Source organism: Salvelinus fontinalis, chromosome 5 (assembly GCF_029448725.1).
Source record: "Salvelinus fontinalis isolate EN_2023a chromosome 5, ASM2944872v1, whole genome shotgun sequence".
Classification (NCBI taxonomy): domain Eukaryota; kingdom Metazoa; phylum Chordata; class Actinopteri; order Salmoniformes; family Salmonidae; genus Salvelinus; species Salvelinus fontinalis.
Window position 1 is genome coordinate 35,343,080 of NC_074669.1, and position 238,114 is coordinate 35,581,193.

The following is a 238,114-nucleotide window of genomic DNA, read 5'->3' on the forward strand; positions in this document are numbered from 1 at the left end:
CATGTAATACCAGGGTTGATAAATAGTCTAAAACCTGGTAACAACAGTTGTAATAAAGCACACCCTGTCATTAAATACCGGTCATTTTCTATTTGTTTTTTTCTATGTTATGACCTGACTCAAAGGCAATACAGAATCAAGTGTGACAATGTAGGTACTGGCCTGTCTCCTGGTAGCGCCTGCATGCTCTGGACACTACGCTGACAGACACAGCAAACCTTTTTGCCACAGTTCGCATTGATGTGCCATCCTGGATGAACTGCACTACCTGAGCCACTTGTGTGGGTTGTAGACTCCGTCTCATGCTACCACTAGAGTGAGAGCACCGCCAGCATTCAAAAGTGACCAAAACATCAGCCAGGAAGCATAGGAAGAGAAGTGGTCTGTGGTCACCACCTGCAGAATCACTCCTTTTTTGGGGGTGTCTTGCTAATTGCCTATAATTTCCACCTTTTGTCTATTCCATTTGCACAACAGCATGTGAAATTTATTGTCAATCAGTGTTGCTTCCTAAGTGGACAGTTTGATTTCACAGAAGTGTGATTGACTTGGAGTTACATTGTGTTGTTTAAGTGTTCCCTTTATTTTTTTGAGCAGTGTATCTATCTACAACTACGCCTGCCCTGAGAACATTCTTGTTTTCCACTAATGTAATGATGTGCCATTGTGCTGCGCCAGAGAGGAAGAGGCGAAGCAGGAGGTTTTAAGCCACCCAAAACCTTTACACAAAGAAAATACGGAGGTCACTGAGAGAGTGACAAATTTGGTCAACAAAATATTGAATTACTAATTTGCTACTTGGGGTTTATTTGATCGAGTAGAAGTTTTGTAATGGTTAGGTTGGCCACCTAATCATCCCCAGCCTCCAATTGGCTTATGCTCCTCTCCCCTGTTACTATCCCCCAGGTCATTATTGTAAATAAGAATGTTTACTCAGTCAACTTACCTGATGAAATACGGGTTAAATAAAATTAATAAATAAAAATATTTTTCCATTGACTGCAATGTATTGAGGAAAACTTCAGCTACTGTGACATTTCACCTTTTTGCAAAAACGTACCAGGATGACATTATCCTTATGATGTCATGTTGTGATGTCACACTGACCTCTCACCTCTCACACTCTACTCTAGTAGTGGGAAACCAAGGCTTTCAGAAGACTTTGGGACATTCACCAAATTGGGACGAAAAAAAGGTTAATTACTCTGAGCTTTAAACACAATGCTCATTAGGGACAGCTGCTGGTCAACAATAAAAAGCAGCATTTGATGTTGATATACATTTTTTCCACAATATATATTGAACAAAAATATAAATGCAACATGCAACAATTTCAATTATTTTACTGAGTTACAGTTCATACAAGGAAATCAGTGTCACGCCCTGACCTTAGAGAGACGTTTTATTTTTCTATTTGGTTAGTTCAGGGTGTGATTTGGGTGGGCATTCTATGCTTTATATTTTTTGTTTTTGGCCGAGTGTGGTTCCCAATCAGAGGCAGTTGTCTATCGTTGTCACTGATTGGGAATCATACTTAGGCAGCCTTTTCCCCACCTATGTTGTGGGTAATTATTTATTTTCTGTGTGTGTTTGTGTGCGCCACGGTTGCGTCACGGTTGTTTCTGTTTACCTGTTCTTTTTGTGAAGGTTTCACTACGATTAAAATAAATGTGGAATTACATGCACGCTACGCCTTGGCTCATCTATGACAGGGAGTTTGAAGACAGGGAACGTGACAATCAGTCAATTGAAATAAATTCATTAGGCCCTATTCTATGGATTGCACATGACTGGGCAGGGGCACAGTCATGGGTGCGCCTGGGAGGGCATAGGCTCGCCCCCTTGGGAGCTAGGCCCATCCACTGGTGAGCCAGGCCCAGCCAATCAGAATATTTTTTCCCCACAAAAGGTCTTTGTTACAGACAGAAACACTAAATTTCATCAGCTTTCCGGCTGACTGGTCTCAGACGATCCCACAAGTGAAGAAGCCGGATGTGGAGGTCCTGGGCTGGCGTAGTTACACGTGGTCTGGACGTACTGCCAAATTCTCTAAAACAACATTGGAGGCAGCTTATGTTAGCAACATCTCTGGTGGACAATCCTGCATGCCAATTGAATGCTCCCTCAAAACTTGAGACATCTGTGGCATTGTGTTGTGTGACAAAACTGCACATTTCAGTGGCCTTTTATTGTCCCCAGCACAAGGTGCACCTGTGTAATGATCATGCTGTTTAGTCAACTTCTTGATATGCCACACCTGTCAGGTGGATGTATTGTCTTGACAATGTTGAAATGCTCACTAAGAGGGATGTAAACACATTTCTGCACAACAGTCGAAAGAAATAAGCTTTTTGTGCGTATGGAAAATGTCTCGGATCTTTTACTTCAGCTCATGAAACATGGGACCAACACTTTACATGTTACGTTTATATTTTTGTTCAGTATGTATCAAATCTCTGTGGTGCAGCATTTAGTTGTGGATATTATTAATAGTCTACAATCAGCTACCATTACAGGTTTTCCCCTTAAAACTAGCTTACCTTTTTTGCTGTCAAAATATGTGAGTCTATGGCATTATTTAGGATGCTTAAAACAGATTATACTGCACTAAATAAAACAAATTGTTTGAACAACAATGTGTTTCACATAAAATGACTTTCAAGATGTTGTGCCTTCGCTAGGATTCCACCCCATTCCCTGTCATCTGTGAGCGTTCTCTACCTGCTGAGCTACCGTTCAGGTAATTTGACTGGAAAAAATCCTAACAATAATTTAAGTACAGCACAGTGTCCAGTAGAGGTCAGTGTCTGAAAGCAACTAGGAATCGAAGAAAGCACCGGAACATTGGTGAAAGCAGTGGAATCTCACATTTTGCGACACCACTGCGCTACAGCGGCGTATATTCATGGATGCCAAGAGAAGCCAAGAAAAAAGTAAAAAAAAAATAAAAAAAAAATGTATCTTTTGTCTCTCTGTATTTCATAATTTTCCTTCCATTTGCAAGAGGCTGAATGTATCTCACTGGAGAAAGCATCCGAGCGAGCGAAACAGCGCCACTCTGTCTCTGTATGTGCAGCCCATCTATTTGATGCTGTCTGGTCAAAAAGAGTATGATATTGTTGCCACCCGTAGCATTGAATGCAAGGGAAGCCAGCGAGCATTTGGCCTCCCTTGATAAAAAAATGATACAATAATAGCCAATCTGTGTTGAGTAAGCTCAACTGTTAATGGTCCTGGCGCACCAAAATAAATCACATCACATCACACCAATCACATCACGCAAAACATGTCAAACCAAAATCAGGAGTTATGTCAGATATACTGTACTGTTTGCGGTGATATCAAACCTCTTTGGAGAGACCTGAAAATAGCTGTGCAGCGACGCTCCCCATCCAACCTGACAGAGCTTGGGAGTTACTGCAGAGAAGAATGGGAGAAAGTCTACAAATACAGGTGTGCCAAGCTTGTAGCATCATACCCAAGAAGACTGAATCCTTCATTAAAAAATATATACAGTACCAGTCAAATGTTTGGACACACCTACTCATTCAAGGGTTTTTCTTTATTTTTACTATTTTATATATTGTAGAATAATAGTGAAGACATCAAAACTATGAAATAACACATATGTAATCATGTAGTAAACAAAAAAGCGTTAAACAAATCAAAATGTATTCTATATTTCAGATGCTTCTAAGTAGCCACCCTTTGCCTTGATGACAGCTTTGCACACTCTTGGCATTCTCTCAACCAAGCTTCATGAGGTAGTCACATGGAATGCATTTCAATTAACAGGTGTGCTTTGTTAAAAGTTAATTTGTGGAATTTATTTCCTTAATGCGTTTGAGCCAATCAGTTGTGTTGTGACAAGGTAGAGTCGGTATACAGAAGATAGCCCTTTTTGGTAAAAGACCAAGTCCATTTTATGGCAAGAAGAGCTCAAATAAGCAAAGAGAAAAGGCAGTCCATCATTACTTTAAGACATAAAGGTCAGTCAATCTGGAAAATTTCAAGAACTTTGAAAGTTTCTTCAAGTACAGTCACAAAAACCATAAAGCGCTATGATGAAACTGGCTCTCATGAGGACCGCCACAGGAAAGCAAGACCCAGAGTTACCTCTGCTACAGAGGATAAGTTCATTAGTTACCAGCCTCAGAAATCAGCAATTAACTGCATCTCATATTGCAGCCCAAAGAAATGCTTCACAGAGTTCAAGTAACAGACACATCTTAACATCAATTGTTCAGAGGAGACTGCGTGAATCAGGCCTTCATGGTCGAATTGCTGCAAAGAATCCACTACTAAAGGACACCAATAATAAGAAGAGACTTGTTTGGGCCAAGAAACATGAGCAATGGACATTAAATCAGTGAAAATCTGTCCTTTGGTCTGATGAGTCCAAATGTGATATTTTGGGTTCCAAGCGTTGTGTCTTTGTGAGACGCGGAGTAGGTGAACGGATGATCTCTGCATGTATGGTTCCCACCGTGAAGCATGGAGGAGGTGTGATGTTGTGGGGGTGCTTTGCTGGTGACACTGTCTGTGATATATTTAGAATTCAAGGCATACTTAACCAGCATGGCTACCACAGCATTCTGCAGCGATACACCATCCCATCTGGTTTGCGTTGTCATCAAGGCAAAGGGTGGCTACTTTGAAGAATCTAAACTCTAAAATAAAACTTTTTTTGGTTACTACATGATTCCATATGTGTTATTTCATAGTTTTGATGTCTTCATTACTATTCTACAATGTAGAAAATAGTCCAAACAAAGAAAACCTTTGAATGAGTAGGTGTGTCCAAACTTTTGACTGGTACTGTATGTAAATGTGATATTTCAGTTTTTCGTTTTTTAATAAACGTGCAAAAATGTCTAAAAACCTGTTTTTGCTTAGTCATTATGGGCTATTGTGTGTAGATTGATGCTGATTTTTTTTAAAGTCCATTTTAGAATAATGCTGTAGCAAAATGTGGAAAAATTCAGGGGGTCTGATTACTTCGAAATGCACTGTATATTTGCTGTTTGCTTATTTCACTCACCTCGACATCGTCGCTTTCTAAGTGCAAGTACGTGTTCGAATCCGTATCACCAACCAGCATAGACACAGCCTCTTCCACAGTGAAAAGTGGTGGCCACTTTGGCGCCGTCATTTTGACCAATTAAGTGATTTTTTCCCCCTGTTAAAAATCAAATGACAGCGAATACGACAACAGGTTGTTTGCAAGATAATTTTGCAACATTGACAAAGATATTATTGTTAGAAAAACAAGGCCACTATAGTAACTTCAAGAAAGTCAGCTGAAACCGCTATGGGTTCTAAAGAGTTATTAATATTGTTTTTTATTTCCGATTTTTCAGGTGTTGCAGCACCCTCAGCACCCCTACTTCCTGATGCTATGCTTACTAGTTAGTATGTTTTACTAATAATTCTTGCTTTAAGTCTGAAATGGGTCATTTAATTAGAATGGTTTGAACATTCATCTTTGTCAAATCCATTAAAGAAAAGTCTAACTTATCTCCTTATTTCTCCTGGTTAGCAACGGTTGTTACACCCTGGTCCCCCCGTGGGAATTGAACCCACAACCCTGGCGTTGCAAGCACCATGCTCTACCAACTGAGCCACACGGGACCTTTGTTGTCTGCAAAGGTTGCTCAATTGTATCTTCATAGTGATAATAAATGTCATACCCAACTGGGTTTCACTTTACATTAAGTTGCTTTCTCCTGGGTAGGTACATGATAATTGCAAGTATATCCTATGTAAATGCATTGTTCTTACGTTACACTTGATTCGGTATAGCCTTTGAGCCAGGTCATAACATAGAACTTAACAACTCAAAAATGACTGATAGTTAATGACAGGTGTGTCTTGTTACAGTTGTTGTTTCTAGGTCCTAGACTATTTATCATCCCTGGTATTACCTGTAGATTTGATGGTAGTGGCACCCTGTAGTTATATAACAATGTCACTTTATGGTCTGAGTCGTTAACATGATAATTCACATGTGACTTTCAAACTTGCGATTACAAATGATTAGCTACATACTGGAACAAGAAAATGTGTACTAACATCAGCAATTGCACATGTGGAATAACCTTCAGCAAGTGGATGTGTAATTATACATTCCTTTTCCCAATTATGTAATATCTGATAGCGCTAAACCCAATTACCGTGCAATTACATAGTAATACCTATGTAACTACTAGGTTGTTACTACAGTTATTACTGTGTAGTTACATAGTAATAGGGGAAACTTAATGTAAAGCGTTACCCTATTTCCTTTGGGACAGTGATGAGGACGGGTCTGGATTTGGTTGACCGCACACAGAAATCTTACCTATCCATTCAGAGAGACATGATAGGAGGTACAGTAGGAACATCAAATGCAATGTGCCTGAGCCCATAGCAGCTCAATAGCATACATTTCTAGCATCCTCAACATAAACATGTATTCACGTCATTGATCAGTCATAAGGCAGGACAAGCAGAGGGAGGATACTCTAAATTGACCTACCACTGTCCTCTAGTGGTCAACATGAATTACTCAAATGTGGTTCCAGATGTGATTACTGTAATAATCTACTGAAATCTTAAAAGTACATTTTCACAAATATAATTAAGATGGATATATCAATATATGTATAATGCATGCATAATAACAGTCCTGACAAAGATTGAGCCTCATAAAAGTCCTTGAAAGGGGCCGTGAACACTGTAGCTGCAGAATACATTAGTCGGAAAATAATGAAAACAGACACATTTTATTTGTTTGTTGTTTCTCACTCCATGTTCTACTTCTCTATTTATGCATTGTGCATTGCACTTCATCACTTCATCACCATGTACATCCTGTGAGGGTAAACAGAACCCACAAAGAGAAACACAGAAACAGAAGTGAACACTTTTAGTAGTAATGCTTTTACAGCAGACAAGCAAACACGTACAGTAGTTGTATCCAAATCGTATCACATCCTCATGTACCTACGGCGGTTTCAACAACACACATCCACTATATATAGAGGTTAGCGTTTTAGCATTGCCTTAAGATTGCAGGTAGACAGAGGTTTCAATCAGCGAGGGAGCGTATAGGGCTTATCTCACAAACACACACACAACCTCGGTGTACATACATACTACACAGCCACAACTCCTGCCATTGGTATAGTCACCAGAAAACGTATCGGAGCCTACAGCGGACAGTCTCTTTAGTTCTGCACTGCTCAGTGGTCAGTCAGTGCACACGCTAGTCCACAACCCAGGCGGTGCCATTTCACAAAGGATGGAAACCAGTAGACTTGACAATGTCAGTATGCAAGCGGAGAAGAAAAAAAACAAGTGAGTGGTTGTATCAGATGAAATAGATGTGCGGTGTCTCTCTTGTTCTCATTTAGCTAAAATGGTCCACACGGACAGAGAGGACAAGCCTTGCTGAAACATTGATACGCGGTTTTCAGTATGTTAAGACGTAGCTGTACATGTCAGGTATTGCATGTTTTCATGAAATCCTTTCGGAGTGCTGATACACAGATGAGGGATAGATGGCTCCATGTTAGGGTCTGGATAGTAGTCTAACAAAACGCCAGTATCAAGTATCACGAGCATGTATTATGAAATGATGTGCCACCATATGCAGTAAGATACAGTCCAAGTCCTTCAATAAGTGGTCCCAGTCAGTGCATGCAGAAAACATATGCTTCAAACAAACGGGGGGGGGGGGGCTCTTACTAAAGCAGATGCACATGTACATAAAATTGCTTAATGGGTTATTTGTCATACATCAGATACCATATTCCGAAAACACCCATCTGCAAAACGGCATCAGCGACGTGTGCCCTTCGGTTAAAACGTCATGTCGCTCGTGATTCAATAGCAGAGGCTTCCGAGAGAGACAGCAGAGGGATAGGAGAGGACCCTACTGTATTTTACTAAACATTCTCAAAAATAAAACACCAGTTCTTCTTTGCGAGGGATCAAAATAGAAATAAGCCTCACAGTATGACACAAACATCCGATAGTACAAGTAAATAAGTTAACATCATTAAAAGTAAATACACTACTAATGGTGTTGATAAGCCTGATAAAACACTAGCAGCAGCAGGTTGGTTCTTAGATAAGTACAGTAGTGTGATATGGAATTATTGTATGATATATTTTACATCCTGGTTCCTACGAGACTGTAGACACTGGACAGTGACTGTAGAAATGAGAATGAGTACCTTTCGAGTGACTATAGGCTGCAAACGAGTCACCAGACTAACCTAAAGACGTACTGCACCTTTCTAAGACGGGAGGATAAGTAAACACAAGAACCAGCCAGTTGTGCTTTTTTGAAACACCGAGTCTCTTTTGTTGTTATTTGACAGTAAAACATTGTTAAACATCTTCCTTGGCGATTATAGTTCATACAGTCATATCCTGGCTGTTACACAGCACCTGTGACTAACCACACTGTGACTACAGGTATGTCATTATCACCCGTGTCCGGTGTATTAGGTGGACAGTATCACTATTTGGTGATGTGTCTCCATAGACAGCTGGATGACTCTGCGTTGCTTGGTTCAGGGCTAGGACACGTAGGACAGCATTGAACAGTTCTTGTTCGACAGTGCTGCCACCAGACACATAAGATAGGTGGGTAGGCAGATCTTTTTCTGACACGGTTATTACACTGTTAGTCTGGCTACTGAAGTCTCTATGGAGTCCACGGGACAGTAAAGAGAAGAGAAGGAGGCGGGAGTCACACATCTGGTGGGAGCTTGATTACTGTTCACGGAAGGGTCAGGGGTGGGTGGGCAGGAACTCAGTCTTGCTTTCTCTCTCTCGTTTTCTATCAGCTCAGTAGAGTGCTTTTTGTCCTTGGCTGTCAAATTCTGACCAGGCGTCATTCAGCTCCATAAAAATCATCTTGGCATATTGTTCATAGGGCTGTCCCGTGGCCTGGGAGAGGGGAAGATGGGGGGAAAAAAACATCAATCAGTAGGCAAGTTTCCTATTGACCCAAGTTTATCCGCCAAAAGCAATGTCACCAAAAAATGTATTGCATGTGTAATGGAAAACGGCAGCTATAGAAGAAATGTTCTAAAGATTGAAAAAAAAATTGGATCCGTTCAACAGGGGTGGATTTCTTTTGTCAACCTTTCTTTGTTGCGACAAATGGTGATGGAAATGTTGACTGAATATTTTTCAAATAAACGATGATTGCCGAATCATTTGGAAGGTACTGATATCATCACGTAACCATAGTATAAAGCTCCACTCCACATTTCATTCGAAATGCCTACTGCTTACTAAAGCAATAAATAGAATGCAATGAAGTATAATTTTGGTGCGCTTTTGACAACTGTGTTTTTCCGCTAATTGCATTATGGAACGAACATTCGCGCGTAGCCTACCGCCTTGTGTGCATTGCTGAGCTTATAATGTGAAGAAATAATAAACTCAGCAAAAAAAGAAACGTCCCTTTTTCAGGACCAAGTCTTTCGAAGATAATTCGTAAAAATCCAAATAACGTCACAGATCTTCAATGTAAAGGGTTTAAACACTGTTTACAATGCTTGTTCAAGTGGCGGCAGGTAGCCTAATGGTTAGAGCATTGGACAAGTAAACAAAAAGTTTGCTAGATCGAATCCCCGAGCTGACAAGGTAAAAATCTGTCGTTCTGCCGCTGAACAAGGCAGTTAACCCACTGTTCCTGGGCTGTCAATGTAAATAAGAATTTGTTCTTAACTGACTTTCCTTGTTAAATAAAATTAACCCTAAAGAATTAATGAAAATGCACCTGTGGAATGGTCGTTAAGACACTAACAGCTTACAGATGTTAGGCAATTAAGGTCACAATTATGAAAACTTAGGACACTAAAGAGGCCGTTCTACTGACTGAAAAACACCAAAAGAAAGATGCCCAGGGTCCCTGTGAATGTGCCTGAGGCATGAGGACTGCAGATGTGGTCAGGGCAATAAATTGCAATGTCCGTACTGTGAGATGCCTAAGACAGCGCTACAGGGAGACAGGACGGACAGCTGATCGTCCTTGCAGTGGCAGACCACGTGTAACACCTGCACAGGATCGGTACATCTGAACATCACACCTGTGGGACAGGTACAGGATGGCAACAACAACGGCCCGAGTTACACCAGGGAACGCACAATCCCTCCATCAGTGCTCAGACTGTCCTCAATAGGCTGAGAGAGGCTGGACAGAGGGCTTGTAGGCCTGTTGTAAGGCAGGTCATCACCGGCAACAACGTCGCCTATGGGCACAAACCCACCGTCGCTGGACCAGACAGGACTGGCAAAAAGTGCTCTTCACTGACGAGTTGTGGTTTTGTCTCACCAGGGGTGATGGTCGGATTCGTGTTTATCATTGAAGGAATGAGTGTTACACCGAGGCTTGTACTCCGGAGCGGGATCGAGGTGGAGGGTCCCTGTAACGCACAGCATCATCGGACTGAGCTTGTTGTCATTGCAGGCAATCTCAACGCTGTGCGTTACAGGGAAGACATCCTCATGTGGTACCCTTCCTGCAGACTCATCGTGACATGACCCTCCAGCATGACAATGCCACCAGCCATACTGCTCGTTCTGTGCGTGATTTCCTGCAAGACAGGAATGTCAGGGTTCTGCCATGGCCAGCGAAGAGCCCGGGTCTCAATCCCATTGAGCACGTCTGGGACCTGTTGGATCGGAGGGTGAGGGCTAGGGCCATTCCCCCCAGAAATGTCCGGGAAACTTGCAGGTGCCTTGGTGGAAAAGTGGGGTAACATCTCACAGCAAGAACTGGCAAATCTGGTGCAGTCCATGAGAAGAAGATGCACTGCAGTACTTAATGCAGCTGGTGGCCACACCAGATACTGACTGTTACTTTTGACCCCCCCTTTTGTTCAGGGACACATTATTCCATTTCTGTTAGTCACATGTCTTTGGAACTTGTTCATTTTATGTCTCAGTTGTTGAATCTTGTTATGTTCATACAAATTTTACACATGTTAAGTTTGCTGAAAATAAACGCAGTTGACAGTGAGAGGACATTTCTTTTTTTGCTCAGTTTAGTTTATCAACATTTTAAGCTAAAGGTTCTGATCTGTTGCATCAGCCTCATAGCTTTAAACACATTTATTTTATTTTATGATCTATAGTCCCACAACTGTCCCAGAGTCTGTTTGGAATGGGCTATTTCTTTCTCGACAAGTTGACCAATAGAATAGGTCAACTTTTCTACTATGGGGAATAGCAGAAACCCCAAACAGCAGAGGCTAGTGATTTTCCTATTCGTGACTCGTCTTGTTGGCTGAGAAAAAAGTAAATGTGGCCAGTTATTCTAACATCTTCAAGGTGCGTATCGGAATTCGGTAAGAAGGTCTCCCAAAGTTCCATGTTCTGTTAAGAGGAATTACCATAATCTAAATGTGATTTCTATCATTCTGAGCACTGTGGGTGGACGCCCCAATGCATATGGGTCTGGTCAATTTCTCAAAGGTCCAGTAAATTAAAATGTTGCCGGTCAAATGTCCAGAGCCACATTTTCCTAACGGAAACCCTGATGTGCGTGCGTGTGGGTGTAAGCGTGGAAACGTGTGAATGCATGCGTGTGTGCTTGCTTGCGTACGTATGTGTTACACTGTGTGTAAAGTAAACCTCTCCCTTCCATCTCACCTTGTCTGGATGGACCACCAGCACGGCTTTGCGGTAAACCTTCTTGACCTGCTCTGGGGTCACCAGGTCAGCCATGCCTACAGGCTTCCAGCGGGTCTCCCCCTCCCAGAGCACCGTGTGCATGGTGGACAGCAAGGCCCGGATGTTACGCTCCTTGCCCTCGATCCAATCCAGAATCTGGGGGTAGAGAGGGGAGAGCCAGGGTCAGATAAACAGGAGTCCCACTAATACAACAAAGATCTCACAAGCCTTCTTCCAAATCTTCAGCTGTTTTTTCTCTGGCTGTCTAAAGAGGCTCTAATAATATATGCCATTTAGCAGACATTTTAATGTTAATCAGCTTACAGTGATGCGTGCATACATTTTACATGTGAGTGGTCCTGGGAATCGAACCCACTATCCTGGCGTTGTAAGCGCCATGCTCTACCAACTGAGCTACAGAGGGCCAACAGTTGACTCCCTTCCCCCCTGTAGTCCTACTGTATCTTCACAGAATTCTCCAACTCTTGGTCCAAGGCTAGTGATTGGCCACTGACTACCTTGAGTTTCTCGGGGTCCATCTCTTTTGCCATCTCCTCCTTCCTCATCTCTGCTATTGTCCTGGGACCTTCCTTCTTTTTGGCTCCAGCAAAGCCTTGGCCAGACAGCAGGTCATCGAAGTTAGCCGTTGCAACTTTGGGCTTGGTACCTGGGAGGGAGAACGTAACATCTTCTCTCATCCCGCTGACAAAACAGTATATGTGCAGTCTTATGATGAATGACTACCAGCACAAATCACATGCGTACAGGTCCGTTTCAGGTGGCACATTTGTCCATTAATCAAGAGCAACACGTGTTATTTTGGGGGAAAAAACAACCCAACAGTCTATCCATCCCAGTATGATTACAACCAGCCTCCCAGTCTCCCACTGACTCACCCATGTTGGGCTGTGGTTTCCCGGCTGCATTGGGAGCAGCCCCTCCTCCCATGGCAGAGAAGCTGATGTTGTAGTTGGGTCTGTTGGAGGGGGAGGTGTGCGGCATGGAGTGGCTGGGGCTGGGTTTGGCCTGGGAGGGCGGGCCACCCTGACCCTGGGGTTGGGGCTGCCACCCTGCCTGCCCTCCACCACCGGGCTGCCAGGAGGGGAAGCCTGTGTTAGCCTGCCAGCCCCCACCGTGCTGGGGCGAGGGAGGAGGCCTTGAGGGGGAGCCCGTGGGTGGGAAGGCAGGGGTGGTGCCTGTAGGGGTGGTAGGCTTACTGGAGAAGCCAGAGCCTCCTATAGACCGAGGTATAAGGAGGAAAGTTCAACACAGAGAATGAAGTTATCTGTCTATAACATAACTGTCATAACACAACCAGCATAACATAACGTAACATGACATGACATATTTTAAAGCATCTGTTAGTACAGTATTGAAAGCCTTCACTGACCTCCCAGACTGCCCCCCAGGTTTCCAATATCAGCGAAGGGGTCCAGGGTCTTGGGTTTGGCCTGGTGTGTGGGGGTGCTGTGGACTGACCCGGTAGGACTGGTACTGGCTGACTTACTGCCCATACTGAACCCCCCTCCTAACACAGAATTCACAACAACACAGTTTAAATACTGTACAGTACAGTAGGCACTGCCGTTATATGAATGTGATTCTCATGAGCACCAGTAGAGGGCACTATTAACACATGCTTGCTTGCTTATGGTGAAACAATATGCTGGATGATAGATAGCATGCCATAGCTCTCTGTTGTTCGTGGCAGATGGTAGTTCCTATGTTCTCAGACCAGTGCCTCTGCAGATGTTGCACATCAGTAGAGTTTACCTGGAGCTGCAGACTTGTTCCAGTCCCATCCTCCCATGGCGTTGGGAGGCTGCTGAATGGTGACCACAGGGGTGGTGGGCGGGACTGGGGAGCTCCGTCCTATCAGAGCACAGAAACATCAGTGACAGACACGCCTAACAGACAATCGGAGGAAGGAGACGAGGTCATGCTACCATCACACACAGACATATAACCATACCACAAATCATAACCACATTATTACCATTGCCGTTAGGCTACCCAACTAAGAGTGGAACCATACCAATACCAATAGCAATAACTGTAACCATACAAGAGCCATTCCATTCACATCTCCCTCAAAACCTGCAGCTTAAATTCCCATTGATCATCACACATTATGTGCATGCATATGCAATACATAACCCAACACAAAAGTGTGGCTAAAGCAACAGAGTACCAGTGTAAAGAAGTGGATAGTGAGAAACGTTAGTGGATAGATAGTGCCTCTACAGATGCAGTGTAGTCATGCCATCACCCTTGCCAGTGTTCTGCATAGTGGGGGACGGAGAGCGAGCTGCATGCAGGAGGGGGGCAGGCAGCCCCCGGTTACCAAGGTTACCTGCTGGACCCCGGAAGGAACCCATCAGCTCCTGGGGCTTGGGCATCGGACCCGCCCCAAATGGGTCGAACGCTGGGTGGGCAGAGAGAAAAGCATAAACCATTACTTTACTATTCAATTCAATTCAATACATTTTATTTATCTTGGACAGTCACTTATTTCTGGCAGGCATAGGATACAGATAGATACACATACTATGTACACATCTGCAAGAAAATAAAATAAAGAACAGACAAATAAACCTGAATTCAGTGCGTGGTCACCCACGACTCCAACACCATCATTACGTTTGCCCGACGGCAGAGCGGTGGTGATCACTGACAACGATGAGACAGCCTATAGGGAGGAGGTCAGACAACAACCTCTCCCTCAATGTGAGCAAGACAAAAGAGCTGAGTGTGGACCACAGGAAAAGGAGGGCCGAGCATAACCCCATTCACATTGACAGGGCTTTAGTGGAATGGGTCGAGAGCTTCAAGTTCCTTGGTGTCCACATCACCAACGAACTATTATGGTCCAAACACAAGACAGTCGTGAAGAGGGCACGACAACGCCTATTCCCCCTCAGGAGACTGAACAGATTTGGCATGGGTCCTCAGATCCTCAAAAGGTTCTACAGCTGCACCATCGAGAGCATCCTGACTGGTTGCAACACCACTTAGTATGGCAACTGCTCGGCATCCAACCGTAAGGTGCTACAGAGGTTAGTGCGTACGGCCCAGTACATCACTGCGGCCAAGCTTCCTGCCCTCCAGGACCTCTATACCAGGCGGTGTCAGAGGAAGGCCCTAAAAATTGTCAAAGACGTCAGCCCCCCTAGTCATAGACTATCTCTGCTACCACACAGCAAGTGGTACCGGAGCACCAAGACTAGGTCCAAAAAGCTCCTTAACAGCATCTACCCGCAAGCCATAAAACTGCTAAGCAGTTAATCAAATGTCTACACAGACTTTTGCACTGCTGCTACTTGCTATTTACCTATGCATAGTCACTTTACCCCTAACTACAGTACATGTACACATTACCTCAACTAACCTGTACCGGTACCCCCTGTATATAGCCTCGTTATTATTATTTTGTTGCGTTACTTTTTTTCTTACTTTATTTTATATTCATTATTTTCTTAATACATTTTTTATTTATTCTGCATTGTTGGTTAAAGGCCTGTAAGTAAGCATTTCATGGTAAGGTCTACACCCGTTTTATTATCAGCAACTATGTACAGTTGAAGTCGGAAGTTTACATACACCTTAGCCAAATACATTTAAACTCAGTTCCACAATTGCTGACATATAATCCTAGTAAAAATGCCCTGTCTTAGGTCAGTTAGGATGACCACTTTATTTTAAGAATGTGAAATGTCAGAATAATAGTAGAGAGAATGATTTATTAGCCTTCCACAACCTTCCCACAATAAGTTGGGTGAATTTTGGCCCATTCCTCCTGACAGAGCTGGTGTAACTGAGTCAGGTTTGTAGGCATCTTTGCTCGCACATGCCTTTTCAGTTCTGTCCACAAATTTTCTATAGGATTGAGGTCAGGGCTTTGTGATGGCCACTCCAATAACTTGACTTTGTTGTCCTTAAGCCATTTTGCCACAACTTTGGAAGTATGCTTGGGGTCATTGTCCATTTGGAAGACCCATTTGCGACCAAGCTTCAACTTCCTGACTGATGTCTTGAGAAGTTGCTTCAATATATCCACATCATTTTCCTCCCTCATGATGCCATCTATTTTGTGAAGTGCACCAGTCCATCCTGCAGCAAAGCACCCCCACAACATGATGCTGCCGCCCCCGTGCTTCACGGTGATGCTGCCGCCCCTGTGCTTCACGGTTGGGATGGTGTTCTTCGGCTTGCAAGCATCCCCCTTTTTCCTCCAAACATAATGATGGTCATTATGGCCAAGAAGTTATATTTTTGTTTCGTCAGACCAGATGAAATTTCTCCAAAAAGTACGATCTTTGTCCCCATGTGCAGTTTCAAACTGTAATCTGGCTTTTTTATGGCGGTTTTGGAGCAGTGGCTTCTTCCTTGCTGAACGGCCTTTAAAGGTTATGTCAATATAGGACTTGTTTAACTGTGGAGAGAGATACTTTTGTACCCGTTTCCTCCAGCATCTTCACAAGGTCCTTTGATGTTATTCTGGAATTGATTTGCACTTTTCGCACCAAAGTACGTTCATCTCTAGGAGACAGAACGCGTCTCCTTCCTGAGCGGGATGACGGCTGCGTGGTCCCATGGTGTTGATACTTGCGTGCTATTGTTTGTACAGATGAATGAACGTGGTACCTTCAGGCGTTTGGAAATCGCTCCCAGTGATGAACCAGACGTGTGGAGGTGTGATTTCCCCTTGATGTCAAGCAAAGAGGTATTGAGTTTGAAGGTAGGCCTTGAAATACATCCACAGGTACACCTCCAACTGACTCAAATTATGTCAATTAGCCTATCAGAAGCTTCTAAAGCCAGGACATCATTTTCTGGAATTTTCCAAGCTGTTTAAAGGCACAGTCAACTTAGTGTATGTAAACTTCTGACCCACAGGAATTGTGATACAGTGAATTATAAGTGAAATAAACAATTGTTGGAAAAATTAATTGTGTCATGCACAAAGTAGATGTCCTAACCGACTTGCCAAAACTATAGTTTGTTAACAAGAAATTTGTGGAGTGGTTGAAAAACGAGTTTTAATGACTCCAACCTAAGTGTAGGTAAACTTCCGACTTAAACTGTATGTTATAATATCCATTGACTACATACCTGGGGAGGGGCATGGGGAGGTGGAGGGAGGGGCTATTTTCTGGGGGGTGGACTGGGCCGAGGCGGGCCCACTTCCAGGCGGGGGCTGGGGGGAGGCTCCAAACAGATCCCCCAGGAGGTCCGTGGTGGTGTTGGTGGTGGGGGGCTGGGGTTTGGGGCAGGGGGGGTTCACAGCAGCCCCATCCAGGCCCAGGAGGTCCATCTCTTCTGGGGGAGGAGGAGCAGTGGCGTGGGCCTGAGGCTGCTCTGGTCTCTTGGGGCCCCTGGGGCCAGCCTGGGCCCCTCCGTGTCTCTCTCCGCTAGCGTTGCTCTGCTGGCTGGACAGGGACAGCATTTCATCATCAGACGGCTCACTGTCCTCCCCGTGAGGGCGACCATCTGAACCACTGTGGGAACGGCTCGGCTCTACACGGGTCAGAGGACGGAGAGAGGGGAGGGGGAGAGGAGAGAGATAAGAGGAAGGTCACATCAGGAAAACGTGGTCTTCCTTTAATACATGGGTTTGCTTCCCACAAAGTATTCTACAGGAGAACAGGAAATATAACTTTGCTATAGGTATGCATTTTGCTAGCCACCACAGCAGAGTGACAAAGCTAATCTAACATCGCCCAGGGGATATTGCCTCTAACAAGGAGCTGATTTCCTTTAACTACAATAGCTAGTATCTCTACAATAGTTAGTATCTCTTTCCTCTCTGGAAAGGGTTCTACATTGAACTCAAAAGGGTTATACCTGGAACCAAAAAGGGGTTTTCAAAGGGTTATCCTATGGGGACAGCTGAAGAACCCTTTTAGGTTCTAGATAACACCTTTTTTAATAAGAGTGTTTTGTGGTCTCCTCTACTCCAGACCTTACCCTCCAAGTCCAGTCCCTCCATCTCATCTTGGAAGGAGAGAATGAAACCAATGTTAGGTTAAGACAGAATGTCAACCGCAGCTCTCAGTTAGCGGTGGCCATATGAGTGTCTGTCTATGTTTAGCTATCTGTGTCATTGTGCATAGTTTCCATTTGCGTGTGTACCTCGGTGCATCGGGGCATGTGTGTGTCTTGGAGCATACAGTGTGTGTACCTCTGCGTCAGCGCTTGTATCAATGCCGTGCTCATCTGTGTCCTGTTGTATGTGTATGCTGTATGTTGCATGCGTGCGTGTAAGGGTTTCCTTTTGACAACTTGACCGGGAAGATTCAAATTTACCGCCCATTTGAGAAATTTGCCGGATCCATATGCATTGGGTGCATAACCCATTAGAGCGTCCACCCACGGTGCTCAGAATGACAGAAATCACATTTAGATTGTGGTAATACATCTTAACAGAACATGCAACTCCTGTAATGAAGCAATCAATAAAACATTTTCCAAAATATAATTAGCGGGAAAACACCATTCTAAACAGTGCACCTGGGAAAACACCCTTCTAAACAGTGCACCTGGGAAAACACACTTCTAAAACAGTGCACCTGGGAAAACACCATTCTAAAACAGTGCACCTGGGAAAACACCCTTCTAAAACAGTGCACCTGGGAAAACACCCTTCTAAAACAGTGCACTGGGAAAACACCATTTTAAAACAGTGAACCTGGGAAAACACCCTTCTAAACAGTGCACCTGGGAAAACACCATTCTAAACAGTGCACCTGGGAAAAAACCCTTCTAAACAGTGCACCTGGGAAAAAACCCTTCTAAACAGTGCACCTGGGAAAACACCCTTCTAAACAGTGCACCTGGGAAAAAACCCTTCTAAACAGTGCACCTGGGAAAACACCTTTCTAAAGCAGTGCACCTGGGAAAACACCCTTCTAAAACAGTGCACTGGGAAAACACCATTTTAAAACAGTGAACCTGGGAAAACACCATTCTAAACAGTGCACCTGGGAAAACACCATTCTAAACAGTGCACCTGGGAAAACACCCTTCTAAAACAGTGCACCTGGGAAAACACCATTCTAAAACAGTGCACCTGGGAAAACACCCTTCTAAAACAGTGCACCTGGGAAAACACCCTTCTAAACAGTGCACCTGGGAAAACACCATTCTAAACTGTGCACCTGGGAAAACACCATTCTAAACTGTGCACCTTATGGCGGTTCCATACTGTACGTTAGAAACTTAGAAAGAGGGGGAACCTAAAGATGCAACAACTAGTTGCTAATATGACTAGGATTGTGAGTCTGGCTTCTGGACAGCGAAATAAAGTTGATTATGAAAATCAATACAACAGGAGAGAAATGGCATAGTGGAGGGTCCAATAGGGAAGTAAAGGGAAATACATTTTCCAAAATTATATAATTACTCCTGTCTATACAGAAATAAATAAAATACTTCACCAGAAAGCATGATTTAACCACAGAGGATTCGAGGATCATTAGCTACTTCTGAAAAAAATTGCTGTGGATTGTTTCAAACCACAAGCTCATAGGCCTATGCCCATTTGGGAAACCCGTAATTTGGGCAGCGCGCTTGGCAATATGCCTAGCTGATTATTGAGTTGCGGCTGTCAGTGATAAGCATCTCAAATATGTGAAGTTAACGTGTCTTGAGTATAATTTAAAATGTGGAAACAAGAAGGGGAGGGGTGTGTGGAGAAGATACAGTGCATTCAGAAAGTATTCAGACCCCTTGACTTTTTCCACATTTTGCTACGTTACAGTCTTATTCTAAAATGTATTCAAAAATAGTTTTTCCTCATCAATCTACACACAATACCCCATAATTACAGTGTGAAAACAGGTTTTTAGACATTTTTGCACATTTATAAAAAAGTAACTTTAGAAATACCTTATTTACATACTTTTTCAGACCCTTTGCTATGAGACTCGAAATTGAGCTATGTTGGACATGATTTGGAAAGGCACACACCTGTCTATATAAAGTCCCACAGTTGACAGTGCATGTCAGAGCAAAAACCAAGCAATGAGGTTGAAGGAATTGTGGGTAGAGCTCCGAGACAGGATTGTGTCAAGGCACAGATCTGGGGAAGGGTACCAAAACATTTCTGCAGCATTGAAGGTCCCCAAGAACATAGTGGCCTCCATCGTTCTTAAATGGAAGTTTGGAACCACCAAGACTCTTCCTAGAGCTGGCTGCCCGGCCAAATTGAGCAATCAGGGGAGAAGGGCCTTGGTCAGGGAGGTGACCAAGAACCCGATGGTCACTCTGACAGAGTTCCAGAGTTCATCTGTGGAAATGGGAGAACCTTCCAGAAGGACAACCATCTCTGCAGCACTCCACCAATCAGGCCTTTATAGTAAAGTGGCCAGATGGAAGCCACTCCTCAGTAAAAGACTCATGACAGCCCACTTGGAGTTTGCCAAAAGGCACCAAAAGGACTCTCATACCATGAGAAACAAGATTCTCTGGTTTGATGAAACCAAGATTGAAGTCTTTGGCCTGAATGCCAAACGTCATGTTTGGAGGAAACCTGGTACCATCCCTACAGTGAAGCATGGTGGTGGCAGCATCATGCTGTGGGATGTTTTTCAATGCAGGGACTGGGAGACTAGTCAGGATCGAGGGAAAGATGAACAGAACAAAGTACAGAGAGATCCTTGATGAAAACCTTCTCCAGAGCGCTCAGGACCTGACTGGGGCAAAGGTTCACCTTCCAACAGGACAACGACCCTAAGCACACAGCCAAGACAACGCAGGAGTGTCTTCGGGACAAGTCTCTGAATGTCCTTGAGTGGCCTAGCCAGAGCCTGGACTTGAACCCGATCGAACATCTCTGGAGAGAGGATTTTTATTTTTTGGATCGGCCAAAAGCCGGCAATTGCAGGCTAACGAAAACCCTGGTGTGTGTATCTGTGTGAACATCTTTGCCTGTGTCTGTGTGTGTGTGTGTTTCCATCTGGACTCACACAGTGTATCTGTGACTGTCAGTATATATGTGTGTCCATCTGTCCCGCGTGCCTCTGCCTGTGTGTCTGTGTGTTGTCCACCCCTCTACCCTACCTGCGATGGCGAGGGCGTCCTGGTGCTCTTGGTGACATGAGAACAGCACGTTGGGGATCAGGTCTTTATTAGGGAACTGTTCCCAGGGAGGGGTCAGGTCCTTCTGCTTGTCTGTACCCTCCACCTCAATGTCCACCAGCACATGGAACAGTTGGGGGTACTTCTCTGGAGAGTCACACGCATCCAGCTCCGGCCTAGACAGGTGTGTGTGTGTGGTGTGTGTCAGATAGAGAGTTAGTTAGTTCTTCATTCACTTTTTCAAGAGCCACGTCCATATCATGACATACGCTGACATAAAAAACAATATCAAGTATTTCACATATTAATGCTTCACAGGTACAGATGACATAGGAGAGAGTCGCTCACTTTGTAAACTTTAACACGGTTGTCCCTGGAGCGATGAAGCCTGTGTGGAACTGGATCTGGAGTATCTGAGTGTTGGACACCTGCAAATATCAACCAGCAATCACATAGTTAGATTCAGGAAGTGAAAGTCTTCTCAAACAATGACACTGTGGAGACTTCTAATTTAGTCTGAATGCATTAGTGCTTTGTTTATGTTCCTTCAGGTTCACACAATCCCTCCGATTAGGTGGTAATCCCTCCTTGTGTGTCAACGTGTCAGAGTGTGACAGTATCTTCCGGAGCGTAATCTCGGTCTGTAAATGCAAATGTATCAGGATACGGTCTCATAAAATCAGAGCTCACAGGAACTCCCATAGTATAGCATATCATCATCTGTGAGGGTCAGTCTTTTCATATATATATATTATACAGTGCCTTTGGAAAGTATTCAAACCCCTTGACTTTTTCCACATTTTGTTACGTTACAGCCTTATTCTGAAATTGAGTAAATTGTTTTTCCCCCCATTAATCTATACACAATACCCAATAATGACAAAAACACATTTTTAGAAATGTTCGCAAATTTATTACAATTAAAAACCTGAAATATCACATGTACATTAATATTCAGACCCTGTACTTTGTTTAAGCCCCTTTGGCGGCGATTACAGCCTCAAGTCTTCTTAGGTATGACACTACAAGCTTGGCACACCTGTATTTGGGGAGTTTCTCCCATTCTTCTCTGCAGATCCTCTCAAGCTCTGTCAGGTTGGATGGGGAGCGTCGCTGCACAGCTAGTTTCATGTCTCTCCAGAGAGCTTAGATCGGGTTCAAGTCCAGGCTCTGGCTGGGCCACTCAAGGACATTCAGAGACTTGACCCGAAGCCACTCCTGCATTGTCTTGGCCGTGTGCTTAGAAATGTATTGTTACCCTTCCCCAGATCTGTGCCTTGACACAGTCCTGTCTCTGAGCTCTATGGACAATTCCTTCGACCTCATGGCTCTGACATGCACTGTCAACTGTGGGACCTTATATAGGCAAGTGTGTGCCTTTTCAAATGATGTCCAATCAATTGAATTTACCGGAGATGGACTCCAATCAAGTTGTAGAAACATCTCAAGGATGATCAAAGGAAACAGGATGCATCTGAGCTCAATTTCAGTCTCATAGCAAATGGTCTGAATACTTATGTAAATGAGGTATTTATGTTTTCCATTTTGTCATAATTTGTCATAATTTGGTATTGTGTGTAGAGAGGATTTTTATTTATTTCATCCATTTTAGAATAAGGCTGTAACGTAACAAAATGTGGAAAAGGTCAAGGGGTATGAATACTTTCTGAAGGCAGTGTATATGTATATACAGTTGAAATAGGAAGTGTACATACACTTAGAGTTAAAACTAGTTTTTCAACCACTCCACAAATTTCTTGTTAACAAACTATAGTTTTGGCAGGTCGGTTAGGACATCTACTTTGTGCATGTCACAAGTAATTTTTCCAACAATTGTTTACAGACAGACAAAAGCCTCCCCCTTTTTCCTCCAAACATAACGATGGTCGTTACGGCCAAACAGTTCTATTTTTGTTTCATCAGACCAGAGGACATTTCTCCAAAAAGTACAATCTTTGTCCCCATGTGCAGTTGCAAACCGTAGTCTGGCTTTTTAATGGCGGTTTTGGAGCAGTGGCTTCTTCCTTGCTGAACGGCCTTTCAGGTTATGTCGATATAGGACTCGTTTTATTGTGGATATAGATATTTTTGTACCTGTTTCCTCCAGCATCTTCACAAGGTCCTTTGCTGTTGTTCTGGGACTGATTTGCACTTTTCGCACCAAAGTATGTTCATCTCTAGGAGACAGAATGCGTCTCCTTCCTGAGTGGTATGACGGCTGCGTGGTATCATGGTGTTTATACTTGCATACTATTGTTTGTACAGATGAACGTGGTACCTTCAGGCGTTTGGAAATTGCTCCCAAGGATGAGACTTATGGAGGTCTACAATTCTTTTTCTGAGGTCTTGGCTAATTTCTTTGGATTTTTCCATGATGTCAAGCAAAGAGGCAATGAGTTCGAAGGTATGCCTTGAAATACATCCACAGGTACACCTCCAATTGACTCAAATGATGTCAATTAGCATATCAGAAGTTTCTAAAGCCATGATATCATTTTCTGGAATTTTCCAAGCTGTTTAAAGGCACAGTCAACTTAGTGTATGTAAACTTCTGACCCACAGGAATTGTGATACAGTGAATTATAAGTGAAAAAATCTGTAAACAATTGTTGGAAAAATGACTTGTGTCATGCACTAAGTACATGCCCTAACCGACTTGCCAAAACTACAGTTTGTTAACAAGAAATGTGTGGATAGGTTGAAAAACAAGTTTTAATGACTCTGACCTAAGTGTATGTAAACTTCCGACTTCAACTGTATATACACTGCTCAAAAAAATAAAGGGAACACTTAAACAACACAATATAACTCCAAGTCAATCACACTTCTGTGAAATCAAACTGTCCACTTAGGAAGCAACACTGATTGACAATAAATTTCACATGCTGTTGTGCAAATGGAATAGACAAAAGGTGGAAATTATAGGCAATTTGCAAGACACCCCCAAAACAGGAGTGATTCTGCAGGTGGTGACCACAGACCACTTCTCAGTTCCTATGCTTCCTGGCTGTCACGCCCTGGCCTTATTATTCTTTGTTTTCTTGATTATTTTAGTTAGGTCAGGGTGTGACATGGGTAATGTTTATGTTTTGTTGGTTTTGGATGTTTATTTGGTAAAGGGGTTATGGGGTGTAAAATATGGTTTTGTGTTTAGTGTAGATGTCTAGCGTTGTTTATGTTGGTGAGTGATCTAGAAGAGTCTATGGTTACCTGAATGAGTTCCCAATTAGAGACAGCTGATGTCGGTTGTCTCTGATTGGGAGCCTTATTTAGGGTAGCCATAGGCTCTCATTAATTGTGGGTAATTGTCTATGTCAGAACGTTTGTAGCCTGTCTGTCTATGCACAACGTTTGTAGCTTCACGGTCGTTTTGTTATTTTGTATAGTTTTGTTAAAGTGTTTCGTGTCGTGTTCATCTTCGTCTTTTAAATAAAGAAAGAGAAGATGTATTCATATCCAGCTGCGCCTTGGTCCTCATTCTCTCCAGTACACGATCGTGACAGAATTACCCACCTTAGGACCAAGCGGCATGGAAGGCGGCAACAGGACCTACCACCAAAGGATTTCTGGAGTTGGGAGGAAATTCTAGACGGGAGAGGACCCTGGTCACAGCCAGGGGAATATCACTGCCCCAAGGCAGGGATAGAGGCAGCAAGGCGACACGGGAGGAAGCCCAAGAGACAGCACAAAAAAATTTTTGGAGGGGGGCACTTGGAGCAGTCGGCGAAGTTGAGGGGTGAGTCTGAGTGTGTCGAGGAATTATTGGACAGATTGGAGGAGAGTGAACGAAGGGGAGATTATGTGACATTCGAAGAGTTGTTGACGAAATTGGAGGAGAGTGAAGAGAGAGAGCTGTTGGTTTGGCAGAGTATGCAATGCATTCTACCTGAGGAGCGTATTAGCTGTCCGATGCCACCTGTGTCAGTTCCTCGTACTCAGCCTGAAACTCGTGTTAAAGTTCCGGAAGATTTGATGCCGGCTATACACACCAGGTCTCCAGTCCACCTTCACAACCCGGTGTGTCCTGTTTCTACTTTGTGCACTCATCCTGAGATGCATGTCCCCAGCCCTGTACCACTAGTTCCGGCACCAAGCACTAGGTCTAAGGTGCGTCCTCAGAGCCCTTTACGCACTGTTCCTGCTCCCCGTACTAGCTTTGAGGTGCGTGTTTCCAGCCCATTACCACCAGTGCCTACACCACGCATCAAGCTTCCTGGGTGTCTCCAGAGCCCTGTTGTTCCTCCACGTACTAGCCCTGTGGTGCGTGTCTCCAGCACATTACCACCAGTGCCTACACCACGCACCAAGCCCTCTGTGTGTTTCCAGAGTCCTGTACGCACTGTTCCTTCTCCCCGTACTCGCCCTGATGTGCGGGTCCTCAGCCCGGTACCACCTGTACCGGTACCACGCACAAGGCCTATAGTACGCCTTGAGAGTTCAGTGTGCCCTGTTGCTGCTCCCCGCATTAGCCCTGAGATGCGTGTCCCCAGTCCGGTACCACCAGTTCCGGCCCCACGCACTAGGCCTAATGTGCGTTCCCAGGGTCCAGTATGCCCTGTTGCTGCTCCCCGCATTAGCCCTGAGATGCGTGTCCCCAGTCCGGTACCACCAGTTCCGGCCCCACGCACTAGGCCTAATGTGCGTTCCCAGGGTCCAGTATGCCCTGTTCCTGCTCCCCGCACTAGCCCTGAGATGCGTGTCCCCAGCCCGGTGCCACCAGTCCCGGCACCACACACCAGGCCTACAGTGCGCCTCAGCCGGCAGGAGTCTGCCGTCTGCACAGCGATGACTGAACTGCCCGTCTCCCCAGCGCCATCTGAGCCATCCGTCTCCCCAGCGCCATCTGAGCCATCCGTCTCCCCAGCGCCATCTGAGCCATCCGTCTGCAATGAGCCTGCAAAGCCGCCCGTCTGCCATGAGCCTGCAAAGCCGCCCGTCTGCCATGAGCCCACTGAGCCGTCCGCCAGACAGGAGCCGCTAGAGCCGCCAGCCAGACAGGAGCCGCTAGAGCCGTCCGTCAGACAGGATCTGCCAGAGCCGCCAACCAGACAGGATCTGCCAGAGCCGCCAACCAGACAGGATCTGCCAGAGCCGCCAACCAGACAGGAGCAGCCAGATCCGTCAGCTAGCCATGAGCAGCCAGATCCGTCAGCTAGCCATGAGCAGCCAGATCCGTCAGCTAGCCATGAGCAGCCAGATCCGTCAGCTAGCCATGAGCAGCCAGATCCGTCAGCTAGCCATGAGCAGCCAGATCCGTCAGCTAGCCATGAGCAGCCAGATCCGTCAGCTAGCCATGAGCAGCCAGATCCGTCAGCTAGCCATGAGCAGCCAGATCCGTCAGCTAGCCATGAGCAGCCAGATCCGTCAGCTAGCCATGAGCAGCCAGATCCGTCAGCCAGCCATGAGCAGCCAGATCCGTCAGCCAGCCATGAGCAGCCAGATCCGTCAGCCAGCCATGAGCAGCCAGATCCGTCAGCCAGCCATGAGCAGCCAGATCAGTTAGCCAGCCATGAGCAGCCAGATCTGTCAGCCAGCCATGGGCTGTCCCTCAGTCCGGAGCTGCAGTCCCTCAGTCCGGAGCTGCAGTCCCTCAGTCCGGAACTGCCATTCCTCAGTCCGGAGCTGCCCCTTACCCTGGAGCTGCCCCTTCCCCTGGTGCTGCCCCTTACCCTGGTGCTGCCCCTTACCCTGGTGCTGCCCCTTACCCTGGTACTGTCCCTGACCCTAGTACTGCCCCTGACCCTGGTACTGCCCCTGACCCTGGTACTGCCTCTTACCCTGGTACTGTCCCTTAGTCTGGAACTGCCCCTGAATGCAATGGGGTTAATGTGGAGGGGGGTCGTTTGGAGGAAGCCTAGGAGGTGGTCAGGTACTGTGGTGACGTGGGGACTACGACCAGAGCCGGAGCCGCCACCGTGGAGGGGAGCCCACCCAGACCCTCCCCTAGACTGTGTATGGTGCGCCCGGAGTTCGCGCCTCAAGGGGGGGGTTATGTCACGCCCTGGCCTTATTATTCTTTGTTTTCTTGATTATTTTAGTTAGGTCAGGGTGTGACATGGGTAATGTTTATGTTTTGTTGGTTTTGGATGTTTATTTGGTAAAGGGGTTATGGGGTGTAAAATATGGTTTTGTGTTTAGTGTAGATGTCTAGCGTTGTTTATGTTGGTGAGTGATCTAGAAGAGTCTATGGTTACCTGAATGAGTTCCCAATTAGAGACAGCTGATGTCGGTTGTCTCTGATTGGGAGCCTTATTTAGGGTAGCCATAGGCTCTCATTAATTGTGGGTAATTGTCTATGTCAGAACGTTTGTAGCCTGTCTGTCTATGCACAACGTTTGTAGCTTCACGGTCGTTTTGTTATTTTGTATAGTTTTGTTAAAGTGTTTCGTGTCGTGTTCATCTTCGTCTTTTAAATAAAGAAAGAGAAGATGTATTCATATCCAGCTGCGCCTTGGTCCTCATTCTCTCCAGTACACGATCGTGACACTGGCTGATGTTTTGGTCACTTTTTAATGCTGGCGGTGCTCTCACTCTAGAGGTAGCATGAGACCGAGTCTACAACCCACACAAGTGGCTCAGGTAGTGCAGTTCATCCGGGATGGCACATCAATGCGAACTGTGGCAAAAAGGTTTGCTGTGTCTGTCAGCGTAGTGTCCAGAGCATGCAGGCGCTACCAGGAGACAGGCCAGTACATCAGGAGACGTGGAGGAGGCCGTAGGAGGGCAACAACCCAGCAGCAGGACCGCTACCTCCGCCTTTGTGCAAGGAGGTGCACTGCCAGAGCCCTGCAAAATGACCTCCAGCAGGCCTGACAGACACAGCAAACCTTTTTGCCACAGTTCGCATTGATGTGCCATCCCGGATGAGCTGCACTACCTGAGCCACTTGTGTGGGTTGTAGACTCCGTCTCATGCTACCTCTAGAGTGAGAGCACCGCCAGCATTAAAAAGTGACCAAAACATCAGCCAGGAAGCATAGGAACTGAGAAGTGGTCTGTGGTCACCACCTGCAGAATCACTCCTGTTTTGGGGGGTGTCTTGCAAATTGCCTATAATTTCCACCTTTTGTCTATTCCATTTGCACAACAGCATGTGAAATTTATTGTCAATCAGTGTTGCTTCCTAAGTGGACAGTTTGATTTCACAGAAGTGGGATTGACTTGGAGTTACATTGTGTTGTTTAAGTGTTCCCTTTATTTTTTTGAGCAGTGTATATTTAAAACATACAATCTACCTGCCATGAAGCCGCATAACATTACATTACATTCAATCATCCAGCAGACACTCCCATCCAGAGCGACCCACAGGAGCAACCAGAGCGACCCCCCCCCAACCCCCCACCCTCCCCCCAAGCCAAAATCCCCTTTCAACCCAACCAAAACCACCATCCACCCAATGTTGGTAATAACCAACAAATAAAGAGAGAGAAATGAAGGAAAACAACTATGCAAAAACAAAAGCCATCATGGATAGCAAAAGTCAAAACAGTAAGGCCAACTGTATGCATTTGTGTGTATATGTGGCACTATTTACATGTGCGTATGTGTGTGTGTGTCCTTGTGTATGCACATCTGTGCGTTTAAATGCGAGTGTGTGTGTGTGTATGCAGGTGTACACGCGTACAAGCGCTTGTGTGGCATCAGCCTCAGGCAAACAGTGTGTCAGTGTTGTGTTAGCATGCTAGGCCTTACACTGTACCTTGGCCTGCAGTCGTCCTCCTATGGTGTTCCTCATATGATAGACAGAGATGACCACATCACCCTGGACATTGACACCTAGAGGGAAGACCACCTTCCCATCCTGGACCCTGTGCTCTCTGAGAAAGGGGGGGGGGGGGGGGGGGGGGGGTGAGAGAGAGACAGACAGAAAGAAGGAGAAAGAGAAAAAGAGAGAGGTAGTCAGAGATGGTGTGTGTGTATGTGTTTCCGACTCAGTGCACTAGATAATCCAGTCATGAGGATCCAGGATTAACAAAATCAGGTGACAATCCAGGTCTTTGTGTGTCCGTCTGTCTTTATCTGTGTCTGCATCTGTGCCTACCGCATCCTCTCATAGTCCTGTGCTGTAGAAAAGATCTTAGTCTCCCCTATGAGGACCTCACAGAAAGGTCTGCAGCCGATGCGTTGTTTGTTGAAGCAGGGCACTGGACTCATGGTGACCGCCTTGACCACCAGGGGCTTTGAGTGTGGCAGGGAGGGCTTCTCTGATACCATACTGCACACATAGCCTATGTACCTGGAGACGTGAGAGAGAAAGAGTATGTCACGTTACACACATGAAACTCCCCTAAGCGCTGAGTACTGCCTAAAAACAAACATTGTCTATGTACATTAATACAGGGGATAAGATATTTTTGTGCTCAAAATTCACAAAGCTATCCCTCTTAAAGTTATATACTTGAAATCGCTGCTATGTGTGGATGTTCTTGCATAAAAAGCATTCCCATCTTCAAAAACACAACGTCAAATCACCAACAAAGATGATGCTTGGTTTCCACTGTCCTTATACACCAGTCTCTCTCTTTTTGCACTGAAGAATGAAGGAGTCTTTGTTATAGAGAGGCAGCTTTGTGGTCAAGCGGCTGGCTGTGTGGGTGTTAGGTCACCAAGGAGGGGTGTGTGTGTTGCGGCGGCTCAGCCAATCGGAAAATAAATAGGCTCGTAAAGGATTTAGGAGGGCAATGGAGGGGGAGGAGAAAGGAGGAGGGAGGTTTTTATGTTCATCCATCCAAACATGACCAAACCCAAAGTCGGGGAAGAGAAGACTGTTTACAGTGCCTTCAGGAAGTATTTACACCCCTTGACTTTTTCCACATTTTGTTGTATTACAGTCTGAATTCAAAATACTCACTAATGTCAAAGTGGAATTATGTTTTTCAAAAATAATTACAAATTAATTTAGAATGAAAACTGAAATGTCTTGAGTCAATAAGTATTCAACCCCTTTTTGGCAAGCCTAAATACAGTTGATGTCGGAGGTTTACATACACCTTAGCCAAATACATTTAAACTCAGTTTTTCACAATTACTGACATTTAATCCTAGTAAAAATTCCCTGTCTTAGGTCAGTTGGGTCAGTCACCACTTCATTTTAAGAATGTGAAATGTCAGAATAATAGTAGAGAGAATGATTTATTTCAGCTTTTATTTATTTCATCACATTCCCAGTGGGTCAGAAGTTTACATACACTCAATTAGTATTTGGTAGCATTGCCTTCAAATTGTTTAACTTGGGTCAAACGTTTCAGGTAGCCTTCCACAAGCTTCCCACAATAAGTTGGGTGAATTTTGGCCCATACCTCCTAACAGAGCTGGTGTAACTGAGTTAGGTTTGTAGGCCTCCTTCCTCGTACACACCTTTTCAGTTCTGCCCACAAATGTTCTATAGGACTGAGGTCAGGGCTTTGTGATGGCCACTCCAATACCTTGACTTTGTTGTCCTTACGCCATTTTGCCACAACTTTGGAAGTATGCTTGGGGTCATTGTCCATTTGGAAGACCCATTTGCGACCAAGCTTTAACTTCCTGACTGATGTCTTGAGATGTTGCTTCAATATATCCACATTATTTTCCTCCCTCATGATGCCATCTATTTTGTGAAGATATTTTTGTACCTGTTTCCTCCAGCATTTTCACAAGGTCCTTTGCTGTTGTTCTGGGACTGATTTGCACTTTTCGCACCAACGTACATTCATCTCTAGGAAAAAGAGCGCGTCTCCTTCCTGAGCGGGATGACGGCTGCGTGGTCTCATGGTGTTTATACTTGCGTACTATTGTTTGTACAGATGAACGCCGTACCTTCAGGCATTTGGAAATTGCTCCCAAGGATGAACCAGACTTGTGGAGGTCTACAATTATTTTTCTGAGGTCTTGGCTGATTTCTTTTGATTTTCCCATGATGTCAAGCAAATGCACTGAGTTCGAAGGTAGGCCTTGAAATAAATCCACAGGTACACCTCAAATTGACTCAGGCTAATTTACATAACTTATCAGAAGCTTCTGAAGCCATGAGAATTTTCAGGAATTTTCCAAGCTGTTTAAAGGCACAGTCAAGTTCGTGTATGTAAACTTCTGACCCACAGGAATTGTGATACAGTGAATTATAAGTGAAATAATTTGTCTGTAAACAATTGTTGGAAACATTACTGGTGTCGTGCACAAAGTAGATGTCCTAACTGACTTGCAAAAACTATAGTTTGTTAACAAGAAATGTGTTAAGTGGTTGAAGGTTGAAAAACGAGTTTTAATGACTCCAACCTAAGTGTATGTAAACTTCTGACTTCAACTGTTAAATGCAGGAGGTAAATTGTGCTTAACACATAAGTTGCAGGGACACACACTGTGCGCAATAATAGTGTTTAACGCACTGCATCGCAGTGCTAGCTGCGCCACCAGAGTCTCTGGGTTCGTGCCCAGGGTCTGTCGCAGCCGGCCGCGACCGGGAGGTCCGTGGGGCGACGCACAATTGGGCTAGCGTCGTCCAGGTTAGGGAGGGTTTGGCCGGTAGGGATTTCCTTGTCTCATCGCGCTCCAGCGACTCCTGTGGCGGGCCGGGCGCAGTGCGCGCTAACCAAGTCGGCCAGGTGCACGGTGTTTCCTCCGACACATTGGTGCGGCTGGCTTCCGGGTTGGAGGCGCGCTGTGTTAAGAAGCAGTGCGGCTTGGTTGGGTTGTGCTTCCGAGGACGCATGGCTTTCGACCTTCGTCTCTCCCGAGCCCGTACGGGAGTTGTAGCGATGAGACAAGATAGTAATTACTAGCGATTGGATACCACGAAAATTGGGGAGAAAAGGGGATAAAATAAAAAAAAAATAAAAAAAAATAGTGTTTAACATGATTTTTGAATGACTACCTCATCTCTGTACCCCACACATACAATTATCTGTAAGGTCCCTCAGCCGAGCAGGAAATTTCAAACACAAATTCCAAACACAAATTCAACCACAAAGACCAGGGAGGTTTTCCAATGCCTTACAAAGAAAGGCACCTTTTGGTATAGCAGATGGGTAAAAAATAGCAGACATTGAATTTCCCTTTGATTATGGTGAAGTTATTAATTACACTCTTGATGGTGTATCTGTCACGGTGCTGATAAGCGACGGACCAAGGCGCAGCGTTTCCTGAGTTCCACATATTTATTTAAAGTGAAACTTCTTAAACCAAAACAATAAACAAGCAACACACCGTGACTACATGGTGCAACAAGCCCCAACACAAACAATATCCCACAAACACAGGTGGGAAAAAATGGCTACCTAAATATGATCCCCAATTAGAGGCAACGATTACCAGCTGCCTCTGATTGGGAGCCATACAAAACACCAACATAGAATATTTGAACTAGAACACCCCCTAGTCACGCCCTGACCTAATACACCATAGAGAACGAAGGGCTCTCTATGGTCAGGGAGTGACAGTATCAATACACCCAGCCACTACAGAGATATAGGCGTCCTTCCTGACTCAGTTGCCGGAGAGGAAGAAAACTGCTCAGGGATTTCACCATGTTTAATGGCTGTGATAGGAGAAAACTGTGGATGGATCAACCTACATTGTAGTTGCTCCACAATACTAACCTAATTGATAGAGTGAAAAGGAAGCCTGTACAGAATAAAAATATGCTAAAACATGCATCTTGTTTGCAACAAGGCACTATAGTAATACCCTTTTTTTGGGGGCAAAGCAATTAACTTGAGCACAAAGTGTTATGTTTGGGGCAAATCCAATACAACACATTACTGAGTACCACTCTCCATATTTTCAAGCATAGTGGTGGTTGCATTATGTTACGGGTATGCTTGTAACCTTTAAGAACTGGGGAGTTTTTCAGGATAAGAAACGGAATGGCACTAAGCACATACAAAATCCTAGATGAAAACCAGCTTCATTCTGCTTTCTACCAGACGCTGGGAGATTAATTCACCTTTCAGCGAGGCAATAACCTAAAACACAAGGCCAAATCTACACTGGAGTTGCTTACCAAGAAGACAGTGAATGTTCCTGAGTGGACAAGTTACAGTTTCTACTTGAAAATCTATGGCAAGACCTGAAAATGCTTTTCTAGCCAGGATCAACAACCAATTTGACAGATCTTGAAGAATTTTGAAAAGAATAATGGGCAAATGTTGCACAATAAGTGTGGAACCCTCTTAGAGACTCACAGCTGTAATCACTGCCAAACGGGGTTCTACAAAGTATTGACTCAGGGGTGTAAATACTTACGTAAACAAGATATTTCTGTATTTCATTATCAATTATGACATTTTCAAAAATTTCTAAAAACATGTTTTCACTTAATCATTATGGGCTATTGTGTGTAGATGGGTGAGAAAAAAAAATTCATCCATTTTGAATTCAGGCTGTAACACAACAAAATGTGGAATAAGACAAGGGGTATGAATACCTTCTGAAGATCATTTTATTTTACTTTGCTAATCTTGTGTTTTCCATTGAAATTAACGGCAATCAATCAGTATAAACACAGGCACACACACACACACACACACGCACCTCCGGTGTGAGGGCCAGAGGCCTGAGCCGGGTCTCTTGGCGCTGAGTAGCTGCATGGCGGGCACAGGGTTGCTGAAGAGGTGGCAAAAGCAGAACATGGCACAGACCAGCACACCCGAGGGAGCACGCCCATCCTTAAGAGGGTGAATGAGAGAGCAGTACCGGTAGATGAAAAAAAGTTGCAGCAAGCTTTACAGTGCATCACTTCACACAACTCAATGCATGATTCCTAAAAACTAGGAGAGCCATTCCATGTTTCCTGTGCATGGCCAATATCTGTAGACTGGTCCCTGATCTGTTTTTGCTGGGACAAGGAGTTGTGTTTTCAGCCCCACATCTACTTATTCCTCCACAAGCCCTAAACAGGGACTCCACACGCAGAGTTTATCACGTATCTGCTGCCACTGTGAGTGTTAGTAAACAGACGGTATATAAATAGATTTCCTGTCTCTTTTTGTTTAATAAACATATCCAGAGTTATAAATACATTCTTGCTTCAACGCAACATTCAAGTTTTTGGAAAAGATTTTGAAGAACTCTCATAAATACTCAAAGTGACTGCTCAACGCCGATAAACTTGCCAAGCACAATAAAATCACACACGGCAAGATGGAAAGTATTCCATTCCATAGTCATAGTCTACTGTAGTACTTAAGTCAAATATGTACAGCACACCTCTAAATATGTATACTTTCTCTACCCATAATTATTTTGCTACAGCAAACGGACAATCAGGTTTTTGTCGTTATATTCTACTGTAGTCCACAATTGTTCTCTTGTCTCTTGAACACAGAGACCATCTGTCTTTGCTAAAGGTCTGCAATGCCAGTGAAATAGCTCAGTGGAAACTGAAGCTGAAACAGCAGCCTAAGTACTCCAAGCTGTGTTTCCCTTGGACGTCAGGCAGTCCCGCAAACCCAGGACAAACCCAAAACAAACCCAGGACGGGAGGGAGGAAACAATAGAAGGAGGAGGGTGAGGAGATGGATGGAAGAGATGGGGAGAGAGAGGAATGGTGTGTAAACAAGAAAGAAGTGAGGATGAGTGTGAATGAGATTCACTTTTGTATATTATCTACTTCACTTGCTTTGGCAATGTTAACATATGTTTCCCACGCCAATAAAGCACCTTGAATTGTATTGAATTGAATGATGGTTTCTCAGGACAGAGGCAACAATAAGAAGGGAAGGAGAAGGGCGTAGGAGATGGAGAGAAAGGAATGGCGTGTAAACAAGAGAAGAGGTACAGAGGAAAAACGACAGTGTGAAGAAGATGAATAAGAACTTTGGGTCTGGTCTTACCGAGCAGGTGATGACACACACATTCTTGGGGTTCTGTTTGAGCCAGTTGTGCATGTTCTTACACACCGCAAACAGATTGTGCAGGCTTGGAGCCTGGCGGGACGGCCAGTTACACTCCGAGACCTGGAGGGAGGGGGGAGACAGAGAGAAGGGAGGGAGAGAGAGAGTGGGGAGAGAAGGGGGTGAAGAGAGAGAGAAATAGAGATTATTTGTGACCCCCTTGCGGTGGCAGCAACATGTGCACAAATCACGAGGTACCATGATGAGTCACGTAATTACAATGACATTACCAGAGAGAGAGAAAGAGAGCCATTTTGAAGTCACAGTTTCCCCCAATACACTACTATCTGCATGAGCAGAGGAAACCGCAGACTGCACAGCCATTTCAGCTGCATTGTACCAGTGAATGAGCAGAGTCTGAGCTCAGGAGGATAGTAGTGACTTTAGACTTGAATGTTAGAATCCTTCATTGAAACAACAACAAACAATCCCCGCCTCTGTTTTGGTAAAAAAAAACGGAGAGATGGGCCTGGAGAAATGTAATCACTCTTGAATTTATCGACAGAGGTATGGATGCAAGGAATATCAATCAACGATACAGTATCAACGGTATAGAATTAAACTATGTTTTGAGGCTATACAATGTTTGTTTCCATTTGCATGGTTTACAAACAATGGAGTCAAACAAGCTAATGCTATGGGTTCTGATGGGCTACGACAGTTGAACTAAGCCCATTAGGCATTTTATAAATGATACTCTTCAAGAATCAATGGGTATCTATCATTAATTTATGTAAAAAAAAAAATGGATGTAGCAGCTAAGGATTTCACATGAGGCCTATTTCACATGATTTCACATGAGGCCTATTTCACATGATTTCACATGAGGCCTATTTCACATGATTTCACATGAGGCCTATTTCACATGATTTCACATGAGGCCTATTTCACATGATTTCACATGAGGCCTATTTCACATGATTTCACATGAGGCCTATTTCACATGATTTCACATGAGGCCTATTTCACATGATTTCACATGAGGCCTATTTCACATGATTTCACATGATATGCCTAAATAATAACCACTACGCTAATAAATAAACAAGTTTTTCTTTCGATTATTTAATTACCTAAAGCATGTTATTTCAAGTTATCCTTTTGGAGTGCAACATCACATTGTTAAAAAAAGATTAGATGGGCAACTGAAGGCATCTAGGGCTTATGTTAACTTTGATTGGGTTCGATGAAAACGATAGACCTTTCAAATGTTTGTTGTACGCAACGTTGTATGCAACATTATCAGCAAGTGACTTGATGTACTGTGCCAAAGCACTTTTGAGTTGTCAAACAGGAGTGACGAGTGTCTCAATAATGGTAATATTGTCAAAATTCAGTTGTCAAACATTTGACAACCATCAGAATTGGTTAACAAAAAGGTTGTGCATGCCAACATGTTAGGCAATAATTAAGAGTAGACAAAGTGATCGTGTCAGGTGGAAATGATATCAAACGTTTTACCATTGCAACATTTGATGTACAGTCACATTCACCGTGGTTGTCTGAAGCGTGCTATAGAGTTCACAGCTGGCGATGCCTCATTGCGATTGGTTATTCCCCATCATTTGCAACAATGTAAATGAGTGTCATCACAATCATTCCTTTGCAGAACCTCAAACTGCCAAGATTACCATCTTAGAAAAACTCAAGAGTTTGTCTGGGAAGGCCCCCTGATGTCAAAAACTTGATTTTCCTATGTTTTATCTATATTTCCACACTATGGGGTCAGAATAATACGGTGAAAATGCTGATAACGCTCTTTTTGTCACGTTCCTGACCTTATTTCCTTTGTTCAGTCTTGTTTAGTTGGTCAGGACGTGAGCTGGGTGGGCATTCTATGTTATGTGTTTCTATGTTTGGTTTAGGGTTGTCTAACTAGCCTGATATGGTTCTCAATCAGAGGCAGGTGTTTTACGTTGTCTCTGATTGGGAACCATATTTAGGTAGGCTGTTCTCACTGTTTGTTTGTGGGTGATTGTTCCTGTTCGTGCGTTCATTGTTTTTTCATTGTTCTCTTGTTCAGGACTGTAGCGTCGTTGGTTTTCGTTTTGTTTATTGTATTGTTCGTCTTAAAAGAAGTATTCAAATAAATATGGATACACACCACGCTGCGATTTGGTCCTCCTCTCCTTCAACCAACGACGACTGTCGTTACACTTTTAGTGTAAGAGTTGTTTGTAAAGACCACCTGAAATATCATCCTTTGTTGGGATAGAGTTTTGGCCTTTCATGGTGATATCATGCGATAAATTAGTTAATAGACCAATAAGAAATAGTTCCAAACCTCTCTGCCAATAAACAGCTAATTTTCAGTTTTCCCCTCCCCACTCAGACCACTCCCAGACAGTAAAAGCTAAATTATTGTTTGAGAAATTGCCCTTTGCTAAGAAGCTATTTTTGTTTATTTTTTGACCATTTTAATTGAAAGCAATCACAGTAAGGCACTTAATTGTTAGCCAGAGATGAATTGATATTGAGATAAAAACAGCTGTATTTGACCTTTAACATCATCCTAAAACCTACTTTGAGCTAGGAGTTTTATTTTGTCGTGTGTGTGTGTGTGTGTGTGTGTGTGTGTGTGTGTGTGTGTGTGTGTGTGTGTGTGTGTGTGTGTGTGTGTGTGTGTGCCTGCATAATGAGAGAGGGGTGATGATGGTTGAAGGCTGGTGCCTCGTTGACCCATTAACTGGATGGAACGTTCTAGCCAGATAGAATCCAAGCATAACATCTAGTCACTGAAAAGTAAAGAAGCGTGAGTGGGGACCAGGGCCCATATCCACAAAGCGTCTCAGAAAAGGTGCTCGGAATCTAAACAAACTCTGAGCCAGAAGTAAAATCAACTCATAAAAGTTTATCTCAGCTGGAAATCACAACAGTTTGAGGCAACACAAAGATAGTAAAAAACGCTCATTGACATTGTTGCAAATTATGGGGAAGAACCCATCGCTATGACGCATCGCCAGACAACATAAACTGTTGTAATGAGAAAACGTTTGAAATCATTGAATTTTGATGATATTATTGTTATATCAACACACTCATCCCTCCCGCTCAACAATTCAATCGCTTTGGCACAGTAGGCAAGTCGCTTGCCGATAATGTTGCATATTTTTTTTTTCAAGTCTATCATTTTCACTGAACACAATCAAAGTGAACATATATTGACAACGTGATATTGCGCTCCAAAGGAATAACTTGAAAGAATATGATAATGAAATAATCGAAAGAAAAATTTGTGATTATTTGTTAGCGTAGTGGTTAGTATTTAGGCATGTAATGTGAATTAGGCCTAGTGAAATCATTGTCAAGAGCGCAAGAGCTACTGTGGCATGTAGGTCGAGATTACTTACGGGTTGATTATATAGAAATATCAACAAAACAAATGTAAACAACTCCAAAGCAATTGTTTGTCTATGCTGCATGAATCACTGACCTGCTACCTTTTTCGATTGTCAAGACATCTGCTGGTAACTCTTAACTAGTTTGGACAGCTCATGGAGTCTCCTAAATATATGTAGACTAGGTAGGACTCTTATGACTAAAGAGGCTTCATGCAGAGCTTTTATTTTCACCCATAAGAGTAGGTGTGAAATATCTCTATTCTTTTTAAATGTAACTAGGCAAGTCGGTTAACACATTTTTATTTTCAATCACAGCCTAGGAACAGTGGGTTGACTGCCTTGCTCAGGGGCAGAACGACAGATGTTTACCTTGTCAGCTTGGGGATTTGATCTTGCAACCTTTCAGTTACTAGTCCAACACTCTAACCACTTGGCTACCTGCCGCCCCCAATTCTCAGCACTATTCTCTACTCTGAGACGCTTTGTGGACACGGCTCCTGATCGAGGAGTCATTGGAGTCCTATTTAGACTACTTCACTTCTGCCTCACTGTGAGACAAACTTTCCAAGTTCAGTCTTTCATCCTGATCTAGTTCTATGCATTGTCCTATCCACTTCCACAGTTTCCAGTGGGTATTCTATGTCAATAATATTATGTCACATGTTTGACATGAAACAATGCTGAATTACCTATGGGTAATGTATTATACAACATGGCATACATGTTGGTATTGTGTGTTTTCGCATTACAGTGCACCAGATAGTAATAAATGTATGTGTGAACTGAGGCAGCTTCCCATGTGTATCTCTGTGTGGATCTTGGTAGGCCTGGGTAGACTTTTCTCTCTCTCTCTCTCAAACATGTTACATAATATTATTGACATAGCATAGGAAACTGTGAAAGTGGATAGGACTATATATATATATATATATATATACACATACAGTTGAAGTCGGAAGTTTACATACACCTTAGCCAAATACATTTAAACTCAGTTTTCATTTAATCCTAGTAAACAATGACATTTAATCCTAGTAAACATTCCCTGTCTTAGGTCAGTTAGGATCACCAATTTACTTTAAGAATGTGAAATGTCAGAATAATAGTAGAGAGAGCTATTTATTTCAGCTTTTATTTCTTTCATCACATTCCCAGTGGGTCAGAAGCTTACATATACTCAATTAGTATTTGGTAGCATTCGGGTAGCCTTCCACAAGATTCCCACAATAAGTTGGGTGAATTTTGGCCCATTCCTCCTGACAGAGCTGGTGTAACTGAGTCAGGTTTGTAGGCCTCCTTGCTCGCACACTCTTTTTCAGTTCTGCCCACAAATTGTCTATAGGATCTAGGTCAGGGCTTTGTGCCGGCCACACCAATACCTTGCCTTTGTTGTCCTTAAGCCATTTTGCCACAGCTTTGGAAGTATGCTTGGGGTCATTGTCCATTTGGAAGACCCATTTGTGACCAAGCTTTAACTTCCTGACTGATGTCTTGAGATGTTGCTTCAATATATCCACATCATTTTCCTTCCTAATTATGCAATCTATTTTGTGAAGTGCACCAGTCCCTTCTCCTGCAGCAAAGCACCCCCACAACATGATGCTGCCACCCCCGTTCTTCACGGTTGGGATGGTGTTCTTCAGCTTGCAAGTCTCCCCCTTTTTCCTCCAAACATAATGATGGTCATTATGGCCAAATAGTTCTATTTTTGTTTCATCAGACCAGAGGACATTTCTCCAAAAAGTACGATCTTTGTCCCCATGTGCAGTTGCAAACCGTAGTCTGGTGTTTTTATGGCAGTTTTGGAGCAGTGGCTTCTTTCTTGCTGAGCAGCCTTTCAGGTTATGTCGATATAGTACTCTTTTTACTGTGGACATTGATACTTTTGTACCTGTTTCCTCCAGCATCTTCACAAGGTCCTTTGCTGTTGTTCTGGGATTGATTTGCACTTTTCGCACCAAAAGTACGTTCATCTCTAGGAGACAGAACGCGTCTTCTTCCTAAGTGGTATGACGGCTGCGTGGTCACATGGTGTTTATACTTGCGTACTATTGTTTGTACAGATGAACGTGGTACCTTCAGGCGTTTGGAAATTGCTCCCAAGGATGAACCAGACTTGTGGAGGTCTACAATTTTTTATGAGGTCTTGGCTGATTTCTTTTGATTTTCCCATCATGTCAAGCAAAGAGGCACTGAGTTTGAAGGTAGGCCTTGAAATACATCCACAGGTACACCTCCAATTGACTCAAATTTATTAAATTAGCCTATCAGAAGTTTCTAAAGTTTCTACATCATTTTCTGGAATTTTCCAAGCTTTTTAAAGGCACAGTCAACTTAGTGTATGTAAACTTCTGACCCATTGGAATTGTGATACAGTGAATTATAAGTGAATTAATCTGTCTGTAAACAGTTGTTGGAAAAATTACTTGTGTCATGCACGAAGTAGATGCCCTAACCGACTTGCCAAAACTATAGTTTGTTAACATGAAATTTGTGGAGTGGTTGAAAAACGAGTTTTAATGACTCCAACCTAAGTGTATGAAAACTTCCGAATTCAACTATATATATAGTTGACCACCACAGGAAAAGAAACCCAGAGGATAAGTTCATTAGAGTTATTTGCATCCCAAATACATGCTTCAAAGAGTTCAAGTAACAGCACATCTCAACATCAACTGTTCAGAGGAGACTGCGTGAATCAGGCCTTCGTGGTCGAATTGCTGCAAAGAAACCACTACTAAAGGACACCAATAAGAAGAAGAGACTTGCTTGAGCCAAGAAACACGAGCAATGGACATTAGACCGGTGAAAATCTGTCCTTTGGTCTGATGAGTCCAAATTTGAGATTTTTGGTTCCAACCGCTGTGAATTTGTGAGACGCAGAGTAGGTGAACGGATTATCTCTGCATGTTTGTTCCCACCGTGTAGCATGGAGGAGGAGGTGTGATGGTGCTTTGCTGGTGACACTGTCTGTGATTTATTTAGAATTTAAGGCACACTTAACGAGCATGGCTACCACAGCATTCTGCAGCGATACACCATCCCATCTGGTTTGCGCTTAGTGGAACTATCATTTGTTTTTCAACAGGACAATGACCCAACACACCTCCAGGCTGTGTAAGAGCTATTTGACCAAGGAGAGTGATGGAGTGCTGCATCAGGTGACCTGGCCTCCACAATCACCAGACCTCAACCCAATTGAGATGGTTTGGGATGAGCAGAGTGAAGGAAAAGCAGCCAACAAGTGATCAGCATATGTGGGAACTCCTTCAAGACTGTTGGAAAAGCATTCCAGGTGAAGCTGGTTGAGAGAATATGAAGAGTATGTAAAGCTGTCATCAAGGCAAAGTGGTGGCTACTTTGAAGAATCTAAAATATATTTAGATTTGGTAAACATTTTTTGGTTGTTACTACATCATTCCATATGTGTTATTTCGTAGTTGACATCTTCACTATTATTCTACAATGTAGAAAATAGGAAAATAAAGAAAAACCCTTGAATGAGTAGGTGTGTCCAAACATTTGACTGATACTGTATACACACATAGTATACGTTTATACACTGCTCAAAAAAATAAAGGGAACACTTAAACAACACAATGTAACTCCAAGTCAATCACACTTCTGTGAAATCAAACTGTCCACTTAGGAAGCAACACTGATTGACAATAAATTTCACATGCTGTTGTGCAAATGGAATAGACAACAGGTGGAAATTATAGGCAATTAGCAAGACATCCCCCAATAAAGGAGTGGTTCTGCAGGTGGTGACCACAGACCCCATCTCAGTTCCTATGCTTCCTGGCTGATGTTTTGGTCACTTTTGAATGCTGGCGGTGCTTTCACTCTAGTGGTAGCATGAGACGGAGTCTACAACCCACACAAGTGGCTCAGGTAGTGCAGCTCATCCAGGATGGCACATCAATGCGAGCTGTGGCAAGAAGGTTTGCTGTGTCTGTCAGCGTAGTGTCCAGAGCATGGAGGCGCTACCAGGAGACAGGCCAGTACATCAGGAGACGTGGAGGAGGCCGTAGGAGGGCAACAACCCAGCAGCAGGACCGCTACCTCCGCCTTTGTGCAAGGAGGAGCAGGAGGAGCACTGCCAGAGCCCTGCAAAATGACCTCCAGCAGGCCACAAATGTGTCTGCTCAAATGGTCAGAAACAGACTCCATGAGGGTGGTATGAGGGCCCGACGTCCACAGGTGGGGGTTGTGCTTACAGCCCAACACCGTGCAGGACGTTTGGCATTTGCCAGAGAACACCAAGATTGGCAAATTCGCCACTGGCGCCCTGTGCTCTTCACAGATGAAAGCAGGTTCACACTGAGCACGTGACAGACGTGACAGAGTCTGGAGACGCCGTGGAGAACATTCTGCTGCCTGCAACATCCTCCAGCATGACCGGTTTGGCGGTGGGTCAGTCATGGTGTGGGGTGGCATTTCTTTGGGGGGCCGCACAGCCCTCCATGTGCTCGCCAGAGGTAGCCTGACTGCCATTAGGTACCGAGATGAGATCCTCAGACCCCTTGTGAGACCATATGCTGGTGCGGTTGGCCCTGGGTTCCTCCTAATGCAAGACAATGCTAGACCGCATGTGGCTGGAGTGTGTCAGCAGTTCCTGCAAGAGGAAGGCATTGATGCTATGGACTGGCCTGCCCGTTCCCCAGACCTGAATCCAATTGAGCACATCTGGGACATCATGTCTCGCTCCATCCACCAACGCCACGTTGCACCACAGACTGTCCAGGAGTTGGCGGATGCTTTAGTCCAGGTCTGGGAGGAGATCCCTCAGGAGACCATCCGCCACCTCATCAGGAGCATGCCCAGGCGTTGTAGGGAGGTCATACAGGCACGTGGAGGCCACACACACTACTGAGCCTCATTTTGACTTGTTTTAAGGACATTAAATCAAAGTTGGATCAGCCTGTAGTGTGGTTTTCCACTTTAATTTTGAGTGTGACTCCAAATCCAGACCTCCATGGGTTGATAAATTTGATTTCCATTGATAATTTTTGTGTGATTTTGTTGTCAGCACATTCAACTATGTAAAGAAAAAAGTATTTAATAAGAATATTTCATTCATTCAGATCTACGATGTGTTATTTTAGTGTTCCCTTTATTTTTTTGAGCAGTGTATATATATACTGAGTATAGAAAACATTAAGAACACCTGCTCTTTCCATGACATCGATCGACCAGGTGAATCCAGGTTAAAGCTATGATCCCTTTTTGATGTCACTTGTTAAAACCACTTCAATCAGTGTAGATGAAGGGGAGGAGACAGGTTAAAGAAAGATTTCTAAGCCTTGAGACAATTGAGACATGGATTGTGTATGTGTGCCATTCAGAGAGTGAATGGGCAAGACAAAACATTTAAGTGCCTTTGAACGGGGTAGTAGGTGGCTGGCGCACCAGTTTGTGTCAAGAACTGCAACACTGCTGGGTTTTTCACGCTCAACAGTTTCTTGTGTGAATCAAGAACGGTCCACCATCCAAAGGACATCCAGACAACTTGACACAACTGTGGGAAGCATTGGAGTCAACATGGGCCAGCATCCCTGTGGAACGCTTCGACACTGACAAATTGAGGCTGTTCTGAGGGCAAAAGGGGGGAGGTGTTAGGAAGGTATTAGGAAAGTGTTCTAATGTTTGGTAAACTCAGTGTATATCTGTCTCACCCGGTTGGAGAACTTGGCGCCTCGATAGTTGCGCTGTGACAGGTTGAAGACGGTGTAGTGGTCTGCGTGCCGTGAGTCCAGGAAAGAGCGGATGTCCTCCACATGGTTCTGGTTGCCGATCTGCAACGCCTCCGCAGGATATGACATCACTGGCAGGGGACAGAGAGGGAGACATATGTTCAATCCCAATGACCATAGAGGTGATGAGGCAAGCCAGGATATACAGTCCAGTACTATTATTACACACTGTCATGGGGTTCCACTTTCATTCCATCTGCATTGTGCAGTTTGGAAACCCTTTCAGGGTTATGGACCTGTGGCCATAGGGGTTTACAAACACAAACCAGGTAGGGAATCATACTAATAATTTCAAAGATGAGTCTTGTACTGTATGTGGTTTATGTAGTTAAAGTTACATTAATCTGGTTAAAAGTGGGTTGAAAGTAATGTTAACCATAGGCAGGGTGTGAATTACAGAGCAGCGGGGGGGGGGGGGGGGGGGGGGGGGTCAGCTGAGTGAGATGTTAGCTCCCCTAAATGCAACAAAGTCAAACTTTGGTGGGGTCTCTAAATAAGGCTAATTTAACCATTTTCCTATTTGTTTAAAATGCGGTGGTAAATATGTTTTACAGTGGTAAATATGTTTTACAGTGGTAAATATGAAAATAAAAGCTTCCAAATGAAACAAACACCCCCATCTCTCTGTCATGGTTTAAACCATTTATTTCTACGTGGCTGCACAAACCCTCTCCCTGTCTACAGCACGGTCCACTCAGTGAGTTTGGCCTCAGCTGAGCTCCTATAAACCCATAGATTTTCCTTTGTATTTTCCTTCGTTCATTTTCACCATTTTGCCATATGTCCTTGATTTTAAAAAAAATGTAAAAGCCTTTCTTCCAATGCATTTGATTTACCAGTTGATTTATCATTGTTTGCTTTTGTCAGTCAGCTGTTTAGAGCGCTCATTGCTTTGTTGTTCACGTGCGTGTGGGTATTGGTGTTCTCCGGGTCGTCCGTGGCCAGACGAAGTAGACCATTTATTTAGCTTCATTATTTTCTATCAATATTTGGTTTTCTTTCCTGGATCAGCGGATGATGGTCGCCGATATCCCTAGACACCAATGGCATAAGCCTAAATTATTTGGGATTTGTGTGCCCATGAGAACTGTCTTCACGGTGAAACACAATGAAATGTTACGAAAGCATAGTTACACTTCCAGTGCATTTTCAGAGATCTCCAAGATCCAGGAATCTTACAGGGTTCAAGTTCTAATTCAATTGTCAAACGCTTAATAATTACAAACAACGCTGTCATAAATGTCATTCATGTAAGGAAAGACAGGTAGTGTTTTATGTCACACCATCTGAGAAGACTCCAAGCATTAACTCAGGAATTATGGACCACTCATGATCTAGGGTGTAAACATGTTAGGATTCAACCCATGTATTATATTGAATGTAGGCCGCCTGTTCTGCGTGTGTTCATGTGTGTAAAATTGCCTCGGCTGAGAGGATACCGGCAGTGGTGTAGGCCCAGTGGACGGTAAGCGCAACTAAATGCAGTTTACCCCCCTTTTTCAAAACGTTTTACTTATCAGAGGTAACCCTCCAATTGTTTTACCGGTACATCACTGGCTGCCGGTAGCCCTATTTGAAGTTCATGGTAATAGGCCTACACATTGTAGCCTAGACTAGTAAATTGACCGTGTGTGTTAGGGTGACCATCCCGTTTTACTCGGGACGTTTCAGCCCCATTTCAGGTGTCTCGACTTTTCAGGTTACAAAAAAAGGTACATTTGTCAGCAAGATTCATCAATTAATGTAGGCCTTATCAATGGCAATCGCCGAATGTCATTAGCCACACTTTTTGGTGTTTTGTAAATAGATGTGTCATTTGATGAGTCGAAATAGACGAGTGTACTTGCAGTGGATTATTTGGAGTGGACAAGCGTGCACGGGTAGCCTACTTTTTGAAGTGATCTGTTAGACAATCAGATGAAAGCATCATGGACTGTTCATGCCACATTAAATGGTAATTTATTTTTATTAGGCCCATAAAAAATAGAGCTCTGAATTCACGAAAGGGCCATTCTGACACTCGAGTTGAATTTACGAACGCACCCATAATGAGTGTTCAGTAAGAGGAGGGATCTAAGGTGACAGAGGAAGGCCCTTAAAATTGTCAAAGCCTCCAGCCACCCAAGTCATAGACTGTTCTCTCTGCTACCGCACGGCAAGCGGTATCGATGCACCAAATCTGGAACCAACAGGACGCTGAACAGCTTCTACCCCCAAGCCATAAGACTGTTAAATAGTTAGTTAAATAGTTCATCAAATGGCTACCCGGACTATCTGCTTTGACCCTTATTGCACATCACATACACAGCTACCACTGTTAATCATCTATCCTGTTGCCTTGTCACTTTATCCCTACTTACGTATATGTACATATCTACTACCTCAATTACCTTGTACCCCTGCACAAGGACTCAATACTGGTACCCCGTGTATATAGCCAAGTTATCCGTTATTTATTCTTTGTGTTATAATTTTTCTATTATTTATATTGTTTTCCCTCTGCATTGTTGGGAAAGGTCCATAAGTAAGCATTTCACTGTTAGTCTACACCTGTTGTTTACAAAGCATGTGACGAATAACATTTGATTTCATTTCATTTGAGTGAGTGAGTGCGTCCTCATCATCTGGAGGACAGACTGCTGTTACATGCAGCGTGCGTGCATGTGTGTGTGAATGTGTGTGTGTTTGTGTGCGCTTGTATGTGTTAGCATATACACTACATGGCCAAAAGTATGTGGACACCCCTTCAAATTAGTGGATTTGGCTATTTCAGCCATACCCTTTGCTGACAGGTGTATAAAATCGAGCACAGCGCCATGCAATCTCCATAGACAAACATTTGCCGTAAAATGGCTGTACTGAAGAGCTCAGTGACTTTCAACGTGACACCGTCATAGGATGACACCTTTCCAACAAGTCAGTTCTGTCACGTTCCTGACCTGTTTTCTGTTGTGTGGTATGTGTTTAATTGGTCAGGGCGTGAGTTTTGGGTGGGTAGTCTATGTTATGTGTTTTCTATGTTGGGTTAATGGGTTGCCTGGTATGGCTCTCAATTAGAGGCAGGTGTTTGGCGTTTCCTCTAATTGAGAGTCATATTAAGGTAGGTTGTTTCACATTGTTTGTTGTGGGTGGTTGTCTCCTGTGTCAGTGTTTGTCGCGCCACACGGGACTGTCTCGGTTTATGTAGTCTGTTCCTGTTCGTGAGTTCTTCGTGTTTTATGTAAGTTCCATGTCCAGGTCTGTCTACTCCGTTTTGTTATTTTGTTAATTATTCAAGTGTATTTCGTTTCGTGTTTTTTCGTCTTGTTTAATAAATATAATGTCAAGTTACAACGCTGCGTCTTGGTCGAATCACCACTCCTCCTTTTCGTATGAAGAGGAGGAGGAATTCCGTTACAAGTTCATCAAATTTCTGCCCTGCTAGAGCTGCCCCGGTCAACTGTAAGTGCTGTTATTGTGAAGTGGAAATGCCGAAGCGCAACAACGGCTCAGCCGTGAAGTGGTAGGCCACACAAGCTCATAGAACAGCACCACCGAGTGCTGAAGCGCTAATCGTATGTCCTCGGTTGCAACACTCACTACCGAGTTCCAATCTGCCTCTGGAAGCAACGTCAGCACAAGATCTGTTCGTCGGGAGCTTCATGAAATGGGCTTCCATGGCCGAGTAGCCACACACAAATCTAAGATCACCATGCGCAATGCCAAGCGTCGACTGGAGTGGTGTAAAGCTAGCCGCCATTGGACTCTTGAGCGTGGAAACACGTTCTCTAGAGTGATGAATCACACTTCACCATCTGGCAGTCCAACGGATGCCAGGAGCACGCTACCTGCCCGAATGCATAGTGCCAACTGTAAAGTTTGGTGGAGGAGGAACAATGGTCTGGGGCTGTTGAAGGGAAATCTTAACGCTACAGCATACAATGACATTCTAGACGATTCTGTGCTTCCATCTTCGAGGCAACAGTTTGGGTAAGGCCCTTTCCTGTTTCAGCATGACAATGCCACCGTGCACAAAGCGATATCCATACAAAAATGGTTTGTCGAGATCGGTGTGGAAGAACTTGACTGGCCTGCACAGAGCCCTGACCTCAACCCCATCGAACACCTTACGGATAAATTGGAACGCCGACTGCGAGCCAGGTCTAATCGCCCAACGTCAATGCCCAACCTCACTAATACCCTTGTGGCTGAATGGATGCAAGTCCCCGCAGCAATGTTCCAACATCTAGTGGAAAGCCTTCCCAGAGGAGTGTAGGCTGTTATTGCAGCAAAGGAGGGACCAACTCCATATTCATGCCCATGGTTTTGGAATGAAATGTTCGACGAGCAGGTGTCCACATACTTTTGTGTATCATAATATCACCCTACCCCCATCCCAACCAACCCTAAAAGCTCTCCTTGGCCCAAAAAACCAAGAGCAAACCCTCTCTTGTTGAAATCCCACCCTCTGTCACTTATAGATTTACAGTAGATGTTGTGTAGGGAGGGAGTGAGGCAGAGTTTACAGGAGGCTAGAGACCGAGAGATCCAGAAGTCTAAATATTGGGTGGAGAAGAAACGTGTGAAGCCCAAATACAGGCTTACTACCCCCATCATGATCAAATACAGCTACCGTTTGAGAACCATGGATGGAGAGAAAAGCCATTCCCAGTTTGAAGAAGACTAGACTCTGGTACGCTTCATGAACGGAGTGGTGCTAAAGCTAGAACAGCCCAACACCGCAGGCACCCATGCAGTAAATTAACACAGTTGATGGAATTCATACACAGGCACCCATGCAGTAAATTAACACAGTTGATGGAATTCATACACAGGCACCCATGCAGTAAATTAACACAGCTGATGGAATTCATACACAGGCACACTCCCTTTCCTTTCATTCCATTTCATACAGTTGATCTAGAACGTACAGTATGATTTGACAATAATGTGTACTCACCTATGATTCGTGATGTGATGTAGGCAATGTCCAGCTCTCCCTTTGTGTACCTGCAACAGAAATAATATTTTCTCAACTCATAGAATAAGAATAATTCAGATTCTTAAATGTATATGACGCTTCAAAGTAATGGCATTGTCTAGATCACCGTTATTTGAAGACGTGATTGTTTTTGTCTAATTTGTATTTGAATGATCCACACACATTGTAGCAAGCTGCTGAAGTGAACATACACAGACAGTGATCTGGGGGGGTGGGGGGGGGGTCCAGGGGTCCTTTGGGCTTGTAGCCAAGTAGTCTCGCTGGTATAAAGGATTTGGAGACAGGCGCAGGAATACACAAAAGGGATTTTTAATACGCCCAAAACAAACATACAAAAACACTGGGCTGTACCCAAACAAAAGAGCGAGGGTTAACCTCGTTGAACGACATGGGATATTACCCGTAATACACAATATATAAAACACGCAGCATAACAGCTACACCAACGCATAGGTACTCACACGACCAACGGACATGGGAACAATAAACGACAGGACACTGGTAAACCAAGGCCAACCGTGCTATTTTGTTTGTTTTTTCGCATTGTTAGTAACTTATTTTGAACATAATGTTGCTGCAACTGTCTCTTATGACTGAAAAGAGCTTCTGCACATCAGAACAGCGATTACCAACCTCGAATTGGACAAATCATTTTTCTTTAATGAGTCGGACGGGAAGGATATGGTCCAAACACCAAGCAGGCTCTCATCATTCGCTGCAGAATGAAACAGAGAATTCGCGGAAAGAGATTGGGGTGCCTTGTGAGGATCGGGCGACGAGTGGCTAATCTGCCTTTGCCATCCGTACTGCTAGCTAACGTTCAATCGCTGGAAAATAAATGGGACGAAGTGAAAGCACGTATATCCTACCAACAGGACATTAAAAACTGTAATATCTTATGTTTCACCGAGTCGTGGCAGAACGACAACATTAATAACATACAGCTGGCGGGTTATACACTGTATCGGCAGGATAGAACAGCATCCTCTGGTAAGACACGAGGCGGGGGCCAATGCATATTTGTAAACAACAGTTGGTGCACAATATCTAAGGAAGTCTCTAGATTTTTCTCGCCTGAGGTAGAGTATCTCATGATAAGCTGTAGACCACACTATCTACCTAGAGCTTTCATCTGTATTTTTCATAGCTGTCTGCATACCACCACAGACCGATGCTGCATTTGGCTAATCTGACCATAATTATATCCTCCTGATTCCTGCTTACAAGCACAAATGTAAGCAGGAAGCAACAGTGACTCGGTCTATAAAGAATTGATCAGATGTAGCAGATGCTAAACTACAGAACTGTTTTGTTAGCACAGACTGGAATATTTTCTGGGATTTTTTCGATGGCATTGAGGAGTACACCACATCAGTCACTGGCTTCATCAATAAGTGCATCGATGACGTCGTCCCCACAGTGACTGTACGTACATACCCCAACCAGAAGCCATGGATTACAGGCAACATTCGCACTGAGCTAAAGGGTAGAGCTGCTGCTTTCAAGGGACAGGACTCTAACCCGGAAGCTTATAAGAAATTCCGCAATGCCCTCCGACGAACCATCAAACAGGCAAAGCGGTAATACAGGACTAAGATCGAATCGTACTACACCGGCTCCAATGCTCGTTGGATGTGGCAAGGCTTTCAAATTATTACAGACTACAAAGGGAAGCACAGCCAAGAGCTGCCTAGTGACACGGGCCTACCAGACAAGCTGAATAACTTCTTTGCTCACTTCGAGGCAAGTAACACTGAAACATGCATGAGAGCATCAGCTGTTCCGGATGACTGTGTGATCACGCTCTCCGCAGCCGATGTGAGTAAGACCTTTAGACAGGTCAACATTCACAAGGCCACAGGGTCAGACAGATTACCAGGATGTGTACTCCGAGCATGCGCTGGCCAACTGGCAAGTGTCTTCACAGACATTTTCAACCTCTTCCTGTCTGAGTCTGTAATACCAACATGTTTCAAGCAGACCACCATAGTCCCTGTGCCCCTAAACACTAAGGTAACCTGCCTAAATGTCTACCGACCCAAAGCACTAACACCTGTAGCCATGAAATGCTTTGAAAGGCTGGTCATGGCTCACATCAACACAATTATCCCAGAAACCCTAGACCCACTCCAATTTGCATACCGCCCCAACAGATCCACAGATGATACAATCTCTATTGCACTCCACACTGCCCTTTCTAACCTGGACAAAAGGAACACTTATGTGAGAATGCTATTCATTGACTACAGCTCAGCGTTTAGCACCATAGTGCCCTCAAAGCTCATCACTAAGCTAAGGACCCTGGGACTAAACACCTCCCTCTGCAACTGGATCCTGGACATCTTGACGGGCCGCCCCCAGGTGGTAAGGGTAGGTAACAACACATCCGCCACACTGATCCTCAACACGGGGGCCCCTCAGGGGTGCGTGCTCAGTCCTCTCCTGTACTCCCTGTTCACTCATGACTGCACGGCCAGGCATGACTCCAACACCATCATTAAGTTTGCCGATGACACAACAGTGCTAGGCCTGATCACTGACAACCTATAGGGAGGAGGTCAGAGACCTGACCGTGTGGTGCAAGAACAGCAACCTCTCCCACAATGTGATCAAGACAAAGGAGATGATTGTGGACTACAGGAAAAGGAGGACCGAGCACGCCCCATTCTCATTGACAGGACCATGGTGGAGCAGATTGAGAGCTTCAAGTTCGTTGGCGTCTACATCACCAACGAACTAACATGGTCCAAGCACACCAAGACAGTCATGAAGAGAGCACGACAAAACCTATTCCCCCTCAGGAGACTGAAAAGATTTGGCATGGGTCTTCAGATCATCAAAAGGTTTTGCAGCTGCACCTTCGAGAGCATTCTGACAGGTTGCATCACTGCCTGGTATGGCAACAGCTCGACCTCCGACTGCAAGGCACTACAGTGGGTAGTGCGTACGGCCCAGTACATCACTAGGGCCAAGTTTCCTACCATCTAGGACCTCTATACCAGGTGGTGTCAGAGGAAGGCCCTAAAAATTGTCAAAGACTCCAGCCACCCTAGTCATAGACTGTTCTCTCTGCTACCGCATGGCAAGCGGAACCGGAGCGCCAAGTCAAGGTCCATGAGGCTTCTAAACAGCTTCTACCCCCAAGCCATAAGACTCCTGAACATCTAATCAAATGGCTACCCAGACTATTTGCATTGTCCTCCCCTCCCTCTTCTACGCTGTTACTACTCTCTGTTATTATCTATGCATAGTCACTTTAATAACCTACATGTACATATTACCTCGACACCGATGCCCCCGCACATTGACTCTGTACCGGTACCCCCTGTATATAGCCCTGCTATTTTTATTTACTTCTGCTCTTTAACTATTTGTTATTCTTATCTCTTACTTTTTTAGGTATTTTCTTAAAACTGTATTGTTGGTTAAGGGGTTGTAAGTAAGCATTTCACTGTAAGGTCTACACCTGTTGTATTCGGCGCATGTGACAAATACAATTTGATTTGATTTGATTTGTAAACGTATATCCACTATTCTAGGCCAGTGGTCTGTTAGTGAAGTGCTGAGGTGGATGAGAGCCATATGGCCCTGAGGGCTTCCCATCCTGGCCCTGCATGGTTATGCAACAGCCCAGCCACCTGGGTAAACCGAGGGAGGGATGAGAAGAGGAGAGGAGGGAAGAGGGGGAGAGAGGCTGGGAGGAGGGGAGGCGGGGACAGGAGGAAGCATCAAGTGGGAAATACTCATAATGAGGAAATTGGACCAGCAGCAGCGTTCTATTTTGATACAGTGTTGTGTTGTGCTCTCCTGCAGCATGAACAGTGTTAAGACTATCTGGCTAATCTGGCTAGTGCTCGCTCTACTAACTGTGGCAGGCCTGCAGAACTGGATTTGGCACTGTGGCTGCTACGTAGGCCTTTCTGGCTAGCGCTAGCTCTGCTAACTGAGGCTGCTGCACAGGCCTTTCTGGCTAGCGCTAGCTCTGCTAACTGTTAACTCTGGCTGCTACAAGTCTGGTTATAGTGTTAGCTGTACTAAATGTTAACTGTGGCTGCTGCTGATCTGGTCATAGCGTTAGCTCTGCTAACTATGGCTGCAAGACTGCAGAGCCAGCCCAGGCTATTTTGAGCAGGATAAGCAGGTGTCATTTTGCATTGCGTGAGGCCAGCAGTGTTGTAGCATGCAGATTAGAAGCCTGACCTATTCTGTCTACATGCTGGAGCGTGTACAGCCTGCCTCCCCTTGAGATGCCGATAAGAATCACTACAGTAGGCTTGCTAGTATCTTGTTGGTGGTGGAGAGGTAGGCTAGGCTATTTTACATATTTTATTGTTTTAAGTGTTTTTGTATAGAATTTTTTGAATTAACTTATTTCCACAGAATTGCAGGACTGATTGTGGCAAGACCGTTTATATTTGGCTTGGCTAGCTGGCTAGCTTGCTAACATGATTTAAATGATGCAGCAACACCAGATCAACAGCGTTGGCTTTTTAGCACCCTGCCCCAGTTCCTAGATGGACAGCGGTGCGAGGGGATGCTGAGGCTCATTGGACCATTGTTGAGGTGTGGTGGTTTACAGTCACTGAAGCATCACCCAGGTGGGTACTACATTTCAGTAGTGGACGATCCAGCCGACCTATGAAGGAGGAGCTGTGACTATCGAAGACGACAAGGTGCCCGTTGAGGAGCTCTGTGGTCTGTCTGTCAGATGTCTCTAGCTCCCTGCCTGGCTGTACCAACCACTCTCCCTCTTCATGATACTACTTTACTGAACTGCCTGTCATCTAACGATGTGGAAGACCATCGCCCAAATATTGCCAGATCCCTATATTTGTTTTGCTAAATTGTTTTTGGTTTATTTTGTTTTTAAAGCGACTTTGAGATTCTAATTGTAATGAAAAGTGCTATTTAAAATAAATACATTTTGTCGACTAGAGGGTGGGAGAGGGGTGGTATACACACACACCCCCCCACACACACACACAAACAGGTGTATAGGCTACTGTGGGCCTATATTCTATACCCTGCTATATATACACAAAAACACCAAACATTAATTAGGCCAGGCAAGCTACAGCTACCCTTGGCTGTATTACATTAGAGACATTGGAGCCATGCTCTAACAGTTAAAGAGAGTCTCCTGTGGCTATACCTCACACGCTCAGCAGTGTGGCGACAGCACAGCTGTGGCGTTTCCCGCCATTTCCTGTGGTTACTGTGACACGTTGCAGTAACCACAGATAGGGGTTGTCTGTAAATGGAAGGTTTCTGTTAGAGAGGAATAGGTCATCATAACTTATGAGTCATGTGTTTTTAGAGAGAGAGAGAGAGAGAGAGAGAGAGAGAGAGAGAGAGAGAGACAGAGAAAGAGAAAGAGAGGGAGAGAGAAAAGAGGGAGAATATAGAGGGGAGAGAGAAGAGAGGGAGAATATAGAGGGGAGGGAAAGAGAGAGAGAGAGAGAGAGAGAGAGAGAGAGAGAGAGAGAGAGAGAGAGAGAGAGAGAGAGAGAGAGAATGAATATATAGAGAGAGAGAGAGAATGAATATATAGAGAGAGAGAGAATGAATATAGAGAGAGGGAGAGAGAGAGAATGAATATAGAGAGAATGAATATATAGAGAGAGAGAGAATGAATATAGAGAGAGGGAGAGAGAGAGAATGAATATAGAGAGAATGAATATAGAGAGAGAGAGAATGAATATAGAGAGAGGGAGAGAGAGAGAATGAATATAGAGAGAATGAATATATAGAGAGAGAGAGAATGAATATAGAGAGAGGGAGAGAGAGAGAATGAATATAGAGAGAATGAATATAGAGAGAGAGAGAATGAATATAGAGAGAGGGAGAGAGAGAGAGAGAGAGAGAGGGAGAGAGAGAGAGAGAATGAATATAGAGAGAGGGAGAGAGAGAGAATGAATATAGAGAGAGAGAGAGAATGAATATATATATAGAGAGAGAGAGAGAGAGAGAGAGAGAGAGAGAGAGAGAGAGAGAGAGAGAGAGAGAGAGAGAGAGAGAGAGAGAGAGAGAGAGAGAGAGAGAGAGAGAGAGAATGAATATAGAGAGAGGGAGAGGGGGGGATGAGAGAGAAAGAGAGAGAGATGAATGGGATGGTGGAGCAGGCCAAGGACACACTGCCTTTCAGACCAATACAACACTCAGTGAAAGCAGAACGGAACACAGCACTGCAGAGTCTGTCTGTCACAACTGCATGTGTTCTAAGGAAGACAGCTTGCACACAGCTGATTGAACGGTATCTCATTTGACCATGAATCAAGTAACTGACTTTGTTTCAACAAATTCCACTGAATCTTGGAATATATCAGATGTACACCAGAGGCACATTCTAATCACGGTAGCTTCCATGGCTTTGAAATAGCTAGTTGTAGTGTAAGCTAAAGATAGGGACTAACTGTAGTACACACAGGCCACGCCTACTCTACTATACAAATGGCAGGTCAACAGTAACTAGCTGTAATACACAGTACCAAACTGACAGGAGTGTACACATGGCCTGTTTTTTGTCTGGGTGAAATGAATCCCTGTGTATCAGCATTGCTCTCGGTATCTTGCACAATAAACCGCTATCAATTATTCACACAGGAGAGGAGAGAAGAGGAGAGGAGAGGAGAAGAGAAGAGAAGAGAGAAAAGGAGGGGAGCGATGAACAGAAAAGGGAGGAGAGGAGGAAAGGATAGCAAAGACAAATAGGGGAGAGAATAAACAAGCTGAGAGGGGTGAAGTTGAGATCATCGGAGAAAAGGGGAAATAACAGGAAGGGAAAGGAAAGGAGAAGAGACGAGACTAGGCACAAGATAACCGTATTAGCAGCAAATTGTGATCGACCCGCTCAATCAATATACCCCAGCTCTGCCCTGTCCCTGCTCTGTAACCGACACCTTTTCAATGTGGTCCAGAGAGACGGCAGAGGTTCTGTGTGTGTGTGTGTGCGTGTGTGGCAGGGTTAAAGGCAGAGTGTGTGGACAAGGAGGCATGAGTCTCGAGAGGCCTGCTCACTGTCTGACAGTACAGAGGCTCCTTTGTGTGGCCAGTGCAGACGCCTGCGCAGAAAGAATGTCATCTCTCTCAGGACCCAGCGGTGCCAGACTCGGTAGCCTCTCTCCCTCCTTTCTCTCCCCCTCTCCCCCGTCATCCCTCCACACCCTTCCCACTGTTCCTCCAGGCCTCTCCGTCCATTCATCTGCTTTCCTTCCCTCACACGCCCTTTAGGAAAAATGTAGTCAGCCTTTTTTATTAGCTATCTATTTTACTCATATTTTATCTCCATATTCAGATACAATTCAAAGAATAACTCTGTCTCTCACCAATTGTATTAAGTGTTTTCCCAATGTGCTGTAGTGTCCAGCCATAGAGATTTATCTAAGTGTCTAAAACAGGGCTCTCCAACCCTGTTCCTGGAGAGCTAGCGTCTTGTCGGTTTTCGCTCCTACCCTAATTTAGCCCACCTGATTCTAATAGCTGATTAGCTGATCGATAAACTGAATCAGGTTAGTGACAACTGATGTTGGAGCGAAAACCTACAGGAGGTTAGCTCTCCAGGAACCGGGTGGGAGAGGCTTGGTCTAAAACCATGTGTAATCAGCCCAGTCATAACTACCCCATTCCATATTTCACAGGTCAGGAAACCACGGCAACCACAGAGGACCAGGTAAACATCTCAGCTGGATGACAACTGACGCTCCTCCCTTCACACTACCATGTTAGCGCCCAGCAGGCACGTAGAGGCCTTTTCTCAATTCCATTTGCTTAACTCCTGTGTCCTCTCTTCGTCCTCTCTCACCTCCTTTTGAAAAAGGACAAAGGTAATCGAGGAGAGGCGGCGAGGTGAGGGAACGCGGAGGAAAATGTGCTTGTATGAAATGAGACTCTCCTTCTCCACTCATCAGGCAAATTCCACTTACAGGGGTGGATCGCAAAATACATATGTAAAGTGTTAAAAACAAATGAAGTAGACTGTGCTAGACATTTTAGAGATAAAACAATAAGTAGCATATTGTTTTTAAACGTGCACATTCTTCTCTCCTCCGACAAAACAAAAGCCGACTCAAAGTGGGTGGGGCAGATTTCAATATGCTCCCGCGGAGGACTCAGATAGGATACACGTGACTATCCTCGATGAAAGGTGTCTATCGAGGAGGGGAGGACACTCTTCCGTTCGTCTACTAATGACTTGACATCTCCTCGACCCCTCGACCACTTGAGGAGAGAGCAAAGGCCTGAGATCTCTGCTAGGCCCAGCCTGAGCGCTCCTTATCGGGGAAGGCATAGAGTCGTTCACCTCTAGGCTAGCGTGGGAAACAGAACTGGGTCAGAGTTTGGTGGGAGGAAAAGCCTGTGAAATTTCTAGCCCAAAACAACTAGACATCATGGCATGGAGGCTAGCCACATGCCACCGCACCCCAGCCAGGGAGCTTCAACATGGGGCACAGACACATCATATTTCCCATGCCAGACCCACCCTTACAAAAAAAAAGATTGCAGTCGGAGTGCAGTATAACTGCAAATACTGCGTCCAAAATACTACAGTTACTGCCCTTTTACTGCAGTTTTTGTAAGGGCAGAGATGGGTGGTGTAACAGGTTAAGGAAGTTAGGGGCTCAGGAAATCAAATCACAGTTTATTTAAAGTGTATTCCACTAGGTCTCAACACACTTAAAAGAAAAAGTTTGAATTAAAAGAGAATTAAAATTCAAATGAGTCAGGGGTAAAGGGATGGGGGGTGATTGTCGGGACTTACGTGGCCACCTGGTGCATGACTTTAGTGGAGGTGTCTTTGAGTGTGTCCTTCAGGTTGTCCTTGAAGTTGCTGAAGAACTTGCCGGCTCCGCCTTTCACCATATCCAGCAGCCCTCCGCCATAGTTGGCATCCATATCTGGAGATGGAGGACCTTTACAATTAAGAATGACGAGAAACACACACTGAGGATGCAGACAAAGACAGACAGACATGTAGACGCATGTAGAGACACAGTATATGGAGCACAGCACAGACAAACAAATATACCTAACAACATGTGTGTCTTTCATCCCCAATGGCCGACAAACAGAAACAACATATAATATAGGGCTGTCCCCGACAAAAGAAAATCTTGGTCGACCAGGAGTCATCTGTTCTTTCGACCAATCGATTGGTTGACATTTTAAAACGTGTATTTTTCCATATATATACACAAACACATCCTACTGTATGTGTTAATCAAATCAACTAGATGCACTGCGCTTGTCTGATGCTTTAAGCGCACTGTTTGATGAAATAACTAAGACACACAAATGACTAGAGAGAGTCCGACCACAATGTATTTGATTGTGCCAGGCCGGGATCAGACTTGCTACGCTGTGACAGCGAGTGACTGAGTGACTAGCACCTGTTGTCTCTCACCTCCCTGCTGCAGCGACCACCACAGAACCTCAACAGTGTTTATCGCGCCTGTCCGTGTCGATGAAGCTGCAACGTAATTACAGCCATTTCTGACTGAAACGTTGCGTTACCGAAGTCCCTCATTTGTTTAAGAAAAATATTCCCTATTCCCTTAACCCTTGCTCTCTTCACGTGACACATATATGCATCGCATGCACTTATTTTAGAATAAGGCTAAAGAAGTCGACAAGGTGGGGTCAGCCCCAATATAACAAGCACACTAATTGGACCGATAAACTGTTCGAGAGAGAGAGAGAGAGAGAGAGAGAAAGAGAGAGAGAGGGGGAGATGGAGTCAACTCTGGTACTGTGCTAGTTCAAGAGAAAGCCCTCCTCTTGGACTTTACCCAAGTCCTCTATCTGATTCAGCAGCCTGGTCTAAACACACTCCTCCCTTCCCCACCCCATCCATCTGTACACAGCACATGGCACTGAGCTAACACTAACACTACCACTGCCAGTACCACTACCACAGCCACTTCCACTTCCGCAACCACTACTCCTAAATGTGTTCTCTGAACATTCTTGTAACATCAGGAAAATGTTTCTTGCGCAAGTGGATCGTTTTTGTGTTTTGGGAATGTCCCAACAATGTTCCCACCAGACTCTTCCCACAACCTCATGAAACATTCTGGGAACCTTTAAAAGAACCGACTAAATGTGTTCTAGGAACATTCTTGCAACATCAGGTGAATGTTTTACACAAACATTCTAGAATCATCGGCACGACTGGACAGTTTCTGTGTTATGAGAATATTTGCAGCGCCCTAACGAATGTTCAGAAAACTTTCACAGAACCAATTTTGGTTTGCTGGGAGGTCTCCTGATCTCAACAAGATTTCTTGGATAAAGAAACGTTATTTAATAAAAAATACAAATAAATACCACTACCACCACCACCCCCACTAACACAAAACTCTGAATCACTCAGATCACACCAATAGGAGTTATTGGAGAGTAGTGATCAAGGGCTGTAGGTCTATGGCTCTTTACAGAGAAATCTACATAACTAAATCTATATCACTAAATCTACGAGTTTATCAATCAGGCAAAGTGGGCGATTAAGCCTCAAAAGGGGCTCGAGTCTGGCATCTAGGAAGGACCTGTGTGTGTGCACTGACTGCATTTATTTGAGTTGATTGCATCACATTTTATGGAGTCTCAGAAGACAGGAAATCCATCATGAAGGTATAAAGGACATTTTGTGAGAATTCCTACTGAAATGGAGGGCTGCCTTTATGTCCTGCTACTAGTGTGTGTGTGTGTGTGTGTGTGTGTGTGTGTGTGTGTGTGTGTGTGTGTGTGTGTGTGTGTGTGTGTGTGTGTGTGTGTGTGTGTGTGTGTGTATTGGGGGAGGAGGAGCTCTGGAAGCTAATGGAGGTCAAATCAAGCTATGTACGGCGTTCCCGTGCGCCTCCCAAATGTTTTAACAATACAGAAGGCTCCACATAGTGTCGTATAGTGTCGTAGGTCTCTCTTGTCGCGATGTGTGTTTAGTCCTATATTTTTATTTTGTTTGTAATCCCCCGTTCCTGCAGGAGGCCTTTTGCCTTTTGGTAGGCCGTCATTGTGAATAACAATTTGTTCTTAACTGGCCTGCCTAGTTAAATAAAGGGTAAAATAAAATTTAAAAATTGTTCCGCATTGACATGATTGGTTGTGGGGGTACATCCTGTATAAACAGAAACTCACTTCCTTGACAACTTTGACTATCAAAACAGGTTCACAAATAAAATACATCTTTATGATACTTCGTGTAGGGATTTCAAAAGACACAAAAATGAGTTTGATCTCCTGGAAAAAGATCGGGGAGGTAATGGGGATAGATGCCAGTAAAGAGGTCAATGGAATGCAGACTGTGGGGGATAGCATGGGGCTGAATTGGCACACATTCAACAAATCTGATCTAACAAAGTGGATATTTGTCAAATCTGTCATGATTGATGTATTGCAACAGGCACACAATGTTGTACCTAAAATCCGATTTTGATATATTTGTCTGTTTTTGGGTTTTGAAGTCCCTTTTCAGGTTTAGAAAACGGGACGGCTAAATGCTAACTCCTGTTTGTATAAGCTGGTAGCATAGCTAGCCTACAGAAATCGGTTGCGGTAGACAAAGGCGTTGTTTTACTGTATTGATTGATGACGATGACATGAAAATATATTGGTGTTGACATCCATACAAGCGTTATAGTTCCAATTTCTACCTCAACCTAGTGGGAAATGCACATAAACAATAGTGTAAATGTAGACTAATTTGCTGGGGGGCAATGGGGAGATTTGGGATGGAGATGCAGATGGGAAAACGGTTCAGCCTTTTTACTTAATGTCAAGATTTAAAATTGATATCAGTGAAAAGTGTGATTTGTCAAATTGAAAATGTAATTATAAGTCATTGATTCTTTGAAAGTATTTGCACAAAGATCTTTTGGATGGATCTAGAATCAAATCAAATAAATGAGCACCATGTGAAGTTTTTAGAAGCATATCAAATTGGGTGTCAAAGGAAAGCTAAGAGTCTATATTTTTGAGAAATTAAGGCATACAGCGCATTAGGTATTCAGACCACTTGACTTTTTCCAAATTTTGTTACTTTACAGCATTATTCTAAAATATAATAAATATTTTTTTCCCCCTCATCAATCTACAAAAAACGCCAAAACAGGTTTTTAGATATATATCTTTTTTTCCTGGAAATGTCACATTTACAAAAGTATTCAGACCCTTTACACAGTACATTGTTGAAGCACCTTTGGTAGTGTTTACAGCCTCGAGTCTTCTTGCATAGGACGCTACAAGCTTGGCATACGTGTATTTGGGAAGTTTCTCCCATTCTTCTCTCCAGATCCTCTCAAGCTCTGTCAGGTTGTACAGGGAGCGTCGATGCACAGCTCTTTTCAGGTCTCTCCATAGATGTTCGATTGGGTTCAAGTCCAGGCTCTAGCTGGGCCACTCAAGGACATTTAGAGAATTGTCCCGAAGCCACTCCTGCATTGTCTTTGCTGTGTGCTTAGGGTCGTTCTCCTGTTGGAAGGTGAACCTCCGCCCCAGTCTGAGGTCCTGAGCGCTCTGGAGCAGGTTTTCATCAAGGGTCTCTCTGTACTTTGCTCCGTTCATCTTTCCCTCGATCCTGACTAGTCTCCCAGTCCCTGCCGCTGAAAAATATCCCAACAGCATGATGCTGCCACCATCCTGCTTCACCGTAGGGATAATCGTCTTGATTACTTTCTTATGTCATTCTCTCTTGCACTAAAAGTTTAAAAAGTGTTGATAGGGGACAGAATGCAGTCGGACCATCACATAATTGGCATATATATATTACTCTTACAGAATTTCCATGTGGGTGAGGATATTGGAAATTTATTCAAAGCCTACTAGATGATAACTTGTTTTTAACTAGGACAGAAGAATTCATAACTGACTTTTTCTGACATAACATAGGTACAGCAGATCCCCTTACTGTAGGGGACATTTTTAAATGTGCCTTTTAGAGGCCATGCAATTCAGTACTCATCTACAAAACAAAAGCAATTTACAGTTGAAGTCGGAAGTTTACATACACCTTAGTCAAATACTTTTAAACTCAGTTTTTCACAATTTCTGACATTTAATCCGAGTAAAAATTCCCTGTCTTAGGTCAGTTAGGATCACCACTTTATTTTAAGAATGTGAAATGTCAGAATAATAGCAGAGATAATGATTTATTTCAGCTTTTATTTATTTCATCACATTCCCAGTGGGTCAAAAGTTTACATACACTCAATTAGTATTTGGTAGCATTGCCTTTAAATTGTTTAACTTGGGTCAAGCAATTAGGGTAGCCTTCCACAAGCTTCCCACAATACGTTGGGTGAATTTTGGCCCATTCCTCCTGACAGAGCTGGTGTAACGGAGTCAGGTTTGTAGGCTTCCTTGCTCACACACACTTTTTCAGTTCTGCCCACAAATGTTCTATAGGACTGAGGTCAGGGCTTTGTGATGCCCACTCCAATACATTGACTTTGTTGTCCTTAAGCCATTTTGCCACAACTTTGGAAGTATGCTTGGGGTCATTGTCCATTTGGAAGACCCATTTGCGACCAAGCTTTAACTTCCTGACTGATGTCTTGAGATGTTGCTTCAATATATCCACATCATTTCCCTTTCTCTTGATGCCATCTATTTTGTGAAGTGCACCAGTCCCTCCTGCAGCAAAGCACCCCCACAACACGATGATGCCACCCCCGTGCTTCACGGTTGGGATGGTGTTCTTCGGCTTGCAAGCCTCCCCCTTTTTCCTCCAAACATAACGATGGTCATTATGGCCAAACAGTTATATTTTTGTTTCATCAGACCAGAGGACATTTCTCCAAAAAGTACGATCTTTGTCCCCATGTGCAGTTGCAAACCGTACTCTGGCTTTTCTATGGCGGTTTTGGAGCAGTGGCTTCTTCCTTGCTGAGCGGCCTTTCAGGTTATGTCGATATAGGACTCGTTTTACAGTGGATATAGATACATTTGTACCTGTTTCGTCCAGCATCTTAACAAGGTCCTTTGCTGTTGTTCTGGGATTGATTTGCACTTTTCGCACCAAAGTACGTTAATCTCTAGGAGAGAGACTGCTTCTCCTTCCTGAGCGGAATGACGGCTGCGTGGTCCCATGGTGTTTATACTTGCGTACCACTGTTTGTACAGATGAACGCGGTACCTTCAGGCGTTTGGAAACTGCTCACAAGTATGAACCAGACTTGTGGAGGTCTACAATTTTTTTCTGAGGTCTTGGCTGATTTCTATTGATTTTCCCATGATGTCAAGCAAAGAGCCACTAAGTTTGAAGGTAGGCCTTGAAATACATCCACGGGTACACCTACAATTGACTCAAATGATGTCAATTAGCCTATCAGAAGCTTCTAAAGCCATGACATCATTTTCTGGAATTTTCCAAGCTGTTTAAAGACACAGTCAACTTAGTGTATGTAAACTTCTGACCCACTGGATCTGTGATAGGCTAATCAATTATAAGTCAATTAGAAGTGAAATAATATGTCTGTAAACAATTGTTTGTAAAATTACTTGTGTCATGCACAAAGTAGATGTCCTAACCGACTTGCCAAAACTATAGTTTGTTAACAAGACATTTGTGGAGTGGTTGAAAAACAAGTTTAAAGTGTAAACTTCCGATTTCAACTGTCGGTCAAAGGAGTCCATATTAAAAAAGAAATTTAAGGACTAACAGTACAAACAGCAATAAAACTGTAGCATAGAGGCTCAGAATAAGTTAGAGGAAAAACAAAAATAAATGGAGGAACTTATTTAAGAAAGATCTAGTGTAATATATTATAAAAATAAAGTGTACCAATGGAATATGGGGAGAATTATTTTTAAATTTTCAACATAGAAATGCTACCAGAAAGAATTTACTGAAACTTCTTACAAATGGAGTCACTCATGATTCACCACATTATATTTTAAAAGAGGAAGTAAAGTACTTTAAGCATATGTTTTTGTATCAGTCTCCTCCACCTCCACTAACCAAAGCTAATTGTATGGATTTTTCCCTATTAACAATGTACAATTAACATTTGTACAGAAAGACTTATGTGAAGGCCAAATTACAGAGGAACTTCTTGATGCAATTAAAGCCTTTAAGTCAGAGAAAACTCCAGGGCTGGATGGCATACCAGCGGAGGCATGATATACTCAGAGGACCATTACTAGCATGTTTTAACCACTCCTATATACATGGTAGATTATCGGAAACGCAAGAAGGTCTGAATTCATTATTACTGAAACAGGTGGTAAATATAAAGATCCAGTCCATTTAAAAGTTCAGTGGCCTCTTACACTTCAGTGTTATGATTCCAAAAAATCGAGCTAAATGCTTAGCGCATAGAATTAAAAAGGTTTTGTCAGATGTTATTCATCGTAATCAGACAGGTTTTTTACATTGGAGCTAATATAAGACAAGCACTGGAAACAATAGAACACTATGAAATATCTGAGAAACCAGGCCTGGTTTTCAAAGCTGACTTTGAAAAGGCTTCTGATAAAGTACGACTGGAGTTTATATATAAATGCCTGGAATATTTACATTTTGGTGAATCTCTTAAAAAATGGGTTAAAGTTATGTATAGTAATCCTAGGTGTAAAATAGTCAATAATGGCTACTTCTCAGTTTTAAACTGTCAAGATGAGTAAAACAAGGTTGTCCACTATCGGCATATCTATTTATTATTGCCATCGAAATGTTAGCTGTTAAAATTAGATCCAACAATAATATTAAGGGATTAGAAATCCAGGGCTTAAAAAGAAAGGTGTCATTGTACACTGATGATTCATGGTTTCTTTTAAATCCACAATTAGAATCCCTCCACAGCCTCATAGAGGATCTACAGTGGGGCAAAAAAGTATTTAGTCAGCCACCAATTGTGCAAGTTCTCGCACTTAAAAAGATGAGAGAGGCCTGTAATTTTCATCATAGGTACACTTCAACTATGAAAGACAAAAATGAGAAAAAAAAATCCTGAAAATCACATTGTTGAATTTTTAATGAATTTATTTGCAAATTATGGTGGAAAATAAGTATTTGGTCAATAACAAAAGTTTATCTCAATACTTTGTTATATACCCTTTGTTGGCAATGACAGAGGTCAAACGTTTTCTGTAAGTCTTCACAAGGTTTTCACACACTGTTGCTGGTATTTTGGCCCATTCCTCCATGCAGATCTCCTCTAGAGCAGTGATGTTTCTAGAGCAGTGATGTATTCACATCATTTACCTAGAGCTAAAATGCAGTTAGCAATACTGGGTGATTTGAAAAGTCAGTCAATCGGTCAATAATATAATAATTATTTTTGCAAAAATAAATCTATTTTTAAAAATAATCTGGGTTGGGCGGATGCCAGGAGAATGCTACCTGCCCGAATGCATAGTGCATACTGTAAAGTTTGGTGGAGAAGGAATAATGGTCTGGGGCTGTTTTTCATGGTTCGGGCTAGGCCCCTTAGTTCCAGTGAAGGGACATCTTAACACTACAGCATACAAGGACATTCTAAACGATTCTGTGCTTCTAACTTTGTGGCAACAGTTTGGGGAAGGCCCTTTCCTGTTTCTGACCTCAACCTCATCGAATACCTTTGGATGAATTGGAACGCAGACTGTGAGCCTGGCCTAATCACCTAAAATCAGTGCACTTCCCCACTAATGCTCTTGTGTCTGAATAGAAGCAAGTCCCTGCAGAAATGTTCCAATATCTAGTGGAAAGCCTTCCCAGAAGAGTGGATGCTGTTTTAGCAGAAAAGGGGGGACCCAATCCATTTTAATGTCCATGATTTTGGAATGAGATGTTCGACGAGCAGATGTCCACATACTTTTGGTTGTGTAGTGTATTTCCATGTTAAAATGTTATGCAAGGCATTTTCCCTATTGTTTTTGATGGTGGGCCACCCTAGTGGGCCTACGTTATGATCAAATAGCAACAGTAGCCTACTTGACCGCTGTCTGAAACTGTAACTTAAAGCGGGTACAGCCTCAGTGATCACAGTAACGCGCGCAAGAAGTTGCACAGAATTTTCACAACATTCAAGTTTGCACTCAACAGATCTGACATTTTCTCAGTTCCGAAAAGATTTTGAGGGAACATTGGTGGTAAGTAAGTCCCAATACATCACTGGGGCCCGGGTTCCCTGCCATCCAGGACCTCTATACCAGGCGGTGTAAGGAAGGCCCAAGAAATTGTCAAAGACTACAGCCATTCAAGCCATAGACGGTTCTCTCTTCTACTGCATGGCAAGCGGTACCAGTGCACCAAGTCTGGAACCACCAGGACTCTGAACAGCTTCTAACCCAATGCCATAAGACTGCAAAAACAAAGCTGCTAAATAGCTAATTAAATGGCTAGCCGAATTATCAGCATTGGCCTTTTTTTGAACTAGGTCTCTTGCACTGACTATATGCACACACACTGGACCCATACACTCACACATACTTACACTGACACCCCAACACACACATACACACAGACAATACATATGCCCACACACACACATAAGATGTGCACACATGCATACTGAAGCCACACACATGTTCACCCGCATACACACACACACACTTTCACATTCACCACATACGCAGCTGCTACGACTCAATCTATAATCTATCCTGTTGCCTAGTCACTTTACCCCCCTGCCTATATGTACAGTACATAGGTACCTCAATTACCTCGCACCTCTGCACAAGGACGCGGCACTGGTACTTCCTGCATATAGCCATTTTATGCCCTAAAGCAAATCGAATAGTAAACCCTGTGAAGCCTTAAATGTTTTTGCTGAAATGTGTAAAACCCTGTTTATAAAGTTTGTCTGTGTTATTTGGTGTGCTGTTTTGTAAGATATGTTTGTACATTGTGTTATATTTGTTGTTAATAAATTTGAATTTTGAAATCCCAGTCTAGTTAGCTAGCTTTTGTTTTGGTAGTGTGTGTGCAGCGGCTGCAGCCAGCAGGTGTTATCGATGAGGATGTTGTTGCTAATTTGTTAGCTTCGCCCTTTTCAAGATTAACTTTCAACAATAGCTTACGTTTCAAATTATCGTCATCTGCTGAGTGGAATGTTTTTTTATTTATTGCAGCTCGCTTGCTGTTGTTATCACTTTGAAAATAACTTGTGTGTGTAAAACATTATTCCATTTATTCCAGATCACCCGTTACTTTGTGTGCTGAACGTGACAAATATGTTTGCAATGAGAAGTTCTAGTTGCACATTTCTATTGGCAAATGGTTGTGTTTTTGTATTCTTATGATTGGGAACAGGCTGCTTATCTTTTAACATCATGCTGTGTGTGACTGCTGTCTTTCTATCGGTCCTATGTATTTAACAGAAAGGGCACTCCTACATGGAGTGTACTGGTACTACGTTCGCTGTACTTTCAACATCACGAGCCTATCCCACTCGCATCCTTTGATATGTCACTGTGTGTCGCGTTTGGTGATAGTGTGATAGTGATGGCGTTAGGCTACCATAGGTTGTGTAAGCAGCATGGTTGATGTTGCAGGTAGCATTATTTTTGCAGGTGCTGTTTCTGTGTGAGTGGCAGCCCGAAGTCCGGTGGCAGCCCGAGGAGCGCATTAAGTGATGCTATATTTCTGTTATTTTTCGCGATTTCTGAATTTGGTACAAAGGCCTAGGTTCAATAGCCACGGTTCGCCACTGACACAAACACATAGCATCAGAACCTCCTTCTCCACAGCTGTATGTAGACAACAACACAGAGATTCTGCAGACATCTTGACTAATACACACGAGTGGAACTCTACAGCTCTTATTCGGTTAAAACAAGAATTTCTGAAACTAAATCTAGAGTCATTGTGTAACTCAGACATGATTTACCACCCTCCTTCAGACTATGTGACAAGTCATTGTGTCCCTCTTTTGAAGTAAGGGAGCCTCCTCCACAGCTGTCCCTTAGTTAGCTACTGCTCTCTGAACTCTGACCAAAACGCCCCCTCTCACCCACCTCCTCTGCTCCCTTCCATCCCTCCATCCACCCTGCTCCAGTCAGACACCTCTGATGTGTGAGAGAGAGAGGCCCAGTCACAGAGGCGCTGGCACAGATAGAGACTTGGCCCGGTCGGTCAGAGAGATCAATACAGACAGAGTCTCCATGTGCCTCTCTCCTTCAATAGACCTAACCTTTCTCATTTATACCCTCCACCTGGTGCAGGGGGAAACAGACAGACAGGCAGACAGGCAGACAGGCAGACAGACAGACAGACAGACAGACAGACAGACAACTGCAGTAGTGACATGTGTGCCTCTATTGTGGGCCAAACAGGAACTGTCCCAACAAACAGGCCCTAAGCTTCTCAATTATAGATGCTACTTATAAGACAAAGAGTGTATGATTCATCTGTCTGGAAGGGACATGCAGCTTGGCCTAAATACTGACCTAAGTGGGAGATACACACCCACAAAGCATGATTGACTCGGCAGATATGCACCATACCATTATGCATTTCCTCCTCTAGAAAGGATCCTAAGTATTCCGTCAGTAGAACGAGTGAAAGCTACCATATCACGCCCACATTTCACAATGTTCCCCTTCATTTAACAATTGAATATTCACAGCAGACTGCAGTGACGCCATCCAGCTATCTATTATTCACTTAATGTCAATAAAACAGATCTACTGTAAGAGAGCTGCCCTGGATTTGGGGAGATGGGGAAGTTTGCATTTCTGATATGAAATTTGTCTCATAAAAGACACTTTCTGATGCCGAACGGATGGTGCCCGGTGGTCTTGTCATTCCCTATCAAACACATTGGTGATTTATATAGATATTTTCTACATGGGAAGACCTCCAATGCAGTCTCAGACCCTAACTACTAACCAGACACCTCCTGTCTAGCTGCAACCTGTCAATCCACCTGTCTCTGGATCTGTCTCTGTGTCTGTCATTGTGTCTGCCTCTGTGTCTGTTAGTCAGTCAGTCATTCAGTATGCCTGCGTGCTGGCTTGCCTGCCAATGTAACAAGGCTGGCCAGATGGACGTGGGAGTCTGCAGAGCTCTGATGTTTACTGAGCTACACATAGAAACAGAGAAAGCTGGAGATACAGACTCAGCCACCCCATACAGCAGAAGCGGCACCAGCCATACTGCAGAGGCCAGCCAGCCAGCTAGCCGTCTAGCCCGGACAGACTCACCTGACACTCAGCTCAGATAGACCCAGTCCCTAAGGTTAGGTTTTTTCATTGCACTGCAGTGAGCAGTGAGCTGTGGGGATAGCCCTGTTCACAACATTGCCACTCACTCACTGACAATGAACTGTGGCTATTTAACTCTCCACATGATATAGGCCAGGGGTTTTCAAACTGGGGTCCACCGCCCGACGTACTGCAGGGGTCCAAAAGAATATTTTTTTGTGTGAAAATTCATTATTTGATGAATATCGCGAGCTGCAACAGAATACCGTTATGGATACCATTTTTATGTCTCTGTGTCCAGTATGAAGGAAGTGAGAGTTAGTTTCCCGAGCCAATGCTAACTAGAGTTAGCGCAATGACTGGAAGTCTAGAGTAGCAGTTAGCATGCTAGCTGTTCCTGTTCATCTGACTCTGGGGAAGTAGGTAAATGGCTTCTTTGCCAAAATCTCAAACGATCCTTTTAATCTGGAGGAAATTACAGTCACTGGAGCTAATTACAGTGTTTTTTCTGTATAGAAAATTCTTAGGCAGGCCGTCTAAGTGATAATATGCGGGATGGAAAAACAGTTTCACTGTCAACTAAAATGACCAAAACAAGATATTTTTGAATAGAAAAACTGTTTCAGTGTCAACTTAAACGACCAAAACCAGATAGAAAGCATGCAGAAAAGATATTGAACTATATATGTTTTTATAATACCATCTTTGAAAAACTAACAATCAAATAAAAGCTAGACAGTCAGGGAGAATCGAAAATGTAAAAAACTGGGCATTCGGGGCATTGATTTTGTTTGACGAGAGGAACACAGCATTAGCATTAAAACTTTAACATTTGCTCTCAGCTCATGACAAACTGTGCAGAATTGCTGGAAATTAGCTTCTAAACTGCAACATTTTCTCTCAGCTCAATGGAAAAATGTGTAGAATTGCAGAAAACTAGCTTTACAATAGCAAAATGTACTCTTCGCTGCCAATATGCCTTTCTAGCTAATAGACTATGTTAGTTCACACTTCCAATGAACTGTGGGGAGGTCAAAGTAATGACACTGTCTACCAAATCTATTCATTTTAAAATGTTGATTACTTCTACTTGCCATTATCATTCACCTGATGATAAGACAATATTTTTGTTAACATATGATGGCGGTCCGGTCTGGGTAACCGGTTTTCCTGGGCAGGGGCCCCTGGGCAAGAAACGTTTGAAAATCCCTGACATAGGCAATTGTATATGCAGGAAATTCACAACATAAAATTATTAAAAAAGGAACAAAGACAATTTGATTATATTATTGGGTTAGTGGGGGTTTCTTGCCATGTAAGCTATTGTCAATATGTCTATTAGTATCACTGGTAATCATTTAGGACTAAACCTTAGCAGGGTGACTGATAGGGACTATGTTTATGGTTTAATGCGTGCATGTTGAATTACAATAGTTTCAGTTTTATTACAATATATGTAGCCTAATAAAAGACTGCAACATTAAGCATTTTTGTTAGAATAGTAGTGAACGCTAAAACAGACATACATATGTTGTTTCAACATGAAATATACTATGATGAGATCAGCTCGACTCACACAAAATAAAAGCAGAACGATATAGTCCTACATAATGAGACAACCACGATTACATGATGTAATGCACGGAAACAACAAGACATACAAACATCAGACAACATGGGCTAGATGGATAATCTATTTGGACCTATTTACACTAATCGTATTCAATTAAATATATGTCAGGGAGTATCACACAGCGACAGGCGTGCTCTGCCTCGCATGCAACAGAGCAGCGTTATCCGCAGCTTGTTCTTGCTGGCTGCGCGTGAGCCACACCGCCTCCCATGGCGAGAGAGCTGCTTACCTGAGCTGTCCATGGTGCTGCAGTCGTCCTCGCGCAGTGGGCCTGCCTTCGGTCCTCCTAGGGTTGCTGCTACCGAGCCGCCGCCGATTCCGCTGCCTCTCCCTCCCCCGTTATTGAAGTTACCGCTGCTATCGACCAACTGTAAAGATTCATAGCCATCGTAACTGCAGGTCTTTTTCTTATAGCCACCCAGTAGGCTCATCTCATTCAGCTCTGCGCCGTGGATTTGAGAATTACATATAAATACTAGCAAAAAAAAGCTACTGCATGCACATATTCCCGATGACAAAATCTCAGATATCTGTTTAGAAATAATCCACCAGATATGCGCTAGCAGTTCCAGCACCGCCTCTCCCTGTTTTCTTTTCTCCGCGATATCATAAGCAGGACGTTGTCATCAGGATCGCATTTACTACGCCGCACATCCACCGCTATGCCTGCCAGTCCCCGTTGAATTAATGGGTCCTTTCAGGCTTTTTGCTCCAGGCCAATCCTGACAACACCATGTCGGCAGTAGGTGACTAAACGATCGCCTGTTTCATTGTTATTTCTTTACAAAGCTGTAGGCTAATATTTGTCAGAAAATATAAATGTTGGATAGGCTGTAGATGTGATTTAGCCTACAGGATAGCCTACATAGGATTGATTCTATTCTATACGAAAATATTCCCTAATCGATGTCTAATAAGATATTTTAACAGCCTATAGTTAACACAATATCCTCATATGCTCATAATAATAATTAAGGCTTAAATTAACAATATTATTACAGAAAACTTTTCAGGCTCTTATAAGCTATGTAGGCAACAGTCTCCATTGCTAAGGGGCTATAGTTTAAGCTGGTTATGGGCCAGTTGTAGGCTATACAGTATCGCTCCACAGACATATTATAAAGGAATTCAAGTGCTGAAGTCTTTTAGTCAGCACTGTAGGACAGCATTGTGCTTTGTCAGGGGAGTGGGGGAGCACTTCAGTCTGTTGATCATTAAAGATCTAGACACCCTATTCCCTATATAGTGCACTGCTTTTGACAAGGGCCATAGGCCTCTGGTCAAAATGGGCAGTGATCAAAAGTAGTGCACTATATAGGGAATAGGGTGCCATTTGGGACGCATCACCACGTCAGCTACTTGGAGTTCTGGAACATGCTTCCTTCCTTGGCCCAGTCCCCTGGCAACTGAGGGGCTGCATGGTTGTTCAAAGCAGGACCCGGGCCTGGGAAACCCTTTATAACAGGAGCCCTGGACTGAAAGCACAGTAGGGAAGGGAATTTCCAAAAAGATAAATGATTCCCCACGTAACCGGACACAAAGTGCCGCTCCATTGAATGATGTAGTTTCCTCTGAAAGCCAGCCTCCCAACATCAGACATTTCTCCCTGATGCATTGCTTCAGGATGTCAACTCCTGCTTTCAGTCTCCAATACAAATGGTTACAACCTTCACGTAGAAAACTGGACCAGGACATCAAAAAAGCAATGTAATGTCCTGACATTTTTTTTTACCACTGGTGACATGGTATTTTATGGGTATGGTCACACAACTGTGTGATACAAGAAGCGATCACTTTGATAATGACAGTGCCCACTGTACTCATAACTAACTAACCCGTTTTGAATTTGGGATCCAGTTTTAAAAGCAGATCACACTGTACTGACAACTACCCTTCCAAATAATTCATCACAATGGACAGATAAGTGAATATGAACAGCAAACAGGGAGAGACAATCATAAACCTGCTAAAAACAAGGACAGCAATTTATTTTTAAATAAATAACTACATAACCCAGCCTACTACTCCCTTTATTAACTTCCTAAAGCTTTAAATTCCACATTGAACTCATTCATACTTTTATAGGAGGCGTTTAACCACTTGGATATGTCTTGGATGTTAATAATACACTGTGGGTTAAAGAGAAGTTCAAGTTTAACAAAGACCTTGGGATATTTTACAAGACCTTTTCCTCATAAACTGATGTTTATTTCAGCTTTTCAGCTGTACACCACCTCAAACATTGCTCTGTGGCATCCATGTTGGGTGCCTTTACTATATGATTTTCAGCCCAGTCAAAACTGTTCGCTGCTCTGGCACCCCAATGGTGGAACAAACTCCCTCACGACGCCAGGTCAGCGGAGTCAATCACCACCTTCCGGAGACACCTGAAACCCCACCTCTTTAAGGAATACCTAGGATAGGATAAAGTAATCCTTCTAACCCCCCCCCCCCCCCCCCCTTAAAAGAGTTAGATGCACTATTGTAAAGTGGTTTTTCCACTGGATATCATAAGGTGAATGCACCAATTTGTAAGTCGCTCTGGATAAGAGCGTCTGCTAAATGACTTAAATGTAAATGTAAATGTAAGGCATGCCCATATCATATTGAAGACAACAATAGTATGGAAGACATATCCAAGTGGTTAAACCCCTCCTATAAAAGTATGAATGAGTCAACTGTCCAAACATACAATCGTTCTCTTCAATAGGCATATACTGACCAAAAATAAGCTATTCTACTAGATTCATTGGATTTGCCATCATCTTTAAGGGTGGATAGTGGATTAATGATTATCCCTATACTGGTTAAAATGGAATGACCACTGGAATCTGCTGGGTAGGGTTAGGGTCCACTGGCAGACATAGGGAGATTTTCAACTGCATACTCAGAGTCCTCTCCTCGCTTCCTTCTCAAAAACCCATTGGATGAGGAAGCCAGAGGGCCAGACCCTCTGACCTTCTCCACCAATGGGTTTTCAGGAGTATGCAATTGAGATTCTCCCATAGTATCGCATAGTATTTCTATGTAAGCCTACGCTATATATCATTATTCAATCTATTAAGATTTTTAGTGTATTCATGCATAAGAGAAATATGCCATATAGCTAAATCAAGTTTAGATTTCATCTGGTCAGTTGCTCATAATTAAGGCTACTAATGTCTATTACTCATATTAATAAGCTACACCTACACTGAAAAATATAGTCCTGAATTTATCTAGCATCGATAATATCATGTAATCAGTGCGTTCAAGACAAGGGGGAATTCCGAAAAAAAACGTAGTAGTTAGTTTTTCAAATAGTTTTGAACGGTCATCCAACTCGGAATTCCAAGTTAGAAACTCGGACATCTTTCTAGAGCTCCGACTTTCCCAACAGAAAATCACTGACGTCATTATTTGACCTCGTTTGTCCAGTTGTCTTGAAAGCACCAACTGCCGTCGTGTGAAAAAACAGAACTGGCAATCGCATAAGCGACTGGACCATACAAGGGATTTCCCTAATATTCTTCCTCAGCAAAACCCATTTCCCTTTAAAACTGAGCTTAATAATTAATTTGATAATGATAGCAAATAGGCTAATTAGTAGAATATTTACATTTTCTCAAGGATTGTCGTCTTGTACAACCTGCCCCTCCATTGCAATGTGTCCGCCTCCAATAAACGCGCATTCAGCAACATGAATCCCCCCCGTCATAGCCAGCTTCTTCTTTTTTTTTTTTTTAACTAAGCATGTCATTTTCCATTTTGATGTCTCACAGAATAGAAACGTTGAGAATTATGTTCGAGAGTTTTCCCAAATAGTTCAATTATGATTAATCTCAGATCATGTCTAAAAATCCCCTTGGTCATATTTGTCATTCAGTGCACTTGGAACGTTTGTAACCGTTAGGCTACGGCGGATTCATTATTTATATCAGTGCACGTTTTTTTGTTTCATAATAATTAACAAATGTATGGAAAGGTTTAAAGCTTCAACAGTAGCCTACGGGTTATAATCAACGTCATACATGGTTTGAGCGCAGCGGGCCTTTTTCCCGTCGTTACGCATTTCCTCGCCTAAAGACAACCTAGGCCTGACAAAACACCTGCACTGAAAATAAAACCAAACATCAACGATGCTATGGGATATTCATATTCTAATATTCTGGTAAAAACGCAGATTGATTTCTACTGTTGGCCAAACCACGATATTCAGAAAATCTTTCTGCAGACCTAGCCAACAGAATTCTTGGGGCAGAGAAGATATTCAGTCATTAATATTCAGATCTCATCGGGAAGTAACACATGAAGACGATGCTCCTCCAGAGGAAGCATTTCAGTGGCATTTGATATAAAACGTATATTGTTTCAAACGAATGATGTAAAAAAAAAAACAGCCCTTTTTGTCATAGGCCTCCCTACCTTCCAGAGCGCTCGCTGTCATTATCTCTGGAACGCAGACGTCCTCAGCTCTGGAGATGCGCGCGGAAACCCCAGCTGAGCTCTGAGAAATGCCGACTTTCGATTTGTCATTCGCCACCTGTCAAAGGTCAAACGACCGATGCGTCCTTCTGTACCTCGAAGTGGTGTTCGGGTACAATGTAAACTCCTGGGGTTGGCTAACATTACAATTACAAGGACTACGACATCATCATATCATCACTTTATATATTGCATGTGAGCTTCAGTGAAACGAATGCTGCAACCGCCATTTGCTGATCTCACACTAATATGGAGTAGCCTATCTATGTGCGTTCAAGTGTTGCGGATGTCATATAGATCAATACATTGTAAACGGCATAGTTGTGTGCTTGTGAATGATACCTACATAGTGGATCACGACTTGCTGTTTATGAAAGCAAAACCTGGGAAGGAATTCTGGACTGGATAGATTAATAAATTTAATTAAATTCCTCACTCACATGTGTGAATTATGTAATAACCCAGTATCCAGAAAATATACATGGGTTTTTATCATTGCCTATATTAGATTTTACCAGACATATTTCCTATCTGTAGGCCTATCTAGAGAGATCCCTGTTATATCCACCTCCATACAACAGGAAATGACAAACCTCTGATGGTTGAGTCTAATATGTAAACAGAGCAGAGGTGATCAGGTTCCAAAATCGGTATTAATCCCTGGTTTAAATCCACTCCAGGTGTTCCACCCCAGTTTAATGCGCATGGGATTAATGCTGCATTCATAACCAAGTGGAAAGTTGGTATTTATCCTTACGACTGGGATAAAACCACTTGAACACCCCTCCAACTGGTAATTACTTGCGTGAAACTATCAACTATCCCACAGTCTGATCTCCGATGTCAGATACTAAGGAAATTATCTCGATAACAGCATTTTCTGTGTTAAATGCAACAACAATGCATTATTTATAAAAAGCAATCTATTAATATGCATCTCGCCATCTTAATGTAATACATGTATCACTAGCCACTTTAAACTATGCCACTTTATGTTTACATACCCTACATTACTCATCTCATATGTATATACTGTACTCTATACCATCTACTGCATCTTGCCTATGCCGTTCTGTACCATCACTCATTCATATATCTTTATGTACATATTCTTTATCCCTTTACACTTGTGTGTATAAGGTAGTAGTTGTGGAATTGTTAGGTTAGATTACTTGTTGGTTATTACTGCATTGTCGGAACTAGAGGCACAAGCATTTCGCTACACTCGCATTAACATCTGCTAACCATGTGTATGTGACAAATAAAATAAAATAAAATTTGATATGGTTTTTGAACACTATAATTATTTTACAAGCATGATAGCTGCACTTTTAGATTATGGTTGATGCAGCTTGTTGGCCATTAACCAATCAGCAATTCTCAATGAGTTCAAAGCATGTGAATGCATCCAACTGGTATTTAAGATTTCTTATTTTTTCACAAAAAAAATTCTCCCCAATTTCGTGGTATCCAATTGGTAGTTACAGTCTTGTGTCATCGCTGCAACTCCCGTACCTCCCCCGTGCCTTAGACCACTGCGCCACTCGGGAGGACGTATTTACGATTTCACAACCAGGGAAGCAGTTAGCCTAGCAGTTAAGAGCACTGGGCCAGTAACCGAAAGAGCGCTGGGCCAGTAACCAACCCTAATTGGTCCTTTAAGTTGCTCTGGATAAGAGTGTCTGCTAAATGACTAAAATGTAAAACATGTATGGTGATTACCACCTTCCCACTTGGTTATGAATGCAGCATTACAGAGCCAACTCTGGTAGGGGATAGAAAAAGAGAGTCTTCAGAAATACCTCCCTTAGTTCTTCTCAGGTTTCACTACAGTAACACACACACACACACACACACACACACACACACACACACACACACACATGTATGTGCAGGCATACATACAAACATGTGCATGTGTACACACAAACACGTGTACAAATGCAGACACAAGCACCTCTCCCTGCTGCCTTCTCTGATGTCAGATCAAAGGGTGTATTGAGCAGAAAGGGGAAGAGAGGTTGCTATAAATGTTATGAGTTCTGTCACAATGTACTGCATTGCCATGCATGGTGGACACCAGTGCATTCGGGAAGTATTCAGACCCCTTGACTTTTTCCAAATTTTGTTAAATTACAGCCTTATTCAAAAATTTATTAAATACATGTTTTTCCGCATCAATACTCCATAATGACAAATCGAAACAGGTTTTTAAAAATTATTTGCATAATTATTCAGACCCTTTGCTATGAGACTCAAAATTGAGCTCAGGTGCATCCTGTTTCCGTTGATCATCCTTGAGATGTTTCTACAACTTGACTGGAGTCCACCTGTGGTAAATTCAATTGATTCAACATGCTTTGGAAAAGCACACACCTGTCTATATAACGTCCCACAGATGACAGTGCGTGTGCAAGCTATGGGGTCGATGGAATTGTCCGTAGAGCTCTGAGACAGGATTATGCCAAGGCACAGATCTGGGGAGGTATACCAAAAACATTCTGCAGCATTGAATGTCCCCAAGAACACAGTGGCCTCCATCATTCTTAAATGAAAGAAGTTTGGATCCACCAAGACTCTTCCTAGAGCTGTCCGCCCTGCCAAACTGAGCAATCGGAGGAGAAGGGCCTTGGTCAGGGAGGTGACAAAGAACCCGATGGTCACTCTGACAGAGTTCCAAAGTTCCTCTGTGGAGATGGGAGAACTTTCTCCACAGAAGGACAACCATCTCTGCAGCACTCCACCAATCAGACCTTTATGGTAGAGTGGCAAGACAGAAGCCACTCCTCAGTAAAAGGCACATGACAGCCCACTTGGAGTTTGCCAAGGCACCTAAAGACTCCCAGACCATGACAAACAAAATTCTCTGGTTTGATGAAAGCAAGATTGAACTTTTTGGCCTAATGCCAAGTGTCACGTCTGGAGGAAACCTGGCACCATCACTACGGTGAAGCATGGTGGTGGCAGCATCATGCTGTGGAGATGGTTTTCAGTGGCAGGGACTGGTAGATTAGTCAGGATCGCGGGAAAGATAAACGGAGCAGAGAGATCCTTGATGAAAATCTGCTCCAGAGCGCTCAGGACCTCAGACTGGGCGAAGGTTCACCTTCCAACAGGACAACAACCATAAGCACACAGCCAATACAATGCAGGAGTGGATTCGGGACAAGTCTCTGAATGTCCTTGAGTGGCCCAGCCAGAGCCCGGACTTGAAACCGACCGAACATCTCTGGAGAGACCTGAAAAGAGCTGTGCAGCGACACTCACCATCCAACCTGACAGAGTTTGAGAGGATCTGCAGAGAAGAATGTGAGAAACTCCCCAAATACAGGTGTGCCAAGCTTGTAGAGTCATACCCAATAAGACTCGAGGCTGTAATCACTGCTAAAGGTGCTTCAACAAAGTACTGAGTAAAGGGTCTGAATATTTATGTAAATATGATATTTCAGTTGTTTTCTTAAAATACATTTGCAAACATTTATAAAAACCTGTTTTTGCTTTGTCATTATCGGGTATTGTGTGTAGATTGATGAGAGGTGGGGAAAACAATTTAATCAATTTTAAAATAAGGCTGTAATGTAACAAAATGTGTAAAAAGTTAAGGGGTCTGTATACTTTCTGAATGCACTGTAGATACAGATGCTGCATCACTGCAGTATGCCTATAGATTTCTATGATAGCCTACCAAATATGTCTGCATTGGCATTCCCACACAATACACATAGTAGAAACCTATCAGTCTCCTATAAAGAACACATGTTATGAACAAAAATAACATTCAGGGAATGCAGCTGAAACTTACAGGACTTTCGCTTTGAAAGGGAAACATTTCGTTTATATTCATAGTAGGCATGTTGCCTGGAACTACTGTTTGGCCTTGAGAGTAAAACAACTGAAAGGAAATTCTGAGAAAAGAATTGTATTTTTCTTGGAATATGGTAGATTTTGGACAGCCAAATTACTTTTGGACAGAAAACATTCAGTGTTGCACATAACACACAGCGTATGAAAAGCTTTCCTAACCACTCGTTCACCACAATGGGCTTGCCATATTTCTACTGGGCCAATTACAGTTTACACCAGTGACTATTTGCATATTGTGTTATTGAAATCTAAAAGGGAGACAGACACAAGACACATCCTCCCACAAACACTGTCCAACCACTAACCACACTCATCCCTTTTCCGATACAGCAATTCAGATGCATTACACTTTTAATTGGTTAAAACACTCATACACTTTTCAACAAGTCATTAGAAATGTTAAGGCCTCTGGCTCTTTGAATATAATTCTGGCTCCTTTGAATATAATTCTACCATTTATCTTTGGCCACATTCAAATCTTTGGTGCTTTTTAATACAATTATATACCCATTCATTATAATTGTTTTATATTTGGTCTAGTCTTGCGGACTAAACTTCAAAAGACTAGGGAGAAGGTTATATTTGGTCTAACTAAAATCAACAAAACGGTTTCAAATTAAACAAAAGAAAAACACATTTATGTAATCCAAAATCGTTTGATAAAGATGAAACTCTTCATCTGATGGAACTCTAAAAATTAAGCCAAAATATAGAGTGTGCTGTTTACAAGACAATGTCCACAATAGTAATTTCAGTCGAAATGAAAGATAAATCAGATATACAGAAATCAACAGTTCTCTACCCTTAGGTGCTATAGGAGTATCAAGCTCGTTTTACAGTCTTTGGAAGGCATATTTAGAGTTGCGCAACTCAGGCCCTCATGTTCTGCAGTCCTGCTGATTTCCGTTTCATCCCTGGGACTTTAAACTTACTATCTGGGAAATGGAAATCAGTCTCTGGTTAAAAGGTACGGACAAAAACCTTCATACACTGCAGCCCTTGAGGACCAAAGCTATCCACCACTGATTTATGTAGTGCATAAGATTGTATTTTCAAACATGTTTTGGGACTGATATAACTGCCAAGCTAATGGCTCCTAACATCTAGCAATAGTCTTGTCTTGCAGCCATGTTCTCAACCAGCGTCTTCACTAACTAACATTAGTATCCCCTGGTGCATGGCCTTTGCGTCTGATGCGTCCCCTCTGCTCTCCTCAGGGCATTGGGATACATTGTGTGTCTGCCTGTAATGTGCCGGGGATCTTGGTGCTGAGGAGAGAGTTGATGTAAGGCCAGATCCGGTCTGTCTCTGTGCCTGAGAACGTGTGCAGGATGCCCTTTGACCTGGGGAGGACACACTTTACATGTAAAGTTGCATAAATACCATGTAGCATAATGACATTATATTGTAAGAACATTAGAACAATATTGTGACTACATTGGCACTCAGTATTTCTGAGTACTGTATACAGGATAGTCAGGGCAAGCAATTTACACAATGCTTTTAAAAATGTGAAGTGAAGTGTGGACGTACTTATACAGATCTATGATGGGCTTGGCCACGTCCTTGTAGTGTCTCAGTCTGGCCACTAGAGCCTCTGGTTTGTCATCATCATGCTGGATCAAAGGCTCCCCGCTGATGTCATCCCTGCCCTGGGGGGGACAACAGAACCATGACAACTGAATTATTATTATATCAATGACATAAGCCCATGAAAACTGTACACAGCTCATAGAGAGTTGTCTTGAACCCCACACATTCGACACACTATTCCAAGATATAACTGATAATTCACAAATACAAGAGTTAGGAATATAATAATCTGTTACCGTATTTTCAGAGCCTTCTGAATACCCATTCATTATAATAATTTTATAGTTGGTCTTGCGGAATAAACTTCAATAGACTAGGGAGAAGGTTATATTTGGTCTAACTAAAATCAACAAAACGGTTTCATAGCAACCATTGCTTAGTGCAGGCTTTCCCAAACTCAGTCCTAAGTTTATGATTTTACTCAGCTGTGTAGTGCAACCAGGGGGGCCCGCCCAACCAGGGGGGCCAGCCCAAGGACCGAGTTTGGGAAACTCTGGCTCAATGCTTGGTTCTGTGGGAACAGACAGACTAACCGGAAAGACTAAACATGTGTAATGGCGATAATAATGGTGACAAAAAAGGGAGAAAAACAATGTTTTCTGACTTGTACGTGTGGAGGGTTGAAGCCCATGTTGTAGACCCTGCCGCTGGCTGGGTGGATCCAGCGTTCACTCAGCCTCTCCTTCAGGGTCTCATAGGGAATGTTGAGGCTGATGACCAGGTCCAGGTCACAGGTACTGTTCAGGGCCTTGGCCTGGGCCAGGGTACGGGGAAACCCTGGGGAGAGTTGAGAGATGAAGCACAGAGACTGAGGTGTGTGTGTGTGTGTGTGTGTGTGTGTGTGTGTGTGTGTGTGTGTGTGTGTGTGTGTGTGTGTGTGTGTGTGTGTGTGTGTGTGTGTGTGTGTGTGTGTGTGTGTGTGTGTGTGTGTGTGTGTGTGTGTGTGTGTGTGCGAGCGAATCTCACATTGCTCCTGCACAACAACTTAATGGAAAATATTTATGTACAGTATTTTGGGTGACATCATATCGTTATGTAAACAATACAAACACAACATCCATATCTGTTTCCCTTTAACCTACACTGATATGGACTGGTAGACATACTGTAAATACAGTATTTACTGTTGCTTCTTCTGGCCTGGCAGTGAGACTAGTTAATAGCTGCTTTCAGAGGGTGTAAACCTCCACTACTGTTTACAAACCTTGGCCTGCTGCCTGACTGGCCTGTTTCAGCTTGTTTCTGGGTCAGACACAAACCTGTACAGTCAATGTTTCATGATACCTTACTGTGCTCCTGTGTTTTTGGTTGTTTGCCAATTCATTCGCCCTCTCTATGTTCTTGCTTTCTCTACGCAGTTGCAAAAAAGTGCGTGTGCATTTCAAGGTGTTAGTATGTGTGTGTGTGTGTGTGTGTGGGCTTACCATCCATCAGCCAGCTGTGGCGGGTCATCTCCTCCAGCCTGGGAAGTAGGAGCCGGGTCATCACATGGTCCGGCACCAGCAGACCCCTCTCTATGTAGGTCTTAGCCAGAACACCAGCGTCTGTGGAGGGAGGGAGGGAAATAATGAGGAGGAGGAAGAGAAGGAGGAGTCATCAATTCCCGATTTTTTTTTTTTAACCAGGTAGACTAGTTGAGAACAGGTTCTCATTTGCAACTGCGACCTGGCCAAGATAAAGCATAGCAATTCGACACATACAACAACACAGAGTTACACATGGAATGTCTAGTAAAAGAGTTGGACTTTTGGCTAGAGGTAGGGGGGCAGAGCAAACCCAGACAGGAATGCCCTCTGTAGCTTTAACACCTCAACGATTACCCATTCACCCTGTTTTCCCCCCCCCCCCTTTTTTTTTATTGCTTTCTTTACAGCAGTGAGTCACGTAGCACATCTCAGAAAGATCTCCAGACACCTCTAAACTAAAATCATCAATAAATGATTAATGTCATTGAATGACCTACTGACCAAACTGGATCATGACAATGTCGTTACAGGGGCTAGAATAACAGAAACATAAAGCCACAGCATAAGATTCATTGTGTCCATTCAGATTTTCCTAAGGTAGTCGGGTTTACAAAGTTTATGGCTTAGACTACTGGAGGTGAAGGCTAGTTAGGCTACGATAGGCTAACATGAACAAATATGTAACCCAAAACATAGCAGAGGTAAAACAAACGCTTGAGCGGGTCCCCAATCCCAGTTTTCAGGGGAAAAGTAAGCTAGGTTGAAATAATACTAACAGTAATAATTAGTATCATTAATATTTTAAGATAGGTTGAGGACACTGTATCCCGGAAAATCTGACCGTTTCTACCAGGATGACAAATATGTGGCAAAAAAACAATAGCAAATAATATTGTATGAAATTATGAAATCAAAAAACAGATAAATAAATGGTTAACAATAGATAGATAAATGTCTAATTATTTATCAAGAATAGGCCTACCTGTATTCGCAGCTATATTCTCCCGAACAAAGTCGCCACTGGACAGACGTGTCAGGCCAAATCTTTGAGCAATTCTCTCGGATATGGTCCCCTTTCCCGAGCCTGGTGGACCCATGATCACCGCTCGGAACAGTTTGGCCATCCTCCACTATAGCCTGCAACACCACGGACTGTATCTGTGTCTGGAGGAGACAAAATAAATAAGTCCAGGGTTGCTATAGCCTATACCTGCTTCCTTCAATGAAACATTGATAGGCCTAAGCATCTTTCAATGTTGCCCATGGTGTGCACTGTGCACCTTATTATCAACGTCCGTCAACAGATACTTTCTGCTCGTTTTGAGTTAACAGGGACAGTATATCAACAGTTTATTACACTGAATCTAACTTATTTGCCCATTTTCCCGAATTGGTTACGACTTAAAAAGGCTACAGAAAAATGGAATTGTTAAAGAGCCTCATTCATCCAATCAGCTAGAGAAATCGAACTTTCCAGATGTCTGATTGTACAGATGGAGGATTTAAACTTTGGCGAAAAAAACTAACATAACGGGGCAACAGTCAAGCGATGTAGGCCTACCTCACCGATGCCCACAATCACTCCTCACCTTCGATTTATGCCCGTGTCCTGCAAAAAGTATGCGTAATATAGCACGTAGTTCACTCAAACCAAGTCAGAAAATGTTTTTTTTTTCTGTTCCCAAGGGACAGTAGCTTGTCTGCGTCTTTAAGAACGGGTTTTTCTCTGCGAATGAATGGAGGAGCTGCCTCAACGCCCTATTTCTCAGCACCTCCCCGACACATCAAGAAGAAAAAATGCGGATGACTTGTGCGCAGGAACTGGGTAACACTTGGGAATCTGGTACCTGTAGTTTTCTATTGTGAGTTAGACGAATCATTTACAATTGCAACCATATCATATGTAAGTGGCTGAAACATGAAAGGTAAAGGAGATACGTAGTCAGTTGCATAACTGAATGCATTCAACCGAAATGTGTCTTCCACATTTAACCCAACCTCTCTGAAGTCTAGAATATACTTATTCTAGAATAGAATAGACCCTGGGTCGTCTGCATGACTCCAGATAATTTTAGCCCACAGAGCTGAATCCCATAGGCATCAGTTTATACTGCTATCACAAGTCTATAGATCTAATGTTAGAATGGAAGGTCATCAGCCATGTATAGTTTGTATGACCCACCTCTACACAATTCCACACTATTAGGCTAGTAATGGCTCATTGCATTTCCATAGTTGACTCACTTCACAGTATGAAAGTTCTCATCGTCATTTTCTATCCTCAATCTGCAACTTCCTGCATTGATTGAGTTTGTATTAGTATGTAATTAAAGATATTCAGATCTATTTTGGGGTTCTATTTATTGGCAGTGGTGTAACAAGTACCAAATTGTCATACTTGAGTAAAAGTAAAGATACCTTAATAGAAAATGGCTCAAGTAGAAGTGAAAGTCACCCAGTAAAATACTGAGTACAAGTCTAAAAGTACTTGGTTTTAAATATACTTAAGTATCAAAAGTAAATGTAATTGCTAAAATATTCTTAAGTATCAAAAGTAAAAGTAAACATTCCTTATATTAAGCAAACCAGATGGCACAATTTGCATGTTTTTTTTATTTATGGATAGCCAGGGGCACACTCCAACACTCAGATATAATTTACAAAGAAAGCATTTGTGTTTAGTGAGTCTGCCAGAAAATAGGAAGTAGGGATGACCAGGGATGTTCTCTTGATAAGTGTGTGAATTGGCCAATTTTCCTGTCCTGCTAAGTATTCAAAATGTAAGGAGAGCTTTTGTGTGTCAGGGAAAATGTATGGAGTAAAAAGTACATTATTTTCTTTAGAAATGTAGTTAAGTAAAAGTTGTCTAAAATATAAATAGCAAAGTAAAGTACAAATACCCCCCAAAACTACTTAAAGCAGTACGTTAAAGTATCTTTACTTAAGTACTTTACACCACTGTTGATTGGCACGTTTCCAGGTGGGGTAGGAAGTTGATAATGACGTAATGAATGGTAATAGGATAAATCCGAATTCATGAACCCACTCATGTGTAAGAGACCTACTGACAAAACACTGCAAACTACAAAATAAACGCACTTGTTGACAGCAGCAGTCAATGCAGAGCGTAAACGGTAATTCCCGATTTTCTGGGTTCCCTCTGAAACATTGGCCATCACCCATCATTATCATTACGCATTGAGACAGTGCCATTCCGCAACATTTGCGGACCAAGGAATCAAGGAATTTACTTGTTGCGAACCATACCGCGGCGTCAGTGTCCAAAAGCTGTCAAATGCTGCGCATGCACAACCTTTTGGTGTCTTCAGTCAATGGAACCTGCCTAATCCATCACACGAAAAAAACTAAATCGGAAGACTATCAATTTACTCAGCTTGTTGTGCGGCGAGATCCTGAAACATTGTTTTATTATTTTGTCACATGGCTGAGAGATTTCAATAACAACAAAAAATGGCGACAATCACGTTGTTCGATGTGGGTCTTGCTGCGTCATTAAAACTATTCACGTAAACACGGGAATGAAACGCGCAAAATGCAAGTAAGTAAGACTAATATCCGTCAGATATTGAACTGCAAGTAAATATGAATAAGAATTTATCATGTTAATTTCGATGCTTGGACTACATAGTATTTGTTTTTACCCAGAGAGGGGTGTGTGCAGGCTGGGCGTTAGCCTGCACAATAGTAAGACTCAATCAACACCAATAGCGTTGCTTTTTGACATGGTCTTGTTAATGAATATCAGAGTTATTATGGCAAGGTATATATGTTAAATAAATTTAAATGATAAGACGGTCAATTTACAAAGGTTTTTAAATAGCCTCACTCTTGTTGTATTTATAGAAAACAGCAACAAGCTTTCCCGACAACGTGGAGTTGAATATCTGGAACAATTGAATTGTGATGATTGCTTTCAATATTTTTCTTTAGCGTTTTAAACGTTTATTTGATGTTTAGGCTAACTGGTCTGCGCTTCACGATTATTGAAGGGTCCGATACGCTATTATGATAATATACTAAGTAATCTATTGGGAGTTTTATATGCTATTTACATTTTTACAATTACGCAACCAATGTTATGTTTTGCTCGATTTAACTGTTGTCTCAACCTTGCGCAGCAGGTTATTTTTCAAATAAGTGTTGGCAAGTGCTCCTGCAATTCTTTGATATCAAAACAGAACCAGCAAAACGAGTTGTTTACATGAAGCGGAGGGAGAAGGAGATAGGGAGGAGCCTCCTCCGGCGGGCTACGCGACTGGACTGCTGGAGAGCCTTCGCGCGCTGAGGGTGGAGCCCCAAGAACCATAACAAGTCCGACGTCAGCTATTTGGTGTCCATAAATTATGCAGTTCAAACAATACTAAGTAAACAGTGGTGACTTCGACCAATTAACAAGGTTTTATTATTTTGGGCTACATGTATCTGTTGTATAGAAAATGATCTTTCAAAGAGGTTTACAAAAAGCTGATATGCTCCATTAGTTACACTTGTATTGGTAGGTATTACATTCATATGAGGTGAGAAAGAAACATCTTACTAATGGTAGTAAAATTCCTTTCTAGAATTCTGTAATGCCTGTGTTGAATTCATAGCACATACACAATTCATTATTATATCCTGTGAATAATTACAAAGCTTTGCAGGTTTTGGTAACCTATTAGAGAAACCTATTTACATTACTTCTGCATACAATTGTGTTCTCATTCTTGTAATGTGATACCATGAAATACATAAATACAGACATGATATTTGGATTTTACGTATTGCCTATGCATGAAGTAAATGCACTTTCTGCAATGTCCAAAGGCACCCCCACCTTCCTGACCCTATACAGTGTCATGTCATTCTAAGTCCCTTTTTTGGCACGATTCCATCTGCAAAAGAACAGTGTGACTGACAAGATATTATTGTTGCTCTGGGCTCCAAGTCATGTGTGTGTGTGTGTCTGTGTGCGCGCGTGCGAGCGTCGTATCATGTGTGAGCCTGGCATCATGAAGACGGATGTCATCTGACCCCTTGGACCACCATGGCTGATGTTGTGCGGTGCTGGAACCCAGACTGACGGGGCTGCTGTCTCTTGGCTCCTTAACATGACATCCAGGCTGCCCTGGTTCAGTTATCACTGTGCTGATGCTGTCCATCTTAAAGGTACAGTACTGTGATAACTGAAGGATGGCTGCCACCTTGACACACCCGACCCACTTTGTGATGATGGATGGAGGGAGATGGTACTGCTGTGCGGTTTGTCATTGGTAGCACTGGTGCTCCCAACTTTAAGAAGTTAGGAGAACAACATCACATTTAGGAGCACCAGAAAATACGAATTTTCAACTTGATTGAGATATAACCTATATTGGGTCTACATGAATTCTAGCTACTTGAAGCACATGCTATGCTCTATAAACGAATATTTAACCCTGTAAAGACAGTTGTTTATTATAAAAAGCTATAAATGGTTATACAAATACCTGTTATTGAAATTACAAAGTTATTTGTAGAATAATAGATTTCTACATTGTGTAAAAGCACTATTTTCACATCAGCATACTGCAGTGCAATATCACATGCACCCCTGCCAATAAAGACTAGGGTGGGTCAATTTGTTTTGTAAATTCTTAAATTGAAATAAAAAATAAAGTTGGTTCGGGGAGTATTCTAAGGGTGATTATTAGGATGCATAAACATGATTAGTGCTTTCCCCCCACAATTCTGGCCTTCAAATTGGCATAAATAAGGAGGATAGCTTAGCGGGCGGCAGGTAGCGCATCTGTTAAGGCTGTTGGGCCAGTAACCGAAAGGTCACTAGTTCAAATTCCTGAGCTGACTAGGTGAAAAATCTGTAGATGTCTCCTTGAAAAAGGCACTTAAACCAAGTTGCTCTTGGCAAAGAGTGTCTGCTAAATGATAGGTTACTACTGTTGGCCAGAGTCTGGAATATTCTGATTGGAGAGAGAAAGAGGCTTGGTTGAAACCTACTGCCTTTAATAGAAACAGCTCTTCTCTAATTCTCTAGACTACTAGATATTTAAGGTTCATAATATAAACGTTCTCCATTTGAAAAAATATTATTTTCCATATCATTCTTATTCGTGCTTATATTTGAATGTACTATTTTATTTGTTCCAAGTTAGCTCACAGATTTGAGGGTTTGTTAATTAAGATGAGTGAGGAGATATTGTGCGTATCCACGTTCTCCCTACTACAAGCCTTGCTCAACTTGTCACAAACCGCCGTCACAAACCACCGCCTCTAAAGCCCGGGACAAACCAAAAGAGTCATTGGCGGCGGTGTGCCAATCATAACATGAGAATTCTTTACCCACCTGTCCCCCGGGGTAGTTACGCGCCTGACCATTACACTACCGAATCTAAGTTCGTCTTTTTCTCTGGTCCACTCCGAAACAGCATTACAGCGAAGGATAATTACAACAACAATTATTATCTGGGTGATTTTTTACAAGGCAAACATTTTTTTTTTTTAAATCAAGGTTGCACAACAAAATATTTAGGATCATATGCAACCATATGTCTCACATTACAATGTTGTGTCTGATTTTCAATTGTAATACTTTATGATTCACATTGTCCAATGAGTGTAGCCTGTGTTTTTCCCATTTTATTTGAATAGAACTGTTATTTTATGTAGAAAGAGTTATGTATTACGTAATAAGTTGAAGGGGAACAAACGTATGTTTGTAGCATTTGAATCATTCATGTTTTTAAGAAAATGCAAATAAATCGGAAAGAAACTGATATGTATACATGTTATTTCTAATAGTCATGACGTGTGACCACACACCTCAAATTCGATTTCTATCCGTGGTGGAAAAGTACCAAATTGTCATACTTGGGTAAAAGTAAAGATACCTTAATAGAAAATGACTTAAGTAAAACTGAAAGTTACCGAGTAACATACAGCTTGACTAAAAGTCTAAATGTATTTGGTTTGAAATATGCTTAAGTGTCAAAAGTAAAAGTATAAATCATTTCAAATTCCTTATATTAAGCAAACCAGACAGCACGATTTTTTAAAATCGATAGCCATGGGCACACTCCAGCACTCAGACATAATTAACAAACTAAGCATTTGTGTGTAGTGAGTCCGTCAGATCAGAGGCTGTAGGGATGACACGGGATGTTCTTTTGAAAAGTGTCTGAATTGGACCATATTCCTATCCTGCTAAGCACTCAACATGTAAGGGTGCTTTTGGGTGTCAGGGAAAATAAATGGAGTAAAAAGTACATTATTTTCTTTAGGAATGTAGTGGATTAAAAGTCAAATTTGTCACAAATATAAATAGTAAAGTATAGAAATAGTACACAGAAAATGCTTAAGTAGTACTTTAAAGTATATTTTGTTAAGTATACCCCACTGATTTCTACATAACAAAAAATACAAACAGAATTGTAAAAGTTATTAATACATTTTTAGTATAATTGAAGAATAGAAATAACATAAGGGTAGAGGTATTAACATAAGACTCCTGTTTGACACGTCTTTAGAACGTTAGACATACAGGAAGTCAATGCGGAAATCCCCTCAGACAGATAACCCAAAGATCACGCCACATCTTTTTCTCTCCCCCTCTCTCTGCCCCCACATTCCCCTTCTCTCATTTCCCCCTCTCTATACCCCCCTCCTTTTCAATGTCTCTGTCCCCTCCCTCACGGTTTGGTTCAACTGGACTGATCGAAGTTGTAAATGGTTTTGAGGGTGGGTGTAACGGATGTCAATGTCGTTCTCCTCCTCAGACGAGGAGGAGCATGGATCGGACCAAGATGCGGAATAGGGGGTATTCATGATTTTAATGGCAAACCAACAAACGTGACTAACCTGCAACAGTCCTGTGTGGCCCAAACGCTAACACAGGAAACAAACACCCACAAAACACCAGTGAACCCTGGCTGCCTTAGTATGACTCTCAATCAGAGACAAACGATACACACCTGTCTCTAATTGAGAATCATACCAGGCCGAACACAAAACCCCACATAGAAATAGAAAACATAGACTGCCCACCCAACACTCACGCCCTGACCAATAAAGACATATAAAACAAGAGAAAACAGGTCAGGAACGTGACAGTGGGAAAGGTTTTTGAACCCTAATCACACAATTTGACTGTGGAAGATATGTCAATCCGTGGAACATCAATTCTGGTAATTAATAAAAAACGCTGACAGATAAATGTAAACAAATAACTGTAATTAAAAGTCGACTTCCTATACCCGCTATTGAATTCTGTTTCACGTCCCTATTTTTAAACTAAATATCAGCTTTCTCTTCTCGTATTAAATATCAGCTTTCTCTTCTCTTATAGCCGAGAAAGTAGTGGTTAGTTGATGGTGACCTATGGTTTTTGCTTTTCATTTACTACACTGTAAGGACATTCCATTCCCTTCCCTTGTCTTTCTTTCAGTTTACTGGAGACCCTAAGGATATCTGTGAGTCTGGATGTTCCAGATGAAAGCTATAAAATCATTGTTATTCAACACTACAAAGTCTCATAATGAGTAGCCTTCTTAATAAGCACTTGAGTGAAAGACACTTTTGTAACTGTTACATATGAATTGTACTATCAATCATACTGTATATGTTGTCAAAATAATCGAAATAGATGCTCACATTTTCACATACTTTGTGTTCTACATACCGGCATACAGTATTTTAAAAGTGAGGTTTTAACTAGTAAGTTTGTAATACATATAGGCCGATTACAGATAGATAGATGTGGCATCTTTTATTGTGTCAGTGACTACAACATTCTTGGGAAATATCTGCCTATGATTTCCGGCAAACTAACTCAGTTGTAACACATCAGATATGGGAGACGGGAAGTCCCTCCACTACTGGCAAACGGAACCTCCCCTCCCTGTCCCATCTTAAAGGACCTGGCTCTCTATTTCCTCCCACCTCACTAGGAGGATGGTCAGTTTAAATTTTACAGTAGCCTCCTTTTTGGACTACAAGACGATACTGTAAATAAGAAATGTTGTTGATCATATGTGGAAATATTGACAATCAGAAACATGATCAGATGGGAAAGAGATGGAGGCCCAGAATGACCATTTACATATTACATTTTCAACAGAAAAAGCCTTTTCTCATCTTTTGAACAGATAAAGCTATGGGTCATGAATTAAATATGTAGGTTATTGAATAACATGGTCAGATACAAACAGGATTGTGACTGTGTTTTCCTTACCAAGGACAATCAATGGATGGAACTTTGACGATATTACCGGAACAGTTAGGAATTGATTTTGTTAACCATTCCATGTGTTGTAAATTAAATATGGAAATGCTTTTAGAGTCAGAGTGTGTTTGCATTGAGGCACAGAGTGCCTGGTAAAGAGGCAAGATACACTATATATAAAAAGTATGTGGACACCACTTCAAATTAGTGCATTTGGCTATTTCAGTCACACCCGTTGCTGACAGGTGTATAAAATCGAGTACACCACCATGCAATCTCCATAGACAAACATTGGCAGTAGAATAGCCATCCCGAAGAGCTCAGAGACTTTCAATGTGGCACCATCATAGGATGCCACCTTTCCAACAAGGCAGTTTGTCAACTTTCTGTCCTGCTAGATGTGCCCCGGTCAACTGTAAGTGCTGTTATTGTGAAGTGGAAACCACTAGGTACAACAATGGCTCAGCTGCGAAGTGGCACATAAGCTTACAGAATGGGACCGCCGAGTGCTGAAGCGTCTGTCCTCGGTTGAATAACTCACTACTACTGAGTTTCAAACTGCCTCTGGAAGCAACGTCAGCACAATCATTTTTCGTTGGGAGCTTCATGAAATGGGTTTCCATGGCAGAGCAGCCACACACAAGGCTAAGCTCACCATGTGCAATGCCAAGCGTCGGCTGGAGTGGTGTAAAGCTCGCCACCGTTGGACTCTGGAGCAGTGGAAACGCATTCTCTGGAGTGATGAATCACGCTTCACCATCTGGCAGTCCGACAGATGAATCTGTGTTTGGCGGATGCCAGGAGAACTCTACCTGCCCGAATGCATTTTTTGTAGTCTTTTATGACATTTATCATTATTTTCTCAAACCGCTTTGTGTGTATTGTAGCCCTTTCCTGCAGTCAAATCACAAGTGGCCTCATGTGTGAAATGTTATGAATGTTTTTAATAATTTCCTAATTACCTCCCATAAAATATAAGGAATGGTTCCATCCCCAATGGAAATACTCTTACACACGCACGCACGCACGCACACACACACGCGCACACACACACACGCACACACACACACACCTCAAATGTATTTACATTCAAAATCCTATTTTCCCTGAAACCTAAACTTTACCTTAACCCCTAACACTAATTCTAACCCTAAAAAGTAAGTAAGTAAGTAGTCTTGCACAAGCCTTGGTTTGTGCGAGCCGGAACAGCTCATAGAGCAGGGGACTATCTCCTGTTTCTGTAGCGTGAGGCAGCTTGATGTACAAGTACACCCACTGGACAGTGCGCTAGTCTATCGCAGGGCCTTACCCCAATCTATCTCCTTAATGCTGAGTGCCAAGCAGAGACGCATCAGGTCCCATTTTTACAGTCTTTTGTATGATTTGGACAGGGATCAAACTCACCACCTTCCAATTTCAGGGCGGACACGCTAACCAGAAAGCCCTAAACCAACCCCTAAATGTATAATAAGCTTTTTCCTCGTGGGGATGTGGGAAATGTCCCCACAAGGGACAGTTTTCTTTGTTTTATTATCCTTGTGGGGATTTTGAGGGATTTCAGGTCCCCATGAGCATAGAATAATAAGACCACACACACACACACAGCTGCTGCTACATTACAATGGATGTGAAACCATTCAGTTTATTGTAATGCTGCACCATTCTAGGGTTAACAACATAGAATACTGTCAGTGGGCTACACAGTATCACTTGACTGAAGGAGCAGTGCACCAATCAGAATGCGTGAAGCTGAACTTGCAGTCGCCTTATTTTCGGGAAGAGGGACGTTACTTGACAGGAAAGGTTAGAAAGATTATGAATTTGCTCTCGACTAGAAGGGATAGAAACTCATCGTACAAAACATTTTTCGTTTGGAATATTCACATACCTACGGATTTTGTCAAGATTAAGTCCGACTTTATAGTTTCACAACGGATAATTCTATTCTGGATCTATGAACAAAACGACAGGGAAGTAGACTTGGAAAGCTCGCTAGGTGAGTAACGTTAACATATCAAATATGTGATTATTGATATTGAGTAAAATGCCACATATCCAGGTTAGCAAACCGATATCCTATTAACTTTAGCTAGAATCATTATTATTCCGGGGTCTTAGCTGAAAAACAACGTTACGAAGCGGATACAAGCATCAAATATGGTACAAACAAGTTGATGTGAAAACATCCTAGATGGGGTGCCCATGTCAAAATTAACCAGGAAGCGAGTTATCGCGAAAATCCCAAATGGCTGCCAACACAGCTGGTATTTGACTATAAAAACTGTTATGCAGCAGGTAAAAGCATGAAATTTGGTACAAACATCCCTCAGAAGATATGAAAACATCATAGAAGGGGTGCTCATTTCAAAATTAGCCAGAAAGCAGAATTCAAAATGGCTGCCAATGGTAAAAACATGATAATCATATTTAAAACAGCTTATAAACATTTCAATAGAAAAAAAACTGAAATCAAGTAATAATACATCAATGTATTCCTTAAAGCTGCAATATGTAACTTTTTAGTTGACTTGACCAAATTCACATATACATGTTACTTATAGATCTTTCATTATTTTTGAAAGCAAATCTAAGAAGCAGTAGATCTGTTCTTTGTGTGCTATTTCTATGCTTTCGGTTTTGTACACCAGCTGAAAATACAATATTGTGGTTATGGAAAATATATTCACAGGGGTTTAGATGGTACAATGGTTGTTTACACCAGCGTTTCCCAAACTCAGTCCTCGGGACCCAAAGCAGTGCACATTTAGTTTTTTTGCCCTAACACTACACAGCGGATTCAAATGATCAACGCTTGATGATTAGTTGATGATTTAAATCAGCTGTGTAGTGCTAGGGTAAAAACCAAAACGTGCACCCCTTGGGGTACCGAGTATAGAGTTCTGGAAACCCTGATCTACAATATACTTTCTTGTTTTGTCAAAAACTGAAATTAGGCGAACTATTAGAATTTTTGTAGCTATTTCTGCATAGTGAACCTTTTAAAATTCTGATTAGTGAAGAAAATAAAAGACTTAGGGCTAGGGATGTTAACCGTTAGTCGGTTAGCCACCGGAAAAATAATAATTTCACCGGTCATGCTTATCAGTTTGTAGGTTAATTTGCATAAATTTGTGGAATTAATTTGGTGTCAGAATTTTAGAAATCTCGTCAGTCGTGAAACAGGTATTTGGTCGACCGGAATTATTATTTTACAGAAAATAGTAATGTGAAGTGAGTTTATAGAGTTAGTTGAGTTAAGAAAGCTACTTTCTAATGGCTGTCTCTAGTCAGAGTGAGCCTCGAGCAAGCCAGAGGTGAGACTCGTTGCTATGCAACTCAGACACAGTCTGTGTGGAGCAGTGCGAGAGAGAAGAGCAGCACAAACGTTTTCACAGCATTTCTCTCCTGTTCTACTGGTTTTCATATCAACTTTCTTTCGTTGTCCAGAAGCCCAAGGCACAAACCTAGTCATATTAACAAACCATCCTAGTTGTTGCAGATCTACGTTTTCCCTCTTTCTAAACTTCTAATTGAAATGTTAATCTGTCATATGAAACGGCTCGCATCAGGTGTGTCTTTTAGAACAGGGTTTTCCCACAAATTGCAATTTGGCAAATGTAAAATTAGGAAACTCTCTTTTTGAAGTTTTTAAAATACATTTGAAGCTACTTTTTAAGTAAATACCTGCAGTCAACTTGTGCAATATGTTAGGAGATAAAGAAGATCGCATTCTTGATTTCATTATTAAGCTTACCGGTAGTACCCGGTCACATGGGGTTTGTTTACAAGCACACAACGACCAGAGAGACCAGAGCCTTTTGAGACCGGACCAGTTATCAACAGTGAAGAGGCGACTCCGGGATGCTGGCCTTCTAGGCAGAGTTCCTCTGTCCAGTGTCCATGTTCTTTTGCCCAACTTAATCTTTTCTTTATTGGCCAGTCTGAAATATAGCTTTTTCTTTGCAACTCTGCCTAGAAGGCCAGCATCCCGGAGTCGCCTCTTCACTGTTGACGTTGAGACTGGTGTTTTGCGGGTGCTATTTAATGAAGCTGCCAGTTGAGGACTTGTGAGGCGTCTTTCTCAAACTAGACACTCTAATGTACTTGTCCTCTTGCTCAGTTGTGCACCGGGGCCTCCCACTCCTTCTATTCTGGTTAGAGACAGTTTGCGCTGTTCTGTGAAGGTACACAGTAGTACACAGCGTTGTACGAGTCTTCAGTTTCTTGGCAATTTCTCGCATGGAATAGCCTTCAATTCTCAGAACAGGAATAGACTGACGAGTTTCAGAAGAAAGTCCATTGTTTCTGGCCATTTTGAACCTGTAATCGAACCCACAAATGCTAATGCTCCTGATACTCAACTAGTCTAAAGAAGGCCAATTTGATTGCTTCTTTAATCAGTACAACAGTTTTCAGCTGTGCTAACATAATTGCAGAAGGTTTTTCTAATGATCAATTAGCCTTTTAAAATGATAAACTTGTATTAGCTAACACAACATGCCATTGGAACACAGGAGTGATGGTTGCAGATAATGGGCCTCTGTATGCCTATGTAGATATTTCATTAAAAATCAGCTGTTTCCAGCTGCAATAGTCATTTACAACATTAACGATGTCTACATTGTATTTCTGATCAATTTTATGTTATTTTAATGGACAAAAAAGGTGCTTTTCTTTCAAAAACAAGGACATTTCTAAGTGACCCCAATCTTTTGAACGGTAGTGTACGTTTAGACAGCAGATGTGTGGATTGATTTGCTTAACTTTTTGGACATTGGGTAAGACACAAGCTTATAGGACATAGCCTAACTGTCCAGGCATTGTAATGTTATGCAGCTTTTAAAATCAAATAAAATTGTGTTTGTCACATGCTTCGTAAACAACATATGTAGAGTAATAGTGAAATGCTTACTTAGGGGCCCTTACCAACAATGGAGAGAGAAAAATAATTGAAAAAAATAGCACAAGGTATAAATACACAATGAGTAACGATAACTTGGCTATATACACAGGGTACCAGTACTGAGTCAATAAGCAGGGGTACAAGGTTATTCAGGTAGATACAGTTGAAGTCGGAAGTTTACATACACCGTAGCAAAATACATTTAAACTCAATTTTTCACAATTCCTGACATTTAATCCTAGTAAAAATTCCGTCTTTGGTCAGATAGGATCACCACTTTATTTTAAAAATGTGAAATGTCAGAATAATAGTAGAGAGAATGATTTATTTAAGCTTTTATTTATTTCGTCACATTCCCAGTGTGTCAGAAGTTTACATGCACTCAATTAGTATTTGGTAGCATTGCCTTTAAATTGTTTAACTTGGGTCAAACGTTTCAGGTAGCCTTCCACAAGCTTCCCACAATACGTTGGGTGAATTTTGGCCCATTCCTCCTGACCGAGCTGGTGTAACTGAGTCAGGTTTGTAGGCCTCCTTGCTCTCACACACTTTTTCAGTTCTGCCCACAAATGTTCTATAGGATTGAGGTCAGGGCTTTGTGATGGCCACTCCAATACCTTGCCTTTGTTGTCATTAAGCCATTTTGCCAAAACTTTGGAAGTATGCTTGGGGTTATTGTCCATTTGGAAACCCATTTGCGACCAAGCTTTAACTTCCTGAAGATGTTGCTTCAATATATCGACATTTTCTCATGATGCAATCTATTTTGTGAAGTGCACCAGTCCCTCCTACAGCAAAGCACCCCCACAACATGATGCTTCCACCCCCGTGCTCCACTGTTGGGATGGTGTTCTTCAGCTCGCAAGCACCCCCCTTTTTCCTCCAAACATAACGATTGTCATTATGGACAAACAGTTATATTTTTGTTTCATCAGACCAGAGGACATTTCTCCAAAAAGTATAATCTTTGTCCCCATGTGCAGTTGCAAACCGTAGTCTGGCTTTTTTATGGTGGTTTTGGAGCAGTGGCTTCTTCCTTGCCGAGCGGCCTTTTCGTTTATGTTGATATAGGTCTCGTTTTACTGTGGGTATAAATACTTTTGTACCTGTTTCCTCCAGCAAGGTCCTTTGCTGTTGTTCTGGGATTGATTTGCACTTTTCGCACCAATGTACGTTCATCTCTAGGAGACAGAACGTGTCTCCTTCCTGAGAGCTATGGCTGTGTGGTCCCATGGTGTTTATACTTGCGTACTATTGTTTGTACAGATGAACGTGGTACCTTCAGGCGTTTAGAAATTGTTCCCAAGGATGAACCAGACTTGTGGAGGTCTACAATTTTTTTGCTTAGGTCTTGACTGATTTATGTATGTAAACTTCCGACTTCAACTGTATGTACATATACTGTGCCTTCAGAAAGTATTCATTCTTACAGCATTTTCTTCCCCATGTACACAGAATACCCCATAATGACGAAGTCAAAACATGTTTTTAGAAATGTTTGCATTTTTATTGACTTTGAAATAAAGATATCTAATTTACTTAACCTGTTGAGGATGGGGGCGCTGTTGTCACTATTTATGCTAATCGTGTAATTTTTGAAACGGCTTCCCACAAAATTCTTGATCGTACAATATGCATATTATTATTATTATTGGATAGAAAACAGTCTATAGTTTCTATAGGAGTTGAAATTTTGTCTCTAAGTGGAACAGAACCCATTCTACAGCAATTTCCCTGACATGGAGTCAGATTTCAGAAATGTTGGCCCCTGATCTGGAGTCAGTTAAAAGGTCACAGTTATTGCTATGAGTATACGGACACTGCTTACGTCTTCCCCTGGATGCCTTTACGTGATGACGATTTGAATGGGGTCGATTGCGCGTTCACAGGCACTACAAATTAAAAAAACCCTGTAGCTAGCAAGTCTTTTCTTGCTGCGTAATGCGCCTGGAGGACATCGACCCGCACTTGTTCCAAGCATTAGTGGAGGGAGTAATATTACTCTGGTCATGTTTCTACTCGTTATGGGAGTTAAAAACATCATAAGGTAGTTAATTTAAAGCGTTTTATAGCAATTTATATCCGTTTAGTGCGATTTTGGGACATTTATTTCTGAAACGCTGTGAATTGCTGGGCACGCTTCCAGTTCATCCCGAACGCAGTTGGCATTTCCACATGGCAAGAGGACAGCTTTCCACCAAAAGACGATTAGACCCAAGAAAGGATCCTTTGCCCAAGATACTGATGGAAGAACAGCTCAAAGTAGGACATTTTTATTATGATAAATCGTGTTTCTGTCGAAAAATGTTAGTGGCTTAGGACGCCATGTTTTTTGACGTAGCTTCGCTTGGCGCAAACTGTATTGAAAAGTAAGGATAATTTAAAAAATGTAATTCCGCAATTGTATTAAGAATTAAATTGTCTATCAATCCCTGTCCACCCTATATTTTTTAGTCACGTTTATGAGTATTTATGTATAAGAGTAGATCACTGTCTAATATGGCGCACGGACATTTTCTCACCAGCTGGGCTACATTTCACATTGTCTAACCATGATTTTGGTGGCTAAATATAAACATTTTCGATCAAACTCTATATGGATTGTGTAATATGATGTTACAGGAGTGTCATCTGAAGAATTCTGAGAAGGTTAGTGAAAAAATTAATATTTTTTGGCGATGTTGACGTTATCGCTCACTTTGGCTAGAATCAATGCTGGGCTGCTATGTGCTATGTGCTATGCTAATATAACGATTTATTGTGTTTTCGCTGTAAGACACTTAGAAAATCTGAAATATTGTCTGTATTCACAGGATCTGTGTCTTTCGATTAGTGTATGCTGTGTATTTTTACGAAATGTTTGATGATTAGTAAGTAGGTAAACACGTTGCTCTATGTAGTTATTCTAGTCCATTTGTGACGGTGGGTGCAATTGTAACCTATGCCATCTACCTGAAATATGCACTTTTTTCTAACAAAACCTATCCCATACCATAAATATGTTATCAGACTGTCATCTGATGAGTTTTTTTCTTGGTTAGGGGCTATAAATATCTTAGTTTGCCGAATTGGTGATAGCTACTGATGTTGGTGGACAAATAAAAGATGGTGGATTATGCTAATGTGTTTTTAGGTAATAGATGTACATCTTTACATATTGTGTCTTCCCTGTAAAACATTTTAAAAATCGGACATGTTGGCTGGATTCACAAGATCTGTGTCTTTCATTAGCTGTATTGGACTTTAATGTGTGAAAGTTAAATATTTAAAAAAAATAATTTTTTTGAATTTCGCGGCACTGGTTTTTCAGTGGGGGTGGGGGGGGAGTGCCGCTAGCGGCACCCTCATCCTAGACAGGTTAAGTATTCACACCCCTGAGTCAATACTTTGGAAGACCACCTTTGGGGTCGATTACAGCTTTGACTCATCATGGGTATGTCTGTATAAGCTTTGCACATCTGTAACTGGGGATTTTCTCCCAGTCTTCCTTGCAGATTTTCTCATGCTCTGTTAAGGTAGTTGGGGAGCGGCGGTGACCAGCAATCTTCAAGTCTTTCCATAGATTTTCAATGGGATTCAAGTGTGGGTCACTCAAGGACTTTCACATTCTTGTTCTGAATAATACCAGCGTTGGTTTGGCTGTATGATTTGGGTCATTGTCCTTTTGGAACGTAAATCTTTGCCCCCAATCTTAGGTTATTTGCATTCTGAAGCAGGTTCTCATCAAGGATTTGCCTGTATTTGCCTCCATTCATTGGTCCCTGCTGCTGAAAAGCATCCCCACAGCATGATGCTGCTACCACTATGCTTCATGGTAGGGATGGTGTTAGACAGGTCATGACGTGTCATTCTCCAGACATAGCACTTTGCAGTCAGGCCAAAGTTCAGTTTATGTGTCATCAGACCACAATCTTTTGCCTTATGCGCTGTCTTTCACATGCCTTTTTTTGCAAACTCCAGGTGTGCTGCCATGTGCCTTTTTCTCAGGAGTGGCTTCCATTTGGTCAATCTCCCATAAAGCCCAGATTGGTGAAGTGCTGTAGAGACTGTTGTCCTTCTGGTAGGTTCTCCCATTTCAGCCAATGAACTCTATAGTTCTGTCAGAGTGGTCATTGGGAAAGGGAGATTCAACTGAAATGTGTCTTTCGCATTTAACCCAACCCCTCTGAATCAGAGCGGTGCGTGGGGCTGCCTTAATGGAACATCCACGTCTTCGGCAGTGGGTTAACTGTCTTGCTCAGGGGCAGAACAACAGATTTTTACCTTGTCAGCTCGAGGATTCGATCCAGCAACCTTTCAGTTACTGGCCCAACGCTCGAATCACTAGGCTACCAGCCGCCCCATTGAGTTCTTGGTCACCTCTCGGACCAAGGTCCTTCTTGCCCGGTTGCTCAATTTGGTCGGACTGCCAGCTCTAAGCTCTTGGAAACGTTCAACACTCTAGAAATTGTTTTATACCCTTCCCCAGATACAGTACATGCCTCATCACAATTATATCTTGGAGATCTTTGGACAGTTCCTTGGACTTCATGGTATAGTTTCTGCTCTGAAATGCACTGTCAACTGTGGGACCTTATATACACAGATTCTTTCTAAATCATGTCCAAATAATTTAATTAGCCACAGGTGGACTCCAATCAAGGATGATCAAAGAAAAGTGGATGCACCTGAGCTCCATCTGGAGTGTCATAACAATGGGGTTTGAATACTTATGTAAATAAGATATTTCTGTATTTTACCTGCAATAAATTTGCAAACATTTCTAAGAACATGTTTTCACTTTGTCATTACGGGGTATGTGTGTAGATGGGGGAGATTTTTTTTTTCAGTCTGTAACACACCAAATTGTAGAATAAGTTGAGGGGTATGAATACTTTATGAAGACACTACGTACTGTCACTGTGGGGATGACGTCGTAGTTGCGCTTGACTTTTTCCACATTTTGTTGTGTTGTAGCCTGAGATTTTGTCACTGGCCAACGCACAATACCCGAATAATGTCAAAGTGGAATTGTGTTTTTAGAAATGTTTACAAAATAATTAAACATTAAAAGCTGAAATGTCTTGATTCAAAATGTATTCAACCCCTTTGTTATGGCAAGCCTAAATAAGTTCAGGAGTAAAGCTCTGCTTAACAAGTCACATAATAAATTGCATGGACTCGCTCTGTGTACAATAAGTGTTTAACATGTTTTTTATTGACTACGTCATCTTTGTACCCTACACATACAATTACATACACATACAGTCAAGCAGTGAATTTCAAACACAGATTCAACTACAACTATCAGGGAGGTTTTCCAATGCCTTGCAAAGAAGGACACCTGGCCTCCTGAATGGCTCAGCGGTCTAAGGCACTGCATCGCAGTGCTAGAGGCGTCACTACAGATCCGGGTTAGCTGCCGGGCTGTGTCGCAGCCGGCCGCAACCAGGAGACACATGAGGCGGCGCACAATTAGTCCGGATTAGGGGAGGGTTTGGCCGGCTGGGATGTCCTTGTCCCATCGCGTTCTAGCAACTCCTTGTGGCGGCCAGGCGCATGGACGCTGACTTCGGTTTTCAGCTGTACGATGTTTCCTCCGACACATTGGTGTGGCTGGCTTCAGGGTTAAGTGGGCAGTGTCAAGAAGCAGTACGGCTTGGCAGGGTTGTGTTTTGGAGGACGCATAGCTCACGACTTTCGCCTCTCCCGAGTCCTTATGGGAGTTGCAGCGATGGGACAAGACTGTAACTACCAATTGGGGAGAAAAAGGGGTAAAAATGTTTTTTAAATAAAGAGGGACACCTATTGGTAGATGAGTAAATAAAACAAGCACACATTGAATATCCCTTTGATGATGGCAAAGTTATTTATTACAATTTGGATGATGTGTCAATCCACCAAGTCACTACAAAGATACAGGTGTCCTTCCTAACTTAGTTGCCAGAGAAGAAGGAAACTTCTCAGGGATTTCAACATGAGGCCAATGGTGACTTTAAAACAGTTACAGAGTTTAATGGCTGTGATAGGAGAAAATTGAGGATAGATCAACAACTTGTAGTTAATCCATAATACTAACCTAAATAACAGGGTGAAAAGTAAGCCTGTACAGAATAAAAATATTCAATAACATGTATCCTGTTTGCAAAAAGGTACTAAAATAAAACTGCAAAGAAATTAACTTTATGTCCTGAATACAAAGCGTTATGTTATGGGCAAATCCAACACAACACACTGAGTACCACTCTTCATATTTTCAAGCATGGAGGGGGCTGCATCCTGTTATGGGTATGCTTGTCATCAAGGGAGTCCCCCATATTTTTTTAAATAAAGCTAAGCACAGGCAAAATCCTAGAGGAAAACCTGGTTCAGTCTGCTTTCCAAGAAACACCGGGAGAGAAATGCACCTTTCAGCAGTACAATAATCTGAAACACGAGGCCAAATATACACTAGAGTTGCTTACCAAGACGACATTGAATTTTCCTGAGTATGTTACAGTTTTTACATAAATTGTCTTGAAAATCTATGGCAAGACTTGAGAATGGCTGTCAAGCAATGATCAACAACCAACTTGACAAAGCTTGAAGAATTTGAAAAAGAATCATGTGCAAATATTGTACAATCCAACTGTGCTAAGCTCTAAGAGACTAACCAGAAAGATTCACAGCTGTAATCACTGCCAAACGTGATTCTAACATGTATTGACTCAGGGGTGTGAATTCTTAAGGAAATGAAATATTTCTGTATTTCATTTTCAATAAATGTTTCATCCATTTTGAATACAGGCTGTAACACAACAAAATGTGGAATAAGTCTAGGGGTATGAATACTTTCTGAAGACACTGTACATATGGTCAGTGTGGGGACGATGTCGTCAATGCACTTAATGAAGCCGGTGTTACTACTTTTGTAAAATCTTTGCATTGTTGGGAAAGGGCTCATAAGTAAGCATTTCACAGTAAAGTCTACACCTGTTGTATTCAGCACATAACACGTATTTTTATTTGATGTGGTAAACTCCTCAATGTTATCGGGTGAATCCCTGAACATATTCCAGTCTGTGCTAGCGAAACAGTTTGGTAGCTTAGCACCCGCTTCATTTGTCCACTTCCGTCAAAGATTTTTATAACTAAACCAAGATAGACCACAGCCAGTCGCTTCCAATGTGAACAAATTAGTTATAGTGGGCAGAACAAGCAAGAAGGAGGGAAGAGACCAGCCCGAGCTAGCGAGATCCTATTTGCCCGGTCGAACCCTGCATTTGCATATGTCCATAGGGAACGCCTACTCTGTGAAATGCGAGTGTGTAATAGCTACATTTGCCTTTGCACTCCTTAACAAAACTTTTTTTTTTAAACAATGGCAAAGGGTAAAGTCCACAACTTAATGCACTCTGTTCGATTCTTGTTTGGGGAACCGAAAACTGTATTGAGATCAAATGTTTCATCCATGAGAAAATGTGCAGTTTCGGACAAAATCCATTTCCCTACAGCCACTGGGCTTCCTCTCACTACCATATTGGGTAGTGAGTGGCATCCGCTTGGCGTTTCTTCACATTTATACATATGAAATATCAGTCTCAATGTTCTAGCTGTGCTTTCGTATTGAGCTGGTACATCCTGTTTTTGCTTGTAAGCAGAAATCAGAAGGATAGAGTTAAGGCCAGATTTGCCAAATGGAGTGTGAGTCTTGTATGTGTGGAGTAAAGTGATCTAGAATTTTGTTGCCTCTAGTTGCACACATGACGTGCTTGTAAAGAATGAAGTAAAACGGATTTCAGTTTCCCTGCATTAAAATCACCGGCCACGAAAAAACGTCCACTCCAGACTGATCCCTGTGAAGAGCAAATTCAGCAACTCTTGGAAGGCAGTGGAAGTTGATCAAATGCTTCTTTATTGATGCTCTCCCAAGAGTTGCTGAATTTCCTCTTCACTTCAGTTTGCTCCTCCATTCATGCACCTTGTTTGGAGAGTGAGGTAGGAGGGCTGGGATCTGCCAGGGAACTCATCATACCATATTATCACGATACTTAGGTGCCAATACGATATGTATTGCAGTTTTCACAATTCTATATGTATTGCGATTCGATATTGCAATTTGATCTTTCAAACATATTGCTTACTATGTCTGCTGCAGAGAGACGAGGGAAAAAAAGTGCTGAAAACAACATGTTGGCTCACTATTGATTGTGTTACAATGTTTGAGTCACTCAGATAGCATAAGAACATGACATAAGCCATGGCAAATATTCTCTCAGCCTCATGGCAAGATGTGGAGAATTGCAGGAAAGTAGCTTTAAAACAGCAAACTGTTGTCTCGGTGGCCAAAGAGGAGGGCCTCAAAGCTTTGGCGCCGTTGGCCACGACTGCTAAATTTGCCACCGCTGCTGAAAAGAATCCTAGGGAAAACGCTGTCATATGACTCATCCAAAATGTCATCATGTGTTGAAGGATAGTACAGTAATAGATTGTAGCCTAGCCTACCTCTGAGGTGTCTTTTTTATGCCAGTGTAACATACATTAGTTCAGTTGTAGCCGATGCAGAATGTCGGCCTAGGTCTACATTGTTTGGATGTGAAGGATGACCTCATGACAACCATTTGAAGGCTGCATGCCTTTAAAATACAGTACAAAATGTGGACTATAAAATACAGAATGTGTATTGGCTAATGTAGCATTTGGCGTTACCACTTTGCCCAGCAACTATTGTGCCGTCTTCAGCCACCCTTGATGAACTGCAGGCATCGGTTCATCACAGCGATCCATCTTTTCCGCTGCTGCTGCGCTGTTAACCGTTTCTCATTACTGTAGACTAATGAATACACTGTGTGTGTGGAGCGGGGTTCTCACAGGCTGATAAGACTTCAGCAGGACCTGAGGACACTTTGGCCCTGACAGTGTGCGTGTGTGATTCATGTAGGCCTACGTGTGCGTGCTCCTGCTGATCCCAGCAGCAGTCAGTAGATCAGAGCTCTGTCGCCATTGGCGATAGGCTGATTTAGGGGTGTTATGAAACAAACTGTCCTAGCCACTGGGGATGCCACCTGCGCCGCTGTAGAGGAAGGGGAAACGCTGCTGGGAGAACTACTGGGATGATCTGCATGCAGAGGAAGAACTGCCTCACCTCCCTCCAGAGGAGTGTTTGCTTTGGTGAGATCATCTCAGTAGGTGTGTGTGTGTGTGTGTGTGTGTGTGTCGTGAATTACCTTGCCTGAGTAGGTGTGTGTTGTGGGTTGCCAATGTTAGACTGTGAGTCATCAGGGTATGCTGGACTCCGTACCACTGCTACAGTGAGCTCACCTCTGGATCAATACATTGCCCACCACCGACACACATACACACTTCCTCTGTTTTGACTTTGATGTATTGACCTCTCCATCCCTCTACCTCTACCTTCAGAGTCTGGATGCCAAGTCCGGGGGTGATGGAGCTGGGTAGGCAACTGTGTGGGAAGATGAGGAGGTCGAGGAGAGCCGAGGGCCCCGTCACTGTGCCCATGAGGGGTCTGGAAATCCATTTTTACCTGCCAGATACTCCGCAGCTGGGATTCCTCAAAGACAGCTTCACCGCTGAGGAACTGTGTGTCAAGGCCGCCAAAATATGCTGTGAGTACTGTCTCACCTCCTGCCAAGTGTGTGTGTGTGTGTGTGTGTGTTTGAGCGTGTGTGTGTGTGTGTGTATTGTATGGCATGACTGCAAGTGTGTGTTGCATGCCTAACTGTGTCCATCCCTGTATGTGTAGGTGTGTGTTAGAGGTCGACCGATTTATTGGAGGACCAAAAAAAGCCGATACCGATTAATCGGACGTTTTTTAAAATATATTAATTAATTTATTTGTAATAATGACAATTACAACAATACTGAATGAACACTTTTATTTTAACTTAATATAATACATCAATCAAATCAATTTAGCCTCAAATAAATAATGAAACATGTTCAATTTGGTTTAAATAATGCAAAAACAAAGTGTTGGAGAAGAAAGTAAAAGTGCAATATGTGCCATGTAAAAAAGCTAACGTTTAAGTTCCTTGCTCAGAACATGAGAACATATGAAAGCTGATGGTTCCTTTTAACATGAGTCTTCAATATTCCCAGGTAAGAAGTTTTAGGTTGTAGTTATTATAGGAATTATAGGACTATTTCTCTCTACACTATTTGTATTTCATATACCTTTGACTATTGGATGTTCTTATAGGCACTTTAGTATTGCCAGTGTAACAGTACAGCTTCCGTCCCTCTCCTCGCCCCTGCCTGGGCTCGAACCAGGAACACATCGACAACAGCCACCCTCGAAGCATCATTACCCATTGCTCCACAAAAGCCGCGGCCCTTGCGGAGCAAGGGGAACAACTACTCCAATTCTCAGAGCGAGTGACGTCACCTATTGAAACGCTATTAGCGCGCACCCTGCTAACTAGCTAGCCATTTCACATCGGTTACACCAGCCTAATCTCGGGAGTTGATAGGCTTGACGTTATAAACAGCTCAATGCTTGAAGCATTGCGAAGACCTGCTGGCATAACGCACGAAAGTGCTGTCTGAATGAATGCGTACGAGCCTGCTGGTGCCTACCATCGCTCAGTCAGACTGCTCTATCAAATATCAAATCATAGACTTAATTATAACATTATAACACACAGAAATACGAGCCTTTGGTCATTAATATGGTCGAATCCGGAAACTATCATTTCGAAAACAAAACGTTTATTGTTTCAGTGAAATACGGAACCGTTCCGAATTGTATCTAACGGGTGGCATCCATAAGTCTAAATGTTCCTGATACATTGCACAACCTTCAATGTTATGTCATAATTACGTAAAATTCTGGCAAATTAGTTTGCAACGAGCCAGGCGGCCCAAACTGTTGCATATACCCTGACTCTGCGTGCAATGAACGCAAGAGAAGTGACACAATTTCACCTGGTTAATATTGCCTGCTAACCTGGATTTCTTTTAGCTAAATATGCAGGTTTAAAAATATATACTTCTCTGTATTGATTTTAAGAAAGGTATTGATGTTTATGGTTAGGTACAGTCGTGCAACGATTGTGCTTTTTTCGCAAATGCGCTTTTGTTAAATCATCCCCCGTTTGGCGAAGATGGCTGTCTTTGTTCACACAGTTCGCAACGAGCCAGGCGGCCCAAACTGATGCATATACCCTGACTCTGTTGCAAGAGAAGTGACACAATTTCCCTAGTTAAAATAAATTCATGTTAGCAGGCAATATTAACTTAATATGCAGGTTTAGAAATATATACTTGTGTATTGATTTTAAGACAAGCATTGATGTTTATGGTTAGGTACACATTGGAGCAACGACAGTCCTTTTTCACGAATGCACACCGCATCGATTATATGCAACGCAGGACACGCTAGATAAACTAGTAATATCATCAACCATGTGTAGTTAACTAGTGATTATGATTGATTGATTGATTGATTGTTTTTCATAAGATAGGTTTAATGCTAGCTAGCAACTTACCTTGGCTTCTTACTGCATTCGCGTAACAAGCAGGCTCCTTGTGGAGTGCAATGTAATGCAGGTGGGTAGAGCGTTGGACTAGTTAACCGTAAGGTTGCAAGATTGAATCCCCGAGCTGACAAGGTAAAAATCTGTCTTTCTGCCCCTGAACAAGGCAGTTAACCCACCGTTCCTAGGCCGTCATTGAAAATAAGAATGTGTTCTTAACTTCTTACGGATATGACAACAGCCAGTGAAAGTGCAGGGCGCCAAATTCAAAACAACAGAAATCCCATAATTAAAATTCCTAAAACATACAAGTATTTCACACCATTTTAAAGATACACTTCTTGTTAATCCCACCCCAGTGTCCGATTTCAAATAGGCTTTACAGCGAAAGCACCACAAACGATTATGTTAGGTCAGAGCCAAGTCACAGAAAAACACAGCCATTTTTCCAGCCAAAGAGAGGAGTCACAAAAATCAGAAATAGAGATAGAATTAACTTCTTTGTGCTACGGATCCCTTTTACGGGATCACTTTCCTTAACCACCTCTAGAATTGCAGGGCGCCAAATGCAAAAATATTACTAAAAATATTTATAATCATGCAATCACCAGTGAAATATACCAAAACACAGCTTAGCTTGTTGTTAATCCACCTATCATGTCAGATTTTGAAAATATATTTTACAGCGAAAGAAATCCAAGCTTTTGTGAGTGTAGCTTTCAATGCTACAACAGCTAGCCTTATATTAGCTTGGTTAGTTTGGTCACGAAAGTCAGAAAAGCAATAAAATGAATCGCTTACCTTTGATAATCTTCGGATGTTTCTACTCACGAGACTCCCAGTTACACAACAAATGTTCGTTTTGTTCGATAAATATTACTTTTATCACAAAAAAACGCCATTTGGGTTGCGCATTATGTTGAGAACCAAAGCCGTGTTCCGTTCGACAAATTACAAAAAGTATCCGTAATGGTCGTAGAAACATGTCAAATGTTTTTTTATAATCAATCCTCAGGTTGTTTTTAACAAACATAATTGATAATATTACAATCGGACCATAACCTATTCATTCAGAGACGAAAGAAAAATGGGGAGCCCCTCTCTCGCGCGCAGGAAACATTGAGGACACCTGACTACTTATGAAACATCTCGCTCATATTTCAAAATAAAAGCCTGAAACTATGTCTAAAGCCTGGTCACAGCCCGAGGAAGCCATTGGAAAAGGAATGTGGTTGATACCCCTTTAAATGGAAGAAAGACGGTCGAGGAAACACTTTTTTTATTTTTTTTAAATATCACTTCCGGGTTATATTTTCTCATGTTTTCGTCTGCAGACTACGTTTTGTTATACTCATAGACAATATTTTGACAGTTTTGGAAACATTCATATTCTACGATCTGGGCCAGAGAAAATGTCCGTTTACCTTGGGAACGCTTAAAAAACAAAATATCTGACCCCTAGCGCCAAGAGGTTAATCACAAACCTATGGAGATCTTCATCAGATGACACTCATAGGACTTCATGTTACACAATACATGTATGTTTTGTTCGGGAAAGTTCATATTTATATCCAAAAATCTCAGTTCACAATGGCGCGTTATTTTCAGTAGTTCCAAAACATCCGGTGATTTTGCAGAGAGCCACATCAATTTACAGAAATACTCATAATAAACATTGCTAAAAGATACAACTGTTATGCGTGGAATTTTAGATCCACTTCTCCTTAATGCAACCGCTGTGTCAGATTTCAAAAAAACTTTACGGAAAAAGCACACCATGCAATAATCTGAGTACGGCGCTCAGAGCCCAAACAAGCCAAAAAGATATCCGCCATATTGTGCAGTCAACAAAAGTCAGAAATAACATTATAAATATTCACTTACTTTTGATGATCTTCATCAGAATGCACTCCCAGGAATCCCAGTTCCACAATAATTGTTTGTTTTGTTCGATAATGTCCATTATTTATGTCCAAATAGCTCCTTTTGTTAGCGCGTTTGGTAAACAAATCCAAACTCACAAAGCGCGTTTACTAGGAGCAGACGAAAAGTCTAAAAGTTCCGTTACAGTCCGTAGAAACATGTCAAACGAAGTATAGAATAAATCTTTAGGATGTTTTTAACATAAATCTTCAATAATGTTCCAACCGGAGAATTCCTTTGTCTTCAGAAATGCAATGGAACTCAAGCTAACTCTCACATGAACGCGCATGGTCAGCTCGTGGCACTCTGGGAGAGACCTTACTCAATACCCTCTCACTCGGCCCCCCTTCACAGTAGAAGCATCAGACAAGGTTCTAAAGACTGTTGAAGCCTTAGGAAGTGCAGCATGACCCATATCCCACTGTATCTTCAATAGGGAATGAGTTGAAAAACGACCAACCTCAGATTTCCCACTTCCTGGTTGGGTTTTTTCTCAGGTTTTTGCCTGCCATATGAGTTCTGTTATACTCACAGACATCATTCAAACAGTTTTAGAAACTTCATTCTTTTCTATCCAAATATACTAATAATATGCATATATTAGCAACTGGGACTGAGTAACATGCAGTTTACTCTGGGCACCTCTGGGCACCTTATTCATCCAAGCTACTCAATACTGCCCTCAGCCATAAGAAGTTTTAACTGACTTGCCTAGTTAAATAAAGGTGTAAAAAAATATATTATTATATATATATTTTTAATCTGCCAAATCGGTGTCCAAAAATACAGATTTCCGATTGTTATGAATACTTTAAATCGGCCCTAATTAATCGGCCATTCCGACTTCGACCTCTATAGTGTGTATCTGCAGGCACCCGTGTGTGAGTGTTTGCATGCCAGGGCATTAAATAGGGTGTATTTGTACGATTGGATTTGCGGGAAGTTTTCAGGAACATTCAGAAGTTATGTATCTTAAATATGGTCATTTACAACTAATCGGGGATAAATGTGGTGACCTATCCTGATGGAGCCTGTCTGCCAACCGAGAGGTCCACTGTTGCCACTGGTAATAGACCGTCACATGAGTTTAGTCTAAGCTAGACCAGAAGGAGAAATAGTAAGTAACTAAGCAAGAAATGGATTTGTAATAGATGTTTCATTTCATTGTGTGTACTGCTCATTTACATCCTACAGTAGGGCCTGGCCTATACAACATGGCATTTGAAAATGTTACATAGATGTATGTATTACTTGTGAAGCTTTGTTTTATTGCCTACGTGTGTTTTGTCAGTGGATGTTCTTTCTCTCAATGCTTAAGATGTACTGTGTGTATATATAAGGACCCTCCTAGTGGCGCAGCGATCTAAGGCAGTGCATCGCAGCGCATTAGGCGTCACTGCAGTCCCTGGTTCAAATCCAGGCTGCATCACATCTGGCCATGAATGGGTTGTCCTGTAAGGGCGGCGCACAATTTGGCCCAGCGTCGTCTGGGTTTGGCCGGGGTAGGCTGTCATTGTAAATAAGAATTTGTTCTTAACTGACTTGCGTAGTTAAAGAAATAAGATAAATGCTAAATCCTAAAAGGATTCCTTGTCATTTCGCTAAGCCATGACACCCACCGTCTCAGATGATTCAGAAATTGTTTCTGTAGTTAGAAACAGATAAGATTAATGCAAGCAACTTCAACGGCTAATTTCTATGAACAGGGGGGGGGGGGAAATCATCACAAGATTCACAGGGAAAATACATGACATAGGATGACAATTTGATTTTATTGAATTCCTCATGTCTTACTCATTTAGAATTATGGTCTAAATTGGATGTTAGGTACTATATAGGGTTGGGCTATGTCAACCATTGTCCTATCGTGATTATGTACCCATAAAAGATTGTGATATAGGATGCTATCACCCCTATTGGCCACTCCGCCAATATATATATATATTTTTTTTTACTCTGGAAAAAAACTGCAGTTTGGCTATAGAGCAAAATCTAATTTAACTGGACAAATCATGACGAAAGATAATGTTGTTGAAGGCCTGGGTAGAAGCTAAGTACAGCTAAGCGTAGCTTTCATAGTCTATCGAATGGAGAAAGAAGTTTTTTTTTAAAACCTCTAAATACAAAATAGTTACTGCTTTGGTGGAATTCTCCGCTCTCTGGCCAACATTCCTCTCTTGTTTTATGTAGGCTGTATAACATATTTATTGAAATTGGCTATAGCAAATAGGACTAGGCTATAACTCGGAATGCCACTTGTTTGTCACCCTGCTGATGCCATGCTTTTGTACAGCGTGGCGCTAGTAAAAAACAAGGCTAAACCATCATCTGTCACATCACGATGTTGTCACCATCGACGATGGCTGTCAATCATCGTCGATAGACGATGCTATCGCAATATCGCCCACCCTAGTGCTATATTTATTGAAAATTAGGCTGTATGAATCCTATAAATGAAAATGACCGATTTGGGTGCAATCAATTAGCTGAAATTATCAGAGATCAAATTATATTTAAACAAAATAATGTTTCAGGAATGCTTATTTCATTTGTTTGTAATTACAGAAATGATTTCATGATTTTGTGTGGTAATCCTCTTTTTTTGGGGGGTGGGTGGAACGACCCTCTACTGATTTTTTATTTATTTTTTATTTTACCTTTTATTTAACTAGGCAAGTCAGTTAAGAACAAATTCTTATTTTCAATGACGGCCTAGGAACAGTGGGTTAACTGCCTGTTCAGGGGCAGAACGACAGATTTGTACCTTGTCAGCTCGGGGATTTGAACTTGCAACCTTTCGGTTACTAGTCCAACGCTCTAACCACTAGGCTACCCTGCCGCCCCTGATGCCAAATGGCTTTGTTTTAACCATATTAACAGGCTATTACAGTAACTGAGTTTATGCTTCTCCGCTGACTTCCACATGTACTCTTCCTGATTTGATGACAAACATGACATAATACTTACAGTAAATACTGTATACTCCTCCCATGCCAGATAGCAGGCACACAATACAGACAAACCCGATGTAGCCTAGCTACTCGGCTATCCCACAATGAGAAACGAAACTAACATCCAGCACCTGTTTTCTTACAGCTCTAAAAATGCTGGTTTGGTAGTCTCCATCTTTGACAGACAAATTATAGGCCTGTATTTGTATTTGTTCTGATACTGGCTCTAAAACTCCACAACATCTGTCAGTGTGATCGGTGATAGAAAGGGAGAGTAGAAGAGAGGGTAAGAGAAGTGTGGGTTCATCCGCCCGGCTGTTCCTTTCAGCCACACACTGACTCCAATACAAGATGGTGGCTGGTTAGGGTTGGTTCAGGGCGGGACGAGTTCTGGAATTTCGTCCTTGTGTGAAGCCAACACTTTTCTTCCCAGTACTGCAGAGCGAGCAGAGAAAGGAAGCCTACACAGACAACATACAGACAACAACAAGACTCAGGAGGAGTTCAACTCCACAGCTACCATAGTCTATATATGCAAATACTCACCATTTATAGGCTAAACAAAAAAGCAGCTGCCAACACAAATGTATGATCTGTTTATAGTCCAATCCAAAGTAGTCTGTGTCTGTGCAAGACCTTTCTGTCTTGTGTGGTAGGTAGTTTGACGCACATTATGTCCCTCGCATCAAAACAAAAGAGCCCAGGAAAGAGGAAGTGTCATGGGCCCATACTTTTCCTGTCTCTCATGATGTTCCATTTATAGTTCAAAACAAACAAAGGCTCATCTGTAAAGGCTACAATAGTGACCTATTGTCAGGGATCATCTACTAGATTTAACCGTGGGCCAATTTATTTTACTTGAATGGATGGTCAGGGGGCCAGAACATTATAATAAATAATTTTCAGAGTGCAAATGTACCGCAAGAACCCCAAACGGATATCATATTTGACTAAAACATAATAAGGGCGCTGGCAGTGCACCTCCTTGCACTAATGCGGAGGTAGCGGTCCTGCTGCTGGGTTGTTGCCCTCCTACGGCCTCCTCCACGTCTCCTGATGTACTGGCCTGTCTGCTGGTAGCGCCTGCATGCTCTGGACACTACGCTGACAGACACAGCAAACTTTTTTGCCACAGTTCGCATTGATGTGCCATCGTGGATGAACTGCACTACCCGAGCCACTTGTGTGGGTTGTAGACTCCGTCTCATGCTACCACTAGAGTGAGAGCACCGCCAGCATTCAAAAGTGACCAAAACATCCGCCAGGAAGCATAGGAACTGAGAGGTGGTCTGTGGTCACCACCTGCAGAATCACTCCTGTTTTGGGGGGTGTCTTGCTAATTGCCTATAATTTCCACCTTTTGTCTATTCCATTTGCACAACAGCATGTGAAATTTATTGTCAATCAGTGTTGCTTCCTAAGTGGACAGTTTGATTTCACAGAAGTGTGATTGACTTGGAGTTACATTGTGTTGTTTAAGTGTTCCCTTTATTTTTTTGAGCAGTGTATTTGTTTACGATCATGTCTATCTCTCTGTTGTACAAGGGGTGGGTCTAATCCTGAATGCTGATTGGTTAAAACTGCATTCCAGTTACCACTGGCTAATTCTGTGATGTTAAAATGCCTATTTACTCTGTTCCATCTGACTGTGCAATCCACTGTTTCATCAGCCCAGCCAAGCAATTTATATACTTGATCTCCACTATAAAAAGCATCTAGACATTCTCACATTTCTTTTAGACTAACATTTTGTTTTCAACAGCAGAGATTTGATTAAACCTTGCTGTCAGTCTCTCCGACATTTACAACAATGTTTCAATATTCAAATTCGATCTTCAGTTGTCCCGTAGTATTGAACGTGCGTGTACAAGACAGACAGGCAGGCAGCGTTTCTCAGCCAGTTGAAATCGTGAATTAACTGGCATATTTTTATGGATATATACAGTTGAAGTCGGAAGTTTACATACACTTTAGGCAAATACATTTAAACTCAGTTTTTCACAATTCCTGACATTTAATCCTAGTAAAAATTCACTGTCTTAGGTCAGGTAGGATCACCACTTCATTTTAAGAATGTGAAATGTAAGAATAATAGTAGAGAGAATGATTTATTTCAGCTTTTATTTCGTTCATCACATTCCCAGTGGGTCAGAAGTTTACATACACTCAATTAGAATTTGGTAGCATTGCCTTTAAATTGTTTAACTTGGGTCAAACGTTTCGGGTAGCCTTCCAGAAGCTTCCCACAATAAATTGTGTGAATTTTGGCCCATTCCTCCTGACAGGGCTGGTGTAATTGAGTCAGGTTTGTAGGCATCCTTGCTCGCACACACTTTTTCAGTTCTGCCCACAACTTGTCTATGGGATTGAGGTCAGGGCAGGGCAAAAAGGTCAGGTCAGGGCAAAAAGTATAATCTTTGTCCACGTGTGTAGTTGCAAACTGTATTCTGGCTTTTCTATGGCGGTTTTGGAGCAGTAGCTTCTTCCTTGCTGAGCAGCCTTTCAGGTTATGTTGATATAGGACTTGTTTTACTGTGGGTATAGATACTTTTGTACATGTTTCCTCCAGCATCTTCACAGGGTCCTTTGCTGTTGTTCTGGGATTGATTTGCACTTTTCACACCAAAGTACGTTAATCACTAGGAGACAGAACGCGTTTCCTTCCTTAGCAGTATGATGGCTGCTTGGTCCCATGGTGTTTATACTTACGTATTATTGTTTGTACAGATGAATGTGGTACTTTCATCGGTTTGGAAATTGCTCCCAAGGATGAACCAGACTTGTGGAGGTCTTCAATTTCTTTCTGAGGTCTTGGCTGATTTCTTTTGATATTCCCAATATGTCAAGCGAAGAAGCACTGAGTTTGAAGGTAGGTCTTGAAATACATCCACAGGTACACCTCCAATTGACTCAAATGATGTCAATTAGCCTATCAGAAGCATCTGAAGCATTGACATCATTTTCTGGAATTTTCCAAGCTGTTTAAAGGTACAGTCAACTTAGTGTATGTAAACTTCTGACCTACTGGAATTGTGATACAGTGAATTAAAAGTGAAATAATCTGTCTGTAAACAATTGTTGGAAAAATGACTTGTGTCATGCACTAAGTAGATGTCCTAACTGACTTGCCAAAACTATAGTTTGTTAACAAGAAATTTGTGGAGTGGTTGAAAAACGAGTTTTAATGACTCCAATCTAAGTGCATGTAAACTTCCGACTTCAACTGTACAAAGAAATGTAAATTGAAAAAAGGTCAAACGAAACGAAGTGCAGCTAGTTTGCAGTCTTTCCAGCTTCAGTTTGAAGTGACTGTGTTAGCTGTGTTGTTGGCTAGCTGCTCTGAACAACAGTGTCCTGATGAGTGAGCACATGTTCTATGCCAAGTGAAATCGCGCCTCATTAGCAAATTTCTATAAACGTGTCTAAATAAATGATACTAGAAAACAGTTTGAAAAAATGTAGCTACTTTGCTGTTATTCTGGCGTTTTGACGTGACTGTAAGTTAGCCGTAGTTGGCTAGCTATCAAGCAAGGGATAAGAATGTTGCTAGCCATTATGGCAATGGAACATTTAGAACGAACGACTGGGTCGCGTCCTTAGATACGGAACAAAAAGACTAAACGACTGTGTCGGGCCTCTGGCAACCGAACCGATAGAACGAACGACCAGCCGGCTTAGGTAGCAACCCTAGATTTGTGTCTGGACTACTATGAAATAGTATGAATAAATTCATCAAAATAACCTTTTTTAATGAAAATATCATTATTAGAATATGTTGGTAACCCGTTTGTATAAAAGTGATAATGCCCTCAAAGCCGGTGTTGAGGATATATTGGCTCTATTTGCCAGCCCTCAACTTCGTCTCGGGCCTAACAACACCCGTGCCAATATATCCTCAAAACAATGCCTTCTCGGGCATTATCACTTAATTATGCGTGGGAAAACTTTGGAACAGATTTCCCTAATTAAAATCCCTTCGAGCTGATTTGCTGGTGTTTTTAACTGTCTTTTATGAATAACAATTAGTAAAAAATGTGGGCCACAGCCCGTCAGTTGGGGAACCCTGCTATAGGTTGTACATTAGTTCCTACTGTATTGTTATAGGCATATTACTACTATCACTTTATTACATAGCCTAGTTTACACTTGCCATTTAATGACAGTCTATATAGTAGTGGTTCCCAACCGGTGTGCCTGGAGGAACTCTCAGCTGTGTTGTGAAACTTGTACACTCACTTAGAAGCGTGACATGTGGAATGCACATGGAATTTGGACTTGGAAGCACTAGTGCCGGTCAGTCAATACATTAAATGGCACATGGCTACATCTGTATCGTTGTTTCAAGTCCAGTGAGCTAAGCCTGTTTTATCATTTGAGGGGCACCCATCACGAGCAAAGTCATTTCTATCATTTGATTTTATCTGTGAAAACCATTAGCACAGGCAAATATGAGTTATTTCTTTCTTAATATATGGTTCTGGGCTAAGCTATACCACAGCTTCTGCCATAAAAACAAACGGAGCACGGCTTTGTGTCTAAGGTTGCACCTTTATAATGCAGAAAACCAGTCGTCTGTAAACGAAACCTTTAAAAACTAAAGACCGATTTTACCGGAGATACATTTTCTTCTTTCTGGCACAGATTCGCCGGACGCTCTTAAAGGGGTACACACAAATTAACCATTGTGAGTAAAGAACTATCAACACTATGAAAATATTTCAAATGAAGCCTTTTAAATCTATAAAAAAACTTTGTCACAAAAAATGTATGGTTTGTAAATTAAATCAATACATTTTAGGTGTGCCACAGAATTTTATATCCCATCGAGGTGTGACAGGGTTCAAAAAAGATTTGGAACCAATGATCTAGAGACTCCACAGTAGACTCATGACAATCGTGCTTAGTACAATATTTAATCTTAATCACCATCCACATCCACATCGTCGGGGCAACAGTGGAGAGAGTTGAGAGCTTCCTCGGTGTCCGCATCATTGAGGACTTAACATGGTCCTCTCACACCAGCACAGTCGTGAAGAAGGCACGGCAGCGCCGAAACGATTTGGTTTGGCCCCTCAGATCCTCAGGAACTTTTACAGATGCTCCATCGAGAGCATCCGGATTGGTTTAATCACTGTCTGATATGGCAACTGCACCGCCCTCGACCGGATGGCCCCACAGAGGGTGGTGCGGACTACCCAGAGCATCACTGGGGGTGAGATCCCAGCCATCCAGGACGTACATGCCAGGCCTGAAAAATTTCTAAAGACTCCAGCCACCCAAGACAAGGACTATTCTTCATGCTCCCATCCGGCAGGCGGTAACGGTGCATCAAGGCTCAGACCAACAAACCCCTAAACAGCTTCTATTCCCTGGCCATAAGACTGTTAAATGGCAAACAACTAACATTACTGTTCTCCCTCTCCCACATACTATCCACACTGACTCTATGCCCATCCACAGGTCTCTACCCACTCTGACACACACCCCTTCACTGTCACTCTTACTCACGCACACACACATAATACACACACTCACAAACACCCTCACTCACACTCTCTCACTATTACTGCTGTTTATATGTATATATTACCATTAGTATATTACCATAAGTATTTATATATTCCTGCTATCAGTCACTTTTCGGCCCTGTTTACATGTACAGTACCTTCAGAAAGTATTCATACCCCTTGACTTATTCCACATTTTATGTTACAGCCTACAACAATACCCCATAATGACAGTGAAAGCATGTTTGGAAATGTATTGGAAATTAAATACACTAATATCTAATTTCCATAAGTATTCTCACCCCTTTTCTATGACACTCCAAATTGAGCTCAGGTGCATCCAATATCCTTTGATCATCCTGGAGATGTCACTACAACTTGATTGGAGTCCACCTGTGGCTAATTCAATTGTTTGGACATGATATACAAAAACATACCTGTCTATATACAGTGCCTTCGGAAAGTATTCATACCACATGACTTTTCCCACATTTTGCTACTTTACAGCCTTATTTTAAAATGGATTAAATAAATAAAAAATCGTTAGCAATTTACACACAATACCCCATAATGACAAAGTGAAAACAGGTTTTTAGAAATGTTTGCAAATGTATTAAAAATTAAAAAAAACTGAAAAACCTTATTTACATAAGTATTCAGACCTTTTGCTATGAGAATCGAAATTGAGCTCAGGTGCATCCTGTTTCTATGGATCATCCTTGAGATGTTTCTACAACTTTATTGAAGTCCACCTGTGGTACATTCAATTGACTGGACATGATTCGGAAAGGCACACACCTGTCTATATAAGGTCCCACAGTTGACAGTGCATGTCAGAGCAAAAACCAAGCCATGAGGTCAAAGGTAATGTCTGTATAGCTCCGAGAAAGATTTGTGTCAAGGCACAGATCTGGTGAAAGCTAATAAAACATTTCTGCAGCATTGAAGGTCCCTAAGAACCCAGTGACCTCCATCATTTTTAAATGGAAGAGTTTGGATCCAGCAAGACTCTTCCTAGAGCTGTCCGCCCGGCCAAGCTGAGCAATCGGGGGAGAAGGTCCTTGGTCAGGGAGGTGACCAAGAACCCAATGGTCACTCTGACGGAGCTCCAGAGTTCCTCTGTGGAGATGGGAGAACCTTCCAGAACGACAACCATCTCTGCAGCACTCCACCAATCAGGCCTTTATGGTAGAGTGGCCAGACGGAAGCAACTCATTAAAAAGCACATGACAGACCATTTGTAGTTTTTCAAAAGGCACCTAAAGACTCTCAGACCATGAGAAACCTGGCACCATCTCTACGGTGAAGCATGGTGGTGGCAGCTTCATGCTGTGGGGATGTTTTTCAGAGGCAGAGACTGGGAAACTAGTCAGGATCGAGGGAAAGATGAACGGAGCAAAGTACAGAGAGATCCTTGATGAAAACCCCAAATACAGGTGTGTCAGGTTTCGAGAGTCATACCAAGTTTCGAGAGTCAGACCCAAGAAGACTACCCAAGAAGACTAAACCTGTCTAAACCTGTTTTTTCTTTGTCATTGGGGAGTTGTGTGTGTAGATTGAGGAGGGGGGATAAAACAATTTAATCCATTTTAGAATAAAGCTGTAACGTAACAAAATGTGAAGGTCAAGAGGTCTGAATATTTTCTGAAAGCACTTTTAGGTCCCGCAGTTGACAGTCTGTCAGAGCAGAAACTATACCAGGAAGTCCAACGAACTGTCCGAGATATACATCTGGGGGAGGCTATAAAACAATTTCTAGAATGTTGAAAGTTTCCAAGAGAACATGTGGTCTCCATCATTAGGAAATGGAAAAATTGTGGAACTCCCCAGACTCTGCTTAGAGCTGGCCATCCGACCAAACTGAGCAACTGGGCAAGAAGGACCTTGGTCAATGACCACTGACAGAACTACAGAGTTCCTTGGCTGAGATGGGGAAAACCCGCCAGAAGTGCTACAGTCTCTATAGCACTTCACCAATCTGGAGTTTATTAGGAGAGTGGCCAGAAGGAAGCCAATTCTGACAAAAAGGCACACGACAGCACACCTGGAGTTTGCAAAAAGGCATGTGTAAGCATAAAACAAAAGATTCTGTGGTCTGATGAGAAATGTGAAGCACTATCTCTTAGAGTTTAACAAAGCTTGAGAAAATCTACAAGGAAGAATGGGAGAAAGTCCACAAATCCAGATGTGCAAAGCTGATATAGATACAGACATACCTAAGATGAGTCAAAGCTGTAATCGACCCCAAAAGGTGCTCTTCCAAAGTATTGACTCAAGGGTGTGAATACTTATGTAAATTAGATATTTCTGTATTTAATTATCAATAAATTAGCAAACATTTCTAAAAACATGTTTTCACTTTGTCATTATGGGTAGATGTGTCAGGGGGAAAAAACGTATATATTTTGAATTCAGGCTGTAACACAACAAAATGTGTAATAAGTCAAGAAGGCATTGTATGTCCTACCAGTCAGTTTTTATGTATAAACCTACCTCAACCACTCCAGAACCCCTGCACATTGAATAACCTGTATATACTCGCATTCTCATGTTTCTTCAACCTATATCATACTTTTTGCGTGTGCCTGGTATAGTTTCTGCTAGGATTCCATTTTCTATTATTACTACTATCACCGCGTTGTTAGGAAGGAGCTCTCAATGTAAAAATGTCACTGTACTTCTTTACACCTGTGGTATCCTGTGCACACGGCAAATAGACCTTGAAACGTGTACTCTGTACTTTGTTATACACTGACATATGTATGAGCTCTGTGCCACTGATAATGCAGTGTCTGTTCTTTCCTAGCCTGATTGTTCAAACTTTGACCTACGTGTAAGTTGCTCTCCGGGTAAGAGCACCTACAAAAGGAATTAATGGATGAGAAAGGTTGTAATGTATCCCCCTTCTTTATTTTCTCCCTCTTCGTTCCTTCCTTCCTTCCTCTCTCTCCCAGATATCTCCCCCCTGTGCCATAATCTGTTTGGTCTGTATGATGAGAGCAGGACTCTGTGGTACGCTCCCAACCACCTCTTCAAGATCACGGACGAGACCTGCATCAAGCTGCACTACCGCATGAGGTACTTAGACAGGCCTACTGCAGTGTGCGGGTTCGCGTGAGTTTTGAGAGTGTGTGCGTTTGCTTGCTTCCGTGTGTGCGTGCGTGTGTGTGTGTGTGTGTGTGTGTGCGCGTGTGTGTGTTATCACATTATCATAGTCCTTGTGATGGATCATGAATATCTCACTGACGTCATTCATCAGATGATCAATAACACTCCCCGTTGCGTGTGAGTTACTCATTTACTCATCCGCCACTCTGTTACCAACAACACCTGCTGTGGTTGCCACTCTACGCTCTCTATATCGCCTGTGACGGCAGTGTAGACCAGTCAACGTGACTGTTATTCAACCGTCATTCACTGACCATGATTCAGTGTAACAAGAAGGTTGTCATGCAGGTAGGTTGCATGGCACATTGATACCATGCTGCGCAGAGTAGAACGGCAATTTCTGAGCTGGTAAAGTAGTCCACATCAGATAAGATTAGATTAAGTAGGATTTCCTTGTGAACTTCTTTTACAATTCACGTGAAACATTCATACAAGGCAGGACAAAATCCAACACTTTAAAGTATCAAGTAAGTGTGTTTGTTTTCTGCACTTGAGGATAATGTAATAGGAGATATTCCGTTGTCATGGCAGTTCAGTTGGATATGATCCAAGATAAACGTTTAACTCCGAGAGGAAGGAGAGGTAATGTGGTGTCACGCACACTTCCTCTTTCTGCTCTCTTTCACTAGACAACACATTTTGCACCGGGAGCCGCATTCGGTTTTCACCGAGGTCTGGAGTGCCGCTCTGAAAACTGGTTATATTTCCTTGCCATCGCAATTTGCTAAAAGCAGTGCTCCATCCATCGTTTTTGAAATGTTCGCTGCAACCTGACTGTCTAGTGATTATTAGCGAGCAGCCGGAGAGTCAAGACCCTCCGGGGCGTAAGCTTGACACCCCTGCAATAGAGGGCGAGGAGGAGGGTGAATGTGGTGAGAGCCTAATAAAGTTGACCCAGTGCTGAGTGGAATTTGCATCATACAGCCAGGGTACACTTAGTCAACGAACAGCTTATGGCCAATGGGGGGAAAAAAAGGCATACCCAAATGCGCTTCAGCCCATCTTAAATGGAAAAAGGGAGAATCAGATGCTCGACTGAGGGACCGAAAAATAGCAAAAACATTCCTTATCCCAGGATACTTCAACTGGTGACTATCCGGGAGAATGGAGAAAAAAAGAGTACTCTTCTTCTGTGTAAATCGGATAGATTTATTGATGGGACAAACAAACAATAGTCTTACGTTTCGCCACAAGTCTCCTTCATCAGAGCCTTGAGTAGGGAAAATGTGTGAGGCACCATATACCCTCGCCGGGGAGTGTCCCGCTTATCATGTTAATCAAACGTGTCAATAGCAGTAGCAGCTAGACCGGTTATTCAAACAATATGATCATCATTCAAGATTCCTACCCATGCATTCCACTTGAATAACAAAAGACAGAGAAATTAAGTAAGAAAAACACATTTTCAAAAAAGGTGCGAACGAGAGCTGTTCATTCAGACCCGTTGGCTCGACGCAAAGTGCCTCTGTAACAATTTCCTCATAATAATGCCCCCTCTGGAGGAAAGAGAAACGTTCTCAATTCCCCAGAATGTCAAGGTTGAGGCTGAGCCATGATTGGTTGTGTTCAGCTATTCTTAATTTGAGCGCCCGTTTCGTCTGACCGACGTAAACAAGCCCACGTGGGCATTTGAGCATTAAACAACATTTGCTGTACTAAACTCAGCAAAAAAAGAAACAGCCCTTTTTCAGGACCCTGTCTTTCAAAGATAATTCGTAAAAATCCAAATCACTTCACAGATCTTCATTGTAAAGGCTTGTTCAATGAACCACAAACAATTGATGAACATGCATTTGTGGAACGGTCATTAAACACTAACAGCTTACAGAAGGTAGGCAATTAAGGTCACAGTTATGAAAACTTAGGACACTAAAGAGGCCTTTCTACTGACTCTGAAAACCTTAGGCATGTTGCAAGGAGGCATGAGGACTGCAGATGTGGCCAGGGCAATACATTGCAATGTCCGTACTGTGAGATGCCTAAGACAGCGCTACAGGGAGACAGGACGGACAGCTGATCGTCCTCGCAGTGGCAAGACCACGTGTAACAACACCTGCACAGGATCAGAAATCACACCTGAGGGACAGGTACCGGATGGCAACAACAACTGCCCGAGTTACACCAGGAACGCACAATCCCTCCATCAGTGCTCAGACTGTGTGCAATAGGGTGAGAGAGGCTGGACGGAGAGCTTGTAGGCCTGTTGTAAGGCAGGTCCTCTCCATACATCACTGGCAACAATGTTGCCTATGCGCACAAACCCACCGTCGCTGGACCAGACAGGACTGGCAAAAAGTGCTCTTCACTGTCGAGACACGGTTTTGTCTCACCAGGGGTGATGGTCGGATTCGCGTTTATCGTCGATGGAATGAGCGTTACACCGAGGCCTGTACTCTGGATCGGGAGGTGATTTGGAGGTGGAGGGTCCGTCATGGTCTGGGGCGGTGTGTCACAGCATCATCGGACTGAGCTTGTTGTCATTGCAGGCAATCTCAACGCTGTGTGTTACAGGAAAGACATCCTCCTTCCTCATGTGGTACCCTTCCTGCAGGCTCATCCTGACATGACCCTCCAGCGTGACAATGCCACCAGCCATACTGCTCGTTCTGTGCTTGATTTCCTGCACTACAGGAATGTCAATGTTCTGCCATGGCCAGCGAAGAGCCCGGATCTCAATCCCATTGAGCACATCTGGGACCTGTTGGATCGGAGGGTGAGGGCAAGGGCCATTCCCCCCAGATATGTCCGGGAACTTGCAGGTGCCTTGGTGGAAGAGTGGGGTAACATCTCACAGCAATAACTTTTTTTGAGTTTACAATTTATTAAGTATTTTAACTTGTATTCTTTACCTGGGCGTGAGTGATCGAATACTTTTGTATCACTTGAATTGGAACAATGAGTACAATGACTGCAGCGGTAGAAACCATTTGGGGGACCCGGGAGCCAGGAAGAGGGTGCAGGATTCGGGAGCACACTGTGCACGACGCGGTCTCTGATATTGCGACCCCTCCAAAGACCCCACAGAGCATGTGAGCGGAGTTGAGCGGTTGGAAAAGACACGCTATGTTATCGACCCAAATCGTTCCTTTCTTTTAGCATGTGCACATAGTAAGTACACCATCACACTTTTGGTGACTTTTCAGATTCCACAATGATTCTTCAGGTTGTGGACACTACATCATCGCACTCCCTCTCTTGCTCTTGGTCCTCATCTTTGTAAGCCACCTTGATTTAGCACCTGTGTGTTTTATCAGTTTCTCTATGAAAATATTTAGCGAACTCCATGACAGTAGCTAAAGGAAGGGGCTATTAGCGGCATACAAGTAGACTTCAAATGCATGCTGGGATGCTAAATTGGTGCGGGCGAGAAGGCCAACGCTCCAGCCTTTGGGAATCTCGCTCCAGTCAAATTGGTCACGCTCAAGCTCCTCGCTCCGCTCTAGCTCCTCGCTCTGCTCCAGCTCCACTCTGCTCTCACACTCTGCTCTCACACTCTGCTCTCACACTCTGCTCTCACACTCTGCTCTCACACTCTGCTCTCACACTCTGCTCTCACACTCTGCTCTCACACTCTGCTCTCACACTCTGCTCTCACACTCTGCTCTCACACTCTGCTCTGACACTGCTCCTAAACCAGTTCAGGAGAGGCTTCAGATGCAAAATCTTTGAGAGAGGGGACACTCTGGAGAATGTGCCAGTGTTTGAGGATCATGCTTTTTTATCTGCCCTTGTATTCAGTGGAAAAACAAAGGGGGGGGGCTCTATCAGTCTGTTGCGCTCGCTTATGAGACATGTTGACGAGACTGTCACTGTAGCTGTGTCCGAGGAACCTATCTTTCATTATTTTAGCTTTAGTCTCAATCATTTGATTTGCTGCAGTTTCGCCTTTTGTTAGGAATATTGCATTTTTAGAGGATTAGCGTCACACCTTAGGGGCTCGTTCCTAGATTATGACCAACCTTTGTACACAAATACAAACAAATCTGCATACATAACGTGAATGCACACGCGCACACACACACACGCACTCAGACACACACATACACGCACTCAGACACACACATACACCTCACCCACCTACCGACCATGTGTTGGTATTAACAGTCTATATTTCTCTCTCTCTCTCTCTCTCCCCACCAGGTTTTACTTCACTAACTGGCATGGGACCAGTGAGAGTGAGTCTCCAGTGTGGAGACATTGTATCAGTAAACTGAGAGGAGGACTCAGCCCACAGAAGGTCCCAGAGGGTACACCCCTACTGGACTCTGCCTCCCTCGACTACTTGTTCTTCCAGGTACGCGTGCGTGCGTGCGTGCGTGTGTGTGTGTCTATGGGAGGGTATGCACACTGTACATGTATGATTCACTACTCTTCCTAATTACATTGGAACACCACATCAGGAATGTGACGATTTGTGTACACATGTGCCTTCCTGTATGGTTCTGTATGAGTATATTGTGTGTGTGTTTCCAGGGCCAGAATGATTTCCAGACGGGTCTGGCTGTGGTGCGTAGCCAGCAGAGTGAGGCAGAGCAGCACGAGATAGAGAATGAGTGTCTGGGCATGGCTGTATTGGCCATCACTCACTACGCTATGACCAAAGAAATACCTCTCTCTACAGCTTCCAATGACATCAGGTATAGATGATACACTCACACACAGACAATGTTCGCTCCAATTTCTTTTAGGAACTGAGCAAATTTCAGGTCTGCCTAGGGCAATCTTGAACGTTTGATTAAATTCTGTGCAACTTCCGGGGTGCGTTTACTGTGAACACGGAGGCCATACCCGCTTGAAGTTACAGTTGTAGTGGTCAAGTAGGCTACTGTGGCTATTTGGCCTACCGTCAAAAACAATGGAAAAAATGGATCCCATAACATTTTAACATGGAAATAGCTGTTTTATCATTCAGCCTACAGTAGCAGCCAATGTGTGGTGTTCAATGTAGGCCTACATTCCATGAGTCTTTTGAAAAAGACATGCAGGGCTTAACATTAACCTGTTTAACCACTTGTCCTTCAGACAAGGTGGTGACAAAAATGTTGTCTTTGATGCAAAAATAATAAATCAAATACATTATTATTCCCATACCATTATTACAAGGAATCAGACAAATTATGACATCCTCTGCCTATTGGCTACTCAAAATACAACACTGCCCCTTTTAAGACAAAAAAAAGCTCTTTACCTGACTGGCTTTTCAAAGATGTCTAGAAATGTACACATTTTGTGCTCTTGTAGGAAGCAATCACTCCCACAGTAGTGATCACAAATGATCTATAAATGGGCTAATAACTCACTAACTAGCAGCTACATGCAGCTCATGCTTTGATCTCAAAACAAGTGCATCTACTCACGCCTGCTCATGCTGTAAACACAGTCCAGTTCAAAGTGAATGGCACAGATCCATATATGGCAATGTTCTATTTGCATATAGGCCTACTGCAGCTCTGCTTGGTTATGGCACACCGGTCTGTGTAGCGTACGGGCTGAGTCCTGCGTGTCAATGCAATAGAATCCTGAGCTGCACGCTCACGCACGAGCATAGTTTAGAGGGAACATTGCACACAGATATACTGTATAATCTGTACACACATACACACGTACCTGTTCACAAATGGAAAGGGAAGACAATGTCCCTAATTCCTCCACTGACTGCATCTATCCCCCTCCATTTACCAATCCCTTTCTCCCGCTCTCTCCAGCTACAAGCGTTTTATCCCGGAGAACCTGAACAGGAGCATTAAACAGCGCAACATCCTCACCCGGCTCCGCATCAACAACGTCTTCAAGAACTTCCTGAATGAGTTCAACAGTCGCACGATGCAGGACAGCAACATCACGCTGTACGACCTGAAGATCAAATACCTGTCCACCCTGGAAGGCCTTACCCGCGGCCTGGGGAGGGAGGTGTTGGAGCCCAGGGCCCTGGTACTTACCCAGGAGGGAGAGACAAACGGAGGGCTGAGGGATGGACCTGAGCCCTCCCTGGCTATAGAGGTCCAGGTTACTGGGACCACAGGGATCTCCTACAGGAGGAAGCCCCCTAATGTGAGTGGGAAGGTGGGGAGGTTAAAGGAGTTGGTGTGAGATTTCTGGTTGAGATATGTTAGAATGTCTAACATTAGACTTTTGGTTGAGATATATCTGGATAGGGAGTGATTTTGGAAGGTATTGATGAAGTATCTGAATGTATTTTGAAACTGATCTATGAGAAATCTTATGACAATGCATTTTTGCTTTTATTGGCAATAGAATACCCTGATGCTGAAAGAGAAGACAAAGTCCAAGAAGAACAAGCTTGAGGGCAAACAGAAGAAGGACAAGAAGAACGACGCCAGCGACGACTGGGTGACGTTCTGTGACTTTCACGAGATCACACACATCGTTATCAAAGAGTCCTCTGTCACCATCTTCAGACAGGATAACAAGAAGATGGTAAGATAAGCGCATGCAAATACACACACTCCCAATACTGCTTGAGCTAGATTATGCCGATTTAAACAGTGACAGCAGCATATTTAGTGTTTAATTAATTAATTAATTCATTCATTCATTGGTCTCAGGTTGTCTCTTCTGTACTGTCTCCGCTCCAGCCAGCTAGTTCAAATGTCACCGGGCCTAACAGCCAGCCAACCTAGCCCAGGAACAAATCATCTGATTAGTAGTCTGTGTTTAGATGAGATTAGATTACCATTAGACATTCCTCTGTTAGGAATAGAGCTATGTACAGGAAAAGACTACAGTTACTGAGTGTGTGTGTACAGTACTTACAGTGTTGCCCTAATTCTGTGGGACTGAAATGATCACTGATACTGCATGCCACGGCATGTAAGTGTGCTACCTGTTGCATCAGACCAAGCTAACTGAACCTCGTAAAAACAAGCTCCTTGAAGATATGCAGTCTAGAGCACTAAGGAAAGGAGATTAGAAAAGGAATCTACAAGAAAGGAAGATAGTGGAGTGTTTTGGAACACAGACTAAGGTGTCAGCTAATGGGGAGCAGGTTGGTATTTATTGGGATGAATCTTGAAATGTTATTGGTCACATACACACGGTTAGCAGATTATTGCAAGTGTAAAGAAATGCTTGTGCTTCTAGTTCCGACAGTGCAGCAATATCTAACATGTAATCTAACAATTCCACAACTACCTAATACACACAAATCTAAGTGAAGGAATGGAATAAGAACATATACATATAAATATATGGATGAGCAATGACGGAGCGGCATAGGCAAGATGCAATAGATGGTATAAAATACAGTATATACGTATGAGATGTGTAATGCAAGATATGTAAACATTATTAAAGTGACTAGTGATCCATTTATTAAAGTGGCCAATGATGTCAGGTCTGTATGTAGGCAGCAGCCTCTCTGTGTTAGTGATGGCTGTTTAACAGTCTGATGGCCTTGAGATAGAAGCTGTTTTTCAGTCTCTCGGTCCCAGCTTTGATGCACCTGTACTGACCTCGCCTTCTGGATGATAGCGGGGTGAACAGGCAGTGGCTCGGGTGGTTGTTGTCCTTGATGATCTTTATGGCCTTCCTGTGACATCGGGTGGTGTAGGTTTCATGGAGGGCAGGTAGTATGCCCCCGGTGATGCATTGTGCAGACCGCACCACCCTCTGGAGAGCCTTGCCATTTGATTTATTGGGATGAATCTTGTCCCGGAGGCAGCTCTGCAGAGTGGTCACTAGCTGGCCTAGCCACAAAGTCATCAAATCTGATTTTAAAGCTAATCTTAACTACCCTGCTAACCTTATGCCCAAGCTTAAATGAAGACCAAAAAGCTAATTTTTATTAGCATACATTTTTTACGATATAGCCAATTTGAACTTTGCTGTGGAAACCGCTGAGCTCTGCCTCAGGACAAGATTGATCCCAACCTGCTAATGGGGATCCAAATAATGACGAATGAATCAAGTATTGAATGTAATGATTTATGAAGTATTTGTTACTATTGTTTAACCCGATTGTCTTCTAGGAGGTGCAGCTGGAGTTTAGAGGCGAGGCGCTGGCATTCGCTGCTCTGGTGGACGGGTATTTCCGTCTGACGGTGGATGCCCATCACTACCTGTGTAAAGAGGTGGCTCCTTCTTCTGTGGTGCAGAACCTACAGAACTGCTGTCATGGACCTATCTGGTCAGTAATCACACACACACACACACTCTCTCTCTCGTTTTTTCTCTCTGTCTGGCTTTTGTTCTCTCTCCCCATTTCCGTCTTTATCTCCCCCTCATCTCTCTATTCTCCTAACCTCTCTTCTCGTCCTTCTACCTTTCTCTATCTGTTTCATTTGTCTTAATCTACCGTCGAGTATCGGGGGTTTGACTGTTGTCTCCTGCAGTACGGAGTATGCCAACCAGAAGCTTCGTCAGGAGGGCAACGAGGAGGGAACCTACGTCCTGCGCTGGTCCTGTACTGACTACCATTACATCATCATGACCGTGGTCTGCAAAGAGGTAACACGTGCTTACCTGGCATGGGAGACATCTTGATTACGAAAGAGGCGAGACCATTGCACTCTGGCCATGCTGACCGCTGTGAATTCCCCCAAATGTGGGTATTTGGGGGAATTCACTGCATCATTTCCGGTATCATTTCCGGTAATGGGAAACTGCGTCCACACTCGACGCTGAAATTAGGGCGGGCGGTAGCCTAGCAGTTAGAGCGCTGGGCCTGTAATCGAAAGGTCGCTAGTTGGAAGCGCGGAGCTAACAAGGTGACAAGTCTGTCAATGTGCCTTTGCGTAAGGCACTTAACCCTAATTGTTCCAAGGTTTCATTGGTATGGCCAGGGTCGAAATGGCAGACCCTGACCGTGACCCCACTTTCCGAGGGCGTCTCAGGGAGAGTTGGGATATGCAAAAAAACGAACATTTCCAATTCACACATGCGTATTAATACACGTTTGTACAATAGGACGAATGTATCACACACCCTCTTGAGAACAAAGTATTTTTTGCAGGCAGAGAGAGTTGGTTGTTAATAACTGAGGTGGAACGAATGGAGAAGTCTGATAAAAAGCCAAAACAACAAAGTTCAGAGATAATCACACAAGGAAGTGACTAGGAGCTGTCTGATAAACAGTTACAACACAGATGATACCAAAACATGAGACACACACACACACACACACACACACACACACACACACACACACACACACACACACACACACACACAGGATGTCCTCTTCAAACAATGTGTGGTTACTGTCAAAACAACAGCCTGGCAGTCTGGTGTGTATATCACATTACCGTGGTTAGATAAGTTGAACTCCCATCAGTGAAAACTGTGTGTGTGTGTGTGGGGGGGGGGGGGGGGGGGGTTGAGTGCATTCTTGTTTGGGGCATCTCAATTCAATTCTCAATTCTCTTAAATTAATTCGGTGACAGTCAATAGCATGTGCCTTACTGTACATGCTGACTGGGATTTGTTCCATGCAGTGGACAAGTTTGTTTTTATCCTGCCTAACTCTCTCCCCCTGATTTCCTCTTTCCTTCTCTCCTTCCCTTCCCATCTACCGCTTCCTCCCCCCTCTCCAGTTGGATCTGTGTGAGTCGAGGCAGGTGCATCTGTATAAGAACTTCCAGATCGAGGTGGGTTCTGAGGGATTCCGTCTGTATGGGACCGATACCTACAGATCTTCTCTCCGAGAGCTGCTAGACCACCTGGCTAGACAGAACCTCCGTACGGACAACCTCCACTTCCAGCTCAGACGCTGCTGCCCCCCACAGCCCAGAGGTATGAGGAGAGACACAAATATTCAGTACACACACACACACACACACACTTTCACTTCAACTTTTAGTGCTTTTATTTCAGCCCCTCAGAATGTCATGTTGGCTTTTCTATGCATGTAATGCACACACAAGCACGCATATTGAATTGACTGCGTGACTTGGTTCTGGTCAGCTGAAAGGATGTCCCTTTTAGTACCTGTTTACACCAGGAGCTCTAGTTTCACTTAGCGACACTGCCTCACCATGATTACCACTCACCTAACCCTCTGGGGGTAACTGTGTGCATCTGTGTGTAGGTGTGGCTATGTGTTTTTGCAAGCGTATGTGTCTGTGTGTGTGAGAACCCTGTCTTGTTTACATCCTCTCTCTCTCTCTCTGTGTGTGTGTGTGTGTGTGGTGTGTGTGCATGTGCATGTGCGAGTGCATGTGCGTCAGTGAGAGGCAAGGAAAGGAAGACTAAGTAGTACTGTGGTTTCCTGAGCACATCTCCTCCTCTGTTTACTGCAGACAGGCGTGAGAGGTGGAGGTGTGTGTGTGGGGGTTGTTATGATGAAATATTTTGCCTGTTATGATGGGCCTGTCACAAGGGTGGAGGATCATTTGTGTTTTGATTTTGTTGTGTGTGTATTGAAAACCACAGAGTTCTCTTTGTCACAACATCACTTCCTCCTCTCCACCCAGCCACACACTGATAATGATTCTAATATATCTACTACTCTACATTGCATTTTTGTTACACTGTTTATACACACCAAGTATGTACAGTCGTGGCCAAAAGTTTGCATATAATTTGCATATACACCAGAATGTTATGAAGAGTGATGAGATGAATTGCAATTAATTGCAAAGTCCCTCTTTGACATGCAAATGAACTGAATCCCCAAAATACATTTCCACTGCATTTCAGCCCTGCCACAAAAGGACCAGCTGACATCATGTCAGTGATTCTCTCGTTAACACAGGTGTGAGTGTTGACGAGGACAAAGCTGGAGATCACTCTGTCATGCGGATTGAGTTCGAATAACAGACTGGAAGCTTCAAAAGGAGGTTACCTGCAAGGAAACACATGCCGTCATCATTGCTTTGCACAAAAAAGGCTTCACAGGCAAGGATATTGCTGCCAGTAAGATTGCACCTAAATCAACCATTTATCGGATGATCAAGAACTTCAAGGAGAGCGGTTCAATTGTTGTGAAGAAGGCTTCAGGGCGCCCAAGAAAGTCCAGCAAGCGCCAGGATCGTCTCCTAAAGTTAATTCAGCTGCGGGATCGGGGCACCACCAGTACAGAGCTTGCTCAGGATTGGCAGCAGGCAGGAATGAGTGCATCTGCACGCACAGTGAGGTGAAGACTTTTGGAGGATGGCCTGGTGTCAAGAAGAGCAGCAAAGAAGCCACTTCTCTCCAGGAAAAACATCAGGGACAGACTGATATTCTGCAAAAGTTACAGGTATTGGACTCCTGTGGACTGGGGTAAGGTCATTTTCTCTGATAAATCCCCTTTCCGATTGTTTGGGGCATCCGGAGAAAAGCTTGTCCGAGGGAAGACAGGTGAGCGCTACCATCAGTCCTGTGTCATGCAAACAGTAAAGCATCCTGAGACCATTCATGTGTGGGGTTGGCTGAGAAGCAACCCCACACATGAATGGTCTCAGGATGCTTTAGGGAGTGGGTTCACTCACAATTTTGCCTAAGAACACAGCCATGAATAAAGAATGGTACCAACACATCCTCCGAGAGCAACTTCTCCCAACCATCCAGGAACAGTTTGGTGAAGAAACAATGCCTTTTCCAGCATGATGGAGCACCTTGCCATAAGGCAAAAGTGATAACTAAGTGGCTCGGGAACAAAACATTGATATTTTGGGTCCATGGCCAGGAAACTCACCAGACCTTAATCCCATTGAGAACTTGTGGTCAATCCTCAAGAGGCAGGTGGACAAACAAAACCCCACAAATTCTGACAAACTCCAAGCATTGATTATGCAAGAATGGGCTGCCATCAGTCAGGATGTGGCCCAGAAGTTAATTGACAGCATGCCATTGGAGAGGTCTTGAAAAAGAAGGGTCAACACTGCAAATATTGACTCTTTGCATCAACTTCATGTAATTGTCAATAAAAGCATTTGACGATTATGAAATGCTTGTAATTATACTTCAGTATTCCATAGTAACATCTGACAAAGACACTGAAGCAGCAAACTTTGTGGAAATTAATATTTGTGTCATTCTCAACTTTTGGCCATGACTGTATATACTGAATTATATACTGGTTCTCTTTCAAGTATTTGTTTTCGTATTTAACTTATGGGATACGCCCCCAGCGTATTTGTCATAAAACTTTATTTCACTACACCATCCATGATTGGCTGGACGTCGTGATGTGTGCGTCGGGGAATGGTGTCCCTCCTACCCTATAAAAGGTCTGACGCAGCATCTCTGAGTCACTCAAGCACCTCTTCTCGCTTTTCATCAGAAAGATTACCTCGACACGACTGCCTTTTCCAGAAGTAGCGAAACTGTCTTCAGACGTGAGCTTACAACTCGCTCGGCAGGCGCTATTCTCTGGACTGTGCGGTAGTGGCAATTTTCCTTTTCCTTCACCATAGTTAGAGGAAGATTCTTTGAGGAAGAATCTTCGGCTAACTCTTTTCCCAACAAAGTTAGCTGTATCCAAACAGTGACTACTCATAAGCAAGCTAGCCACCACGCTAGCTAGCTTCAAAGTTTTGTGGTTTAACTTGGACAAGAAAAGTTATCTTGTCTATCTATTTGGAAATGGTATCCGGCCATCACACAAGTGCCACCATTGGAGATAAACCACTAATCGCTAGCTACCTAACTAGACTGTGCCCTCTTCATGGTGAAGAGTCTCCGTCGCACGCCAAGCTAGCCTGAGTCAACAGGATCCTAACATGGGGCTGACATCCCCAATGGCTCATTAGAGGCGATGGATATCCTCACAGGGAATCTCGGAGCGACAGCTAGCACTAGCTGGGACGACCAGCTTGAAGCCACTGCCCCACTGTTGGAGGACTCCAGCAATGACCTCGCTGCCTCCCTGCCGGGCTTCCTGATATCAGACGACAACGACTCCATGGGGCTTTCCCGACAGCACCCATTTGGAATCATCAGATGGAGGCAATGACTCCTTCATCCCCTCAGGCCTCCTGCCGGGGAATCCGAAACCGGCTCTCGGTGTGGACCTGCAGGACGTGTGCAAACGCACTTCAGATAAACTGTTGATTCCTTTGCCTAATACAGTAGCAGAGACCACCACGTCCCGCTACGAAGGTAAGCTAAGCAAAGCCAAATGGGCAGCCAGGCAATTTATACCAGTTTTCCCAGAATGCCTGGAGGAGGTTATCCATACCTGGAATAGACCTTTCTCCTCCAAGAACCCTGTCCAAGGTGGGTCGTGTTGGACTGTGTTGACATGGAAGGGATTGGGCTTGCCCACATGCCCCCCCCCATCGACCCAATGGTAGCTTCCCATCTACACCCCAGCCAGAAGTCCTCCATGAGCTCGACTGGTCCCACCTTACCAGCCAAGTACGAGTGCATTCAGTTCTCCGTGACAGAGGTCTACAAGTTGGTCGCCACAGCGGTGACGGGGTTCAGCACCGCTTCCATGACCTCGGCATACCAAGCTGAGCTACAGGAAGAGATAACGGTCACACCGGAGCCAAGTTTGTGAGACGAGAGCTGCATTGCCACAGACCTCAAGCTTAAAGCTGCCGGGAAGAGTGATGGGGCTCATGATATCCCAGGAGAGGGTGCGATGGCTCAATCTATCAACGGTATCTGACAGTGAGAATCTGAAGATTCTGAATGCTCTCGTTGGCCTTTTCGGTCCCACCATTGAGAAACGGTGCGAGGAGAAGAAGAGGGAGCCCTCCAGCTCTGTCTGCCCGGTAAGATACAGCCCAGTGCCTCCCCTGTGCCTGGCTCCACCTTCGCCCAGGCTGCAGCAGGTCAAAACCCCTTTAAGATCCCCAGCCCCCTAGGCTGCGAGCCCAAGGCAGCAGATAACCTCGGACCCTAAAGGGCCCTGGTCTAAGAAGCCTCGCTTCCCACCCATGGCCCCAAGGAGCCAACCGGCCCCTAACCCCACCCAGGGGGTAAGGAGGAAGATGCGGACGGCCTAGTGGTGTCCCCATTGCCAGAGAGGCGAGAACGGCCTTCCCCAAGCGCAATTCTATCTCCACCACCAGTCCTGAGCCTGTTCCAGGGTGCAAGTTCCCAGGCGACTGCATACCGGGCCCAAGTCGGTGGTCAGAGTACAGCCCAAAGAGAAAATACAATGTCCAGGTGGATGCTTCTACAACCCCCCTCTCGTCTCACAAACTCTCCCCAATGTCAGTTCACTTTTCTTTTTTTTTTCCACTAGCACAACCAGGCTACAGGCCAAGGGTGCAGTCAGACATGTTGTTTCTCACGAAATCAAAACAGTGTGCCTCCCTATAACCGCTCCTTCTGTGGTGATAGACCACAAAAGCACTCTCCCAGTGCGGGCCAGCCGTGCATGTGCAGCGCTTCGCGGACTCATACACTCTCCCCCCGACAAAGGGTGCTGCTCTCTCTCGGAGAGGAGAGAGATCTGGCGGGCATGCGCAGTGTCAAACTGGGTACAGGGCACGATAGACTACAATTCCCTGTCACCCGTCTCGGTTCAAAGGAATCGGCGCTCAGGCTCAGGGGGAATCAGAGCCTGTCCTCTGGGAAATCACTTCACTAATAGGTATAATGGCAATAATAAGTGTTCCTCCCAAGCAAAGCCACTGCGGTTCTTACTCAAGTTATACACCCGATCATAGATCTACAGGCTTTGAAAGTACGCGTTCAGAATGTTGACACACACTGCTCTGCTACATTATTTGCGCCCAGGCGATTGGTTCGTATCCGTCGACCTGAAGGACGCTTACTTTCACATCTGAATATACTCTCCTCACAGGACATTTCTCAGATTTTCTTTTCCAGGGCGTAATCTATGAATTTCTGGTCCTCCCTTTTGGACTCTCACTGTCACCTCTAAGAGGGAGGGGCATTCGGCTGATGACGTACAAAGACGATTAGCTGCTGTGCGCTCAATCGAGACGACAATTCTTAGTCTGCTCTTGGAAGGCCTGAAATTTCTAGGTTTCAGAATAAACACAGTAAAGAGCATTCTGATTCCCACGCAGACAATCTCTTTCCTAGGTCTAACCCTAGATTCGGTATCATTCAAGCTTGCCTCAAGGAAACGTATAAGAACATTCCAGAATTGCCTAGCACTTTTTCGCAGAGGGAACCTGGTCTCTTTCAAAACATGCCTAAGGCTGTGAGGTTTGATGGCATCGGCTTTAGTGGTCATCCCATTAGGACGCTTGAATATGAGAGGGTTTCAACGCTGGGTCTCTTCTTTAGGTCCCAATACATCACGAACATCATCATGTACAGATCTCCATAAATTGCACGGTAGCACTGCACTCCTGGAGAGACCCGACATTTCTGTCACAGGGTGTCCAGATGGACACTGTTTTAGCCAAACCATTAGTCCTGACAGACACATCTCTCTCGGGTTGGGGTGCAACCCACGAGGTGGTGAACGGGGTGTGGGGACCCCATCTCCGTTCCACTCACATAAACTGCCTGGAACTCCTTGCAGTGTCCCTAGCAGTAAAGTTGTTTCTCCCATTTATGGAGGGTCTGTCACGACTTCCACCGAAGGTGGTTCCTCTCCCTGTTCGGGCGGTGCTCGGCGGTCGGCGTTGCCAGCCTACTAGCCATCACCGATCCTTTTTTCCTTTTCCGTTTGTTTTGTCTTTGGTTTTGTCTTTGTTTTTTTTGTGTTTTTCCCCCCCCCGTTTCTCCCCAATTTCATAGTATCCAATTGTTAGTAGTTATTATCTTGTCTCATCACTACAACTCCCGTACGGGCTTGGGAGAGACGAAGGTCGAAAGCCATGCGTCCTCCGAAACACAACCCAATCAAGCCGCACTGCTTCTCAACACAGCGCGCATCCAACCCGGAAGCCAGCCGCACCAATGTGTCGGAGGAAACACTGTGCACCGGGCGACCTGGTTAGCGTGCACTGCGCCCGGCCCGTCACAGGAGTAGCTAGTGCGCGATGAGTCAAGGATATCCCTACCGGCCAAACCCTCCCTAACCCGGACGACGCTAGGCCAATTGTGCGTCGCCCCATGGACCTCCCGGTCGCGGCCGGCTGCGACAGAGCCTGGGCTCGGACCCAGAGTTTCTGGTGGCACAGACCACTGCGCCACCCAGACCACTGTGCCACCCAGACCACTGTGCCACCCAGACCACTGCGCCACCCAGACCACTGCCCTAGACCACTTCGCCACCCGGGAGGCCCTTGTCTTTGGTTCTTTCACACCTGGTTTAATTTGCTTTAAATTCTGTGTGTATAATTACCCCTGTTGCCTACCTAGGTTTGTGCGGGATTAGTCGTGTGATGTTGCTCGTTAAGGTTGTGCCTTATTTGTTTTCACGTATTATACCAAGTGTGTATAAGTTTAGGAGCGTTGTTTTTTCCTCCTTCCGTGAGTAACTGGTTTCTCTTTTTGTCGAGGGCGTTTATTTTGGTATTGTACCTGACCTATATGTTTGTGGACTTGCCTATTTAAAAAAAAAACGCATCTCGGACATCTCTGCTCTCCTGCGCTTGACTCCTTCACCTACCTCTGAACACAATCTCGTAACAGGGTCGTCATGTTCTAGTCAGAACAGACAATACCACGGTTGTGGCTTACATAAACAGTCAAGGGGGACTGCGGTCCCCTCACTTACACACACTGGCACACAGACTGATTATGTGGAGCAGTGTGCATGTCCAGTCAATGAGAGCTACTCATGAACCAGTAATGCTGAATTTGGGGGGCGTGTTTACTCTCTTGGGAGAACCCTCTATATGGGGAGTGGAAGATCCACCCAGAGTTAGCCAATCAGGTTTGGATGCGCCTCGGCATTCCAGCAGTGGATCTTTATGCATCGAGGGAGAATACACAGTGTCCACTGTTCTTTTCCCTGAGGGATCTGGATGCACCGACTGGGATGGACGCGTTGGCATATGAGTGGCCACGTGACCTCCTGTATTCATTCCCCCTACTGGCCCTGATCGCTCTCTCTCCCCACCCATTAGCCAGGGTGCGGGAGAAGGGTCTGTTTCTCATACTAATAGTGCCACATTGGCCAGAAAGACACTGGCTAGCGGAGATCACTCAACTACTATGCGGTCAGCTGTGGCACCTCCCGCTGCATTGGGACCTACTGTGCCAGGAGCGCAGGGAGATTTTCCAACCTCACCCGGAACGTTTGGCACTCTGGGCATGGCCCATGAACGGCTTATTTTGAACACTGCCGGGCTTCCCCAAAATCCCATTTAGACTGTTGAGTGCTCGAGCCTCACCCACCTGGTCCCTTTATGATTTGTAAATGGCATGTGTTTGAGGAATGGCACACCAATTCACAGACCGTGTCGTTCCAGTGCTCTGTCCCGCTAATCCTGTCGTTTACACAGGGATTATTAGACAAAGGAAAGGCCTTTTCTACTATTAAGGTATGTCTGGCAGCTATTTCGGCTTGTCATGTGGGTTTTGGGAGCACAACAGTAGGGCAACATCCGTTTTTCCCGTTTTATGAACGGTGCACGTCGTTTGAGTCCAGGGTCCAAACAGCTTGCCCTGTCAGGGGACTTGTCTTGGATGCTCTATGCCAACAGCCTTTTGAGCCCTTGGATCAGGTGGAGGTTAAGATACTTTCATTTACGGCAGCACTGTTACTAGCGTTGGCCTCTGCCAAGCGTGCAAGCGACATTCACACGCTCTCAGTGCACTCGTCATGTACACAGTTTGCTCCTGGTAACGACAGGGTGTCATTGCGGCCGAACCCCCGCCTTTATCCCCTAAGGTTACTAACCCATCTTTGACGTGTCTTCCCCTTGAGCTGATGGCTTTTTATCCCCCACCTGGAACGAATGGTTGCACATGTTCACCCTCTGTGCATCTTCATGGACAGGACTAAGGGGTTTAGAAACTGTGATCAGTTGTTCATTTCCTGCGCGAAACCTTACATGGGTAAAGCACTCCCTAAACAACGCCTCTCCCACTAGGTAGTGGGAGAGCTTTGGTAAAAGTATTCAGTCTCCTGCTGGCCTACTGGCTCATTCCGCAAGAGAAATGGCTGCGGTCTGGGCTTTATTTAAGGGCATATTTATCCAAGATATTTGCTCAGCAGCGAGTTGGGCTTCATCTCATAAGTTTGCAAAGTTTTATAGGCTCGATGTCACTGCACCAACACTGGCCCATACTGTTTTAGGTGTAGGATCTTCTGAGGGCCAGGGCCCATTTGTGTGATGAGTCGCACAAAGCAGTTGGTTGTCAGGATAAGCTTGTCTGGCAATACGGGAGTTCGTATATACCAAGTGAAATACCGAAATTAATACTTGAAAGAGAACTTTAGGTTACGACCGTAACACCGGTTTTCTGACAGTATGAGTGAGGTATTTCACCAGACCACCCTCCTTGCAGAAGAGAGGAAGGGATGTTGCTTATTTTGAATGACTCAGCGATGCTACGTTGGGCCTTTTTATAAGGTAGGAGGGACGCCCCTCCCCGACGACACACGTCTCGACGTCCAGCCAATCATGGCTGGTGTAGTGTATTAAAGGCTTCTCAAGAATACACTGGGGGCGTATCCCATAAGTATACTATCATACTACACTATATACAAAATCAAGTGCATTCGGCTATTTCAGCCACACCTGTTGCTGACAGGTGTATAAAATCGAGCACACAGCCATGCAATATTTTGTTGTTGCGTGGCCTCGTGAACACAACCCTGGTGTGTGTTCTGTGTTGCACTTGCTAGTGTGTGTGTGTGTGTGTGTGTGTGTGTGTGTGTGTGTGTGTGTGTGTGTGTGTGTGTGTGTGTGTGTGTGTGTGTGTGTGTGTGTGTGTGTGTGTGTGTGTGTGTGTGTGTGTGTGTGTGTGTGTGTTTTGCACTGGCTAATATGGAGTATGTGTGTGTTTCAGAGGTGTCCAACCTGCTGGTAGTAACTAAGGAACGAGTGCTGGTCCCCCAGACACCCCTGCAGGAGAGCCAACTCAGCTTCCACAGGATCCTCAAGGAGGAGATCTTACAGGTACAGTACCACACACCGTACCAGCCATGTGTGCGCAAGCACCTGCCCGTTTACCCTCCTACTCGCCAAGTGCGCTTTTGGGTGATGAGTGAGGTATTTCACCAGACCATCCTATATATATATATATATATTTTTTTTTTTTTGTGTGTGTGCAGTAGCCCTAATACATATTGGCTATATGCCTTGCCTACCAATATTGTTATTCTCAGACCATATTTCATTTCAAAATTCGAGCTTTGATAACAAAATAGATCTGTGGGCGTATCACTTGCGAGGCACAGCTGAGCATAAATTTAAATAATTTTACTGGACTGATGTTACCTGTATCTGATGGTATTTCATTACATTTTCAGTATGTAAAATGTAATGAAATGTAATAAAAATGTATGCACTCTACTGTAAGTCGCTCTGGATAAGAGCGTCTGCTAAATGACTAAAAATGTAAATGTAAATGTAAAATGATGGTCAGTCTGAGCGGAGGGAGGGAGAGAGCAGCAGAGGGTCTGCTCTCTCCTTTCCTCCTATGAGACTGACCAGAGAGGGGACATTGTCCTCCACCGAATGCCGAAACTCAATTCGCACTGCATCTGCCTCAGGCACAAATTCATGTTGTTCCTATGACGAGAGAAAGTTAAATATTCCTTAATATTAAAATATACACGACGAGATGCTAAAAATAAAACGCAGGCCTATCGACACACTTGGCTACTCATTCACTGCAGCTGCAGCGCGAGTGGAATTAGGGAGCGTGTTTTATGTTTTGTAAAAGTACTGAAATAAAAACTTAGACATGAACTCACTCATAAAAACAGCAGCTCTTTGCTGTATTCTTTCAACGTTTCTCTCTGGTCATAGTTTTAAAAGTTTTATAAAATCACACGTAGGCTAGTATCAAACATTTGCTGTGGGGTCATGAAAGCTGTAGGCACGGTGATATGAGCTATCCGATTGGCCAGCGCAGTAGGCACACTTGATTTAGCCACAGTTCTCCTGGTAGGCGGTGTTTGTCCCTTCAGACAAATGAAATGGTTCAAAATGGGAACACTTGGCACTTGGCCAAAAAACGATTCAATGAGATGGCAAACCTTTACTGTTGGCTTTTCTACAGAACTGTTTGGTGATTGACTAGGAATGCCTTAAATATCGACCAGTCGACCGTGATCGACCTGTTGGTGACCACTGGTCTAGACTCTACTAACTACCACACACAACAAAGATCCACATGCCACTAGCCAGCCATAATATATCATGAGTTAGAAGATTGTGAATATTATACTATGAAGTTTTTTATTTAAGGGCGTTGAAGATAAATCACTAACTGTAAAAAAAAATATTGAGCTAACTAGCAGATTTACATCAATCATCAATGATCAGCTGATAGCCTACCCCCTTTCCAGATGTCAATCATGTCTTTAGGAGGCACTGTAACCATCTTGCTTCCAATTTGTGATGAGTGAGTGTGAAGCATTTGGTCTTCACGGAGGGCTGCACTTAGAATACATTTTATTTCCTTGCCGTCAAAATTTGCTAAAAAAATTGTCCTCTATCCGTCACTTTTGGAATTTTCTGTCTAGCTTTCGGGTTTGAAGTTAGAAAGCTGGACAGAGTGAAAATACTATAAATGTAATTCTATAATTTCTACACAGTTTTCATTTGGTTTTAGTCATTTCAATGTTGATTAAGAGCCACATAAAAAAAATATTGAAAAAAAACAACTGCCGCGGGTCGCATGTTTGACACCCCCGCTCTACACATGCAGTACATACCCTATCAGTCACATCCAGTACATACCCTATCGGTCACATACCCTATCGGTCACATACCCTATCGGTCACATACCCTATCGGTCACATACCCTATCGGTCACATACCCTATCGGTCACATACCCTATCGGTCACATACCCTATCGGTCACATACCCTATCGGTCACATACCCTATCGGTCACATACCCTATCGGTCACATACCCTATCGGTCACATACCCTATCGGTCACATACCCTATCGGTCACATACCCTATCGGTCACATACCCTATCGGTCACATACCCTATCGGTCACATCCGTCGCATACCCTATCGGTCACATCCGGTACATACCCTATCGGTCACATCCGGTACATACCCTATCGGTCACATCCGGTACATACCCTATCGGTCACATCCGGGACATACCCTATCAGTCACATACCCTATCAGTCACATCCCCTATCAGTCACATCCGGTACATACCCTATCGGTCACATACCCTATCGGTCACATACCCTATCGGTCACATACCCTATCGGTCACATACCCTATCGGTCACATACCCTATCGGTCACATACCCTATCGGTCACATACCCTATCGGTCACATACCCTATCGGTCACATACCCTATCGGTCACATACCCTATCGGTCACATACCCTATCGGTCACATCCGGGACATACCCTATCGGTCACATCCGTCGCATACCCTATCGGTCACATCCGTCGCATACCCTATCGGTCACATCCGTCGCATACCCTATCGGTCACATCCGTCGCATACCCTATCGGTCACATCCGGTACATACCCTATCGGTCACATCCGGTACATACCCTATCAGTCACATCCCCTATCGGTCACATCCGGTACATACCCTATCGGTCACATCCGTCGCATACCCTATCGGTCACATCCGGTACATACCCTATCGGTCACATCCGGTACATACCCTATCAGTCACATCCGGTACATACCCTATCAGTCACATCCGGTACATACCCTATCAGTCACATCCGGGACATACCCTATCAGTCACATCCGGGACATACCCTATCAGTCACATCCGGGACATACCCTATCAGTCACATACCCTATCAGTCACATCCCCTATCAGTCACATCCGGTACATACCCTATCGGTCACATCCGGTACATACCCTATCAGTCACATCCGGTACATACCCTATCAGTCACATCCGGTACATACCCTATCAGTCACATCCGGGACATACCCTATCAGTCACATACCCTATCAGTCACATCCCCTATCAGTCACATCCGGTACATACCCTATCGGTCACATCCAGTACATACCCTATCAGTCACATACCCTATCATTCACATCTGGTACATACCCTATCAGTCACATACCCTATCAGTCACATCCGGTACATACCCTATCAGTCACATACCCTATCAGTCACATACCCTATCAGTCACATCCGGGACATACCCTATCAGTCACATCCGGTACATACCCTATCAGTCACATACCCTATCAGTCACATCCGGTACATACCCTATCGGTCACATCCAGTACATACCCTATCAGTCACATACCCTATCAGTCACATCCGGTACATACCCTATCAGTCACATCTGGTACATACCCTATCAGTCACATACCCTATCAGTCACATCCGGTACATACCCTATCAGTCACATCTATCCATCGGCTGAAAGAGACTTTGTCAATCTTTTATTTTTCTAGACACTTTAGTCCTTCAGTGTTTTCTTACTGCTGTCGGTCACCAGTATGTGTTTACGGTGTGTGTATCTCGTGAGTGTGTCTTGACTAACTCGCTCTCCTCTCTCTCTCCCTCTCTCCTGCCTCTCAGGGAGAGCACCTGGGGCTGGGTACCCGGACGAACATCTATGCTGGAGTACTGAAGGTGAAGAGTGCGGAGGATGAGGATGCTGGATACTCTTCCTCTCAGGACGTCAAAGTAGTGCTGAAGGTGCTGGGGTCCGGACACAGGGACATCTCTCTGGTAAGACACACACACTGTTTTCATCCTGTGATAACTTTAGGAACTCCCACAAGAATAGTAACTTCTGAGAGTATGTGAGTGATTTTCTGTGGCAATATTCTGCCACATTAGCTGACTGACTCTCTTCTCCCTCTCTCACCTCCATCTCTCCCGCTCTCTTTTTCTCCTGCTCTCCCTTTTTCTCCCTCTCTCACCTCCATCTCTCCCGCTCTCTTTTTCTCTTGCTCTCCCTTTTTCTCCCTCTCTCCCCAGGCCTTCTTTGAGACAGCCAGTATGATGCGGCAGGTCTCCCATAAGCATATCGCCCTGCTCTATGGAGTCTGTGTACGCCACCTGGAGAGTGAGTACACACACACACACACACACACACACACCCTATGCTGCCACGGTAACCTACATGACACATCTAAACCTTAAACTCACTTCTTAATCCATCCTTCTGTTACTGTAAGAAGTGGTAATACAGGACCTACACTGTTAGTGGATGTGATAGGACTTGCCATTATTTACAAATACCGAATACCCCATGAGCTGTTGACTCAGTATTGAATAGTACATTGACATACTATACAGTACTGTCTAAAACCTGTCCAATTCGGTTAGTGGAAGATGTTTGGTATTTATTTTAATTTAAAAGAAATATATATATATTTTACAGTTATTTTACCAGGTAAGTTGACTGAGAACATTTACAGCAATGACCTGGGGAATAGTTACAGGGGAGAGGAGGAGGGATGAATGAGCCAATTGTAAGCTGTAAGCCATGGTAGCCACAATAATGGGCAAGTGGGCATTTTTATACATGACCCCTAAGCATGACGGAATGTTAGTTGCTCAATTAACTCAGGAACTACACCTGCGTGGAAGCACCTGCTTTCAATGTACTTCGTATCCCTCATTTACTCGAGCGTTCCCTTTATTTTTTTGTTACTTATAGGTGTCACTGTAATGTTTCCCAAAACACAAGACAAACCAGTCTTTCTGTTGTGGTGGCCAGCGGGCAGAATATTCCCCCGAGTGCGTCTGTGTGTGTGTCGGTGTACTGACTGTCCCTCTCTCTCTCTCCCTCAGATATCATGGTGGAGGAGTTTGTCCAGTTCGGTCCGTTGGATCTGCTCATGCGAAGACAACACAGTCCTCTCGGTACACCATGGAAGTTCCAGGTGGCCAAACAGCTGGCCAGTGCTCTCAGCTACCTGGTAAGACACACAGCAAAGACTCCAGTCACCCAAAGCCGTAGATTGGACCATCTGCATTGACCTTATCTTGCACTGACTCTATGTACACTCCCGAGACTATATACACACGCACACGCGCACACGCACACACGCACACACACACTCATCATATGGTGCTGCTACTATGTTCTTTATTGTACTCTTATTATTATATATCCTCGTCGCTTTCTCCCTACCTAGATGTGCATGTCTACCTCAAATACCTTGTACTCCTCCACGTTGATCTGGTACTGGTACTCCCTGTATATAGCTTGTGTATTTTATCCCTCTTGTGTTATTTAAAAAAAAAAAAAAACTCTTCATCGTTGGAAAAGGCTCATAAGTAAGCATCTTACGGTAAACTCTACTACACCTGTTATATTCAGAGCATGTGACAAATACAATTAGATTTGATGTGACTCTCTCTCATATATGTATGTATGTATGTATGTATGTATGTATGTATATGTATGTATGTATGCAGGAGGATAAGAAGCTGGTGCATGGCTTTGTGTGTACCAAGAACATCCTGCTGGCCAGAGACGGAGTGGACAGTGAGGGAGGACCCTTCATTAAGCTCAGCGACCCCGGCATACCCATCACTGTGTTGACCAGAGAGGGTAAGACTTCACTGAATCATTTCTGTGTGCCAAGTTATGCATAATGTGTGCCAGACAACCACCATTTTTGTTGTCATCCAGAGCAACTTATCTTGTTTTGCGGAGGTGTATGGATCCATGTTGAGCTCTGACAGGACAATGGCCCAGTTTGAGATCATATAAGTGTGAAGCCTCCATTGTGCAATATATTGAGTTCTGAAGGGTTTGTGACCCAGGAGAATGTCTTCACAGTCATATAATATGTGCCGTTTCAGCACACGCTTTTATCCAAAGCGACTTAACAGTCATATATGCATGCATTTTACGTATGGGTGGTCCACGGGAATCGAACCCACTACCCTGAGCGTAACAAACGCCGTGCCCGACCAGCTGAGCTACAAAGGACCACCGGTGTTAGTAAGTGAGGTTTTGTCAGGGAATTGTTGTTTTCAGGAAGGATACTGCACAAGGACACTTCTCACATTCCATATTTCCCTCCGATGGCATCATGTTTCTGTTCGGCAAACATTTACGGTGCCTGTGGCTGAGTGAAGACGGTTAACAGACCAGAGGAGTTAATGACTGGACTGGATGTCTCCGTGTGAAAGTCCACTGGGACATTTGAATCTGACAAATGAGAACACGCTTTCTTTCCATCTCTCTTTCCCCTCTCCCGCATCTCTTTCTGTCCTTCTCCTCACTCACTCTCCTTTTCCCGCCCTCTCCCCTTATTCTCTGTACTTCTCTTTTGCTCCTCCTCTTGGACTCTTTCCCCCCCATTCCCTCCATCACCCCTGCCCCCCCCCCCCCCCCCCACCCCTCTCTGTTTATGTGCTGTGTCACTGACATGGCAGGGCTGTGGATTCCTGTCATTTGGGAGTGAATTGACTCCAGGCCAGAGAGAGGCTGGGTGGCCCAGGTCACATGACGAGGAAGGCAGAGCCTTTCCCACTACACAGGGAGAGAGAGACAGAGAGTGCATCATGGAAAAGTAATACAGTAAATGTGTCAGAGAGGGAAGATAGGACGACAAACATATTAATCCTGACAAAACCTCTCCCCCTCCCCAACAGTTTGCTGTGTGTGTTCAGTACAATAGAGTGGGTTTTTACACCGAATGTGAATGTGTTTGTACAGTGAGCGGCGGGTAGGAGCGTTGGGCCAGTAACTGAAAGGTTGCTGGATCGAATCCCAGAGCCAACAAGGTATAAATCTGCCCTTGAGCAAGGCAGTTAAACCCCAAACAGCAACTGCTGCCCGGGCGCTGATGACGTGGATGTGGATTTTTAAGGCAGCCCCCCCCCCCTCACCTCTCTGATTCAGAGGGGCCGGGTTAAATGCGGGAGACACGTTTCAGTCGAATGCATTCCCCTCTCCCCGTATAGTGTATACAAACACATACCGTGTGCCTAAGGCTGTGTTTGTGCCACCCTGCAGAGTGTGTGGACCGGATCCCATGGATCGCTCCAGAGTGTGTGAAGGACTCTACCAACCTGAGTGTAGCGGCTGATAAGTGGGGCTTCGGCACAACACTCTGGGAGATTTGCTATGACGGAGAAGTGCCCCTCAAAGACAAGAAACTCACCGAGGTACACGCGTGCGCACACACACACACACACACACACACACACACACACACACACACACACACACACACACACACACACACACACACACACACACACAAACACCTTGATCCTCTTGAACGATACTACCAATACACATCTGTAACAAATGTATTGCAGCCCAGAGTAATACACCGTGCTTGACTTGGACTGAAATAAGTGCCGGTTCTCATTTTGGGTGCCGGTACTGTTTATATTGAGGTGCAGGAGCTCCACCATACTCGTGAGCTAATGTTCTATAAGAGGAACAGGAACTCAAGCAGTAGCACCTTTTTTTAGGTGTCGGTACTCAGCTCCTGCGCAGGTCAAGCACGGATAATACATGCCCTCAAGCTTTCTCTGCCTTGATAACTGATGAGGTTTCTCTCTCTCTCCCCCCGTGAGTAGAAGGAGAGGTTCTATGCAGCGGAGTGCCAGTTGGCTACCCCAGACTGCAAAGAGCTGGCTGAACTGATGACTCACTGCATGACCTACGACCCCCACAAACGCCCCTTCTTCAGGGCCATCGTCAGAGACATAGACACGCTGGAGGAGCAGAGTACGTGTTTCTGTGTGTGCGAGTGCATGTGTGTGTTTGTTAGTGTTGTCCCGATACCAGTATTGCGATACTAGGAAGTAAGGAAGGTGAGGAAAAAAAACAGGAAGCGGACCTCATTTCTTGAGGAAAACAGCCCTAATGTTGATAACAAACAGCCTTATGTTGTCCTCCAGAGTCACATTTACTTATTTTGCAAGCTATAGCACACAATGTCTGACATAAAGTAGGTCTATCGAGGACCATAGAGTTTAGTCTTTCATTTTTTTTTGCCAAGGAAATTGTGATACTGGTGTGTGTGTGTGTGTACGTCTGTGTGTGACACGTGGGAGGAGCTGTTTGTGTGCATACGAATCTGTACGAAGGCTCTTTGAATGTGTGCAGTAAGTCATGTGTCATCATTCCCCTAGTTACAGCTTTCGCAACCACTAACGCGGCTCCTAATAAAATACTAAATACCCCCTGTAAGGACAGCCGTTACCAAGCGCTAGCTAGAGAGAGAGCTTGCAAGAGTGTGTGTGTGTGTGTATGAGTGTTGTGTGAGTGAACCCAGTAAACTACATCTCCCCCTATACTGGACCCCTTGGATATGCATATTGCCCTTAATACTCCCACACTGTGGCCAGAATGAGGTACTGCAGTCATGTCGCAGTTCCACATCCATCATACTGGTGTGCTGTAGCGTCGCTGAATAAACCCACTGTACACGTTGTCAGTGGTAACAGTGTGTGTGTCCCTCCACCAGACCCCTCTATCAAGCCGGCGCCCACTCAGGAGGTCGACCCCACTCTGTTCCAGAAGAGGTTCCTCAAGAGGATCCGAGATTTGGGGGAGGTAACGCACGTTTCTGTGTTTTTGAATGCGTCAGAGAACGAGTGTGTATATGCAGTCACTGCTATGTGTGTCACAGTCTTTTTAGGCTGACGTGATTGTGTATAACGGTAACGTGTTTATGTAACTGGCTGTCCGCGTGCGCAGGGTCACTTTGGAAAGGTGGAGCTGTGTCGGTATGACCCCAGAGGGGACCGGACAGGGGAGCTGGTAGCAGTGAAGAGTCTCAAACCAGAGAACAGGGAGGAGCAGAGCAGCAACCTTTGGAGTGAGATAGGAATCCTTAAAGAACTCTACCACGAGAACATCGTCAAGTACAAGGGCATCTGCCAGGAGGAGGGTGAGCGAGAGGAACGCGTACCCCTGCCACACGCGCACAGACGTAGACACGCACGCAGGCACGTACACAATCATCACCTGTGCTGGGTCCACTTAAACCTCTTATCTGTGTATGTGTAGGAGGCAGGGCCATCAAGTTGATCATGGAGTACCTGCCTGCTGGCAGTCTGAAGGAATACCTGCCCCGTAACAGAGGACAGACTAGCCTGAAGACCCTGCTTAGCTACGCTGTCCAGATCTGTCAGGTACTGCAACTGTCTAAACCCTAGCTTTGTGTCCAACCCTAACCCTATCTTCGTGTCCAACCCTAACCCTAGCTTCGTGTCCAAACCTAACCCTATCTTCGTGTCCAAACCTAACCCTATCTTCGTGTCCAAACCTAACCCTATCTTCGTGTCCAACCCTAACCCTAGCTTCGTGTCCAACCCTAACCCTAGCTTCGTGCCCAACCCTAACCCTAGCTTCGTGTCCAACCCTAACCCTAGCTTCATGTCCACATCCCGGTCTAACCCTAACTTCGTGTCCAACCCTAACCCTAGCTTCGTGTCCAACCCTAACCCTAGCTTCGTGTCCAACCCTAACCCTAGCTTCATGTCCAACCCTAACCCTAGCTTCGTGTCCAACCCTAACCCTAGCTTCGTGTCCTACCCTAACCCTAGCTTCGTGTCCAACCCTAACCCTAGCTTCGTGTCCAACCCTAACCCTAGCTTCGTGTCCAACCCTAACCCTAGCTTCGTGTCCAACCCTAACCCTAGCTTCGTGTCCAACCCTAACCCTAGCTTCGTGTCCAACCCTAACCCTAGCTTCGTGTCCAACCCTAACCCTAGCTTCGTGTCCAACCCTAACCCTAGCTTCGTGTCCAACCCTAACCCTAGCTTCGTGTCCAACCCTAACCCTAGCTTCGTGTCCAACCCTAACCCTAGCTTCACGTCCACATCCCGGTCCAACCCTAGCTTCGTGTCCAACCCTAACCCTAGCTTCGTGTCCAACCCTAACCCTAGCTTCGTGTCCAACCCTAACCCTAGCTTCGTGTCCAACCCTAACCCTAGCTTCGTGTCCAACCCTAACCCTAGCTTCGTGTCCACATCCCGGTTCAACCCTAACCCTAGCTTCATGTCCAACCCTAACCCTAGCATCGTGTTTAACCCTAACCCTAGCTTCGTGTTTAACCCTAGCTTCGTGTTTAACCCTAATCCTAGCTTCGTGTTTAACCCTAATCCTAGCTTCGTGTTGAACCCTGACCCTAGCTTCGTGTTGAACCCTGACCCTAGCTTCGTGTTGAACCCTGACCCTAGCTTCGTGTTGAACCCTGACCCTAGCTTCGTGTTTAACCCTAATCCTAGCTTCGTGTTTAACCCTAACCATAACCCTAGCTTCGTGTTTAACCCTAACCCTAGCATCGTGTTTAACCCTAACCCTAGCTTCGTGTTGAACCCTGACCCTAGCTTCGTGTTGAACCGTGACCCTTAGCCCTGGTTATGGGAACATTATGGTGATGTTATTGATAGTTATATAATAGGATAAATTCCTCCCCTCTCTCCAGGGAATGGACTATCTGGGATCTCGGAATTACATCCACCGGGATCTGGCAGCCCGGAATGTTCTGGTGGAGAACGAGAGCACGGTGAAGATCGGAGACTTCGGCCTGACCAAGAGCATCAAGGGAAACGAGGGATATTACACAGTCAAAGATGACCTGGACAGCCCGGTGTACTGGTGAGAGGACTGGACTACTGTTGTTTTATCCCACCTGGTGCAAGCGCTTCTGGCCACATGTGCAAGCGCTTCTGGCCACATAAAATCTGTGTTTTAACCTCCGAGGGTCGATTGACGCATCTGTGCGCCAATCAAAGTATCATCATCAAAACAATCCCCATCAAATCTGTCCGTTTTAAGCCAGAGAGACGTCTCCGCATCTGCGGTGAAAGTTGGCAGAGCCAGAGCGGTGTTGGTCAGACCGTGAGACGTCACGGAAGTCTTGTGTTCTCCAGAAAATGTCTGTAACGGTTTGACCTCAAATGTTATGGAAAGGGAGGACTCTCGCGAACACGATAGTGTTGTCCATTTTGCTCTACGAACCCCACAAGGGTCACGGGACTCGTCTGAAGGTTAAATCCGGTACGGGAAAGCAATGAATGGAGGTATATACTGTAGGTAGTTTTGTGTCTACCCCAAAAAAAGGGGTTAAATATGTGAAGAAAGAAATCACTATTCCCTGAGCTTTCTTATATGTCCTAGATACAGGACAAACACTTCAAAACTTTGCCGTTTATGAATGTGTTATTCAATGCGTTTCTCTGGGCTATAGTAGTAAAGACCAAATTCAATATTTTATTCAAAAATCTAAAATCAAATAGCTAAATGATCCTTATTATGACCATCTTAAAACAATTACATATGTCAGTTCGTAAACCCCCCCCCCCCCCTCCAACGGCTTAGATTATTAAGAATTAAAGAGAGAGTATTTCGGATTCCTGAGAGTTTGTGTCTCTGTGTAGATAGTGATTTACAGACAGTGTGATGTATGTTGGCGTGTTACCCCTCTGTCTTCCCATGTACCAGGTATGCCCCTGAGTGCTTGGTCCACTGTAAGTTCTACCTGGCCTCTGATGTCTGGTCCTTCGGTGTCACCATGTACGAGCTGCTCACCTACTGTGAGAACGCCATCAGCCCCATGCCGGTCAGTACACACACACACACACACACACACACACACCTAGGCCTGGCAGCACAGACTTCCATCCCACTGATCGAGGCAGGTGGCGCCAGTCTATTCCCAGGGTGGCTAATGACTCGCCAAGGGGCTCTGCCCACTCGTGCTAGCCTGTGCCATCACACACACACACACACACTCTTCCAACTCCCTGATTGCTCAGACAAGCTATACCAATATGTCCTCCCTAATCAACACCCTGTAGCCATGATCATTACATATCCATTAAGGCTTATTCCTACACTTTACCACACTGTTCAATTCACAGAAACTGGTTAACGATTGATAGCTAATCAATAGCTGTTACCATCTTATATGTTTTAGTTGCCGTCATTAAGAGACTGCTTTGAAACAGGTTCTAGAATTGTAGATGGAATTAAGTGGTTTAAGTTTGACTATTTTCTTCTGACTGGCTTTGTCTCAACGACAATGCATCAACAATACAACTCTATAGGGCTCGGTAGGGGCCCCGCCCCTCTTTTGGCAAACATTTCTAGGGGGAACCATTTCATTTAAAAGATTAGAAATCACTTTTAAAAACTGATGTATGAAAGGAAAGTCAAGGGTACAAGACTGTGTACATACTGTACCAGAGTTAGTGGAGAAACAAACTACTCATCCCATGCAGCATTGCGGTCTGTATCTTCCAATCACAGAGCAGATATAAGCCATTGGAATCATTCCCAAAGATGGTGGGTAAATATGGTTTACTCAGGCCGTTTACCACTGAAAAAAATTGGCAAGGTTTCTGTCTAAGTGGCCGTTTCCTCTCTCGCGTGAGCAGGCTTTTCCTGCATGAGCTCGTGTTTCCTCCATATTATCTGGCGCAAGAGGGAACAGCTACTTATTGTCCCCTCCCGCTTGCCCTACCCGCCAGAAAAAATGAGCCAGTGAGGGCACCCCCTCTGTGGGGCGGGGGCATCAGAAGAAATGAGTGAGTGGGGTGTCTCGCTTTCTCTACAGTCTCTGGCGTTTCTTGTACATTTTGTAAAACATGGGAGTTGTTGGTTGGCCATGGTGTTGTTTCCAATTTGTTAGCTAGCTAATTTACTATACACAACAACTATAAATATAATAATTACCATAAAATAAAATAAACCATGAGATCTGTTAGCGAACACATGATGGTGCTCGATAGCACTGTCACAGGCACAAACAGAATTTGTCCGTTCCGTTATCTCCCATAGGCAGATAACGAAGTTGTCCATATTATGTGAGATTTTACCTCTTGTTTAGAGTCGCGTTAGAACAGATCCAGGGTCTGTTTCTGTGGCGGCAGAAACACTAAGGCTCGTGGTTAGTGTAGTTTTTTGGTGCTCTTTAAAACCAGGAAATGGTAGTAAAAGCATGACATCTCAACATAGTGGTTGAAACACTCATAACCGATGGACACGACATCAACATAGGAATTGTTTTTCAGTCTCGGCTGCACAGTAATGTCGCTTTCACTAATATTTAATATCACTATGGGTTACGGGGATTGTGAAATCCACTTCCGGAAAATCTCTTGTCAGAGCCGACTGTCAGTCCTGTCTTCACTGGCTAGATGGGAGGAGTCATTTTGTTTCATCGTGTTTCCATTGCAACTCATCTCTTCTCCCCTTCCCCCCTCTTTGTCCAACAGGTGTTCCTGAAGATTATTGGTCCTACTCAGGGCCAGATGACAGTGACGCGATTGGTCAAGGTGCTGGAGGAGGGGAAGAGGCTGCCCCGTCCTGATAGTTGTCCTGGAACGGTAAGATCTACCAGAGATATTAGCGAAAGGAGGAAATAGGAATCCCGTTGGACAACGAATGGAGGGACGAATAACGTCTCACCCAGCAGACTGTCGACCAATCACGTTCACATTGTCATGCTGCGTCACGCGGATGCTAAGCTAATCGTCACGCAATCCCTTCTCAAAGTCAGGGTATGAGTCGAGAAAAGTGCCTATTTTCCTTTGAAGGTACATAATGTCACAATTCAAAAACTATACAATATTACATAAAGCATTATGTAATTATCTCACATCTCTGAAAATATTTCTAATGTTGTACTTCTTGTTGATGAAATTCATGCTAATGTTTTTGGAACTAGCGCCCAATTGACTCCCATTCAGTCCTTGTCCCAGAATCGCCCAGAATGCACCGCACGGCCCATTGGCATAGCATGGGCAACGTACACAATGGGCGTTAATATGATTGCAATGGAGTTTCCCATCTCCTCAAAAGTATCTCTGGATCTACCTACTTACCTACCTTCGGAAAGTATTCAGACCCCTTGACTTTTTTCCACATTTTGTTAGGATACAGCTTTATTTTAACATGTATTAAATCGTTTTTTTCCCATAATGACAAAGAAAAAGCAGGTTTTTAGAAATCTTTGCTAATTTACAAAAACAAAAAAATGGAAATATCACAGTTACATAAGTATTCAGACACTTTACTCAGTACTTTGTTGAAGCACCTTTGGCATCAATTATAGCCTCGAGTCTTCTTGGGTATGACGCTACAAGCTTGGCACACCTGTATTTGGGGAGTTTCTCCTATTCTTCTCTGCAGATCCTCTCAATCTCTGTCAGGTTGGATGGGGAGCGTTGCTGCATAAATATTTTCAGAAAATTATGTCATGGCTTTAGAAGCTTCTGATAGGCTAATTGACATAATTTGCGTCAATTGTAGGTGTACCTGTGGATGTATTTCAAGGCCTACCTTCAAACTCAATTCCTCTTTGCTTGACATCATGGGGAAATCAAAAGAAATTAGCCAAGACCTCAGAAAAACAATTGTAGACCTCCACAAGTCTGGTTCATCCTTGGGAGCAATTTCCAAACGCCTGAAGGTACCACGTTCATCTGTACAAACAATAGTATAAACACCATGGGTATAAACACCATGGGACCACGCAGCCGTCATACCGCTCAGGAAGGAGACTCGTTCTGTCTCCTAGAGATTAACGTACTTTGGTGCGAAGTGCAAATCAATCCCAGAACAACAGCAAGGACCGTGTGAAGATGCTGGAGGAAACGGGTACAAAAGTATCTATATCCACAGAAAAACAAGTTCTATATCGACATAGCCTGAAAGGCCGCTCAGCAAGGAAGAAACTACTGCTCCAAAACCGCCATAAAAAAGCCAGACTATGGTTTGTATTGTAACTGCACATGGGGACAAAGATCGTACTTTTTGGAGAAATGTCTTCTGGTCTGATGAAACAAAAATAGAACTGTTTGGCCATAATGACCATCGGTATGTTTGGAGGAAAAAGGGGGATGCTTGCAAGCCGAAGAACACCATCCCTACCGTGAAGCACGGGGGTGGCAGCATCATGTTGTGGGGGTGCTTTGCTGCAGGAGTGACTGGTGCACTTCACAAAATAGATGGCATCATGAGGGTGGAAAATTATGTGGATATATTGAAGCAATATCTCAAGACATCAGTCAGGAAGTTACAGCTTGGTCGCAAATGGGTCTTCCAAATGAACAATGACCCCAAGCATACTGCCAAAGCTGTGGCAAAATGCCTTAAGGACAACAAAGTCAAGTTATTGGTGTGGCCATCACAAAGCCCTGACCTCAATCCTATAGAAAATGTGTGGGCAGAACTTAAAAAGCATGTGCGAGCAAGGAGGCCTACAAACCTGAATCAGTTACACCAGCTCTGTCAGGAGGAATGGGCCAAAATTCACCAAACTTATTGTGGGAATCTTGTGGAAGGCTACCCGAAACGTTTGACACAAGCTAAACAATTTAAAGGCAATGCTACCAAATACTAATTGAGTGTATGTAAACTTCTGACCCACTGGGAATGTGATGAACGAAATAAAAACTGGAATAAATAGTTCTCTACTATTATTCTGACATTTCACATTCTTAAAATAAAGTGGTGATCCTAACTGACCTAAGACAGGGAATTTTTACTAGGATTAAATGTCAGGAATTGTGAAAAACTGAGTTTAAATGTATTTGGCTAAGGTGTATGTAAACTTCCGACTTCAACTGTAGGTAGAGTTATTAAAGTGACTATACATAGATCATAAACATTGTAGCAGCAGTGTAAAAGAGGGGGCAATGCAAATAGTCTGGGGAGCCATTTGATTAGATGTTCAGGAGTCTAATGGCTTGGGGGTAGAAGCTGTTTAGAAGCCTCTTGGACCTAGACTTAGCGCTCCGGTACGGCGGTAGCAGAAATAGTCTATGACTAGGGTGGCTGGAGTATTTGACCATTTTTAGGGCCTTACTCTGACACCGCCTGGTATAGAGGTGGCAGGAAGCTTGGACCCAGTGATGTACTGGGCCATACGCACTAACCTCTGTAGTGCCTTGCGGTCGGAGGCCGAGCAGTTGCCATACCAAGCAGTGATGCAACCAGTCAGGATGCTCTCGATGGTGCAGCTGTAGAACCTTTTGAGGATCTGAGGACCCATACAATATCTTTTCAGTCTCCTGAAGGGGAATAGGTTTTGCTCCGTTCGTCTTTGCCTCGTTCCTGACTGGTCTCCCAGTCCCTGCCGCTGAAAATATCCTCACAGCATGATGCTGCCACCATTATGCTTCACCGTAGGGATGGTTCCAGCTTTCCTCCGGGCGTGATGCTTGGCATTCAGGCCAAAGAGTTCAATCTTGGTTTCATCAGACCAGAGAATCTTGTTTCTCATGGTCTGAGCGTCTTTAGGTGCCTTTTGGCAAACTCCAAGCGGGCTGTCATGTGCCTTCTACTGTGGAGTGGCTTCCGTCTGGCCACTCATCCATAAAGGCCTGATTGGTGGAGTGCTGCAGAGATGGTTGTCCTTCTGGAAGGTTCTCCCATCTCCACAGAGGAACTCTAGAGCTCTGTCAGAGTGACCATCGGGTTCTTGGTCACCTCTCTGACCAAGGCCCTTCTCCCCCGATTGCTCAGTTTGGCCGTGCAGACTGCTCTAGGAAGAGTCTTAGCGGTTCCAAACTTCTTCCATTTAAGAATGATGGAGGCCACTGTGTTTATGGGGACCTTCAATGCTGCAGAAATGTTTTGGTATCCCTCCCCAGATCTGTGCTTCAACACAATCCTGTCTCTGAGCTCTATTGACAATTCCTACGGCTTCATGGCTTGGTTATTGCTCTGACATGCACTGTCAACTGTGGTACCTTAAATAGACAGTTGTGTGCCTTTCCAAATCATGTCCAAGCAATTGAATTTACCACAGCTGGACTCCAATCAAGTTGTAGAAACATCTCGAGGATGATCAATGGAAACAGGATGCACCTGCGCTCAATTTTGAATCTCATAGCAAAGGGTCTGAATACTTATGTAAATATGGTATGTTTTTTCTGTTTAATATATTTGCAATATTATATATTATATATATAATATTGTATTATATCTTTCGCTTCGTCATTATGGGGTATTGTGTGTCGATTGCTGACTTTCTTTTTTTTTGTTTAATCCATTTTAGAGTAAGGCTGAAACATAACAAAATGTGGAAAAATATCTATGGGTCTGAATACTTTCCGAAGGCACTGTGGCTACCTACCGGTGTTTAGTCACCCCACCACTCACAATATGCTCTCTCTCCTCAATATGTCACTCAATTTACCATCCTCAGAGAATTTATTTTCAGTAATTCATGGAGCTAGAAAAGTGCTCTTTGTCAGTAAAAACTGTAGTTTTTTTTTTTTTACATTGTTGTCGTAAGACTAAGGGCTCTATTCAATCTGTATCGCTGAAGCGTTACAGATTGCGCAATTTACATTTTAAGTTAATTTCCTATTGAGCTGACATGTGTAGCGTTTACTGCAAATGCAGTCTCCGCTAACGGTGGAATATTGCCTTTAAATTTCATAATAGCTGTCATGCTGAACTTCCGCGATACGTATTGAATAGAAAGGAATTCGGCAATACTAGAAATTGCATGACTAGACATCTTTGTGTGTAATCTGACCGTGTGAGTGTTGAAAGTGTACGAGCTGATGTTAGAGCGATAACGATTCTTTTCTGTGTTTTTGCAGGTGTATGAGCTGATGAGGAAGTGCTGGGAGAACACCCCCGCGAAAAGGATCACTTTCAAGAGTCTCATTGACGAGTTCACCCGCATGCTCACCAACAGCAGCCTGTAAAACATGGCAACCACCGACACGCCTTACCTATCACACAGACAATCTCAGGAGTAAAGAGTGAAAGGTCAAGGGTCACAGACTATGGTGACCTGGACTAAAAACCCACATGTATCGGAATCAGTGCTACAAGACACTTTATTTCACAGTGTCGCTGACTTCCTCTATATTTTCACTTTTTTTTTTTAGATGCTCTACTATAGATCACATAATATATGGATGAATACATACATAACGTATAGAATGAAACACATCCCAACACGTAGCTTTGACCCCTCACTGTATGTGACACTGTCCCCAGTCACGTTGACAGATGAATGAGCCCACTAGCCAGCCAGTGAGCTGTCCGTCGGCTGATATGCCACCTGGGAGCTACCGCAGTGTGACCTTTCACCTTTTTATTAGAGCGCATCAGCTCCGCCTTTTTCATATTGCCACATGCAGTATGTACTCTGTGTATGGACTTGTATCATAATCATTACACCCAGAGAGGGAGAGAGGTCCTCAGTTGGACCTGTTTAAGATAGACCTTTTCTCTGTGAAGGATCATGGTATATGTGAGCTCCTTTGTGAAGGATTGCTGCGGCCACTGTGAAGATGACACTGTGAAAAAGCCAACCACATGTATTTAAGTGACCAGGATTCTGACATTCACACCCTGCCCCATCGGACCAGGGACGGCATGGATCCAAGCCACCTCTCTGGGAGTGGTGAAAGATGTGTGGGATACAGTATGCTGTAGCAGTGGGTTGGATTGCATTAGGGAGAATGGATGGATGGGTGATGACAGTATCAGTCAAGCCCAGACAGCTGCACCTCCCCTTTTTAAGACCGAACCTGTTGCAGCTCCTCTTTAAACGCAGAACCCTGGATCCTGGATAGAGTACTCTAGAACCACCTCGGGAACTAGAACCAGCCGAAGAACTTTCTGGTGTTTCTTCCATCATGCGATGTTCCACATTCTGTTGTTGTTGGATGAAATGATTGAATAACATGTATATATTTATTTTGTAACGCTCGTGCACGTAACGCTGGTGGTGGGGTCAGCATGAAAGAAGAGCCTATAAACAATCTGATTTGAGACCCGTTAACAGGTACAACCACAGAAATAGAATTAGTGGAACATGTTATACCTATGAGGGGACACTTGAGGGCAGTATAGCGTTACATATTTTAATCCCAAACTTTACTGTACTCTGCTCATATTTCTAAACAGCTTCTTAAGTATAGCCATAATGTGTATGTCAGATATTGCATTTGTCTTTTATTGAAATTATTATTTTTTTTAATTCTACAGAATGACAGATTGTGTGCGTGTGTGTGGATGGATGGATGGACAGAAGGCGACAAAAGAGAAACATGCTGACTGCACCGGGCACGCGCATGTGTGTGCGAGCCATCGCGCGCATTGTTGATTTTTGTCCATCCGCAGTTTGAAAAATCTAAACGAACTCTGAACCAACTATATTACATAACTATACCAACTATATTATATAACTATATTATATAGGGACAGGTCGAAATACATTAAACATTCATGGACATTTAGCTAGCTAGCTTGCTGGGATATAAACCTTAGGTTGTTATTTTACTGAAATGCACAAGGTCCATTTTTCACCCTGGATCTTTGTAGAATTTTGACCCATTTTGAGTCACACAAAATCACAACCTTATTCTAAAATGGAATAAATCGTTTTTTCCCCATCAATCTACACACAATACCCCATAATGACAAAGCAAAAAAAAAATGTTGAAATTTTACCAAAGTTATATAAAAAAAAACTGAAATCACATTTACATAAGTATTCAGACCCTGTCCTCTGTACTTTATTGAAGCATCTTTGGCAGCAATTACAGCCTCGAGTCTTCTTGGGTATGATGCTACAAGGTTGGCACACCTGTATTTGGGGAGTTTCTCGCATTCTTCTCTGCAGATCCTCTCAAGCTCTGTCAGGTTGGATGGGGAGAGTAGCTGCACAACTATTTTCAGGTTTCTCTAGAGATGTTCGATGAGGTTCAAGTCTGGGCTCTGGCTGGGCCACTCAAGGACATTCAGAGACTTGTCCCGAAGCCACTCTTGCGTTGTCTTGGCTGCGTGCTTAGGGTCGTTGTCCTGTTGGGAGGTGAACCTTCGCTCCAGTCTGAGATCCAGAGCAATGTTTCATCAAGTATCTCTCCGTACTTTGCTCCGTTCATCTTTCCCTTGATCCTGACTAGTCTCCCACTCCCTGCTGCTAAAAAACATCCCCGCAGCATGATGCTGCCACCATGCTTCACCGTAGGGAAGGTGACAGGTTTCTTCCAGACGTGACGCTTGGCATTCAGGCCAAAGAGTTCAATCTTGGTTTCATCAGACAAGAGAATCTTGTTTCTCATGGTCTGAGAGTCTTTAGGTGCCAAATTCCCTGTCCATGTTTTTTTTAATAAATTTACAAACCGTTTATAAATTTTGAAAAAAGTAAAGGGGTCTGAATACTTTCCGAATGCACGTATGCTTCTAAAAACCAATGAGAAGATGGGAGAGGCGGGACTTTCAGCGTGTCATGCGTCAAACAGCACCAAGTTCTATTTTAGTTTCTGGCTACGCAGACGCTTGTTGACGCGTGTGAATAGTTTGGATGAAATTATTATTTATTTTGCAACGCTCGTGCATGTGTAACGCGAACTGTGTGGTCAGCATGAAAAAAGAGCCTATAAAAAGGTCTGATTAAAGACCAGATAACAGGTAAAACCACAGAAATAGAAATTAGCGGAAAATATATAATTCATGAAATTAATGTGACTCATCCAACATGCCCTACACTTACGACTTACAGGTATCTTAGCAGTATGCAGACAGGTATCTTACCAGTATGCAGACACAAACAGTAGCACTCGTTACAATGGGGAAAGGTGGAAAATGTGATATTGATAAGAGCATTAAGATTTTTCTTTTCTATCGGGGAAGAGGCATCCGATATTTTCGGCAATGTGTGTAAAGCAGATGCTTTACTTTGAAACAATCAACAGGTTATTGAAATAGGAGTGAGTTCTATCCATTCTATTTCTATGATTTTAAACTAGGGACAGACCATGTGTGCTCTCAGATAGGGAGCCAGTGAATGAGAGAGCCATTTTGAATTTTTTTCAGTCCATGTTTATTCCGGAATGTAAAAGACAATTATTTTTGCTCATAAAAGGAGAGAAAACAAAATCTATTTTTCAGAGGAATAAGACAATAAATAAATGCACAATATAAATGAATAAAATCACCCCCCCCCAAAATATGTTTGGTGTGTCAAATTCCTAAAGTCTGATGCAATATTAACTGGAGTTTCTTCTAGATTAAAGCAGTAAATATGCATGCTAAAATTCAATTGCTTCTAGAAATAAGTTATTCACAGTAAAGCAATATCAATGTAGTTGTGATATAAAATATTGCAAAATCTACAGTAGAGATTTTAGGTCAGAAAAAAATCCACATACTTTCAAAGAAAACCGTACAAAGAGAAAAGCACACTCAATCTATGTCTACAGCTTTTTAAATGTTCTGTTCAGTCTTAAAAGACTTCAGTATTGCAAAGCTTTGTGGTCACACACACAGTTCATATGGTTCAGTACCCTAGGTGCAGCAGGCTCACCCAGTGTAGTACCAACACTTGTGTCACCGCTATGCACCGTGCCTACACACAGGTCAACTACACTGTTTCTCCTACAACACTGACTGAGTAGTTCAGGGGTAAAGAATCTGGTTTACAATCAATATAACGATACGCCTGGTTGGCAACATGCAGAGATAGGCACAACAGATAAATATATATATGGGAAACTCCATAACTGCAAGCTCTGGTCAGGTCTCTAGTCCCAGCAAAGCTAAAAGCGCTCAAGACGCTCAGTTCTGGCCCTTGAGGCCAGTTACACTGCTGATTTATTAATTTACCCCCTCAAATCCGGGATTTCTTTTGAACTGGCACATCATACAGTGTATATGCAAGACTATAGGGAATACTTCCTAAAGGAGACAGACAGAGAGATGTCCTGCAGAGGTAACTGTGCTGTGATTATCAGCCCTATTATTAAACGGTAACGGACCTGTCCTGAAGCCTACTGTAGGAGCCCTCGGCTCAATTCTGGACGGACACACACACACACACACAGACAGCCAACACCCATCAGCCAGAGACCGACCAGAGAGAAAGAGAGGAATTAAAATGGAACGACGGTGCCAATAAACGCAGGCTGAGCTAGCAGCAGGACCTGTTTTTCCTTCTCTGTCCCTCTCTCCTCTCTTTCTCTCCCTCGCTGTTGTCTGTTCCCCTCATACCTGCCAAAAGCAGGTTATTAATGCACACACACTCATTCAGACACACAAAAAGCACAGACTAGACTGAATAACTATAAAAACCTATGGACCTGCTATAGGCAAAGGGAGAAAATGTGCAGGTCAAAATCACTCTCACACACAGAGCTCTGCATAGCGCCGTGGCACACGCGGTAATTGCAGTGGGGGGGAGACTGCCGAGAATAGCTAATACAATCACCAAAACACTATCAAAACAACAGACTGGCCTAATGTGCCTGAATACGTGGCAGACAGTATTTACTGCCTGGGTCTGCCTTTTACAGCCACTGACAGAGACAGACTCCTATGGTCTCTCTCTCTCTCACACACACACACACACACACACACACACACACACACACACACACAGAAATAAAGAAGCTACACACACACACACTTCTAAGCATTGCTTGGTGGGAGAGAGCAATCAGCTGGCTGGAAAAACCAAGTCCTACTGGGCAGTTCACACAGACACGCACGTGCACACACACAGTAAAAATAGAAGTGTGGCTTTAAGCCAGTGTAACGGCATTGAAAGGGTTTAAATAATGTACAGTCACACACTAATATCATTTTGAGATGCTTCGCCCATTGAGAGCATGAGGATATATGACAGCACTAAAACACATTTGTTGGTGCAGTAGTTGTTGTTATTGCCTGGGTCTCAGGCTGAATACCTGTGCCAACACTTAGCCCTCATCCATGCCCTTTCCTGGGGCCTTCATACCCCTAGCACCCCCTCTGTCAGATCACCAGGGTTGGGTTTCCCTTGCACTGTACCACATGAATCTTAAGGGGATGAATTGAAATTAGATTCATTGCTTGATGAAAATTGCTGACTTATTATTACAAACTTCTGGATTTTTTAATTCCTGAATTGACTCCAACCCTGGAGTCCACAACATCTCTGAGATAATTCAACATGGCTACTCTCCTGAGTCTTTCTGTTTTCGGTTTCATTTCTAATGGCAGCTTATTAAGCGGTATTAAAGTGTCGGTTGGTTTATTTGTGTCTCCAGAGCCCTTCCCGTCCTGAAAAGTTCACCGCATTTTTTTTTTTTAAACAGCGGGAAAAGAAGAGAAGAACCTGGGAAAACCTGGGAGACCTCCTCCTGCGTACCTTATTGCGTTTAGCGACTGAGCCACTGTTCCATGGCCCCTACAGAAAACAACAGCCATTATAAACAGGAAGGTTTCAAACCTGTAGCTATCACAAACACAGGGCCATAAGAAGGCCTAGGAAGTGTCCATCCACAAGCAAGTTATAATACATAGCTATATGGGCACAAAGAAGTGTCCACTCGGTGACTATTCTAATGGCTATAAGATACCAAGTTTAAGTGTCCCATTAATTTGCTAGTAGACCAGCCCAGCCTTTGTAAGTGTCCATTAGCATCTGCCGAGTCCCCAACAAACGGATGTTCCGGTTTTCAGGGGAAATGGAAAGAGAGCTGGGAGCTCCACTTTTGCATGTTAACAAGGAGACACCTGAGAAACACTCCATCGTAACTCCTCCTCCACATTTACTGGATTGGTTGAACAGCGCAGAAGAGAACCTCCCCCCCCGACAGTTTTTTCCCTTCCTTTCGTCAAGTCCAGTATGTAGAGGATCTAGTTTCAGCCGTTTCTTCTACACCTGCTACGTTAGGGTTAGTGTCCATTGTTAAAGGTTAAGAGCAGTGATTGGATGTCCCCCTTCCTGTGTCTCTGAGTTTCCACGGTAGCCCCGCCGCCTTGTACCCTGGGAATGGCTGATCACTCCTACGCTTACAGCACGGCACAACAAATAAGCACGCGCGCGCACACACACACACACACACACACACACGCGCCATGTCAAGGTCTCCGCGAAGAGAGATAAAAAGAGACACTGAGGCAGTCAGAAAAAGAGAAAGACACCGAGGAAGAGAAAAACACGTCAGTTACAGGAAGGCATCAAAGCAACTCTGTGTGCAACACTACAGTTTCCCCCATTTTGAAGAAAGAGTACACAGAGAGATAGAAACACAGAGAGAGAGAAACCCGACTACACAGTGACTGGCCTTCAACAAGGCAGACTGACTGATTGGCCATAAAATACAAAAGCAGCTCATATATACATTACAAACAATTTACAGATTATTAGTCAATAAACATTTACACATCAACTGAGAAGAGAGTAATAGTTCAGAATTAAGGCTTGAAAAAGGACAAAAGCGACATAACGGTGTGTGTTTACCAACGTCGTACAACACTAAACCCAAGACTGTGTATGTACTGTAGGGGTTAGGAGTTAGGGTGCAGGAGGTCAGAGAGAGGGAGGCCAGGGGTCATAGGTCATCTCTAGATCCGCTTCTTCTTGAAGTAGTCAGCGTACTGGCCCCCCAGCCCCTGGGAGTGCTGCCCCACATACACGCCCTCTGATGCCATATTCTGCACCGCCAAGTGAGGGTACTCCCGCTTCTGTCCCCGAGCCTGATTCTGAGAGACAGCGAGAGAGAGAGTGAGAGAGGAAACGGAGAGAGAGAGAGAAGACGATATGAGATTGAAGGGTGGAAAGAGATTGAAAGAGAGAGACAAAGTAAACACTGTTACTTACTGTAAGATCCAGACCCTTCGCTAAACCTTCTCCACACACCGTCCCAACCCCAGACCTGACTGCATGTACATATACCGTCCCAACCCCAGACCTGACTGCATGTACATATACCGTCCCAACCCCAGACCTGACTGCATGTACATATACCGTCCCAACCCCAGACCTGACCGCATGTACATATACCGTCCCAACCCCAGACCTGACCGCATGTACATATACCGTCCCAACCCCAGACCTGACTGCATGTACATATACCGTCCCAACCCCAGACCTGACTGCATGTACATATACCGTCCCAACCCCAGACCTGACCGCATGTACATATACCGTCCCAACCCCAGACCTGACCGCATGTACATATACCGTCCCAACCCCAGACCTGACCGCATGTACATATACCGTCCCAACCCCAGACCTGACCGCATGTACATATACCGTCCCAACCCCAGACCTGACTGCATGTACATATACCGTCCCAACCCCAGACCTGACTGCATGTACATATACTGTCCCATCTACTTCAGTCCACTGAGCACAGTATGTGGTTGAGACAGACTACACCCAGACATCGGGTATGTGTCCCATTTCTGGTCTGATCTCACTACCTGGTTCCCCAGTGTTTGCATCTTCGCTGGTAGTGAGAGGGGAAGAGGAGAGGAGAGATTGAGACGGGAGGAGCAGGTGGAGAGTGTGTCTGTACAAAATAGAGTATTATTTTAAGTCAGTATTTTAAGAGACAGAGTTCAGCTCAAGTGTCTGGGTAAATCCTCCCACTAGGCTGTCTGCTCAGCTCAGCTTTTCTCCTAATGTCCTTCTCCCCCTCTCGCACACTTCACACACTCAGGAAGTTGGGCTGGCGCCTCGCACTCATACTACTAGTACAGCCCGCAAGGAAAATGCATCTACTAACATTTAATACCCTATATATACACAAAAGTATGTGGACAACCCTTCAAATTAGTGGATGTGGCTATTTCAGCCACACCCATTGCTGACAGGTGTATAAAATCTAGCACACAGCAATGCAATCTCCATAGACAAACAATGTCAGGAGAATGGCCTTACTGAAGAGCTCAGTGACTTTCAGCGTGGCAACGTCATAGGATGCCACCTTTCCAACAAGTCAGTTTGTTACATTTTTGCCCTGCTAGAGCTGCACTGGTCAACTGTAAGTGCTGTTATTGCGAAGTGGAAACTTCTAGGAGCAAGTGGTAGGCCACACAAGCTCATAGAACAGGTCAGCTGTGTGTTGAAGAGTGTAGCATGCAAAAATGGTCTGTCCTCAGTTGCAACACTCACTACCGAGTTCCAAACTGCCTCTGGAAGCAACGTCAGCACAAGATCTGTTCGTCAGGAGCTTCATAAAGTCGCACACAAGCCTAAGATCCGCACGCACAATGCCAAGCGCCGGCTAGAGTGATGTAAAGCTCGCTACCATTGGACTCTGGGGCAGTGGAAACGCGTTCTCTAGAGTGATGAATCACACTTATTGGACGAATCTGGGTTTAGCAGATGCCAGGAGAATGCTACCTGCCCAAATGCATAGTGCCAACTGTTTGATGGAGGAGGAATAATGGTTTGGGGCTGTTTTTCATGATCCGGGCCCCTTAGTTCCAGTAAAGGGAAATCTTAATGCTACATTATCCAATGGCATTTTAGACGATTCTGTGCTTCCAATTTTGTGGCAACAGTTTGGGGAAGGCCCTTTCCTGTTTCAGCATGACAATGCCCCCGTGCACAAAGCGAGGTCCATACAGAAATGTTTTGTCGAGATCATTGTGGAAGAACTTGACTGGCCTACACAGAGCCCTGACCTCAACCCCATCGAACACCTTTGGGATGAATTGTCTCCGCAGCAATGTTCCAACATCTAGTGGAAAGCCTTCCCAGAATAGTGGAGGCTGTTATAGCAGCAAAGGGGAGACCAACATAATAATGCCCATGATTTTGGAATGAAATGTTTGACGTGTCCACATACTTTTGCTCATGTAGTGTAAGTACTAAGCGTAGTACTGACTCTACACTACGCCTGCTTCTTCTAAATAACTTATATAGTTGGGTCTTTCCACGAAATAAGTGTTTTTTGCGTCCCTTTGATATTTTAAGTAGAAATTGCACACACATTTTAAAAGCCAGTTATGTTAAACGGAGTGCCCTTTAACATAGACCACATAGAAATCTCTATAAATCCGATTTTTTAATATAAATAAAGACTTTCTAAAGTGCCCAAATTCTGCATTTTGACATGTCCCTTTGCGCATCCTCTGTGACGTCTGAGAACATTTTAAACCACTTAACCCCACAATCTCCCCAGTTGTCGCCATCATCGTAAAACCTGTTTCTTTATGAAGATGATTTTTTTCATGTGATTGTTTTTAAAAAGGTAGAAACAAAAACTGTCACTCATTTTAAGGTCATTCCTGTTACGTGAACTGAATTCTCATTTTAATAATGGTGAAACTTTTCCTTTTGAAATATTTTTTCAAAAACAAACATTGAACATCTAATAGTCAAATCAGTGTGAAAGCAGCTGAGCTGGTTCTGCTCTTTTTGGTGATTTTCTGGTGTTTTGTGGTGGAAAACTGAGCTGATTGAGCATATCACATCAACCCTGTTACCCACAGATAGACAGGCTAGAATTGTTTTCACAATTGACATTCTTTTTTTTAAATGAAGCTTGCATTCAATTGCTCCTCACTTTTGCACTCAACAAGCTTCCATTCCTGTCACAAGGGGATTTATGGTTGATTTAAGATGAAATCATCAACCCTGTTATGGTCAACCCTGTTACAGTCCACTCTGTTATGGTCAACCCTGTTACTTTATTTGCCACTTAATATGCACTCACTATGGCAATTTGTTTATTTAACCTCTTGAGATGGGAAAACTAGTTTCTTTCTTAAGTTAAACCTTTACTCTTTATAGCAGAACGTTAAAAACCAAGTTACACTGCACTGTAAAAGGGGTTACCGTGAATTTGACAGTAGCTTACAGGCAGCTCAGTGGCAAGTAAAATTCTGTATTTCATATTACAGTACACCTACTGTAATATAAATACGGTATCAAAGCAAGTACTATGTAATGACACAGTACACTGCTGTAAATTCGCTGAGGGGAGGTGTTTTGTATTTTACTGTAATTACAAGGGATTGGTGCAAGCAGGTTGGCTGCTAGGTAAAGTGTTTACAAACATTACAGCATATTAATGAATAGTTGGTGTTTTATATCACTTCCACTTCTAGAGGCCTTAACAAAGGCTTCCAAACTGGCAGCGAATACAGGGCAAAATTCTCATCCATTTAACGTTTAAGACTTGCTGCCACTCCAATCTGTCCCCTAGACATTATAAATTGATGGGGCTCTATAACCACATAAGAGTTACATTGGTAGAGTATTCTCACTTCCGTGTGCAACAAATATAGCCTCTTACAAGGCACGCCTCAAAACAAAATGATGAGCCAGAAACAACAATACCATGCACCCACTACTGGTCAAAAGGTTGAGAGGGTGGAATTACAGTAGCATTCGAAATACAGCAATTATTTCCCCGCCCTCAACATTTTCCCACAATGCACCATCAGTTACAGTATGCTACAGTAAAAATGTTTCACAGTATTTTACTGTTGATAATATTTAAAAAATGACAGTATAATTTTGAGTTTTCAGTTACAGGGATACTGAAAAAGGAACCTAAATTGGTGGGACAACCCAGTTGTAGAGGTTTGAATAAAGCAGTTGCACTGATTCTCTCCCTTTCATACTGGAGTCTGGCCATAATGATGTCTGTCTCTAACAAACCAAAAAATCTGGAATAAAATCACCATCATGAGACTTACATAGTAATACTGGTTCCATTCGCTGGCCGCTTGGGCGTGGGCACTCTGAGTGTGTGTGACAGGGCTGGGTGGGAGTGTGTGTGTGGAGGGAGGTGGCACGGTCATGAAGCCCGGCATCATAGGGATGGAGCTGTAGGCTGGCAGCACCGACTGGGCACCACTGTTACTGACCGCATGTAGAGACACACCCAGCGGCTTACACACGTCAGCCTCCTAGGAGAGAGAGAGAGAGAGAGAGAGAGAGAGAGAGAGAGAACGAGAGAGAGAACACACACACACACACAGAGTTACTGACCACACAGAGAAACTCAAACAGGGGCTTATTTGCATCCACCTCCTGTTATTTCACACACAGATACAGCAACACTCTGGTGTGGAAGGACAGCCTCTCCCAGCAGGATATCCATGTCCTGGGTTAGGGTAGGGTCGTTATCTCCAAATAAACACACCAGCATCGAAAGAGCACAGGCCTTCCACACCAGTGGCTCACTGACAAACTACTCGGATGAATTACACCCTACAGGGGGGGGGGGGGGGTAAGAAGGGGGCAGGGGGGGAGGGGGGATAGGAAGGAGCAGCTAAGGTGGGCGAGTGGAGGTCACTACAGTTAACCAGAGAGAGCCATAGCAAGGATGGGATATAGTGCTGGGTTATTTACAAAGCAGGGATGGGACAGTGTTAGATGTAACCTGGGACATGTGGTCCAAGCTACAGGCTAAGTGCTGATGGTGATGTATATTACATCACGGCTATACTACATCTAGAGAAGGAAGGGGTGTGTAATGACGTACCCCTGCGCATAGAGAGGCTAGACTGGGGTTATACAATGTCTAGGACATTGGATTGGAGGTGTCGACTAGGGGAGGGTTTGGGGGTATGAGTGTCGGAAGGCTCGGCATGGGATTGTGTGCTCTGAAGGACAACGACACTCTGTGGTAACAGTGACATAGTGCACAATAGTGTACCTTGGTAGGGTCTCTGTTCTGGTAAGCCTGGGGAGGTGGCTGGGTCATGGGAGGCTGAGAATAGTACTGACTGACAGCCTGCATGTAGGAGCTGTAATCCCCGTAGGACGGCGCTGCCGCTGCTGCCTGCTGCTTGGACACAACACAGATAATGTTACACACACACACATGCTTTTAAGACACACACACACACAGGCTTTTAAGACACACACACACACACACACACAGGCTTTTAAGACACACACACAGGTTTTTAAGACACACACACACACACACACACACACACACACACATACACACACACACACACACACACACAGGTTAAGACACACCCACACACACACACACACACACACACACACACACACACACAGGCTTTTAAGACACACCCACACACACACACACAGGCTTTTAAGACACACCCACACACACACACAGGCTTTTAAGACACACACACACACACACTTTTAAGACACAAAGGAGACAGAGGAGGAAAAGTATAGTTTTTCTCGAAGGGTAACGTTTCGTATTTGATGACATTAGAAGGGACATGTGTGACTATGCGCGCCAGAAATGGCGTCTTCACAGTTTGATCCCCGCCTCTATGTCGTGACCGCGAGGGGCCAGCCACGGTGTGTGTGTGTGTGCTTGTATAAAGCTGAACTACTTCCCCCACCTTGCTTTACAGTATATAGTGTCCTGCCCTCCATTTTGCTTCGGTCGACATACCCGTTTGTTACGATTCTGTCCCAAAATCAGTGAACACATAATGGAGTGTAACTGAGCAGACAGTAAAATCACCTGTGTGTGCTCCTTGGCGTAGTCCACAGCTTGACTCTCCTGGGGGGCGGTGCTGTAGCTCTGGGCTTGTGCTTGGTAGTGCTGGTACCACTGCTGAATGGCCTCCTACGACACAATCACAACAACATGACATTATTACACACACACACACACACACACGCACACACACACACAGTAATAGTATGGCAGCTGTAGTTGTGTAGTGTGCTGCATGTTGTTTTGGTAACATTGGAGTACTCGTTTCCATTAAAGCTTGTTTGGATTTGATTTGAGTAGAGGGTGGTAGATGAGAGAGTGAGAGATGAGAGATGAGGAGAGAGAGAGAGAGAGAGAGAGAGATGAGGATAGAGAGAGAAAGAGAGAGACATCTCTATGGCTCTATATGGTGTTGCAGTGCGAGGGAGTAGAGCGCCAGATGGAACAGAATATACACTCAACTATTCAGTCTCTCTCTGGCCCTCTATCTCTCACTCTCTGTTTCTCTCTCTCCACCGCTTTCTTATTCTTCCTTTCCCTCTAGATAACTCTCATCTCTCATCTTTTCACCTCCCTCTCCACCGCAACCCCCCCCCCCTCTCTCTCTTTCTCCATCTCTCTAACACAAGACAGATTTGTGAGGACGTGCAGAAACAACTTGTCCCTATGAGGAAGCGTGGAAGACTTTACTGTGCAGGGCTCAACAGTGTGTGTGTGTGCCTGTGTGTGCCTGTGTGTGCCTGTGTGTGTTACCTGTGAGTATGCCTGGCTGTAATGGCTGTAGTCTGCAGAGGTATCTGTGCTGTAGGGTGCTGGGGCGTGAGAGGTGGAGGGTTGGGAGACAGGGGGCATAGCACTGCTGTACATCCCAGCCAGAGGCTGTCCTGCCTGCGCTTTACCGGCCGCCGGGGCTGCCGAACGGAGCACACAACCACACAGAGAATACAGTCGAATACACACTCATGTAATAAGGGGAAATCATCTGTTATAGTTAAATCGACCTCCTTTTTTTAAATAGTAAACCCCAACAATCTTAAACAATAAACGTGCATTCCTCCCTTCACTCATTGTTTCAGACAGCGTCATACCCAGGAATGTGAATGTGTGTCTGTCTGTGTACCTCACCTTGCATTACCATGCCAGGTAACACACTAGCTAGATTCAGGTAGGGGTTGGAGGGTAGCTTCATCTCTTTAGGAGGTTCACCCAGAAGAGAGATATGACAGCTGGGAGCCTGAAGACACAGACACGGATAGATTGAACCCTTTACCTTTACCACACTGTCACTGTAACTAAACCATCTCATGAACAACCCATTTGGCATGATTTCTGAAACGTACGTCATACTAATGCCCCATGAATGCATTCGACAATATAGAGTGCCCTACAGATGTTCAAGTCACAATGCTGTACACCCTTGGATACTAAGTGTGGCCGCCCACTCTGCCGCACCGTCATCCCTCTATACATCAGCCTTCCACCACCATACAGCCTTGTGGAACTGCGCCATTTTATCATCTAACTCAAGGTCCTATGACTCATATCCACCCCATTAAACATACTTCACAGTGGCAGTCAAATGCCGGTGCCTGGCGACCACACACAAAACACACACCGACACACACCGACACACACACACAGTGTTAATTACTGTGCCCATGTTGGGAGCTGGACTCCGTTATGGTGACCCTGTGGCTCCTGTAAGAGGGCCTCCAGAGTGTGAACGGTGGGAGAGGAATAATAATGAAACTCAGAGGCGTGCCGTCACACACACACACAGAGAGAGAGAGAGAGAGTGAGTGTGTGTGGGGGAAGTGGTGGTTGGTAGAAGCAGTGCATTGTGGGTAAATCCTGGGGCCACAGACCCTTCGGGGTATGGAACTAGTTTGTGTGCCTGCTCTTCGTGTGTGTATATGTGTGTGTGTGAATGTATCGAGGTGTGTGTGTGTGTGTGTGTGTGTGCCTATGGATTAGGCCAGAGTTTCTGAGTACTACATCGGGCGAAAAGGCCCAAGGCCATAGAGCACCAACTCATAAACAAATGTTGACGTTTGAGGAGTCAGAGAAAGACAGAAAGGAAGAGAGAGAGAGAGAGAGAGAGGAAGATGAGGAGAGAGAGAAAGACAGAGGAGACTAAAACCAGAGAACCTTAGGGCCACTACAGTGCTCCCTCGACGTCAAAGGGTGCAGGAGAGAAGAGACGAGGTGGATGGACAGACAGATAGACAGAGACAGATAGACGAAGGAAAGAGCTGGAGGCAGAGAAGGAAAAAGATGGAGACAGGGACCCGACAGGCAGGTAAAACTATAGGCAGAGGGGAGGGCCGGAGGCCTAGGAGAGGAGTGTGTGAGAGGGGGATATAATGTATGTATAGAAAAGAGAGAGCAAGAATGAGAGGGTGAGAATGAAAGGAAGAGAGAGAGAGAGAGAGAATGAGAACGAGAGAAAGAGAGAATACGAATGAAAGAGATAATGACAACGAGGAGAGAGAGAATGAGAATGAGAGAGAATGAGAGTGGGCTGGTGGGCAGAGGAGACAGCTACCGGTATCACAGTCAGTGCCAGCTCTAGAGCCTGTTGTATTGTTGTGTTGTGTCCGAGCTCAATACTCACTCCACTAGCTGCGCTGCTGTCGGTGCTACTGTGGCTGTATAGGCCGAGCTGGTGGCCCCCTGGGGCTTTGGGTGGAGGTGGGCCCAGCCCCGGGCTGCTCATTCCCAGTGAGTAGCCCTGTCCCTGGGGCTGAGGGTGCATCGTGGTCCCAGGAGGCGCTGGCTGCCTGTCAGAGGCGGTGGAGACCCCGTTCAGCTCCCCTCCCCCGGCTATACCCAGGTGTGCCCGCGCCTGCAGGTAGGGCATCATGCCCGCTGCCGACACCGTGGCCTGACTGGACGCTGGCAGGGACTCCTGACCCAACACTGTGGAGGGGAGAGAGGGAGAGAGGGGACGAAGGAGAGAGAGCAAGGATAGAGGAGGAAGTCAGACTGTCACACCAGAGGCAGTAATCATTCGCAGACTGGCCCATCTGCTTCTGTGAGTCACTTTACTTCCTGCTAGCCTACAATACACTACAGTCAGAGTCAACACGGTATGGCACGCCTGCTGTGCTCATGATATAGGTTTCTCAACATTCTCATTCTTACTCCACTATTAAATCACAATGTATCCAAAACAAAAAGACAATTATCTAGCCGGGAGCAAGTGAAGATGACATGAACTCAGGTTAAGACGTTTCAGAACGGAGCACCTCCTACAATAATATCTATTCACCAGCAGCAGAGCAGAAGCCCCCCTACTCCGTTTCATCCTGCAATCCCCAGATTTCATTCATTCCAGCTGCTTATATCCCTGTAATGAAGGAACATGCACAGCCCAGAGCAGTCAGCCATTGTGGGCCTGCAGCAAACAACACAATTCCAGCAAACACAGATAAATGGACCACCCCCCCCCCCCCCCCCCAGACGAGACGCATACTCATTTCAATACATTTCCATAAATACTGACTTTGTCATTTGGAGGATTTGAATTGCAAATGTAGGGTTGTCTGTCTGGCTGAGAAGAACAGTCACAGACACGAGGCAGGACCGCCAGGCTAGGTGGTGCTAGGGGGGGGGGGGCTGTGGGTCTATACACACCCAGCCCAGACCACTCACCGATGGGGGAGTCACCCAGCAGACCTTTGCCCAGGGCCATGTGGGCTGGAGGCCTGAGACCCAGGGCTTTCTGTAGGAGTAGACGAGAAGGGTCACCCAGCAGACTGGATACCTAGGGAGGGGAAGAGACAGAGAGAGAGGAGGATAAAGGAAAACAGGCGGGGAAAGACAGATGACAGAGGAGGTGATGAATTGAGTGAGAGTGTAGAGAGCAAGCGAGAGACGGATGACGGGAGGAGAGAAGTAGAAGAAAAGCAAAGGAAAAGAGGGCGAGATGATGCAGAGATGGGTAACGACGTGACAACTCCACCAGCGCGGCTCCACTTCCGCGTACACACTGTGCGCAGTACTACCACGGCTAGGGCTAACGGAGCACACAGCAGCGCGTGTCACGTTAAGATATCTCTCTCCTCTCACACTCTCTGCATACGGGTGTAGCTACGATGTCACAATGTGCTTTTAAAAACGTCAACAAATATGCAGGAACCCAGAGTTGTGCAACGCATCTCTTTACTGCTGCAGCACACAGGAACGTTCAGGAAATAAAGCGAGAAGAACGTCATTCTCTATGCGAACTGAAGTTTCAATATTGTGAGAATTATTATTATTTTTTATTTTTATACTGACGCAAGCCAATCGTTTCTGCACGGAACCCATTAACTGTGCAGAGTAGGTTTTCCCTAATGTTGTGATGTTTCATTACAAATGACTGACAGAGGCAGCCAACCAAAAAACCAACCACACACACACACACACACACACACACACACACACACACACACACACACACACACACACACACACACACACACACACACACACACACACACACACACACACACACACACACACACACACACACACACACACACGTTGTCTCACATTGCTGATGTGCTTGTCTTTGATGTGTAAGAGCTGCTGCTGGGCCAGCTGCATGTGCAGGAGGTTCTGCAACACCAGCCCGTTCCCCAACATGGCGCTCTGGGAGAGAAACAACACAGGGAGGAAAAAACAGTACACACACATTTAGAACGTACTGTAACACACGTTACCATACACACTCGCTCATTTCTCCAGTCCCTGTAACCCATTCTCACCTGCTGTACCTTCCCCAGTTGTAGCAGGGCTGCTGTGAGGGGGGGTCTGAGGAACGGAGAAAGGCTGGGGTGCCGCCCAAACTTCCCTGGAGATAGAGAGTGGTGGGGGCATGGTAAACGGTGTATCTTGGAGGATAATGGAAGATATAAATAGAAAGAGATGTCTTTATTAAACTGCTTAAGAAAGTGTTTCTCGGGCAAGTTGTAGACTTCACGGAGCTACAGCGCACCTGAAACAGAGCATGGGACACGGCACTGAGGTATCGTCTTAGCCATAACTCCAGCTAGTGACCCTCGACCCCCTCAGAATAAATGTACGCGTCAAAGCTAATGGTAGCTACCGCCAGAATAGGTAGAAAGTTTAACATTTAATCAGGGGCTAATTTTAGACTTAGTCCCAATTGTGTGTTCTTCTTTAAAGAGCCAGCCGCTCAGCCTCCACTCCCTCCTTCCTGCCTGCTCTCGTCTGTTCTGATGGAGGCCGAGAACAGGTTCATTATAATAGATGATTAGGCATTCATCAAAAAGAAAACTGCTTAGCATTGATTGGACGGGACATGCTAATCAAAAGGCCATGCCTATCTTTCACAGAGAGGAAGAGACATATACAAATCTCCCTGATAAACGACATATTAGCAAATAAGTTGTTTATCAATGTCATTTACAATAGTCCTCCAAGGAAGAGAGTCCAGCTAATTGCTGTTTGTGTGTGTGTGTCACCTCCTCGTTTCCCAGTGTGGTAGGGCCTCATGAGGACCTGTAGGGCTGCTGGGTTGGCCATGCTGTTCAGTAGCTGGGCCAGGTTGGGCTCCGGCAGTAAGCCCTTCTTACTACTCAACATCTGCCAACACACACACACACACAAAAGGGAAAGGTTAGCACGGCTTGCTCTATCTCAGACAGTGTGGTGTAGTGTAGTGACAGTGTAGTACAGTAAAACGTGGTAACATTGGTGGAATCGTGGTGGTGTCATATACTCTGTGTGCTAGTTTCTGTTTCTGTGTGGAGCCTGGGATCTCCTCATTAGGCTGTTCCTGATGGCACCATGGTCACTTGTTTACAGCAGGGCACCCATCTGCTACTGGAGAACAGGGAGGGAGGGGGGAAAGGGAGGGACAGAGAGGAGGGGGGTGGTAGGGAGAGAGGGAGGGAGGGGGAAAGGGAGGGACAGGGAGGGGGGAGGTAGGGAGAGAGGGAGGGAGGGAGGGGGAAAGGGAGGGACAGGGAGGGGGGAGGTAGGGAGAGAGGGAGGGAGGGAGGGGGAAAGGGAGGGACAGGGAGGGGGGAGGTAGGGAGAGAGGGAGGGAGGGGGAAAGGGAGGGACAGGGAGGGGGGAGGTAGGGAGAGAGGGAGGGAGGGGGACAGGGAGGGGGGAGGTAGGGAGAGTGGGAGGGAGGGGGAAAGGGAGGGACAGGGAGGGGGGAGGTAGGGAGAGAGGGAGGGAGGGGGAAAGGGAGGGACAGGGAGGGGGGAGGTAGGGAGAGAGGGAGGGAGGGGGAAAGGGAGTGACAGAGAGGAGGGGGGAGGTAGGGAGAGAGGGAGGGGAGAGGTAGGGAGGGAGGGGGAAATCTAGCAGTGCTTCAGGTCTGCTCCTTGCGCTACAGCAATGTGTTTTCTGGGAGCCACTAAACCAAGTTAAGGGGTCAGGCCGTGCCTTCCCACTGGGGCCGGGGAGGAGATGTGGGGGAGTCCTCTCCATATGTTACCATATGGAGCTTCAGCCAGGGGATAGGATGGGAGTAGGGTGGGTTGGCTCGGGTTTAGGCCAGATTCTCAGCCAGAGGGTAAGGAAGACAACACACTAGCTAAACACCCTGAGCGTGGTCGACAGTACACACGCCGGAATTCAAGCGCCTCAAATATTCCCTGCTCATTATGTGACGGAAACTGACGGAACTATAAATGCTACCACCTGCAGGGTTGAGCTTAGCAGCACAGGACAGCACGCTCTAGCCCGCAGACGCCGACTCAGAGTAGAAATCTGCAATAACATTACCAAGATGATATGTACCCTAGCCTTCAAACTAAGTTCAGCTGAATTCAGGCTCGCTTGTATCCTGTTAAATACGGGAAGTACAGTGTCCATTACTACCTCTGATGGCACGCGTCTTAGCCTGCCATACAGAGTGTGTATCAGTGTATGTTAGTTGAGTATTGAGTGAGACAGGTTTGTCCCCGAAGCACAGCGGGATCTGTCGCTGACAGTGTCTTTCAGAGGGAGAAGAAGAAAGGAGGCTCTCTCTCTCTCTCTCTTTCTGAGAAAATGTCAGTGCGCATCAGTGTGTTTGGTTGGTTGCTGGCTGGTTCCTTCAAGCATCAGAAAGCCTGACTCCCACACAATCACACCAGAGAGAGGGAAGGAGAGGGAGGGAGGGATAGAGAGAAGAAAAGAGGAGGGGGGAGGTCCATCTGGTCCTGTGTTCACACTCAGTTTCACAAACTGAATAAATGACAGGAGGAATCCTCCTCTGAGTACAGTGGCTCTCCTCCGTGTCTCCTCTATTTTTCTCCTTCTCTCCTTCCAGATTTCTCATGTCGCTATGGTTTCTGTCTGCAGCTCATTCATTCTAATATGTTAAAGCACCTTAAAGCACTGTTCACTGTCTGAGTGACCGTATTCACTCAGTATTCACTGAGTATTCACTCAGTATTCACTCAGACAGTGCATAGTGGTCACCAAGGTGCTGATTCCAACTTTACGCCACTCCTACGCACTCCTCAGTGGTTGGTGTTCACGCTTACCGTATGCAGGTGCGTATCGGGCTTTGCGTGGTTCCCTTGCGCGCGCTGAATGCATTTAATTCAACCGCTGAAAACCCTCCTACTTGCTGGCCAATAGATTTTCCCGTGGAGTTTTCATTCAACAGGGTTTTCAGTACACTTATCTTAAGCCATCCCTTTAAATACGGTGTACCTTTTAGTTAGAATTTTGTCCATAGACTAAAATATATTGAGAGAACGGGTTCAGAATATTCAGGATCAATGAAAGAAAGCCACCTAAATGTACAGTGCATTCAGAAAAGTGTTCAGACCCCTTCCCTTTTTCCACATTTTGTTACGTTACAGTCATATCCTAAAATGGATTAAATAAATACAAATCCTCATCAATCTACAAACAATACCCCATAATGACAAAGCAAAAACAGGTTAAGAAATGTAAGTAGTCAGACCCTTTGCTATGGAGGTACATCCTGTTTCCATTGATCATCCTTGAAATGTTTCTACAACTTGATTGGAGTCCACCCGTGGTAAATTCAATTGAATGGACATGATTTGGAAAGGAACACACCTGTCTATATAAGGTCCCACAGTTGACAGTGCATTTCAGAGCAAAAACCAAGCCATAAGGTCAAAGGAATTGATCGTAGAGCTCCGAGACAGGATTGTGTCGAGGCACTGATCTGGGGAAGTGTACTAAAAAAATTCCTGCAGCATTGAAGGTCCCCAAGAACACAGTGGCCTCCATCATTCTTAAATGGAAGAAGTTTGGAACCACCAAGAGTCTTCCTAGAGCTGGCCACCCGGCCAAACTGAGCGGGAGAAGGGCCATGGTCAGGGAGGTGACCAAGAACCCGATGGTCACTCCAGAGTTCCTCTGTGGAGATGGGAGAATCTTCCAGAAGGACAACCATCTTTGCAGCACTCCACCAAATCAGGCCTTTATGGTAGAGTGGCCTCTCCTCAGTAAAAGGCACATGACAGCCCACTTGGAATTTTACAAAAGGCACCTAAAGACTCTCAGACCATGAGAAACAAGATTCTCTGGTCTGATGAAACCAAGATTGAACTCTTTGGCCTGAATGCCAAGCGTCACATCTGGAGGACACCTGGAACCATTCCAACGGTGAAGCATGGTTGTGCCAGCATCATGCTGTGGGGATGTTTTTCAGAGGCAGGTACTGGGAGACTTGTCAGGTTTGAGGGAAAGATGAACGAAGCAAAGTACAGAGATTCTTGATGAACACTGGGACGAAGTTCACCTTCCAACAGGACAATGACCCTAAGCACACAGCCAAGACAACGCAGGAGTGGCTTCAGGACAAGTCTCTGAATGTCCTTGAGTGGCCGAGCCAGAGCCTGGACTTGAACCAGATCGAACATCTCTGAAGAGACCTGAAAATAGCTGTGCAGCGACGCTACCCATACAACCTGAAAGAGTTAGAGAGGATCTGCAGAGAAGAATGGGAGAAACTCCCCAAATACAGGTGTGCCAAGCTTGTAGTGTCATCCCCAAGAAGACTCGAGGCTGTAATCGCTGCCAAAGGTGCTTCAACAAAGTACTGAGTAAAGGGTCTGAATACTTATGTAAATGTGATATTCCAGTTAAAAAATTTTATACCCGTTTTGATTTGTCATTATGGGGTATCGTGTGTAGATTGATGAGGGGCAAAAAACGATTTAATACATTTTAGAATGAGGAAGGAACGCAAAAAAGTGTGGAAAAAGTCGAGGGGTCTGAATAATTCCGAATGCACTGTATGCATATTCATATGCGTTTCAGCACCAATTGGTAGATTTAAAAATACTTTGATCTTGTAGACTATTTAGGAGAGCCTTTAGGCACGAAAGAAAGAAAACAGTGGTTTCATTCATTCCGTTCTTCAACCCATGTTACTGTTGGATGAGTAATGTACATATAATTATAGTAGGGAGAATAGTGTACAGTAGTAGGCTATACCCTCATCTATTACCTGCACTAACCATGGAACTGTGTGATGACACAAGTATTGCGCCATGCGATGGGTTCAAACTGCTACAGCTTGGTCTGCGCTCTGCTCCATAACGATTTCAGCCTACATGTCTTTTTTATACATTATCAACTGTTACTAATGATCCTGAGCCACAACCACACGTCCGTGCCGGCGTTTACAGAGGAAGCAAACAAAGGTAAACAAAACAATGTCATTTAATGGAACGATAATGTCGGTTGTGTACCAAACAAAGGGAACGAAGAGTAAATTGGCAGTCGAATATGTGTGGTTATTAGGCCTGCTGACGGTTCATACTGAGAGTGGCTAATATCTAACACGATAGAAATAGGAGACAGAGAAAGTCTATAATTTAAGAAATCGTAGAGTGCCCATCCCTGCAAGTTAAAAGGCAGCACAATTTATATTCTGCATAGTGGAACAGCATTTCATAAACTTTACTGTGGGAAAGTTGATATGCTGATATGCTTCAGTCTGCTGCCATATGACCGGTTGCCCATTTGTCTCCTGTGATTAAAAGGTCAAACAGAACAATAGTCCCGCATCCAAACGGGCGATTCATCTCCCTAGCTCTTATCAATACCTCTTATCAAGATGCAAATACCAGCGCGTGGATACAGGATGTTATTTCTATTGGAAAAGGTCAAAAGGTGGTGGAATTATTAGGGAATAAGTTCAAGGTCAGAAGACGGCGTATCTGTAGACACACGTCCACCACACATTCAATCACTCAATCGCAGCCCCCCCCCCCCCAAAACGAATCCTGGGTGAACGGTATGCTGTCCTCCTGCTTCAGTTCAAGGTCAGAATACGTATAGAGAGAAAAGTGCATTAAAACAGGGAATTACGTTCCCATTTACACACACTTAACTTGGGTCGGAAATCGCCCCCCTAAGTGAATAGTTCTCACTAAAGGTTCCCTCTTAAGTCTATACTGTCTCGAGGCTACGGGCAAACCTTGTATCCCTCTGTATACACATGCAAATCTCAATTCCATTAGGATTACTACAGGAAAACTAAACGGACCCAAGAGTTGATCTGCTCACTTTAAACAGAGACCTGATATACAGGGTCGTGTGAGGACAAGAATCTATACAATACTATACAGTACTACTGCATGCCTAGTGCAGGATCACCTGGTATATGCTGGAATACCTGGTATGACCAGTGAGAGTTCTATTTAGTGATGATGCAGTGTTGACAGACTGACAGTTCCTGACAGCTCCACAGGTAGAAATTAGTGAATGGAGGAGAGATGAGATGCTGCTTTTGTTTGTGCAGACTTCAATGTGTGTGTGTGTGTGTGTGTGTGTGTGTGTGTGTGTGTGTGTGTGTGTGTGTGTGTGTGTGTGTGTGTGTGTGTGATTTTGTCTGTGCATGTGTTTGATTACATTTGAGCAGTGTGTGTGTGTGTGTTCGTGTATGTTAGTTACAGCGGCAGTGGGCGCAGCATGATTTCCTTTCGTCAGAGGGAGTGGGTTTATTGTGAGCCAGTCCTACCCTGGGACAACTGTAATTATAACTGCCACCGTTATGGTTACTGTAACAGCCACACAGCACCAGAGAGAGAGAATGAGTAGGAGGCTATTTGCATTCATGTATATGTATGTATGCATGTATGAATGCGCGCAAGCATATTGAGCGAGCGTACGCAGCAAGTCGATGGAACCATCCGTTTATCGAGGTGTGCAGTCCTGACCATAGCACATGCATTTCCAAGGTTGTCCCTAGTTCAAGTTTGTACTGTATCTGAATCAGTAAAATGTATCTCTATTTTCTATTTTCTATTCTATTTTTAATAAATGTGTGAGGTGGGAGTGTTTGTATATCTACCGTGTGTGTGTGTGTCCAGTCACTCACCACGCCCTGAGCAGCTATGAGCGCGGCCAATGTGCTCCTGCCTGAGGTTCCGGGGGTGCAGAGAGACAGACGGATCTCCTGTCCTCCCACCAGTGTTTTGTCCATCTCTATCAGTATGGCCTCCGCCTGCTCTGCACTCTCATACTCCACCACCCCGAAGCCACGCACCGGGCTGCCCTCATCCTGGGCCAGCTGAAACACAGAGAATACAACGTTACAACCACACACCTCACTCAAAACAGCACAGAACTAACGACCAAACGAAACCGTGCATGAACACTCCCCTATTCCATCACAATTACAGAGTGTGTGTGGAATATTTCATGCCGCCAGAGACTGGCAGTTTACTCTCACAAGGTGAGCTCCAACTCATGTCCGACTCTCTCGCTCTCTCTCCTTTTCTCTTTCTCTCTGTCCACGTGTGTCTTCTCTGGGGAATTCTGGCTCAGAATTTCAGAGAGAGAGAGAGAGACAAATCTCCTGTAATTGCAACACAATTAGACCCAGCCAAATCATGAGAAAATAAAAAGAGAATTTCTTGACACATTGGAAAGAATTTACAAAAAAGCAAAGCAAACTAGAATGCTATTTGGCCCTTAACAGAGACTACACAGTGGCAGAATACCTGACCACTGTGACTGACCCAAAATGAAGGAACAGTATAGACTCATTGAGCATACAATAACCTTGCTATTGAGAGAGGCCGCCGAAGGCAGACCTGGTTCTCAAGAGAAGACAGGCCATGTGCACACTGCCCACAAAATGAGGTGGAAACTGAGCTGCACTTTCTAACCTCCTGCCCAATGTATGACCAGCGACACATATTTCCCTCAGATTACACAGACCCACAAAGAATTCGAAAACAAATCCAATTTTGATAAACTCCCATATCTATTGGGTGTGTCTTTGACTATGCCAGATTAATTGCTATGACATGCTATTCTATAAAATAATTTATCCGTAATTAATATTACCTGATTGAACTAATCATGTAAATATTAATTAACTAGAGGGACACCACGAAATAATATTTATAGAGCTGTTATCTTCCGAATAAACTCTTAAAGATTTAGTAATATTTTACTAAATAGTAGTCACATTAATCGTCATTTTATTCAGTCTCATCTGAAAGTGGTAAATCCTTTGTTTTCTGCAAGAATCCTGGCTAACAAGTTGAATCAGCAATACAAAATTGTGTTTAATTATTTATTTACTAAATACCTAACTAATCACACAGAAACACACATACACAATTAAATCATAACTTGATTACAAAGTGCCGTCATAAAGAAAACATCCCTAGCGGGCGGAATAGACGTGACAGCTTGTTACACAAAGGAAAGGGGGGGGCTGGGTTTTAGTGAAAGAGCGGGAGACTGGAACATAGGCGAAGCTGTGTTATCGTAAATACAGTATCTTATGCATTCTAAATTACCGCCCATTTGAAAAAGGAAAATCCAATAAATATTTACTCTGAGCTGCGCTTCAGTAGGTTGGTGGTAGATGGAAGACCGTATCGCCAACCCGAGTCCTCTGTCCTTTGAAGAATGTCTCTGGTGATCACTGGATACGTTGGAGTAACGTTGTGTGTAGTAGACGGGATACTCTGACTGTCCTTCCTAACCTACGTTTGTAGCAGCTGTTGCTAACTCAACGGCTAGGAGGTATCCTTCTGTAGTGAATACGAGTTCAAAGTTCATACCATTCACAACCAAAGTCCATGCTGCTGTTGGCTTAGTTCTGTAGTCATTATCTGAACCATTCTGACACCGGATCGTCATCCTAGTGTCCCCGGAACAGGAAGTTATATTTTTGTCAATGGCTTTTATAGTGGAGGGAGAGGGGTGTGTCTGAAAAGTTTATAACCCATGTGTCTTCACAGGGGCGGGCCCCTGGTTGAGCAGAAGCCAAACTAATGAAAACCCAAATCTCTCATTTGGAAGCTAAAATTACATTTAATCTCTTCACAAATAATTTCATATTCAAACATTTGAATTAAACAACAATTACATGTGAATCCGATACCTCTGACGTTTAGACTTTCCACAGTAGAGTTTATGTCATTCTATCATTGATGAGAATGTGTCAGAGGGCAACCGAACTGACATAATATACCTTAAGTACCACCGCATATGTTCAGTTGGTCGGATTACCAGAATATAGTTCATTTCCCCCCAACTTCTGATGTCCCCAGAATCTCTATGTTAACCAAGGGGTTTTCTTATGTCACATCAGTTATAGTAGGGAGAGAGAAAAAGGGGGAAAGAGGTATTTTGGGGGAAAGAGGTATTTATGACTGTCATAAACCTACCCCCACTGCCAACGTCATGACAGTCCCCCCCTGTTGGGTTCAATCTTGTAAAAATACCAGTGTGCCATCACAGACGCAAGATGAGTGACCTGTTGCCACAAGAAAAGGGCAACCAGTGAAGAACCAACACCATTGTAAATACAATCCATATTAATCTATTTTCCCTTTTGTACTTTAACTATTTGCACATCATTACAACACTGTATATAGACATATTATGAAGTTTCTATTATTTTGTGAGTGTAATGTTAACTGTACATTTGTTATTGTTTATTTCACTTGAGAGAGAGACTACAGTGGATTGTTAAAGAGCTCATTTCAGCCCATTATCAAAGCGTCTGGCTTTCACAGAATCCACCTGAGCTATTGAGAGATGTAATACATCTACTCCTCCTGGCTTTCTCTCTAAGAATTAGACAAATAAACACACACACACAGTGCATACACATTCACACAAAAACGCACACAAACCGTACACTCACACAGACACACAAAACAAGCACTACTCTTCTCAGTACTGACGCAATGACAGAGGAGTTTCCTCATCATAAAGTGCAGGCTGGTTTCCATCCAATTTAGACGGTGCCTTCGTTGATCTTGTCCCTCGGGGCATCTGCACTGACGAAAAGCTTTCTTTCAAAAAGCATTTTGGCGAGTTGGTTAAGAAATGAAGAATTAAAATAGGCTTTTTCTTTAACCTGTTATGGATAGAGCAGCATTTTCACGTTTTGATGAAAAAACGTGCCCAGAGTAAACTGTCTGCTACTCAATCCCAGTTGCTAATATATGCATATTAATAGTAGATTTGGATAGAAAACACTCTGAAGTTTCTAGAACTGTTTGAATGATGTCTGTGAGTATAACAGAACTCATATGTCAGACAAAAACCGGAGAATAAATCCAACCCGGAAGTGGGAAATCTGAGGTTGGTCGTTTTTCAACTCATTCCCTATTGAAGATACAGTGGGATATGGGTCATGTTGCACTTCCTAAGGCTTCCACTAGATGTCAAAAGTCTTTAGAACCTTGTCTGATGCTTCTACTGTGAAGTGGGGCCGAATGAGAGGGGAATGAGTCAGAGGTCTGGCAGAATGCTTTGAGCTCGTGACGCTCGTTCACGTGAGAGCGAGCTCTGTTCCATAGCTTTTCTACAGACAAAGGAATTCTCCGGTTGGAACATTATTGAAGATTTATGTTAAAAACATCCTAAAGATTGATTCTATACTTCGTTTGACATGTTTCTACGGACTGTAATATGACTTTTCGTCTGAACTTTTGCCTGGACCTGCCCGCGCGTCGTGAGTTTAGATTGTGTACTGAACGCGCAAACAACAAGGAGGAATTTGGACATAAATGATGGACTTCATGGAACAAATCAAACATTTATTGTGGAACTGGGATTCCTGGGAGTGCATTCTGACGAAAATCATCAAAGGTAAGTGAATATTTATAATGCTATTTCTGACTTATGTTAACTCCAACATGGCGGATATCTTCTTGGGTTGTGTTGGTCTCTGAGCGCCGTACTCAGATTATTGCATTGTTTGCTTTTTCCGTAAAGTTTTTTAGAAATCTGACACAGCGGTTGCATTAAGGAGAAGTATATCTTTAAATCTGTGAATAACACTTGTATATTTTATTAATGTTTATTATGAGTATTTCTGTGATTTGATGTGGCTCTGTGCAAATTCACGGGATGTTTTGGAGGCAAAGCCAAATGTAAACTGAGGTTTTTGGATATAAATATGAACTTGATCGAACAAAACATACATGTATTGTGTAAAAATTGGATGAAAAAAAATATATACTAATATACCCTTATTATATAAGTATTCAACCCCGAGTCAATACATGTTAGAAACACTAAGTATTCACTAAGTCCGATTGTGCTATATTTACCCCTTATTCTTTTCAAAAGCTCTGTCAAGGTGTTGGGGGATCATGGCTAGACAGCCATTTTAAAGTTTTTTCATAGATTTTCAATCAGATTTAAGTCAAAACTGTTACTTGGACACTCAGGAACATTCACTGTTTTCTTGGTAAGCAACTCCAGTGTAGATTTGGCCTTGTGTTTGAGTTTACAGTCTTGTGGAAAGCAGACGGAACTAGGCTTTCCTCTAGGATTTGCCTGTGCTTATTTTATTTGACCTTTATTTAACTAGGCAAGTCAGTTAAGAACAAATTGTTCAGGGGCAGAACGACAGATTTTTACCTTGTCAGCTCGGGGATTCGATCCACCAACTGTCACGTTCCTGACCTGTTTTCTGTTGTTTTATATGTGTTTAGTTGGTCAGGGCGGGAGTTGGGGTGGGCATTCTATGTGTTGTGTTTCTATGTTGGGTTTAATGTGTTGCCTGATATGGTTCTCAATTAGAGGCAGGTGTTTGACGTTTCCTCTGATTGAGAACCATATTAAGGTAGGCTGGTTTCACTGTTTGTTTGTGGGTGGTTGTCTTCCGTGTCTGTATGTATGTTCGTACCACACGGGACTGTAGCGTTTTCTTTGTAGTCTGTACCTGTTCGTGGGTTCTTTGTGTTATTATGTAAGTTCTCTAGTTCAGGTCTGTCTACGTTCGTTTTGTTATTTTGTAATCATTCCAAGTGTTTTTTCGTGTTCGTCTTCGTCGTTTAACAAATCATTATGTTTTCAAAACCCGCTGCATTTTGGTCTGATCCCTACTCCTCCTCTTCAGACGAAGAGGAGGAGAGAAACCGTTACACCAACCTTTCGGTTACTGGCCCAACACTCTAACCACTAGGCTAACTGCCGCTACCTGCCGTGCTTAGCTCCATCCTACTTCTTTTTATCCAGAACAACACCCAAGTCTTTGCCGATAACAAGCATACCATGATGCAGCCACCACCACGTTTGAAAATAAAGAGGCAGTTACTCAGTGACGTATTGTGTTGGATTTGAAGAATCCAACAGAGCAGTGTTTTTTTTCAGTATTACTTCAGTGCCTTAATCTGTATATTTGTATTCTTCTTTTCACTCTGTCATTTAGGACACTATTGTGGAGTCACTACAATGCAGTTGATCCATCCTCAGCCATTGAACTCCGTAGCCGTTTCAAAATCACCAATGGTCTCATGGTGACATCCCTGAGCAGTTACCTTCCTGTTCTGCAGCTCAGAAGGACCATGCTTAAAGAGATATTACATATCTGATGTGTCATTGTTAATCATCTACCAATCACTGCCCTTCTTTATGAGGCTTTCGAAAAGCTCCCTGGTCTTTGTAGTTTAATCTGTGCTTGAAATTCAACACTTGACTGAGGGACAGATGTTGTGCGTATGGGGGACAGAGGGAGGCTTAGTCATTCAAAAATCCTTTCAACCCCTATTATTTCACACGGAGTGAATCCATGTAACTTATTATGTGATTCGTTAAGCCACATTAGTTAAATCTTGTCTAAACATTGGGGGTGAATACTTATGCAACGATTATATTTTAGTTATTGGATTTTTATTAATTTGTAAAAATGGGTCAAATGTTTATTTCACTTTGACACTGTGGAGTATTTTGTGTAGATCAATGCCCCCCCCCCCCCCCCCACAAAAAAAAGAAATCGCAAATAAATCTATTTCAATCCCTCTTTTGGAATGCAACAAAATGTGAAGAAAATCCAAGGGGGGTGAATATTTATGATACCCAGTGTAAAGTCTCCTGACACAGAGTTATTATTGCTACACGGGTCGCGGTCCACCAATAGGAGTGAAAGCAGATATGGAGGGATGGAAGGAGGGAGAGGAAGAGAGACGGCTAGATGGATGGAGTGAAGGAGGGCGTCGGTCAGTAAATCCCCTACCTGGAAATGTGTCAATTTAAGCTCACTGTAATTGGACAAGGAGCCATTCAGCCCCATACTTGATTATGTTCCAAATGGCACCCTATTCCCCCTGTATAGTGCACTACTTCTGATCAGGGCCCATTGAGAATAGGGGGTCATTTAGGATTTAAAAAAAATTTAAACTTGTGTCTGTCAGCAGAAGGGATCACTTAAATAATGCATCGGACTCTCAGTCCTGTCATACACTTACATGGCAGCCTAATGGAGCTTGCAAGAAAGGTTATGTCACTGTACTTGTGCGCATGACATTCAAACGTGAAACTTGAAAATGCAGACCAACTGACAATAACATAGGCTTCCTGCTCACACCCGGCCCCAGTTTAGCTAGATGGAAAGGTATGACAAGGCAGGACTGAATGGCATGTAGTAGATTCTCCATACCATAATGCAGCTGCTGTCATAACCCTCCATCGCCCATCCTCTCACACCACCATTTCCTCTCCTCTACTCCCACTCGTCTGCCAGTCCCTCCGGTCTGAGGAGAGAGGGATGAGGAGGAGAGGTGTGTAGGAGGAGGTCGATAGGCCATCAGCATACATTAGCCATACACTATGGAAATTACCTTCCTCTCCTCTTTACCAGTCTACCACTTCAACGCCCTGAGGGAGGGAGGGAGGTTGCCGTGAGTGAGTGATGGCTGCGAGGGCAAAGCAAGAGAGAGAGAAAGAGAGAGAGAATGAGTTAGAAAAAGAGAGAGAGGCACATACATAAACTTGCAATCTCACACAAACGCATTAAGCTGCTATGATAATTCATCTTCTACACAAAGTGTGTGTGCGTTCAGTGCGAAGGCCAAATTACAGAGAAATAACTTTTTGAGGCTATTAAATCCTTTCAGTCTGGAAAAGCCCCAGGGCTTGATGGCATACCGGTAGAGGTATATCAAGCCTTTTTTGATATACTAAAAGCTCCATTGTTAGATTGTTTTAACTACTCCTATAGAAATGGTAGTCTGTCAGGTACTCAGCAGGAAGGTCTGATTTCTCTATTATTAAACCAAGACCCAGATGGCAAATATAAAGACCCAGTCTATCTAAAGAACTGGAGGCCCCTTACACTTCAATGTTGTGATGCAAAAATACGAGCAAAATGCATAGCATTCAGAATTAAAAGGGTTTTACCAGGTATTGTTCATCCTGATCAGACAGGTTTTTTACATGGATGATACATTGGAGATAATATATGACAACTACTCGAAATAATAGAACATCATGAAACATCTGAGAAGCAGGGCCTGGTACTTATAGTGGATTTTGAAAAGGCATTTGATAGAGTAAGATTGTATTTTATTTATAAATGCCTGGATTTTTTAAATTTCGGTAATTCTCTTATAAAATTGGTAATAATAATGTTCGGCAAGTGTAAGCAGGTGTAAAATAGTAAATAACAGCTACCGTAATTTCCGGACTATTAAGCGCACCTGAATATAAGCCGCACCCACTGAATTTTTAAATAATATGTATTTTGTACATAAATAAGCCGCACATGTCTATAAGCCGCAGGTGCCTACCGGTACATTGAAACAAATGAACTTTGCGTTTTTTCATGCCCAGTTGTTTTCAGCGTGACGGATGATTCACCTTTCCTGTTGACAGTCCGAGTGAGAGGCAGGTCAAACGTCAGAGGAACCTCATCCATATTTATGATGTCGTGCGGGCCGATGGAATGCTCTGCTATCTTTGCATCAGTGAATTTGCGGAAGTTTGAAATTTTTTCCTCGTAGTCGGGAGGGAGCTGCTGTCACAGACTCGTCCGTACCCTGATGGACAGGCCTTTACGTCTCATAAATCTTAGACACCACGATGGTCCACCTCTAAAATCCTCAAACTTCATTGCGGTGGCGATAGTTTTGGCTTTCAGTCGGATCTGCACAGTTGAAACACCTCGGCCGTCTGCTCTCTGTGTGTTGACCCAGTCTTCAAGCTCATTTTCTAGTTCGGGCCATCTGCTTTTCTTCCCTCTGAAAGCTTTTGTTGTCTTTTTGCACTGAGTCAGTTCCTCACGCTGCTGTTTCCAACGTCTTATCATCGACTCATTAAGGCCAAGCTCCCGTGCAGCAGCTCTATTTCCTTTTCCAACAGCCAGATCGATCGTCTTCAAATTGAAAACTGCATCATATGCATTTCTCCGTATCTTTGCCATGATGAGGGTGACAAAATGACTACCGTAATCAGAATGATGGGAAGTTTGAGCGCGCTCGATTTACGTCACATTATGTGACGGTGCTCAGTTTTTTGGCGGCATGAATCTTGTGAAAAAATCCATAAATTAGCCGCGTCATTGTATAAGCCGCGAGGTTCAAAGCGTGGGAAAAAGTAGCGGCTTATAGTGCGGAAATTACGGTACTTCTCAGAGAGTTTTGAATTGTCAAGAGGAATTAAACAAGGGTGTCCGTTGTCACAATATCTATTCGTTATGGCCATCGAAAAGCTAGCAATTAAAATCCGATCCAGTAACAACATTAGAAGATTAGAAATCCAAGGCTTAAAAACAAAGGTGTCCATGTATGCCATGGACTCAAGTTTTATATTAAGTCCGCAAGCTAGATCCCTGCAATGTCTCATTGAGGATCTAGATAACTTTTCTGTACTCTCTGGACTGAAACCTAAGTGTACAATATTACGTATTGGATATTTAAAAAATACAACTTTTACATCACCCTGCAGTTTACCTAAAAAAAAAAAATGGGCTGATGGCATTCATATCACAAAATATAGAAATAAGCTCTCCACAATGAATTTCAATAGAAAACCTGTAAAAATAGACAATATCCTGCAACCATGGATAGGTTAATACCTGTCTATTTATGGAGAAAAAAATTGCCCTGATTACCTCCTTAGTCATATCTCAGTTTACTCACTTACTTATGGCGCTGCCTACTCCTGATAATTCATTTTTCAATTCATATGAGAAAAAAACATTTCGCTTTATCTGGGACGCTAAACCAGGCAAAATAAAACGTGCCTATCTATATAATGAATATGAATTGGGTGGGTTTAGATTATTAAATATAAAAGCACTAAACCTCCTCTAAAAGCTTCACTTATTCAAAAGTTTTACTTGAACCCTAAATGGTTATCAAGTAGATTAAGAAAAGTTCATCCATTGTTTAAAAATGGCCTTTTTTCCTTTGTGCAGATTGCCATGTCTCATTTTAGATTAATTGAAAATTCTACTTTTTTCAAAGTATCTGTCTTTTCAAACAAGCATTGCAGAGCTGGCTACAATTTCAATTTCATCCCCCTGAAAAGATAGAACAAATATTACAACAAATATTATGGCTGAACTCAAATGTGCTGGGTGATAAAATAACTGTATTTATTTATGGGGAAGATGTTTGAAAAGAGTATTTGGTTCTTAAATGATATTGTACATTGGAATAGTAGAGTTATGTCCTACATGGAGTTTTCAGAATTGTACGGGAAGGTCTGCTCACTCCAAGAGTACAACCAATTGATTACAGCATTACCCAAAAAATGGAGGAGGCAGGTGGCAGTGGGAGGAGGTAGGGAATTGGTCTGTCTGCCCAATATAAAGGATCAAAACTGGCAGAGGAATAAAAATCGCATAAATAGGAAAGTATAACAGTTTCATTTGATGACCAGGATGTTGATAACTGTGCCATACAGATTGCAAAATAGTTGGGAAGAGATTTTTGATGTACCGATTCCATGGTACAGGGTGTATGAGTTGATATATAAAACGAAAGGATTCAAGACTTTTCAGACAAAATTATTATATAGAATTCTTGCCCCCAACAAAATGTTGAATATTTGGGGCATAAAATCATCGAAGCTCTGCAGATTTTGTTGTGAGGATACAGAATCAATAGACCATTTATTTTAGTATTGCCGTAGCCTGTTTCTGGTCTCAGGTTCAGGAATGGCGGAAAATGAATAGCATTGATCTAAAATTGACCCTAGAAATAGGAGATCTGGAGAGACTGGGTCCGTCAATTACTAATACTATAAGTAAAAGTATTTATCTTCAACTCGCAATCTGTGGATTCTATTCGATTAGATAGATTGAAATTGTATGTTAAACACCACAGCATGGTTGAAAGATATGTGTTGCGTAGAAACCCGAAGTGGGTGGCCAGCAGAGATAGATGGGATGGGCTGAGGGAAGCTGAGGGTTGAGACGTGGAATTGGAGACAAGTGGGAGTGGAGTTGCTGTGCAGGAGATATAATCATGGTCAAAGATAAAAGTTTTTAAAAAATAATAAAAAAGTTAAAATAAAACATAATAAAAGTACATTTGAATGACACTAAGTGGCAGTGTTTTTACAACTAATGCCGGTTTGCCTGAGGCTGATGCCGTGCAGATGTTTGTACACATGCATATACACACACACTCCATTCAAATAATGTAATAGTGCCAGACATGCACATAAACATATACAGTTGGCATTGCTGTTCTGATTTTAGTTGTCCTTGATGACCTTTGTTTTCAATGTATTTATTTTTTAAATGGCATTGTTGTTTGCTGTTTTCTTCTGTCTTTTCCTTTCTTTTTTCTCTTTAGTTCACTCTTGGTTGTTGGTGCATTGGGGGGGTTCTTGGGGGTGGGGAATGGAATTAATTGTAGAATTTTTCTTTCTGGGGGGGGGGGGGCTGTGGGAGGGGTCTCGAATGGTTGAGCGGCAACTATTGGGGAACTGTGGGAGGATCTCGGAGGGTTCGGGTTCACGGTTATTGGCCTGGTGGGAGATCTGTCAACGTGCCCTTGAGCGGGGCATTGACCCTGGATGCTTCTGTGTGTCGCTCTGAATGGGAGTCTGTTGGATGACTGGTGTGATGTGGTTGTTGAGCGGCTTCACTGCAAGTATACTGTATGTTTCAGATATTCAATAAAATAACAAATAACTCAATTTAAAAAAGTGTGTGCGTTTGTGTGTCTGTACGCGCGCGTGTGTAATGCACTGATCCGACTCTGAGGGCTCTATATACAGAGCACAGAATAGGAGTTGTATTTTAGCTGGGTGTCAAGCAGCTGAGAGGGAAACCAAACCCTCAGAACAGACACCAGCACCGACCCCATTGGGGTAACACAGTAATAATACGAACCCTACCCACTCTGATTTTCTCGTCCAATGATAAAGGAATAGGCAAATAAATGACAGCTGGCCAGTATGCAATAGCTTTCCCTACGCAACCTGAAAATATGAACTGATGGCGAGAGGGATTGGCTGAAGTTGATCATTAGTGACCTCAGCTCTGCACTTCCACTGAGCCAGTGACATCTTCCTCCATTCTTCCCTTCATTGGTCCCTGGTCCATGTCCAGTGCTGACATAAAGACGAAAACATTTACAGAGAGCCCCACCACCCCCCCCATCCCCACTACCAGTCTCTCTATAATATGAATGGCATTCATCTCCCCCCTCAGGATGAGGTTACTTCTGCTTCTTCGACATCCCAATCACGTAAAAGGCCAGCTACAGTGGACACGTACGTGTGTGTGTGTGTGTGTGTGTGTGTGTGTGTGTGTGTGTGTGTGTGTGTGTGTGTGTGTGTGTGTGTGTGTGTGTGCGTGTGCGTGTGTGTGTCTTTCTGTCTCTATCATGGTGTGTGTGTGTGTGTTTCTTTCTGTCTCTATCATGGTGTGTGTGTGTGTGTTTCTTTCTGTCTCTATCATGGTCTGGCCAACTTCTCGGCACAGAACCCCCTCTCTGATGTCATCAGCACAGCTCTTTCCACTGTTTACGGAGCTGGCCAAGACACTTTCCTAAGCAGAGAGAGTGTATGTGTGTGTGTGTGTGTGTGTGTGTGTGTGTGTGGTGTGGTGTGGGGGGGGGGGTCTGTGCACCAGGGACAGATAAGTCATAGTGAACCAGTCTTGTTATATAAACACAGATCAGTGCACACGCATAAACACACACAGAGAGAGAGAGCAGGACATGTGCTCAGACCGTCAGAGCCACACCGTATGGTCCTGCAAACGGAGACGTGTCTCTATACACACTCTACAGACAGCCACACGCTCCATGTCTCTGGCAGGTCATCTATCTCCTCTTACTAAGCGAACACCAGCCATGACTCAGAGCAGAGAAATACACAGTCTTTGGGATGCTGAGGGCTGATCTGTCAGATCACAGTATACCTGGTGTGAGTGTTTGTGCCTGTCTGTGTTTGTCTTTGTATGGGTGAAAGGGAGAGAGTGCTTTGTGGGCGAATATATTCATATGTACAGCACATATAGTATGCATGGTGTGATTTGCCAGTCCGATGAGTGACAGGACAGGGGACTCCAGTCAGCCCTTCAGCAGATCTCCTCCCTGGAGGAGGTTAGAGGTCAGGAGGGGTTCTCTCACCCGGACCTGGGTGTCAGTCAGTCTAGGGGAAGTGTGTGGGTGTGTGTGTGTGTGTGTGTGTGTGTGTGTGTGTGTGTGTGTGTGTGTGTGTGTGTGTGTTTATCAAGCTGACATCAACCCAAATGCACTGGTTGTCAGTCTGTGACAGCTGTTAACCTCCAGGTCACTTTTGAGTTGAGACTTTGAAGACCTTAAAAGTGACCGTGATCTGACCATAGATATGGGGGTCACGGTCCTCCTGTCATAAAGGTCACTGACAGGACAGAGGAGACTAGGAGGAAAGCTGTGTCGGAGTAACACCAGGAGGTGTTCGTGGGTTGTTTTGAGTGTGACTTAGCAAACAGGTAACAGTCAGCTCCACTCTGACTTGCACAGTAGTGAACCCATCCAGGCTGTGTGTTTGTGGGTGTTTGTGGGTGTGTGTGTGTTGGCTACAAACCTGCGCCCGTGCAGTATTTCTTTTCGAAAAGGACAAACACCTCTTCCCGAATAAGTCGTCTGAGTACCTCCTCTTCACCCATCTTTACCACTCTACCTCTCTGTCACTCGGAGTTCTCCAAACTCCTAACTCGACTCTACTCCTCTCACAGGTACCTTGCTTTATCGCTGTCAGTGATGACTCATGTAATGTACTGTTGTGTCTGAGGCCTCTCCTGCCCCTAGCCAGAGAGAGAGAGGGGGGGGGTTGGAGTGAGAGTGAGAGAGAGAGAGAGAGAGAGAGAGAGAGAGAGAGACAGAGAGACAGAGAGACAGAGAGACAGAGAGACAGAGAGAGACAGAGAGAGACAGAGAGAGACAGAGAGAGACAGAGAGAGACAGAGAGAGACAGAGAGAGACAGAGAGAGACAGAGAGAGACAGAGAGAGACAGAGAGAGACAGAGAGAGACAGAGAGAGACAGAGAGAGACAGAGAGAGACAGAGAGAGACAGAGAGAGACAGAGAGAGACAGAGAGAGACAGAGAGAGACAGAGAGAGACAGAGAGACAGAGAGAGAGAGAGAGAGAGAGAGAGAGAGAGAGAGAGAGAGAGAGAGAGAGAGAAAGGAACATAGAAAGAGTGACTTCCGTCTACTGTCATTTACCTGCTTCTAACGGCCCTGGCATTCTCAGCCTGGCTCTTGATATCACTTAAGGGGCTGAGTCACTTTCAAGCACTGCAGCTGGGGGATAGAAGGGCCCTCGGGAGGCAGCAGACTAGGGGAGATCCTAGGGGTTAGGGTGGAAGAGGGATGGTAGTGGGGGTGGGGGTGGAGGGGTTAAGCGCCTACACGTGGAAGGGGGTTGAATAGGGAGGGCAGACAGAGAGGTGAGTAAAACCAGCTGTAACAGTAAAAATAGGAAAGAAGCCTAAGGCTGAGAACAGTGTGGAGCTGTGAACGAGGCTACAGGCTATAGGAATGGGGGAAAAAGGGCCTTTGGATTGGAGCTCAATGCATAGATCTCTGGGAGTAATGGGATTTTGTGGAAGACACCACTAGGGAAGAGAGTTGTGGTAACGGCAGAGTGTAGGAGAAGGCACACTCACAACGCTGAACCGTAGGTCAAAGCCTGCTGGCTCTGCAACAGCTAGGAAACCATGAGCCGAGAACACCCACAAACCATCATGGGACTTTTATCATGTAGGCGTATTGTTTTCTGTGTGGGAGGGAGTGGAGAGTTCGAGGGGGATGGAGCGGCGTGGGAGAAGGAAGGATGAAGGGATGGGGGAAGAGGAGGGGAGGAATTGAATGTGGGGGTGCTCTGTTAGGAAGACCCGCAGGCAGGGAAAGACGAGTCGCGCTGGTGTCACGGTAAACAGGCCTCACCCCGGCAAGCCCCCCCCCATTCACACAACATCAGGGGCCATTGAGGCGCTTGAACTCGAAAGCCTCACAAATAAGTATCTCGCCTCGGACTCACCTGGCAGAAGACAGGCTTGTAGCGGTCCGAGAACAGCAGGTTCAGCTCCTCCGACTCGTACTCCTGGGGCAGCCGGTCCACACAGAGGCACTTAGAGTGGAGGTGGTGACCCGCGGTCAGCTGGTTCACGTCTGTCCACTGGACCATGAGCGCGCGGTCCCCCTGCGGTCGCCCCAGCAGCTCCGACCGCGCCCGCGACGCCGAGTCCTTCTTCATGTACTCCACGAAGCCGTAGCCCTTGGAGTGTCCGGTGAGCTCGCTGTAGACCAGGAAGCAGCGCTCGATGTTGCCGTAGGAACGGACCAGCTCCTCCAGCTGCTGGGCGGTGAAGGTGTGGGGCAGGTTGGTGAGGCACAGCAGGGAGTCGGTGGGCTGGAGCTGCACCGTGATGTCTCGGCCACGCATGTTGCTCTGGTGGAGGGAGCGGATGGCACCCTGAGCCTGGTCACCGTTCAGCAGGGTCACAAACGCTGGAGGGACATGGACAGGGACGCACATAGACAGGGACAGGGACGGGGAGACAGGAATACACAGAGACAGGAATACACAGAGACAGGGAGACAGGAATACACAGAGACAGGGAAATGGACAGAGATACACAGAGACAGGGAGACAGGAATACACAGAGACAGGGAAATGGACAGAGATACACAGAGACAGGGAGACAGGAATACACAGAGACAGGGAAATGGACAGAGATACACAGAGACAGGGAGACAGGAATACACAGAGACAGGGAAATGGACAGAGATACACAGAGACAGGGAAAGAGGAATACACAGAGACAGGAATACACAGAGACAGGGAAATGGACAGAGATACACAGAGACAGGGAGACAGGAATACACAGAGACAGGGAGACAGGAATACACAGAGACAGGGAAATGGACAGAGATGCACAGAGACATGGACAGGGAGACCGGGACAGGAACACACAAAGACAAGGAGAAACACACACACACACAGACAGAGAGAACAATATACACACACAGAGATGGAAACACATGCAGAGAGACAGAGAATGGGAGAGAGAGGGGTACAGAAACATACATACCCAGAAACAAAACGGCCAGAGAAACACAGAGATACACAGAGAGAAAGACCCACATTAGCTGGGAGCAGCCTGGAAAGAATCCACTCACTGACACACATATTTATCCCGCTTCTAAACACACAGTGACAGAACAGAAACAGCATGATAGATCACAATAACAGGGGAGGTGTTTACAACATCACAGTCCAATAAACAGGCTTAATCAAACCTGAACCCTTTTATACAAACGCTAACAGCCCGAAACGACCCCCCCCCCCAACACGCCCCCCGAAAATGCCGACGCAATGGTTCATGGGCCGTGAAATGAGGCGGTAATGAATTGATATGGAATGTGTAGCGTGGCCAAAATACCCCTCAGCCGAGCGAATGAGCCCACTGTAACAGCATCTGACTGACTGACTGACTGACTGACTGACTGACTGACTGACTGACTGACTGACTGACTGACTGACTGGCCGAAACACGTCCATGTGATTTCTTTGAAGTTATAATTTAATTTACGATTGCTGGCCCGTCTTCTTCCTAACTGACTGTTAACCCGTGTTAACCCTTTAGCGCCCGCGGTAGGTCTGTGTTAATATGTGTTGACTATTTACTGAGAGGAACTAATATCTATATTTAAATATTTGGTGGCAATTAGCCTCCCCAGTCGACATTGTGAGACCTAATGCACTTCCAGTGCTCAGAGGATGTTGCTGATACATTACTACACAAGTGGACGAGTGAGTCTGAGAGAGGCGTGTGTGTGTGTGTGTGTGTGTGTGTGTGTGTGTGTGTGTGTGTGTGTGTGTGTGTGTGTGTGTGTGTGTGTGTGTGTGTGTGTGTGTGTGTGTGTGTGTGTGTGTGTGTGTGTGTGTGTGTGTGTGTGTGTTGAGTGCGAGGGAGGGAGAGGGATGCATGTACTGTAGAGTTGATTAATGATGACTAATGTTTCGAGAGACACCGGCTCGGTCTAACAGTGATCCCACTGATGTCTGACAACTGACGCAACTGTGGAGCTGAACCCAGAGCACTAATGTGAACTCAGGACTGTTCTGCCAGATGAAACCGGAGAGGACCACTCTCCCACGTCCCGCCGGCCTCTAGAACTCACAGCTCCATCTGCACCACTTCACATTCCATTAAAGCACTCACGCACGCCGCCAGCCGCCCCGCCCGGCAAATCAATTAACTCAACGTTCCGATACTCAAAACTGCATGATGGATCCATTTTTCTGAGCCCAGACGGTAATCTGGTTATACCGCGGTGAGTCAAGTAACGTTACACTGTGTGATGACTGAGGCCTACTTCATCCTCCCTTAAAAGCTTCCTCGCTCCCTTTCTGTGTTTCTCTCTCTCTCTCTCAAACAATACACTCCAAGGAACGGGGGCTTACTAAATAGAATGACGCTGCTCAACATGTTCTCCATGTGAGAGAGAGAGATGAGAAGAAAGAGAGGGGGGGTGGAGGTGGAGAGAAAGAGATAGAGGGATGGAGAAAGAGAGAGAGGGGTGGAGGTGGAGAGAGAGAAAGAGAGAGAGAGGGGTGGATGGAGAGAAAGAGAGAGAGAGGGATGGAGAGAGAGAGAGAGGAGAGAGAGAAAGAGAGGGAGAGATGGAGAGAAAGAGAGAGAGTGGGATGGAGAGAGAGAGAGGGGTGGAGGTGGAGAGAGAGAGAAAGATGGAGAGAAAGAGAGAGAGAGGGATGGAGAGAGAGAGAGGGGTGGAGGTGGAGAGAGAGAAAGAGAGAGAGAGAGGGGGGGGGAGAGAGGGCGGGGGTGGAGGTGGGGAGAGAGAGAGAGAAAGAGAGAGAGAGAGGGGGGAGAGAGAGAGAGAGAGAGGGGGGGGGGTGGAGCTGGAGAGAGAGGGAGAAGGGGAGAGCTCAAAGCATCTTAAAAGGCTTCCACAGTAATGGTATAATACAGAGACAGTCCAGAGTCTGCCGACAGATTCTCCAGGCAAACGTTTCTCTCCAAAAACACAAAGAGGCTCTTAATTATGGGGCGGCGACCGTTCGGTATTTGTATTTCTATAAGGAGCGTGTCGTACGGTAAGGGGAACGGGGAGAAGGAGAGAACGAGAGACGGAATCTTTTGCGGAATCATCGCCAAGCCTACAATTCCACATGCCACGTTCGTCGGGAAGACGCTCATTAAAAACCCCAGGAGATACAGGCGCTGAGGAGGACAGCTATGTCTATGAGTCTATTGTGTCGAACCACTGTGGTTTAGTTCACCTGTTATGCCCCTGTCAATGCCATCGTGTAGATGACACCCCCTTTCCGTTCCTACACTACGGCCACGCTTGTTCTGAACGCACCCAACAGGCGGTAACACATTTTAACAGGCGAGGCGCGGCTAGAAAGGCAGCCCAAGAGTTTTAGACCTGTAGGCTGTAGCGTAAAACCCCTTTGGTTGCCGTCGAAAGCCCGAACTAGGCCCTACCTTCTGACTTCCAGCATGTCAATTAATAAGGTGCAATCGCAATGTGCAAAGCCAGGGATCTTCTGTCTCTCCGCAAACACACACAATCTGGGTATAAAACGCACACAGACGCAGCAGACACGTGTCAATACAGCGAGGTCAACTCAAGTATAACCCTTTCACAGCGACAATCGTGTTTCCTCCCTGAGATCTCTCTCTCTCTCCCTACCCGACAGCTAACAGAGAGAGTGTGAACACGTTTTCGCTGTCATCCCAATCTGATAATCAGAGCAGCACTTCTATTTGCCTGACTCTTATCAGGCACCCTGGCCTTTTGTCTTTCTGCATACGAACCACCCACCCACACTCTCCACTCAACTTCATCACTTACTGCTCCCCCCCAGCTCCAGCCTCTTCAGCCCCCCCAGAACGAGGCTCTCTAGCCCCCAGCCCCTCACCCCCCCCCCCCCCCACCATGAGTGGCCAGGGAGTGTGTTACCCTCCCACGCAGGGCGGGGGATGGAAGACTTGTTCAAGCTCAAGTGGACCACCACACCGCCCAGTGCTAATGCACACAGTGAGTGGCACCTCTTCTCTCTCCCACCTATGGCCCAGCTCTCCATCTCTCAATCACTCCCATCCCTCTCTCTCTCTGCCATCATTCCGTCTCTCACATCCACCACTAACTAGTACCATGCCGGCCTGCCCATCTCTCTCACTCTCTCTCTCTCATCACTAGTACATGTCCCACCCCTCTGTCTTTCCATCACTCCATCCCGCTTTCCCTCAACTACTTAATAGCTCTCCCCTGCAATCATTCCATCCACCTCCCCTCATATCACACCCGTCCCTCTCTTCTCAAACCATTCCATCCCTCGCTCGATCGATCGATACCCCATCACTCGTTCTGTTCCCCATCTCTCAGTCACTGCATCCCTCTATCCCACCACCACCATTCCACACCACTCTCCATCTCTCACCCTCCCCAAAAACCCCACACATCATCTCCATCTTTCTTTCAGTCTCTCACCCTGCGTGTTCCACTAACTAAATCCTGACCCTAAAGTCCCCTGACAGACCTCTGAACCACCAAGTCTAACACCCACCTGAACAAATATCACTCCCCCACCACATCACACGCGGGCGGCTTCCTTCCCCTTTCGGGTAGAGGCCGAAACTAGCCCCGTCTATGAGGTCTGTTAGCCACGATAACACGACAGAGACATTTTAGAGAAGTATAGAGGACACATATAGCCCGTCTGCTCTCCAGTTTGCTCTCCGGTCGTAGACTGTGGACGACACGGCGGTCAAAACTGATAAGGGGGGGGGGGTACTGAGTGGAATGGAGAACATACGAATCTCAACGTGGACCTGCTGCTGTTGACGACCACGGCGGAAATAAACCGTAGGCTTCTCCTCGGTGATTCTTAATTGAGTGTCCGTCCCGAATGGCACCCTTTTCCCTATACAGTGCACTACGTAGGGGGGGTGCATGTGTGACACAGCCGTAGTGTATGGTCAGATCACTGAAGGGAGAAACTCTCTGAGGGGAGGTTCTATCTAAAACAAGACTATCCAAACACGGGTTCAGAGGGCTGAAGTGAAGCGGAACTATCCGCTGTGCTAGTGATCGAAACAGGATCCAGAACTAGATCTGACGGAACGGTGAACCGTACGATCCCCGTGCACGGTACAGCCGTACGATCCCCGTGCACGGTACAGCTGCCCTCAAGGGTCAATCATTGCCTGTGCGGCAGGTAAGCAGCACGCACACAATTTTGTCGCGGGGTCTTTCGTGACGCCTTCAGGCCTGTTGGTTTTGTTAAACCCACTGCAAAAAGGGTCAGCGCAGTGCGTGTGTGGGTGGATAGATGGATGTTGTCAGTGGTGCTTGTCAGACAAAACACACACACACACACACACACACACACACACACACACACACACCTGCTGTTTGTGGAGATAACACCAGATGGGGCTGGCTGTGAACAAGTGTTCCTATGCCAACTGTTGTTTTCTCACTATCATTACCAATGCTGCCTTCGTCGTCATCATCGTCATCATCACCTCAACCTTCAGTTAAACCACAGACAGGCTCTTCGGTGTAATGAGGAGAGGTGTTGTTGGGGCACTAAGAAGGGGTGTAGCGGCTAATAGCTTAATGAACAACCTACACAGTACTAAGGCTAATTGCTACCTCTTGAGATGTGACTATTGTAAGAAGAGGCAACAGCAGAGAGGAGAACAGAGCCCTACAGGAGGATTCTCAGGGTTGACTTCCTGTGTCCAAAGCTGCAAAAACAGCTCCATCAAATACTATGAAACTAGGAGCAAGTGTCATAGAGAATCAAATCTATGAGACAGTGATATGTGACACACACACACACCTTTTCCCATAATGCCGCAGAGTAAAACACCATCGTTTTGTCCAGGTTCAGTAACAGCGACTTAACAGGGAACATGTAACTAGCTATGAGTTCGCTACAGAGCGTGATCAACCCTGGCGATATCAATCACATAACTCACACGGCCTGGCATGTGGGCTGCTGCTCTCATTTACAGATACTGACTCACACAGCACACAGATGGACAGATGACGATGGAGTGAGAGAGGGGGGAGAGGAGAGGAGAGAGAGAAACAGAAAGAAAGAAAGAAAAATGGGAGAGACGGAGAGAGTGAGAGAGAGAGAGCGAGCGCGAGTGAGAGAGAGCTGCCTGCAGTCGTCCTCAGAGGTAACTACTGGGACGAGAGGTCTCAAGTCATATTGCCAGTCAGAGCTGAGTCATAGACAAGTAGACCCGTAACGGATTGTTCGCATTCTACAGTAATAATAACACTAATAACAAAAAAGAACATAGGTGTTCTGGAAAACAGGGGAAAGGGCGAGTCAGAACATTTCTCTCAGGAAACAGGAAATATTTTGCATCTTTAGGTAATAGGCAAGTAGAAACCGGATGGAGCTTCAGTACATTGGGTTATATGATGAGATGGTGTGAGCTGCCAGATTGGATACAAGCTCTCCTTCCTCGGAGATGCCAGTGGTTTGTGACGCAAGCAATGTACTGACACTGGCTTTCTTGGCACACTGTTGCTCTTCCACTCTCTATATAGCTGAACATTTCTCCTAAACATCCTATATAAATACAGGGACCATCGTCAGCTCGCCATTTTAAAGCAACACCGTTAACTGTGGGGAAATAGTGAAATTGTTTGTGATCATTGAGATCTAGGAACCTTTGAAAACACAGGGCGAAGGTAGGAAGACCACTCCCGGGTCAGCGGTCAACAACCGGTCGGTCGTGATGGCATTCCTAGTCGATCAACAAGCATTTCTGTAGAAAATCCAATGATAAAGGCTTGCACTCCTTTTCTTTCCCCTCTTGCGCTGTTGGCGGTAGGTGCACTTGATTCAGGTGCCCTGCGCACCAGGCAGGCAAAGTATTCCCATTTTGAACCATTTCCTACCCAGCGGAGCGGGAGATCAGTTGCTAAAACGAGTGCGCCTGTCAAAGAATACATGGCATCGGTGCCAGTCGAGTTTCACCATCAGGTGGAAGACGGTGTCCCCGCTCTCTGGTCAGTCTCACGGGGGGGGGGGGGGGGGAAGGAGAGAGCAGGGACCGCGAGAGGCGGACCATCTGCGGCTCTCTTCCTGCCTCCGCTGAGACTAATGCCAAAACAACTGGGAACTCGGGAAATCTCCAACTTCTGACTTCAGTGCGGTCATCCAACTCAGAAACTTAGGCATCTTTCAACACTCTTAGGTGCTATGTAGAACCTAAAAGGGTTCTTTTCTTCTTTGGCTGTCCCCATAGGAGAACGGTTTGAATAACCCTTTTTGGTTCCAGGTAGAACCCTTTTCAGTTCCATGTAGAACCCTTTCAACAGAGTGTTCTACAAGGAACCCAAAATAGTTCTACCTGGAACCAAAAGGGTTCTCCTTTGGGGACAGCCGAAGAACCCTTTTTTCTAAGAGTGTAGAGCTCGGATTTTCCATCTTGAAGTTCACCGACGTCATAATTTGATCTTGTTTTTTACGAGTTCCCAGTTACCTTGAAATCACCATGACCATCAGATGCAGGTACCATCAATCCAGTCAAATAAACAAAAGTGAATAATTAGCTAATTATTTCAATTTATTATAAAGCTCTTTTACCAACTGATCTATTTTATTATCAAAGCTTGAGTTCTAAAATATAATATGGTCTGAGAAGAACAATATTGGCAGACCAGGCATATAGCCGATATGCTGTGATAATGTATTAGGCCTACTGCACAAACCTCATTCCTACAGAACTGTTTTTATTAGGTTAATGTAAAAAAAAAAAAAAGTAATTATGTTTTTATTTTATTTTTATCTGAGCCACTGCCCTAGGGAATCCTTTCCACTGAGGTTTTTACATAAAACCCAAAAGAGTTCTACCTGGAACCAAAGTGTTTTACCTGTGATGGGTTCTGACTCCTAAACTTGAAATATTGTTCATGATCAGATATCCTATTGAAATACTACATACCCTTGTAAAACTGACTATCCTACCGATCCTCGACTTCGGCGATGTCATTTACAAAATAGCCTCCAACACTCTACTCGGCAAACTGGATGCAGTCTATCACAGTGCCATTCGTTTTGTCCGCAAAGCCCCATATACTACCCACCACTGCGACCTGTATGCTCTTGTTGGCTGGTCCTCGCTACATATTCGTCACGCCAGACCCACTGGCTCCAGGTCATCTGTAAGTCTTTGCTAGGTAAAGCTCCGCCTTATCTCAGCTCACTGGTCACGATAACAACACCCACCCGTAGCACGCGCTCCAGCAGGTATATCTTACTGGTCATCCCCAAAGCCAACACCTCATTTGGCCGCCTTTCCTTCCAGTTCTCTGCTGCCAATGACTGGAATGAATTGCATAAATCGCTGAAGTTGGAGACTTATATTTGCCTCACTAACTTTAAACATCAGCTATCTGAGCAGCTAGCCGACCGCTGCAGCTGTATATAGTCCATCTGTAAATAGCCCACCCAATCTACCTACCTCATCCCCATATTGTTCTCTTTTACACACCAGTATTTATACTTGCACACCATCATCTGCTCATCGTCATCTGCTCATCTATCACTCCAGTGTTAATTTGCTAAATTGTAATTACTTGCTACTATGGCCTATTTATTGCCTTACCTCCTCACGCCATTTGCACACACTGTGTATAGACTCTTTTTCTCCCTATTGTGTTATTGACTGTACACTTGTTTATTCCATGTGTAACTCTGTGTTGTTGTTTGTGTCGCACTGCTTTGCTTTATCTTGGCCAGGTCGCAGTTGTCAATGAGAACGTGTTCTCAACTGGCCTACCTGGTTAAATAAAGTTGAAATAAAATACCAAAAATATTGAGTGCCATAGTCTGGTTTCTAAAACGGAAGTTAATGGTTATCTGTAGGAGGGATGTATATGGTGGAGACAATTAAGCTTGGAATGTACTGAGTAACGGAAAGGCAATCACATGGTTGCCGGCACTGATAAGGGTGGAGAGATGTGGTTCAGTGAGGAATGGGGGCCGAGGTCAGTTCAGGTCACATTAAGGGAGAAGGAATAGTTTATTGCCCGCATCACTTAACTTCCTGCCTAGCAATAAAGATGTAATGTTCAGAGGGAAGGAGGATACTCCACCCAAATTGGGGTATATATACTACCACTGGTGGAACCATGTCTTTGTCTGTGCAGCTGTCCGACCCTTTGGGTGAATAAACTTGGTTTGAGCTTTACTAAGCCTCCGTGAGTGTTTTACTCTGTTTATTTAGAACCTAACACCTGGAACCAAAAAGAGTTATCATACGGGGACGGCTGAAGATCACTTTTGGAACCCTTTTTCTATTGAGTGCAGTGTCTCCATTATGGGGACGGTAATCGGCTCACACAGAAGGCCCATTGTGTGGCCAGGATCCCCCTGCTGACCCCTTCCATTGTCATCCCAGCGGACAGTTCCGCAACGCCGCAACATACCTTTGGAAATTCCCGAATTCGGCATCCGGGGCGCTCTATCGAGGCTCTATGGCTGGCGTGGAAATTCCCAGGCGTAGGATTGGACTGGGAGGCCAGGTAACGACAGATGCTAACTGTTAAAATCAACACCATAACACTCCGTAAATGAGGAAGTCGTAAGGAGTCCTCGCTGCGGCGCAGCGCTCTAATTTGCACGGTGGGTGCACTGAAGCAAAGGCAGAGTAACACGGGGGATGAGGAGGGAGATATCCCCCTCATTACCTAAAGAGGCTACCAACTTCTGAGCAACGTCCTGGAGCAAATCCTCACAGAGAGAGAGAGAGAGAGAGAGACAGGGACACAGACGTGCACACATAAGCTCTAATCAGCACAAGCAGCCCTCTAAAATGAACTGAAATGTCTATATGGGGACGGATTTGATGTCACAGATGGAACAGCCGTACATCTCAGTTATTGGTAATAGGCAAGGGGTTGGGAATCAGCCCTCACATACACACACTCTCCACTCTCCTCCAGGCAAGAGAGACCGGCTGCAAAACAAGATGTGACACTCCTTTGAATTCACTCCCTGTTGTTTTCTTCCAAAAAGGAATCATTGCACAATTGTCATTTCCAGGAATTCTCTGACACATACCACTTATTTCACCCAGAAAACAATCCCTGTTGGGCAGCCCGTGTTTCAGGGCAAACCAAGCCATCTGCATCCCACAATCAGCACAGGGAATATATTATACGACAGTGTCTTGCATCCCAAACGGAACCCTATTTCCTATATAGTGCCCTGCTTTTGACCAGAGCCCTATACGGGCACCTGGTCAAAAGTAAAACACTAAATAGGGAATAGGGTGCCATTTGAAGCCAAGCTAGTGTTTCACACCAATTAAAACCATGGCCCAATAAAAATCACATAAAATCTGTTTCACCATTTCCCCAAAGGGAAGATTAAATTTACACCCCATACTTACAACGATAGATATTACATCCAAACGAAACATGCTGTTCGGCTAATTCAGCATTAAGCGTACACAGAGTTTGTACACCCACAGAGTTTGTACACACGCGCGGCATGCGATGAATGGTGAGTAATGTACACTCGTTATCTGGTGATTTACGATGGTTTGAGTCCTTTAATGGCCCTGTGTTCTTTGGTATGGCGCTGAGGGAGATAGGGAGTAGGGGGGAGAGTTAGTGCGTGTGTGGCGGTGTGGGGGGGCTGACGGCAGTTTAAGGCAGGGATCAAGCTAGATGAAGCCGATTTTTTTCTTGAGTGGATGGTCGGGGGGCCGGAAACTAATTTACAAATCATTTGTAGACTGCAAATTGACCGCGAGAAGCCCAAACAGATATAATGTTCGATTAAAAAGTCATTTCAAATATCGCTTACATTTGTATCTCTATTGTGCATGGGAATACTTGGGAACAGATTTGTTCAATAAGAGGGGGGGCGGCAAATAAAACCACCTGTGGGCCAAATTCAGTTGGGGAACCTTGGTTTAACTTCTTGAGAATACAGGGGGTGCTGTTTTTGCATTTGCATAATTGCCTCTACAGATTAAACTGCCTCTTATTCAATTATTGCTGTTACTATATGCATATAACCATATACCATTGGATAGAAAACAAGCTATGGTTTCTAAAACCGTTTCAATTTTGTCTCTGAGTGAAACACAGGTCATTTGACAGCACTTTCCCTGAGCAAGAAGAAGATTGCAAGATGTGTATGCTCGCTTCAACGCTCTGCCTATATATGGTCACGCCACCTATGACCCGAAACACACTTCATTCGTCTTCCTCTGGGTGTCAGGAAGACGTCAGAGGAGAATTTTTTTGTTTATCTTGTACTGACGTGAAATAAGACCTATTTCTTTAGCGTGACCGACAACTTCCGGTTTTCTGAAACGCGCGTTTTAGAGGTGCAATCGTCTTTTGTTATGCTGCCGTTACGGATGAAAACTATCTCCGTCTCGAAGTTTGTTTGATACATGTGACCATATCATCTTAATGTATGTTTTTTCAATATAGTTTAATCAGATTATTTGAATTTTTTCGGGAGTTTTGCCGTGTTCCGTTCTGTGAGTTTTTTAACTTTGGACAGAACCGTGCTAGTCGACCAGTACCTACGCTAAATGAAGAGGGAAAGTTGCCATTGTGAATGGATTGAACGACTCATCAGGACTAAGGACACCTTGATCAACATTCTGATGAAAGATCAGCAATAGTAAGACCCAATTTACGATGTTATTTCATATATCTGTCGTGCATGTGAACTGGTCGGGCGCGCCCAGCTGGTTCTGGCTGGCGTGGCTATGCTAATTTAGCGCTACATTTTGTTTTCGCTATAAAACATTTAATAAATCTGAAATATTGTTTGGATTCACCAGATGTTGGGCTTTCAATATCTGTACGCTGTGTATTTTTTCTGAAATGTTTTAAGACAAGTAATTAGTTATATGAAGTTGGTCTCTGTAATTTTTCTGGCTGCATCAGCACTATATCAGATTGCAGCTGCAATGTAGAACTGTGATTTATACCTGAAAAATGCACATTAAAAAAAAAAAAACTATGCTATACCATAAATATGTTATCAGACTGTCATCTTATGAATTTGTTTGTTGGTTAGTGGCTATATATATTTTCATTTAGTCGAATTAGTGATAGCTACTGACGCAGGAAAAAACTGTTGGAGTAAGAAAATGGTGTCTTTTGCTAACGTGTTTAGCTAATAGATTTACATATTGTGTCTTCCCTGTAAAACATTTAAAAAATCTGAAATGGTGGTTTTATTCACAAGATCTGTGTCTTTCATTGGGTGTCTTGGACTTGTGATTTAATGATATTTAGATGCTACTATTTAATTGTGACGCTATGCTAACGATGCTAATCAGTGTGGGGGGGGGGGGGGGGGGGGCTCCCGAATCCGGGTTAGGTACTCGGTAGAGGTTAAGGGATAGCGCTGCTTCTCACACAGGACATACTATATAAACATTTAGAAAGATCAACGTCCTACAGATGCCGAGGAGAACTATTCAGGCTCCATAACAGATTCATATACTAACTATATAGTTTAAACACATATGGACATACACAGAAACATGTACACACACACACACATATATTCAAGCACACACACACACACACACACACACACACACACACACACACACACACACACACACACACACACACACTCTCTCTCTCACCTTCCCTTTATTTCTCCTATCCCTTCTTTATTGTCATCTCTCTCTCTCTCTCCATTTCAAACTCTGCACGTCTATGAGTTGGTGTGTGGACTGGAGAGATCACTGTGTCTCCAAGCGGGACCCTGTCCTGAGAACGGAGCTGGGGGTCTGTGAGGTGACAAGCCTGGAGAGGTTGAGGGGCCCGAGAGTTGGATCACGGGGCTCACATTCAACCCAGTACACCTCTAATTAGGGAATTCTCCACAATGTAGAGGGACATATAAGATCCCCCACACGGCACAGAGATATAAACCCCTCCTCAGCGCTCACACATCCCACAGCCTAGAGACCACACAAGGGTAAGGGACGGTGGGGCAGAGAACGGCAGAGAACGGCAAGATGCAAGATGGCACCGACAGCGATGGTCGCTTCGAGTCCTTAGGAAACTATGGAGTATTTCGTTTTTTTTCTTTCAGTAAGTATTTCTTACATTGTTAGCCCAGAAAATCTAAAGCGTTATTAAATACAGCCGGGAAGAACTACTGGATATAAAGGCAACATCAACTTACCAACATTACGACCAGGAGTACGACTTTCCCAAAGCGGGTCCTTTGTTCGCACCACCACCCAGGACATTGGATCTTATCCCAGAGGCCGACCCAAAACAACGTCGCCGCAGAAGAGGTAGACGGAGCGGACTACTGGTCAGACTTTAAAAGGTGTGCACACCACCCACCGCTTCCAAGTATATTACCCGCTAATGTCCAGTCTTTAGACAACAAGGTAGACGAAATTAGGGCAAGGGTTGCCTTCCAGAGAGACGTCAGAGATTGTAACATTCTCTGTTTCACGGAAACATGGCTCTCTCGGGATATGTTGTCGGAGTCGGAACAGCCACCGGATTTCTTCATGAGTTGCGCCGACAGAAATACACATCTCTCTGGGAAGGAGAAAGGGCGGGGATGTATGCTTCATGATTAATGACTCATGGCGTAATCATAACAACATACAGGAACTCAAGCCCTTTTGTTCACCTGACCTAGAATTCCTTACAATCAAATGCCAACCATATTATCTCCCAAGAGAATCATCACAGCCGTGTATGTCCCCACTCAAGCAGATACCACGGCGGACATCAAGGAACTTCACTGAACACTATGTAAACTGGAAACCATATATCCTGAGGCTGCATTTATTGTAGCTGGGGACTTTAACAAAGCAAATTTGAGAACTAGGCTACCTAAATTCTATCAGCATATTGATTGTAGCACTCGCACGGGCAATATACTGGATCACTGCTACTCTAACTTCCGCGATGCATACAAGGCCCTGCACCGCCCTCCCTTCGGCAAATCCGACTGCGACTTCATTTTGCTCCTGCAGAAACTCAAACAGGATGTACCCGTGACAAGACCCATTCAACGCTCGTCTGACCAATCAGAATCCACGCTTCAATATTGTTTTTATCACGCAGACTGGGAAATGTTCTGGGCAGCCTCAGAGAATAACATCGATTTATACACTGATTCGGTGAGTGAGTTTATAAGGAAGTGCATTGGAGATGTTGTACCCACTATGACTACTAAACCTACCCTAACCAGAAATTGGATAGATGGCCGCATTTAACCATGGAAATATTTTTTTGAATATGGCTAAATATAAACAGTGTAGTTATTCCCTCCGCAAGGCAATCAAACAAGCGAAATGTCGGTATAGGGACAAAGTTGAGTCGCAATTCAACGGCTCAGACACGAGAGGTATGTGGCAGGGTCTACAGGCAATTACAGACAACAAAAAGAAAACAAGCCACGTCACGGACACCGACGTCTTGCTTCCAGACTAACTAAACACCGTTGCCCGCTTTGAGGATAATACAGTGCCACCAAGGACTGCGGGCCCCTCCTCTCCTTCTCTGTGGCCGACGTGAGTAAGACATTTAAACATGTTAACCCCCGCAAGGCTGCTGGCCCAGACGGCATCCCTAGCCGCGTCCTCAGAGCATGCGCAGACCAGCTGGCTGGTGTGTTTACAGACTATTCAATTGCTCCCTATCCCAGTCTGTTGTAAACACATGCTACAAGATGGCCTCCATTGTTCCTGTACCAAAGAAGGCAAAGATAACAGAGCTAAATGACCATCACCCGTAGCCCTCACTTCTGTCATCATGATGTGCTTTGAGAGACAAGTCAAGGATCATATCACCTCCACCTTACCTGCCACCCTAGACCCACTTTAGTTTGCATACCGCCCCAACAGGTCCACAGACAATGCAATCGCCATCACACAGAACACTGCCCTATCCCATCTGGACAAGAGGAATACCTATGTAAGAATGCTGTTCATTGACTACAGCTCAGCATTCAACGCCGTAGTACCCTCCAAACTCGTCATTAAGCTTGAGGCCCTGGGTCTCAACCTCGCCCTGTGCAATTGGGTCCTGGACTTTCTGACGGGCCGCCCCCAGGTGGTGAAGGTAGGAAACAACATCTCCACTTAGCTGATCCTCAACACTGGGGCCCTACAACGATCCTTGCTCAGCCCCCTCCTGTACTCCCTGTTCACCCATGACTGCGTGGCCATGCACGCCTCCAACTCAATCATCAAGTTTGCAGACGACACAACAGTAGTGGGCTTGATTACCAACAACGACGAGACAGCCTACAGGGAGGAGGTGAGGGCCCTCGGAGTCTGGTGTCAGGAAAACAATCTCTCACTCAACATCAACAAAACAAAGGAGATGATCGTGGACTTCAGGAAACAGCAGAGGGAGCACCCCCTATCCACATCGAAAGTTAAGTTCCTCAGCGTACACATCACGGACAAATTGAAATGGTCCACCCATACAGACAGTGTGGTGAAGAAGGCGCCAACACCTCAGGAGGCTGAAGAAATGTGGCTTGTCACCTAAAACCCCCTCAAACTTTTACAGATGCACAATTGAGAGCATCCTGTCGGACCGTATCACCGCCTGGTACGGCAACTGCACCGCCCACAACCGCAAGGCTCTCCAGAGGGTGATGTGGTCTGCATAACGCATCGCCGTGGGCAAACTACCTGCCCTCCAGGACACCTACAGCACCCGATGTCACAGGAAGATCAAAAAGATCATCAAGGACAACAACCAACCAAGCCACTGCCTGTTCACCCCGCTACCATCCAGAAGGCGAGGTCAATACAGGTGCATCAAAGCTGGGACCGAGAGACTGAAAAACAGCTTCTAAATCAAGGCCATCAGACTGATAGACAGCCATCACTAACACAGACTCTAATCATTGTCCACTTTAATAAATGGATCACGAGTCACTTTAAATAATGCCACTTTAATAATGTTTACATATCTTACATTACTCATCTAATGTATATACTGTATTGTATACCATCTATTACATCTTGCCTATGCCACTATTATTAGGTAGTTATTGTGGAATTGTTAGATTACTTGTTAGATATTACTGCACTGTCGGAACTAGAAGCACACGCATTTCACTACACTCACATTAACATCGGCTAACCTTGTGTATGTGACCAATACAATTGGATTTGATTGGTCAACAGGACACAAGATTCTCCCATTGGACAGTGGTACCCCGGGAGGGGGCTCGCGAGAAGGTTGGGGGGGGGGGGGGTAAAGCTACAAGGTGTCTTCCAAGATTTCCCACAGTGTGGTCTTGTGGGGTGGGCGAGAGGGGTGGCTGGGTATTGGTGGCTGGGGAGGTAGTGATTGACAGGGGGAAGGTTACAGTGTAACACCTGCTAATCAGGCTTGGGGTTAACACGTTGTGGTGTGCCGACTCCTCGGTCAGCTATTCTGGAACACCATAACACCATAACACACACACACACCTACAGAGATTCTCTCTGTGATCGACAAAGATTGATGAAAGAGTTCAAATGCTGTCAGATCCTTTCTGGGGGAGCTGTGATTGACTCGCTGTGTCTGATGTTAAAGATGACTGATCTTGACCATACTGGTCCTGGCCTCAGAGATAACACTACTGTGCTGCTGTGATATGCTATTATAACGTGAACATATCACACTACAAATCTCTCTCTCTCAACAATGTACATATTGCCAAAGCTTACTTTGGCTATTTACAATATGAAAATAATAGGAATCAAAATTGTCAATGGGACAACAGTAACAAAATTAACCAAGGGCCAAAATAACCATACATTGAACGATAACAATAAGCATACAGTAGAGAACATGTGCAGGTTGATTGGTCTCTCTCTCTCTCCCCCGTCCTTGTCCTGACAATCTCTTTGAAGTTCCACCACTTTCAACTGAGATTTGATTAAAAATAGTTCCGTCTCCGTCTTTTAATTCAAAAGGGCAATCATTAGAATTCCACTAACACTGACGCATCAAGTTCTGCAACTAGCTACCTTCTCTAAAATGAGCTAAGCTATTTAAAGCATGGACATCTATTGATTTGAGAGAGAGAGAGAGAAAGAGAGAGAAAGAGAGGGAGCGAAAGAGAGAGAGAATAGAGAGAGATGATAGAGAGAGAGAGAGAGCGAAAGAGAGAGAGAAGAGAGAGAGAGCAAAAGAGAGAGAGAGAATAGAGAGAGAGAGGGCGAAAGAGAGAGAGAGAGAATAGAGAGAGAGAGCAAAAGAGAGAGAGAGAATAGAGAGAGAGGGCGAAAGAGAGAGAGAGAGAATAGAGAGAGAGAGCAAAAGAGAGAGAGAGAATAGAGAGAGAGGGCGAAAGAGAGAGAGAGGAGCAGAGAGAGAGAGAGCGAAAGAGAGTAGAGAGAGAAGAGCGAGAATGAGAGAGAGAGCAAAAGAGAGAGAGAATAGAGAGAGAGAGGAGTAGAGAGAAGGAAAGTGGAGCTGTCAAAATATCACCAAGGGATCTGTGTTAAGAAAATGAATTACAGTGTGGAAAGAGAGAGAACCGTCTGGACGTCCTTCCTTCTACTGCTACTTCAGGAGCCATCCTACCCTCGACACCGCGGCCTGTTGGAATAATTAACCGTGTGACGCGAGCCGTGGATAACACACACACACACACAGTGGATAAGGCCATCTCACATTAAGCTCTCATCAGCCATTAAATACCTTTAACCCCGTGACATGTTGCCCTCTGCTATCTCAGCTGTTGGCAGATCCGCATTTCAAAAAAGGTATTCGATTTCAAGTGTTTGGCTCTCGCTCTCCTCTATGTATAGGTATCCCCTTTAACTTGACGCCCCGGGAAAGGTGACTGGACAGACACGGCGGGGTTGTTCTGTGCACTGAAGAGGATGTTGATGGTTTGGAGAAGTGGGAGGTTGGTTTTGGCTTACCTGTCCCTTTGTTGCGGTCCACAAAGCAGTACTTGAGCTCGTATTCTCTCAGAATCTCGTGGACCTCCTGCAGAGAGAGAGGGGGGGGGGGGGGGGGGGGGGGGGTTGTAGGGTGGGAGAGAGGGGTAGAAACAGAGAGAGGTGAGTTTAAACATGGGGGAATAAAAAATGGATTTTTGGGGGGGAACAACCGAACACACTAACGTCTCGGTGTTTCCCGATGGGACACTTCTTCGATTCGTTGACAGCTGAGGCAATTTCCCCCCTCAGAAATACTTTTCAGAAGTCTTTGGTGGAAGGTTTCCCTATTGTAATCGTTCTCTTGTATTGGGGAATTAGATCAAACATATCCTCAAGTTGAATCGCCTTTTTGGGTTCTTTAACAAGAACATGTCGTTTACACTCACAGTGGAGATACATTCCCAAAAACATATGAATCGGAATATTAAGACACTAAATCAGACACCCTTCTGCCCGCACATTTAACAGAGGCTCCTATCCAGAGCGACATACAGTCAAAGCATACTGCCCACCAACCCAGCAGCCCATGCATTATCTGACAGAGGAGAGGGCAGAGGTCAAAGTGCAGTGGCTACTGTATACGGGGGTAGTGGTGCCTGCCTGCTGCCTGAGAGACGTATGGCTGGTCTCTGGGGAACTGTAAACATGACTTCCTTTAAAACACGGCCTGGGGACGTGCCGAGCAGAATGCAAGCAGGCAGGAGATGGGCTGCATATAACATCAAAGAGAGGCGTATATCGTTTCACCTCCCTGTTCCGTTTCGCTCAACGCTACCCTCTCTGCTACCATCTCCGCTCCAACACACACACACCACGCTACGAGTCATCCTCTTATCGCGGAAGGCCACACACACCCACGCAGGGTCACTCGTAGCTAAAAAAAAAAGAGCAGCTCTTATGGGATGTAAGAGGAAATCAAAGCACTTCAACAAGCCCGCTCTCTCTCCACTCCTCCTTCATCCCAGGGTGCTGTACAGAGAGAGCAGAGCAACGTGTCCCGTAGGTAGATAGTCATCTATCTGACTCACCTCCCACAGAGAGAGAGAGAGAGGGAAAAGAGAGAGGAGAGAAGGAGAGCAGAGAGCTGTACATCCTGCACAGCAGCCCATTGCTCTTCTCTCTCCCCCCCTCGCCCTACCTACCTACCTCCCTCTTTCTGCATGCTTTCTCTCCCATTCGCTCCTTTTAAGCCCAAGCACACACACACCGCTCACTGCTGTGAGCGTCACTGTGTTAGTCTGTCCGGGGTGAGATCAAAACAGAGCTGTTGTATTTCCTCAAACTTGTATGTCTCGGCGCTCACAGATCGGAGATGGGTGAAGGCAGCGAGGCCGAACTATCCTGCTGACAAACCTCCATTAAGCCACTCTGAAGCCCCTCATCAGCATCCTGTAGAACCCCGCTGAGACACTTTAGAGCACTTTAGACATGCATGCTGTGTCAGACCATGCCGTACGGTTCTATGCTACTCTATTTCTACGCTGCTCCGCTCCGTGCTAAAAGGTGGTGACATTTTGAGCAAAGTACGTTGGTTCCAAAGCATCAGCCTACCAGCCACCCACTCCAGCCCCTGCGGTGGGTCTCTCTGCTTTGGTTGTGACTCCTGTGTGTGTCCTGCTGTGCTGGCAGTGGTCTGACATTAAAGGGATACTTCAGGATTTTGGCAACGATGCCCTTTTATCTACTTCCCCACAGTCAGATGAACTTCGTGGATACCATTTGTATGTCTCTGCGTGCGGTTTAAAGGATGTTGCTAGCATGCTAGCGGATACCCAGACTTCCAGTCATTGTTCTAATACTAGTTAGCGTTGGCTCGCGAAACTCCGCCCGACTTCCTTTATACTGGACACAGAAACATAAAAATGGTATCCACAAGTCCCTCTGACTCTGGTGAAGTAGACAAAAGGGCCTCGTTGCCAAAATATTGCTGCAGCTACCCCCTTTCCTGCAGTAAAAATACCAAATTGCCCACTTGTGGCCTCAGGTGTGGAATGAATTAGTATTTTTCATAATGAAAAATAATTAATAAACATATATATTTTTTAAACACGCAGAAAATCCTGTGTTTTTATGTCAGACGGTTTTGTTATATATCAGTCTTCGGTGATGTACACTACATGGCCAAGAGTATGTGGACACCTGCTCGTCGAACATCTCATTCTAAAATCATGGGCATTAATATAGCGTTGATCCCCCACCCCCGCCCCCTTTGCTGCTATAACAGCCTCCACTATTCTGCGAAGGCGTTCCACTAGATGTTGGAACATTGCTGCGGGGACAATTCATCCCAAATGTGTTCGATGGGGTTGAGGTCAGGGCTCTGTGTAGGACGGTCAAGTTCTTCCACATTGATCTCGACAAAACATTTCTGTATGGACCTCGCTTTGTGCACTGGGGTATTGTCATACCGAAACCGGAAAGGGCCTTCCCTAAACTGTTGCCACAAAGTTGGAAGCACAGAATCATCTAGAAAGTCACTGTATGTTGTAGCGTTAAGATTTCCCTTCACTAGAACTAAGGGGCCTAGCCCGAACAATGAAAAACAGCCCCAGACCATTGTTCCTCCCCCACTAAACATTACAGTTAGCACTATGCATTCGGACAGGTAGCGTTCTCCTGTCATCCGCCAAACCCAGAGTCGTCTGTCGGACTGCCAGATGGTGAAGCGTGATTCATCCCTCCGGAGAACGCGTTACCACTGCTCCAGTCCAATGGCGGCAAGCTTTACGCCACTTCAATACGGGCTACTGACAATGTGTCTATGGAGATTACCGATTACCGATTACCGAACGTCTACCGAATAGAACTTCCGCACTCAACAACCCGGTCGCATTCCGCTTCGCTCCACAGGTAGTATCACATTTTCATTTCATTTCATTACAGTACAACGGTTTGATTTGTTTGATCGTAGCTAGCTACATAGCTAGCTACATAGCCGTCTTTGTATCAAAGATAATTGTGTAGTCTAGAGCGATTTTCTAGGTTAGCTAGCCAGCTATTGTCGTTCTTTTAACGCAACGTAACGTAATCAACACTGCTAGCTAGCCAGCTAGCCACCGAATAGCAGCACTGTAGCAGCACTGTAGAAACTATTATACTCAACGGAACGACTTGATTAGTGTAGTGTCAACAACGCAGCCACTGCCAGCTAGCCTACAAAGTCACCAACGCAGCCACTGCCAGCTAGCCTACAAAGTCACCAACGCAGCCACTGCCAGCTAGCCTACTTCAGCAGTACTGTATCATTTTAATCATTTCAGTCAATAAGATTCTTGCTACGTAAGCTTAACTTTCTGAACATTCGAGACGTGTAGTCCACTTGTCATTCCAATCTCCTTTGCATTAGCGTAGCCTCTTCTGTAGCCTGTCAACTATGTGTCTGTCTATCCCTGCTCTCTCCTCTCTGCACAGACCATACAAACGCTTCACACCGCGTGGCCGCGGCCACCCTAATCTGGTGGTCCCAGCGCGCACGACCCACGTGGAGTTCCAGGTCTCCGGTAGCCTCTGGAACTGCCGATCTGCGGCCAACAAGGCAGAGTTCATCTCAGTCTATGCCTCCCTCCAGTCCCTCGACTTCTTGGCACTGACGGAAACATGGATCACCACAGATAACACTGCTACTCCTACTGCTCTCTCTTCGTCCGCCCACGTGTTCTCGCACACCCCGAGAGCAGCTGGTCAGCGGGGTGGTGGCACCGGGATCCTCATCTCTCCCAAGTGGTCATTCTCTCTTTCTTCCCTTACCCATCTGTCTATCGCCTCCTTTGAATTCCATGCTGTCACAGTTACCAGCCCTTTCAAGCTTAACATCCTTATCATTTATCGCCCTCCACGTTCCCTCGGAGAGTTCATCAATGAGCTTGATGCCTTGATAAGCTCCTTTCCTGAGGACGGCTCACCTCTCACAGTTCTGGGCGACTTTAACCTCCCCATGTCTACCTTTGACTCATTCCTCTCTGCCTCCTTCTTTCCACTCCTCTCCTCTTTTGACCTCACCCTCTCACCTTCCCCCCCTACTCACAAGGCAGGCAATACGCTTGACCTCATCTTTACTAGATGCTGTTCTTCCACTAACCACATTGCAACTCCCCTCCAAGTCTCCGACCACTACCGTGTATCCTTTTCCCTCTCGCTCTCATCCAACACTTCCCACACTGCCCCTACTCGGATGGTATCGCGCCGTCCCAACCTTCGCTCTCTCTCCCCCTGCTCAAACCTTCTCCAACCTATCTCCTGATTCTGCCTCCTCAACCCTCCTCTCCTCCCTTTCTGCATCCTTTGACTCTCTATGTCCCCTATCCTCCAGGCCGGCTCGGTCCTCCCCTCCCGCTCCGTGGCTCGACGACTCATTGCGAGCTCACAGAACAGGGCTCCGGGCAGCCGAGCGGAAACGGAGGAAAACTCGCCTCCCTGCGGACCTGGCATCCTTTCACTCCCTCCTCTCTACATTTTCCTCTTCTGTCTCTGCTGCTAAAGCCACTTTCTACCACTCTAAATTCCAAGCATCTGCCTCTAACCCTAGGAAGCTCTTTGCCACCTTCTCCTCCCTCCTGAATCCTCCTCCCCCTCCCCCCCCCCCCCCCTCCTCCCTCTCTGCAGATGACTTTGTCAACCATTTTGAAAAGAAGGTCGACGACATCCGATCCTCGTTTGCTAAGTCAAACGACACCGCTGGTTCTGCTCACACTGCCCTACCCTGTGCTCTGACCTCTTTCTCCCCTCTCTCTCCAGATGAAATCTCGCGTCTTGTGACGGCCGGCCGCCCAACAACCTGCCCGCTTGACCCTATCCCCTCCTCTCTTCTCCAGACCATTTCCGGAGACCTTCTCCCTTACCTCACCTCGCTCATCAACTCATCCCTGACCGCTGGCTACGTCCCTTCCGTCTTCAAGAGAGCGAGAGTTGCACCCCTTCTGAAAAAAACTACACTCGATCCCTCCGATGTCAACAACTACAGACCAGTATCCCTTCTTTCTTTTCTCTCCAAAACTCTTGAACGTGCCGTCCTTGGCCAGCTCTCCTGCTATCTCTCTCAGAATGACCTTCTTGATCCAAATCAGTCAGGTTTCAAGACTAGTCATTCAACTGAGACTGCTCTTCTCTGTATCACGGAGGCGCTCCGCACTGCTAAAGCTAACTCTCTCTCCTCTGCTCTCATCCTTCTAGACCTATCGGCTGCCTTCGACACTGTGAACCATCAGATCCTCCTCTCCACCCTCTCCGAGTTGGGCATCTCCGGCGCGGCCCACGCTTGGATTGCGTCCTACCTGACAGGTCGCTCCTACCAGGTGGCGTGGCGAGAATCTGTCTCCTCACCACGTGCTCTCACCACTGGTGTCTCCCAGGGCTCTGTTCTAGGCCCTCTCCTATTCTCGCTATACACCAAGTCACTTGGCTCTGTCATAACCTCACATGGTCTCTCCTATCATTGCTATGCAGACGACACACAATTAATCTTCTCCTTTCCCCCTTCTGATGACCAGGTGGCGAATCGCATCTCTGCATGTCTGGCAGACATATCAGTGTGGATGACGGATCACCACCTCAAGCTGAACCTCGGCAAGACGGAGCTGCTCTTCCTCCCGGGGAAGGACTGCCCGTTCCATGATCTCGCCATCACGGTTGACAACTCCATTGTGTCCTCCTCCCAGAGCGCTAAGAACCTTGGCGTGATCCTGGACAACACCCTGTCGTTCTCAACTAACATCAAGGCGGTGGCCCGTTCCTGTAGGTTCATGCTCTACAACATCCGCAGAGTACGACCCTGCCTCACACAGGAAGCGGCGCAGGTCCTAATCCAGGCACTTGTCATCTCCCGTCTGGATTACTGCAACTCGCTGTTGGCTGGGCTCCCTGCCTGTGCCATTAAACCCCTACAACTCATCCAGAACGCCGCAGCCCGTCTGGTGTTCAACCTTCCCAAGTTCTCTCACGTCACCCCGCTCCTCCGCTCTCTCCACTGGCTTCCAGTTGAAGCTCGCATCCGCTACAAGACCATGGTGCTTGCCTACGGAGCTGTGAGTGGAACGGCACCTCAGTACCTCCAGGCTCTGATCAGGCCCTACACCCAAACAAGGGCACTGCGTGCATCCACCTCTGGCCTGCTCGCCTCCCTACCACTGAGGAAGTACAGTTCCCGCTCAGCCCAGTCAAAACTGTTCGCTGCTCTGGCCCCCCAATGGTGAAACAAACTCCCTCACGAAGCCAGGACAGCGGAGTCAATCACCACCTTCCGGAGACACCTGAAACCCCACCTCTTTAAGGAATACCTAGGATAGGATAAAGTAATCCTTCTGACCCCCCCCCCCGCCCCCATAAAAGATTTAGATGCACTGTTGTAAAGTGGCTGTTCCACTGGATGTCATAAGGTGAATGCACCAATTTGTAAGTCGCTCTGGATAAGAGCGTCTGCTAAATGACTTAAATGTAAATGTAAATGAGATTGCATGGCTGTGTGCTCGATTTTAGAAAACCTGTCAGCAATGGGTGTGGCTGAAATAGCCGAATCCACTCATTTGAAGGGGTGTCCACATACCTTTGTACATGTAGTGTACATAAAGTGTAATATTGGGATGCAAACTCAAAATGGAATACATTTAAACTCTATATCTGACATGGTCAAGGTGTTTTCTTTTGTTTAAGCCCATAACCATGTGTGTGAGATGTATACTTTTGTTTCAAAGTACATTTGTTTAAGACTACTAAGAAACACTCTGTGTGACCCTGATTCAGCCCACTGCAGTAAAAAAGGTTAAATAGTACAGCGATAACTTAACTCAGTTAACAAGAAACAGCGGTATACGTACGTATGCTGTCTATATCTGAAAGATATCTGAATGCATTTTAAATTGCACCCAATTCATACATAGTGCACTAATTCTGACCAGGGCCCAGCACCTACTTTTTAAGCAGAGCCCTATATGAGCCCTGGTCAAAAGTAGTACACTATATAGGGAACAGGATGCCATTTGGAACACAGCCTCTAATTCACTCTACCATACGAGGCACGGAGGGGAGCTGTCTAAACTCATCTCCATTCAGAGAGAGATATACAGTGTACACAACACAGAGAGCATTTTCCTCTATATCTCCATCTCTCTCTCTCTCTTTCTTTTCCTCCTCTGCCTCTCCCTCTCTCCTCCTAACGCGTCTCCGTCCACAGTGGATAATGGGTCTTAAATGAGTCCAAAGCCCTTCCCGGACACAATAATCAGAGATATGGATTAAGGCATACTACACGTCAGGATTTGTTGTCTCTCCTGCGCACAATCCCTGTCTTTCAAATGTAAATCGGCCTAGAAATCATTTAAAGGGGTGGTATGGGCAGGCTGTGGCCCTGACCCTGGATGCGTCCTAAATTCCACCCTATTCCCTCTATAGTGCACTACTTTTGACCGGGGCCCATATAGCTGCAATTTGGGACACATCCCCAGTACAGGCCAGGCAGGCAGGCGAGGTGGCCAGGGCAGAGCAGAACAAGGACAGGACACAGGGAGCTGATTCCCTTAGCCATGGCTAATATATTTACACAGGGAGTGGCAATCATTGAGTTACACCTCAGCTCTTAACGCACACACACACATCTACTCCCCAGTCACAGAAGCTTAATCAGGTGGTTTACAAACACAGGGAGTGGCCTGAGAGGATTTGGGGTACAAGTCTCAAAGTCTATCCTGTCTGAGTTAGTGACCATGTGGGTCAGTGAGAGAGAGATAGAAAGAGAGGAACAGAGAGAGGGACAGAGAGAGGGGCTGAGAGAGGGGCTGATTACAGTGAGTGGCTGCATTAGAGGGAGTGCATCTTCAACAAACAGCCAGCCAGTCTGTGAGTTTAAGCTCTGGGTAGTTACTAGAGGGCCAGCGTAGAACACTGAATGGCTGCTGGCGCCTAGTATGGGAGGTCTTCATGCCCTTGAATGGGTCAAGTATATGATTACCAGTGGTGGAAAAAGTAAAATTGTCATACTTGAGTAAAAGTAAAGATACCTTAATAGAAAATGACTCAAGAAAAAGTGAAAGTCACCCAGTAAAATACTACTTGAGTAAAAGTCTAAAAGTATTTGGTTTGAAATATACTTTAGTATCAAAAGTAAATGTAATTGCTAAAATATACTGAAGTATCAAATGTAAAAGTATAAATCATTTCAACTTTCTTATATCAAGCAAGCCAGACAGCATAATTTTCATTTTTTTTTTTTAAATGTACTGATAGCCAGGGGTACACTCCAACACCGAGACATAATTTACAAAATAAGTATTATGTTTAGTGAGTCCACCAGGTCAGAGGCATTAGGGATGACCAGGGATTTTATCTTGATGAGTGTGTGAATTGGACCATTTTCCTGTCCTGCTAAGCATTCAAAATGTAACGAGTACTTTTGGGTGTCTGGGAATAGTAAATAGTACATTATTTTCTTTGGGAATGTAGTGAAGTAAAAGTAAAACTTGCCAAACATATAAATAGTCAAGTACAGATACCCAAAACAACTACTTAAGTAGTACTTTAAAGTATTTTTTACTTAAGTACTGATGATTACCTAGATATGGTATGAAAGTCCCGCTACTTTATGGATCACGTCCCACACTGTTTTTGAATGGCTTTCAAGATTACACAACGCCTTCAGAAAGTATTCAGATCCTTTGACTTCTCCCACATTCCTGTGCGCTCTGGAGCAGGTTTTCATCAAAAATCTCTGTACTTCGCTCCGTTCATCTTTTATTTATATATATTTTTTTACCCATTTTACACCCCAATTTCGTGGTATCCGATCGGTAGTTAGTCTTGTCTCATCGCTGCAAATCTCATATGGACTCGGGAGAGGTGAAGGTCGAGAGCTGTGCTCCCCCCGAAACACAACCCAACCAAGCCGCACTGCTTCTTGACACAATGCATGCTTAACCCGGAAGCCAGACACACCGATGTGTCGGAGGAAACACCGTACCTAGTGACCGTGGCAGCATGCACTCCGCTACAGGAGTCGCTAGAGAGCGATGGGACAAGGACATCCCTGCCGGCCAAACCCTCCCCTAACCCGGACGACGCTTGGCCAATTGTGCGCCGCCCCATGGGTCTTCCGGTCACAGCCGGCTGCGACAGAGCCTGGACTCGAACCCAGAATCTCTAGTGGCACAGCTAGCACTGTGATGCAGTGCCTTAGACCACTGCGCCACTCAGGAGGCCCTGCTCCGTTCATCTTTCCTCGATCCTGACTAGTCTCCCAGTACCTGCCGCTGAAAAACATCCCCACAGCATGATGCTGCCACCACCATGCTTCACCGTAGGGATGGTGCCAGGTTTCCTCCAAACGTGACGCTTGGCATTTAGGCCAAAGAGTTCAATCTTGGTTTCTTAAGACCAGAGAATCTTCTTTCTCATGCTCTGAGAGTCTTTAGGTGCCTTTTGGCAAACTCCAAGTGGGCTGTCATGTGCCTTTTCCTGAGGAGAGGCTTCCTTCTGGCCACACTCCCATAAAGGCCTGATTGATGGAGTGCTGCAGAGATGGTTGTCCTTCTGGAAGGTTCTCCCATCTCCACAGAGGAACTCTAGAGCTCTGTCAGAGTGACCATCAGGTTCTTGGTCACCTCCCTGACCAAGGCCTTTCTCCCCCGATTGCTCAGTTTGGCCAGACGGCCAGCTATAGGAAGAGTCTTGGTGGTTCCAAATCTTCCAATTAATAATGATGGAGGCCAATGTGTTCTTGGGGACCTTCAATAATGCAGAGATGTTTTTATTTTTAATAAATTAGCAAAAATGTCTTAAAACCTGTTTTCATTTTGTCCTTATGGGGTATTGTGTGTAGATTGCTGAAAAAAAAAATATTGAATACATTTTAGAATAACTGTCAGGGCTCAGGAGAAGACCCAGTTGCAGACAGTTTCGAATTAACTAACGTTTATTACAAAAACCGGGGGGGGGGGGGGGGGGGGGGGGAAATGGCAGGTCAAGGGCAGGCAGAGGTCAGTAGTCCAGAGCAGAGCCCGAAAGGTACAGAACGGCAGGCAGGCTCAGGGTCCGGGCAGGCAGAGGTCACCTATCCAGGGTGGTGTGACAAGGTACAGAACGACAGGCAGGCTCAGGGCAGGCAGAATGTTCAAAAACTAGGAAAGCTAGAAAACAGGAACTAGTAACAGAAATGCACACAGGACAAAACGCTGGTAGGCTTGACGAAACAAAACGAACTGGCAACAAACAAACAGAGAACACAGGTATAAATACACAGGGGATAATGAGGAAGATGGGCGACACCGGGAAGGGGGTAGAGACAAGCAAAAAGACAGGTGAAACAGATCAGGGTGTGACAATAAGGCTGTAACGTAACAAAATGAGGAAAAAGTGAAGGGGTCTGAATACTGTCCGAAGGCACTGTATATGTTAAATTCTATTCGTATTTGTGGATAAAATGTCCTTCTACATGATGCATTTCATGAAGGTTTTCGATTAGAAGTAAATGAATAAACGGAAAATATATAATTTTACGTATATCTTAAATGACCGGCTTTTCATGAATTTGATAATATAATCTTGAAGTCCATTCAAAAAAACAGTGTGGGACACGATCCAGGAAGTAGGCGGGACTGTCATACAATATTATAATATAGGTATTACTTCCACTGTATGTGGTAAACATGACCGTGCCACGACTTACTGTGTCCCCATATTCCACTCTGACCTCCTGTTCCCCGTACTGTCCCCGGTGACTTCCTCTATGGAGTGTCTGACAGGTGGCTCACTATAGCACAGCACGGATCACACACACACACACACAAAGCTGAACAGTCTCACTTCATAGGACATCTCGTAGGCCGGGCTAAAAGGCTTTCTCCGCTGCGGCATCGATAACCTCGTTTCCTCTCCTCATCCCCCTCTTCTCCTCTGCTACTCGTCTCTCTGACGAAATGTTCATGCAGTGTTACAGTACCCCCGGAGCCCAGAGAGAACAAGAACATGCACACGTACGTAATCAGATCTCACTCTCTCCCTCTGTATAACATGTTCTCTCCCTCACTACCTTCCTAACACCCTCTTCCTCTATTTCACACACTGTCCTCTCCTTTATCTTCTCAGGGGGCTAAACACCATCTCCTCTTCCTCTATTTCACACACTGTCCTCTCCGTTATCTTCTCAGGGGGCTAAACACTATCTCCCCTTCCTCTATTTATCACACTGTCCTCTCCTTTATCTTCTCAGGGGGCTAAACACTATCTTTTCTATTTCACACACTGTCCTCTCCTTTATCTCCTCAGGGGCCTAAACACTATCTCCTCTTCCTCTATTTCACACACTGTCCTCTCCTTTATCTCCTCAGGGGGCTAAACAATATCTCCCCTTCCTCTATTTATCACACTGTCCTTTCCTTTATCTTCTCAGGGGGCTAAACACTATCTCATCTTCCTCTATTTCACACACTGTCCTCTCCTTTATCTCCTCAGGGGGCTAAACACTATCTCCTCTTCCTCTATTTATCACACTGTCCTCTCCTTTATCTTCTCAGGGGGCTAAACACTATCTCTTCTATTTCACACACTGTCCTCTCCTTTATCTCCTCAGGGGCCTAAACACTATCTCCTCTTCCTCTATTTATCACACTGTCCTTTCCTTTATCTTCTCAGGGGGCTAAACACTATCTCATCTTCCTCTATTTATCACACTGTCCTCTCCTTTATCTCCTCAGGGGGCTAAACACTATCTCCTCTTCCTCTATTTATCACACTGTCCTCTCCTTTATCTTCTCAGGGGGCTAAACACTATCTCCTCTTACTCTATTTATCACACTGTCCTCTCCTTTATCTTCTCAGGGGGCTAAACACTATCTCCTCTTCCTCTATTTATCACACTGTCCTCTCCTTTATCTTCTCAGGGGGCTAAACACTATCTCCTCTTACTCTATTTATCACACTGTCCTCTCCTTTAACTTCTCAGGGGGCTAAACACTATCTCCTCTTCCTCTATTTCACACACTGTCCTCTCCTTTATCTCCTCGGGGGCCTAAACACTATCTCCTCTTCCTCTATTTATCACACTGTCCTCTCCTTTATCTTCTCAGGGGGCTAAACACTATCTCCTCTTACTCTATTTCACACACTGTCCTCTCCTTTATCTTCTCAGGGGGCTAAACACTATCTCCTCTTACTCCTCTCTCTACAGGCATGCGTCATACATGGGCTCTTTTTCCAGTCACCTCACCTGATCCCCCCCCCCCTGTCTCTGTGTGTCCCTGCTGGAGCTCAGGACTCAGGTGGGGGCACAGCTGCACACTGCCGCCTCAGCAGCGGCTCGTCACATACCATGGCACCAGCAAAACCGTCACACTGACTGGGATATACAGAGAGCTGCCACCAGCAAAACCTCCTCACAGATAAAAGCTAACCTAGCCACAGAGGTTACAATGGGCTTCCAAGGGCAAAGCTATAATGATATGTTAGTACCTTGCAAATCTTTTTTAAGTGCATTGCCCGCTAGAACTCATAACAGCCACTTCAAATTTACATAGATATTAGATAACAGAATGACATGGTTTGTGCTACATAAGTAAAATTACTTTTTTCGAATGTGCAGCTTTAGTACCATAAGCAACTCCAGTCCTTAGCAGTTCAAACTGCTCTGTGAATGATTGGAAATACAGCTTTCTGAAGGTTGACAGGTTTACAAAGTCAATCAATCAAACGCATATTATGAAGCCCTTCTTTACATCAGCAGATGTCACAAAGTGCTACACAGACACCCGGCCTAAAACCCCAGACAGCAAGCAATGCAGGTGCAGAAGCACACAAAGTCGAAGGATATCTGTGGGGAAATAGATCCTAACATGTCACGTGGTGTACCCCAGGTGTTTCAGTCAGAATGCACAAGAACTATGGTGGTTTAAAGTGTCAGTCCCAGCTTCCGAAATATACACTTGAAAGGGAGAATGAACACAGATATTGGACTACAATGATATGCTCCCACCAGGGAGTGAGTTGCAATAACAGCTTCTGAGTCAGTGCCTGAGAGAAACAGGCAAAGAGATAGCCTGACAGACAGAGAGATGGGCTCTGGTAAACAGGCAGTTGCAGGAAGCAAACAGCAGGTAGGAGGCTGCTCCTTCTTGCTCCGCTCTCTCCTCCACCGGCTCCACTATATTGGCTAGCATTTAGGCCAGAAGCAGGCAGTAAACACTGTCTCTCTCTCTCCCTTTACTCCCTCCACTTTCTCTCCTCTCTGTCTCTCTCTCTCCCCCTCCACTCCACTCCAATCTCTCTCCTCTCGGTCTCTCTCCCCCTCCACTCCACTCTCTCCTCTCGGCCTCTCTCCCCCTCCACTCCCCTCTCTCTCCTCTTGGTCTCTCTCTCTCCCTCCACTCCCCTCTCTCTCCTCTCGGTCTCTCTCTCTCCCTCCACTCCCCTCTCTCTCCTCTCGGTCTCTCTCTCTCCCTCCACTCCCCTCTCTCCTCTCGGTCTCTCTCTCTCCCTCCACTCCCCTCTCTCTCCTCTCGGTCTCTCTCTCTCCCTCCACTCCCCTCTCTCCTCTCGGTCTCTCTCTCTCCCTCCACTCCCCTCTCTCCTCTCGGTCTCTCTCTCTCCCTCCACTCCCCTCTCTCCTCTCGGTCTCTCTCTCTCTCCCTCCACTCCCTTCTCTCCTCTCGGTCTCTCTCTCTCCCTCCACTCCTCTCTCTCCTCTCGGTCTCTCTCTCTCCCTCCACTCCCCTCTCTCTCCTCTCGGTCTCTCTCTCTCCCTCCACTCCACTCTCTCTCTCCTCTCTCCCCCTCCACTCCCCTCTCTCTTTCTCCACAGGCTCCGTCCCTGCTCTGTTTATTGCAGTGGTAATCAGTCTGGTAATACGAGACTACTGTTCATTCACTGTCAACAGTGTTTCAGGTTTGCCTTTCTTCAGGGGAGAGCGGAGTGTTGAACAGAGAGGGAGATAGGGACATGGAGGTGAGAAATAGTACTACATGGATATCTTGTTGTGAATGCAACACAAACTGTTTACATTTCAGTGGAATTGCTGTATACAGTATGAAATGTCATAGGCTACTGTGAGCGCAACATATTCCACTTTAAGTTGCCAAGAGTCCTTTCTTCTCAATGCTTGTCAAGTCAATTACTCTGGACCAGCTCTGATAATAACAGTGTAATAATCTGTGAGCGTGTGATGAAAGAGTGACTGTATGAATAGAGGCTGTGCTCCACAATGCAATGAGTGGGAATGTAACTGTGAATAGAGACTGTGCTCCACAGTGTGTAACCAGGCATCATGCTGCTCTAATGACCACCCCTCCGCAGGCAGCTAGCTCTACACCAGTCAGCCAGGCAGATAGCTCCTACACCCAGGCTCAGAGTCAGGCAGGCTGCACCACTCAGCTGTCTTGTCAGCTATTTCAGTCCCCTTAGGGAGCTACTCAGGGAGGGGGGGATACCATTATATCAATACTAATAATAATCTATTCAACCCTTAATGAAGCTGAGCAAAAAAGACTGTATAAAATAAATACCAAGTTATTGTATGCTCCCAAAAATTTGAAAAGTATATTATTCTATACTAATACAATTGCTTAGAGAAAGAGATTGTGTTTAATAACAAGTAAAAATAAAATACAAAATTATCAGAAGATACGTCAAAATTATTGCCACACCTAAAGATTCTTGTAAATAAAATACAATAAAATCTGCCTTAACATTCAACTTTTTTAAGTTCATCTCATTTTAAGGAACCGTATTGCGGCCTTCTTTGGCTTCCTGTTTCACTAGGGTATAAAAATGAGGTAACACCCATTTCAAATCTGTTTGTCATCCATCACCATTGGGAAAGGCAAAGAACTCACAAATTAAGAGAGACAAATGGTTGTTGACCTTCATAAAATCAGGCAATGGGTTTAAAAAAATAAAATAAAATAAACCAAATATACCATTTCACACTATTAGGGCAACCATTAAGAAGTTTAAAACCACTGGAACAGTGGTAAACTTGCCTGGTAGAGGACCCAAGAGTATCTTGTCCCCACGCACAGTGGGGAAGATGGTTCGGGAGGCAAGAAAGTCCAAGAGCCACAGTTGGAGAATTACAGAACTTAAAATGCATCTTAGGGTCATCAAGTTGCCAAATCTACAATTTGACACCACATCCATGCCAACAGGCTATTTGGAAGGGTTGCCATGAAAAACCCTTTATTGAGAGCAACCAACAACCAACCGGGTGCTATGGTCAGATGACAATAAAATAGAGCTCTTTGGCCACGTACGTCAGTGGTGGGTTTGGCCTCGAAAGAAGAACGCATATGCAGAAAATAACCTCATACCTACTGTAAAATATGGAGGTGGATCTTTGATGTTATGGGGCTGTCGTGCTTCCACTGTTCCGGGGGCCCTTGTTAAAGTCAACGGCATCATGAATTCTACCAAGTACAAGGACATTTTAGCCCCCCAAAAAACTGTCTGCCTCTGTCAGGAGGCTGAGACTTGGCCACAAGTGGATCTTCCAGCGAGACAATGAACCCAAGCGAACATCAAAATCCACAAAGAAATGGTTAACTGACCACCAAAAATGTTGCAATGGCCATCGCAGTCTCTGTGGTTTGAAGTCCATAAGTGCAGACCGAAGACGATCAAGAATAAGGAAAGAGTCTGTATGGAAGAATGGCCTAAGATCCCTCCCAATGTGCTCTCCAATCTCATTAAACATTATAGAAAAAGGATAAGTGCCATTATCCTCGCAAAGGAAGGGTGCACAAAGTATTGACAATTGGGGTGTCAATAATTTTGATACCAAGATCTTTTGGAGATATTTTTAATTAGAAAATCTTTTTCTCTGAGCAATTGTATTACTACAAAATGATATTGTTTTTGAGCATACAATATAGCTCAGTATTTGTATTATATTTTTTATGCAGTCTTTCTGCTCATCTTTATCAAGGGGGCCAAACATTTTGAAGGCGATTGTATCTGTATGCAGCCTTGTGTATTTGTGTGTTTTTTGTGTGTGTGTGTGTTTTGTGTGTGCAAGGTGGCGATGAAGGGTACGTCCTGTTCTACGAGGGGCAGATTTTAGAACTGCTGTCTGCTATTGACACACGCAGCCGCACTATCCAGGAGAGGGGTGGGCAGAGAGAGGGTTACATACACACACCGCCCGCGTGAGTCTCACCTGTTCCAGAGAGGCTCTAAATAATTAAACAGCTTAACTAATAGCAGGAGGTGAGGCGGTAGTTTGATGCCTCATCCTCCCCCCTTCCGTCAAACCTCCACCCATGCCTCACCTTCCACTGTCATATTTTTCTATTTAACCTTATTTATCCAGGTTAGTCTCACTGAGACGAAATCTATTTTCCAAGAGAGACCTGGTTAATGGGCACAGAAAACCCTCTATATCCTCCACACCCATTAAGATCCATCTCCTCTCTCAACCCGTTTCCTCCCTACCTCCACACCACTCCCCTCCTCCCTTCCGTTGACCTGAGGAGTGTCAGCATAGTTATATGTCTGACACCATCCACCCTGGACAAGGACGCCGTTAAAATGAAGCTAGTCGGGCTCACACAACGGTCCACACTAAATACTCTGTCATGTCAAAGTGGAAGACAAATGCTAACATTTGTTTAAATTAAAACGTCAAATAAAACATTAATATTGATGTTAGAATCACCTTTGGCAGCGATTACAGCGTTGTCTACCTGGTTCAGTCTCGAAGAGCATTGCAACCCTGGATTGTACAATATTTGCCCATCTTTCTTTAAAAGATTCTTCATACGCTGTCAAGTTGGTTGTTGATCATTGCTAGACAGCCATCTTCATGTCTTGTCATAGATTTTCAAGATGATTTAAGTCAAAACTGTAACTAGGCCACTCAGTAACATTTAATGTCATCTTGGTAAGTAACTTCAGTGTATAATTGGCCTTGCATTTTAGGTTATTGTCCCAGTGTCTGTTGGAAAGCAGACTGGGCCAAGTTTTCATCTAGGACTTTGCCTGTGCTTATCCTAAAAAACTCCCTAGTCCTTGCCGATGACAAGCATACCCATTACATGATGCAGCCACCACCATGCTTGAAAATATGAAGAGTGGTACTCAGTGATGTGTTGGATTTGCCCCAAACATAATGTGTTGTATTCAGGACAAAAAGTAAATTTCTTTGCCACATTTTTTTGCAGTTTTACTTTAGTGCCTGCCTTATTGCAAACAAAATGCATGTTTTGGAATATTTTTTATTCTGTACAAGCTTTTTTCTTTTCACTCTATCATTCAGGTTAGTATTGTGGAGTAACTACAATGTTGTTGATCCATCCTCAGTTTCTCCTTTCACAGCCATTTAACTCGGTAACTGGTTTAAACATCACCATTTGCCTCATGGTGAAATCTCTGAGCAGTTTCCTTTCTCCCCATCAACTGATTTATGAAGAATGCCTGTATCTTTGTAGTGGCTGGGTATATTGATACACCATCCAAAGTGTAATCAATAACTTCACCATGCTCAAAGGGATATTCAATATTTTGGTGCCCTTGCAAGGCATTGGAAGACCTCCCTGGTTTTTGTCGTTGAATCTGTGCTTGGAATTCACTGTTTGACTGTATGTGCGGGGTACAGAGATGGGGAAGTAATTCAAGTCAACAAAATCATGTTAAACAATATTATTGCACACAGAGTTAGTCCATGCAACTTATTATGACTTGTTTAAAAAAAAAAAGACTACTGAACGTATTTAGGCTTGTCATAACGAAGGGGTTAAATACTTATCCTCTTAATTAAGTCATTTCATCTTTAAATTTTGTATTAATTAGTAAAAATGTCTAAAAACATATTTCCACTTTGATATTATGGGGAATTGTGTGTAGATCTGTGACACAAAATATAAATGTAATACATTTTCAATTCAGGCTGTAACACAACAAAATGTGTAACGAGTCAAGGGGTGTGAATACATTCTGAAGGCACTGTGCACACAAAGACACACACACCAGGTCTGCAAATACTATGGGAGACAGGAGAAGTGAGCAGACTGGGTTTCCTCCCTCATTTCCTCACTACCTTCTCTTTCTCATAAAATAGTGCTCAAGGACCCCTGATCTGTTGGCTTCTGAGTTGAGTTGACGCTACACTCTTAAAAATGCTGGGTTAAAAACAACCCAATTTGGGTTATTTGGTAACCCAGCGCTGGGTAAATATTGGACAGAACACGCGCTGGGTTATTTTACCCAGCCAGTTGTGTTGCGTGAATAACCCAACAAATTGGGTGTTAGGATTACCCAAGCATGGGTTAATTTAACCATCAGTTAAATCTTTGACCTAGCAGCTGGGTCTTAATGTAATACTTAGGTTATTTTCAGGAGGCGTGGCTTATTAGGTGCCTTTCAGCTAGATCTTATTGGCCACCGGTGAGAGTAAATGCCATTCCTGTTCATCATGTTAAGTTTCAAAGGTGTTATCAAAAGTGTTCTCACGTGCTCCACTAAGGCAGTTATTTATCCTAGAACTTGTCCTTGTGGTAAAAATGAAGTGGGTAAAACAAAGCGCGAATTAAAAGTATGTATCTCAGAGCATCGTAGCACCATTAGGTGCAAAAACTTGACTTACCCAGTTGCGGCCCATTTTTTGGAAACCACTCGATGTCGTCTCTGCGTTATATTGGTATCGAACATGTCACCCTCCCTAGGAGAGGGGGTGACCTTGATAATTTATTGTTAAAACGAGAGGCTGCCTGGATCTTTAATTTAAAGACCCTTGCTCCCTTCGGTCTCAACGTAGACTTTGATCTGAAGCCATTCTTGTGATTATTGTGACTTTGCCATTGTAATTGTTTGTAAGCTTTGGGGGCGGCAGCGTAGCCTAGTGGTTAGAGCGTTGGACTAGTAACCGGAAGGTTGCAAGTTCAAATCCCCGAGCTGACAAGGTACAAATCTGTCGTTCTGCCCCTGAACAGGCAGTTAACCCACTGTTCCTAGGCCGTCATTGAAAATAAGAATTTGTTCTTAACTGACTTGCCTAGTTAAATAAAGGTAAAAAAAAAAAAAAAAAAAAGCTTGTGTAGTCTAAAATGAATCTATGATCATATGCTATCCATTTGTTTTTTCTATGCTGTTCTTTGTATGCCATTTTAATATTTGATAATTAACCAATGATATTAGGCCACACTTGGCCATGATTACAGACACCTGTGTCTTTTGACACTATATAAACGAGTCATACCTCAGTGTTTGATCATACCCTGACGAAGACCGCTTGGCTGTCGAAACGTTGGACATCACATTTTTGCATCTGAGCTCCTAGAGTGTGCGGCTCTCCTTTATTTTCATCATGTTAAGTTTACCGACTGCAGATTGACATTTTCATTATTTTCTTTTTGCATTTTACACATTGTTATATAATATGAACATTATTTATTATATATTAAAATATGGTATACCACCTTATTGTATCCCAACAATGGGATTTACATAAGGCTTTTAGGGAACTCATGCACTTCTGTACGGCTCAATGAAGCTACAAAAATGTAAATGTTCCACTTTAACATGTGATAACTATACAACAGAACAGAAGAACAGGAATGACATTTACTCTCATGGGTGGCTAAAAATAACTATCTGAAAGCCACACCCCTACTAAACTATGGCTCCGGTCTTCTGATCTGACACGCTGGGTCATATCTCAATAACCCAGCGCCAATAACCCAGCAACCAGCATCAATTACCCAGCAGTTTTTAAAGAAAACAACTCAGCTAAGGGACCCAACGCCTGCAACCCAGCAGCTAGGTCAACCAAACAACCCAGCATTTTTTAGAGTGTAATAATGTGGAAACCACATCTTTCTCTCTCTGTCTCTCCAACTCACCTGCTTGGCTCTCTATGTGTGTCTCTGGCTTTATAGTGTTTCTCGTACTGTTTCATTGGCTCCTCCAGCAGCTCTGGGCTCTGTGTGTGTTGGTTCTTCCTGATTGTCTCCCTGCCCTGGCACCCTGCCTGCCTCTGGCTGGGAAATGTTAGCTAGCTGCTACAGTCTGGAGGAACTCACAATCAGCCTCTAGTTTATTACGTATACCCCAAGACCATACAGTATGACTGAATGGAACAGTATTGTAGCCTACCCACCATAATACAAGCAGTTACAGAAATGGGATATTCCATTGGGAATTCTCAAGTTCATAAACAAATTCCAATCCTGATTTGATCAATATATGTAGGCCTATAGGTTTGTGCAGAATTGAAGTGTATTGTTAGAACAGGGCTATTAGTAGGCTATATCCTAAACATTATGGACTGTGCAGAGAATGAATACCATCACATTTTCCCACCTGCTGAATTCAAATAAGCCTATTGTCCTACTATAAAACCCTTATTAAACCCTTACTAAAATATTATAAGCGTTCAATAATTTTCAAACAAATGGTTGATGTGCAAATACAAATGTCCGTTCAACGTCGTAGTACGTCCACCACGTTCAACGGACATTTGTATTTGCACATTAAACATTTCTCTACTGAAGAGAATGCCATATTGTAGCGATTTGATTGTCATTTTGCAACATCAAAAACGACTCACGCATATCGTGCAAATAAATGGCTCATATCAAGTCTATGTCCGCGCTGTTAGGCTGAATAAAACATGCAAATCATTTATATTGGCTTCACTTCTATTTATTAAATTGTAGCCTAAACTACCGCAGGAGTTGTCGCTAGTGGCAAATATGTGGGTGCATCGGTCACATTGTAGAAATGATTAACGAACTTGAGGCAAAGGTAGTCCGTTTGATATAATTCCTAGCTGCACGTTAACCACAAAAAAATAACGCGCATTGAGCGCGGCCGTCTTTAAATGCCTTTCAGAGTTTACATTGTATAGCCTTTCTAGGAATTAGCCTGCTAAAAATGCTGATGTTTACATATGAATATGATCATTCCTGATCGCATAGCATAGACAAGACTCGCAGCAAAATTAACGGTTCTCTTAAACCGTTAAAGTTTATTATGTTCGTTTTTCTGCAAATAAACTACAACTAAGTATAGCAAAGTATTGCGTACGAGCACGCCCGAAATCATTTTTTACTTTGAGAGAGACGCAAAACATTAGCCTAGCCTACAACAAGCCAACTTCACTCCATCTGTCAAAATAGAGAATAGCGCACCTGGTTGGTTGTATCTTGTGGCAGGTTTTTAATGAGGATTTTCCTCCTGTTGCTCAGCTCGTGGCGAGTTTTCTCCAGCCTCTTCTCAATTTCCTCCGGTTCCAAATCGGGTAAATCTCGGAGACTGGTCCCCTCGGAACCTGCGTCCTCATCCTGACGGATCTCCAGGCTGTCAGAATCCAGGAAAGGTGCGTTTTCATGGTTTAAAGAGTGAACGCTCGGCGGCTGGATGGAGGAAGCTGCCGCCATCTTGAGTAGCTGTGAATGAAAGTGAGTGGAGGCAGCGGTAGGTGAGCTATGAAACCATGCATAATATTTTATCGCCATCCTGTGGTAGACTATACCCTATGGCTAATTAACTAAATGTTACCTGTCAATAAGCACATCATAGAGAGGCTATAGCAATACAGAGAAGTGGAAACGAATCTACAGGTTGCATAATTCGTTTTATGAGAAAGCATAATGCATGCATATACTCTATTTCAAATAAACATTGCTCAAATATATACTGAACAAAAATATAAAGTCAACATGCGACAATTTCAATGATTTTACAGAATTACAGTTCATATTTGGAAATCAGTCAATTTAAATAAATTAATTAAGGCCCTAATCTATATATTTCACATGACTGGGCAGGGGCACAGCCATAGGTGGGCTTGGGAGGGCATAGGCCCACCCACTTGGGACAGGTTGGACCTCCTTCCAAATTCTCTAAAACGACGTTGGAGGCAGACTATGGTAGAGAAATGAACATTAAATTCTCTGACAACAGCTCTGGTGGACATTCCTGCAGTGTGCATGCCAATTGCACTCTCCCTCAAAACTTTAGATATTTGTGGCATTGTGTTCATTACAAGGTGCATCTGTGTAATGATCATGCTGTTTATTCAGCTTCTTGATACCTGTAAGGTGGATGGATTATCTTGGCAAAGTAGAAATGCTCACTAACAGGGATGTAAACACATTTTTGCACAACATTTGAGAGAAATAAGCTTTTTGTGCGTATGGAACATTTTGGGGATCTTTTATTTCAGCTCATGAAACATGGGACCAACACGTTACATGTTGCATTTATATTTTTGCTCAGTATACATTGTAATGTAGGATAAAAGCCCCAGGCAATACTTTATTTAGCCTATAAATAAGAAATAAATAGGCCTAAAATTAAACCAGGACGAGGAAAATGGAATACCATGTCCCCCTGCTGTGCAGATTATAAACATGAATGGCCAGGACCTTTCTCTCAGTCAGCCAAAGTCAGTCAATCCTTTTCCTGTGGGTGGAGGCTGTGACTGAGTCAGACTGAGCAGTAAATGGCAGCTTTCTTTCAGGACCCTCACAATGTCCAATGGCCATGTATATGTGTGTGTCAGTGTGCGCCTCAGATCCGAATTTACACATTGCAACCCACTTAGGAAATATTTACAGCACAATTATGTTTATAAAAAGGGATGAAAAAAAACAATCATTCAAAATAGATATGATCCTTTTTCCTCGTGAGATTTTTGGCAGCTATATATGTAGGGCTATACGCACTGTCACAATTAAGGGATGGAAAAATCCTGCACGCAACTGGTAAATTAAATGACAGGCTTTAGACTGAAGCGGAACAATACCTCATTTATGCATACGTACAGTAAATCAAACTAACCCACCTAATGTCTGACGGGAGGGTGAGTGGAATAATAGGCCTATTCCAGGGATACAGGCTATAACAAGAGAGCTTAAATGAGAGCACTCTCTAAACTGTACTGTATGTGTGCCTACCTGCAGAATGACGTCTCAATATACTGACAAATTGGAAGACGTGAATCGCTGAGAACAGTGTTTTCTCTGAAATGATGGTCGGTGATGCTCGTCAGTAACAAGATAATGGACAGCCATGATTCATTCAAAGCAGTGATAAACAACAGAAACTCCCCTCAAGAGAACAATTAAATCATCTATTTTTCTGTCTCTCTCTCATTTAGACATGCATCAAAGTCTGTCCCTGTGTTCACCAATGCGAATCAGAGATTCTTTGCACATGTAAAAGGCAAGGCAGGCAAACCAACGACATAGGCACAATGATACAAATGGGGATGGGGGTGCTGGGTTGAACTGCTATGAGAATGATTCACAGCTCCACCGAGTGGGAGTATGAGAAGACATGAGGAAATTTCAGTGCTTGTTGGGACCTGTGAGTGGGTGTCAGCGAGTGACTGAGCGGGCAAAGCGAGTACCTGGGAGGCATGTATAAGTGATGTAGGCGGACAGAACCTTGAACCCTGAAGGGCTGTGAGCAAGGAGCTGGGTGTGTGTGTGTGTGCTGAGTGTGTGGGAGTGAAAGAGGAACGGTTATCTCAATTTTCCATCCAGAAGAAAAATACTTATTTGTAGACCTATCCATTTCATACATTTACACGCTCATTGGACATTCCTTGCTTTTAATCCACGACAGTGGATGGTTGTCCTCACCATACATTTGCACATATCTGGGCTTGAAGAACAGAAAATCACAGATTTCAACAAGATTATTATGCATGAGCAGGACCACAGTCTGCTCTCATCTACTCAACGCCCTTCAACACAACTTTCCCTCTGTTCCCTGATGTTACAATTAGTAACGGTATCAGCCTCAACCGGTGGTCCTAAACCACATAGATTAATAGAAGGAGTAGAAGCAAATAGGTACAGGCCTACTTCAGAATATTCTGGCCTGTTTGATCATGTGTACAATATGCTTACTCCCAAGTTGGCTGGGAACGCCTTGGGTGCACCCAGAATGGAATAATGGCCTGAGGAAAGTTGGTAACAGTGAGCGTGCTCTAATTCCCGAGCAGATCCCTGGCAGAGAGTGAGACAGAGTGGAGCTCCTCTCTTCTCCCTGATGGCCCTGGCCCAGCCTTTAGCACTGCAGAACTATAGCTGGTCCACTTCCCCTGTCCTGCTACCCATGGTCATTAAGGAAAAACCTTCACCATGTCCTTCTCTGCATCTGAAGGAGAAACCTTGTTTAGAAATATGGAGAGACCTGGTTAAATAGAGGACAGACTGGATGCCACTTGAGCATTCACCCATTATTCATAACTGATGAATTATGCATGTCCTCCTCAACCTCTCTACATTCATGTACCTATACATTATACTTTGATCATTTAAATAAATAAAAAATACCTTCCAATCAGTGATGCCAAAACATCACCTTGGACATGTATTCACCACCTCCAAAAGAGACGGACTATAATGAAACGTTCTTAAATCTACACGCATCAAAACATGTCTTCAAGCTGCAAGGCTGTTTGTTACAGAACTCTATATGGCAATTCAGATAAATAAATGATGCTCTCAGGCAACAATGCACAGCTCTTCCCCTACCTCCCCCCACCATGGCCAACTGCTAG

At 44.2% G+C, this 238,114-nt stretch overlaps 4 protein-coding genes and 2 long non-coding RNA genes across 16 annotated transcripts; 2 read left to right on the forward strand and 4 right to left on the reverse strand.

Moving 5' to 3' along the window:
- Window positions 1-6,745: 6,745 nt before the first annotated feature.
- Window positions 6,746-75,149, reverse strand: LOC129855518 (putative tyrosine-protein phosphatase auxilin). Of its 6 annotated transcripts, XM_055923274.1 has the most exons (19): window positions 74,858-75,149; window positions 70,683-70,821; window positions 57,461-57,611; window positions 48,661-48,710; window positions 43,644-43,792; window positions 34,565-34,687; window positions 33,264-33,397; window positions 28,795-28,989; window positions 28,453-28,570; window positions 21,103-21,182; window positions 20,737-20,930; window positions 16,789-17,193; window positions 13,946-14,101; window positions 13,450-13,548; window positions 13,067-13,204; window positions 12,573-12,911; window positions 12,195-12,343; window positions 11,656-11,832; window positions 6,746-8,940 (listed from the first exon to the last, which is right to left on the reverse strand). In XM_055923274.1, exons 2-19 carry the CDS (start codon window positions 70,693-70,695, stop codon window positions 8,839-8,841), a joined length of 2,772 nt encoding a protein of 923 aa, XP_055779249.1. In that variant the 5' UTR covers window positions 70,696-70,821; window positions 74,858-75,149; the 3' UTR covers window positions 6,746-8,838. The 6 variants fall into 6 exon arrangements, with proteins under 6 accessions (XP_055779249.1, XP_055779250.1, XP_055779246.1 ...); XM_055923275.1 differs by lacking the exon at window positions 70,683-70,821 and having other exon boundaries at window positions 57,461-57,596; XM_055923271.1 differs by lacking the exon at window positions 74,858-75,149 and having other exon boundaries at window positions 70,683-71,663.
- Window positions 17,200-20,730, reverse strand: LOC129855519 (uncharacterized). Its single transcript, XR_008759517.1, has 3 exons — window positions 18,569-20,730; window positions 18,365-18,422; window positions 17,200-18,305 (listed from the first exon to the last, which is right to left on the reverse strand). It is a non-coding gene; the product is annotated as an uncharacterized LOC129855519 (long non-coding RNA).
- A 3,671-nt stretch (window positions 75,150-78,820) lies between the features above and the next one.
- On the reverse strand, window positions 78,821-85,195 carry LOC129855520 (adenylate kinase 4, mitochondrial-like). Of its 3 annotated transcripts, none has more exons than XM_055923280.1 (6): window positions 85,108-85,195; window positions 82,823-83,004; window positions 81,799-81,918; window positions 80,979-81,151; window positions 80,315-80,433; window positions 78,821-80,124 (listed from the first exon to the last, which is right to left on the reverse strand). In XM_055923280.1, exons 2-6 carry the CDS (start codon window positions 82,962-82,964, stop codon window positions 79,995-79,997), a joined length of 684 nt encoding a protein of 227 aa, XP_055779255.1. In that variant the 5' UTR covers window positions 82,965-83,004; window positions 85,108-85,195; the 3' UTR covers window positions 78,821-79,994. The 3 variants fall into 3 exon arrangements, with proteins under 3 accessions (XP_055779255.1, XP_055779254.1, XP_055779253.1); XM_055923279.1 differs by lacking the exon at window positions 85,108-85,195 and adding an exon at window positions 84,940-85,013; XM_055923278.1 differs by lacking the exon at window positions 85,108-85,195 and adding an exon at window positions 83,430-83,660.
- A 115-nt stretch (window positions 85,196-85,310) lies between these two features.
- LOC129855521 (uncharacterized) lies at window positions 85,311-88,613 on the forward strand. The gene is made up of 2 exons (XR_008759518.1): window positions 85,311-85,399; window positions 86,040-88,613. It is a non-coding gene; the product is annotated as an uncharacterized LOC129855521 (long non-coding RNA).
- Window positions 88,614-92,800: 4,187 nt separating this feature from the next.
- On the forward strand, window positions 92,801-158,765 carry LOC129855523 (tyrosine-protein kinase JAK1-like). Its single transcript, XM_055923282.1, has 24 exons — window positions 92,801-93,053; window positions 105,339-105,544; window positions 120,749-120,872; window positions 125,103-125,256; window positions 125,436-125,599; window positions 126,668-127,013; window positions 127,218-127,400; window positions 128,951-129,108; window positions 129,314-129,428; window positions 130,514-130,712; window positions 139,743-139,852; window positions 143,437-143,589; window positions 143,842-143,929; window positions 144,661-144,788; window positions 145,291-145,426; window positions 146,843-146,994; window positions 147,418-147,568; window positions 148,311-148,399; window positions 148,544-148,736; window positions 148,856-148,980; window positions 150,279-150,451; window positions 151,298-151,415; window positions 153,073-153,183; window positions 157,414-158,765. The coding sequence occupies exons 2-24, from the start codon at window positions 105,346-105,348 to the stop codon at window positions 157,519-157,521; spliced, it is 3,477 nt and encodes a 1,158-aa protein (XP_055779257.1). The 5' UTR covers window positions 92,801-93,053; window positions 105,339-105,345; the 3' UTR covers window positions 157,522-158,765.
- Window positions 158,766-160,631: 1,866 nt separating this feature from the next.
- Window positions 160,632-235,058, reverse strand: LOC129855524 (ribonucleoprotein PTB-binding 2-like). Of its 4 annotated transcripts, none has more exons than XM_055923283.1 (15): window positions 234,729-235,058; window positions 213,615-213,681; window positions 195,689-196,158; window positions 181,316-181,507; window positions 175,467-175,587; window positions 174,747-174,832; window positions 174,532-174,630; window positions 173,650-173,761; window positions 172,610-172,914; window positions 171,121-171,229; window positions 170,749-170,906; window positions 170,020-170,124; window positions 169,219-169,350; window positions 168,254-168,466; window positions 160,632-164,299 (listed from the first exon to the last, which is right to left on the reverse strand). In XM_055923283.1, the coding sequence occupies exons 1-15, from the start codon at window positions 235,053-235,055 to the stop codon at window positions 164,162-164,164; spliced, it is 2,634 nt and encodes an 877-aa protein (XP_055779258.1). In that variant the 5' UTR covers window positions 235,056-235,058; the 3' UTR covers window positions 160,632-164,161. The 4 variants fall into 4 exon arrangements, with proteins under 4 accessions (XP_055779258.1, XP_055779259.1, XP_055779262.1 ...); XM_055923284.1 differs by having other exon boundaries at window positions 169,219-169,347; window positions 234,729-235,055; XM_055923287.1 differs by lacking the exon at window positions 234,729-235,058 and having other exon boundaries at window positions 195,689-196,099.
- Between the last annotated feature and the right edge of the window lie 3,056 nt (window positions 235,059-238,114).

Bases quoted from the DNA above. Each gene is read 5' to 3' on its own strand.
- LOC129855520 (XM_055923280.1), bottom strand. From the start codon at position 82,964: ATGGCCAAACTGTTCCGAGCGGTGATCATGGGTCCACCAGGCTCGGGA. The intron at 81,919-82,822 runs GTAGGCCTATTC...CTCCCTCCACAG, and splicing joins GAATATAGCTGCGAATACAG to ACGCTGGTGTTCTGGCTAAG. The intron at 81,152-81,798 runs GTAAGCCCACAC...AACTCTCCCCAG, and splicing joins CCACAGCTGGCTGATGGATG to GGTTTCCCCGTACCCTGGCC.
- LOC129855518 (XM_055923271.1), bottom strand. From the start codon at position 70,884: ATGAGCCTACTGGGTGGCTATAAGAAAAAGACCTGCAGTTACGATGGC. The intron at 48,711-57,460 runs GTAAGTCCCGAC...TTTCTGTTGCAG, and splicing joins GTCATGCACCAGGTGGCCAC to GTACACAAAGGGAGAGCTGG. The intron at 14,102-16,788 runs GTATGTAGTCAA...CTGCCCACCCAG, and splicing joins CTCCCCATGCCCCTCCCCAG to CGTTCGACCCATTTGGGGCG.
- LOC129855524 (XM_055923283.1), bottom strand. From the start codon at position 235,055: ATGGCGATAAAATATTATGCATGGTTTCATAGCTCACCTACCGCTGCC. The intron at 175,588-181,315 runs GTGAGTGACTGG...GTGTGTTGGCAG, and splicing joins TCATAGCTGCTCAGGGCGTG to ATGTTGAGTAGTAAGAAGGG. The intron at 171,230-172,609 runs GTGAGTATTGAG...CTGTGTCTTCAG, and splicing joins ACAGCAGCGCAGCTAGTGGA to GCTCCCAGCTGTCATATCTC.
- LOC129855523 (XM_055923282.1), top strand. From the start codon at position 105,346: ATGCCAAGTCCGGGGGTGATGGAGCTGGGTAGGCAACTGTGTGGGAAG. The intron at 148,981-150,278 runs GTACTGCAACTG...CCCTCTCTCCAG, and splicing joins ACGCTGTCCAGATCTGTCAG to GGAATGGACTATCTGGGATC. The intron at 150,452-151,297 runs GTGAGAGGACTG...CCCATGTACCAG, and splicing joins CTGGACAGCCCGGTGTACTG to GTATGCCCCTGAGTGCTTGG.